The sequence below is a fragment of the Myotis nattereri genome (genome assembly GCF_964212035.1).
Source record: "Myotis nattereri genome assembly, chromosome: 6".
In the NCBI taxonomy this organism is placed as follows: Eukaryota; Metazoa; Chordata; class Mammalia; order Chiroptera; family Vespertilionidae; genus Myotis; species Myotis nattereri.
In genome coordinates this window covers 20179644-20448142 of record NC_138081.1, presented here as the reverse complement: position 1 = coordinate 20448142, position 268499 = coordinate 20179644, and the positions used below count along the sequence as shown (strand labels likewise).

General features: G+C 38.7%; 1 protein-coding gene and 1 pseudogene across 5 annotated transcripts; both read right to left on the bottom strand.

Annotated features, from left to right (window-relative positions):
* Positions 1 to 55167: 55167 nt before the first annotated feature.
* Positions 55168 to 224577, bottom strand: PTCHD4 (patched domain containing 4; the record flags this gene model as incomplete). Of its 4 annotated transcripts, none has more annotated exons than XM_081093691.1 (4): positions 55168 to 57102; positions 166721 to 167201; positions 223573 to 224161; positions 224459 to 224577. In XM_081093691.1, 3 exons carry the CDS (start codon positions 224122 to 224124, stop codon positions 55469 to 55471), a joined length of 2667 nt encoding a protein of 888 aa, XP_080949817.1. In that variant the 3' UTR covers positions 55168 to 55468. The 4 variants fall into 4 exon arrangements, with proteins under 4 accessions (XP_080949817.1, XP_080949819.1, XP_080949816.1 ...); XM_081093693.1 differs by having other exon boundaries at positions 223747 to 224161; XM_081093690.1 differs by lacking the exon at positions 224459 to 224577 and having other exon boundaries at positions 223573 to 224175.
* LOC308521495 (large ribosomal subunit protein uL6-like) lies at positions 139921 to 141215 on the bottom strand (annotated as a pseudogene). The gene is made up of 2 exons: positions 141123 to 141215; positions 139921 to 140472 (listed from the first exon to the last, which is right to left on the bottom strand). The product of its transcript is annotated as a large ribosomal subunit protein uL6-like (transcript).
* Positions 224578 to 268499: the final 43922 nt, after the last annotated feature.

Here is a 268499-nt window from a genome sequence, read left to right as displayed (position 1 = left end):
CTGATCATATCTGGCGAGATAAGTGAGAAATGAAAGAGAGAGACCCCTCTGGAGCGACTGATAATCTCTCCATTCTTTGCATTCAAGTATTTATAGAGAACTAGAGGCCTGGTGCACAAATTTGTGTACCAGTGGGGTCCCTCAGCTTGGCCTTCAAGATTGGGCCAAAAGAGGCTTTCTGACATCCCCCAGGGGGTCCTGGATTTTGAAAGGGCATAGGCCAGGCAGAGGGTCCCCACCAGTACAAAATAGGGCCTGAGGAGGGACACAGGAGCTTGGCCAGCCAGGGAGGGACCGAGGGAGGGCTCCAGGGCATGTCCAGCCTGTCTTGTTCAGTCCAGATCGGCTGGACCCCAGCAGCAAGCTCACCTACTGGTCGGAGCGTCTTCCCCCTAGTGGTCAGTGCACACCATAGCGACTGGTTGACTGGTTGACTATCTGCCCCCTGGTTATTAGTGCACATCATAGCAAGCAGTTGAGCGGCCTTAACTTATCATTAGCATATTATGCTTTGATTGGTTGAATGGCCGACTGGATGACCAGACACTTAGCATATTGAGTTTTTATTATATAGGATGGGACCTTCCTCCAATGTTCAGCCCTGGTACATGGCACCTTCAATTTCTTTGTTTTTGTTTTTGTTTTTTTGTTTTTTTCATTTTCTCTAGAGTTGGGGTGAAGGTGAGGAATGAGCTGATGTGGAGCAGTAGTTTAACATTAGTATTGAATAGATGTGTGTATAAAACAGACTTTATGATTACAGCAAGAGAAAGGACAATTCTGCCTGGGGCTTGGGACTACTTACCAAGTCTTGAGAAAAGAGGCAGAATTGTCATGAGAATAGAGAGGCAAGGGACTTTTAGGCAGAGTGTAAAGTACAGAGGTGTGAAAGCGTGTGGGGCCACAGGTGGATGGGACACAGATGCAGAGCACAGAGTCTCTGCCTATGTCTACACCCAAACTCAGTTCCCTGTGAAATGGGAACAGTAACAACTGTTCATTTACAGAATTGTGAGGCTTAAATGCTATAAAAACACCATGACTGAGGAAGTACCCCCTACATATCAGCAACTGCTATAAATATTATTAAGGTGGGTGCTGGTGGTCAGACGTGGGGCTGGAAATGGTAGTTAGGCAAGGCCAGACCAGACACAAGGGGCTTTGTTTATGCTGTAATATGAATTTTACCTTGAACATAATGGAGAGACCCTGCGGGATTTTAGGCAGGAGAAGGAAGTGATGAGATTTATAATTTTGAGAAAGATCAGTCTTATAGCAGTGTAAAGGATGGATGGTCCTGAGTGGGGGTGGGGTTCAAGATTAGAGGTTGGGAGATCAGTTAGGTAGCTTCATAAAGAAATTACAATTTATGAGAGTTTGAATTAAGGAATAGTAATAGAAATGGAGATGAGAATATAGGTTTACAGTATTTTCAGAAGTAGGAAATCTTGGTCATTGATTACATGTGAGATGAAGGAGTCAAGGATGACAAGAGGCCTCTGTTTAGGAAATAGTGAGAATAAAGGTGTCCACAGAAGGGAAAATGTAGGAAAGGGAGTGGGATAGGGCAGACAGTTCCTTACATTTGAGATCTGTTGAACACAGAGTTTCCACAACACAGGTGAAGTTATTTAAAATAGGAGTTAAAAATAATCAAAGTCATACCCTATGATAGAGGGAGTATAGAGTTCGGGAGTTAAGCAGGTAGGACAAGACTGTTAAGGGAGACTGCCATTTCAGCCAATCTGAAGGAAATTAAGTGAATGCATTTTTGTTTGTTTTGGGTTTTTGTTTTTATTTTTGAGGAAGTGCTAATGGAAGTGAATGATGGAAGGAAGAAGAAGAGGGGACATTCAGAGTAATGTTGCTTTGTCTATAAGGTAGAATTTAACAGACATTGCATAGACGTCCCTGAAGGTAGACCATATGCTGTGTTTTATTAGCTCTTTAACTAGAATGTGTTCTTTAACATAAATTTAAAAATCAATTAAGAAAGGACTAGCATAGTTATGGGATGTTGGGTGGGGGGGATGGAGTTAAATACTAGGAGTCTTTGGGGGTAAATCCAAAAATTAATTTCTGTTTCCAATTTGAAAAACGTGATTTAAAAAGTGATCTTCCTTGCTCTTTTTTCTTTTATTTATTTATTTTGTAATATTCTGAGAGCTGGGAAGTACCAGTATTGTTACCAGAATTGATAGGGAAGGAGGGAGCTGGTTCTATGGGTAGATGGAGAAAAAGATTGGTCCTTGAAGGTGGCTTACATACACCAGGCTGTCCTTATCCAGGGGTTTCTGAGGATTTCAGAAAGTTCTGTGTAGTCCCCAAACACTTCTACAAATTCAATTTAAGTTTAATTTAGTTTAAAAGAAGGTATATTACCTTGGTGTGCTGGTGGGTTTGTCTGTGACATAGGTTTTTTAAAACCTTGAACAGACACTATGTTCTCCTTTTGGGTCTCATAAAAGGCCCAGTGTCTGGCATGGGAAGAGTATGATTCAGATAGTACTTAGAAGCATGTGATAGAATATTAAATAAAGAATGTAAAATCCTAGATCTTTGATTTATTCTGTATTTTAAATTCACTTACTTCTACCGACCTCTGTTTAAATATGACCTGTCTCATTAATGAAAGAATGAATATATAAATTTGTGAAATGGGAATTAAGAATAGAAATGCCCTATTAATTTGAAAGGTTGAATTTCAAAGTCATAATAAAATTCAAATATATTTTTATTTTTCAAGTAAAGTGAAGCAATCTATAATAATAAAAGTGTAATATGCAAATCGACCGAACAGCAGAACGACCATCAGGATGACCTTCCAGATGACCTTTTGGACAAAGCCAGAACTGGGAGGGTTGAGGTAGCCAGGGCTGTGAGGGCCTACCCTTGCATGAATTCTGTGCATCGGGCCTCTAGTAGAGATATATTATATAGTAAAACCTAGTTATTTGAGTCTTAGAAATGCATTTGTCTCAGGATTCAAGCATCATACTTATTTGATCTAAAATGGTAACTAATTTTTTTGTCTCATTTATTTTTCCCTTGAAAAACACATTGACACCTTTAATGAGCTTTAGAAATATGAACCCCAAAGCCACCAATGGGAATGCTTCTCCATTAAGTTAGGGCAAATGATGGAGGAAGGAGGAGGAAAGGGAGAGAAAAAGAGAATGGGAGTAAGCTGATGAATACTGAAGGGATCACTGATGTCTGTGTAACAAAATGTCTTAAAGACTACAGAAATGTTCCAGGATGTTTTATACAGAGTGAAGATGTATGTGTGTCTTTATAGAAAAAAAGGTTAGTGAAAGTAATATCAGCTTTGATTTAATAACTAATTTTGTAGAGAGAGAGGCAGGCCTTTTGCCCAGAAGACCAAAGAGTTAACCATTCTGCACTCCTCTTGTGAAAAGGAGCCAGATAAAAATCAATGTGAGAGCTATAGGGGATGTGGTGAGAAAATACATTGGAGGACATCCCCATTTTCAAGCTATTAGCTTCCACTACATAGTAAAACCACTGGTTAGCACTGTGACCTTGAATGATTTTTAAAAGATTATATAACTTTCAACATATATCTTTATTAGGTTATGAAACTTTGTGGAATATATTCTGAAAGTAATTTTATCCAATAGATTTAAATCAAAATAAGCACTGGATTTTAAAGTACTTTTCTCAATTCTTTGAATGTTCTTTTCTTAATGCCAGATGAATGAGATACTATAGCAATCATGTGTAGGGACCAGTTTGATTATAGACTACTAGTGACCCAGTGCACAGATTTGTGCACATTCAAAGAAAATTAATTAGAAGGTGGCTATCAGGGCAGGACTGGATGAGATGGGCTGGACACACCCTGGAGTCAACCTCCCAAGGTCCCTCCCTGGCATCTGCAGAATGAGCGGGGTCCCTCTCTCAGGTGGGTTCCCTCGGCCTGGCCTGCGGTGATCAGGCAGAAAGCAGCTCTCTGACATTCCCCAAGGGGTCCTGGAGTGCGAGAGGGCACTCTGCAAAGTTGCTGTCATACAGGGTGTGGAACACAAACGCAAGTGCGCAGTAAACCAGATTCAGGACCGACAGTGCCCCAGCAACAACATAACCCATGGCCCAAGGTGGAATCGCATGGCCCCGCGAGGAATTGGGCTCCTTCCTCTCTGTTTGCAGGGTGTGTCATCTGAGAACTGCCGCTGCCAAGTCACAGCAGCTCGGTAGCTCCTGCATTGAGCATCTGTCCCCTGGTGGTCAGTGTGCATCATAGTGACTGGTTGGAAAGTCGGACACTTAGCATATTAGCCTTTTTATATATATAGATGTGTATATATACAGTTTATACATATACTTCATATATATAAAACCCTCATATATATTACAGGCTCTAAAATAGACAGACATGTTATATACATTACATGAAACATATTTGAGAGTAAAAATCAATCCAGACTGTATTTTGTTATACATACATATATGTGCATTATTATTGATTTTGGTTACAACAGTCAAATATACATAGGCAAATATTGCATACACTCATTCCGTTTTGAACTCAGGAAGCTTTTATTAAGTGTCTGTAGTATACCTTATTATTGGGAGATACAAAAGGAAGGGAAGATGTGCTTCCAGTTTTTTAAGAATTTGAGGGTTTGCGCAAAGTCTTGACCTTTATTTATAGTGTGAATGGCTTTAATGGTAGTAATTTTTATTTATATTTATTAATTTTTTTATTGATTTCAGAGAGGAAGAGAGAGAGAGAAAAACCAGTGATGAGAGAGAAACATCAATCAGCTGCCTCCTGCATGTTCCCTACTGGGGATCGAGCCTGCAACCCAGGCATGTGCCCTGACCTGGAATCAAACTGTGACCTCCTGGTTCATAGGTTGACTCTCAACCACTGAGCCACACTGGCTGGGCAATGGAGTAATTTTTAGATGGGGCTCTTTAGACACCAATAGGTTTGTTTTGATGGGATACTTTGAGAAACTGCACAATGTCAGGACAGATCTTGGGAACTCATTTGCATATTTGTCTGTGCTGGAATGAGGAAAGAAATATGGGGCTCCCGCCAAATCCTCCAGAGCAAAATTCATTTGGGGGCAATGCTTAGTTTGAGCAAAATAAAAGCTCATGGGTCCGTATTCTTTTCCAGGATACAACAAGTTTTGGCTGGCTATGTGATTTAGGGCACCGTGAATTACACATTTTCTCCCAAACCATGACAAGGACATCAGGGAGGCAGTGCAGTATGGAAGTACAGATTAGTTGCTGAATTAGACAGACCTGATCTCAAACTCAGGCTCTGTCATTGACCAATGATGTTGGTGTGGATAAATCACTTGATCACTCAGTCCTCAGTTGCCCTGGCTGTGAAACAGCAATAGCCTTACCTCATTAAGATTGGGTGTGATCTCTGGCTGGTTTGGCTCAGTGGATAGAGCTTAGGCCTGTGGACTGAGGGGTCGCAGGTTTGATTCTGGTCAGGGGCACATGCCTGGGTTTCGGGCTTGGTCCCCAGTGAGGGACATGCAGGAGTCAGCCAATCGATGATTCCCTCTCATCAATGATGTTTTTATCTCTCTCCCTCTCCTTGCTCTCTGAAATCAATAAAAATTTATTTTAAAAAAAGATTGGGTATGAGCAATCTGAATAAAATTTGCAAGTATCATAGGACAGTCTGAGCTTTGAAAGTATACCATCAAAGAAAGTATAGCATACAGCTATCATTATCGTCTTACTAGAAGAACCATAGGATTATTCCAAATGGGTTCTGTGAACTCTTCCCTAAAGGTGGTAGGAGAGTGTTCTCCAAGAAGCCTGGCCCCTGTAGACCTGGCGGATGTCCCAACTATTTAAGAAGTTGAGAAGCATAACACTGAGCTCCTGTGGGAGCGGCCACAGGGAGCTGCCATTGTCAGGGACTGCCACCTTGGAAAAGGCCTGCCCTTTTGAGCCATGGCTGGGTACAGCTGGAAGTGCATGAGGCAAGAGAGTAGAGGTTTGCTGTATGCCAATGGGACTTTTCCTGGGAATAGTAGGGAGCCAGAGTACCTTGTCTATTTAGCTCGAATTGAAGGGTCAAGATCATCAGCCTTTTGTAGACACTTGGCTGAGAATCCTATAATTTCCCACCATTGATCTCTGTAGGGAAAGAGGCAGAATTATAAATTATCTTTGGGGTTCAAGCTAGTTACAGAAATTCTCCAATAGTTACCTGGCCCTATGGTTCCTAGATAGAGAGTATAATTAAAACAGAGAAGATTCCATTTTGAAGGCTTGTCTTGAATTTTTAACCTGTTACTCTCTCTGTTTGGTGCTGTATACATTGTGGCCCAGATCCTCATTGGCCAGAATGTAGTTTTTGGACCTAGAGCCTGGCTATTTCTTCGAAGCTGGTTGGGTACACAGAACTTGGGCTTCAACCCCGACCTACTGAATTAGAATCTGCAGTTTACAAGGTGATTTGCATATCCATTAAAGTTGATTAAGTCAATGGATGTTAAAACTAATGTGGTTATGAGTCTTTCCCCAATTGGATGTGGTAACAAGCAGAACTTGTCTGAATAATAGTGACCCAGTGAAAGGCGCGCCGCCCGCCTCTCCGGGCGGTGCGGGAGGAGGAGTCTGGCCGCTGGGCTCTGAAATCCCTCTGCGCCCACCGTAGGGCCTGGCCGCCCCAGAGCGGGTCCGAGTGTCCGGAGGTGGGCCGAGGGGTGGGGCTAGGCGGTGACCGACCACGGGGGAGGTCGTGGGAGCAGAAGGCCTCACCACCTGGCTCTTTCCTCCCTTCCCCCGTGGTCGGCTCCCCGCTTGCCCGCGCTGGGGCCGGGGTCCATGCGGCCCTCGGGGCCTGGTCAGGGGGGCCTGCGTGGGCCGGCCACCGGGCCCCATGAGGCATCGGCTCCCCGGCCCACAGCGGGAGCCCAGCGCAGGCTGCCACCCTCCCGCTGCCCCCCGGATCAGGCGTCCACGAGGGCCGCGTGGACCCCCGGCCCCAGTGCAGTGGAGTGGGGCGCGTGCCCTAGCCCGGAGAGGCCGCCGTGCTGCGGTGCACCGGCCCCATGGGCCGGGCCTGCTCTGAGCGGATGCTGCTCTTTCAGAGCTGGGCCGCTCCACCGGCCGCACCCCGTGTGCTGGGCCTGTGCTGCCCAGACGTGCTGCTGCAGGAGTCCCGCAGGCCAGCTGCAGGTGCTGTGCGGGAGGACCATCCTGCCTTGCGGCGTGTTGGAGAGGCAGCAGCGGGAGCCGGGCGAGGACTGCGCCCTCCATCTTGCCTTGGGTTCTCCATTTTGGGACAGAGCCATGTGCTTCTTCGCCCGGGGAAGCCGCTGCTAGCCACACCCAGGATTTCTCTGGACTAACCAATAATAACCAAGGGAAGTGCACGCCATCACTATGACCACATCCTGTACCGACTTGCGCCTGGCCAATCGGCCGGGCACACAGTCCCCTCTCCTGCCCTCACTCCACCCCCCTTTAAAACCCCCTGTCCCATCAGGCCTCGCTCTCTCGGCCACTGGACTTTCCGCTGTGTCGGTGGGTCTGGTGAACGGGGAGCGCAAGCCAGCTTGCATTAAAAAGGACTCTTTGCTTTCGCATCGGACTGACTGGCTCCCTGGGGGTCTTGGGAACTTTGAAATCTGGGCACAACACCAGCCAATGGGCAGCTGGCATAAAAGCAGGGGATTGGTCACTTGAAAGTACCCCTGGGTATATATGGGTAAAATATTCATACATTTTATGAACAAACTGGGAGGGTCCCTATATGCAATGACTATAGTGTCTCATTTCTCTGGCATGGTTAAGGGAATCAGGTTCAAAGTAACTGAGAAAAGTGCTTCAAAATATGAGTTTTCTCTGAGAACATTCTCTAAGCTGTGTGCCACCCTCAGGACAAAGGTACAGTATGACACCAGGTGTCTCAGGGAGAGACTTCTGATAAGACTGGCTCCTATGGAAGTCTGGGGGCAAGGACCCATCCTTCTCCCCAGGAAACCAGAGGAGGGGAGGGAAGGCTGTTGGGTAAAACAGCATCTTCCTCACACACAGCAGCATTGGTGGGGACTGATGGCTCAGAGCTAACTTGCTCAGAAAGGAGGATATTTTTCCTTGATACTAAGAGTTACACTCTCGTAAGTATTTCCCATCTTGAAAGAGTCTTTCACTTGTAGCACCCACCCTCCCCACATAACACACAGACCCAAATGAACAAAATCTAATTTTATTACAGGGAAAAAAAGCATCTGATCCGTTTTGAAAAATGAGCCAATTTGTGCGCTTTCTCCAAACTGCCTAGGATTAAATTTGAAGCTACAAATTTTGACATTTCATCCATGTTGAAGCAAAGCCAAGTGTAAGCCCAGACTTATAAAAAGCTTTAAGGAATTGGAAGTGAGGAATAACAGCCTGAAGGCTGCAAGTCAGCCTCAGCCCTCCCAGGGTGTGGGGAAACTGGCATTTCTCTCTCAATAGAGGACCAGGCCTGAACACTGTACAAACACTTCCAAGCTAGCGTTCTGCAGTCACTTGCTGCTGGTGGAAACTGGCAAGGCCTTCATCCAAAAGAGAACCTAACTCTGTCATTGAACCTGAATGTGGGGCATGGAGGAGGTTTAGTTTAGGGTGGAGATGAAACCAGATAATCTCCAAAGATGCTACCTCTCTAAAGAAGGGGAAGATGCCTCAAGGTGAGAGAATTCCCCCCCATCCATTTCTTTTGAGACTTTTCCTGTTATTGTTAGCTGAGACAGCTAGCCAGATACCCATGAGGAGTCTGCAATGGAAGGTATGAGCTGGGAGTACGACAGTCTGGAAATCAGCATTCAGGTCAGCCTGGGAGTCAGGAGACCTGGTAAATGCTGGAAGAAACAACCGACTCAAAGTAGTTCGTTGCAAGAGTCAAAGCCTGGGGAGCGTATTCTTTAGACCTAACTAAATACTGGGTATTTCTTTGGAGCTGGTTAGGTACACAGAACTTGGGCCTCAACCCTGACCTACTGAATCAGAAGCTGCAATTTTTGTATGTCCATCAAATTTGGCTAAGTCAGTGGTTAAGATTGATGTGGTTACGAAATCGGATGTGGTAACAATTAGTACCCCAGCCAACAGGCAGCTGGTGTAAGAGCAAGGAGCTGGGATCAAGTGGGTAAGGCAGAATTGAGAGAGAGATTGGAGCTACACTGAGAGAGTGAAAGAGCAAGAGAATTTCCTGTCTCATGCTGAGTTGAAGCAGCCACTTCTGTCTAGGCCCTGCAGGTAGACACAGCCACTTGGAGGATCTAATAAGCTGAGGGGACTATGTGAGCAGAGGAGATAATGACTTCTTTTGGGGAAACTCTACAAAATATATTTGCTTGAAAAAGTGGATATAAAAAGGAGGCAGACATTCATTTAAGAATGTATTTATTGATAGCTCCTGGAAAAAATACCAGGGTAGTTAAATCATTGTACTAACAATTTAGCAGCACAAGCACCACGGCTAGAACACATAGCTCTTGCCTCACCCCTTGGTCACCCTTAATTTCTTAGTTTGTGGTATGAATGCCATGACTAGCTAATCAGATATACCTGAATAATTCTGAGGGATATAAATATATATATATATATATATATATATATATATATATATATATATATATATTATAAGTACCAATGTGATCCTGGAGGGAAGAAAGGAAGTGATTTATTCCATATTCAGCAGTTTAGTGGCTTGGTTTCATTTGATGTCATCTTAATTTAATTTAGCAAGATTATTAATTAACATAACTTATCATTCAACATCAATGATTTTCCAATGAACAAAATCATTCATATCTGTCAGGCAACTTCTATTGGCTTGTGTTTCCCATTGTAGTATATTTAGCAGTTTTTCACACTAGGTTTGTGTTGCAGAATGATTGGCATTATAGAGGGAGCTATATTATTCCAGAAAATACTATATTGGTTTTACTTCTGATGATCAATGTAAATGAGGAGTGGTGGGAAATCATTGAGATCATGAGTCTCAGACTCTAGCCCATTTTGTATTGATTCCAATTAATACAAATATGTGATATGTATTCTTATTATAGGGGGAGCTACATGATTGAAAGGTTGGATGAAAGGTCAAAACTTGAATCACATGCCAGGTAGTAAATTTCTCCAAGGAAAGTAATAACAGCTGCAAGCATTGTTCTAGTGCAGAGGCCAGCAAACTCCAGTCCTCAGGTCAAATCAGACCCACTTCAAGTTTTTGTAAATAAAGTTTTATTGGGACACAACCACACTCATTGGTTTACATATTACATATGGCTGCTTCACCAACCTGCTCAAAATCACACAGCTTGTCAGTGGAAGAGCTGGGATTCCATCTCTCTCTGACTGCCTTCAAAGCCTGTGTCTCTGACTACTGTAGGGGTTGACAGAGATTTATTCTGCGTTTAGATTTTCCCCCTTTCTCCTGCTTGCTTTAGCATCCAGCTCCAGGTTTCTTATAGTCATTCTACTCCCTCGCCTGCTTTACAAGTGGAATGTGAAATAAGAAATAATTTCTAGTCCATTTTTGTTATAGGGGGACAAGTTGTATGGGCATGTGTTGAGGTGATGCAGGTGAGAGCAAACTCAAGTAAACATTATTTAACAAGTGCTTCCTATAGAGACGAGTAGGCAAAAAATGAGGCCTGCTACTTATATGAAAAGAGGTTACAGTCTGGTGGAAAACAAGATGAGTAAGCAGATGATTTCAATACATCATGAGGAGTGCTATGATAGAGGTGGCTCAGGGAGCTATAAGAGCATATAAGGCCACTGCTAAACCAGATTTATACATAAAGGAGATGGGACCCCTGCCATTCCTGGAAGAGAAAATCCGCGTGAGGAGTTGGGTGGAAGGAATTGCTGGGAGGCTCTCTAAAACCCGACAGGGCTTTGTGAGGAAGCACACACCATATGTCATGGCACAGTGTGTTGTGAAGTCTCTGAGAACTATTGGGAACAGATGACCTCCACCAGGTAGGAGAAAGTTAGACTGTGCAGATGAACAGGGAGCAGATCCAAGAGGGCCTTCCAGGTTAGTCTTAGGAGGTTGCATTTCTTTCTAGGTAATACGTACGCGTAGTGACAAAGACATGGGTTGAGAAAGTGTTGCAGATATGATAGATGAGATAGGAGTTCTGAACTAAAATAGTGCCCATTAGAATAACTGGGAAGGAATGGGATGAGATACATTTGGAAAGTTCAACTTTGCAGAACTAATTACATCTGGGAAAAGGGAGAAAGGAATTCACAGAGAAACTGTATAATGTTCATCCCAATTCCTAATCCCCGTCCTTCTGGCATAGGTTTGTGTGGTATGATTAGGATCTAAATGTAGTTTTGGAATCTTTCCATTTATAGGAAGTTTACTTCTTCCTGGAGCTCATTTTTTTCTTCTTTACAATGTGAATAACAAACTTATGGGTTGAGAAGAGTGCCTCTAAAGTGCTCATGTAGTGCCTGGCACATACTGGAAAGGTAGCTTACAAAATGTTAGTTTTCTGACCTCACTTCCCACCCTCACCCTATTAGGAGAAAACTAATTAGCAAATAATATCAAAATAATGATGCACCCTAGGCATATTGAAGTCAATTATATTAGCTAAGTATCCCATTCCAGTATAATGGTAGAGTTACCAACTATAGTGTTAGAAACCTGGCTTTCAACATCCTCCAATGCACACCGCAGTCTAATGAGCAAGGGACTCACTTATTACAGAACTCGGGCTTGTGAAACCTGGCCTGGATGTAGCGCTGGCTAAAGGAGATCAGACTGCACCTCAATTTGGGGCAACTGCACCTCACATCTTGTTCTCTTATAGGTGAAGTGCTGGGCAGAGGTGAGTGTGGATTGGTGAAAATATATTTTTCTATAACCGACAAAGCAATGCAGAAGATTCTTCTACTAATAGGAGGGGTCACCTGATTAGGGAGGCAGGGCTTGGTCCTGATGCCTTTACAACAGTATCTGAGCACCTCTCTGGGGTTTCAGGCCGACTCCAATTTCAGTGAGGATAGTGTGGGCTTTCTATGCCCAGAAGGTGCCCGCTCCTTACAGTTCATGTGTAGGTGATTGCCCCGTCCCAGGTTCAGGTTCCCAGATGTGGGTCCCATGTAGTCAGAAACTGCCCAATTCTTGCAATTGAATTACTTCCTCCTCTTTTTTTCTTGCTTAAGGATCTTGGGAACACCCCTATTAGAAGTCTAAGGGGAATAAGAAGTCAAAGTGGGGCAACCTGAATCAATATTTTACAAAAAGAAGAATGGTTGCCTTCTACTATAATTCAGTAGAATAGATTTTCTTCCTTTTTTCTTACTTGGACTATATAACAGAAACAAATAAGGAGTGTTACTTTAATTTCAAGGCTAACTCTTAGATGAAGAAGGTCATTATGCATGACCAGAGAGAGAGTGGAAACAGAAATTGAGAGGATGGAAACAAACTTAAGCACCTTATAAATTTTGAGTGGATTGTAAACACATAAGAGATTAATAAAATCAGTCCACTAGGAGACTATGAAATGTTCTCCTTGGGAAATGACTAATGCATGAACACAAATCTTGGTGACAGGTGGGTTAGCTATATGTGAACTTTCTAAAGGTTAAGCGAACAATAATGGGATTTTGTTACTGCTTCAGAGTGAGTTTGAATCATTAAATACATGATGCAAATATGCAAGTACCTTTAATTGGGCATAATTAAAAGTAAGGAGGTATGCTTAAAATAATGACATTTAAAACAAGAGAGCTGTTAGGAAGAAGTTGCCTATACAGCCAGAAAGTAATATTTGACTTCATTGTTATCAGTAAAAATAAATCTCTTAATATAATAAATCAGGCCCTCTAGCAAGAAAAATAGGTTCTAGGCCAGTGGTTCTCAACCTTCTGGCCCTTTAAATGCAGTTCCTCATGTTGTGACCCAACCATAAAATTATCTTCGTTGCTACTTCATAACTGTAATGTTGCTACTGTTATCAATTGTAATGTAAATATCTGATACGCAGGATGGTCTTAGGCGACCCCTGTGAAAGGGTCATTCAACCACCAAACGGGTCGCGACCCACAGGTTGAGAACCGCTGTTCTAGGCCAACTGCAAGTCCCTTGGATCCCCTGGTAGCTGGAAACCTTAGCATTCCGGCTGAAAGGAAAGATGTGCATGAGTCTTCAAGTTCAGCCTATTACTAGTACTTATTGCAGCAGCTCCATTGAATGTTTGACGTGTTCAGTTCTCTGTTACCCTGAGGCTGATTCTGTTTTTCTTCTTGCCCAACCTTTGATTGGTTTGGACTGTAGCGGCATATCTGGTAGCATATGAAAAACTGAAGCCAGCCGGGTTCTCACTGACTGCTGTCACTACAGGTCACCTCTTCAGGTGTGTGAAGACCTTCGTGTCCAAGTTAGTGAGAGAAGCAGTTAATTTACCTTTGCTTGAGTGGGTCTGTGACCTTAGGAGATTAACCATTCCTCTTAGACTTTGTGTGTGTGTGTGTATGTGTGTGTTCTGGTTTGCTCAATATATTTTCAAAAATGTTTATGGAATTTTCAAACATATACAAAGGAGAAAGAATGAAGTCCTATGTATCCATTACCCAATATGATCTACACATGGCTTATTTTACTACCTGTATATCTACTTCCTTCTCTCCCTTCCCTGCTCATTATTTTGAAATGAATAATACTCAGTGATTTCACCACAATTTTATGAATGTCTCATTTGTGAGAATAAGATTTTCCAAAATATAATCCACAGAAACAGTGTTCTGCAAAACTACTGCAATTAGAAAGCATTCTAAACAAATACTTTGAGCAAATGCTAGACACCATTTCTCTTGTGAAGAGCTGTCCTGTTCACACATGAATGGTTCTGAGAAGTCTGCTTAGAACTCTTTAAAGCAGTATTCTTTAAACTGAACTGGGTCTGGGACTCTTTATTTTCAGGAGATCCTATTCACATCGTATGGAAAAAATACTGAGATAATATTTACAACATTTATTAGGCACTCAACATGTATCAGTTTTTCTGTAAACTACAGTTTATATGCATTATATCATTAATCCTTATGATAATCCATTGAGATGAATATATTACAATATTTTCAGATGAAGAAGTAGAAGCTCAGAAATATAAAGTAACTTGATAAAGGTTACACAGCATTTAAGAGACAGGGCCAAGATTTACACCCACATCTGTGTGACACCAGAACCTGAGATCTCAACCACAGTGCTATACATTTGGAGAAGAGGGGTAGCTATACCTGATGAAATGAGCATTGTCTAGTGGCCTTGATATACTCTTGTCTTCTTGTGACAAGGGAAACAAAGGTAAAATATACTTTATAAGTCACCCTGCTAATGATTTTGTATAATAATAGTTGTCTATTTCTATTGTGCTGCATACTTTTTAGATTATTCTCATATAAATTATTTTAGATAAACTTCCCAAAGCCTTAGGGAAATTATAGGGTCAACATTATTTCTACTGAGACAATAAGGCACAAAGAAGGTATAGGTCTTGCCCAAGGTCACAAGTTCATTATAGAGCAGGAATTAGAACCTAGGTATTGATGTCTGGTACATTCTCTTTTGACTGCATTGACGAATGGGGTGTGCCCCTGACTCCTGGCTTTTTCTGGTTGAGGTAAACTGGGAGGCAAAGCAAAGGGAGGTGGAGAGACTGCCTTAATCCACAATTACTCAAGAGTAGAGTGTCCACAAGTGGTAATGCTTTTTAAAAAAATATTCTAGAGGCAAAGTCTGGTGATTCCCTCAGCATCTAAATCATGCTTCTCATTTTTTAGGGTAGGTAGAGAGGCATATAAAGATTTAGTTTTCATAGGACAATCTGTGCATGCCATCATATCCCTTTGCTCCTTTAGATCAGAGAAAACTCTGCCAATGCTCATTGTGATTCCAGCCCAACCCCTGCCCCCAACCTGTTTTGGATGCTCTTGTCCATGTCCCATCAGTGATGGGAATAACTCTATGGACCACACAGTGGTTCCCTGGAGGACGTGTCCATGAGTTAGCCGGGAAAAGCAATGAGCATCTATTTAACATCCATATCACTTTTCTTGTCAAGGTCAAAATATTGCTTCCTAGGATGTTTGGTGCATTCTCCCTTGGTACAAATTTATACAGAAAACTAAAAATTCTGCAGTTATCTTCAAATATATCATGGGAAGAAAGGCAATTGTGTAATAAGTACACAGAATTAAGCCCCAGTATTATTAGAGGTTTACTGAGACAAAGCACCTCTGATTAACAGGGCATTTATTCTGGCTGAGACACTCTTGCAGGGAGATAGGGAGCATTTGCATGTGCAGCTGCTAATCATGAACATTATCACTTCATTAAGGTAGGTCAAGGTAAGAAAATGTGATAGGTTTTTTCCCCCACAGGCTATAATTACCAAGGGCAATTCAGTAGTTTTAGTCCTGTATCTGGACCATAAAATTATATAATAAATAATCATTCATTGCAGGTGATTAAAATACATGTCTCTGGATAGATTACAAGGGGAGAAATTACAGAGTAAAGAACCATGATCTCATTATATATTATATTCCTCTCATAAGTAAGGAAGGTATAAATTTAAAACATATTAAAAATGTGGAGGAACCATGATATACAAAAAGAGATTTGGTCTTTAGATTAAAAAACCAGGGTTAGGAAATTAATTGTACTTTTGACAACTTGGCATTGGGAAAATAATTTAATTTCTTTGAGCCTTGGCTTGCTTGGTTTGAAAATGAAAATAAACCTTTGAAATGTTTTTATGGGGATAATAATATGATATATGAACCTGAATTGTCCTAAACAAGTTATTAATAATAATGGTTTTTTAACTGGGTGCAATAAAGCCAGAGCAGGAAGGCAGCAATAAACAACAACAGAGTCCCCTGTAAGAGGTGGTGTATGTGTGTGTGCAAACAGGAGTGTGTCAGGCCGTCTCTGGGCTCAGCCATGAGAAAGAGATCAACCAGCCCAAGAGCAGTGATCAGGGAGGAACAGAAGAGCCAATCACACACTAAGCATCAGCCTGAGAGGTACAGTAAGTAATGGCCTTGAGATCTGTGACACGAGAAAGGAAGGGTATTTTTGTCCCGCTTTGGCCACCTTGTTCCTTATTCAAGTATGTGCCATGCTAGTCAATGTTTATGAGATGTGAGAGCGTATATCTTGTTTATTTTCTGGTTGGTTTGTTTAGGTTGTGATAATGCAGAATGAAAAATGCCCATTTCACGCTCCTAGGGAGTTCCCACTAACTCCAAACTTCCAAATCAATGCACGTTTAAAGCACTCACTTGCCCGAGGAAGTCCGTCAGCCTTCTGAGTTTCACTTCTGGAGGTGTTAGATGGAGAGCCAGCCCCGAGGTGTAGTAAAGGCACAGTGTGAGGAGCCTGTGTGGTTCAAGGCTCTTCCTCCTGCTTTATCTGCTGGAAGTTACAAGAGTGTTTTGTAAAATAGCCTGAGCATGTCTATTACTTCACAAAGAGATTGTCCTTAAGAAAAACCATAGTGCCCTAGCCGGTTTGGCTCATGGATACAGCATCGCCAAGGGCACATACCCGGATTTCGGCTTGATCCCCAGTGTAGGCCGTGCAGGAGGCAGCCAATCAATGATTCTCTCTCATCATTGATGTTTCTATTTCTCTCTCCCTCTCCCTTCCTTTCTGAAATCAATAAAAACAAAACCAAATAAACAAACAAACAAACAAAAAACAACAGCAAGGGTGGGTAGAAGTTTCTGGGATATGCTGAGGATAACTTTTAGAGGGATTTGTGGAGATCTGGTAAAAGAATAGAGAAGGTCTGTGGTAATTGCTTCCTAAATAAGCAGGTGGGATATATAATTTTTCCAAATTAAAAAGAAATGATGCCTCACTGGAAAGCCCAGGGGGCACACAAGGTTAGCAGTGGGAAAATGCATCTTAACTTGGTGGGGAGGTGAAAAGGGTAGGAGGTGGAAGGTGAATTAGTGGCACTGTGGGGAGTTGCATTTTAAGTTAGGGCTGAAAGGAGACCTTTGTGGTCTTAGAATAGGCTCCAGCATTTCCATTGCCAGTAACTGTCCTTTTGTTATCCTCATACTATTCAGGGTGAATTTGCCATTTGAGGCTCCATTGCTAAATCCCCAAAGGGAAAAGTTCCAGTTATTTTTTCAGATCAAGCCTTTTATCGATTACAAATATTTTGAGTGGCAAGTTGAATTGTTGGGAGAAAATTATTTCCTCTGTAATAATGTTATGTTATAATGTCTCTTAGGTTATGATGTCAAAATGACAGAAAATGTAGACAGATTTCAGTTCATTTTAAAGAGACCACGGTGGGGGGGGGGGCAACTAAAAAGAATTAAAATATTTTAAAGTATTTTTTGTATTTTAAAATTAAAATAGTAATATAATCTCATTGGAACAATTGACAAAGATTGCACAGGATGAATAAAAGCAAAGATAATGGATCACCTTTCCTCCAATGTTAACACTGAGGTGTTAATGGTGTGATAGCCATCCTTATTCAGGGATAGGCAAAGACTGTTTTAAAAGATGGACATCTTCGCACTAGAGGATCTCAAAGAGCTTGAGAATTTTCAGCAAAATCAGAGACCACCAGACTATCTTTTGTGGGGTTGAATCTTTTTATGAAAGACACTAGACTGGAGGCTTTGGGTCTAGAATCAGGCAGAGGTCATACAAGGGCACTGAGAGAAGCAAACCAAGAAGTTATTTCTAGAGCATTAGCCCTGAGTAGAATCCTAGATACTAGCCTCCTCCCCTCAACCCTTACCCCCCATTTCCTTAAGTAAGCTTCACAGTAGCAAGTATATGATGACATGGTGATTGGTGACTGCCATATATCCTTAGAAGAGCTCTCATCACCAAATGCATTTACCATGCATTTTTGTGGGCAGGTTAGTTTGGTGTGAAGGTTAGAAAATATGCCTGAAGAGACATGATCCTGACTTTTAGAGCCCAGAAAGAGAAACCAAAGGCCTAGAGAGAGGTGCACAAGTAAAGTAAGTAGACAAATGAGTCAAGGACTTGATACAGTTGCTGTGTGTGGAATGGTGAGTGAGGAGGATTTGGAGTAGGTACATATTTGGACAAGATGGGTCTGGAGAGGAGTAGCTGCCTCAGTTACAGACATGCAGCTGCTTTTGCCCAGTGACTATAACATGGGGAACTGCTGGAATGAAAGGTACTTTTATTACGCAGAGATAAAACTTCATTCTGAATCTAATGGGGTGTAATCTCATTATACCTAAGTTATCTCTGTGGCGCAGTTGACTTGCAGTTTGTTATCCAAATTGTAAGATGATAAATACCATTATAGTTACATAATATTTTTGTCTATTCCATTTGAGGAAACAAACATCTGTCTGTCAATCTATCTATAATCTTATTTGTGTTTGTGTGGACATCTTTATATACTTGTATGTACGCCTGCATACAATAGGCCTATTTCTCATCCAAAAGTTTTTGTAAAGATTGTAATGAGTAATAATTGAACTATTTCTAGGATTCTTTGAAATAGGAAACTTGTGTATTTCTTACTCTTGCGACAGTTGGTTTTATTTAAAGGAAGCTTAGCAGTAATTTCTTAATTTAGAAATTTTACACATTTCTTAGTGGGGCATAATACAATGGGCCATTCTCTGTATAAGTCCAACTGTGTTTGGACACTACCCTTGGAGCTCTGTCTGTTTTTCATCTTGGGATTTATCTGAAGATACTGAAGGCAAGCAGTAAATGTGCTGCTTTATAAAAAAAAAAAAATCAAACAACTCTTCATCTCCATCCCAGTGTCCATGGCTGAGATGTGTGTAAGTAAATAGATAAATGAGAGTCTGGCCTCAGAGAATATGCCACAAAGATTATAGTGTCCGTATTGTTCTGCCCTCTGTGAATAGGAATGAGAAGCTGTAAAAAAAGATTAAAATTAATGGATATGTTGCACCTCAAAAATGTTATTGTTCCCTACACAGAGCAGGTACAAATTTACTGGTACTCGTGAACTGAAGGAGAGTGTCATGGTAATAATGGTGACTATGGCAAGAAATAGGAAACTATATTCTGAGGCTAAGAAATCCTATACTGTTTAGCAGAGCTTCAGAAAAATTATCAACTTCTAGTATATATTTTAAAATTAAAATATTAGTCTGTCATTTAATTTTTTAAGCTTGAGATAATGCATGCCAATGCTAGCTGAAGTATTGTTATTGAAGCTTAGTCATCAGTACGTTACATGGATTGTGACATACTCACTATTCGATTCTCATAGATGACTGACTAAGAAACAATGACCCGAGTAAGAAAGGACATTCTACCCAATTGGAAGTCAATAGGGAGCTTAAGCTTTTCTTTCACTGTGATAGCCATTGAGCTTCTTGATGCATTTATTATTGCAAAAATGTCCTGGAAACCACCAATTAGTTCTTCCTATTAGAATTCTGAATATTTATCTGGGAAACTTCTAGGAGCATGTCTGCCAAGTCAACTTGTACAAAGCATTTTTAAGTACTCTCCATGAGAATATGCAGAAATTGTTCTAGCTTCTGATTCATTATCTCTAGCCCAATTATGTGTTGAACTGAAGGGTTCATCTGACTACCACACTGGGGAAAATGGATTAGTTCTTTTCATCTCTGTCAGTTTCTCTTTATCCACACATTTTAAATAATTCCTCTCTCTTTTCTTTTTAAGCCACAGCTGTGTTATTTGAGTGCATTTTTTTTTTCAATAAAGAAAATACATTGCATTGACATTCTGAGTCATTTTGGCTTGTTGGTATTGTTTTCTTTTTTAAATCTAAAGATTCAGCAGCATAGTAGGTGACAAATGAGAGGCTTTGACAGAACTAAAATAAGGGTGCCTTAGATTAAAGGGACCAGCCAAATCGCACCATTCAGTAACTCTCTATTTGTTCATTATGGTGATTTGTGTAGACTTCTCTAAAACCACAAGATTTTAGCAAAAATGCTTGCTGGTTATAAATATTTCTGAACATTTAGTTGCACTGGGAGTTATCCAAACAATTTAGAACATTTCTAAGCTATATCACTGATTGCCTTATATAAACCAAAGCAAATCCCCCAAGATCACACTCTAAAAATTGGAAAATTAAATAATTGTTCTATTATATCTTTTCTGCCTTCACCTTAGAAGGCAGCACCGTCTAGTTAGAAAAGCTGGTTCTCCAACTGACTGTAAGTAGAGCAGTCATTGAATATTTTAACAGGGGTCTCAGAAATTTAGAGAGACATGCTGTCCAATAAGCCCAACACCACAGCAAACATCTCAATCCTATATTATGGACATTTAAGAAACACAACAAAAACATGGGAAATAATATTGAAGCAAAGAAATAAGATGAAAGAGGGTGTGTGAGTGAGAGAGAGAGAGAAGAAGAAGGAGGAGGAGGAGGAGGAGGAGGAGGAGGAGGAGGAGGAGGAGGAGGAGGAGGAAGAGGAGGAGGAGGAGGAGAAGAAGAAGAAGAAGAAGAAGAAGAAGAAGAAGAAGAAGAAGAAGAAGAAGAAGGAGAAGAAGAAGAAGAGGAAGAAGAATTAACACGGGCAGACATAAATAAGCATTTGTGTAGTGACAGCATATTTTTAAACTTTTTTAAAATATTAAAGGTGAAAGGATTGAGAAGTACAGATTGGTAGTTACACAATTGTCATGGGGATATAAAGTACAGTATATGGAATATAGTCAATAATATTGTAATGACTATGTATGGTGCCGGGTGGGTACTGAAAACATCAGGGGGGTCACTTTGTAAAGTATATGATTGTCTAACCACTATGTTGTACACTTGAAATTAATACAAATAATATTAATTGTAAACTGTAATTGAAAAAAAACAAAAAATTGTTTTAAATAAAAATAAAACCTTCTAAACTATTTCTACTGATGTTTTAGTAAAACAAAGGCTTGGTATGCTGCAGAAATGACACTCTTACACAAAAATCTCCCTAATCTCAGTATTTTCACCCAATAAAATATATTGCTTGTTTATGTCACAATCCAATGACAGTGGGCAAAGGCACTCCACTCCACATAGTCCTTCAGGGTCAGACTCCTTCCATTCTATAACAACTCCTTCTATAACATGCAGTCTCCAAGGTCACTGCAGGAGGAGGAAGTGAGAGTGGAGGGTCAAGAGGTAAGATTTTGTGGGTCATTCCAATAAGTGTTAATGCATCACTTCCACCCACATTCCATTGGTCAGAAATGAATCATATGGCCCAACCCAACTGCAACAGGTATGGAAGAATGAGTCTTCCTGTGTGCCCAACAAGAAAAATTAAATGATTTTGTTGAACATAGAACACAAGTGGTGGTGGTGGTTTTGTTTTATTGGTTGGCACCAGTGAAAATATAAACTCTTAATATTACTGCAAGTCTTTTTAAGTCCTTGATAAAATGTAGTAGGGGATAGATATTATCTAAGTGGTAGGCCTGTAGATATAGTCATCAACTTGTCTCACAATATTTCCCTTACAGCACCTAAAATAGAGAAGATCAGTAATAGTGGGTCAAATAGGTGACATGTTTATTTCTCTGATAGGTGGTCTGGTGCTGCTCTGATGCATGGATTCAGTCTGAATAGGGTCCCAGGCTGCCTCTATCTTGTTGCTGTATCATTCTCCATGTGTGCCCATGTCAATGACCATGATGGCTGCTCTCATTCAGAAAAGTGCAAGTTGGGAATACTGTAGCACAGAGCTATAGCACTTAACAAATCCAATTACAATTAGTACCTTAAAACAACACAATTTAGTATCTTGTAGTTCTGAAAATCAACAATCTGAAATGGGCTAAAAGCAAGGTTTCAGCAGGGCCGCATTCTATTCTAGAGTCCGCAGAGGAAAATGTTTTCTTGCCTTTTCTGATATATCGAGGCTGACTGAAGTCCTTGTCTCATGGATCTCTTCCTCCATGTTCAAAGCCAGCAGTGGATGGTTGAGTCTTCCTCATGACGCCATATCTCTAGCTCTCATGCCCCTGTTTTCCTCTTTCCCACTTAATCCTCTGGTAATACTGGGCTCATCTGAACAGGCCAGAGTAAGTTCTTTATCTTAAGGTCAGCTTAATGATTACCAAGCTTAACTCCATCTGTGAGGTTAATCCCCCCAGGCCATATAACATAACACATCCATTGGTTCTGGAGACTGAGAACAATGGGGGCCATTATTCTCCTTATCACAGAAACCAAGAGAAAACGGCAGGGGAGCATTTTAGGTAGTAGATAATGAATTTATTAAGTCCATTTATTCATTTATTTCTTTAGGAAATATGAATTGTGTGCCTGCTGTGAATTTTGGCATTGGGCCAGGCCCTGAGGCTAAAAGTATGGGAAAAACTAACTAACTAAATAAATAAATAAAACCGCCCCCCTTTCCTTTCTTTGTGAGCCTTAGAATCTATCTGGGGAACTAGACAGTGAGCAAGTCTGCAGCATCAGTTGGAGCATCCTAATCCAGGGGCATCACTAAAGCTACCTCAACCCTAGGCATGTGGATTGGGGGCAACTGGGAAAGCTAGTATAGGGTTAGATGTCCGGAGTGAAGGGGGGTGTAGATGTACCAGGAAGCGAGTATATAAGTGATTGGCAACTTAGTGTGCAAAATTAACTAAAAATAGCAGTTCAGAATTGTGGAAAATGGGAACAGAATTTGAGATACAGGAAAAGTAGGAGATCAAGCTGGGCATGGAACTTGAGTCCATACCATGGGCTTTGTAAGTGCTTTTGAGAGATTGGTACTTTATCCTCATAGCAATGAGAAACTACTAAATGCTCAGAAGGTCTATGCATACAGCAGTGCCAGGAAAAGGGTGGCCAAATTGAAAATGAGCATGAAAAGGTAGGTTAGAGGCATGTTTAAAAAAATATGAGGGGAACAGAGGGCTGACTAGATACACTGAATAAAGGAGAGAATAGAATCAATGACTTGAAGACATTGTCCTTGGTGACTAAACAAAGAGAATTTGAAGTGAGTTGATATGTGTACAATGTGGAGGATCCCAAAAGATGAACAGAAACATTTAGCTCTCCACAGAAGGATCTTAGACAGAGTTTGACAAATCCTAAATGAAAATATTACTTCAAAAATTTAGACCCATCTTTGGCCAATAAAACTGCCACCTTCTTATATTTGTATTATAAAATGTAAGTAATGTGGATTTCTTGTGATTTGAAGATCAAGTTGAAGGTGAACTATAATAATAAGCTTCCCTTATAAAAAGATCCAAGCATTTTCTCTCTTTCCTCCTATGTCCAATCTAAATATTCATTGATGGGGAAATCAGTTTATTTCACTAGGCAAAGTGACAGGGGATGTCTTATGAAAATCTATTTACAGTAGTACATTTTCAGTCCCAAAAAGTTAAAGCAGCGATATACCTCTGGAGGATTTCCCACTTTAGTAATTCTTTATGTCACAGATTTCTCTTGGTGTGAAATTCCTCTGATTAAGAAGAGCTGACAGAGGCAAGGGAGTGAAGTAATTCTCTTGTCCTCCCCTAAACAAGCTATACTTAATATTTCTTCAAGGTCAAGTTCAATTGAAAATAGGACAGGGTGATAGCGCCTTGGATTTGTACTAATAACTGGGTGTTCTCAGAAGAGGCCTTTTGGCAGGAGAGCAAAGTTAACTTATCAAAACGCTTAAGAAAGCAAAATTGCCTGCCAGATAGCAGATCCAAAAGTTTCAGGGCCCATCGTAACTAGATTTCTCTTTTCTACTCAGAAGAATGAGCCTAATGCATGCATTGCAATGCCTTTGTAGGTCTGATCTCAGATGCAAAGCAAAATGTTCTCCCAAAGGTTTTGTTTGTAACTTTATTTGAGGTATTACCTTCCAACTGGCTTTAAAATATATTAGAAAAATAATGACAAGAAACAATGCCCTTCATCATGGCTGTGATTTTTTTAATGATGCCTTACAGCATATATTAAAAGACCAAGTGGCTCCTCCATTAATTTCCCTCAAGTCACCCTTCATCATTTCATCATTCTTTGTTTTGACCTGTCAATTCAAACATTCAAAGCCTCAAATATCTGGAAAGTTTATCTTGATTGTCTGTGGATTCAAGAATATATATATATATTCTTGAATATATATATATATATATATATATATATATATATATATATATTCATTTTAACTCAAAGGTGTCCAATAGGGGCTCATATTTTCACAACTGGTACTAAATCTCAAACAGTATAGCATGGTTAAGAGAATAAGCTTGGGTATCAGCTCTGGGTTTTAGCCTCATCTCTACCTCTACCCACCTGTGTGATCTTGGCAAGTTACTTAACCTCTCTGAAGCTCAATTTCTTAACCAGGAAAACAGAGGTAAGATAAGTACTGTATTTACCTCATGGTGTGTTTGTAAAGATTAAATGAAATGAGATGTGGAAAGGATTTTCTGCAGTTGTTGGCACTTAACTCTAAAGAGGAGATAGTTATTTTTTATTCAATCATGAACTACAAGGAGAGAAAAATGAAAAGAGTTTTGAAAGAAGTATTTGAAGATTTTCTTTTGCCTTTATAGCCTTGATTGATTTTTAATTTGGAACCAAATGGCCTTCTATAATAAATTCAACATTAAATTCTCTTAATTCATTAATGGGAAATGTATCTCTAAAGAGACATCAATGAAAAAATGATGAAATTTCCTGGTAGATGTTTTTGAACAGAGAACAGCCATTTTGGCTTTGAAGTGCTGAACTAACTAGGCCTGGAGATAGATCCAGAGAGAAGTTGAGCATGATAAAGGAGCCATCATTCTGAGATACTCAGAACAAAGACCACGTGTAAGAGGCCCAACGGGTTACGATTATCTCTCAAAAAAGGAATGACAAAGAGAAGGGAAATGAAAGATTAGTGTGCCTGGAATCTTCTCTTCTCTCTGTCCTAATTGTACCCATTTCCCAGGCCAGGTAGGTTTCTTCCTCACCCAAGAACCCTCACACAGTACCCACCAAAGCTCTCCCTGCCTGCCCTTCCCTCCGGAGGTCCATGGCTCTTAACACTTGATATTTAATTTGACACTTTATTCCATCTTAACATTTGTCTCAGGTTGTTTTGATTCAGGTGATTTGGGTCCCATTTATCATTCTATGCCCCTCCTCATGGGCTTGAGCATATAAATATTTCCCAACACTTTCATTTAATTTTTATATCTACTCTATGTGTACTGGAATGCATATATATATATATATATATATATATATATATATATATATATTTCACTTTCCCAGGAAATAATTCAGGCTCAGGGAGTTTAAGGCATCTGGGAAGGCCATACATCTATGCCAGTGGTCGGCAAACTCATTAGTCAACAGAGCCAAATATCAACAGTACAACGAGTGAAATTTCTTTTGAGAGCCAAATTTTTTAAACTTAAACTACATAGGTAGGTACATTGTTATTAACTTAACTAGGGTACTCCTAAACTGGCCTTTGCTAAAAATGTCCTCAATCTGATTGAGGTACCTTCGCTGAGGTTGACCCCTTCCAACTCTCCCATCCACACTCATCTTGTATACTCCAATTACCTTCTAAGATGGATGGGCTCAGCTAGCCAGAAGGTTCTTTTAAGTCTGTGGTTGGGTTAGAGTTGGTAAATTTGTAGGACATGGCAGGGAGATTTTGAAAAAAAGTAAAGGATTGAAGGGGCTGGGGGAGTAGTAAAGAGTAAAGGAGGTCATAGAAGATAATTTGACTTTAGATGGTGGGCACACAATGCAATATACAGTCATGTATCAAAGAAAAGTACACTTGAAACCTACATGATCTTATTAACAAATGTCACCCCAATAATTTTAAAGAAAGGTCTGAGAGAAGACCAGAATTTGGGATGGGAGCCCCCGTGGGGAGTGGCTGAAAAGAAAACTCCAGGTGGGCAGCACCAACCAACAGGGCTTGGAAGGAAAACATATTACTCAGGGCATCCCAGGGTTATGAATTATGGGATTTTGAGCATAATCTGCCATCATCTCGCTTGTTAAATCTCCCCTCGATACTAGAGCAAGCACTGATGTCTTAAGTTATACATTTTTTTCTTCTGAGGAATGAAAGGTGTGTTGACCCTATTTCAGACTCAGCCTGAGTGAGGACAAAGGATACATTCAGGAGCAGCTGACATCCAAGTAATACTTGGCTTTACTTTGATTGACAGAGGGTGGCCCGGCCAATTCTTTCATAGCCTGAAGGCAATATCCCCCAGACCACACAGTTTCCTTACTTTTTGAATCCAAGTTCATCAAAGAAAAACGTACTTGTGTTCCTGAGGCAGCCCTCCCTGCCAGGTGGCAGGGTGGTAAGATTCGGGGATGAAATCAGTGGCAGGGGCTACACTAGGTTGATTCTAACTAGACCCTGACAGTCCGTTTCCCAGCCTCTCCCTGTGAGAAGAGTCACAAGATCCATGTCTTCTGTTAAGAATCTTTGTTTCCATTTCCTTTGCTTAGAACTATAGACAAATTTGATCTCAATCTCCTTTGTTGCTTGAACCCTCTGCTAGGCTCTAGGGAGAGCAATAGCAAATAAGACATGTAAGTAGGTCTCTCTCCTCCCAGAATGTATGGTCTAGCTGAGAAATGTTTTCTGTGAAGTTTTACTCATTCTCACTCCTCACCTCCAATCACATAGAATCGAACATTCTTTCCTTTATGCTCTTCTACACTTCGTACAGACTTCAAACAGATAATATGTTATTCCTTTTAGCACTTTTAGAAACCATGTTAGACTCCCCCTGCTACCATGTATGTTACTCCGTGCTTATCCCAGGGCCTAGCATGGAGTAGGTGCTCAGTTAATGACTGCTGAGCGTAGACAACTAAATGAAAAACTGAACAAATATTTCAGCACAGCGACTCCAGGCACCAGGGACCAGCAGTCCTAGGAGCTGCCGTGTGGTCTTGGTCGTTGCAGTGCTTCTCCACGTGGTACAGCCCAGCTGTGGCCACGAGAGGCTTCAGAGGGGCTGTGAGGGAAACATCTGAAATTACATACTGGTGCCTTTAGTCCATGAAGCCTGTAATGACATATATACATCAGCTGATTAAACTGCACTGAGAGATCAAATTCCAGGTAGCAGAAATGAAGAAAGAAGCAAGATAACATCAAATTCTAGGTACATAATTATTGAAAACCTATGTTGTTAGGCAATTCATGAGATACAACATGGTTTGCAGAGAGTCAGGCTGTGCACTGAGGTTCGGAGACTCAAAAGGCCAACTTGTCTTCCAGAAAGCCAACGCCATTATGGGCAAGGTCTCCTGGGGGCTTTTCACATGTGAGATAGAAGAGGATTTCTTTCACTGTCTTGGAACAAATACTTCAGAACCCCCTTTTATGTGTCAGATGCAGAGGCATGATGTGTAATAACTATTCCCAGGAAAGGATGGGAATAGGTGCATACGGTAGTGCTTTAGAGAGAACTGGTTGAATGTACTATGATTTTGTAAAACATAGAATAGGAATAGAAGGTGGGGTTTTTCTAGTGCTCACTTTCTCCTAGAAGTTATGAAATATTTGTTCAAATTAGGAATTAGCATCCCAAATCTGAAAGAATAGAGGGGATGCACAATAAATATTGGCTGCCTGAGTAAATGACTTGCTCCCGATAGAACTGTGGGCTCTGAAATTGCTCTTGGATCAATCTTTGAAGGACGTCACATGGTGTCTGAGTCAGGAAAGCTGGCAGGGAATAGCTTCTTTCCTGTGGTTGGCATTAACTTCTCAAGAAATTAGGAGCTAACTGCAGTATGGCCACCCAGGGCTCTCTGTGTCCTGTTTCCTATCAGTAAATCATAGAGAAGTGGCTGCTCAGAGGCCAATGAGTAAGGAGGTTAGCGGGAGAGTTTCTAAGACATAATAGTGCTCAACTGGTATAATAGTGGACACTGACACAGATGACATGACCATAGGCTGTATGCACAGTAATAAAGTTCCCTTCTCCCTATGCAACAATCAGACTGCAGCCGTAGCTCGGTGACCAGTTTGGGGCAAGGTGCTTCCAGAGCAGCCATGGGCAAACTATGGCCCACGGGCCGGATCTGGCCCGTTTGAAATGAATAAAACTAAAAAAAAAAAAAAAAAAAAAAGACAAAGACCGTACCCTTTTATGTAATGATGTTTACTTTGAATTTATATTAGTTCACACAAACACTCCATCCATCCTTTTGTTCTGGCCCTCCGGTCCAGTTTAAGAACCCATTGTGGCCCTTGAGTCAAAAAGTTTGCCCACCCCTGTTCCTGAGTTGGTGAGCAGGAGAATATTCAAATAAGGAACCAGATTTAGCTCAAGAGGGCTGGCAAATTGTGTCATCTGAGAAAATAGTTGAAGGGGCTGGAGATTTTATTTCCTCTTGTTTTCTGGAAGGTAATAATAGTCCTCAAGGGAACAAGAGCAATCTCATCAAATACTTGAGGATCTGTATCTGAAAGATGAGCTAGATTTATTCTGAATGGGCCAAAGGGTGCACCTAGATATCAGATCAGGATAAAGAGGAGCTTTTTCTTACAATTATCCAGAGATGAACGGTGTCACCTCACAAGGGACTAAGCCTTCCATATAAGATGCCTGGGAGCAGAAGCTACATATTTTGTAGAGGATATTTCAACGTTGGGTAGGAAGTTAGGCAATAAATACTGGGTAGTGCGGAGTGTAAGTTCATTCAGGAAAAAGGTCTCCATTTTTGGCATAGTCCAGTCAGTACATGTTAAGATAGGATATGATAGTTTTCATTTGCTAAATTTGCAGAGGCTGCACGTGTAGTGATAAGAGAAAAAAGGAAAAAACCTTGGGCATCATTAATGTAATTCGGTCATCGTATAGGCTAAGCTAACTGTTGTCACTCAGTCATTTAGGGGCAGAGATCAAAGGGATTTGCTCACTTACCAGTGGTTTCCAAATTTGTCCAGGTATCTTGAGGGGTTGGAAATGGAGTCGAGGCTGGGGGCTGGGGGGAGTGGCAGGCTCCTGGTCTCAGAGTGGCTGTGCTCATCCGCTCTGCCACGCAATTTTGCATGGGTCTTTGTTTGAAAAAAGAATTCCACAACTAAAAGTTCAGAAACTCTTGTCTATACCAAATAGTATCTCCTCTATCTCCTGCAGTTCCCATAGTAGAGATAATGAAATTCACTCCCTGCCTCTTAAAATGCCATCAACCGCTTTTTGGACCACCGATCACCATAAAAACCCAAATGGGAGTGAACAAGCTATACATATTTTGGGAGTTACTGGCTCAGATGTATTATTTTCCTTCTAACTTGCTTTGCCACTGTGTGTCACTGCTCTAATTTTCCTGAGCCATGGCTTATTCTCATGAATGTATTCATCTAACTGCTTCTAATCTTTTCTCTCACTATTGATCCTTTCAATTTGTCCCAAACATTTTTGGGGATTGAAAAAGGCCAATTCTCTCATTTCAGCAGTATATGAAACACATTTTCATCTCTCAATATCCTACTGCATGTCACCCGAAATGGCACTGGCCTATTTACTTCTTATAAATCCTATATATGCATTCTCAGCTTGCTTTCTCAAATCTTTGTTGAGCTTTGCTGGCTTAACTATTTGTGTGTGTGTGTGTGTGTGTGTGTGTGTGTGTGTGTGTGTGTGTGTTTCTCCTAACCCCACCTCCAAATCCTGGTTTCTGGTCAATTTCCCTATGTGTTTCTTAACAAGATTCATTTGAGTTTTTGATGCTTGCATATTTAGCATATTCATGCCTGTAATTCTTGAGTGTCTTTGTGACATTTAGGAATACCGACTGCTTTATTATTGGTTGTACACTTGGCTTATCGTTGTTCTGAATCAATGATGAAGATGTAAAACAATGCTTGACTCTAGGGACTGCAGATGACACCTCCCTTCAGCAAGATTCATTTCTATTCATTTGCTTATACTGTCAGCTTTCCAACCCTGGGAATGTGCAGAGCTCAAGCAATTTGCAAGTTATATTTTTGGAATGTTATCTAAAATGTTTTCTGCATGAACATATTGCTTATATATTCATTTTCTCTCTTGCCTGATTTGAATGATTTTTATCAATGTGTGGCCCTCACAGTTCTTTTTGAGAATGCTTAGAAATTTACTGAGTTTCTCTTTACTACCAGATTCTTAAAAAAACAAAACAAAACAAAAAAACAACTTTAGCTGATACTTTACCAACTAGCATTTATCAGGATCTTTTTGACCAATAGGCCACTTTCCTTTTTCTGTGCTATCAACTCTCTAAGGGAAAATTTCCATTCATCCTAAATATTAGGATACCATGAGTCTAGTTTAGCTTAGCTAAGCACTCAATGCTGGTCACGTGTGGACAATTTGATATACAAATTGTGTTACCGTAGTTAGCTAAATATTAATAAGAAGGGAGCAAAGGGAGTCAGATACTAAGCCCGTTTGCTTCACCAGGAAGCTACAACTTCATACACTCCAGGGGCTCATAACATTGCTCTGCTGAGGATTAACATCCCTCTCTTCCCCCTCTCTGATATTGGATGGTCTGGAGGAGTAGGAAGAGGTAAAGACATGCTCAATAGAAGTCAAAATGGCACAGGGGGAGGTGTTTGACGTGGGGAAGGGATCAGAAGCCCACAAAGCTTGGGTAGTTGATTGGTTATTTTGAAAAGCTCCTGGTTATAATCCCAGGTGAACAAAGACTCTCTCTCTCACACCTGGCTGGAGTGGCTCAGTGGTTGAGTATCTACCTATGAACCAGGAGGTCATGGTTTGATTCCCGGTTAGGGCACATGCCTGGGTTATGGGCTCAATCCCCAGTAGGGGGTGTGTCAGAGGCAACCGATTAGTGATTCTTTCTCATTATTGGTGTTTCTGTCTCTCTCTCCTTCTCTCTTCCTGTCTGAAATCAATAAAAATATATTTTTAAAAAATCTCTCTCTCCTTGTCTCTCTTACTCTCTCTGTCCCACTCACCCCGTGTGTTCAGGTATTCTCTCTCACCCAGGAGCATGCGACTATGTGGGTCTAGTGGCTACCAGGCCCACAGCAGACTGCACGGGCTCCAAAGGACTAAGCTTTAATATGAAACAGAAACTCTGGGCACTGGCCTTCGTTCTGGCCTTGCTGAAGATGTGGTTGGACCTTTTCCATGGTGGGATGAACTGAGATGGGACACTGGGAACCCAGGAGGGGCACTCTTCTGGTTCGACCTGAATAAATCATCTTGCACACCACAATCTCCCGTGCATGGGTCCGTGGAATTATTTCCTCACAATCCTGTGAAAGAGCCTAATTTCCACCAACACTAAAAATGATGTACAAACCCAGAGGTTATAAGCTTAGTTATTAAATATGGTGAATACTAATGGCTAATAGCTGGTATAGCATTTTCCATATTAAAATATCCACCTGGCAGCCCACTGTCCTAATCAAGCAGCTTTGGTTATTTTGAGACAAGTGACCCTTGTGTTGAAAAATACAGTGAATTGATTTTTTAAAAAAATTCTGAACTTTGGTAAATAAAGGAGGTGAAATTTAATTCACTTTAAATATTCCTTTTCTCCCAGTTAGAAACTATAACACACCATCCCTCAGCAAAGAAAATGAAAAACAAAACAAACAAACAAACAAAACCTCCCATTTTTGCTAACTCCTGCTAAGGTGTTAATGAACAAATGTATACCTAAACTCTTAATGTTTACCACTAGTGACTGCAGTGTCACCTTTCCCAGAGATTTTTGCATCTTGGTGGAGAACTCTTAAGAGTGGTAAGCTTTCAAGATCAAAGGAATGAAATTACAATGATACAGTACATGGCCCTGAAATTGATGATTTTGGAGATGATGTTTTTCTTGCTTGTCAATCTTGCAATTTACCTCATACAATTGGCTCTGAGAAAATTGGTAACATGGGGGTCGGTGGGGCAGAAAAGTTCTGACTAAAAGCTATATCTGATACATTTTCCTTTTTACTTCTCTGTTTCATGGGAAGTTTGGCGATGGCAGTGCCAATGTGTGTGATTTAGTGCCTGTCTTGTTTTACAGTTGCTCTTGTCATTATTTCTCAGAATATTCTGAGATTTGGTGATTATATTTCTGGTAATAGTAAAGGTTTCTTTGTTTTTCATTGGGAGTTTGGAGTGGAATGATTAAGGCTTACAGGATGTAGAATTTGACAAGTGAGGAAATCTTGTTAGTGCTTTCCCCAGATTGGGAGTAGATAGGAAGAGTGACTTCTAAGTAGGAGTGATTAGGCCTCCACTGTGGTCAGCATAGATTTCCTGGTTTTAGCTTGTTCTAATGATATTCAGATATGCATAAGAGTGTGTTTTTTTGTTTTGTTTTGTTTTGTTTTTGTTCTTTTGTTTATTTCTCCCCAGGAACAGGAATTGAAAATAACCCCAAATTAAGGTGTGTTGGCTGCATACAATTTCATTTGCATTCCACGTGGAAGTCCAGAGAAAGCCTGGACAGTATTTTTGGCATCTTAATAACATGCCTCCAAGACAGGAAAGAGTCACACAATTCATTTTCTTTGACAAAACTTTAATTAGAAAACCAGACTCCTTTGATTATAAAAATTACACAAGCTGATAAATCTTGGTAAGTTATATAGAGAATAATTTTATGAACATTTTATACCTAATAAAAAAGTTAAAATAATTAACAGCATTCATAAGATTAATTTTGTTTTCACACTGTTTTCTAATATAAAAAAAGCATATAGTCATCAACCTTCATATAAATCCATATATGTTTGTAGTAGCTTTTCATAATGGGAAGGGACAATATTCATATTTAAATAATGACGTTAGTAATAGTCAATGAATCAAACCTGCCGAAAGCTGAAGCATGATGAAATTTATTATCAGAGTTGCTCAGGGAACTGGGAGTCTTCTGTATCCAGTCAAATGATCTTTTGGAGAAAACCTAGACCCAAGAACTCGTATAGTATTGCTCCACTTGAAAAAAAAAAATGACATATGAGCACTGTTGCTTTATATATTTTCAGAATGATCATTTCTTCTTTTCTTTCAACAGTTTTGTATCAAAGCGGTGATAACCATGTGCTGGTGTATTGTGCTTCCTACAGAAAGTGGTGTCAGATCAATAGTAAACTGGAAATCAGACTAGTAAGAACGGATGCGTATTGACAATACAATTTCATCTGAGTATGCAGTTTCCTGCGGGGCCTAACCTCTGTTCTGGAATATTTCATCATTCAAAAATATCTTCCTTCTTAAAACTTCCATCCTGGAGCGAGGCAGCATCTCAGCGCCTTCCTGACCATTGCTTTTTGGCAAGATGGAATAATACCTCTTGAGTCCAAACAGGAAATGAGGAGTCTGGGTAGCATGAAGTATTCCTATGCAATAGGCTACATTTCTTCATCACATTCTATTTTTTTCCCATATTACATTGGAATGCTGACCCAATTCACAAACCATTGTGGCCTACAGTGTTTCAGTTAAAAGTGCTGTTGTGTCTTTGCAATTGTATTCACATAGAAACACTGTAAACTCTAATTTTCATTGGAGAATGGCACTAGAAATGCTGTGAATTAACTCATTTAGGAAAGGCACACTACACTGAGCCCACAGATATCAAACACACTGATGGCTGTCATTAAGTATTCTTTTACCAGCTGGCACTTTAACACTTACATCCCCAAAGTTAATTTCATTATATTCATTTCCTAGCATACTGTAATTAGAACTGATTCAATATCAGTATCTTGAGGACTGAGGATAATACATTTAAGGAAGACATTCATTTCATATCTAAACTCAAAGCCAAGCACAAACATCTGAAATATTTCAGTTGTTTTAATTTGTAAGCCAGAGTGGTAGAAGCAGACCATCTATGGACCTTTAAACTTGAGTGTTGTCCAGGCATCCTCTCATTGTACCTTCCCTAGGAAATGTTTTGCTAGAAATTATATACCAAGTGAGAGCCTGGAATAAAGACCCCAGTGATTATTGGAGAAGGAAGTTTCTCAGATAGAAGTGAACTTAATTTTATAGCAGGCACTCCAAATTTTAAATTGAGTCAAACATAAAAAAATCTGATTTAGTTTCTAACATTTATCACCTTGCTCCATCAGTAAATTCTTTAAGTAGGATAGAGTAATGTATATGAAAGGAAGTTGGATCAATTTAGCTCATCAGCTTCAAGATTCAACTGGCTAAAAATACATTTAAATAGCTATTTCAGCTGAGAACAGGCAGAGATGAAAACATTAATGGAAATAAAAGAGTTATCACGTCAACTCTCATGCCAAGCAACTATCATCGACAAAACTTAGAGAAAACTTTGCAGATGCTGAAACCTATGGGATATAATTAATAAACTACTTTCTGCCACAAGTAGTGCAATGCTGCTTTCCCAACATAAATTGCATTATTTGGGAGAAAATCTAACATGGATAACCTAAGGCATGCAACCAAAAGCAATGGCATTTAGACAAGCAACAAGGCTCACTCCACTAGCCATCTAAGTCAGAATTTCTGTGGATGAAATGAAATAATAAATTTGCTGATATTAAAGAATCACAAAAAAAGTTCTATACTAAAAAAAAGTTAGAAGATGAGAAACTTTGACCAAAAAGGAAAATAATACAACAAATATCACAATTGTACAGAAAATGCTTTCTAAATTTCTTCCTGAATTGATGAATTTAAACCATGAAATGTCTCCTTAATTTTTTTAGCCATTAGAGGACAAGGTGATTATCTTACAGAACCTGTGATTTAATTATAAGCATCTGTGTTTGAGACTAATTAATGAATCATTCATGCGAGCTTGGAAACAGCAGGTAGAATACCAATAAATGATTCATTTCCTGGGATGAAGAAAATGTTCCTGAGCATCAGATGATATATTTTACCTATGCTTATGTCTGACTGGCTCTGGGTGCTTGTGTACATAGCTCTAAAATTCCAGCCGAAAATGGCTTGGGACCTTATCTTTGAGTTTCTTAGCTGAGCAGAAAAAGTAGCATAACAATTGCATGATAATCTTTCATTTTCTCATCTTTATTCTCTTTTTGTTTTCCCACTGACAAGCTAGGATAGGCACGCAGTTCCTGCTGTGTCAAAGAAAACCATGGCTTTTGTTAAAATGTAAGCTTCTGATAAATATTTACGAAAATGAAAGGCTAGATGTTAATATTACCTGGCAAGGAATTCATTGGCAAGAAATTTTCAAACTTATTAGTAGGTCTACCTTGGATTACTTATTGGACAATGAGATACATCTAATGGCTTCAACTTTGTAACTGAAACACTTGGAACTTTCAAGGTCCTCCTGAAATTGGTCCACACTTTGGTCTTATGTCCCCCCTCCCTCCTTTTCCTTCTCCCCCAAATATTTACTTCATGCCTCATGTGTGCCTGGCACTATTCAAGGGTGCCTAGGTTACAGTATTTTATAGACCAACAATAATAAAAGATAACTGCCCTCATAGAGCTTTCAATCTACTGGGGACAGACAAACAAATACCATAGCAAGGAGGCAAGGAAGCCGACTGTATATTCAATGGTTATGAAGGGCTTTCTAATGACATGATATTTAAATAGAAACAAAAAAAAATGTGAAAAAATACCTATGGCTATATGGGGAAGAGGAGCATTCAGGGTGGTGAGAATAGCAAGCACAAAGACCCAGGGAAGTGGGGGTAGGGGGTGGGGATACGCTTGGTTCAAAGAGGACAAAGTGGGTGAGGACACAGATTGGGCAGGGCTTCCCTCTATCATACCTCTTACACCACAATTAACAGCTTTGGAGAACTGAATACTTTGCTTAAGCAGATCCAATACATCTTCAAGGCTTGCTGGAAATAGCATTTTTTTTTATGCTGGGTTCCCCTTTAATGCCAATAGGCTCTAATGTCCAGATTCTCTTAATTCCAAAGTATGAACCATGCAAGTTATCATCAACCATTTTCTGTGTTTTATCACTCATGACTACTTTCTCTTTTAACATCTTCAAATAAATCTCAAGCAACTTAGAGGTAGAAACCACATAATATATTTTCTCTATCCCTTATAGTATATAAAACTGAGCTGAAGGTAACAAATGAAATACATAAAAATTGCAATAATTAATAAAAAGAGAAACCCACAACTCAAAACAGGAAATTCAAGGAATTCTGAGAACATGAAAAAAGAAACAAAAAACAATAGGTTGGAACTCAGTTGATAAGACATTTCTTCTGATTTGTCTGATGATTTATGTCACTGTCCATCCTAATATAGGGCTTATATCTATATATTTATGGACTCCTTACTCCCCTTGCAGAAAGTGGGGCCCATTTTTCTTCTTTATCACATTATTACTACCCATTCTCCTTATTGTCTGCCTTCATTTATGTTTTTTTTCCTCTCAATTTTTATCTCCAGTTTCCCAGGTATTGTTACTTAGCAGGGTCTGGGCTGTTCATGGGGCAGAGCGTTATAAATATACCAGAGAGGAAACTACACACTTTGGGGGTATAGCTGGTTCATTATGCCATTTTGCTTTCATAGGTAAAATGTTTCCAGGTAACTCCTAATATTCCCAGGGTAAAAATGCAGTAGGCCATTAAATTATTTGAACCATGTGCTAGAGATTCACCTCCTTAAGCAGGGTAATTAGTTCAGGTATTAACAGGGGTGATAAAACACTTTTTAAAAATTAATTATTTCTTGTCAGGTAAGATCTTTATCATTTTTAGGCTTGAAAAATCTTTATATACATTTTAATCAGTTCTTTTTTGAAGATAGTGTAGTCCAACAGAGGAATAAATGTTGATGTGTCTCATGCTAAACTGAACAAAGAAGAAAATAAGGTGCCACTTGATGCCTCTCAAACCATTATTTTGTTGAAAGACTATGTCAATCTCCGTGCAGTGCCTGAGATCTCCCAATCCGCCCAATGCTAAAGGTCACACTGGATAGGCCCTTTGGAACCTAGCACTAAGAAGAAACAAGATTGTTTTCCTCCATTCACCTATGAACTCCTTTTCCCCAAATTAGTCATGAGTTTTCCTTCCTTTAAGCCAGTGGTTCTCAACCTTGGCTGCACATTAGAATCACTTGGGAATCTTTTTAAAATCCTGATTTCTGGGCCTCATCCTCCGGAAATTCTGTTTCTTTGTTACTAATGTTGTGGCCCCACCCCATAACAAAGAAACAGAATTTCCAGAGGATGAGGCCCAGAAATCAGGATTTTAAAAAGACTTCCAGGTGATTCTAATGTGCAGCCAAGGTTGAGAACCACTGCTTTAAGCCATCCTTTTGAATATGCCTTAGTCATGGACACACTAAGTAAAAGTGAGTGGAAGTGGCAGCAAGACAGGAAATGACTCCTTTTTGCTGATGTTCTCTCATTAAACAAATTTCTCTCTCTCTGTGTGTGTGTGTGTGTGTGTGTGTGTGTGTGTTTTGTGTGTTTCTTATCTGTGTCTCAGTTCTTGCCTGAGTCACGTCTATTTCTCAGTATTTCTTCCCTTGGGTCAAATTATGAGTTTTGGAAGTTGCTTATATCTGATGTTACTAACTTGTTTTAGGGCATTAATAACAAGCAAAAGGATGTATACCCTCAAGGCTTTATTGTTTTCATTGTTAATAAAATTACTCAATTGCTTGCCTGTGCTTTCCATCTTACCTTATCGTTTTGTCCAAAACACATCTAGCACACATTGATACGCATTTCCAACAAACGAACAAAAATTAACAGAATAACTGTTATTTATTATGGCAAACAAATATTAGCATAAATTTAGAGGTTAATAGCAGGCAAATTGCTCTTGCCAATGTTTCATAACACAACAGTTTCAGTTAAAATAAATAGTCACTTTCATATTTTTGTAAGACGTTAAGATGTTCCTCAGAATTATTTGAACATTGGTTTGTCCCTAGCACAGCACTTGGTCTATTACTTGGTACACTATAAGTACTTAATAAATTTTTGCTGGAGGGTTAGTGAATGAATGGCATGGCTGGTTCATTATACCATTTTACTTTCATAGTTTCCAGTTGAAAAATTTCTTCCAACCAAAAATTATTCTCTATCATTGCCAACTTATAGTTGTGGCTTCCTATTACTGAAAAACAAAATCAAACAAACAAACCAAATAAGTGCTCTAAGTATTTAGATAAAATACATAAAGAAAAACTATTGGCACATTTGGTAAGAGATCTTTGTCTTGGGTTGGCATTTTGAGTGTGACTCTAAGGTTCAATAAATTCTTTATCTTATCTGTATAAGTAAGGTGGCCTTTTGGGGATCTAATAATGGTAGACTTTAAAACAAGAATTACAGCCCTAACTGGTTTGGCTCAGTAGATAGAGCATCAGCTTGCAGACTCAAGGGTCCCAGGTTTGATTCCGGTCAAGGGCATGTACCTTGGTTGTGGGCACATCCCCAATAGGGGGTGTGCAGGAGGCAGTTGATCGATGCTTCTCTCTCATCGATGTTTCTAACTCTCTATCCCTCTCCCTTCCTCTCTGTAAAAAAACAATAAAATATATTTAAAAAAAAGAATTACAGATTTGTCAATTATTGCTTTTGCTAGACTAGGACTTAAAAAAAATTATCCCTACTCTGGTGTACATCACAGTTCAATAGCAGTGATATTAAGACCAAAAATCTGTGTACAGCCATTTTCAACACACTATACTGTTTTTGTTGATAGATTTTTTTTCTTTTTTTACTTTAAAAGCTGTCAGAGAAATAATCTTGCTCAAATGTTTTATTTATGACCAAAATTTCCCAATTATCTTAGAATGCTATAGCATTTTTCAAAAGGATGAAATATAAAATACCAACCCCTTTTTTTCTACACCATTTTGACATTTCTGTTTTCAGATTTTACTCTTTTTGATCTATTTCAACTTGGCTTCCATTTATTTACTTCCAATTTTCTGAATTTCTCCTAGAACCAAAGGGCAAAATCAGCTCTGTATTGTTTTTAACGAAAAACAGACTCAATCAAGTTACCCATGTGGATGAGTCATTTTCCCTCAAGTATCTACTCTTCTGTAAGAACATAAATCACTTGATTATCTAGAAAGCAGCAATATTATTTAGAAAATGAAAACTAATTTCTATACAGGCCTGTTCAGACTGTTTATCTTAGCAATTTAATAAATGTTAATCTGCACACCAGTATTGGAGATGAGCCTCTCTAATATGACATTTCCTAAAGTTTGCTCCACATAGCATGAGTTCTTTAATATGCCCCGTGAGCATAGGGTCCCATGGTCAAATACATTTGGAAAGTGGAATTTTCTGTCTACCTCACTTGGAAATTAATTGTACCCATCTAGGCTAATTTGAGGAGGAGGCCAGTGTTGAAGCCATTTGGAGTTTAAGTAGTTCCTCTTAATGAGACAGGAAGAAAAATATCTTCAAATGGATTGTACATAATACTTTCACCTTAGAGTTAATGTTTGCCAATATCCTTTGTATGTTTTATCTGATACTAATGATGGTCCCACATGCAGAGGCAGATCAATATTTTGTGGGGCCTGAAGCCTATAGAGTTTTGGAGTCCCTTTGTAAGAAAATAACCAAAAATTATCTTACTTTTGCAGATGTTATGTAAACCTGTGGCAATGTGAGCATACTACCTTGGAAATACTCATGTAAGCAAAGGGCCCTGACACTTAAGTCTCATTAGTTATATGCTGAATCTGTATCAGCCCCCTTGGAAAATAATATATGTATGTCATCACTTAACATGATAATATCATATTGTTTCAGTTTCATCCCTTCTGGTCCTTCTTCCCACATGACACAACACCCTACAGTCTTAGAGTTGACTGATTTAGCAAATAAAAATATAGGATATCCCGTTCAATTTGAATTTCAAATATTTTTTTAGTATGTCCCAAATGTTGCATGGGACATATTATACTAAAAACAAACAAATAAAAAACTATTCATTGTTTATCTGAAATTCAAACTTAACTGATGTCCTGTATTCAACTGGAAACCAATGTATTCTAGTCATAGATGAGTTAATACCTCTCTGCTCCCCCCCCCCCCCATCAAAAAAACCTCTGTATCAGGACTTCTCTGAAAATGATATATTCTTTTATACTTCTTGCCTTGGTTCAATTTTTTCTAAATTTTCTTCATGAGAAGATTCTCTTGGGGAACTTGCTACAAATAGATTCCTAAGGCTCACCCCTCTTGAATTTAATGAGCTTCCCTGGTGAGTTTATGAACAGGTGAACTTGGTAAACATGATTTTAATTCGGGTTTCATTTCTTCAGCCTGGAGTGTCCTTGTGTACTTTGATCCAGCCTTTCAGGACTCCTGGGGAGAAGCTGTCCCTCATCATCATCCCCTCGCTTGAACAGATTTAACCCAGCATGCCCAAAGCTTCAGAATGCCCAAGCTGTTTACAGGCTTCTACTGCAGCAATTTGCACAGTGGAAGTGTGCTTCCTCAGACCAGTAGCATTAGCACCTGAGGACTTGTTAGCAATATAAATTTTCAGGCCTCATTCCAGACCTACTGAATCAGCAACTCCGGAGGCAGGACCCAGCGATCCTTGTTTTAACAAGCCTTGCAAGTGATTTTGGCGCTCACTCAAGTTGGAGAATAAATCCTTTCCATTTATACTCATTACTCTTGTTCTAGTTATATGTAGCTGTCTCACCTTTTCTTTGCTGGTCTAAGTTATCTGGGTGGTAGCAGCTGCACTAGGTTTTTATTTTATTTGTTGTTGTTTTTTGCATTCATTATCAGTGCCTGGCACATACAGGATTTTTAAAATGTTTGCTGAATGAAAGATTTAGTGAGGAAATGAGTGAATGGATAATTATGGAGTTTTTGCAGTAAGTTATCTAGTGGAAGCTATGACCCATCGGGTACACCACAAAGCTAGTACACGACTGAGCTGCTCTGAGATCCTATGGTGGGACATCAGGGCTCCAATGTCTAAATGTTTTTACATTTTCTCAAGATGTCACTTGCTCCTGCTTCCCTTATACATTCATTTTTGTTCAATAAAATTGTACACTACAAAGAGTTCATATGGATTATTATCTCTGGTCATTTTAATACTAATGTTAAAAAGCATCCTATATAATAAAAGCCTAACATGCAAATTGACCGAATGGTGGAACAACCGGTGGACTGACCAGTCGCTATGATGCACACTGACCACCAGGGGGCAGACGCTCAATGCAGGAGCTGCCCCCAGCCCACAGGCCCCAGGCCAGCCAATGAAGGTGCCAGTGGGGGCCCCATGATCACCCCACTGGTTGCCCCACAGATAGGCCTTGATCACCAACCAGGCCTAGGAACCCTACGCGTGCATGAATTTTGTGCACTGGGCCATATATATATATATATATATATGTATATATATATATATATATAATCTATCTATATCTATATCTATATCTATATCTATCTATATCTATATCTATATCTATATCTATCTATATCTATATCTATATCTATATCTATATCTATATCTATCTATATCTATATCTATATCTATATCTATATCTATATCTATATCTATATCTGGTGTTTGCAGGACAATTATTCCATAGGAACAGTATTAAATTAGAGACAGGCCATCTACTAAATTATGTAACTGCTATATGTAAGGATATGTTATAAAAATTGCATTTTACATACATATCCAAAATTAACCAATGCTGATGGTTAAAAATAACATCTTATCTTTATGATGGAGTAGAAGTATTTGCCTTACACAAAACTTTCAGAGAAGATGATTAAAAACCAGCGGTCTAATTGGGGGGAGAATGATGATCGTGTTACTAAGTATAAGTCATCTGAAAAGTTAAATTCCATAAAATGCAAACAAATTTCAAGAATTATTTTCTAGTTGTATTGATGTTTCCATCTGTAGCTTAATCTAGATATTGTGAATTATTTAGGCATAATACATATTATACAGATATTATATACTTGTACAATTTAATCTGGAGAAAAGCACAAAAGATCAGATGTACCTATCAGTTTTCCTAAAAATTTTGTTTTCTGTTTGGACTCATTTTTTTTTTTTTTTTTTACTCTACTGAAACAACGTCAATTAGATGAACCAATTAAATCAATTTTCCCCCCAAGCTACATATGTGGAGAAACAAATCAACCATTCTATAAAGAGTGATTCCCTGATATTTTGTGGTAACAACAGGTAATTTTGGATATCAAAGCCATAGGAACATGAACTTTAAGATATGAATTAGAGTATTAGAGTAAATAGATCATTCAAAGAGTTATTGCAATACCATATCAAACTGACTAAAATATTTAATTGTTATTCTGCTGCTTTGGGCACTAGAAAATTCTTGAGTATCCAGGTTATATTTGGACATAGGTTTTTGTGCTATACTATTGATTACATTAATTTCTTCCTTTTTATTTTCACTACCACAACCTTATTTCATACCATTATCATTATTACCCTCCTAACATATTTTTGGTCCAGGTTTTTCATCTCCATTCTGTATTTATATCACTGCAGACTAATATTTCTTTTAAATCCTGACACTAATAACAATGTTTTTAAACGGCTATTTCAAAAGTTTGTCAAAACGAATGTGAATTCTTCAGTATGACTCTCATGGGATCCTATACAAAACTTTTCTGCTTGTACAAAATTCAACTTCTCTACTGGAAACATGCACTCAAGCTAAATTTGAGCTCATTGATCCAGGAACACATTCTATGCTTTTGTTTCTTTATGATTTTGCTAGGGCTGTCACATGGGATGCTCAGACGAAAACTAACCCCATCTTAAGTGCTCTTTAATACAATGTATTTCTATTGGGTTTGACTCTACCAGAAATAATCTCTCTACCCTCTAGGTACTCCCTTTGGAACTTTACAAATTCTTGCTTGCCACAGATGCCTTTGTATTATGACTTTTAAATCTTCACTCAACAGAAGGGCTCTATCAGTATTTATTAGATTGAATTTGTTGAATACGTAATCTAAGCCACTGGTTTGAAATTTGGCTCCACATTGAACTCACGGGGGAAGTTACAAAAATACTGAGACCGGAGTCCCACTGGTGGGGACACTAATTTAAATGGCCTGGCATGAAGTCTGGGTATTGAGACTTTAACAATCTCCATAGGTCATTCAGATATGCAGCACATTTTGAGGACCAAAGCCTCTGCTAATTTTATAATTACCCTAATGTCTTTTAGAGTTGTGTGTGGGCCACAGTCTCCTATGGCTATTTGGCTGGTGGATGTATGTCCATCCAACTCTGTGAATACATAACTCTTGGAAGCTCTAAAATGTGGCTTCCCCACACAACTCCAATTTTATCTTTAACTGTGAGCAACATTATTAAGAAATGCTTATCTCAGGCTTAAAGTTTGAAAAATACTCCTCCAAACTTCCTTATAATCCTGCTTGCTGGTTTTGGGGAGCACTGATTATTATTATAGTTAAGACTCTAATTATAAAAAAGAAAAGGTCAGTATATAAATCAATTCATTTAAAACTATGTACATTTTTATATCCTACTGTGCTCTCCAAAGAAAGTAAAAGTGACTCAAATATATGACTTAAATATAGTTTTAAACATTTTAAGTAGAGCATTGTCTTAAATTTCGCATTTAGAAAAAAGCAATAGAGAAAAATCTATGCACTTATTTTCATCACATATAACTGGCATTTGTACCCTTCTGTACAGGCACGGTTTGAATTGATTAATGATGAAAAGATGTGGTGCACCATATGAATATAGTACTTGCTCACAATGTTTTCTTAATAATCTATAAAGTAGGAATAACAATACCTACCCTATTTGGCAGGTATTATTTGAATTGTTGCCAAAGCTTATAATATAACTGATGTGATTAGTCTGAGCATATTAATTTGAGTTGTTTTTCTTTCAGGTTTGGATTCCAATTGATCCATGTCAGTCTCTCACTCTTGCACATCGAGAGACACCATGTGTATATGTGGTGACCAGATGGCCATAGGCACCTATGGCAGAATATGATGGTATTCCACTAACAAATTATCAAACTCATGCCTTAAAATGGCTCTTGCAAATGCCATATTCTAAGCAATTACGATTAAAATGTAAGTGTTGTTGCTGAAGTTTTGGGTCCTTTGCTTTAACAGATAAAACACAGAAAGGGGGAGGTGGTGTTTATATTGTCTCAACTTTTCACTGCTCTCAAGCCCAAGAATATATCTCAAAACAAGCTTTCTCTTCATGATCTCACTCCCAACTCCAAACAGTTCCCCATACTTAGTGATCCTTACTCTACAATATTCTACCTATAGTCACTCTCCTTTGGGTTCCAGTGATCTCATATTTAATAGTCTTTGTCTTGGACAGACTGCTTTCCAGTCTGCATGTTCTTATGTATTCCATTTTCTTCCAAACTATCTGTCTAATAGAATCTTATCCAAGTTTCAATGTTGATCATTTCATGATGCCTTCCTGGACCATGATAGCCAGAAGTTTTCTCAACAGATCATAGGTGCCTCGAAGTCAAGAGTTTTGAATACTGGTATTTCCTCTGAGCCTAGCGCCAATATTGGTGCTCCTAAATATTTGCTGAGTAAATGAACATAATCCCAAGCAATATAGAGCTGCTTCAGGGACCCATCTTGACCCTAAAATACACTGAATTTCTGGTATTTTTTAAAGGGTTAACAGCTAACACACTTTTGTAAATTTAGGTGTGTCAACATTTTTTTACCCCTTCCAATGTGTTTATCTAAAACAAACAAACAAACAAATATGCTAACAAACAGAAACCAATTAAAAAATTAAAAAAATTATTTAAGTTGCTTATTTTACTCCTCATAAGTTTCCCATTTGTGTTTTTGGTTTTCCTTATTGACCTCTTTTTTTTTCTTATCATCCCTCTCCTTTGGTATTTTTCTTCATGTTAAATCACATTCCCTTTTATTTCACCATCAAGATGTGTATAGCTGTAGGCTCTAGTATTTCAACTTATTGAAAAGGATAGTTTCAACATACCTGAAATTTATCCTTTATATGGGGCCTTATTTCTGTGTAACTAGTTATCACAAAGAATTTCAGACAAAACAGCAAAAACATCCACATATAGGGCTTCACAGATTCAGATTATTAAGCAACTCACTTTTCATTAGGTCATAGGCAGACAAGTCAGAGGCAGGAGAATTCTTTCATTTATTTCTTCACTGAATAAATAATCAGCAACTGTCTGCTAAGTGGATGGATCAGTAATATATACTGCTTGGCATGTCAGTTGTCATTATTAAAAGCAGTAGGGAATTTCAGCTTGGTGCACATCTACATAACAATGAGTAATTTTTTTCGCAAACTTTAGAGCTTGCAAATATGTTCACTTATCCAGTTTAATTTTCTAATTTATTATTTCATGCCTTTCTAGCCATGCTCATTCTTACCTAAAGGAAAAAAAAATGTTTTAATTACTCTCAGGATAATTATTTTATAAATGAAAAAAAATTAAACATATCTAAACAAAAACCAAAACAAAATAAATTAATGATTAAATTATCAAATTTAGACAAGAAAATGGCTGTTAAGTAAATATAAACATTTCCACACAAAATTCTGGGCATTTTTGTTTTAAAAATATGGAAAACAATATAAAATGAAATGTTATTAGGCAGAGTTCTCCATGTCATGCAAATTATGTCAATGACTGCGATGACAAAAGCTCCTACAGTGAATTGTGGGTTATTAAATAGTTTCAATATAATTTTGGCATCAGGTGCACTTAAATCCTGTGAAAGCTGGTTATTTAGGTATGCCTTGTAATGCCACCATATCATTAATGAGAATAGTGGACTTGGGCATTCAAAGATCTAACATTCTTGGTTTTAATACTTAGAAATGGTGATTAAGCTCATGCTTACTTTTATCCAGCCTTGGAACTAACTCAGCTGCAGACTCAGGATGTGCTCTGTGAGTCAGCCTGTGTACTGCTTGAGAGCCACCAGCCTATTAGTGTCTCATCTCTATAACTCTCACAGGGAAAAAAAAAATTGTTGGTTAAAGCACTTTTCTAGTTAATGTTCCTACAGTTATACAATGTAATGCAGTGAGAAGCTTCAAGTACAGTTTTTCTTATTAATTTTTGAACTGAAAATAAATTTCTATAGACTTGAAGTTAGTGCAATTATTAGGGGTCTTAAAGAACCATCTAAATATTTCAGTAACACTTTAGTAATTTATGTTATAAAGATATTTGTGAACTTAGAGATTCATAGAAATATGTCTCAGGAATGCCAAGTTATTCTGAATTCTCCTTAACCATGTAGTAATAATTGATATCTATTATCATGGTACTACTTTTAATACATTTATTCTTGAATTTTTAAAAGACAAAATTTATAATTTTTGAATTTGTGATTCAATAAAGGACTAGAGAAGTATAGATTATTATCTTACATTGTGGTATCATGAGATGTTATGTTTTTAGACGTTTAAATTCCTAGTTTAAAAGAATTCCTAAAGGAGAGGGGGCCCAAAGTTCCCACTTATGTTAGATGAAAGAGTCATATATTGTGACATTCTGTGGGACATTAACAATAAGAAATGAAGGAGAACCTTAGCTGGTGTGTGTGTCATCTCTTGCACCATAAGGCCTGTCAGGGCACATGCCTAGGTTATGGGTTGATTTCCTGTCAGGGCACATGCCTAGGTTATGGGTTTGATCCCCTGTCAGTGTGCTTGCAGCAGGCAACTGAAACTGATCCATGTTTCTCTCTCACATCGATGTTTCTCTCTCTCTCTCTCTCTCTCTCTCTCTCTCTCTCTCTCTCTCTCTCTCCCTCTTCCTCTAAAGTCAATTAAAACATATTTATAAAAAAGAAAGAGAAATGAAAGACAGTACAATGAATGAATGGGCAGTCGAGCTTGAGGCATTTGGGATAGTGATTTAGAAAAAAACCTGTAAAGTCAACTGACCCTAGGAACTACAGAGTAAACACCTGTATCATCTATCACTATTTTCATGTTTAACTTATCCTTATTGTGACTAATGGAACTAGAACTAAATTTTTGTTATTGTTGTTGTTAAAATAAGAGGACAATAGTCAGAGATGCTGTAAATAACTCTGCCTAGTGGCGTTATAGTAAATATAACTGAGATGGCATTTTTTCCAAGTAGCTACGGCTTTATTGTTCTTTTTCTTAAGGTTTTTACCTTTAGGCTTCAGATCATAGATTTCTTAAACAGAATAATCCTGCGAAATTTTACTAGAATTATCATACCTCAAGGGAGGAAAATAAAAATGAAATGAACAAGGAAATGTTTGATTCCTCTTGATTGAGTTATGAGATGAATATAATTATTCAATGTATCTATAATGCACAAACCTATGAAGAATAATTTGTTATTTCTTTATTTTTATTATAGTTAGAAAAACCTGGTTTATAAATTGATTTTTTCATTTTTAGAGAATGAAGGCAAATTTTGAAAATGAACCAACTACTAGCAATTTTGAGATTTTTGAGGGGCTCATTGCTTCTTAGAGAGTGGGATTTCCCTACTTTGAAGATATTTTGGGATGAAAAGGTGACATAATATTTTTGATATTGACATTTTTGTTCAAAATTTTGCTAAGCTTTCCTCAATACGTATCTTTAGTTTTAGAGTCTAAAATAGTTACAAAATCGAGAGCTTTAAATAGCTTTTTAGTTTATTTGCACTACTTTAGGAGTGATAGTGAGGCTGTTTTCATAAATGAAATGTAAGAAACGAATATTAAAAAAATAGTGTTCTTAGAGGGAAAGACATCTGTAATGGTGGTTTGCTATTGGATTGGATTGATAAGACACTGGAGTCCCATAATTTCATACTTTTTTTCATTCTTCTTTGTTAGAGAAATTAGCATTTTATTTAGCCAGGATTAAAGTTAGTGGGTTTTTGTTTTGGAAAAGAAATGATAGTGCTCAACTTTCACTTTCATTCTTACAACTTGTCTATGTATAGGACAAGAGAGTTTCATCCTAGTGAGTTTCATCTCACTGATTCTAAAGCTTCCAACACTGACCTATGTTTCAGAACTCCAATTTAGCCCAAAGCACTAGTCATGGCATCAAGTGGAAAAGAACAGCTAAGTAAAATGCCAAATACTGGTAACTTTGTGCCTTTCTTTTTGCTTAGGGTGAGAAAGTAGACTGAATTTTCCTTCCATGAATAAGAAGTTCACTTGGAATTTTTATTGAAGATATTTACAGACAATTTGAATATTGTGCACCTCATGCAGTAGCCTCAAAGTCAATGTCAGGTTAATTCTCCTGAAACAAGCATTGTGCTCTGGGATGTCGGTAGAGGCAATCAAACAACTGCCCTGAGAGATTTCATATTAATGAATGTCATATTAACCAGAATGCCCAAATAGGACTGCACATAAGGGTACTTCTCTTACAGTTAGTCTGGTCTCAATTTACTAAGTGAAAGAGCATGAAGAAGAGGTGATAAATCATATTGCTTTGTGGCTTTAATCTATTGCCATTTAATCAAAAGTTGCATGCCATTTTGTCTTTAAATACCCTTATGAGGTAGCTTAGAGAGATCTCTGCCCTTTACAATCTATGACAGATTTCCTATTGAAGAGCAAAAAAAAAAAAAGCCTATTGCTGAAAAATATGCATAACTAACAAGAAAGTATAATAAAGTTGTTATTTAAACTCTGCCAAACTTTGGGATATTTGCATTGATGGATATTAGGTATAATTTTCCAGCACCCAGAACTTTTATGTTTGAGAAGAAAAGCCAGAATTTCTTGATTGTACCTCAGAATAGATGCTGCATACTGCTGCAGGACTTGCAGGAATATGATTGTTTGGTCTTTTTCCAGCACTCTTACTGTGGCTACCAATAGCCAGCCAACCAACCAAATAGAGTAATGGAAGTAATTTCTGCTTCCAGGGGAAGATTCTCTTGGCCATCCTACCTTAAATAACTTAAATGCTTCCCAGAACATACTGGAGACTACCTGTGCCAAAATCCAAGGTGATAAATTTATACACAACTGGAAAATAACAAAATAATCTCTACTTTCCTTTTACACATGGCAGACTATCTTAGTTACTCCTAGGGAATTCTTTGGAGAATTCTTTGCAAACTTCTCATTTCTCTACTGGTTTGACCGAGCTCCTGGTGGTAATATGGTTGCTCAAATAGCCATAAAAATAGAGGAAAAGGAAACCATTCCGTTCCTCAATCTTGCTATGTCATCAGCCATGTGAGAATCTAGAACACAGCTAAAATGTCTCCTGAAATCCCAGTTCAGATAAGTACCAACATGTGACATGAAGCAGGCACCACATATAACCAATAGATGTTCTTACTCCCTGTTTCTAAAGTTTCTTTCTGGTTTTTGAGTCTTCAGAACTAGTGTGACTCATCAGAACTTTCTTAGGAAAAACTGTAAATGGAAAAAGTAATAGGGACTTACTTTCTATAATTCATAAAAGTGAAAATTTAGCAATGATTTTTATAAATACTTAATTTTTCTTAGGAAAAACTTTAACTGGAAAAAATAATAGAGACTGACTTTCTATAATTCATAAAAGTGAAAATTTAGCAATGATTTTTATAAATACCTAATACATTAAAAATTATGTACCTTATAGAGGTTCTCAGTTTAGGGTATAAGCCCATTTAATTATGACAGCATCTTTACAGGTGCAAAAGAGATATGATGTTATCTGTAGGCTAGTCATCCGTATTAGTCTAGTGCAGCGGTTCTCAATCTATGGGTCACAACCCCTTTGGGGGTCTAACAACCCTTTCACAGGGGTCGCCTAAATACATCCTGCATATCAGATATTTACATTACAATTCATAACAGTAGCAAAATTACAGTTATGAAGTAGCAACAAAAATAATTTTATGGTTGGGGGTCACCACAACATGAGGAAATGTATTAAAGGGTCGCGGCATTAGGAAGGTTGAGAACCACTGGTCTAGTATATGATTTTTAAACCCTATATATTTCATTCTTTGAATTGTTTTTCATTTTGTAAAAAAAGCAAGTGACTTTTCTATCAGCAATAGAGAAGTCTTCATTAAGTACAGAAAAACATAAAAAAGTATTCATTATGTCCCAAGTATGTACAAAATCAGATCAATGCCAATAACCATCCCTGGGAATGAATAATGCTTATCTGGGAGCTTGCTTGAATCTTCTTTTCAAGGAGTATCCCAGTAGCCCATTTTCACCCATAAAGTGATCTATGGCTCATACTTGCTGGTTCATGCTTAGAAATTCAGGAGCACTTTCTCTGTAAATATCAGATTATGAATCTGACAAATGAGAAGACAATAGTCAAGTAGGATATATTTGCATATAATCAATTCGCTAGCAGTTAAAAATCTATAGTTTTGATGCACCATGCAATTCTCTGTGCCGTATCCTAAACTGTAAAATATATGAAATTTACCCCTCCTGTTCCATCACGCCTACTTACAGACATCCTAATGGCTAAGCGTGTGGGCTTATTTCTCAACATCTTTTTGATCTTATTCCAAATGCTGCCTGATCCACCTCCATGAAACTTCAAACACAGAACATTGTCTCTTGCCCTTCTATCTAAAATGATGGTGACTCAAATTTTGGCCATATAGCTTAGAAATCAATGTAATTTATTGCTGTTATAACTATATATAATCCCGCCCATGCTGGACCAGATGCAAAGAGGCTTTGTTGCTGTCATTCTGATTTTTCTGCTTTCATTTGGGTAAATATATTTGTAGTCATGATTTTGGAGATAAACCAGTAAAAAAAACTAGCTCATTTTTCCTCTACGCGATATATTGTCAGATCATTGCTTACAAAGGGTTGGTGTAAATGTCTGCACCACAGTAATGATGCTGAGTTTTATATTTAGATTCAAGATAGGGAGATTTCAAGGGCATGGCAATTTAGCTATATATGGGTTTGGAATCAATGTCATAAAATTGGTCACAAAATTTTTTATGACACAAAAAGGGCAAAATGTCTTTTTCTTTTCTTTTTTTAAGGAATAAAAGTCCTTCTAGATCTCTTTTGGAATAAAGTACAATTTTCAGGCTCACGTTTGAAAGGATTATTAATGCCATTTGCAAACACCAACAAAATAGACTGAACAGAGAGATCCCTCGGGAAAGAGGTTAAGCAAATCATTGAATTCTCCAATCAATAGGAGATAACATCTCAATTTCAGCTACAAGGCATTGTATTCTCCGGATCACCATGAGATGAGCAAACACAGAACATTAAAGGATGCTTACGTACTGACTGACACAGAATCTGGTATGTCCTCTACCTGGAAGCCAGATGTAGCATCTAGGATTTTCCAGAAGACATTCTAGAAGAGGTTGCTGCCATTGACACCCAAGAAAGGCAATTGTTCCCCTTGGGAAAGAACTTTCTATGGAATTTAGGCCCTGGAACCAAAACCTACAAGGCATTTATTACTAGGTGATATGATAATTTTAATAAAAGTTGCAATCACCATGAAAATAGTGTCTTTAAAAATCTATGTACTATTAGTAACAATGCATGCATAGTGCCAAGCATTCATTAATTATTTGGTCATAAAAATATGTGACTATAATTATGATATTTACAGCCAACGTATAAAAATACATCTAATTCTGAATGGCAATGGTTAATCTCTAGCTCTAACCACAAGCCTAGAAAGATTAGCTTACTATGGGAAGGTGCAATGGGTAATTACACAATGGACAAAGCTCTCACTCCCTTGAATTCAACATTCAAGAATGGCTATTATAGCAACATAGGAGCTTCATTTGTCACAATTCTTCTTCTAAGCTCACAAGGTAAACCCAAAAATTCTGTGGGAATAAATAGGAATTAAATGGGAAAGGAACACTCACATGATACAACCACAATGGAGAATAATTCTTTCATAGAATATTCATGCACAACTTTCAAAGAGGTTCACAGTCCCTGAAAGAATTAATTGGATGACCTTTAAGTACACCCTTCATTTAGAAAAAAGTCAGTAAGGTTGAAGGTAACATATGATTACCTTTAAGTATAACAGGTTAAGAATTTAACTTGTAGCCAAATCTCTTTCTACAATTTAAGTGAGTACTTCTTTGAAGCTTTATTAACCATTGTGGAGAGTAAGCTCTTATGGTTTCTCCAATTTAAATATAAATTCTGATGGAAGAAAACAAATCCACATTCAGTTTAAATTGCGAAAAGCTGTGGTTTTTACAAACTTGAAACCTCTCACTTTAAGGAAAAAACATCTTCCAACAAAATAAAATATTCTACATAGCTGAGACATTTCCTGAAGGTTTCTTCTCTTCTAGGAGTTGGTTGACCATCTTCTAGCAGTAGATAAGTTCCTTATTTGGACACCATCATTATTTCACAAGTGGACAAAAAACAGGAGGAAATTTAAAAAACCAGGGAGAATTGCACACAAGCTATTGAAAAAGGCAGAGGTTGGGTGTTAATCTGCAAATCATGATCTCATATTTTAGAATGTATTTTGGCATTCAGTAAATGGAATTCTTGGAAACATCTGTTCCAGAGTGAGGTTGGGAGGTCATATGATGCTGTTAGAGTCTTCCTGGACTTAAATTACTGCCTGGGGCTGAGTTAGGGCATTTTGAGTGGTATATTCCAGAACCAGAAATTCCATTTCAGTAATTTATTGCTACAGTTCACTAAAGAGTACCATGGTATCCTGGAAAAGAAAACGTCCTTCTAAAACTCCACACCTCTAGTCACTTGAAAAATGAGAAATTCATACTTATCTTAGTCACTCTAATCCTTGAAGATATAGCTCTCAAAAGAACTCGTTTTCCTCTTCCAAATAGACACTATGTAAATGACATTAGAAATATCAGTGGTTTGGCAATATATGCCACTATCCCCATATGCATTTGGCAACTGACATGCTGGATTCTTTCTTTATGTATCATCCTGCAACCTTCTGTGCATGTGCAATTGTAGGTAATTAAGGAAAAAAATAGACAAGCTTTTTAAAAATTGGTAAATGCTTGGGAGTATGGCATGACCTGGAAAGAAGTAGATTGATATGATAATGGATTTCCTCAGGTGATAACCTCTCATCTTTTGAAAAAGATGTAAAGAGGGGTAAAACAAATCTTCACAAGTAATGAGTAAACTGTGAAAGAAGAATCCCGCCCTCCACCCCACCCTCCACCAAAAAAAACACACCCAATTCTTCAGAAATTTCTGCTTCAGATATGAGATCATGGTCTGCATGTCTACTAGTGCCAAACACCAGTTCATTCCAGCAGAGCAGTTCAGGAGGTAAAAGGCTAGGGTTATCTGTGACATGACTTTACATATAACGCAAGAATAATAACCCTATGTTTATGGCAATTATTTTCCATACTCGATCTATTGATATTGTGACCAGATGAACACAATTGAAAAGACATACATCATTTCTAACAGGAACTCAATTGTGTCAAGGTAGGACAAATCAAACTCCATTTAATAAATTAAAGTTTGGCTAAAGTGTTTTTTTTTTAATTTTATTTTAGAAACAGTTCTCCTTCCCCTTAATATTGCAGTAAACTCTTTATTTGTAAAAGGTACACTGTTTTATTAGTTCATTCATCCATAAAGTTGATTTCCAAAGACTACATCTACTATATCTCTTTTCTGAACTTAACTGAGCCCAGGAGATTGACTTTTTCCTTTTTTTCCCCCTTAGATTTAATATTTGAGATTCAATTAAAATATACAACCAAAGTTAGTGGGAAACAGTTGCTCTTTTTCAGGTAAAAGAGCTTACTAACAGATTTTATAATCATTGGATATTTGTTCAGTCCTACCTGAAAATTAACTTATTCTACTACTTGGCACAGGAAAAGGCATTTTCTAGTAACTTTCTGTGACAGGAAGCACAGCATTAATCCAAGTAAGCATCCAACAGACTTAGTCTATCTGCTGGGGAGCAGTTCTAAACTTTAGCTTTTAAACTTTTTTTTGAAAAAGAATTCAGCTGCCGTTCCAGTTACTTGCCACCTGTGGAAAGCTACAATCACCCTAGAAGGTGGGCCTACCAAGGAGCACTTTTCAGGTAACAAGAACAATGATACGGCAAGAAGCTACAAAATGACATTTCAATAGTTGCAGTGACCACCACAATAGTGAGCGTGGCTTGGGTTAGTGTTCCAAATATCAATTCAAGGAACACAAGAGATTTTATAGGATTAGAATATTTTCTTTACTCTGAGAACCAATAGATGGTGCATGATGAATGGTGATGGTCCATTTACTCTATATCATTCTACTGGTTTCCTAGTTATGCCTCCTTTCTTCTATAATAATGTCCTCTCTTCAATGGCAGTATATTTTTATCATCTAAAATGAGAACACTATAACTATTGCATTCTCTCTCTCTCTCTCTCTCTCTCTCTCTCTCTCTCTCTCTCTCTCTTTCACACACACACACACACACACACACACACACACACTAACTAGCGCACCCTTATACACACATGTATAGACAATACATATAAAATGCTCATTTGCCGTGGGTGAGCTCTCTGAAAGCAGCCAAATCAGCCTCCTTAATTACAGAGAACCATTTAAAGCAAATAAAAAAAAAAGTCAACTATTTAGCTCTAACACAAGATTTTAAACCTTGTCCATGTGGCAATTAATTCATATGTCCTTGGTATTTTTTTTGCTAAGTCTCCCAAAGCAAGAATCTCAAAGACTGACAACATGATACATAGAATCTAATACAGTCACATCTCTAATCATTTTGCTTAACACAGTTGAATGATAGTCTTGCTGCTGAAACACGAGTTGATTTTGAATGGCCATGAAGGCTCCTTATTTGGCTAAGGCTGATTTGACTTTCTAGAGAAAGACCAGCCTATCTGCAAATGGACATCTCCCTCCACACAAATGCCAATGTACAGTAAAGACACATCTAAGTGTATATATATATATATATATATATATATATATATATATATATATGAATGAAAGTATATGTACACAGAAAATGGATTGGGAAGTCCTTTGGTTTAGACGGGATTAAATATGTACTTCCCAAATGCATAGGTTTCCTTTGACCAACCTGTTCAAAAAACAAATATGAAAAATGCCACGACGGTTTTGACATTTTCTATGTCTGTTTCCCTATTTGGAGGCCCCCTTCCCTCTCTTCTCCACCTCTCCTAAGCATTTTCTTTTTGAAAGTAGTTGGTTCTTTTGGACTTCTAACACTTCTTTGACCCATCCATTCCTTGGAAGAGCTCTAAGATCACATCCAGAAACTTATCTTTAGTGGAGAACAAGGTGGAGAAGAAGGTTTCCCCTTCTTTGATTCCCTCTTTCCCCCAAGAAGTGGACACCTTGATGTGTCATGAGGAATTCACTCTTGATCTGACTTGCCTTGTTACCCCTGGCCAGCCCAAGCAGCTGAGGTCTGAGCTTGACTCGCCCTGCATCGTTGTGCCATACTGGAAAAGAAAAATAATCCATTAGTTACACCTTCAGACTGTGGTGACGTGATCAGGATTCTCTTGAATTTCTATGCATTCAATTTCCTCTCTCTCCTTTCGCTTGGCACGTTTCTTTTTCTTATGGTGCTTTTTGGAAGGGGGGAAAAAGGTTAGGAACACGGGTAAGATAACAAAACAGTGCAGAAGTGTGCAACCCCCGGTGAGCAGCAAGCATTTGAACAGTGTGAAGGTCAGGTTCGAAGGCACAAATAGGAGGGGGACCAACCCGATAAGAAAAGAAGTAATATTTTGCAAAATGGCTGTCCCATGCTCTTGCAGGGAGATTTTTATACATTGTGTTCGGGTGTGCTCAGTTGCTAATACAAATGTGTAAAGCAGTGGTGCACAGTGGTCAATGGCGAAATTTAAAGTGTAGATAAGGCACAAGATAGAAATGCAATCCATGTCGACGTTCCATAATGTCATTAAGCCCAGGACCCCCAGCTCAATTGAGGTGACGCTAAGAATTAGCCAGAAGTTTCCCAGAGGGTGGATCACTAGGAAAAAAGTCAGGATTAACACCAGGAGAACACCAAAGCCTGCGATCAGAACAGGCACAGTGACCGACAAGCCGTAATGGTCCATGTACACAAAGGAGGGGTTGAACACGATGAACCGGATGCTCTTTGACAGGGACAGGGGCCTCAGCTTTTCCAACACTTCTATGACTTCCTTCTGCTTGTCTCTGCTAGTCCTGGCCACCAGGTACAAGCGAGAAGCGATGATGTTGCTCTCATCCCCTGCCTTGGAGAAGATGATGTCATTGCGAAAGTGCTGGAATTCTGGCTTTTTCAGAAATGAAGTCTGCAGGACACTGATAAAGTCGCTCTTGTTATTGGCACTGATGTTGCTGACTTTCAGGAACTGGTAGTACTGCTCCACCCAGGACATTGCAGTAAACCCACTGCAGAGCCTCCGCAGGTCCTCCTGGACGGTGCCGTTCCAATACTGGAGGGGCTCGTAGACGTAGAAGCCTATCACGGGGCTGTAGTTGCTGAAATATTTCTGCTGGACCGTGGCGTAGGAAACACTCGGGGAGTCACTGGCTAGCAGATTGATGATGTTGGCTCTGTCACTGATCTGCAGGCACCCCATGAAGGAGAAGGAGGAGTAGATGAGATAGAGGATGACCACAAAGGGCTTCACGTAGATATTGGTAATCCATTCATTGTAATGCTCACGGAGAAAGTGCTGAATGAAGTGGTGCTGGTAGGGGTTCGTCTCATGGTGGGATGTCTGCTGATGCCCGTCACTCATCACTGTCTGGAACCACACGGGTTTGCGGTCCAGGTATTCTGCAGAAGGGATTTTACAGCAAAAGATGCTGTGGTAGCGGTTTTGCTCTAGTTGGCCAGCGAAGACCAGACAGGAGCCAAAGAAAGAAAAAATGTAGAAGTAGTTTAACAGAATGGAGACGCACATGTTCTGACAGAAGACCTTGACAGCCTCTATGTTTGTGAATGGGCTGGCACCCATGCCAAAGGTAATGAGGTACAGGGAGCTGGTCATGGTATAGGTGACCATCACATCAGAATAGGCATCTGCTACCCTGTCTTTGAAGGGCAGATTTTCTCTGGTTCTCCGCCATCCAGACAGAAGCTCAAATACTCCTTTAGTTCCATGACCTAATTTAAGAAAAGAAGAAGAAGAAGAATTGTTTTTTATTTTCTCCTATGTGAATGCAAGTGAATTCCTGATAGGTTATCTAAGGTAAACAGTACTTTATACTCTAATCCTCCTATCAGATCTCAGAATTTAAGTTACATAGCAGGACATATTTGCTCCCTGTTCCCACTTTAGTGCACACACACACACACACACACACACATTGTCTCCTTAAATGGATTATAAATTGTCAAGAGGAGGGGATGTTGTTCCTGCATCTTCAATGCCCTCCAACACCAACTCAGTGTTTGATCAACTGATGTATTGACTGATAGTCCCTAACCTCCATTTCAGGCTGATTTACATTCTGATTTAGGAAATTAGATGATTTTAAACACTTAAAAATGGCTTTAAATTGATTTTACAATGTTAATAATATGCTTGGTGGCCAAATGGCTTAGAAACTGATTCCTATAGATTTGATTTACACTGGGTGTGTGGAAAAAAAAATCTGCCAGGTCATATAAAAGATAAGGCAAGACCGTCAGAGCAAGAGATCACAGTCAGCATTTCCTCTGGGCTCCTCAGAGAGCCTTTATTCACAGAGATATAAACTGACTAAATGTTTGACTGCCTCATTAAAGTACATAGAAAATGCTTCTTTTTGTAGCCAGCTTCTGTGCACATTTTGATAAGGGTAAATAGACAAAAACAGTTTATTCAAAAATACTACTTAAACACCTACTATGCGTCTGAAGCTAATAGATACTGAGATGTTTTATTTCAGGAACTTCACAGCTCTTAAGATACCACCACTTGCTTTTTTCTTACAAAATCAGAAATCATAAAGGTATCATACTATACCTGCAGTTTCTCTCTCTCTTTTTTTCCACTTGCCTGAGTTAGCTCTGTCAATGATCAGCCACGATATATCAGTCGATAACTGTCTGCCTGAATGGAAATCTTCATAGCTCAGTCTTGCCCTTGTAGCCATAGCAGCACTACAGACAAACCTTTTCCATGCATGGACAGAAGCTGTGCTTGGGCTGTTCTCCAAGAAATCCACTAGACAAAAAATGTAGCATAGAGGTACCAAATGAACGAGTTTAAGAAAACCTGGAAAATGGACTTTGTGTGGCACCTAGAGAGTAGAGTTGTGGGTTATAGGCCCAGTTTATTTAGGAGTGCTTTAACAAACATACTATCATGGTTGAGGTCTCACTGTAATCACTGATTTTGTGTTGTTCATAAAGTTTGCTAACTGGCCTACATAATTCCTTCCCTTCCTTGTCACTTTTATTTGGGACTACAATGTGCACAATTAAAAACTTTATTTCTCAGCCATCCTTTAAAGTAGGGGTGGTTCATGTGACATATTTCTGGACAATGTGATGTCAGAGGAAGTCATTTAAGGATGCTTATTAGAAAACAAGCTGGCGCTTTGTCCCAAATGACATCATGGAGCCACCAAAAAGAGCCTTAGCCTATCTTCCTCTTGGATTCTCTTTAAACAAAATCAAATCTCCATTTGTCTAAACAGCTGTAAGTAAGGCAGTTATATGCAAGTGAACCTACTCCTAACCAACAAAGTTTTGTAGGTGAGTTAACACCTACCCAAACTTGTTTCATGGGGATCTAAGAATTCTTGCTTTAGAGTTAGACCATGGAATTTATAGGTTTAAATGTATATAATGCTGATCTTTGATTTTAAAGATACATTGGCCCACCTACTCTGGGAGTTACTATTAACTATTAATTGTTATTGCACTGGAGTTATTATTCCAAATAAAAACCTCTTTATTCTACAAAGTTCTCTCTTCTGGGTCTCTGGTCAGGAAAGATCCTGTAACCGAACAAGGAGAAAGGGTTCTGACAGCAATCTCCCTTCTGGGTATCTACCTCCAAACTCAAAAATATTTATTCACAAAGACATATGCATTGTTCATTGCAACATTATTCACCGTGGCCAAGACATGGAGACAACCAAAGTATCCTTCAATAAAGGATTGGATAAAAATGATATGGTACATATATACCATGGAATACTACTCAGCCATAAGAAAAGATGAAATACTGCCATTTGCAACAACATGGAGGGACCTTGAGATTATTATGCTAAGAAAAATAAAGGAGTCAGAAAAACCTAAGAACCATATGATTTCACTCATATGTGGAATATAAAACTGAAACTCATAGACACAGGCAACAGTACGGTGGTTACCAGTGGGAAGGGGGTGGGAGTCGCAAAGAGTAAAGGGAGCCAAACATGGGGTGACAGAGAGGATTTGACTTGGGGTGGTGGGCACATAATGCCATGTGCAGATCATGTGTCCCGGAGATGTACCCTTGAAACCTATATGGCCCTGTTAATCAATGTCACCCCAAGTAACTTAATAAAAACATTCCTAACCCAACAGATATGATCAATGAATTAAGTCTAATGATTCTTAACATCAATTGTTAATTTCCATATTCTGCAAGTCTCCTTGACCAAACAGGATACTTGTTCTCTTATTCCCTTGACAAAAATGTAATATTAGGATATTAGTTAAGGTAATTAAAATAATTATTTAAATAGAGCACTTCTCTTCTGAAATGAGGACTCTTGCTATCTTTGTAGCCACAAGGGGAGGGGAAAGGCTATGTGGGGCTATAGCTAAATTTGTCTTGCCTTTAATCATGGTCACTTTTATGGAATATTAGGTACAGTATGTGGGCCAGCGTGTTGCTTTATATGGTACCAAGGTCTGTATGTGTAGGGAGATGTGCTAACCTGTATTAGGTTAAGTAACCATTTTAAGTGTGATAAAGACTGAAAACACAATTTCCAACCTTTGTTTGGAGATGGCATGTTTTATCCCATTCATGGGTTTAGGTATTTTACAAGGTATTCCTATCAATATTCACTCATTTGATTCTCACCATCATTAGGTTACTTCCTAGCAGTTCATATCTCTTACCTGCTTTAGCCAGGGTAATCTTCTCTCTCCATGAACCTGCCCAGGATTAGTCTTATCTTCTTAGTTTTGTTTATGCTATTTTTTTTCTGCCATATATAACACCTTCTCTTCATTACTAGTCATTTCATTGAAATTCTATCCATTGGACAGTTAAGGGTCAGCTCAATTCTCATCTTTGCCAAGAATCTATCTCTGAAAATTCCAAACACATTGAATTTTTTCTGATTCCTAAACTACATTGCATCTAATTAGTAATTCATTTTAACACACAACGATGGGCTGTTTTGCTCTGGAACAAATGACTTTCTCAAGATATGGTCAATCTCTTTGGTTAAATTGAAAATTCTTCAAGGTCAGAGAATGAATTTTATGTTATTTTTATACTCTGCAGAACATTTGGCAAAGTGATAGATGACCAGAGATGTCCACTAACCTCTTATTGAATTAAATCGACTGTAATTCTTCTTTGAAAATATGTTTTTATTGATTTTTTAGGGAGAGAGGAGGGAGATGGATAGAGAGATAGAAATATAGATGAGAAACAATGATTGACTGCCTCCTGTACACCCCCCACTGGGGATTGAGCCAGTTCTATTCCTGGGCATGTGCCCTGATCAGGCATCAAACCAGTGACCTCTTGGTTCATGGGTCAATGTTCAACCACTGAGCAATGCCAGCTGTGGTACTATAATTCTTGATTCTAGATGGGCTCATAAAATGCATGTATCTTTTAAATACTTATTCTTCATTATATAAATAATATACTTAAAGCATCGTATTATCTGTGTCAAGAAGTTATATACTTTGTAAAAATTATTTTCTAATTACTGTTGATATACCATATTATATTAGTTTCAGTTGTACAACATAGTGAATAAACATTTACTTACCTTATGAAATGATCATCCGGGTACATCTAGTACCCATATGACACCACATATACTAGTATTTACTAAAAATTATTGACTATATTCCTTATGCTGTACTTTACATCCCCATGACTATTTTTATAACTGGCAATTTGTGATTCTTAATCCCTTTTTTCTTTCCCCCCCCCCCCACAACCTCCAGCTTTCCTCCCATCTGGCAACTATTAATTTGTTCTCTGTATCTATGAGTTTGTTTCTGTTATGTTTGTTCATTTATTTTGTTCTTTAGATTCCACATATAAGTGAAATCATATGGCATTTGTCTTTCTCTGTCTGACTTATTTCACTTAGCATAATATCCTCTAGGTCCACCCATAATGTTGTAAATGGTAAGATTTCATTTTTTTTTATGGATGAATAATATTCCATTGTATACACAGGGGGAGCAAAAGTAGGTTTACAGTTGTAATACAAATAAATAATACATAAATAATGATACAAGAATAAGCTCTGTTTTGCATGCTCAGAAGAGATTAGCTTGCTGTTATAGCAGATTAAGCTATTGTCCAAAACATATATTTTATTTAATGTTCCAAAAGATGACTGACAAATTTTGATTATGACTCCTTTCCACTATATTATAATTTATAAACTATGTCAGAATAATATAATATGTATCTCAGTTGTGACATTATTGAATAACTATTATTTCTTTTGGCAAAATTTCATGAAAGAAAATAGAAAAAGATCTGGACAGAGTTGAAACTGGGAGAAAATTGAAGAAGAGGAAATGGATAGAAATAAAAGACTTTGTGTGTGTGTGTGTGTGTGTGTGTGTGTATGCACACATATTGAATATTCCAAAAGTCTTCGGGTATTTTGTTGGGGAAACTTCTTTCTAAATGAAAAAAGAATGGAAGCATTGTGCAATAATAAGGAAAACATACATGAAAGCTTGTGAACATACCTGTATTTGTGGAAATCACCACTGGTCTCAGATGAAAGAGCATTTTGACTTTCTATTGAGCTATAAGCTATGTGACTTCCCAATGCCAACCAAATGAATAAATAATGAATGAAAAAATAAAGCCCCAGTCAACAAAGCCAGTGAAGCAGCTGACAAAAACATCTGGATATTTAATCAGCATTTTGTTATTGTTCACTTGTTTGGCATTATACAGGATCCTTACCAAGTTTTCCTTCTCTTTAGTTGCCTGATTCCTATTTAGATTTTTAAATATACCACTCAATCATGATCTCATTTCCAACACCTCCCCTTTCCCACTTCAATTCCAACTCACTTGTTTAGAAGTCTCGCTTTTGTGTCTGAACACATTTCATGATGCTAACTACTACACCCTGCTGAATTAATCTATTGGTGGGCCTATCTTTTGTGTAAGTCTCTAAGGTCCTCACTGTCTAGGGCAGGCACTTGTCTTTGTCATTTTTGTGTCCAAATTATTTGGCACATTACTGGTGCTTAATAAATGTTTGTGCCCTAACTGGTTTGGCTCAGTGGACAGAGCGTTGGCCTGCGGACTGAGAGTCCCAGGTTTGATTCCGATCAAGGGCATGTACCTTGGTTGCAGGCACATCCCCAGTAGGGGGTGTGCAGGAGGCAGCTGATTGATGTTTCTCTCTCATCGATGTTTATAACTCTCTATACCTCTCCCTTCCTCTCTGTAAAGAAATCAATAAAAATATATTTAAAAAATAATAATAAATGTTTGTGACACTGAATTGGCCGTAATCTGTGTCTAGTTTTAAGGATATTTTAAATTTTTTGAAGTGATTATTATGAACAGTCCTTTATTCAGTATAAGATTTTGGATACAGGTATAGTAGCTTGCTTCATTTCACTGAAAAGGACACTTGCGGAATGTTACTCAGTGATTCTGTGGCAGAAGTGCTGATATGTATCAATGATGTCCAATTGCAAAATTAGCATGCAATTCATTAATTTGAATGGCTCAGCATTATAAATGTCTATAGGGAATGGAATAGAAGATTAAAGAATTTGCTCTAAGTTGCTATTTGTTAGAGTACAAATGCCTCCATAAACACTCATGCTGCCTAAGAGATGATAATGTTTCTAATCACCTTGATGTCTAACCTAAAGGTGATGAATATAGTGTATTTTGTAGAATGCCTATTTTTAATTAATTATCATCTAGAATGAGTAGGTGGTTATCAAGCTCCATTCATAAAGGATGGCCAAGGCTTTTGCCTCTTGGGACCTACAGAGCTGAGAAAGATATAGGGTAGAAAATTATTCAACAGAATTTTCCAAGCAACTCTTGCCAGGTGCATTTGATGGTTTTACCTAGAAATCTGTGATGATTTTGTGCAATGAGGATGGGTCTAGCTTCATATTACTCTTAAGCAGGAAGTGGCTTCTCTTGAGATGCCCCATCCCAGTCTAGAATGAGGCAAACTAAAACACAGGGACAGGGTATTGCATGAGAAAGAGGAATTAAAAATGAAACTGAGCATATACTCATCCCTTAGCACTTAGTAGGAGGTTGGAGAATTTTATTAGGTCCTTTATTTAAAAAGAAATGGAATTTAGCAACAGATTCTCATTGTATAATTTTCAGAGCGGTTGTCTATTTTATACTTATTTTAATTCATACAAAAGAGCATATAGTCTCATAGCAGAGTTTGCATGCCATCATTTTTGTAATTCTACATAAAGTTTAAAAAATTAATATTTTTGTTTTATTTACTAGTATTTCAGAGAGGAGGGGAGAGATAGAAACATCAATGACGAGAGTCATTGACTGGCTACCTCCTGCACGCCCCCTACTGGGGATCGAGTCCACAACTCGGGCATGTGCCCCTGACCAGAATTGAACCCTGGAACCCTCAGTCTGCAGGTTGATGCTCTATCCACTGAGCCAAACTAACTAGGGCAAAAGTTAAAAAAATTTAAAGTCCATTATATATATATATATATATATATATATATATATATATATATATATATATATTAGTACTAGTACTAGGAGAGAGAGAGAGAGAGAGAGAGAGAGAGAGAGAGAGAGAGAGAGAGAGAAACAGAGAGATAACAGAGATAGAAATAGAGAGAGGTAATAGGGTTGTTTTGAAACCTAATAACTATTACAATAAAAGTTTTAATACTCAAAGTGGACCCAGCTAGATAAATAACACTACTTTATATTGGTTAGTAGCACATTCCCCAGAGCCAGACAGATTTAATTTAAATTCCATATATTTCACTTCCTAGCTCTGTGATGATGGGCAGATTGTTTTTGGAACCTCTCCATATGTTTCCTCATCTGTAAAATGAGATAACAATGGGACCTACTTCATAGAATTGTGATGAGTTTTAGAGAAGTTAACACATGTATTTAGTACCCAGTAAGGACTATATTGACTGGAAAAGCTCAATGCTGGCAATTGTAGGATGTGTGCCATGGAGAATCTTCCAAATCATTTGACTTTGAATGCTGCCTTCTGAATGCAGCGTGGTTACTGCTATCTTTACCACCACAGCTGAGCCAGCTAGGGCTTGTGGGGAGGCGGTACTCTCTTTTCAGCTTTCCTTGCTGCAGGGCCTCAGGGCTGCCAAGAGCTGAAGCACTACAGCAGGGCCGGCTCACACATGATGGCATGATTTCCTGTTTTCTCCCTCTCCCTGGCATCCCCATTCAGGGGAAAAATGACTACCAGGAAGCTTTCCATTTTCTTCTCAATGATTTCTGTGTCTCTTAAGTTTCATGAAATTAATATACATTGTTCCCGAGAAAGAAAAAAGCAGTCCTGATAGCTGGATGCTGTCAAGTAGGCATTGGTCCTGCCAGAAGCTGGGCTGGTACTCACAGCTGCGCTCAACACTGTCCTATTGACCATGGTCTGGCAGAACAGCATCAGACAAGACCAGTTTGTGACTGGGATGGAATCAGCTCTAAGACCACTCCATGATTATGACTGGGTAAAACAAAACAAAAACACTGTCTAAAACATAAAATGGACCAAATATCCTCTTATCTCAGAGGGAAGGTGGAGCAAAGAGATCAAGAAAAGAACTTGGCCCTAACCGGTTTGGCTCAATGGATAGAGCATCAGCCTGTGGACTCAAGGGTCCCAGGTTCTATTCCAGTCAAGGGCATGTACCTTGGTTGCGGGCACATCCCCAGTAGGGAGTGTGCAGGAGGCAACTGATTGATGTTTCTCTCTCATCGATGTTTCTAACTCTCTATCCCTCTCCCTTCCTCTCTGTAAAACAATCAATAAAACATATTTTTTTTTAAAAAAAAAAGAAAGAAAAAGAAAAGAACTTGTATGCATAACCCATGGACACAGACAATAGGGTGGTGAAGGCTTGGTATGGGGAGGTGGGGCGCAGGCTAGAAGAGGTCAATGGGGGGAAGAAGGGACATTATGTAATACTTTCAACAATAAAGATTTAATAAAAGGAATAGAAGTGATTCCTGCTTCTTTGCCAATCACAGTGTAGTCTTGGTATGGCCTTCTCACATTTTAGGTATAAAAATTATTAAGATAATTGATCATAGAATCATACTCCCTTCTTGACAGTAACCAATCATGCTGCCTCTTCCAAATCACCAAACACTTGCAAAAATCATATAGTATGTCCATTATAATACCTACTTCCAGAAATGCTCCCACAGTCACCCAAAAAATATGTTCTGCCTCTTTGTAACAAGTCAACAAACTGAAATTTGTTAATTACAGTAGTATTCCTTGTGGTCTTTTGCTTGAGTTCATTTGCATTTTAGTATATATAAGTATTTCGAAAAAACAAAATTAAATAAAACTTTTGTTGTTACTGTTGACTTTAAAAAAATAAATTTTTATTGATTTCAGAGAGAAAAGGAGAGGGAGAGAGAGACAGAAACATCAATGAGAATCATTGATCAGCTGCCCCCTACATGGCCCCTACTGGGGATCAAGCCCATAACCTGGGTATGTGTCCTGACCGGGAATTGAACCCTGACCTCCTGGTTCATAAGTCAACGCTCAACTACTGAGCCATGCCAGTCAGGCTATTGTTGGCTTTTTAATTTGATTTATTTGAGTATAGGTGATAGAACAGTATTATTGAGTGAGAGTTAATTCCTGGATGATTTGACTTTTCAGACCACATCACTAGTAAAAGGATGGCTTCCTAGTAGAAGTAATATTTTAGTTGCATCCTCACTGAAAAGATAATGACAGTTGGGCATATGAGAAGTGAAAAATGTTTTGAGAGGAAGATAACATAGATTCGCATTAATATAGGAGAAAGAAGGAGGAGCCAAGTAGAACCAAAAAGTCATTGCTTTAAGCAGAACAGAGCAATAAATGAAAGAATGGGTCATTGGTCAGAAAATTTTACAATTGCCAAAAGAAGTGGATTGGTAGTTTATAAACTAAACGCAAACATATGCATAAAAAATCAAGAGATTATATAAAAAGATGATAATAAATACAAGAACTTACAGGAATAAATATTAAGATTATCCTAATGTTTATTGACGTAAGGCATATAAATAACAAAAAGTTAGAAAAACTAATTTATTCATTTTTTAAAATTTTTCTGAATGTCTTAGGAAAAGATGGTAAAATGTCATCCTTTTGAAGTTAATAACTCCCATTTATCCCAGTTGAAAACCACATCACAGCTATATGTTTTAATTTAGCAGTTCATTAATTACAAGATTTGGGGCTCTTCAATCTGATAAAGAGAAAAAGTGGTGATGACTTAGGATTTGTGCAACACCAAGATCTGGAGAATACTTTAAAAATGTCTGATTCAGTCATTCAGTAACATGTTTGAAATGGAAAGAATGTTGGCAAATTTCAATTATGCACAGTTTGGTTTCTAATAAATACTGTTCAAGAGAAAATCTTCAAAGCTATAGCACAAATGCTTGATAAAAGCATGTTTCAAAGGGCAAGTTTTCTGGGAGCATCCTTAAGTGTTTTGCTGTCTTTCTTAGAAATGAAGATGAAATAAAAATATCCCATGGGCTGGAATTCTCTCTGAACAGTATAGCCTGAAGCCCGTGGAAATTTAATTAACCAGAGAGCTCAGGAATTGAATCATCTGAGTCATTAAATTCATCAACCAGAACTTCCTTTTTGATTCAACTTTTATTGGTTGATTAACTTTATTGAATAAGATCATTCTAAATTGCATTCGATTTGTATTTCTCTTCTGTACTGTATCAAATCCTAAGGAAGGAAGGAAGGAAGGAAGGAAGGAAGGAAGGAAGGAAGGAAGGAAGGAAGGAAGGGAGGGAGGAAGGAAGGAAGGGAGGGAGGAAGGAAGGAAGGGAGGGCAGGAAGGAGGAAAGAAAAAGATAATTGCATGTGTAGCAATTAAAAGAATGTGCTCTGAAGTAACACATTTTGGTTCCAGTTCTGGCTTCATCAACTGTATAATATGTGAGGTAGAGAGAATTAGTTTAACCTCTATGTGCCTCACTTTTCTAGTCTGGAAAATGGGGATAAAAATAGTACCTCTTTTAGGGGATTAAGTGAAGGTTAAATGAGATAATAGTTACCGTGTACCCTGAGCAGTGCCTGGAACACAGAAAACACTCAATGAATTAACTATTATTATTTCTTGAATAATATGTTTCTGAATTATCATTTTATCATGCACCAATAATCAGGAGGCAATATTGCATATTGGTTAAAGCATTGAGTTCTATGGGTTTATGCTTCATTAATACCATCTACTAGATTTGTTATCGTGGGCAAAGTAAACAACTCCATGGCCAGATTTGACAAATTGTAAAATTTTAAAATCTGCTTCAAAGGATTTCTATGTTAAAGGTAACCTAGACATGAACCCCATAGTATAAATATCTGATACACAATTAGTACTCCCTCAAATAGTAGGTATTATTGACTACTATTATATAGTTGTAGAGTGTGGGAGTTTGGATTGAATGTGTACCAAAACTAGAGCCAAGTTTAAAAGTTTTCTTCTCTGATTACTATTTTGTATTTTGCCTTTTTTGTTACATGTTAATTGTGGAAAATGCTGATTAATAAAGGGTTTTAGTTAACTGGATTCAACTAATTGCAGCATTCTTACCTGTGTGTTCCAATTTTGAATAAGCTAATAGAATCACTCTCATTAGCTGGAGAGAGGCTGAACGGGAGCTTTGCAGCCACTGATTTCTCTATTCTGCAACTCACAGAGCAAACCAGAGTCACTTCCAGGAGAGCACAGCAGCGATGCTGGGCAGCTGGCTGAGCTCTGTCAGCAAGGAGACCTCTACCAGAGGCCACTCTCCAAGCCACTGAACTGGTATCATTTAATACATCCCTGATGAGTACAGACTTCCTTTTCAGTTGAAAAGGCTCTTTCTCGATGTATTTTTCAGTAATCTGTCCCTTTTCGGCAGCCCACAGCCTAGTTTAGCCTTATGGCAACACACATTTCTAGAGGGGAGTTATCTCAGAACATTATCCGTGTTAATTCCCAAACGCAAAAGATAGAGGACAGCGGGTGGGGCAGATAGCATCTTGGCAGAGGGGTCCCGAGCACCGGCTCTCATAGTCACACTGCTGTGTTTCAGTCTTGAAGTTGTCTATTGAAATAACAGCTAATCATGATGACATGTCAGGCCACCAAACACAGCTCCAGTGAATGGAAATGGTAGGAAACTCATTACCCTCTTGTGTAACAAGTTAAATCTATTTCCTCTTTCCATCTTAATAACCCTCCTGGACTTTGTCCTGCCCATTTCCATTAGTCAAAATTTAATTAAGAAACAGCACAACATCACTAATCATCAGGAAAATGCAAACCAGAACCAGAATGAGAAAGCAGCTCACACATATTAAAATGGCTATTAATATCTGGAAACAGCCCAAGTGCCCATCAGCAGATAAGTGGATAAAAAAGTTGTGGTACATTTACACTGCTGTAAAAAGGGAGGAAGTCTTACCTTTTGCAACAGCATGGATGAACCTGGAGAATATTATGTGAAGCAAAATAAGCCAGACTGAGAAAGACAAATATCACACGATCTCACTTATGTGTGGAATTTAATGAATAAAATACATTAATGAACAAAATAGGTCCAGGGGCATGGATGTCTGGAATAGACTGACAGATTTCAGAGGGAAGTGGGGTGGGGAAGACGGGAAGAGATTAACCAAACAACAGATACAAATATATACATAGCTCTTGCACACAGACAATAGTGTGGTGAAGGCCTGAGGTAGGGCGTGGGCTAAGTAGAGGGAAGTAAAGTGGGAGAGGGGACTGGAGGACATCTGTAATACTAACAACAATAAATTTTGAAAATAAGAAAAAGATGACAAGTGTTGGTGAAGATGTGGAGAAAAAAGGACCCTGTGCACTGTTATTGATAATATAAATTGATGCAGCCACTATGGAAAACAGTATAGAGGTTCCTTAAAAAATCTAAAAATACAACTACCACATGATTCAGTAATTTCACTACTGGGTATTTTTTTCTCAAGGAAACTAAGTTGCTAACTTGAAAAGATATCACTGCAGCATTATTTATAATAACCAAGACCTGGAAATAACCTAAGTAATATTGATGGATGACAAATGGATACAAATAATTATATAACCACAAAAAATAAATGAAGAAAATCCTGCCATTTATGACAATATGGAAGGACTTGAGAGCATTACATCAAATGAAATAGATGAGACAAAGAAAGACAAATAATGTAAGACCTCACTGATAAGTGGAATCTAAAAACAAAACAAAAACCAAACTAATGGATGAAGAGAATAGATTGGTGGTTACCAGAGATGGGGAATGAAGAATGGGAGAAATGGGTAAAGATGATCAAAATGTACACCCTGAGAGTTATTATTACATTACACCCTGGTGATGTAATGTACAACATGGTGACTATCCTATATAATAAAAGGCTAATATGCAAATCGACCAAACAGCAGAAAGACAGGTTGCTATGACCCATACTGACCACCAGGGGGCAGACACTTAATGCAAGAGCACCCTCTGGTGGTCAGTGCGCTCCCACAGGAGAAGTGCCACTCAGCTAGAAATGGGCTCACAGCTGGAGTTGCAGTGATGGTGGCGGGAGCCTCTCCAGCCTCCTCAGCAGTCGGACATCCCCCAAGGGCTCCCAGACTTCAAGAGGGCGCAGGCTGAGCTGAGGGACCACCCCGTCCCCAGTGTATGAATTTTGTGCACAGGGCCTCTAGTAATTAATAATACTGTATTATGTATTTGAATGTTGCTAAGAGAGTAAATCTTAAAAATTCTCATCACAACAGCCCAAGCCGGTTTGGCTCAGTGGATAGAGCGTCAGCCTGCGGACTCAAGGGTCCCAGGTTCGATTCCGGTCAAGGGCATGTACCTTGGTTGCAGGCATATCCCCAGCAGGGAGTGTGCAGGAGGCAGCTGATCGATGTTTCTCTCTCATCGATGTTTCTAACTCTCTATCCCTCTTCCTTCCTCTCTGTAAAAAAATCAATAAAATATATTAAAGAAAAAAAATTCTCATCACAACAAAAAAATTGTAACTGTGTGATGTTAACTAGATTTATCATGGTGATGATTTTATAATACATACAAATATCAAATTATTTTATTGAATACCTAAAACTAATATGTTATATGACATAATGCTACATGTAAATCATATCTCAATTTAAAAAAAAATAAGAAACAGTCAAATGGAAATTCTCCCAGATAGGTATGACCATAGAATGAGCAAGTAAATTCTATGAAAGAATGATTTTTGGCCAATTCACTATCAGGAAGTTTAGGCAAATAATCTGAAAGTTTCTAATCCTTAAATACACAATTTCAGCAATTACATAATGAAAAAAAATAGGTCCACATTATTTATTCTCATAACACTTTTACTGATAATTTACTTACAACAATCCAGGGCACAGAAATGTTGAATAAAGAACTAATAAAAGAATGTTGGCAGCTGGTAAAATTAATTCTATTTCTGGTGCCTGAATTTCTCTTTATCAAGGGATTGACTGTATTAACAGTGGTATGGGGTTATTCAGTAAATAAGCACACCTCCAAAAGAAATTGATCAACTAATCAGCAGATATTAGTGCAGCACCCACCACATGCAAATCATGGTGCTACATGAGAGAACTCTCAGCCTTCCCCCAATGGGTCCTCTCTTTTCATATGCTCAAAGTGCACTTCCTGCCCAGGTACTAATTTGGAAAGCTTTCCCATATTCGATGTCGAAATTAGTTTCTTGAAATTTCTAAAATTTGCTTTCAGTCGTGTTTTTTGGAATATATACAATTTTTTTTTTCTGCCTCACATCCCTAATTCACATATTGGCAATGGTGCATGGTACCTTCATCTGCTCCAGGCCAAGCATCTCATTACTTTCTCTGATGACATCTGCATAGAATTCCACATGAAGTATTATATAGCAGTGTGTAAGTGCCTTGAAACCAAGGATATGTTTTCATTTTTTGTTTGTCCCCCAGTACCTAGCAGTGTCATGGAATAAAGGGTACTCAGGTAATACTTCTTTTAGTCTAGTGTTGATAAAATTGTATAGCTAAACTTGTAAGCTCAGAAGTTGACCAAGACATGACAGGGAGCAGAGGGTGATAGGTCCTGTGATCATCGCTGAATTACAGTTAGGAAACACAGCAGAGGAACTCATATTACAACCTGTGAATTGTTATACTCCTTCCTTCTTCTCCTGTGCTTTAGTGGGCGATGACAGACTTTATTTTATGTTTTTTTTTTTTATTTTTAATTATTGATTTTTGAGAGAGAGAGAGGAAGGAGAGGGATAGAGAGGTAGAAAGATCAAGGAGAGATGAACATCATGGATTGGCTGCCTCCTGCACAGCCCCTACTGGGGATGGAGCCTGCAACCGAGGTACGTGCCCTTGACTGGAATCAAACCTGGGACCCTTCAGTCCGCAGGTTGACGCTCTATCCACTGAGCCAAACCAGCTAGGGTGACAGTCTCTTCTAATTTGACAGTTGGGGTGATTTCTATGACAAATGTGGTCACGTCAGTATTGCACAAAGCCTGTCCTCACCAACTGTGGAGGACCTCAAAGGAAACATCCATTTCTTTCTCATGAGGCAGAGTATCCTAAGAATACTTCCTGGATAGATTTAGAAAATCTGCAAATAAACTAATACAGCACATGAAAAAAAAAAAAAAGACATATTTTCTGTACTAGCCTTCCATGCAGCGGTGCTGGCCAGATTAGTTAGGAGAGTTGCCAGCCACTTTAATGCTAAGAAAAATGTTACTGTGTGGAAATCTGCAAGTGGAAATTATTTTAGTATGCAATTTAAGGAGTTAGTCTTCCATGAAAATGGAAATACTCCTGGGAAGATCCGCCTTGTAAGCATAGTGATTTAGTCCTTTGGATGAATGAGTTTTTTCATATCCTTTCCTAAAATGAATGTATGTTGACAAAGTAGGCTGGGCCCAAAGGAAGGACCCGCTAATGAGGACATACACACAAAGGGATCCTGAGGGATATCATTGCATATGATCTCATGAAGTCTTGGAAGCATACATACTACCCCCCCAACCCCCCCCCCCCCGCCCATTATTTAATAGTTAGAAAGTGGAAATTCAGAAGAGCAGGGACACGTGGCATTAACAGAGTCCCTTTGGTAGTCAGGACAAAACCCATATCTTCAGTTTCTTAACTCTATGAATAGACTGATCTTGAAGGCAGCAGCTATGCCATGCTTTGATGATTACATCATCATTTCTTAAGGCAGTACTTAGAATTCAGTAAATATTTATTTTAAAATTGATGAATGGATGTGTGCCTCTGAGTTTCCAAGATTTCTTGTGTTCTAGTATTTTTTTTGGGGGGGGGCGGGGGTGGAGGTTCTTGTTCCCTAATTCTCCTATTTCCATGAAGAGGGGGCTTCCGCTCCATTGTCATTTCGATAGTGCTAGGGTATCTTCCAGTCCTTGTTCATTCTCTTTAACCATGCTTCCAAACACTCGTGCTGACAGCCTGAAAACACTTGTGACAATTTATCAATGGACTGGGTACTATTCCCCTTTCTCTCTCCGGCACTGCCTGTGTAACAGATGAGTGAGAAGGGTCAGACCTGCCCTCGGCTTTCTCATCCCCAGCAGGAAGCACTCCTGTCCATGTTCCGGTATCTTAATGTTGGTCTCTGGCACACTCTCTTCTGACAGCAACTGGATTTGTAAGGTAAAGAGTCTTTCATGCAGTTGTCAGCTAAGGAAATCTTAGGGGGGTTGCCTTGAAGATCTACTTAACTCTCCCTACAGGGAGCAGGGGGAAATCTAGATTTGCGGTTTGTTAGGTGGAGAACCCTACCTTGGCCTCTGGTTCCATTTAAGGTCACCATTCCACCTTTATGAGGGACTTTGGGAAATGCTGTGCCTCCATTTATATTTTCAGGGTGGGGGACCTTTTTCTGCCAAGGGCCGTTTGGATATTGATAACATCATTCACTTAATGTAATTCACTTAATATAAATGTATGTGGCTGTGAAAAAACCTCCTGGATTTATTGAATTTCGAGTCTTACCTGCAGTTGCCTTGGCAGGGCCAGACCAAATGGTTTTGTAGGCCTTATATGGCCCACGGGCCAGATGTTCCCGCCCCTGATTATAAGGATGGAAATTTGACTCTCATTTAGCTTCTTGGATGACTATTCTCCACTGCGTAGAACCCAGCAAGGTTGATTGATTGAATGACTGATTTCCAGATATTATCTGTGAGGTGATCAGTGAAAGAGCATCTCTAATTTCACAGTCCGATAGAGGAGGCATGTCATAAACACAACATAGTAAAGTTGCAGTTTTCTTTTTCTGTAATTATGTCATCCTTCCCAAACAGCGTTTTACATTTTTAAACTGCATTTTTCACTATCATAACCCTGTGTCTACAATTTTAGGTAACTTCTGGAATCTTTTTGGCTAATAACAATTTTTAAATATCTGCTTAACGAGTACCATTTCCATGATTAGACCTGGCCCTACACACAGTAATTAGGAAAACTATTTTAAAAACCCTATAAAACATATATTGTGTCTAAGGAATTCTCCTCTTTGGACAAGACTGGAAGCATGGGGTCAGCAGAAGAAAGTCTCATTGGCTGTGCCAGGGATTGGGGTCAGTTCAGTGGGCACAGGCTACCGTCAAATTGCTTCTCAAAGGCTCTTGTAAATAGAGTAAATCCCACGACCTGAGCTAAGCAGCAATGAATTTATCAGCTAGCTTGTGGTAACACTAGATGGAGGACACTGGAGCCTGTTACCTCCCAACCTGATGTAAACATCCTTCCAGTTAAAGACAAAGTCACTTCAGAAAGACATGCATCCCTTGCAAGAGGAGGGAGGCCATGCCACTGTGGGGAAGTAAAGAGGGATGCCAACAAGGGAAAGGAAGCAGAGAAGAGAAACAGGTTTGCTTTAGGTCCCTTGTTGTGTTGGGGCCATTGGAAGTCAGATTCTCCCTATTTCTCCAATCAAAAAGGATGTCACTCTTTTCCTGCGAAGAACTGTATGAATAAATGCAAAGCTTTTTGCCTTAGATTCCTCCTCCAGGGAGAAGACTAGAAGTATACATAAGTGGAAGTGATGCTGCTGTAATAACCTGGTTATTATTTAACAGGAAAGGAGGAAAGGGAAGACTAAATATAGGCATGCCATTTATACAGCTTTGCCAGGAAACTGCATTTAACGCTCTCCAAGTCTCTTCCTAGCCGATTGATGGGGGAAGGGACTGGACAAAAACAATTTAGACACATGCCCAGTAAGGTCTGATTGAGGTACAAAGGTACATACCTGTCTGCCAGTCATACCTAGGAATAAATTAGTGGCCAGGATGGGTGTGGCCACTGCAAGTGCTCCAAACCTGAATGTATGAACATCCAAACAAAGAAAGTTCTCTCTCTCTCTCTCTCTCTCTCTCTCTCTCTCTCTCTCTCTCTCTTTCTCTCTCTCTCTCTTTCTCTCTCTCTCTTTCTCTCTCCTTCTCCCCAGGGTGCAGGGTTCCTGTGACTCCTGTGCAGAGGGCTGCTCTCCCCTGTGCCCACATGGCACATGGCCATGTTGGACCTCACCCATTGACTAGTGGACTTGAATTAGCTTGGAAGCTGAGCCACACCCGGCTGCAACAGGGAGCAGAAACACTGGACACTGCCTGGTTTCTGGCTCTGCTGGAACTCTAGCTGCACCTTTTCAAGAACTGGCTTAAGGGGAAGGGGTCTTTGGAACCTGAGAAATGTAACTTCACACAAATGAAGCCTTTTCCCACATCCCATCTTCCCATGGGGGCTTCTGAAAATTATTTCAGCGGCACCCCAAGAACCTCCACCCAGCTCCCACGGGCGACAAGGGAGTTTGATTCTCTGCTAACAGAAGAGTATTTGCTCCTACAGAGTCAAAGGTAAGTTACTAAAGCAGAGCATCAAAGTAGATACAGGTCTAGGAGGGCCTTTCCCCTTCATAGCAGGACTATAAAGTAATACCATATATGCCACAAACCCTGGGATTCTCACAAGAATTTCTCCCATATAATATGCACCTAAATACTTTTTTATTTCTCCTCTCTTATTCTTGTCATTCCATGTATTTTGTTAACTCCACAAAGTAATATTCTATGTTTCTTTGCTTCCATACACCTGAGCTTTCACTGTAGTAGATTACAGATGCTTAAGAAATGCTTTTGACAAGTTTAATAAACTATTTCCCCTAACTGCCACCAAATAGGATGGTATTTGTGAAATGGCTGCGGAAACAGTAATACTCTACTGTGCTTCATAACATAACATGGACTTAATATTGTGCAGATGTTATAGATTTCTGAGTTTGAATTGATTTTATTGGGTATAGAGGTGAGCCTGGAAAGCAAACATTTTCTAAAATAACTTTGCATGTTGTCCTAATGGGGTTTTCAAATTAAATAGAAAAAAAAAGATATGAAAAGTGAACCCCTTCCTTTGGATTTTTAAGAGCTTCATAGAGATATGTGCTGAATAATTCACCCATTTAAAGTGTATAATTCAATAATCCTTAGTATATTAGAGTTGTGTAACCATCACCACAATTCTAAAACATTTCATCACCCCCCTCCATAAAAATCTCATACTCATTAGCAGTCACTCCTTATTTCCCATATCTATCCCATCATCCACCAGTCCTAACTAACCATAATCTACTTTCTGTCTCTATAAATTTGTCAATTTCCTGGACATTACAAATAAATGGAGTCATACAAGATGCAGTCTTTTGAAATTGGCTTCTTTTGCTTTACGAAAACTTTATATGCTACATATTATAGCATACTTCATTTGTTTTTATGGCTAAATATTATTCCATTGTATGAATATACCACATTTTATTTGGATAGTTTTTACTTTTTGGCTATCATGAATAATGTTGCTTTGAACATCTGCATACAAGTTTTTTGTGTGGACATATGTTTTCATTTCTTTTGGGTATACACCTATGAGTAGAACTGTTGAGTCATATAATAACTCTACATTTAGTATTTTTAGGAATTGTCAGATTGTTTTCTAAAGCACTGTCTCATTTTATACTTCTAGCAATGTATGAAAGGTTCTAATACTCCACAATCTCGTCAACACTTGTTATTGTTCAACTTTTAAATTTTAGCCATCTTAAGAGATATGATGTGCTCACTGAAGTTTTGATTTGCATTTATCTACTGGCCATTTATTTATCTTAAGATAAATGTATATTCAACTAGAGGCCTGTTGCAGGAAGATTCCTGCAAGAATAGGGCTTCCTCAGGCCTATTCCTACAAGAATAGAGCTTCCTGTGGCCGGAGTGAAGCAGAGAAGGGAGTGAAGCTTGCCGAGGTGGGCTTCGCTCCTATCTCCACCGCCCTGCGTGCTTCCCTCCAGTCTCCGCCTCCCTGCTTGCTTCTCTGCAGCTTCGCTCCCTTCTGCAGCGCTTGGCTTCCTTCTATGCTCTCTTAATTCCTTACTCCGTGCCTGAGTATGCAAATTAACCACCATCTTTGCTGGGTTAATTTGCATACTCACGCTGATTGGCTGGTGGGTGTGGCGGAGGGATGGTCAATCTGCATGTTTCTCTTTTATTAGTGTAGATTTTTTTGCTTACTTTTTAGTTGGATTATTTGTCTTTTTGATATTAGATTGCAACATTTCTGGATATAGCCTTTTATCAGATATATGATTTGCAAATATTTTCTCTCTGTCAGTTGTCTGTTCTCTTGATGGTATCTTTTGAAACACAAAAGTTTTTAATGTTGAGAAAACTTTATTTACCCATGTTTTCTTTTGTTCCTTTTGCATTTGATATCATGTTTAAGGAGGCTTTGCTTACCCAGGATCATTAGGAGTTACTCCTATATTTTCTCTGAAGAGATTTATCATTTTAGCTCTTTCATTTAAGTCTATCATTTATTTTAAGTTAAATTTTATTTAGGGTGTGAGGAAGAAGTCCAATTTCATTCTTTTTCAGTGGACATTCAATTGTCTCAGTATCATTGATTGAAAAGACTATTCTTGTCCCATTGGATTATCTAGGCACCTTTGTAAAAAATCAATTGACCATAAGTAATAATTCATTTCTGAAGTCTCAATTCTATTTTACTGATTTCTCTGTCTCTCCTTCTAAAAGTGCCACTGAGCCTCCATTACTGTAGCTTTATTGTAAGTCTTCTGACCTATGAACATAGAATGTCTTCCTATTTACTTAGGTCTTTTAAGGTTTGTTTTCAAGTGCTGTGTAGTTTTCAGACAATAATTTTACACTTATTCTGACACATTCATTCCTTAGGATTTTATTATTTTTAATATTATTAATAGACTTGTTCTCTTAGTTCTGTATAATTGATTTTTACATATTGATCTTGGATCCTGTAACCTTGCTGAACTTGTTTATTAGTTCTTACTATTTTTTTATGTGTGAGTCTTGGGATTTTCTATAATAAAATCATATCACCTCCATATAGAGATATTTTGCTTTATCCTTTCAATATGAATGTCTTTTATTTCATTTTGTTGCCTCATTGTCATGGCTGAAAGTTCCAGTACAATGTTGAGGAGAAGTGGTGAAGGCAGACATACTTACTGTTCCTGAGCTTAGGGGAAAAGCATTCACCATTAAGTATGATGGTAGCTTTTTGTTTTCTAGAGCTACTTTTTATCAGGTTAAGAAAGTTCTCATCTATGCCTAGTTTGTTAAGCATTTTTTTTTTATCATGAAAGGGTGTCAAAGTCTGTCAAGTGCCTTTTCTGTATCTATGAGACAATCATGTAGTTTTTCATCTTTAGTCCATTGATATTGGTGTGATGCATTATTTTTAGATGTTAAACCACCTTTGCATTTATAGGATAAACTTCACTTTATTATAGTGTATAATGTTTTTATATGTTGTTGGATATGGTTTCCTAATATTTTATCAAGGATTTTTTTGTATTTTTTTCATAAGAAATATTGGTCTATAGTTTTCTTTCCTTATGCTGTTTTTATCTAGTTTTGGAATCTGGATAATATTGCTTCATAGAATGATTTTGAAAGTGTTCCTTCTCTGTGCTTTCAATGTATTAAATATAAAAACTGTTCCTACTTCTCATATCTTGCCAGGTAAGCTCCTTCATTTTATTTATAAATTGCACGTATCTAAACTTCCTCATCAGTCAGTACTTAGGAAAGTACCTATGTGATTTGAACCAATTTATTCTCATCACCAAACAGTATTTATAATGCTCCCACATGATTTAAACTAATTTAGTTTTCCCGTGAGAGATGTCAGGTGGGAGATAAAAGACAGATGGTGTGTGTTGCAGAACTGCAGCAGTTAAACACAGGAGGGAAGAAAGGCCTGGGACACTGAACCTCTAAGGAGCAGAGAGCTAGGTTTTTAGACCAAAATAAAATTTCAATATTTCACAGATCATTCTGATGATGATGATGATGATAATGATGATGATGATGATATTGTACCCTACCTTTTAGACTCTAGGAAAGGAGTCTTAATGTTTAATCTTTCAAATATTCTTTTTTTCCCCTCTTTCCCACCAGATATTTTTCCCTCCTTCCCTTCCTTCCTCCATTCATCCCTCTTTCCCCCTCCCTTCTTCTTTTTCCCTTCCATCCTTTCTTTTTTTACAAGTAAATTTTCTACTAGCTTGAGGAAAATGCAGTGGGAATAATTCACTGATACCTTAAGAAGAAAATGATCTAGTCACTAACTAAAATTAAGAGTAAATGTTATTTTCTTAGCTTAACTTGTATTTCTGATTTATGATCATGAAAACACTAAAGAATTCAATGTTTTAAAAATAAAAACAACAACAAAAATAGCAACAAGAGAATAACCTGCAAGATTCCGGATGAATTAACACCTTCTGGCCGAAACTGGTTTGGCTCAGTGGATGGAGCGTCGGCTTGCGGACTGAGGGGTCCCGGGTTCGATTCCGGTCAAAGGCATGTGCCTGGGTTGCGGGCAAATCCCCAGTGAAAGATGTGCGGGAGGCAGCTGATCGATGTTTCTCTCTCATCGATGTTTCTAACTCTCTATCTCTCTCCCTTCCTCTCTGTAAAAAATCAATAAAATATATTAAAAAAAAAAAACCACAAACCAAAAAAAACAAAAAAAAAAAACACCTTCTGGCTCCCCTCACAACACTAGGCTTTACTGAACCACTTTATTTTAAAGGCTGTAAAATTATAATCCTTTAATACCTAAATACCTGATATACATCAGTTTTTCTTTAAAATAATTGAGTTCAACAGGTATTTATTCAGTAACTGGTATGTTCTGGGTATTAGAGATTAGAGAGGAAGGGAGGTTCAGATGCTTTTTATTTCGAGAGGTTTACAGTCTCATTGAGAGAACACATGTATTTAAGAAATACTTAACTAAGAATCCCTAATACTTTAATCCAGGGGAATAGGCATTGGTTGTTTACCTACGGTGTTCAAGGCACTGCATGTCTTTCAGTGGTGAAACTGTAAGAGCTGAGGGTAACACACAAATGGGAAAGTTGAAATGAAGGAAATGATGCTGGAATCAGAAAGATGATGAGAATATGGATTGCTAAAGAAATGGGAGGCATTGAAAATGATTTCACGTGAAGATTAATTAGCAATGGTTTTCCTTCCATTTCAAACAAAGCAGCCAATTTAAAAACTGTCAACTGATTTTCCTGACTCTGATTTCCTTTTAATCACATATAAATAAATCCGAATTCTAATCTTTCTCTTCTCTTTTGATGGGGTAATTGTTAAAGATATCTTACCTCGAGCCAATTTCATATGCTCATAAGTAATCCACGTACACTTATGAATCTTAAAAGAACTCCATGTTTTCCTTTGTTCTAAAGTACAAAGGAAACCTATATTCATATAGTGCTTTCTATTTAAAGTTATGAGAATGAATTATCATCCTTAGAGCTGTCTAAGAAAAGTTTTTCTGGCATTTTTTGACACATGGACTTCGGATCTGGTCAGCACAATCATGAATACCCAGAGAATTTAAAAGAAACTTCTCAATAACCTGTTTCTGTGCATGCATTGAATTAGGAAACAAGGTACATCTTTTTGAGTTTTGCAACTTAATTTTCCTCCTTCTAGTTCCATCCCATCAATGGAGCGAGTCAGCTCAGAAGAAAAGAAGTGACTAAAATGCAACTATTAAGGATTTTTATTGGAGCACAAAGATGAGCACAATTGTACAGACTTTTTCAGTTAAAACCTTGACTAGCTTTCTCGAATACCAGAAGGAAAAGGAAGGATTACCTGTGATGGTATCTTGGTTCAGGCACAGAAAGGGAGAGGACTTATCTACTTATCCTTTTATCTAAGACATACTTATTGAGTGTGTACTATGTGTTCAGTACTATTATAGCCAATAGGAACACAGCAGTGATGAAGTCAGAGGAGGTCCCTCATAGGATTGACTTTCTAGTAAAGAAGACAAATAATAAATAAGATAAATAAGCACAATATATAATGTGTTGTGTATTGGTGAATTAGGAAGAACTTAAGCAGAAAAGAAAGGTTAGAAATATCTGGGGTGGAAGATTTTAAATCGTGTGGCTAAGAAAGACCTTACCATAAAATTAACTGGAGAGATGTACAGAAAGAAGTGGAAAAGCTAGCTCTGATCTTCAGGAGAAGAGTATTCCAGGCAGAAGACATCTTAAGTGCAAAGGCACTGAGGCAGGAACCTGTTTGACATGTTCAAGGAGCACCCAAGGCCAGTATGGCTGGAGGGGACAGAAAGGGAGGATTGATAGGAGATGAGCTCAGAGAAAAAACGGTGAGAAACAGAGAGAGCCTGGTAATCACAGTGAGGACTTTGGCTCTCATGTTGGGTAAGATGGGAGGCCACTGGACAAGATCCACCTTGGTTGCTATAATGAAAGCAGAAGGCTGGGGTGCAAGCGATAAATGACCATAACCAGTTAGGAGGCTTTTGCAATAATCCATGCAATATGGATGTGTTAACTAAAGCTGTGTCTCTGATCACGTAGAACAGGAATTACAGCCTCTAGGTTCAAATCAGTTTGCTGCTTGTTTGGGGAATAAACTTTATTGGAACCCAGACACACTCATTCATTTACATATTGCATATGGCTCCTCTCCCCCTACAACAGATGAAACCATATGGCTATCAAAGTCAATAAATATTTAGTATTTGGCCCTTTTTCAGAAAAAGTCTGCCCACCTCTGATTTATAATCTCCTGAAAGGGGAAGTATGGCAGTAAAACTGCCTCTAAGATATGCAAAAGACCATAGGTACAAATATTGTTTTTCTTCATTATGATTCTATATAGTCTTTGCACTTTGCAGAAGATGGAGAAAACTATATCTTGGTTTTAGTGAGTGGAATAGTAGGAAAATAAGATTAGCCTTTCAATAAGAGATAACAAAGAATATCATTCATTCAGTCAATCAATAAATATTCTTCAAAAATGACATTTATCAATCACAAAATTTAATGAGCTGGAAATACATCAAATAAACACACAAGTAAATATATACTAGTGATTGCAAAAGCACCAAGTGCCATGAAGGAAAGCATCGGGTTCAATGGATAGAACAACTTTCTATGAGGGGAGGTCAATGGAAATACCACTTGTGTTGAGACCTGAAGGATGAGTGGGAGTGAAAGATAGAGGAAGCATTTCATGTACAACAAGAAGATGTAAAAAGGTAGTAAAAAGGAATTAGAAGAATCTGGAAGAAAACACAGGCACACAGACACACACATATCCCATGCACATGCACATCCATGAATGGCTGGACATCATGGCTGGAGGAAATGATCATAGAATGGGTTGGACATACAGTCTGGATTGAAAAATACTGAGCTTTGTAGATCAAATAAAGGAGTTTTGATTTTATTGTAAGTTCAATGGGGAGCCATTGAAGAATGTAAGGCAAAAAAGTTATAGTAAGTTGTATCTTTTATATACAACTCTGGAGGAGTATAGATTGAAGTCCAGCAACAAGTTAGGAGCTGATTTGCAGTGACTCAGGAGAGAAATGATGATGTGGCTTACGCTAAGTTTCTGTGTATGGTTTAATTCAACAGACAATTACTGTGTATTTATCATAAATAAACTAATATTCTTGGTTCTATGTTGGTAGGGCAAAGGTAAATGGGAGACTGTCTCTGCCTTTAATAGATATACAACTCTGAAGCATAAGAAAATTATGCAAATCCTATCTAATAAAAGAGAAACATGGTAATTGGCATACGACCACTACCCTTCCCATTGGCTAATCAGGACAATATGCAAATTAACTGTCAGCCAAGATGGCGGCCGGCAGCCAGGCAGCCTGAAACTAACATGAGGCTTGCTTGCTTCAGTGACGGAGGACTCCAACGTTCCCCGCCTGCCGCTGCAGGCCTCTGAGCTGCAACTCTAAGCAACTATGTAACAAATATAGAAGCCAAACAAAACCCCAGAAACCTGCTTTAGTCCGCCGGGCTTCAGTCAGCAGGATCACAACATTGTAAGCAAAGGCCAGAAACCTACTTTCAGCAGCAGAGGCCTAAGAGCTGGAGCCAAGCCTCAAAGCTAAAGCTGGCCCAGAATAAAAAAATAAATAAATAAAAATAAAAAAAAGGAGCGGTTGGAAGCTTCAGTCACCCCCAGCCTAAAAACAGCCCTCAGCCCCTCACCCGGATTGGCCAGGCAACCCAGTGGGGACCCCCACCCTGAAGGGTGTGTGACCAGCTGCAAACAGCCATCATCCCCTCACCCAGGCTAGCCAGGCACCCCAGTGAGGACCCCCACCCTGATCCAGGACACCCTTCAGGGCAAACCAGCCAGCATCCACCTGTGCACCAGGCCTCTACCCTATGTAGTAAAAGGGTAATATGCCTCCCAGCACCGGGATCAGCAGAGCCACTAGGCCTCCCGGCACCAGGATCAGCCTGACAGGGGGCAGCGCCCAAACCCCCTGATCGCCCTGTGGCTCTGTGTGTGACAGGGGGCGCCCCCCCCACCAACGGGCCCTGCTCTGTGTGTGATGGGGTAGAGCCATAACCTCCCCATCAGCCCTGCCCTGAGTGTGAGAGTGGCGGCACCCCAACCCCCTGATCGGCCCTGCTCTGTGGGTGATAGAGGGCGGCGCCCCAACCCTCTGATGGGCCCTGCTCTGTGAGTGACAGGAGGCAGTGCCCTAACCCCCTGATTGGCCCTGCTCTGTATGTGACAGGGGGTGGTGCCGCAACCTCCCCATCGACCCTGCCTTGAGTGTGACAGGGGCCGGTGCCCCAACCCCCCAATCGGCCCTACCCTGAGTGTGACTGAGGGTGGCATCACAACCTCCTGATCGCCCTGCTCTGTGCATGACAGGGGGTGGTGCCTCAACTCCCCAATCGGCCCTGCTCTGAGCCCGACCAAGGGCTGCACCTAGGGATTGGGCCTGCCCTCTGCAACCCGGGAGCAGGCCTAAGCCAGCAGGTCGTTATCTCCCGAGGGGTCTCAGACTGCGAGAGGTCACAGGCCATGCTGAGGGACCCCCCTCCCCCCCGAGTGCACAAATTTTTGTGCACCGGGCCTCTAGTATTTTTATATGTAGTCAACTATGATAAATTCTAAATTCTATAGGATGGCTTAAAGAGTACCATTGGGGCCCAAGGTAATGAAAATTTCTACTGTCTAAATTGGTGAAAAAACTTAGTCTCCATTGTATTCCAATGATAAGCACAGTATTGCAGTACCTCACACATCATAGAAACTTGGGAAATATTGGGAGAATGACATGAATCATGTGTGTGGACTTTTGTCTTGTTCATTGTTTCCAAGCATGCTATCAATTAGCCTGTTCCTTGGCACCAGACTTTCTCTATGCCACAATCAGACATCCTTCCAGGACAACTATGCCCCTCCCTGAGCTAACAGCTTGCTTGCCTTTATTCTGTACAAAAACCAGTTGGTTGTGTCTGGCTTCAAAGTGTGAAAGGGAGCCAAGAATAAGAAGTGAAGATGCCAAATAAAGTTAAACTAGTTCATAGAAGCCCAGGATCCAATAAGTTTATCTTGTATTGTGGCCCAGAGTTATTTGATTCATTTTGGATCTACATGAGAGTTGTAGGGTCTTTCACCTCTCACCTTGCACACATTAGGTATTCAATAAACATTAGTCAAATCAAAAAATACAAAGTAAGCTGTGATAAAGTTTCAGTTAAGCCAGCTCATTCACACAGTGAAGAATATCCCAGAGTGTTTTCCTGCTGCTAGTGACAGAGTCTGCCAAACCCATTCTTTCCCTAGCCCTCCAGGCTGGACTCACTTCCACTTATGGGATCTGTCTTACACAGCATGAGCCAACTCAGGCAGAGAGTATATTGTAAACCTTAATCTCACCAAGAGTTGGAGCCTGATTTAGGCCTGAAGCCATAGAATATGGCTCTTCAGGGGAAAGAACAAACTACTGATTAAAGTCAAGTATTTGGAGCCTAGATTCTCTCATTCTTTCTCCTATATTCAGGGTATATAACTGGGCAAATTTCTTAACTGTTTTGAATCCTAATTTCTTCATTTATAGAAGGAGAAATCTTCCGTACAGGATAAAACCCTTATTTTGGATAAATACAGGATAAAACATGAGACCAGTGTTGGATAAATAGTAGCTGTTGTTAAATTTCTGTGGTGATGGGGATCAGTGTGGACATTTTGTATATAAGGAGATTGTCAGTTTCCAATGGTAGGCTCATCCTCATCACTTCATTAACATTGCAGTAGTTTGCCCTTGACATTTTGGAGCCTTACCTATAGAATTACGGTAGTATTTACTCTATTATTGTTTATTGTGCTATGATATTGTTTCTCATGCAGAAACCTGATAATCATAAGTCAGTCTAGAAAAGAGACAAAAAATTCCAACTCTCACATATTTCCTCCCACTTTTGTTTTCTAAAACGTGGTCACTTTGAATGGCATGCATTGATATAATGCCTGTATTTTATTCTTTCCACATAGAATACCCCTTGAAACAAATGCACTTCCAAATCTAGAATGTAGTTACAGGCCTGTAGTAGCCAAATAGAAATAGTGGGAAGGAATTTTGGAAACAACCGTACTATAGAATCAAGAAACTTTTCTCAGTAGAGGTCTGTTTGCTTTCCTATGTGTCAATAAAATTGCCTAAGATTTTGTCAGCTAAATGGTCTTGCTCTTATTTTGCAGTAGTTTGAGTTCCCAAAAGCACAGCCACAGGAAAAAATGTGTTTTGTAAATGATTATAATAATGAATGTTGTCATTAAAGTGAGACCTCTGGATTTGGACAAGATGGAGAAGACTCATTTTTTGTTCTATCTCCTGATAAATGTCATTATAAACCCTATGAACACAATTCAAAAGACAAATGTAAGTAGACTCTGAAAGGTTGAATGAAGATGGCTATACTAACTGGAGACCTTGGGGCTTTAGTAAGACGGGATGAGTTCCCTACACTTTCTTTTAACGTCCTAGGCTGGGCTCTGTAGAAACCCTTAACTTGGAAGTACCATAAGACACAGCCCCCACCCCACTGCACCCCCCACCCTGGCAAAAAAAAAAAAAAAATCCCTCCATAGTCTGCTCTCTTAAACCAAGAGACCAGAAAGTGAGTGATCCAGCTGGATGGCAATGTTTTTGAAATAATTCACCCTACTTCAGCCAAACATCATGGGGGAAAAAACCATGCCTTCTTCCCTCACTCCCCTGTGGTGCTGGTGGAGGCTGAGTGGAGAGCCTGGACTTCTGATTCCACCTGGAAGCACCACGTAGCAAGGCAGGGTGACTCTCTGATTCCCTGTAGCCAGGGTGGTGTCAGCGGAGACTGTGGAGGAAACATGGACTCCCTGACATCACCCCAAGCTGCACTCCTCCCCCTACCAATTAGAGAGACAGGAGGAGTGGGGAAGAGGAGGGGATTGAAAAGGAGGGAGCTGGAGAAAGGAGTTCTATAAAACTTTATTGGGCACATTTTTAGTAACCCACACATGCAACTGATTAGAATCACACTGCAAAATGTTTAAGACATAAATACAGTGTAGAATACAGTGTTAGAGTGTATATATATATATATATGTATATATATATATATATATATATATATATATATATATACATATATATATATATATATTTGTTGTTGATTTCAGAGAGAGAGAGAGAGAAACATGGATATGAGAGAGAAACAAGGATCGGTTGCCTCCTGCATGCCGCCTACTGGGGATTGAGCCCACAACCAGGAATCTGCACACTGGTGACCTCTTGGTGCATTGGACTATATTTAACCAACTGGCTAGGGCTGTTCTAGTTTTTATATTGGCTGCTGAGTAGCCACATAGAAAGCGGACTATAACATCACTGCACAGGCTGTGAAGACTAAGTTGTCATCAGAACCACATCCCACAAAAGTAGGTCAGGACCTGCATGATCATCTTAATGAGAAACGCTGCTATGAGAAGCTTAGGATCCAGAATCTGATAACATTATGCCCCAAATATCTGGTTATTGTTACTGGAGTAATCCCTGGACACTCCGATGGCCATGAACAAATTCTCCGCATTGCCCCCACTCTTTAGCTCTTGCTCATTTGTTATGATCTATGAGTTTGAATTTTGTCTTTCTTTTCGCGCCTAGAGCTTAGAGCCGTGATTCCAACCGCAGCCTCTAGAACATTGACTAACATTCCCAGAAGCAGTAGCTGATTCTGTTCCGCATGTTCCCAGCAGGGAATAAACTCTGTGAATGGGTCAATTGAATAAAAATATAATGATGTCCCATTTTGGGGTGGGTGGGGTGGGAGGTCAGGGCTCTTTGGACATATGTCCAATGGTGCCCTAAACCTGGGTCCATTACCCTGATGATACTCTTTGCCAACCCATTCTGGGCTGAGATTACTATATCTCTTCAATAACCCATGCTTTTGAGACCTAATGGTTTCCATATTTTCAAATCTCTCTTCGGATTGCAACATAAATTGAATATCAAACTACCCAGCAGGGTGCCTGGTATACACAGTGGGTGTTGTAAATATTTACTGAAATTAAAACCATACATTATGTTTTGAATGATTTGTTCACACTAATGGATAGTTCAAACGGTACTTTAATCATGATCGCCAAAGAAATCTAGAAGCAAACTTATAATCTTGAGATTAGAAATTATCATTGTAATTTGAGATGGTGACCTTGTGATGAAATTGCTTAAATAGCAGAGAGAATACATATCAGACACTTAAAAACACAGGTGTTGCAAAGCCATCCCAGTTCCATAATCTCAGGGAAACATTTCCTTGACTATCTTTGTTCACATCATCTAAGCGCTATCAAATGCTTACCTAATGGGGAGATGAAAAGGGTTTGCTTACATGATATTATTGTAGTTAAGAATTAAAGCCACATTTCCTTAATATATTTACATTAAAGACAATAATCATATGTTGAAAATATTAATATTACATGTAACTTTAAAGATTTTAATATTTTCTATTATTACAATATAGTATTCTTTGTTTAGAGTTCAAGGTTTTAAAACAAAGAGAATAGTTACTATAAGCCAAATGATAAATATTTTTGTTAGTCTCAAGCATCTGTCTAATCCTATATAATAAAATCCTAATATGCTAAGTGTCCAATCACCTGGTTGGCTGTTCAACCAATCAAAGTGTAATATGCTAATGATATGCTAAGGCTGCTCAACTGCTCGCTATGATGTGCACTGACCAGCAGGGGGCAGACAGTCGACTGGTCGACCAGTCGCTATGATGTGCTCTGACCACTAAGGGGCAGACGCTCCAATCAGTAGGTTAGTTTGCTGCTGGGGTCCAGCTGATCGGGACTGAGCGAGACAGGCCAGACACGCCCTGGAGCCCTCCCACGATCCCTCCCCAGCCCCGATTGTGCAACAGTAGTGCCCCTCGGCCTGGCCTGTGCCCTCTGGCAATCTGAGACCCCTTGGGGGATGTCAGAGAGCCAGTTTCAGCCTAAGGGCAGAATGACCAATCACTATGATGCGCACTGACCAACAGGGGGCAGACACTCAATGCAGGAGTTGCCCCTGGTGGTCAGTGTGATCCCACCAGGGGAGCACCGCTCAGCCAGAAGCCAGACTCATGGCTGGTGAGCACAGTGGCAGTAGTGGGAGCCTCTTCTGCCTCCACTACAGTGCTAAGGATGTCTGACTAACGGCTTAGGCCCCTAAGCCGTTAGTCAGACATCCCCGGAGGGCTCCCGAACTGCAAGAAGGCACAGGCCAGGCTGAGGGATCCCCCCCCCTCCAAGTGCACAAATTTCATGCACTGGGCTTCTAGTGATGATATATTAGCTTATAGTTCAAACTCAATTACTCTGCCATTTTTACTCTTTATTATCCCACCTCTAGGACTCTTTGAAGTGAGTCAGTAGTATAATTCCTCTCTCTTACAGATGAATAATAAGCACTAACAATGAACTGCTTGGGCCAAGAAGTTAGCAATGGAGATGCCAATGAGTAATTAGATTCTGTAAATCTTACCCCTGCTAGGATCTGGTGAATGCAACCCTGCAATGCTGGTGAGCCTTGCACATGTGTCACATCAGAACAAAAATAGAAATGGTTCTTCAGAATATAAGGGGTGAGCCATCTGTCCACGCAGGAGACATCCTCCTTGACTAAGAAAAATTGCTCTACCCCTTTCTGGCCAAGTGAGATTGAAATTTTTGTTCACATTGAGAACTTTGCATAGGTGGTTTATAAGAGGACCTGATTAGACACTTTTCCAAAGAGGACATAGACATGACTCAGACATATGAAAAGATGGCTCAATGTCACTGATCTTCCTTCTGCTTTTTATTTTTTATTTATTTTTTTAGATAGAGAGGGAGGGAGAAGGAGAGAAAGAGAAACAGCAATGCGAGAGCCAGACATCATCAGCTGCCTCCTGCACACACCCCCTACTGGGGATCAAGCCTGCAACCTTGGCATATGCCTGACTTGGAATCAAACTGACAACCTTTTGATGCATGGGACAACGCCCAACCAACTAAGCCAGTCGTGGGCAAACTACAGCCTGCCCGCGGGCCGGATCCGGCCCGTTTGAAATGAATAAAACTATTGAAATAAAAGACCGTACCCTTTTATGTAATGATGTTTACTTTAAATTTATATTAGTTCACACAAACACTCCATCCATGCTTTTGTTCCGGCCCTCCGGTCCAGTTTAAGAACCCATTGTGGCCCTCCAGTCAAAAAGTTTGCCCACCCCTGATTACTAAGCCATACAGATCAGGGCCTTCCTTCTGCTTTTTATCTTCTAACTTCCAGCATCTGCGTATGGAATCCTCTACATTAAAATCTCTGTTTGAGATATTTGTTACATAGGTTGTATTGGAGGTGATATGAATGGGAAATGCCTCAAATGCAATAACATGTTTCTAATCAGAAAATGTTCACATTTACCAAGAATTTGCTGGGGTGACCATCGGTCATATTTAAACTCTTAGATTTTAGTAACAGTTGCTATAATTTGCGATGTCTGTGTCCTGCAAATTTTCAAGAGAAAGGCAAATAGTTTTGCCCAGCGGTGAGCTAAACCCAACTCAGCAAGCACAGTTTTGCAAAACAATGACTTCACAGGAAGCAATAATTAACTCAGCTCCTGTCTGTTTCCATAAGATTCCTTTCTTCTACTTGGCAACAGGAGACTTTATTATTAGTGGAAGATCCTGGTGGTATCATGTTCTGTGAACTTCATTTTTATGGTGCTCCCCATGGAGATACTATTTCTTATGACTTTCCCCACCAAGAAAAATCTTATTCATTCTTCTAATGAGGGCAAGTATCTCACACTAATTTCTTTTCAGTCTGGGTGACCTGTAATCTCAATTTTCATTTCCAAAAACTGAAACAATATTCTGCTCTTCTTTGGTTACAATTTTCCCTCCACTCTAGTGAAAAATCAGAGAAACAGAATTGAGAAAAAAGCTTTGCACTTTCATGGAGAACTGATGCTTGATAGGATGAAATCATGAACTCATTGTGAGGAATATATTGAAAATCCTGGACCAGGCTGGAGAAGGTAAAAATACAAGACACCCCTTTGTAAAATACTTTCCCCATCAGTAGTGGGCTCAGATTTCAAGAACAAAGAGCACCCCAATTCCTTCTGCACCACTTCCCGTTTTTAGGCTCCAGTTACTTGAGATTATTATTAAAAAGAGTCTAGGAGCAGAGATTCAAACTGTAGCATGCTCCAGGCGGTTGATACTGCAGAAGTTGTTAAAATGTAGCTCTTAATGCCCTTTCCCAGACATTTTTCTGTAGGTTGCCTTGGAGTTCAGAAACTTCTACTTGTAACAAGTACCCCTGCCATTCTGATGTAGGCCATGTCTGGATCAGATTTCAGATGCTCGGTACCTAGAGTGCTGGTCTCTGATTATATCACAATATTCCATATTTGCAAGTGTGAACATGATATTGATTTTTTTCTCTCCTATTTGTTGATGCATGGGACAAAATAGGGATAATGGCAAAGAAATTTAGTTAATTTTCTAAATACATTCAAATATCGGAATGTTTCATATTGTGTACACAAAATATCTGTATGGATGACAAATCTTTTTCTCTTTCTTCACTAGTACATCCCATGTTGGATTCAGAGGCCATCGGAACATATCCTTAGTGTCATTCTATATATATATTGATTTCAGAGAGGAAGGGAGAAGGAGAAAGAAACATCAATGATGAGAGAGAATCATTGATAGGCTGCCCCCTGCACGCCCCCTACTGGGGATCGAGCCCTCAACCTGGGCATGTGCCCTTGACTGGAATAGAACCCGGGATCCTTGAGTCCACAGGCCGACACTCTATCCACTGAGCCAAACCAGCCAGGGCTCCCTAGTGCCATTCTGATGGTTCATTTTATGAGTACCATCACATGGGGTGCCAAGGTATTTGGTGAACACTATTCAGAGTGTCTATGAGAATGATTCTGGATGAGATTAACATTTAAATCCTTAAACTGGATACAATTGGTTGCTCTTCCCATTGTGGGTGGAGGCCTAACAAAAGGGAGTGTTCCCTCTCTACCTGACTATTTTCAAGCTGGAACATGTCTCCTGCATTTAGACAGGAGCTTACACCTTTGGCTCGCCTGGTTTTCAGGCATGTAGACTTGAACTGGAACTATACCCCAGCTCCCCTGGGTTTCCAGGTTGCATATAGCAGGACATCTTAGCCTTCATAATCACATGAAACAATTCCTTATTATTTCCCTATAGGTACATTGGTTCTGTTTCTCCAGTGAACCCTGACTAATACAGTCACGTAAATTAATAAGGGAAAGAAAGAAGAAAAAAATAATAATGCAAAAATCTATCTAATGAGACCATGGAGATGATTCATTATTTACCATGCAGCTCTTTTCCCTCTCCTCTTTCTCCAACCTTGTCAAAATGCCCCAAAGTTACTTCTTAAACCTTTATTAAAATTCATTTCAGATTTGGGTCAATAAACTATGTCTGCCTAAGGTAGTGATTAACTGTGCACATTTAAAGGTCTCCAATGGTAATTCCAGAGAAAAGAATCCCAATTAAATGTCATAGACTTTTTACTACCTCTCTGCTTAAAAAGTAAAGCCATGAATAGGGTTGCCTCAGGCTCTCCAAAATTGCTTGTCAATATGGATTGTAAAAGCTGATGTTAAATCTTTTATCTCTTATTTATTTAAGAAAATGACATATTTAGTCCACTGGCATTTCTTTACATTATTAGGTATGTTGATTTATGTATTAGGTTTATATTGGACTATTTATGGTTATTGAGGCATAGTCAGCATTTAAATATATGCCAAAATAGAGAAAAGTTTTTTTTACAGAGATCACTTTGAAATGTTGAAAATGCCCGGTTATACAGGAGAATAATCTGTTGGTATTGAAAGTCCTAAGCAGCTTTCATCGGGGCTTAATAGCAACATCATTTCTGAACTAAAGTTGTAAAAAGTTAGCAGAAGTTTCTGCGTGTCTAGAATAGAACCAGAGAAGATATAGGGAAGAATCTTTTGCATATAAGAAAACTGCAGCCAAAATAGAGTGAAAACTAAAAGGTAGAAGTTGGCTACTCATGATGCTGTTCTATTTGTAATGAATTTGATAATAAACTGTAGTGGTTGGCATTAATAATTATGATGTTTCTTAGAAACAATGATTGGGACTTTTCCCATTGCCTCAGAATTGCCCTGTACTGGGAGGAAGCACAAAGTTCTTGTGAACATCCTTCTCTAGCACAAAATCAGCCACACAATCTAAAAGAAAGTTTTGAGTGTCGAAATGTAAAAAAAGAAAGGCAGGGATTTCGAGGCAGGGCTGGCTGGAGATGCTCAGTGGTCGGCAAACTGCGGCTCATGAGCCACATGCGGCTCTTTGGCCCCTTGCGTGTGGCTCTTCCACAAAATACCGACTTTTGTGCATGGGCCACGAAGTTTCAATCGCACTGTACATGTGCGCCCGCACGTGGTATTTTGTGGAAGAGCCACACTCAAAGGGCCAAAGAGCCGCATGTGGCTCGCGAGCCGCAGTTTGTCAACCACTGCTCTAGGTCCATTGAAGAGGCAGGAAGGTTAATAAAGGAGGCAGCACATAGGCAATCAGAGCTTAATCTGGCCAATAAAGATTATACCTTACCCAGGAACCTACATGCTGTAAAATGGAAAGGAACCCCTACGAACTCCCTTTGAGACATCCTCCACAAACCACCCTAGTCATCCACGTGGGGAGCACCACAACCATAGATGCCTCCAGCAGCATGTGGGACCACTTTGAAGCGAGGAAGAAGTCTTCCTCCCTACCACCTGTATGTAATCAATTGCTTAAGAAGATCTGCCCTTCCCATTTTCTCTTCTCCATTCCCACTTTTAGAAGAGCTAGACGTAGAAGAGGGAGCAGAAGCAGGTATTTCTGAACCAAACCTTCCTACCCTCATCACCACATACACACACTATTCTCCAAGGGCTTAGAAGGAAAGGGGTTAATTGATGATTAATAAGAGAGGAAACTAAACATTTAGAGTGAAAGAGGCTGAGCTATAATACCTAGAATGGACCTGAAATTATGGAATTCACTAAGGCTCATGTTGAAGGCAGTAGTTGGAGAAAAATAAAACTACTCTGTATTTAAATCCTCTTTCATCTGTATCCCTCAACATATTTAAAGAAATTCTCTGGTTTAAAAGATTTAAATAAACTCCAGTTATTTGTCTCATAATGACTCTCTGAACTAAAAATATATAAAGTAACGTAGGGTGAGCAATTCTGACTTTAAAGCATGATATTTTTCATAATTTAATTTACATTAGTTTTTTCAATAATACTATGTTTGTGTAAAAAGAGCACTGTGTTTTCAAAGAATCAGAATAAAAGAATTAGCCATTCCTTCTGAATTCTTATGCCACAAGGAAATTAAGAAAATTGCTCAAGGTCATGTTTTAAGCCAGGGGTGGGCAAACTTTTTGACTCTAGGGCCACAATGGGTTCTTAAACTGGACTGGAGGGCCGGAACAAAAGCATGGATGGAGTGTTTGTGTGAACTAATATAAATTCAAAGTAAACATCATTACATAAAAGGGTACGGTCTTTTTTTTTTTTTTTTAGTTTTAGCTGTAGTTTGCCCACGGCTGTTTTAAGCCCAGTTAAGCCTATGCAGCAGTTCAAATAACAAAAGCCAGGCTGATGAAAATGTATCAGTGAAACAGACAACGACTCTGATACTCAATTATCGTATTATCGAGTAGGCAAATGCATACCTGGACTCTATAAACAGCAGTGTGCTGGGCTTAAAAGTTTTTCTTTTTAGCCTTCCATCTGTAGAATGCCAAAACTCTTTTAAATTATCAACCAATATTAAAGAAAAGACTGGATTTTACTATGCACATATTCTTTCATAAATTTTCTCCAACTTAAATATGTTGAGACATTTGATGGAGAAAGGGGTTTAAAGGCCCACAGTGCCAAATGAATGTACAGGGTGTATGTTTTGAATGTTTAGAGTTACTGGAAATTTGAAAAATTTATCTCCAGGGATCTCATGTTACTTTTTTGGAGACAGATGTGGCTGAAAATTTATTTCTATCTGATAGTGCTGAGGGCACTTACAGAAAAATAAAAAAATAAAAGTAAATCCAAGTAGCAAGATGGTAAGACAGTTAAATGGTAGAACCATTAAAGATGTACATGAAATAGAAAAATTAAAATCCTAGTTGAGCAGAATTGTATCTCCAGGAATAACTGTTCACTTAAGTTGCTGAAGCAGTAAAGACAAATGGTGAATGGAGATGGCTGGGACTGAAGAAATGATTTGCCAAGAAGAGACAGGAAAACCTCAGTATACCTTTCCTGGCCTAGACTCCACCTAGAATTTACCTTTCCATACAAAGTCCAGGGAAGCCTCCTCAGTGCTCTGCAATCCCAGCTGCAGACGGCTTTCACAGACATTGGGGGTTGAGAAAGTTCATATTTGCGTCAGAAAGCCACACTTTCAAAGTGTTAACTTGCACAAATTAGTACGTTTCTAAGGAGAAGAGAGCTAGCTAAAGCAATGGAAAGACCATTGACCAAGTCAAGGTAATGAAGACACAATATCTTTGCAATTTAAAGATCCAACCTGAAATCAGAGTTCTTTGCAATTAGTGCAGTACCCCTAAACCAGAAAGAGTCCAGATCAGCCTGGAGAAATCACAATGTGGGATATAGAAATGAATAAGAGTCAAGAACCAGGGCAATCAAATGCCAAAGATACTGAATCCGAACTAAGGCAGAGACGGTCCTATACTATTTTTGCTGATATTACAGATAAGTAAATGAAAAGGAATTGGTAGTTAATGCTAGAATAGTTTCTGGTTTTGTCATTGGCAAGCTATAAATATGCTTAAATTAAGGGCTGTAAATACAATAGAGGTCATTCCATACTGAAGGTTCAGGGCTTTTCAGTGGAGTTTCTTTACTTATAAAATTTTAATTGAAAAAAAAATCACTTTAATTATTATGCTAAAACTTTTTTCTTTCTTTTTTTTTTTTTTTTTTTTTTTTTTTTTTTTTTTTTGTATATCATCTCTTCTTGTATAATAAGAGAACCCTGATTTTTAATCTTGGCACATAGCTACATAGACTAAACTTGAATTTTTCATCTACTCATAACTACATGACTAAGTTCTGAGAGATGGAATATAAGAGGAAGTGGAAGATGGAATATAAGAGTTCTGGATATAAAAAGTTGGACTCTATTTTCTCCCACCTGCTGGCTGGATTGTAGATGAGGTATGAGTCATGGTAAACCAATCGGGCAAGTTCTTAAATGCTTAAATCTGAGCTGCTTATATCAAAATTATTTACTTATGAGAGAAATAAACTTTAATCAGATTTAAACGCCTTATTTTGGATCCCTTTTACAGCAGCTAAACCAAAACTCATATCCAACTAAAACAGGTTATTTGTTCATTCATTCACTCAACAAATTGATATTTTATACATATCCTATATCAGTCTAATTATAGATTTGACAGTGAACAAAATATACCAGGTCCTTGATCTTAATAGAGTGAGGGATATCAGGTAATACATAATTAAAATTACATTTAAGGTAATATCTCATAACTATAAATGCTATAATCAAAATAGCTCAAAGTAATCTAATAGCGAGATATTAGGTGTGTAGGGGGCTACTTTTAATGAGTTAATTATAGGAGCCTCTGTGAGGAGGTGACAAGATAAGGTCAGAATGATAAGAAGGATTTAAATATCAAAATATATGGAAGAAGAGTGTTCCAGCCAAGGGGCCAGCATATGCCAAAGCCTCAAGCTAAGAGTGAGTTTAGAGTTGCTAAAGGGAGTCAGAAAATAATAAACAGCCTGGCTAGTGTGGCTCAATGGCTGAGCATCAACTTCTGAAACAGGAGGTCATGGTTCCATTTGTGGTCAGGGCACATGCCCAAGTTGCAGGTTCAAACCCCAGTGGGGGAAGTGCAGAAGGCAGCTGATCAATGATTTTATCTCATCATTGATGTTTCTATCTCTCTCTCCCTCTCTCTTCCTCTCTGAAATCAATAAAAATGTATTTTTTAGAGAAAATAATAAGCAAAAGGACCTGTAGGAACATCTCAGGTCAGAGTGACACACAGGTATTTGATCATACTTGATTTTGCAAACAGTATAAGAAGTTTATGTTTTCATGTAATTACAGTGGGAAACTCTTAAAAAGCTGCAAAGAGAATGGTGATATGTTCTGATTTCTAATCTATTTGAAAAGATCATCCAACTGTTGTAGAAGCAGGAAATAAGTGCGGGGAAAAAATAATGCTATGTGTTTACCAAAACACAATTTTTTTCCCTCTTGGCCAAATATGAAGTCTATATTATATAGTTACCCTTGCAGGTAGGTGGGGCCAACTTCGGGCCAATGGGATGTGAGTGGAAATGATACAGGCTTCTTTAAGGCCCAAACACTAAAATGTCTCCTTTAAATCTCCGTGACGTCTCTCTTTCCTCACCTGCTGGTTGGATGCTGCACTTTGAGGACTGAGGTGATGGCGGAGCCACTACTCTCAGAAACTGAGACCAGAATGGCTGCATGGAGCAGATCCTTCCTCATAGAAATGATCATTAATTATGGTAAGTCACTAAAGTTTGAGTATTGTTTGCTGAAGCAGTCAGCCTAACCTGATTGACACCGACGGCTACTATGCTAGTGTGAACAAGAAGTGATAGTGGCTTGGACCGAAAGGTAGCACTGGAGGTATTGTGAAGTGATTGGGTTTGGGACATAGAAATTGGAGCAAATGGGACATACTGATGGACAGGATGGAGATAATAAGAATATGAGCAAAATAGAAAGTGACTTTAGGATTCTAATCTGAACAATTGTTCGGCTTGTGATTTTATTAAGCATGGGGGTTGGGTGAGAAGACTTGGGAAAGAACAATTGTCTGCAGATGGGGGAAATCAAGCTTTCTATTCCAGCTATGAAGATTAATTAGCAATGGTTTCCCTTCCACGTGTGTGTGTGTGTGTGTGTGTGTGTGTGTGTGAGAGAGATATTACCTTAAATGTAATTTTATTTATTTATTATAAGAGAGAGAGACAGAGAGAGATAGAAACATTAATAATGAGAGAGAATCATTGATCAGCTGCTTCCTGCACACCCACCTACTGGGGATCGAGCCCACAACACTGGCATATGCCCTGACTAGGAATCCAACCATGGCCTCCTGGTTCATAGGTCAGTGCTCAACCACTGAGCCACATTAGCCAAACTAGTCTACATTTTTAGATACTTAAATTAGACACTGAAATAAAAATGTTGGATATGTAAATCTGATCCTGGAATAGCAGGAAGGGCTAAAGACAAATTTCAGGATCATCACCCAAGAGATGATCTGAATTTGACCAACATTTGCATTCATAGTACAGAACAGACTGTTCCTCGTAAGCATGTCTACTCCTCACCAATGTCTTATAAAGATCCATTTACTACTTATAAAGATACACATACACGCAATCATATTAGAGAGAAGCATTAGAAAGAAGTGAGCTTGGACAAGCAGGTTTAACATAGTATGAAGAATCAGACCATGGACAGACGTGTGGATTTTCATCTAAAATTCTATTCCTAAGAGAATAATGGCTACCACGCAAGTGTCAAAGAAAAGAACAAGACAAGAGGCCTGGAAACCTCTTAAGTACAGCTAAATAGATTGTCCAGATTGTTTTTGAGATTGTAAGAAGAGGAAAGAAGAAAAAATGATCACTAAAGTGTAATTCCATTTACCACACTGTCGGTTTAGGTCACTGAAAAAGAATTAAGTTAACTGCAAAAGTTAAACCAAGAGGCATAAACAGAAACAAAAACAACTGGCTAACACTGAAGAAAATATTATTGTCACTATCTAAATTTAAGACAAGCTATTTTGAAAAAAACACACAACAAAAACATTTGTAGTTCCACTGTTCCAAGATAACTAGTGTTAATGCTTACACTTTTCTATAAACTATTCAGCAAATTTTATTTCTTTTTGTGTGTGTATGTGTGTGTGTGTGTGTGAGAGAGAGAGAGAGAGATATTACCTTAAATGTAATTTTATTTATTTATTATAAGAGAGAGGGACAGAGAGAGATAGAAACATTAATAATGAGAGAGAATCATTGCTCAGCTGCCTCCTGCACACCCACCTACTGTGGATCGAGCCCACAACACTGGCATATGCCCTGACTAGGAATCCAACCATGATCTCCTGGTTCATAGGTCAGTGCTCAACCACTGAGCCACACTAGCCAAACTAGTGTACATTTTTAGATACTTAAATTAGACACTGAAATAAAAATGTTGGATATGTAAATCTGGTATAAACAGATTTGGTAAGAGAAAGTGCCATCTCTCTGCTTTAATTTGCACTCCTGTTAATAATAGTACATTACACATTTACCCTCCTATTTGCTACCCTGCCCAGTTATATTGAGCTGTTGTAACTAACTGGGCATATCCTTGGGTTCTGTTTTCAAATACCAACCTTTGTCTCTGTGTTAAAGACTACTATTTTCCTATCTAAATGTCCATTTTCCCTCTTAAAACCCCTAATTTTTAGCTATGCTTAAGGCCACTTGAAATCAGACATTTCTCAGCCTCCACTGTAGCGAGGCATGGCCATGCGACTAAATGCTGGGCAAATTTCTTTAACAGACAGTTGTATGGACGCTTTACCCACTTCTTCCATCCCGATGCTTAAGACGTGGATATGGTGCATGAATCTCCATCTTGGACCACAAGACCAAGGGCACCCTCTGTAGCTGGTTGCCAAGAAGTACATTGGGTTCCAGATGGCAGGACAGACACTATGCCAGCCCTGGACTGTCCACCTCCAAACTTTTAAGTGAGACAAGAACACATTTCTATTTTGTTTAAGTTGCTATTTTACAGATTTCTGTCCCTCATAACTAAGCCTAATCTTAATTAATATAGGCACCTAATTCAACTTTTTATTTTCAAATAAATGTTAGTTTTGAGAGATCCCTTGAATGCAAGGTAGTTGTTGGAAGAAATGATGAGATAAACTTATTTTTTTTAAATTCCAGATTGAATATCTTGGCCTGATCCCTTCCCTCTGACTCTTCTTTTTCCATCCTACCCCTCCCCATTCTTCTCTTTGTTCACCACCACTTTCCTGTTCTGGATGTCTGTGCCTGCTTTCCTTCTAGCACAGTTGGCCCCTTTGAAGGAACTAGAAAGAGGCCATCCTCACAGAGGCTGCAACTCCACTGGTTCATAACCTGCCAAGAAGGCCAATTGTAGGAATCTGAAAAAGGTACCCCTTCTTCCTGTGGATCCATTCCCACACAGAGCATATGGTTTGGCACGCAGGACCTGGGCTGGATTTCAATCCCTATTCACTCACTTGGCTAGGTGCCCTTGTGCAATGAACTACACGCCTATGTTTGCAGCCGGGCAGTCCTTTATTAGCAGGCTCAAGTCATCTACCTACAACTCTGATGCGAAGAAGGGTATGAGAGTCCCCATAGTTCACAGCACAGTCACTTGGACTCAACATCAAGTGTCATTCTTGTTATTGGTTTTCCAGGCCTAAAATGGCCTCTCTTTGCTTATCTTATTCGGTTTTTGTCCAGAGTCCTAGAGATTCATTTGTTGCCTGCATATATCTCTACTTACTGACACTGTTTTCTGGTAGCTCCTATGACCTGTGATAGCCTATCTGGTTATTTATTTTGTTTTTCTGAGCCCTGAGTATATATTTGGTTCTTATCATCTCTACTCTCATCTTCCTTTTGTGCTAATGTCTTATAGACAAGTGTTGGCCAAGGAAACAGATACCAACAAAATTATCAGCAAAATTAATTAAGATGGCTGACTATTCCATCAACCATTAGTAAAATATTTTCATCACAGAAATGACCCTAAAAAACATTTTTCAAATTTAAACTGTAATGGAGAAAAATTGAAATATTCAATACCAGGATTTCTCTATGTACTTTAGGGGGTGCAGCTTCATTTTCTTTATAAGCTTTCTTCCTTCCAATTTCCGGGACTTGATAGAATGGTATACACTATATTTTATTAGCAATTCTAATTGTCATACTACTCTCTTCACCAACATAACCAGAGACCTCTTGTCTTTAACCAAGTTATAGCTTTAAGACTTTTTATGCATTGTTTTTTCAGAGTGCTCACATGTAAATTTAAACTTTGCTAGCACAGAACATAATCTAAAGCAAAACCAAAGCTAGACCTCTCTGTCATTTCCAACCAGATGTCCTTGCTGTTAACAATGGAACTCATGCTATTTTTATTTCCCCACTTGGCATAACCATGCAGTATTGTTTCTGTATCCTTCACTTGCTTCTTTTTCTTGCTCTAAATACAAAGAACATACATGATGTCGAGTTTGAGACTGATGCTTCACATTAAAGATAATGGTGACTATTAAACCATTGTAAATGGTATAGGCTCCTTGCTAGGTTTTTCTTGTCTTAACTTGTGTTTGCTGGATGAAAAAACTTGAGTTTGACCAAGGAAGAATGCTTGATTGCAAAGTTAAAGAGGTTCCCTGGAGTTTGCTCAGGGGAACAATGTCACCTCAGTACTCTTGGCACATGCTCCCTGTCCCAGCCAAGGGCAGTGACCTAAAGCAATCCCCTGGCTTCTGAGTGACACGTCACAGTGCTGGGCCAAAGGCTAGCATCACTAAGTGTGCATGGAGAGCAAAAATCTATCTTTGGATGGTTAGCTCTCTCCCTGACATTTCCAGGGTTGATTTACACTGCCCTAAATATTTCTATTTCTATCCACCTAAGCTCTGCATCCCATCGAATCTTTTAATCCCTGACTGATTTCTGCATGGAATTCAATCTCTTGGTCATTGTCACTAAGCCTGTCCTCTGAGCCTTGCCCTGCCCCTGAGCTGCTATCTCACCTGCTCAGCCAGATGCTTGGTCCAGACCACTCCTGGTCACTACTGGCCTCTGATGCCCATTATGATGGAGTCCTGACTGTGTGGAAAAGCCCAGAGAGAGAAGACTTATTTCAAAATAAGCATGAGAAGGAGGGGGAGAAAGAAGATGTCTAACAGGCTGTTTCACCTTATTACCAAAATGAAGATTAAGATGACTTTAAACTCGGTGGCATAGAGACCTTCAAAATGAGGGAAGCTGGTGGAGCCTAGGTCCAATAGGGGAACCCAGGCGTGACTCCGGGCCTACCACTTGCTTTTGAGTACCTGGGGCTGGTTTCTTAACCCCACGTGTCTCAGTTACCTTACTTTTAAAATGAGAATCACGATATCTGCCTTAGAGACTTGTTAGGGTTACAGGAGACAATGTCCGTGATCCACTTAGCACCGTGCCTGGCCCTTGTCATGCATTCTGTAACTGGCATCTTGACATTTTAAATGCCTTTCTCACACACACACACACACACACACACACACACACACACACACGTACGTTCAGAAACCCCCGTCTTGGGCTCCCAGGAATTTTCATTGAGGTTTTGTTCAAAAGCAGCTGAAAACAGATTGTTATATGTTTTCAAGTACAGAGCACACATACAATCCTTTGCCTCTAAGTATTTTTTTTTCTTTTCCTGTACTCACTTAATTCAAACCTCTGCTCAAATGTTGCCCTCTTAGAGAAAACGCTCTGTTGACCTCCTATAAAATGGGACTTCCCATCAGTTTCTTTCCTCTTGATTTGTTTTTCTTTATATCACTTGTAACCAGACATTATATCATATACAGTAGTTTCTCACTTAACATTTTCAATAGGTTCTTGGAAACTGCGATTTTAAGGAAATGACATATGACAAAACCAATTTTACCACAGGCTAATGGATATACACAAGAGTTAAGTTCCTACAGCATATTGCTGGTCACAAAAACATTACCAATTTCTATATAAAGGCCCCAAACACTTCTAATATTAAATATTGGAATAAATGTGAGGTATACATACATCTAAGAAAGATGAGTAGAAACAAGTGAGATAATTATTTTCTGACTTGCTTATTCTAGAGCAGGGTCATGGGTGAGCAGAGCCCACCTGGCAGCTCAAGATGCCAGCTGGGAACCCCCCCTGGACAGGATGCCCTTCCACCGCGGGGCCACTCACACACACCCACACCCGCTCAGACTGGGACAACATACACATGCCAATTCACAGCACATTTTGGGATGTGGGAGGAAACTGGAGTCTCCAGAGAAAAACCACCCAGGCATGAGGAGGACATGTAAACTTACATAGACAGTGGCCCTAGCCCAGAATTGATTTTTTTCATCAGTGTTGTAAAGAAAACATTATTGGAGGACCTGCTGGGTATGATTTTTGTTACTGGTAGTGGGGATCTGCTTCACTAGCGTCTTCATGAAGGAAAAGACTTTAGTTTTTTGCTGTATCTGTAGTACCTTAGACATGTCTGAAATGTCCCTGGCCTGTTTTGCTCAGTAGTTAGAGCATCAGCCTGCAGATCAAAGGGTCCAGGACTGATTTCCAGTCAAAGGAATGTTTCTCTCTCTGTCTCTTTCCCCCCCTTCCATTCTCTCTAAAAATTCAATGGAAAAAATGTCTTTGGGTGAAGATTAACAACAGCAAAGGATACTGGATTAAATGATATTTCCTCTTCAAAAGTTGATGATTTTTTAAAATCTCATATGCATTGAGATGAAAAAAATCTGAAGATTTCTGTAAAAATTTATAGATTTCATCACCTTTCCTATCATAAAATCTTAAACCATTTTAATTAAAAAGCTTCTAGTCTTTTCTTGGTTTGCATTGTCTGCCAGTCTTTTTTTCTTTTAACTTATCTTTATTATGGAAAGTATTACAGATGTCCTTTTCTCCCAGCCCCATTGCCCCCTCTCATCCTACTCCTGCTTCCTCCCCATTCTTCATATAAACAATTTATATACTATGTAAGGTTAGGGGGAATCCCTCACTTCATGCCTCTGTTTTTCCAGGACATGGCCTTACCCAAGCACACACACTTGGATATTTCCAGGTGACTGAGTTTTAAGGAACTGCTCCTATGATAGTAAGAAAAAGAAAGAAATGTCCAAAATATTTACATTCCAAGTTTACCAAGGAATAGATTCTACAACTGGCTCTGAAAATCTATAATAATAAAAGGGTAATATGCTAATAGACTGGATGTCTTCCAGACATCATTCTGGACGTCCTTCCTGACGAAGCTGGGGCAGAAGGGAAACCAGCCCGGGTCCCGGGTGCCTGCGGGTGGCCCGAGGGAAGCCAGCCAGGGTCCCGGGTGCCAGAGAGAAGCCAGTGCCAGCAGCCAGGGAAAGGAAGGCTTACTCTTGCATGAATTTTCATGCATTGGGCCACTAGTTATTTTCATAAATAGGAGAGTCAGTGAGAAAGAAACAAATCTAAAGAAATGCTGAATTAGCATTTCTAATTAGCATTTCTAATTTCATTCTAATGAAGTTCCACAAAGGTCTTTCTAAACTACTGAGGAAAATGGGCTAAAGGTACTTTTAGCATTTTCTTTAGTCTTCATTGATGTGGATTAAATCATACCAATGGGTAACAGGTCTGCCATTTAATTAATATCTCCCCTTTTAAGAATTCACCCTGAACAATATGATGTCCCTGTGTACTCCCAATTGTTAAAAATAAGGCGAGCCCCCAAATTCAGGGGTCCTGGTAGAACAAAACATACTGGGGAGCCAGGTAACAAGGCAAATACATTTACTCCTGCAGGAGGGTGGGCAGCACATGGTCTGGAAGCACATCCACAATCAATGGGTGGTCTTCTCGGCTTTTTAATCCTGATGCATATGAGCTGTCCCTCACTCTTGATTGGAGCTCAGGCTCACAGTCTTTCTTGACTGGCTAATTCAAAGGGAGGGGTTGGCTTTTGCCATTTCAAGATGGTGGCCCCCAGGGGAAAATGCAAGTCATGCAGCCAAAACGATGGCTGTGTAAACTGTTTTTTGACAGAAAAGATTGACTTGTTTATTCTCACACAATCATGAAGATCCAATCCCTTTATCTTTGTTATAGCACTCTACTGTGTATATAACTATATGCTATTATGTAAAGTCATATATCACCTCATAGCATCCATCCTATTGCATACCAATTCCTACTGGCATTTCTGCTTACTCTACCTGATTGTGAATTCCTTGAAGATGGGGATCATGTCTTAATCATTTTTGTCCTTCCAGAGGCTCAAGCAGTTCTTGTTGCAGTTGATCATGCATGTGCTTCTAATGCTGAATGAGTGAATTAATGTGCAATGTACTAATATAAGGAATGCATAATGGTGCTTGAGGGGAGAAGTACTACAAGCAATCACTTTAGAGTAGAAATGTCTAAGTGAAAACAAGACTTGAACTGAATCTAGTCACATCTGGGGTATAGAGAGTGCTTTTAAATAGGAGAGCTCTAAATAGAGCTGCATTTAGAATGATGCTCTTGTTAAAATTATGAATTGGTACCAAACACTTGATTCTAATAGCTAGACAGTTTTATTTATTTTACTTTTTTTAGATATTTTTATTGATTCAGATAGGAAGGAAGAGGGAGAGAGAGATAGAAACATCAAAGCTGAGAGAGAATCATTGATTGGCTGCCTCCTGCATGACCCCTATTGGAGATCAAGCCTGCAATCCTGGTACATGCCCTTGACCGGAATTGAACCCAGGACCCTTCAGCCTACAGTCCGACCTTCTATCCACTAAGCCAAACCGGCTAGAGCTAGCTAGACAATTTTATTTTATTTTATCTTTTAAAGCATATTTTATTGATTTTTTACAAAGAGGAAGGGAAAGGGATAGAGAGTTAGAAACATGGATGAGAGAGAGAAACAAGAGAAATATCGATCAGCTGCCTCCTGCACACCCCCTACTGGGGATGTGACTGTAACCAAGGTACATACCCTTGACCAAAATCGAACCTGGGACCATTCAGTCTGCAAGCTGACACTCTACAATTTTAATGTCTATTCCTATTGTATGCTTTGTAAGCACCTTGTTATGCAACATCTTTATAAACAGTATAAAATGAAAAAAGTTGGCAAAGTAAGTGAAGTAGTCCACATAGAAAAGATACTTTACATATCAAAATGAAAATGCTCATTTGAACTAAGGATTTGAACTCAGGAAGAAGACTTAGCAGAAGTAAAACAGATATGTAAAAAAACCAAAACATTCAAATAGGTCCCTGAATATTAAGAACATACCTGCACCCAGGTGGTAAGTCATTATTTATGTTCTTTACATTTATAATTAATAAAACCAGAATAGAAAGAGTATCTGATAAGCCCAAAGGAGCAATTCTGTAGCAATTTCTTGTTAATTCTTGCTCCATGGAACTTGCCAGCATTTTGAGTTCCTGCCTATTTTGAAGAAAACATAACGTTGTTCCTTTTCATTTTGCAGTAGGTAAGGAGGTTGTAAACGCTGACAAATCTCCACTGCATTTTCATTTATGACGCCCCGGTGCCATAGAAGTAAAACTGTGAATTTCCAGAAAGGAACTCCAGGCTGCGATAAAGGGTTTGAATCATTGCCTGGGAAATGGGGTCCTGCACGCGCTGGTGCCATTTCCCCGGTGATGTATGGGCATTCGGAGTGCACAGCTGTGTGCCAACGGAAGCTCCGTGACAGTCCTGCTCACTGCTCGTGTTGGTGTGCGGTTGCGTGGCCCCTTTCTGGTCCACTTTTCATTCACACGGTCGGGAACACCTTCCACCCCTTACAGATCAGTGACTAGGAGGCTAAGCCCGACAGCAGCAATGCCTCCTGCTCTTTGTTCATCTCTTTGTTCTGCTCTTCGTTACACCATTGTAGGTTCGCTTTTTCTGGGACAGAACGCGTAGTCCTAGGTAAGAAACTTGTTTTGAATAGTTCCACCCAGCTCCATGCCCTGTGGTGGAAGCTGGGTCAGCGTCCTTCAATCAGCTGTCAGAAAACAGTAGGATTTTTCTCAGGTGGATGGAAAAGAAGGAAAACAGGAAGAAAGGAGAGGGAAGAGAGGCAGCACTGGTCCAGAGCACAAGGACACTCTTCGAAAGGGCAAAAAAGAGCAGACGCTTCCCAGACATAGAACAATATCTTCTTCCTCTATTAAAGAATTCTGAAGTTCCAAGCACAGCCAGGTACTTGGACAAACATTTTGCTTTGCACACAGATGTTTGGAACCTGACAGAAAGTCTGTAATGGGGGCATGGATTTTTGAAGTAGAATCACCCAAACTAAGGTTCTTTTTCATCTTCACAGCATCGCTACCTAAAGCATCCCATAAGCCATCACTATCTATTATTGCATTTCTGTGTATTTCCACGCACATGTTCTCAGGAATCCATGGAATACATTAAAAAAATATTTTTAAGAGATTTTCTTCGCAGAAAACCCAAAATGAAACATTCACCAGAGCCATGTATGCTTAGAAGGTATGCAGAGTCCTATCAAAACTTATACTTCTGCCCTACCAGGTTTGGCTCAGTGGATAGGGCATCAGCCCACACACTGAAGAGAGAAAAAGAACTATAATATCTGATGATTTTTCCCCAGACAGTCCTTGTTTCTCTTCGATTCAGCAGGACAGACAGCTGATGTGCATCATGGGATTTTTGTCAGGCTACTGGAAATGGCAGCATCCTGACTTTGCATGATTTATGAAGTGCATTCTGGTTTGACACTGACTTTATATAAGACAGTGTCTCTCCCACAAGATTCATTAATCAGCTCCTGAGGTTCCTGAGTGTGAGATCTGACAGTGTCCTGCTTAGCACTCTCTGTCCCCCAACCCCCCTGCTCCCAGCCACTCAGTGAATTTTTGGTCTTACCATCATGCATGCAAATATCACCAGGGTCCAGTGAATGTGATACATATGCACTTGGCACTTTCTCTTTGATGAGTTTTTCTTTATTTGGAAAGATGATTGTTTCTAGATGGATGAACATGGTGTTGAAGATGCATGGTTACAGCCAAGCCTTTCAAATGGCTGCTGAAAGGCTACCAACTAAATGCATCAATAAATGAGCACATTCATAGTGGAGAAAAACAGGTAATTGTGTAATCGTTACTGCTTGAAGAGCGATGAAATGCCTCCTTTACTTATGTAGTTAAAATGCTGTTCACTTTTTTAAAAAAAGTGTTGGGGTGACATCGGTTCATAAAACCATACAGGTTTCAAGTGTATGACTCTATAATACATCATCTTCACACTGCATTGCATGCACACCGCCCAACATCATCTCTTTCCGCCACCATTTATCCTACCTTTGCCCTCTTCCACCTCCCCCATCCCCTTTTACCTTTCCTCTGGCAATCAGTACACTGTTGTCTGTGTCTATGAGTGTTTTGTGGTTTGTTTGATTTTTGCTAATACCTTCACATTTTTCAACTAGACCCCCCAACCCTTCCCCTATGACAGCTATCAGTCTGTTCCCTGTATCTATGAGTCTGCTTCTGTTTTGTTTGTTGGTTTATTTTGTCATTAGATTCCACATGTAAGTAAAATTATGTGGTATTTTTCTTTCTCTGACTGGCTTATTTCACTTAGCATAATATTCTCCAGGTCCATCCATGCTTTAGCAAATAAGATTTCCTTGTTTTTTACAGCTGAGTAAATGTACCACGGTTTTTTTTTTTTATCCATTCTTCTATGATAGGCGCATGGACTGCTTCCAAATCTTGGCTATTGTAAATAATGCTGCCATGAACATAGGGGTGTGTATATTCTTTCAAATTAGTGTTTCAGGTTTCTTGGGATATATTCCCAGAAATGAAATTGCTGAGTCATTAAGCATATACTTCAAGTAGGATATGAAGAATCAATAAATTCTCATTTTAATTTAGGTTTGTATAAACATACAGATTCTTCTTTGGCCTAAAGCTGATAAAAGGCATCATTAGTATAATTCTGGCATAACAATAGCAGGAATCCTATATAATAAAGAGGCAATATGCAAATTGACCATCACACCTCACACAAGATGGCCACCCCCATGTGGGCACAAGACGGCCACCACAAGATGGCTGGCAGGGGAGGGCAGTTGGGGGTGATCAGGCCAGCAGGGGAGGGAGGTTGGGGGTGACCAGGCCAGCAGGGGAGGGAAGTTGGGGGCAACCAGGCTGGCAGGGGAGCAGTTAGGCATCAATCAGGTTGGCAGGAGAGTGGTTAGGGGTGATCAGGCTGGCAGGCAGAAGCAGTCAGGGGCAAACAGGAAGGCAGGCAGGCAAGTGGTTGGGAGCCAGCAGTCCCGGATTGTGAGAGGGATGTTTGACTGCAGGTTTAGGCCCTGTGGAATTGGGCCTAAACCGGCAGTTGGACATCCCCCAAGGGGTCCCAGATTGGAGATGGTGCAGGCTGGGCTGAGGGATACCCTCCGCCCCCACCCCAGTACACAAATTTTGTGCACAGGGCCTCTAGTAATAATAATAATAATAATGCTCATGTCTAAGGGGCCAGGTAATTTTCCTAGGTGGTGCTCCATGAATCCTCCCAAGGCCCCTGTGAGGAAGATAAAGGGCAGTCAGTATCTTAGTAATTTATTGATAGGGAAATTGAGGCCCAAAGGTGAAGTGACCCAGGGACTAAAGGGCTTCTCAGGGAGCCACTGGACACTGTAGAAGTCCATGTAATGCCACAAAACCCAAAAGTAGGCCTCAAATTCCATGCAGCATGGGAACCACTCCCATCTAGCCCTCTGGCATTGACCTCCACAGTGAATCTCTCTCCAAGAAACACTCTATTGCTTCCCAGCATCACAGCTTTTTCCTCCTAATTCTCTATTGCAGAAGGTGTGGGTGATGGTGGTTTAGAAGATCATCTCTGGAGCCAGGCTGACTGAGTGTGAAGGGCCTTTCTGCTCCTTGCTAGCTGTGAGACCTCCACAAGTGACTTATTCTCTCATAATCTCCATTTCCTCATCTGTAAAATGGGATTATAATCAAAGCCACTCTGGGGATAGTGGGGAGGATTCCATGATAAGTTATGAGAATAAGTTTAATGATATTCACATGATAAAAGAACAACTTTTTTTGGTTTGATTGTCCTGACACCTGAGAAAAATGTCTTTGTTTTTACAGGGTATGTGGTGTGATGGATTGAACTATGTCCAGAGCAATAGTTTTCAATAAGTTCAATGATGAGTTTTATAAGGCTGCTTCTTAAGATAGCCTTCCATACAAGAGCAAATGCCAAATCAAAGCTAAAGAAAGGCACAGTTTTAGGGGCCGATGCGCCCTGGTCCAAGTGCATGGCTAGCTTCACATGGTACAATGTAAAGGTTAAGGACATGGGCTCTGGAAACGATTTACCAAAGTTTGGAACGCAACTTTGCCACTTTCTGGCTATGTGTCATTGCATCAATTATCTCTCTGGTTCATTGTAGTCATCTAGTAAGTAGGTATAATTATATAATCTAGTTCAAATATTTGGGGCTTTCTTTTTATTGTTTGTTTGTTTGTTTTTCCTGAAGATTAAATTAGATTATATGTGTAAAGACCTGAAAATCGCACCTTGGCACAAAGCTTAAGCTGTTATTAATCAAATAAAAAATTAAAATATCTAGAAGGTAGACTACACACAAGTTAAGATCCTCACAATAAATGCCATGTTTGCAGTTGGGAGGTGAGAGTTTGATATTACACTTTCTGACAAGAACCTAGCCTGCAGAAATTTCATAGGGTTGATTAAAAGAAGGACCATATTCCCTGATAATCAACCAAGTAGAAGGCTGAACTGACATCTGTAATGTAAGATCAAGAGCCCAACTCAGCACATGGTGAATGCAAGGCCATCCCTTCACTGTGAGGATGTAGGGTTACCTGTGGAGGAATCCAAATGTTTCTCAGGAAAGTGTTCTGGGTCCACTAAAATACACACAGATCTTCAAGGGCTTGGGCTCTGTGCAATAGAGGGAAATGGGCTGAACTAATTTTAATTTGAAAAATTTTCAATGTGAGTATAAATATTTAACCATATGCCCATATCTATAATAATAAAAGTGTAATATGCTAATTAGACCAGGCATCCTTCCAGACGACCTTCCAGATGAAGCTGGGGCTGCAAGGGAAGCCCGGGTCCCGGGTGCCAGAGGGAAGCCAGTGCCAGCAGCTGGGGGAAGGCAGGCCTACTCTTGCATGTATTTGTGCATCAGGCCTCTAGTATATTAATAAGAAACTAGAAAGCATTTTAAGTGCTTGCAAATTCCTAATGAATCCTGCAAGGTAAACTGAATTCAGCTATACTCCCTCTAGATAGCTGAGTTTTGGCTTGCTATCTAGGGCAGTAAGATATAAGTCAATCAAATGTTGGAAAATCATGGTTTTAGCATTTGAGAAGTAAAGTTCATTCTTTTAAAAGTCATCAGTATCAGTTATTTATTGAGACTGATCCTCCTTTACGAGGGAAAATGCCCTATCTATAAATACAAAAATAATGAGACTTCCTTTCTTCTCTGTTTTGAACAAACATTAACTTGATAATTATATTATTTTCCTAAACCATTTACCATTTATTTTTACTATCATGCATTCTAAGACAAATGATGATGCATTCCTAAGATAAGTCAAAAGATTAAAATGTTATGCTTCATTTGATTATTGCAATAAACACTTAGATTGTTGTCTTTATAAATTCTTTATAGAATAGCATGGTCGCCCTAACTGGTTTGGCTCAGTGGACAGAGCATCAGCCTGTGGACTGAAGGGTACTAGGTTCGATTCCAGCCAAGGGCATGTACCTTGGTTACAGGAACGTCCCCAGTAGGTGGTGTGCAGGAGGCAACTGATCAATGTTTCTGTCTCATCGGTGTTTCTAACTCTCTATCCCCTTCCCTTCCTCTCTGTAAAAAAATCAATAAAATATATTTAAAAACATAAAAAGTTAAAAAAAGAATAGCATAGTTACCTGGTCAAAACCGTAAATATTCATGTGTACATCATGTACATGTATATCCATGTTATCAAATTCCTCATAAAATTATTACATTGAATGCTATTACATATGCAAACTTTCTGTGTATTAAGCCAAGAAAAAAAAGAAAGGTTAATAGAATGTTTGATTTCCAACATATTTTACAGATCTAAATCTTGTAATTTAATCTAATAGCATAAAAATACATGGGTGACTTAGTTTGCTAAAGCACATATGAATGTTAAACTTGACCAGTATGACCTTTAGTTCCTTTTTCAAAATTATTACTTTTAAAATATTTTCCTTGAACTCCTTCTAAAACTGTACTTCTACATAAAGCAGTTGGGAATAAATTGAAATAGAATGGTGGCTCTTCATTCCATTACTCCTTATAAACCCCCAAATTTACATTTTCATTCATTTCCTCCCTTACCCATCCTGTTATCTTCATCTTCTGGTGGTGGATATTGTTTGCACTTAATTCTAAAACCTACATCAATTTTGTGAAGAGAGATTTTAAATACATTTTTCATATCTCTATAATTGTTTTAATTATAAAACAATTAAAATTATTGGATATGCACAGTATTCTAAATGAATATGTAGGAGCTTAGTTAATAATACTGCGCATAGCCTAAATATCCTAATATTCTAAAATTCTAAAATTATCCTAATATTCTAATTCTAAAAATATCTTAATAGTCTAAAATTAAAGAAGACTTCATGTGGCAAAGTAAATACACTAGAAAAATATCATGTAACTGCTTATTTGTTATTGTTTATAGTGAATATTTCATTTCTAGCAAGTTGTTTTTGTGTGATAGTGTCACAGATTTAGATATCAGATCTATTTTTAAAGATTGCTATTTTAGAGAGAAAGGTAGGGAGAGGGAGAAAGAGAGAAACATTGATGTGAGAGCAAAACATTTATTGTCTGCCTCCTGCATACACCCCATTGATGATTGAGCTGGTAACCCAGGCATGTGCCCAGACTAGGAATCAAACTGGCAACATTTCGGTGCATGGGATGACACCCAACCAAGTGAGCCACACTGGCTTGTATGATTTCAGATCCTTAAATGAATCTTGTGTCATAGAATTAAAACCATTCGTTTCTATGTTGTTCTCATGCCTTTCACACAGCCTTACTGTGTGAGGCTGGTCTTAGGTTAAATACATAAACTATGAAGTCAACTGTGAAGTATATCATCCCTATGCTTCTCTTCATTTGTAGCTTTAAATTGTATTTAGAGATTTATTCTTTTGGTGAGTCTAATTTAGGGAAGGAATTAATATGTTGGGTGCTATTAAAAGGAGAATATGCTGTGGGGCACTTTTTATTCGTTGGATGTCTGCATGAACTCAAGTGGAGAACATCAGCTGGCACACCCTATGCATTCTGTCACCTTTCGGTTATATTACCTCCAACACTGTCTTAGTATTTTCTTCTTCACATACCAAACCACATCAAGGGAGGCCTCAAACACTGAAAAAGCGTTTTGAGAGTGATTCATCACAACCAATGAATTTGCATATTCTAGCTTTTTTTTTTAATTGCTCTATACAAGTTGGTTGACTTAAATCAGATTTGCATTTAATCATGCCTTTAATTTCTTTCATCCATTCATTTATTCAACAAATGCATAGATTGCTGATTAGGTGCCAGAGATGATTTTAGGTTCTGGGTTATAGCAACAGAAAAAGAAGAGTTCTAATTCTTATTGATACTACATTTAAATGAGGGAGACAGACAAATAATATGTATATAACGTTAGGTGGTTACAAATGTTATGGAGAAAAATAAAGCTAATAATGCAGATAAGGAGAGTTAAAAGTGCCAGTGGCAGTGTGATTCAGAGGGAGGGCTTGCCATTGTATTATATGGGTAATAAAGTGACATTTAAGCAGAGAGGTGAGGGGCACTGAGACCTGTGAATATGCAGGGGAAGGGAATTTCAGGAGAAGAAATAATAAATGCAAAGGCCCTGAGGTAGGAGCACGCTTGGATCATTGGAGGAACAGACAGGAGCTTCAGTGGCCTTTCAGTGAAGTCATAGAAGAGAAGGGCAGAAATGTAATGGATCATGGAGGCCATCCTAAGTAGCTGAGGTCTTGTCATGAGTGAGAGGCAAAACCCCTGGATCATTTGAAGGAGAGAAGTGACTTTATCTAATTTACCTTTAATAGCATCATTCAGGGTGATCTGGGGAAGACACCTTAAAGAGAACAACAGGACAAGACAGGAGGCTATTGCAGTGACCAGGTTTAAAAAAAAAAAAAAAAAAGATAATGGCTTGAATTAGGATAGTGGTGATAAGAATCATGTGAGTGATTACCTTTAATATTTTAAAGGTAAATCCAACAGGGTGTGATGTAGGATGACTATATCCTGGCTTACATAGGACACTCCAGAAATGGATTTTTTGCCCCTAGTTTGATATAGAACTCTATACATTCCTTAATATTGTTTGGAATTTTAATGAACTGGAGGAAGTTCCTTCTGAGTGTTTCTATTTTTTTCATTGAAATAGAAAATAAGGCCATCTGCTGAAAGCACGATCAGGGAGAAAGAGTTGAGTATTTGAGCAGAGAGGAGAAAGTGTAACACAGTCATCTAGGCGAGTGGAGCAGTGAATGGACTGGAGGTCACTAGCATGGTTGCCAGGCAGCATCAGTGCCAACTTCAGTTGTTCGCAAATGAATTGAAAGTGAGAATAGTCAGTGTGTTTTTCTTTGAGCATGTTCTGCTACGCAGGTACAGGTGCAGAGTAGGCAGAATTACATTTAACCAGGATTATAGTTTTATGGGTGATGCCAGCAAAATGAGAGAGGGCCAAGGAGTTCAGCATCTTCCCAAGAGAGTGATTATAATAACTAACCATGGAATTTAAGTGAGGTGAAGAAGGAAGAGGATAAGGACTGGGGAAAGCTAGTAGAATCGATGTATTGGAGGTTCCAGAATAGACAGAGAGTTCAAGGTACAAGAAGGAGTGAGCTGGAAAGATGCTGGTGGTGTTCAGAGAATAAATGCATAACATTGAGATTATAGAGAAGTGCACTGGCAGAGACCTAGGTGATGGCCGCAGGACAGTGCTGGAGGTTGGAGGAAGGAGCTCCCGAGAAGAGGAGTTCAGGGAACTGAAACCAAGGGTGTGGATCACCACAGCAGTGCTTCTCAAGTTTTAGCTGAAACAGAATCCCGTGAAGGGGTCATTAAAACTCAGATTGTGAGGCCCCACTCTCATCAACTTTCATTCAGTTGATCTGGGAAGGAGCCTGAGAATTAGGTGGTGCTGATATCAATGGTTGGGGGACTACATTTGGAAAACATGTCCTACATGTACATTGAAATCAAGAATGAAGGGAAAATAATATGGGAAAGAGCAACACTGGGTCTGGAGCTAACACTGCCCAGACAAGGGGAAGGAGAATGACCCAGAGGTTGGCAGTGAACAGTCTCAATGATCCGACTACAATGCAGTGCAAACGTTTGTTTAGTCTTCTCATTCTACTATTTATCAGTGACTCCAACTGAGGTTTCTGGAGTCAAGCTGGCTTTTTATTAGCTCTGTGACCTTGGACCAGTTGATTAACTCTTTATATCTGTGTTTCCTCTTCTATAAAGTATAATAAATAAATAAACAAACAAACAAACAAACAAACCTACCCATCAAGGTTGTTGGGAGAATAAATGAGTTAATAAATGTTCTAGTACCTAGGGCAGTAGTGATTCATGGTGATCACAAGTTCAACACAATTGTACCTGTTATTTCTTCCTTTCTCCATGTTCTTTGTTTAAAGAGCTCTCCTGTCTTCCTTTGAAACTGATATTTTGTCCCTGGTTTGATGTAGAACTCTATACTTCCCTTGATATTATTTGGCATTTAAAATTCTGACTCCCTATAACAAATGAAACTTGGTGATTTAGACATTCATTCCTTTGAACTAGGAATGCAAAGGATGTTGGCATAGAATGAAAGCACTGTCATTGTACAGACATAATCTACACTTATAATAATAATTTTATTTTCTGTAAAGATCTTTCACCAAATGTAGAAATAGATTTGACCACAGTTGTTTTGGGATCTTTTTGTCTTGGATCCCATTTGTGACCACAAAGATATCATAAATAAAGTTATAGAGAAACATATAGAAACATTTCAACACCACCTATAAAGTCATTATATAATCTCGGCGGACAATGTAACAACTGTAACTATCTGTATATTGAGTTTAAATTACCCATATCATGTTTCCTGCATAATGCCCCATGCAATGTATTTAGGAAGAAGTATTAGGTGTCTGCTCAGTAAGCTTGGGCTCCATGTTGCTCATGTATTTTCCCCCAGAGGGTGCTTTTTAAAAATAAAATGTATGAGAGAGAGGAGGGAAAGAGGGAGAGAGGGAGAAAGAAAGAGAGAAAGAGAAGCAATTTAACAAATTATTTTTTTCATCTCCAAAGGGAGTTCCCAGAGACATTCAGCTGAATATTTTTCAAACTTTATACCATAAAGCATTAGCCTTTCTAGGTCACTGTATTGCATCTGAGCCATCTGAGCCTTAGATTAAAACATAAAAACCTAAAGCCTTAACTTCCATGCTTTTTAAAAGCTGATGAAAACAGTCATTTCTCTTCGCCACTTCAATGTGTTTATTTATATGAGAAAGAACACTTTGAAAAATATGGCATAAAAGAAGTCACACAGAGAATGAGGGGAGAGAAAACCCAATTTACATGTTTCCATTTGTCTTTCCCTTCTATTCATTCATTCTTTCTCCTATGATTCTCTATCCAATTAAAGAGAAAGAAATTGGCCAACCCAAGTTAATGGTCAAATCAATACTAAAATATGAAAGGTAGTTGTAAGTCTAACATCTCTCATGGTATCCATTCCATTACTGGTCCACAACAGAGAGCTAGTACATATTGATTCTCTGACACTGAGTCCAATGTATAGACCTTTATTATCTAGTCTGCCTAGTGAGCCACAATACCAGTTGTTTGGGAACAAACCTTCCCTGACTTCCAGCGTGCCTGTTGGCAACTTAGGGTCACCATGGTCCACATTTTATTCCCTCCTTGCAAGGCACACATGGGAACTATGTTTTTCAGAATCCATACTAGCAGGGTTGCTTTGCTGAGTGGAGTCTATCAATCAGAGAGACTTTCAAGATATCTGCGAGGTAAAAGAAGAATGAAAGATATACTCGTGTTCTTCAGCTAAAGTAAGACCCGTGTGCTTTATCAGATGTGCTATAGCCATTGTGGAGACAGAGCATTACTAGTTCTGCAGGTTCTGTTTCCCTGGAAGATTGTGAAACCCTTCCTTGTCCTACATCCTCTAACCCTTTTAAGGATTTTGAAGCTCCTGATTCCCTGTATTAAATCTCCTCTGGCTTGAAATACCCATTTTCTTGATGGGACCTATTAATATACTCAGATTGGAGGAAGGAGAGAAATTGAAAGACCGAGGTTCACCATAGGAATCAATGCTCTGTAGGTAAGTCTACTAGACACATGGCCATAAAGTAGTAGAACTAAGGCCACGTGGAGACATACTGAGTGGGAGATCGTTAAAACACAACACCAACTAGCTGTGTGATCTTGTATAAATTATTACCTCAGTTTTCTCATCTATAAAATGTAATTAATGGCATTAACTACCACACAGGATTATGTACATTAGTGCATTGATATTTGCAAAATCCATAGAACGAGGAATGGCACATGGTTAGTGCCATATGATTTTTGTTAAACGAACAGTGAATTTAAAAATACACACATAGACATTTCCTTAAAAGTGGTTTTCTTGGGAAGTGAAACACTAATTCCAATGCTCAAAACATTCCTGGAATGTGAACATTTTGGAAATTGCAGTGACACCCTGAGAAAACTGTAATTTCTGACCCTGACCTACTCTGCTTCCCAGTTTAGGACACTCCCAAACCCCAGTATCTCTAAAGGTCCTTTTCAGTCTGGGCTGACAAACCATGTTATGTAACTTGGTGATTCACCTTGTCCGTGTGCTTTAGTTCTGAATAATTGAGGGCTGTTCGTACAAACTCAAGTGCACTCCCAAAGGACAAAGCATTGCTACCCTCAAAAATATTCAAAGCAATGTTGCCGAAACTCCGGAGGGATCCAACTGAGCAAGCAGCTGTGAATGCAACCTAGACAATGGCACTGCCACTGGCCCAAGCTTGCAGCCTCTCAGAATAACTTGAAAAGGACAGAACTCTTTGGCTGATATATTTAAAGAAAAATCATGCTTTTGCTTTATAATAAACCCATGAGTATGTGATGGTTGTCCTTCATCAATTTCCAGGGTTTTCCAGGAGAATAGAGAATAGCAAAACACGACACAACAGCAATAATAATAGAAACACAAAATAATAACACAAAACAACTCAAAGGACAGAAAATATAAGCTACAGGGTCATGATGGTCTTTCTCTGTTGCGCTTGTCGCAGCTGGTGAAGGCTGCCAAGGCGCCCTGTTAGGCAGACTTATATCTAAAAGTTCCATTTGCGGAAAATGTGATTTCAAAAAGCAGGACTCCTATTACTTAGTAAACCAGTGTTTGCCCTTGGATGCTTTTCCTGGCAGACATTGTTCAGTTTTGCAAAGTTGAGACACACATTTTGTTGCTGGCAGATGTCACCCAGGGGAGAAACAGGACAAAATAACGTGTCTTGTTTTTTCTCTTAGGTGCAAATAGTTTCCCTCTGGTCCCTAGTTTTTCCCGCTAGTGTTTCAGTAATCAGTTGAGAAATTCAGCAAGAATATGTCAGATCACCTGAAAAAAATAACTTCTCCAGGTGTTGACATTAACACAGAATGAAAGCTTTCTGTGGTTATCGTGGAGCCTGTAACAGCGGTTTGCAACTTGCGTGTGGGTTGAGCTTTTGAATGTAGAGTTTCCTGAGAGAAATGATCTAGTTAATTAGTCCATTGCAATCCAGCTGAATACAGATATGAGGGTAGGCTTATCAATTTATCAGGCTTCGGGCCAAATCCAGTGTGCTGCTTGTTTTTGTAAATGAAATTTTATTGGAATGCAACCAACCTCATTCATTTATGTGTTGTTTATGGTTACTTTCCAGGACAAAGACAGAACTAAGTACTTGCTAAAGAGAGGAGTTGCAAAACCTAAAATATTCACAGTTGATCCTTAAGAGAAGCTTGCCTCCCTATGATGGTTTAGATTATTATAGTGGCAGATCAGGTGTCTGAACACCACCCCTTTAACCTCATCCTATCAAACTTTGACTATCATAACTATCTTAAAGTGCTCTCTAGCAAATTTATATTTATTAGTAGTAAATATTGTCTATAAATTTCTTTTTTAAAAATGTTTGTGAGGTTAGCCTAAAAATCTCCACCCCCAGAAATGATCAACCTTCAGAAACAAATTCTACTTTTGCATATTATCAATTCACAAAGGGAATGGCAGAGTTGGGTAGCCATACATAAAATGAGAGAGTAGGATTAAATTATCCCCCCAAAAACCCCAAAACTTTCAATTCCAATATCCCATAGCTCTGTTTCTATAATAACAATTTCATGGGTTAAAACTAAACAGGGCACTGCAGCTGGAGCAAACCCACAACATGGTTTATAGAAATCAATTAATGACTGAGACAAACCTGACTTCAACTGCACCATTAAAACCCAAGTCCTCCAAATTTATCTGGCAACATTAAGGATAAACCCCAGCCAACAACATATTATTCAAAGAACTTTCAAAAAATCAATGAAAATAATGTGTAGCATTCCCACTCCATCTCTGACATACATTAGATTCTACCAGGTGAATGTGAGGTGAAAAAAAATGCCCTTGAGAAATAAAAGAAAAAATCAACAGCAGGTCTGATAGCAAGAATTACTTCTTCAAATTACCTTGCCTTAATGACCCATCAAGTCACGTGGTTAGTTTTAAAGTCGGCTTTTGAGAAAGGGCTGGAAGACTTGCATTTCACTTATGAGTAGAGTAGAGTAGAGTAGAGTAGAGTAGAGTAGAGTAGAGTAGAGTAGGTTCTAAGTTTAGAAGAGAGGCAGGAGATGGAGGCAGAGGAGAATAGTCCCTCGGTTCTTCTTTAGCCTATTGTAATCACATTAATGCCTACTAGTGAATATTGGGAGCCTCTGTTCTTTCCTGTCATCTATTCAGCAAACATTTATTGAAGTTGTACTCTTTGCCAAGCACTGAGCTCGGAGCAGGAAATACAATAGAGAATAATGCAAACTTGCTCCTCATTTCATGGTGCCTAAGTGGGTGAGGAGAGGTATTGAGCAAGTGCAATAAAATATAACGTGCTAGTGAGTGTGGGGGAATGTAGAATCCTACAAGAACATGCCAGGCAGCTCTGTCTTGGTCCAAGCTAGGGTGTCAGAGTCCTTCCTGGTCAGTCATCTCAGATCTGAAGAGAAGTGGGAATTTGCTGACTCTTCTCTGCTCCTTCCCTGCTCTTCTCTTTCCACCTTTTCTTGTTTACGACTGCTCAAAGTCTGAAAAAGGAAATTGACCCAGGAGACATTTGAGAATATGGTGATTGTAGGGTCATGTATCCAGTAGGAATCATTATGACAAGCACATGATAAACAGGTAAAACAAATAAAATGACAAACCCGAAGGTGATGGAATCAGTTTACTTCTTCAAGGCAGTGAGATACGTTGACTTTTGAACACTGCAGGTTAGGGGCGCTGAAGCTGCACAGTCCAAAATCTGCATAGAACTATTTTACTCTATAGTTGCTACTTTGCATGCCCAGATTCAACCAACTGCTGATGGATTTTTTGTTCGGGCAATAAGATTGAATGTGTGTTAAATCTTCTCATTCTAGCCTGCATAGACTAGCATTTCATTCATAATTTTTGTCTCTGTCTCTAAGTGCAGTATTCTGCAACTTCTTCGCCTCTGCATTCCAGCTCACCTTCTCTCTGGGTCTCACCCACAGACGTTAATATTTAATCATAATATTGATTTTTTTATTTCTAGAAGCTCTTTTTGTTCTTTCTTAAATCTGCCTTTTCACTTTTGAAAATCCTGAAACCCTTGATCACTCTTTTAACCTCCTCTTTTTACTTTTTGAAACATGTGTAATATGCCTAGTTTATTTATTAATACTGAATAATACCAAGATCTATAATCTCTGAAGTCTGATTCTATAGTTTGCTCCTTCTGTAACTCTTTTCCCCCTCTGGTTTCTTATGTTTTTTATATTGTTGAAACTATTACAGATGCCCCCATTTTCCACCCATTTGCCCACCTCCACCCAGACCCCTTCCCATCTTCCCTCTGGCCATCATCACACTGTTGTCTGTGTCTAGGGGTTATGCATATATGTTCTTTGGCTAATCCCTTCTCCTTCTTTCTCCCAGTCCCCTCTCCCTTCCCCTCTGACAGCTATCAGTCTGTTCCATGTATCCATGCCTCTGTTTTTGTTTTCTTTGTCAGTTTATTTTGTTCCTTAGTATCCACATATAAATGAGATCGTGTGATATCTGTCTTTCTCTGTATCTTGTCCATCATTGTTTGTAATCATGAGCTTTACATGAAACTTTATTTTCTGGAATTATTTCAAGATAGCACTTAAAGTGTATATTTTTAAAAGAACATCTATGTTTGTTTCTGAGCATAGCATTAGAGATAGACATGTACTCCCCACGGTTGCTCTCTTGCAGATTCAGATTTCCCCAGTTCAACCTGAAAAAATCACCTCATATGTGAGAGCCAAATTCTGTCTTTTATTTAACTCAGTTGCCAGGCTTTTCCTCCTGTCTTACTCAGGCCTCACCCATTGAAACCCAAGCCTTGACCTTGGGGCCACTAGTTTCCTTAGGGCAAACACTGATTTCAAGGCACAGTTATATCTCTGGATTTGAGCTTCCATGTAGTTTGTAACCTCTGATTCTTTCCCTTCCTTTACTGCCAGGTCACCTCTGCTATAAAGAAATATTTTTACAAAATGTTTATATAATATTATTAGGTGTTGGTGGTGAATGTTTTTTTGAACATCTAAAATGCTGTATTTTTGAATAAAAGAAATGGATTAATACAATTTTCTTTCCTACTCATCACTGAGCAATATCTGAAGAAAATTAATATGATGCTAACAGTGGTTATTGCTTACATTGGAGTTTTTTCTTATCTTTGTTATGTATCTACATACTTTGACTACATATTGCTTTGGCAATAAAGGGGGGAAAGGTTATTTTAAACAAACACTAAATTTGCTCTGAGTTTCCTAACAGTAGTTGTATAAAATGAACTTCAAACTTGCTGCTGCAGATGGCATCTTTGGCAATTAAAAAACAAAGTAAATGTTCTCGGATGCATAATATCAAAGTGACAAAAGAGACAAAAGGTATCAAAGAGGTAAAATTAGGTAAAATCCTCACTGTTGAACAGTGAGAATTCTCAGAATAAACTCTGGGAGAGAAAATGATGTCAGAAGGTTGGTTGCATTTGGGGGTTTGGAAATAAGCAGAAGCAAAAGGCTGACTCTGCAGATCTGGTGCCAGTTTTCCTAGAGCTTTGATGGGGAAATCTGCTGTGGGGACCTGAAGAGCCACTGGACTTCCTCTGAAGGCAGATCACACATCTGCCAGCAGAGCAAGGAGTGTGAAGAATGATTAATGAAGCACAGTTTTATGCTTTCTTTTTTTTTTCGACATTAGAAGACAGAAGACAATATACTTGGAGAAAATGCATGTTGGATTGGAAAACAGGTGGGGTGGGGTGGGGTGGGGCGGGGTGAACAAAGGATTCTCAAATCATAAAGGAGCTAAATCTGGAAAAGGATAAAAAAGTCACAGGGAGCTGTCTTTCAATTGCAACTGACTGGATTCATCAGGGTCTGCCTAGGCTTGATAAGAACAGCGTTTCTCTAAGAAATAATTGCCAATGCGTCTCCTATAGCCAGATTCTCAGGGCTCTCTGTCAGGTGTCTTTAACATACAACTTTGGACCAGAGATCTTAGGCCTCAGGAGTTGCTGCAGTTTCTGCTTTCACTCACCCATCAAATATTTTAAATAGATGTATTTTTGAGTGACAACTCTCTGCTAGGCTGTGCTAATCCTGGGACACAATGTGAAACAAAAGAAGTGTCACCACTATCCTCGGTATTAGGAAGCTTAAAGTATCTTTGGAAGAGATAGGAATCCAGCAAATACTGGAAAACCAGATTTTATTATAATTATGATAAGCACTATAAAAGAAAACGAACTCCAAATCTGTGGGTAGAGATGTGAGGGCCTTGCTAGCCTTTGGCCATGATTTTAATTCACTCATAGGGTATTGTCCACTTCTGAGACAGTTTCCATGCTTAGTCTTTATGGTCTTCCTTCTTATCTTTTTTTTTTTTTAATATGTTGTGTTAATTATCTATTGCTATATACTTATATAGCAAGAAATGCAATGGCTTAAAACATCACTCATTAATTACATCATTGTTTCTGTGGATCATGAGTCTGGGCATGGCATAGCTGGCTTCTGTACTTCAGAAACTCCTGAGGTTATAGTCAAGGTGTTGGCTGGGGCTGAGGTCTCATCTGAAGGCTAAACTGGGGAAGCGTCCACTTCTAACATCACATAATTGTTGACCAGATTCAGTTCTTTCTGGTTGTAGAATTAAGACTCAGCCAGCAAGGGAGAGAGTCTGTTTTTATTAAACACACCTATGTAACATATTCATGGTTGCGCATCCCATTATTCTTATTGAATTCCTTTGGTTTAAAACAAGCCACATGTCTAGTAATCACCCTGAAGGAGAGGGATCACACAAAAGCATGGATATTCAGAGTTGGGTAACCCAGGGGTTACTGCAGAATTTGTCTACTACATATGTGGTTCTAATTTGCTTTCTTTTGTTTTACGCCTATATCTGTTTGCGTAAATTTTAATTTTAAAATGGGAAACAGAAAGCATCAAGAGAGGGAGCTCTTTCCATTCCTTTGTCTTTTGTATGGATTTCTTTAAGTTCTCCTAACCAGTCTCGTGCTTTCAATCTGGCTTCCCTCTAATCCAATAACTACACTGCAATCCTGATGATCTCTCAACCTTATATATCTAAATAAGGACTGGCTCTGCTATTATAGTTTCAATGGATCCACATATCCCTGGGGATTAAGTCCACACCCAAGGCCTTGCCTTGTTTATTCCTAAAACTTTATATTTCTCTAACTGCATTCTCCCTTTTAATATATATATTAATTTTGGAGAGGAAGGGAGAGAGAGATGTAAATAGAAACATCAATAATGATAGAGAATCATTGATTGACTGGGGATCGAGTCTACAACCTGGGCATATGTCCTGACCAGGAATCGAACTGTGACCTCCTGGTTCATAGGTCAATGCTCAACCACTGAATTATGCCCAGCCAGGCCACTCTTCCTTCTTTGACCTCACTCCATACTCATTGAATTCATTGCAGTTCATGTACTTAATAAAAAAAAGTATTAAGTCTATACTTCAAAGCTCTAGAAATCAGTAGTAAATTAACAGGCCAAATACGTTCTTGAAGTTACTTAGAAATCAAATTCTGATCAGGGAGACAAACAATAAACAAATAAGTTAGGAAAATAAATAACCAAATAAACAAATAACTCTGTTTCTTATATCAAAAAAATTGTATGACGACAATTCAGAGGCTAAGGGTTTTGGGGTGACAAGATGGGCTTGCCTTTGGCTGGTTTACTCAAACAATATAGATTCACATACATTGAACATTCTGAACTACTATAGAAACAATATATATTGATGGTGGTAATGATGATGATGACAATATCAATGATAAAATATGCTTTCTAGAAAAGGAGTCCACATCTTAACTTCTGGATAATGGAAGTTCATTCTGCTAAAAGTTGTGACAGCTTTGGCAACTATATGCAAATATATATATTTTGTGTATATATATATATACACACACACACACACACAATAGAGTTCCGGTGCACAAAAATTTGTGCACTTGTGGGTGCGGGGGTCCCTCAGGCCAACCTGTGCCCTCTCACCATCTGGGACTACTCAGGGGATGTCCCCCTGCTGGCTTAGGCCCACTCCCCGTGGGATCAGGTCTAAGCTGGCAGTCAGATATCCCTCTGACAGCCCGGGTGCCCTCGGGGGATGTCCACTTGCCAGCGGGGACCAGGCCTAAGCTGCAGTCTGACATCCTTAGTGCTGCTGAGGAGGCTGGAGAGGCTCCCGCCACAACTGGTGTGCTGGCAGCCATCAGCCTGCCTTGTGGCTGAGCAGAGCTCCCCTGTGGGAGTGCATTGACCACCAGGGAGAAGCTCCTGCATTGAGCATCTGCCCCCTGGTGGTCAGTGTGTCACAGTGACCAGTCATCCTCAGTCGTTCTGCTGTTAGGGTCAATTTGCATATTACCCTTTTATTATATAGGCTAGAGACCTGGTGCACTGGTGAGGGCCAGCTGGCTTGCCCTGAAGGGTGTCCCGGATCAGGGTGGGGATCCCCACTGGGGTGCCTGGCCAGCCTGGGTGAGGGGCTGAGGGCTGTTTTCAGGCTGGCCACACCCCCTTAAGGGTGGGGGTCCCTATGGGGGTGCCTAGCCAGCCTAAGTGAGGGGCTGAGGGCCATTTTTGGGCTGGCCACGGCCTCAGGCTTGAAGCAGGTATTTGGGATTTATTTAACTTCTATAATTGAAACTTTGTAACCTTGAGCAGAGCTCAGGGCTGGCCAGGGCAGGCGGGAAGCTTGGCTTCCTCCATCACCAGGGGCAACCAAGCTTCCTGCTCACTCCAGCTCCATGGCAGCCACCATCTTTGTGACGGGATGACAGAGTGAGGGTGTGATGGTTAATTTGCATATTACTCTTTTATTAGATAGGATATATATGACTGAGTAACTATGTGTATGTATCTGTTTGTTTTTACTCTGAGGTCCTTATCTTTCATCAATATTTTTAATAGTTCGGAACAAAAAAAAGTTAAAAATTCTGCTGTGTGGGGAAAATCATTATTATGAAATGTTACACTTGCATGCTAGTGTGAGATTTAAGTTGGGATGATATTTTATTTAAGAAGTAATTTTTTTACCCTTTGTTACCTTAATTGGAATATAGATAAAATCACTCCTGTACTATACATCTCAAAAAGAATTCCACCAGGTTAAATGCTCTGAGATATCCCTACAGGAAATATTCTAGTATAAACACAAAATGGCATAATATTGATTTCGATTAAAATCAGGGTGGTCATTGAAATATTGGAATCAGAATATAAAGCATAAATCACATAAAATACATAAAAGGAGAAGTAGAATGAGGTCACATAAATCTTGTCCAAAGTGCTTTGCATGTAAAAATATTCCATTAAGAAAAGAATATTTGAGTGATATATTGATGTAACTAAGGACTATGAAATAATTTCCCAGGAAAACACTGACTGCTTAAATGATATTATGCAATACACTATCTGGTCTAAATTGGAACCTTCCTTCAATTTTGAATGCTGTCTACCAAAATGGATCACAGGAGCAGAAGCCAAGCAGTATAGTATCTTCTAAATGAATAATTTCCCCACTAACACTTCCTGAGGAAAAGATTTTTCATCCTAATTTAATATTTAAGAAGAGTTCTTTTTTTAAACCTCTTAAGTGTTTCCTATTTTGATATAATCTTTTTCACTTTGCTATTGAAGGATAACTAGTTTACTAATGAATTAGAATTGTTTTAGAAAGACTTTATATTATGTTGTAATTTTTAGTTTTGATGATTCAAACTTTCCACTCATGCAGTAAACATGTTATTAAGAGCCTGTTCTGCACTAAGTCTTGTGCTGCATTTTAAAATAAAATATGATTAAGGCATAAATCCTCTTTTCATGTAGCCTGTGTCCAATGAAAAAGAAAATCAGAGAGTACACTCAAGTGAGGAAGTTACCACCAGAGCCATATGTTAAGCACTAGAGTATTAGTATTGATATACTTTTAGTAAATGGCAGAACTAGTGTTTTGTAGCATTAGTTGCATTGCTAAAGTATTAATGTGGCAGATAGCTCAAAATGGCCACAGTATCATGTCTAGTCCCACATGTGCTTCTAGATCCTTGCCACTCCTACAGTTTGAGAACTACCTCCCACTTTCTCACACCTTTTATCTAAATTAAATTTTTGTTTCAATAATTTATGAAGCATGTGTCTTTTTGAGGAAAGATATTTATTTTAATCACAATAAAATGAAGTTTTATTATATATTAGTTTCATTATATATTAGCTGACATGTAAGAATGTATATTTAGCTCTTCTTTTTATGTTACTTCTGCTCCAATTCATGTTGTTTCTGGATGAATAAGTGCAGTAAAACGATATATTCTTTTCATCAAGACAGTATATTGTTACACATGGGTGGATAGAGAGCTTGTCAATCTATGATATAAGCATTCAAGAACTTAAGATTTTTAAGTGATTTTTCAATCTACCATCTGCTTTAAGTTGATCATTACAGAAAATGCCAAATCTTTTATAAAAATAATTACTAATTCAAGAAACAAATTGTATTTTGGTACAGACCTTTTGGAAGAGTATCACATGCAAACAATATCACACAATAACCCTACTCTGATATATAATTCAACAGAATTAGAGATGTGTATGTGAAGATTTCTTTGTAGCCTTATCTATTATGACACAGAAATGACTTGAATAAAAATTAAGAATTGATTCAGTAAATTACAGACTTACTAGTAAAAGATGATAAAATGTGGTCCTAAAAAACAATTATGAAGAACCTATAGAAACATGTACCTATAACAATAGCTAATATTAAGTGAGGGCTTAGTATGTACCAGTCTCTATTTTAAGTATTTTAAAAAATATTATTCCATTCGATCCTCAAAACATCCTCATGAGGTAGGTAATGTTGTTTTGCACATTATAAAGAAAAGGCACAGAGATATAAATAATTTGGCCAGTACCGAAGAGCTAGATGGTGGCAGGGCAAGGATTTGAAGCCAGAGTGTTCTTAACAATGCTATATACTATGCTAAGCTATGTAAGTTTGGTTTAAACTGTTACACACACACACACACACACACACACACACACACACACACACTCACGGGTAAGAATCCTATCTAATAAAGAGGGAATATGCTAATTCACCCTCATGATGTCACCGCCCACAGCCAATAAGGAGGGAATATGCTAATTGACTGCCATGCCCTCAAAGATGGTGGCGCCCACAGCCACAAGATGGTGGCACCCCGTCCCCTCAGCCCCTCAGCCCCCCAGGGCCATCTGAGGCTCAGGTAACCAGGGCCGGCCAAGGCTTGTGCTGCGGGCAGTGGCAGCAGCAGAGGTGTGATGGGGCATCGCCTTCCCCTGATCACTGGGTTGCCTCCTTCCCCAGTGAGAGGGGGCAGGCTGGGCTGAGGGACCCCCCACCTCCAGTGCATGAATTTTCATGCATTGGGCCTCTAGTTGAAAGATAATAAAAGTATTTTTAAATGATTATTTTAGGGTAGTGAGAATATGAATACTTTTATCATTTTTCTAAATTGCCTGTAATGAGTTAAATGACTTTTAAATAGAGAGAAGAAAACTAAATTTAAAAAACTTAATAGCTAAAAATAAAAAGCAAACATAGTTTCATTCAACAAAGACAAGTTATTGCATAGGATGTGAATTCCCAAAACCCACTCTGAGCCATTACTTAAGCTACATCTGTCAAATTTCCATTATTTATGAGACCATGCAGAAATATTATTGATAAAGCTGTGTGTTCTTTTCCTGTTATGAATTTTCAGGCCATGTAACATATGGTGCATCTCTTATAAAGTTTAATCTGAATTAGTTAATGTTTCCACCCCAGTCCCTCCATCACAAGAAATGTTGTAAATGTATTTCCACTATTTAAACTTAAGACTAGATCCATATACTTCTTATACTCGAATGCTAAACAATGCTGTCCATTGGGAGCTGGAGAGAACCAAATCCACATTACTTTCCAAAAGTATATTATATAGAATTCTAACTATTTGAAAGAGTCCTCTTTCTACTAATAGAAAATCTAATGTCCTTTTATAACAAGGAAGTTAAAGATGTCTTAAATCACTGTGGATTTTGTTTTTATTTCAAATTAACTGCCACTTTGATAATAGTCTTTCTAATTTGGTAATAATATATATATATATATATATATATATATATATATATATATATATATATATATATATATATATTAGTCAGGATAGACTAGAACAGTGGTTAGCAAACTGCGGCTCGCGAGCCACATGTGGCTTTTTGGTCCCTTGAGTGTGGCTCATCCACAAAATACCACTTGCAGGCGCGCACGTACAGTGCTATTTAAACTTCATGGCCCATGCACAGAAGTCGGTTTTCGGCCTGAGCGAGCCTGTTTTGAAGAAGTGGGGGGTGTCAGTCGGTCGGGCGAAGACGGGAGATGTGGCACAGGTGGGCCACGGGATACGCAGTGCAGGGGAGGTGCGTGATTCAATCAGGAGTTGAGTGAGACTGGCTACAAGACGAGTGTGGATGGGAGAGTTGGAAGGGGTCGACCTCAGCGAATGTATCTCAATCAGATTGAGGACATTTTTAGCAAAGGCCAGTTTAGGAGTACCCTAATTAAGTTAATAACAATGTACCTAACTATATAGTTTAAGTTTAAAAAATTTGGCTCTCAAAAGAAATTTCAATCGTTGTACTGTTGATATTTGGCTCTGCTGACTAATGAGTTTGCTGACCACTGGACTAGAATTATGTTGTGGTAACAAAATAATCTCAAAATACCAGTGGCTTGGACTTTCCCTTTAGACAAGATAGAATTGCGGGAACCTTATTTATCATTTCTCCCCCAAGCTGAAACAACCAAAAGCATGTGACAAATGGTACGAAGTACTTTCAAAACAATCCTATATAATAAAGAGCTAATATGCTAATTAGACCAGAGGGTGGAATGAACTTCCAGAATGACCAGTAGGCAGGGGGCAGGGCCACAAGGCAGCTGGAGTTTGAGGCAGCCAGTGCTGCAGAGCCGAGGCAACTGGGGCTGCAAGGGCCGAACTCTTTGCATAAATTTGATGCATCAGGGCACTAGTGTATAAAAGATAGTTAAGGACAGTAATCCCTGGTAAATGGGCAAAAATTCAAGCAGGGATATGGAATCTAAAAATGAACAAACTCTAAATTCTAGACATAGAAACTATAATTTCTGAAATGAAAAATATATTGTATGAGATTAATAGCAGTTAGACATTGCAGAAGAATAGGTTAGTAAATTCAAGACCCAGAATAGAAACAATCCACAATGAACCCAATTGAGAAAAAAAGTTTAAAAAATGAACAGAGTATCAGTGAGCAGTGGGGCAACTGCAAGCTGTAGGATATATATGGAATTGGAGTCCCTAAGTGGGGAATAAGGACAAAATAATTGAAGAAATGGGCAATTTTTCCCCAAATTTGTTGAAAAAATAAATCCAAGACTCAAGAAGCTTACTGCGAGAAACATGATGAAAACTACAGTAAGGCACATCACCATCAAATTGTAAAGAACAGGTTTTGTACAAAACCATATTTTTTAAGAGAAAATTTTAAGAGCAGCCTGAGTAAAATGATATATACAAAGGAACAAAGATAAAGATGACAGGCAGTGTCACATTGGGGAAAAAAATTCAAGCAAGAAGATATGGAGCGACATCTTTAAAATATTGAAAGAAGCCCTGGCCGAGTGCTCACTGTGTTTGAGTATCATCCCATACACCAAAAGGTTCAGGTTCAATTCCCAGTCAGGACATATACCTAGACTACAGATTAGATCCCCAATTGAGGCATGTATGGGAAGCCCATCGATGTTCCTCTCCCTCTGTCCCTCTCTCCCTCTCTGTCTATTCTTCTCTCTCAAAAATCAATTAAACAACAACAGAACATATCCTTGGTGAGGATTAAAAATATTAAGAAAAGAAAATCTGCCAATCTAGAAATATATTATTTAGAAAAAATACCTTTCAGACATGAAGGCAAAATAAACACTTTTATTTTTCCCCAAAATATATTTCTTTATTGATTTCAGAGAGGAAGGGAGAAGGAGAGAGATATAGAAACATCAATGATGAGAGAGAATCACTGATTGGTTGCCCCCTGCATGCCCCCACTGGAAATTGAGCCCGCAACCCAGGCATGTGCCCTTGGCTGGAATCGAACCTGGGACTCTTCAGTCCACAGGCTAATGCTCTATCCACTGAGCAAACACTTTTAAAGAAATATTAAAGGAAGTCCTTCAATGGAAGAAAAATGATAACAGATGGAAATAAGAATCTATATATTAGAACAAAAGACAATGTAAATTGTGGTTACATGGAAAAGTATACACTTTTTTCTTATTTAAATATTTTACAAGTTAATCATTTAAAAATAATAGCAATGTAGCATAGGGTTTATAACAAATGTAAAACACATGACAACAATAATGTATGATAACAATGAAAAGGTTGAGCAGGGAGAAATAGAATATCCTATATAATAAAAGGCTAATATGCAAATTGTCCCCTGAGGAGTTTGACTGACCAGGAGTTCGAATGCTCACTATGACATGCGCTGACCACCAGGGGGCAGCACGAAATGAAGGAAGACACCAGCTGGCAGCCTGCAGCTGTGGGGAAGGAAGGATCTAATCAGCCCTGATTGCCAGCAGGCCTAGGGACCCTAACCATGCACAAATTTCATGCACTGTGCCTCTAGTACCACTATAAAGTTCTTATTCTATTTATACAGTGGTATAATATACCTTAAAAGCAGACTTTGATGTTCAAGATGTTTACTCTAACCCTGGCTGGTGTGGATCACTTGGTTGGAGCACTGTCTTGTACACTGCAGGGTCGTGGGTTCTATTCCTGGTTGGGGCATTAGCTGGGTTGCAGGTTTGGTCCCTGGTTGAGGTGTGTATGGGAGATAGCCAGTCAATGCTTCTCTCACATAAGTCTCTCTCTCTCTCTCTCTCTCTCTCTCTCTCTCTCTCTCTCTCTCTCTCTTTCTCTCTCCCTCCAGTAAAATATATCCTTGGATAAGGATAAATAAAAAGGATGTATACTATATACTCTAGATCAACCATTTAAATAATAATAAAAGAACTCAAAGAGGTATAGCTAATAAGTTACTCAAGGAGATAAGATGGAATAACAAAAACCACCCAATAAAAAACACCAAAGGAAGATAGAAAAAATTAAATTAAATTAAAAGAAACAAAGGATAGATAAGCAAGTGATAGACCTAACTTGAATCATCAAAATGTCATGAAATATAAATGCACTACATGCCACAATTAAAAGAGTTGTCATATGGGAGTAAAAAAAGCAAGATCCAACTTTCAGCATCTATAAGAAACTCACTTAAAATGTAAACACATACAGCAATTAAAAGAAGAACAGAGAAAGACATATCATGTTGACAGTAACCAAATGAAAGCTGGAGTGACTATATTAATATCTAACAATGCAAATTTCATTATAAACAATACTGCTAGGGATAACGAAGATCATTTTGTAATTATTCCTGGGTCAGTACATCAGAGGTTCATAATAATCCTAAATGTTCATGTACCTAATGATAGGACTTCAAGAATTGAATTGCAGAAATGAGACAGATCCATAATTACAGTCAGAGATTTCAGTAACCCTCTCTCAATAATTGCTGGAACAAGTAGATTAAAAAATCAGTAAGCTGATAAATGACTGAAAGAATTCTATCAACCAGCTAAAATTTATGAAGCAGCAACAACTGCAGAATGCATAGGGAATCTTTATCAATATAGACTGTGTTCTGGGCCATCAAATAAGTCTCAATAAATTTGAAAGAGTTCAAGTCATGCAAAGTGTGTTCTCTAACGAAAATGTAATTAAATTAGAAAACAATAGTATAAGAATCTCTGGAGTACCCTTAAAAACTTGGAAACTAAATGACATATTTAACCCATGGATCAAAGGAAAAAAATTAGAAAGCATTTGACCTGAATAAAAATTAAAACACACTACCAAACTATATGCCACTGAATCAAACTTAGGGGAAGATTTATTACACTAACTAAACACCTATGTCAGAAAAGAAGAAAAATCTCAAATCAATGATCTCAGCTTCTCCTGTAAGAAACTAGAGAAAGATGAAATTAAACTTATAGTAAGCAAAAGAAAAAAACAGTACACAAGAGTACAAATCAATTAAGTAGAAAATTTAAAACAGGTAAAAAAATCAATAGAAACAAAATATTGTTTGTAGAGAAGACCAAAAAGATAAATTAACCTCTAGCTAGACTTAACAGGAAAGAGAGAAGATAAAAATGAACCATTCTCAGGAGCGAAAGGTATTACATCACCACAGATTCTACAGATACTGAAATGATAAGATAATATTATTAAAATGTTCATGCCAATGGATCAAATAAATTATCTATACTAATAAAAGAGTAGTATGCTAATTAGACTGGACGTCTTCCGGATGCTCATCCAGACTTTCTTCCAGACAAAGCTGCAGTGGCTACCTGAGGCTCAGGCAAGCTGCAGATAGTGGCGGCCACCTCCCAGGGCCGGCCCAAGGCTCAGGCAACAAGAGCCAGCCAAGGCTTGCATGGCTGGCAGTGGCAGCAGCAGAGGTGTGATGGGGGCATCACCCTCCTCTGATGGGCCAGTCGCCTCCAGCAGAGGGAGGCCAGACTGTGGCTTAGGCCCGCTTCCCGTGGGGAGCGGGCCTAAGCTGTCAGTAGGACATCCCCTGAGGACTCCCAGACTTTGAGAGGGGGTAGGCCAGGCTGAAGGACACTCCCTCCCCACCCCAGTGCACAAATTTTCATGCCCAGACCTCTAGTATGAAATAAACATATTTGTTGAAAGATAAAATGTACCAACAAAATTCCAGTGACTTAACATAGCCAGAGTTTCCTTCCTATTCATACTATATGTCCTTTGCAGATTAGTGGGGACTTTGCTCCACTCCTTCACTCAAGCACTCAGGCTACTGAAGCTCTGCGATTAAGACACTAAGAACTCCAAGTCTGCTGCAGCAAAACAAGAGCAAGACTGAAAAATCAAATGTGGGTTTCCATAGGCTTCGACTCAAGTGACACACAGAACCCTTTTGAGAGTTAATTAGCCAGAACTACTCCCATAGATCTTAACTATTAGGGGGCTGAAAATTGCATGGTGAGCATACATTTCTCTGCCATAGACTGACAATAATATATCCTATGTTGTTATTGAAAGCTTTTTTTTTTTCCTTTTGGAAAAAATGCAGACTGACAGTTCTAGATATATCAACTGTATTTCCACATTTCTGCATATGTTATCTAACTTTTGATACCTACAACACTGCTTTTAAAGCAGTTTCACCTTGGAAATAAATGTTTTAATCCTAATACAGTGTTCCCACACCATACATTCCACATTTGTGTTTAAGAGTTTGGTTGTTTAAGACCTGCAATAACTTTGCAATAATTAGCAAAATATACTCCAACACTAAAGTTTAGTTTGAAAGGGTATTTTTTTCTCCTATGCAGTACATCATTGCCATGTTGTAGGGTATTATGAAGATTTAAAAATAACAGTGTGCGTCTTACTTGCAATGAACTCTTGTGGAGTATGGTAGTACAATATTGATAACTATTGTTACACATTTCTGTTTCTAATAGAGTTCCTGCCAGTCATTAGATGGAAAATACCTGGCCATCATTACTGCCTCTACTCATCATTATTCCTCTTACTATTCCAGGCCTTTTAAATGGGGTACTAATGAGAAAATAACTATAATAATAAAAGCATAATATGCTAATTAGATTGCATGCCCTTCCAGACGAAGCTTAGGGAAGCCTGGGTCCCAGGTGCCTGCTGGTGGCCAGGGAGAAGCCTGGGTCCCAGGTGTCAAAGGGAAGCTGGTGCCAGCAGCCAGGGAAAGGGAGGCTTACTCTTGCACAAATTTCATGCATCAGGCCTCTAGTTAGAATATATTTAAGGATAAATAATTTTTCATGAAGACCAGTTACAAAAGTATGCAGGCTTCGAATTACACTTTATAGCATTGTGGTTCCAGAAGTCTTAAAAGCAAACTTATACCTTTTAAAGGATCTGGAGAAAGAAGTATTTCCAATTACTCTCCTTATAAAGGTCTCATAATAGGCCAAAATATTACAGACAGGGCAAGACTGTTGTTTTAATAGGGCCTTAATGATTTTAACTACAAAAAGAAATGTAAAAAAACAATCAAACAAACAAACAAACAAAAAAACCCAGTGGTCATACATCTAATACTATCAGGCATCACAGCAGAAAATCTGAGGAAATATATGTGTTATATCATTATTGACTTATCCTTAAAAAATATTTTTAAAAATTCACACTCACTGCCTATCATAGATAGTTTTATATAAAGTGAAATATTCTAAAACTCAAGAATTAGTAAACATAGATAAAGTTATACAGTAAATACTGAAGATTAAATTTCGACAGAATAAAATTTAAAAAAACAAAGATAAGTTAAGCCAGGCTAGTGTTGCTCAGTGGTTGAGTGCTGACCCATGCACCAGGAGGTCACTGGTTCGATTACCAATCAGGGCACATGCCCAGGTTCCAGGCTCAATCCCCAGTGGGGCCACCCAGCCTCTGAGGGTAAGAGCCTCAGAAAGGTTAATCTGAGGAGCAGTTCCCCTGAGGCCACCTTACCCAGAGCATTCGCCTGCCTCTCCAAGGTGCCCACGTGCAGGACATGGAAGGATGCTGACACTTCTCTCTTGTTAATATTCTCTCTCTCTCTCTCTCTCTCTCTCTCTCTCTCTCTCTCTCCTCTGTCTTGCTATTTCTCTCTCTCTCTTTCTCTTTCTTTCTCTTTCTCTCAACCCCTCACTCTCTCTAAAACCAATAAAAACATATTTAAAAACAGTAAAAATATAATAAAATTGCATAGCCATTAGAAGGAGATTATTTTCAGGAATCTTGAAGAATTTTGATTTTACCTCAAACTAGAATACATAAAGCTTCAAGGTATTTAAAATTCTCAGTAGCTGAAATTTCAGTTGCAGATGAAAGAATACAATTTTTTAATCCAATCTCCTTCCTTGAAATTTACCAGAATTAACAGAAAATGAAAATTATGGAAACACTATCCTCAATGAAAAAAGAAGATAGCTGCAACTCAAGTATTAATTGTGACTTAAATACTGTCAAGGCTAAAACAAAATAAAAGAAGAAGCTGAGAAAGTTGACACACAACTTCTTTTGTTTATTTTATTTTATTTGTTTAAAATCCTCACTCAAGGACATGCTTAGAGAGAGGGAGGGAGAGAGAGAGAGAGAGAGAGAGAGAGAGAGAGAGAGAGAGAGAGAAAGAGAGAAAGACTTCAATAGGTGCCTTCTGTTGTGCCCTGACTGGGACTGGGGATCAAACCCACAACCCAGGCGTGACCAGGAATCAAACTGGAAACCTTTTAATGCATAAGATGAGGGCTGGAGGGGGTTGATGGGGGAAGAAGGGGAACATATGTAATACTTTCAACAATAAAGATTTAAAAAAAAAAAACATTTAAGATATGCAAGATTTCAAATGTTTACCTCCAAACTCTCTTTGCTCAAAATGTGCTCCATGTAGACAAGAAGATGAGATTTGGGAAATAGGACCAAAATCATAGGACATAGAAGAAAGGGGTCACATCCAACCAAAAGTGGCAAGGTTGCTCCAGCCTTAGAGAGAAGCCAGTTGACTGGCTCAGGAGGACAGAAGGCTCCTTAGAAGCAACTTCTTTGTGAGGAAACAACTGACCTACCCCATTACTTAAAGCATTGTGACATGTGGGAAATAATGCTAAGTTAAGAAAGAATTAGCAATACTAACATAGAAAAGCAAGGAAACTACTAATTTGTGAAAAAATCTGTATGAGATAGAAATTTAATCATGGCTGAACTCCAAAAATGTTTGTACTCCTATTATTATAAGCACAGACCATTGATTTAATAAAAATGATGATATAACCACAAAGAGTGAATGTGAGGAGTAAACATGTGTGTCAGAGCTGGTATAAATGGGCTAAATCCTCGTAGACCATGATAAGTAGGTAGATACCGTACACTTCTTAAATCAATCATGAAACAGCAGAAACATCATGTATGGATTCAGCGAAAAGGCTGATGATGAGCCTGGACTCTATTTAAATGCAGAACTAAGCCTAAATAACTTGGGGGGAAATGGCTATATTAGAATAAGTTATTAGTAAGTAACAAAATTCAGGAGCTGGGAAAGAGGAAGCTATAAGAAAGTGTGCTAATTTCAAATGTTTCCTATTAAGGAAAATATAGGGATGGCCTTAAAAAGAGAAACAAGTATTTAAAAAATGTCAATTCCTAATGTTTTGCATTTTCCTCTTATCCATTAAAATTCTAGAAAGGAATATCTGTTATCTTTTTTGAACTCTGTGTAAAGTTCAGAAAAAAATTTCAACTCCAAAAATTATTTTGCTTTTTAAAAATTTAGAATAAGTAAAATGTAATTGTTTGTAATAAAACATAGTGTAATAACACTTTGTTTTTAATCTATCTACCTATCTTTCTATCTAACATCCATCCATCCATCCATCCATCCATCCATCCATCCATCATGTCTGCCTAAGTACATTAAGCAATATGTAGATCAAGTTTCACCAGTTGTTAATAATTTTTATGAGTGGTGAGACTTGGAATTATTTTTTACTCTTGTCTTTGTACTTTTTGTATTGATTAAACTTATAAAAATAACAATGGCATTAGTATTAAAATATCTTTAATTTTAAAATTGAAGAGATCTCTTTTCATGAATTTTAGTGCCTGAAAGTGGAATGATATCATTCCCTTTTAATCATGTTTGTATATTGAATCCCTCATTATATGGGTGTAGTTCTCCATAATTAAACCACTCATGTCATATTGCTCATTTCCTCACTATTTTTTTCCATGTAAACATTATTGTTACTTTTTTATTCTTATGAGTCAGAAATTGTGCTTCATTTACACTATTATTTATAATTCTCTGTGTATTGCACATTTGAAATGAACCTGAACAGAATAGTCACATTTTTGCCATGATTTTTTTTTACCATAATTTATTTTCCAAATGCTATAGATAGATTTCCTGGAACTTAAAGGAAGATAATGTGGAAGACTTAATTTTGGTTCATATCTGAGGTCTTCTGTTTTCCTTGAAAACATTTAAACAAATACCTAGATATCAAGGAAAAGAAGCTTTTCACCTACTTTTACTTATTGGCATTTAAGATGAGCACCACCTCCACCAATAGTAATTACAGAACTACCTGACCAAGGTTATAGCTGGTGATATAATCAAACCACTATTCAAAGTATTTAACAACTTGGGGAGGCTGGGAGTGCTATTGGAATCAGCCAATCAGAACAGAAGATATTGGAGCTGAAAGGCACTTAATAGGGCAGGTATTCATTAACCCTGTAATTGCTGAAGTGTGGGGTGATGGAGAAGGATCTGTAGTGGGGCTGGGTCACTGGGGAGGATAGTGAGGAGGCTTAGAGCGGAAGCTCTATGTCTATCATGTAGAAATTGTTTTAGTACTTTATCCACTACCAGTGGTTAACTACTGCTGGTACTATAGCCAAAAATGAAGACCAACCTTGGTTATAAATTCTTATACTTACAGAGGTAGAGTTTATATAAAAATCCAATTCTAAAGAACAAAGGACAAGTGAAAGATGTGTTTTAAAAAGCTCTAGTAAGTCAGTGCTTAAAATCTCACCATTATTTATCAATAACTGCGAGTGAAGTATTACCACCTTTCCTTAAAAAAAATGAAAATATAGTGATCTTGTTTTCTGGAAAGAAAACAAGAAAAAAATTGGCTCCAATATTTTATCTCATTTTAGCAGCAGGCAAATGGCTAACTCTTCCATGCACACTTTGTTCAAGAGCCAAAATCCATTTTTTCATCTATGCCTTCTACTATATTTTGTTAGGTTAAAGAGTCAAACACATTTTCTGTAATAAAAACACAGACTTTAAGAGCTAGAAGAGTGCTAAGCATTAAAAGTAAAACCACCACTGGTAATCTGTGCCAAATAAGTAGAGACCCTGATTTAAAATATCCAAGAGTTTTCAACATTAGCATGACTGACATTTGGACTGGATATTTTTTGTTGTTGTGGGGGGCATCCTGTGTGTTGTAGAATGTTGATGAGCATCCCTGTTTCTACCCTCCAGATGCCAGTAGCATTCTTCCTATCTTGACAATAAAAGATGTCTTGAGACATTGCTGAATATCACGTGTGTGTGTGTGTGTGTGTGTGTGTGTTGGGTGGGGAGGAGGATATTGTCCCTGGTGGAGAACACTGAAATAATCTAAGAAAAATATTTGATTTTAGAAGGCATGATGTTTTTATTTCTTGAAGATTTTCCTTGCTAATTGTGTTTAATGTAGGCTAATATTAACATTGACTTTTATTTGCTGACCACAAATTATTCGTGAACAGAGAAGGAGGCCAGTAAATGCAAAAATATCAGCCGGAAACCAATCTGGAATTTAAAGCATTTCATGTTAAACATTTGTCAAGTTGTGGCAGCATCTTTCATTCCTTTACTTTCCATCAACAGATATTTATTTACTAGGCATCATTCCAGATATTGGGGATTCAATGGGGAAAAATAATAGTTGAGTTTGGCCTGTCATGGAACTTACATTTCTGTGGCTACACTCAAATATTCCAGTAAAATGTAAACATTCTCAACATGTTCTGGCCAATCTTTGACTTTATGTCTCACTGTACTTACAACAATTCTAAAATAATATTTAAGAATTGTACTTATTTTAGGTCATACCACTAAGGATACAATCGGTGGTTAAATTTTTTAAAAATCCAATCAATTATATGCCTGCTTCTTGTTCAGGCTCCAGATTTCATGCACACCAAAATGCAGGAGGTTTCCTGAGTGAATCCTCCAAATCTTTCTCAACTCCATATTGGGGTGCCTTCTGCTGCCCCTTTCAGGGCTTTACCCTCTAACTCTCCCTCCCTCAGCTCAACTAGTCATTCATCACAATAGCCCTATTTTCTCATCTCCTCTGGGAAGCCTGCATCATCTCCATGGCTGGGTTAGGCTCGTCCTTGTCCATTGAAACTCATTTAAAAACTCATAATCTCATCATGGCCTTATAGTGTTGTAATTGTTCGCTTTTTGAAGTTATAGAATGTACCTTGTTCACCATTGTACGCCCAGTGAGTAGCATATTCTGCCACATGATGCCTGCTCAATGTATAGTTACTGAGTAAGTACATGAATGACTGATCCACTTGGAAAATGTATCCTGTTATAGATTCTAACATATATGCACATATGAGACAGATGTTCATCCCAATATCAAGATACCCCTTTGTTGTTTTCTAATGTCTCTATTCCCAATCTTCTTGGTTTGCATTGATTTCTCAATCCTTAAGCCTATCTATTAAATTTGCCTTGCCTTTGGTGTATCATTTTTATTTGGTGAGGTTGACCTTGATAACCATATTCCATTGTTTTCCATTCCTCTTTTTTCCCCCAATACAAGCCTTTTATTGCATCTTTAAAATAACGCAAGTAAGTGTGACAAATCATTCAGTATCTTGCTATTTCTATAGCTGGACAACTTAGATCTTATTCATCAGCCTGCTGAACTCTTCCTTTTTCAGAAACATAGATCCCATCCAAAAAATTTCTGATATCCTTGTTTTTAACTGTTGTGGCTTGCTGAATCAAAGCAGTTGAATTTGATACAAGTTCAATATCGTTTCCTTCAAGAATCAACTCACCTTTGTGGGCTTGAGATACCGAACAAGCAAAGCCTGAACTCATCTGAACTCTGCAGATGTATTTTTCACCCAAGGAATTTCTGATTTCAACAAGAGAACCATTCTCCTGAATAACGACCTTGATGGGGAAGTGAGCGAACACAGACCTCATCTTCTAACAAAAGCCTAGTTTAACACCCTTGATCCTGTTCTGTACATGATTGCAGATAATGAGAACCATGGCCAGTTCCTTTCTGTTTTCCTATTTGTCAACCCAGAGCCTCTTCTTTTTATTTTCAACAAGACTGAACTCTACATTGATGTCGTTGAAGTCCCTCCACAGGGTGCCTCTGGGGCCCTTCACAGTAACTGTACATCCCTTCAGAGTGATGTCCACATTTTCTGGGATGTTGACAGTCTAATTTCTTCATCCTCACAGTAGATGTGGCAGAGAGCTCCATTCCTCTTTTTTTCCAAACATCCATGCATCATTGCTGTACCTTCTTAGGCCTTTTGCTAACTGTTCTACTACATCTATTTTTTAAGTTGAACTAGTAATATTTCTTACACCCCTATTATGAATTTGGCATAATCTTAGCATTCTGAATACAAAGATAAACAGGGAAACTCATGCTCTTGAAAAGGGTATAGTGAATCAAATACTACTTCAATTTTACATAGACATCCTGGGTCATTTATTCACAAGATGGGTACCAGAAGGGATAGATAATATTTTTTAGATTGGTCCCCCAACAAGCCTTCAACTTCTCTGTTGTCTGATCTCCTGTTTGCCTCCTTTCAGTCATCATCTATCTCCCAGATGTCTTGTCTGTCTTGTTCTTCCAACTTGCCAATACCATTTTGGGATTTTTACAAGCGACAATACTCTCTAATTTCTTATGTTCTTTACTTTGATAAAGCTCTTCCTGAAACTGTCCTATTTTACACACTTCACTCAGCTTATAGCTGGAGTCCCCACAACCTTAAAAGCCCTTAATAGGTATGGTTCAGTACCTAGAAAATGAATGCTTTACTGGTTGTCTTCTAAGAGCAAACACACAATCCTACTTCCACAGAGAGAAATGACAACTTCCTCAAAGCCTTCTCAGCTTCCTGCTCCCAAGTGAGAAGTGAATTCTGTCTGGCTGCAAGTCTGCTCATATCTCAATGCATCAATACTTCAGAAGCATTTATGTTATAAATGTGGGTCATTACAAATTAATAGTTCAATTAATATATCCCACTTTAAAATGGCAAAGAATATAAATATCCAATAAGGAGATTTAAAAAGTTTAGCATCTGATCTAGCAATTTCACTTTTGGCTATTTACCCAAAGACAATGGAAAAAAACAAAAAACACAACAACACTAGTTCAAAAAGTTAAATGCACCCCAAGGTCATTGCAGTATTATTTACAGTAACCATGATATGGAAACAACCTAATGTTCACAGATGGATGATTGGGCAAAGAAAATGTGGTAGAGATATATACAATGAAAAATTATTCAACATAAAAAAGAATGAAATTTTCCCTTTGCAATATCATGGAAGGATTATGCTAAGTGAAATAAATCTGACAGATAAAGACAAATACTCCATGATCTCACTTATATGTGGAATCTACAGAAAGAAAGAAAGAAAGAAGAAAGAAGAAAGAAAGAAAGAAAGAAAGAAAGAAAGAAAGAAAGAAAGAAAGGAAGGAAGGAAGGAAGGAAGGAAGGAAGGAAGGAAGGAAGGAAGGAAGGGAGGGAGGAAGGAAGGACCACAAAACAACAACAACAAGAAACACTCAAGGTCATAGATACAGAGAACATATTGGTGGTTGCTAGAGACAAATAATAGAGGAGTGAGCTAAATAGATGAAGAGAGTCAAAAGGTACAAACCTCTGGTTATAAAACAAATAAGTCATGGTGACGTAATTTACAACATAGCAACTTTAGTTAATAAAACTATATTACATATTCGAAGGTTGCTAAGAGAATAATCTTAAAAATTCTCATCAAGCCCAGGCAGTGTGGCTCCATGGTTGAGTGTTGACCTATGAATCAGATCACAGTTCAATTCCCGGTCAGGGCACATGCCCGGGGTTGTGGGCTCCATCCCCCATGTGGGGCTTACAGAAAGCAGCCAATCAATGATTCTCTCTCATCATTGATGTTTCTATCTATCTCTCCCTCTCCCTTCCTCACTGAAACCAATAAAAATATTTTTAAAAACTCTCATAAAAATTATGTATAGCTAAGTATACTGATGGCTATAACTAGACTCATTGTAGTATCATTTCTCAACATATACAAATATCAAGTCATTATGTTGTACATCTGAAACTAATACACTGTTCTTTGTGAGTTATACCTTAAATTTTTAAAAGTTCAACTCAACAACTTAAAAAAAGTTAAAATGAAACTGTAATAGCATTTCTTGCTATTTAAGTTCTCATCAGTTATTAAAATGAAATTATCGAGAATTAGTGAGAATTGGAAGAAACAGACACTGACTGTCAAGCCCTGCTGAGAAGATAAATTAACTTAACCTTGTTAAAAAGTAATTTGCCAATGTTATTAAAAGTGCACATATCCTTTGACTTAGCAATTTCACTTTTAGGAATTTATCATAAGAAAATAATTAGAGAGGTGAATAAAATTATATGTACAATATGGTCACATCAGCATTTTAGTAACTGAAATAATAGTGATAATGATGATGACAATAATAATAGCACTCATTGAGTGCTTACTGTGTGTCAGGCACTGTTCTTAACTCTATGAGGTAGAACAATAAATCTTTCTCTCTCCCTCCCTCCCTTCCTCTTTTTCTCTGTAAAAATCAATCAATAAATTTTTTTAATTGGATAAGAGCCCAGTCCATAAGGAAAGCACTATATAAATCTAAAATGCTCTAAGTTTATATTTCCTATAAGTTCACAAAATCAATCACAATAATTCATATATTCTCTTTGCTGCATTTTAAAAATATATTTTATTGATTTCTTACAGAGAGGAAGGGACAGGGAAAGAGAGTTAGAAACATCAATGAGAGAGAAACATTGATCAGCTGCCTCCTGCACACCCCCAACTGGGGATGTGCCCGCAGCCAAGGTACATGCCCTTGACGGGAATCGAACCTGGGACCCTTCAGTCCGCAGGTCAATGCTCTATCCACTAAGCCAAACCGGTTAGGGTTTTGCTGCATTTTTTGATGTCCAAGTAACAAATACTCCTTCCTGGAAAGTAATACTGTTTTTCAAGAAAGTAGTCTTATTTCTACTAGGTTTTATTTATTTTTTATTTATTATTATTAATTTTTTTTTAGGTTTTGACCATTGTTTAATTTATTTTTAAATTTTATTATTGTTCAAAGTAGCACATGCCCTCACCCCCCTAGTGTCTGTATCCATTGGTTATGCTTATATGTATGCATACAAGTCCTTTGGTTGATCTCTCACCACCACCACCCCCACACACTAGGTTTTAAAATACACTGTATACCTGGCTATTCTAGGGACAGAACAATGAGAATATCTATTTATATTCAATTATTCCATGCACAGAATCCAAATGTTTCTGTGCAGATCAAACACATTCTCTTAACCATGAAAGGAGGCAATTCTATTTTATGTTTAAGAATATTCAAACATGAAGGAAGATGATTTTTATGACACTTAAATAGAATAAGGGTAGGCTTACCCTTATCTAAAATAAGAGTAAACCCCGTGACCTTTAGGCCACAAACCCCCATTTTTATATTCACATGTTGGTATGCTACAATTTTTATTTGGTGATGAAAAAATCTAGGCTATATGAAAAACTGCACTAGACTCAGAGGAAGGAAGAATGAAAATTGGTGGAAGAAATATTAGTAACTTGGGATACACAGATGACGCCATCTTGCTGGCAAAAGGCAAATAGTTTGAAATGACTTCTGGTGAAAGTGAAAGAAGAAAGTACCAAAGAATGACTGCATTTGAAGAATAAGAAGACAAAAATCATGACTACAGAAGAAATACACATAGTTAACATAGACAATGAAGCCATTGAACTTGTTTAAAGATTTTGTTTATTTTGGTTCAGTAATCAATGCAGATGGAGACTGCAGCCAAGAACTCAGGAGAAGGCTGAGACTCAGAAGGGCAGCAATGGAAGAATGAGGAAAGATCACCAGAGCAAAGATATGTCATTAGAGACCAAGGTTAAGATCATCCACATCCTCATACCCCCAACTCCTATGTACAGATGTGAAAGTTGGATAGTGAAGAAAGCTGATTGGAAAAAAAAAAAATGATTCATTTGAAATATGGTGGTAGAGGAGAGCTCTACAGATATCCCGAACCACCAGAAAGACAAACTAGTGGGTCCTACAACAAATGAAGCCTGAAACATCACTGGAGGCAAAAATAACAGAATTGGCCCTAACCAGTTTGGCTCAGTGGATAGAGCGTCGGCCTGCGGATTCAAGGGTCCCAGGTTTGATTCCCGTCAAGGGCATGTACCTTGGTTGTGGGCACATACCCAGTGGGGAGTGTGCAGGAGGCAGCTGATCTATGTTTCTAACTCTCTATTCCTCTCACTTCCTCTCTGTAAAAAATCAATAAAATATATTTTAAAAAAAATAACAGAATTGAAGCTGTCTTACTTCAGGCACATCATGAGAAGGCAGGGTTCCTTGGAAAAGGCAGTAATACAGGGTGAGGCAAAAGTAGGTCTGCAGTTGTGAGTACACAAAACACAGAGTTTATTCTTATATTAGTATTTATTAATTATTATACTATTTTCTATATGAACAACTGTAAACCTACTTTTGCCCCACCCTGAACCAGGAAAAATAGAAAACAGCAGGAAAATGAAGACCAAATATACAATGGACTGACTATAAAAGAAGCCATAGGCCTGAGCCTACAGCAGCTGAGCAAGACAGCTGAGGAGAAGACATTGTGGACGTCACTCATTCATAGTTTTAGGTTTTTTCCTTCCATTATTCCCCCCCCTCCCACTAGCTCTGCCAGCTTGCTTTTCTTTTTTTTTGCTGACTCATTCATAGGTTCTCTAGAAGTCAAAGCCAACTCAAAGGCAGGTAACACACATGAAAAAAATTGCTGCATGTTGTACTTGCACAGTGCCATTCCAAATGTCTTCATATTCATTTCTTCTTTCTCTATATTCTTAATCCCATTTTTGCCATTCTTTTTTAAAATGTGTTTTTTTATGGATTTTTGGAGAGATAGAAACATTGATGAGAGAGAAACATCATCAATCGGCTGCCTCCTGCATGCCTCCTACTTGGAATCAAGTCCGCAACATGGGCATGTGCCCTGACCAGGAATAGAACCAGTGGCCTTTTGGTTCCTGAGTTACCACTCAACCACTGAGCCATACCAGCAGACTTTGTCATTCGTAACACTCTTTTCTCCATAACTGTTCATCTTAAAAATTTAAAAATACCCTTTATCATTCAATCAATTTAGAAAGAAATGAGATTTGATTATACAAAAAATCATTTTAAGTAATGTTTTAGATACACTTGTTTCATGTCAATGACAACTGCTGAATGATCTGGTAACTTAATGGAATGTCACATCTTATCTTTAAATATGTTCCTCAAAATAAATCGCTAAGCTTCATATGACATGCTTATAATTATAAAGTTTCTAAATAATTCTTCTAAGTAAAAGTGATAAAAAAAAAAGTTAGGAAAAGTTAATATATCAGCTCATTTATAAAATTTCATATTTCATCACTAAGCACTATCGGTATATTCCCCATTGTGAAAGGCAAGAGGTACACACAGTTCCTTCCTCCTCTCCAGTTTATTATGCAGAAGGTGTCCCCCAAAATGTATACATACTTTACTAGCTTATAGCTCAATTTTGAAAATGAAATGTATTTTAATAAACAGTGCCTTTATAATTATTCAAAGTGTGTGTGTGTACATTTTTTGGGATACCCTATATGTTTTACAATTTTGAGATTTATATAGTTGCATTCAATTCTATATCTATAATTATAGGAATTTGTATCTTTGGTTCTATATTTAAATAGTTTTATCATGGTTTCTCAATTCTGAGTTCTTTACATTTAGATTCTTTTTTAATGACATTTTATAAAGGAGCTTCTATTTCAAGGAGGGGTCATGTTAGCTCTGTGTTCTGAGCTCCTAGACACCAGAGATTATCTATCTTTAATATTAATGCTTGAAAGAAAATTGGGATAATTATGAATATTTTATTTGTTCCATGTTTCTATGTTTTTTTCCTCAGAATCACAGCTTATCATTATGTTGATCCCTTTGTCTCCATCTTAATCATCTCTCTAATTGCTTTCCTGTTTTTGTTCTTTTTTATTTCATTTTGTGTGATATTCTCAAGTTTGTGCTGTGCTTCTGTATTTCACTCTTCTTTATTTTGTATTTTGTTCCAATAATAGTTTTAGTTTTTTCCCTCCATTATCCCCCCCCCAAGCTCTGCCAGCTTGCTTTTCTTCTTTTTGCTGCCTCTTCAGTTTTCTGTTTTCTTTTGTCTATTTTTCACATTTTTTGTAATCACTGTATTTTCTATGGAGTATGCTTTGAGATTTTCATTTTCTGTGATAAATGACTCCTCTGGCAGAATTCCATCATCTGCATCTTGCTTATATTCTTTTCTCCTTCATTCTATGAGCTGGCACCTCTCTGGTTACAGAAGGGAGGCGATTCTATTAGAGCAACTGGAGAGGGTGTCAGCAGAAGTGAGATTTGTCATCTTCCAGGTTCAGTTTGAGCTGTACATCTTAGAACCTCCCTCAGTAAATCCTCTGTGTCCTCTATCCTGGTCCAGAGTCTTCATTTAGCTTTTGGCACTCAGGAGGTCCGATGGCTTGCTGAGACCCCCTGAAAGGATGGGCTCCCTAGATGAAGGATAGTCCACATTGCTCCCCTCCAGTCCTCACCTAGGCCTTCCTTCACCAAGAAAGACTACTCTTTCCTTTGTTCCATTTTCCTAACATTTTACATTAGACTGAGTTCTTATGGGGCATTTCTCTGACTCTCCCAAGGCCGGCCTCGGCATCTACATGTCATTCTACATGTCAAATATTAGAAGGATGGTTTGAGCACTTCTCAGAATTGTGACATTTAGTAGTCAAGGAATCTTAAAACCAAGGAGCTGGATACAGGTTAAGTCTTTCATTCTCTTTCAATTTATTCCAATAAAGCAGATATTTTCAATTTATGGCTTGGGGTTGTGACTCTTTAGTTGCTTTCGGTGGTTGGTAAGGCAGAAAAGCTATTAAAAATGTCTGTGTCAGCATATCTAATTAGAAACTTTGTCTATCTATGAAGCTGATATGAAGTCCCACCTCCCCTTGAATTTTCTTCAACAAATCAATCACAATTTGATCTTTCTCGTTTATGGCCGCTTTCTGGTGCTTACTATTTTATCTCTGCAAAATATATCAGATTGTATCCTAAATCAGTCCTGATTTTCTTCCATATGTATAAAAATGAAAACTTAATCTCAATGAATGAAGGGATCACATCAGTCTTGCCTATCACATTTTCCCCACTACATAGCATAATCCCTAGCAGATAATACATGTTCAATAAAAATTTGGAATGAAATAACTCATGAATGTAGTATAAACTTACTCTCAAACAAGATTATATTATATTTGAGGGGATCCAATGCCTATCAAGATAAATAATTTTGAAAATGTTTTAAAAGGACTATAAAATAATATATATTATGTACATGGCAGCCGAGAGTAAATAAGCCCTTAATGCCTTGATAACGGAATTGAATTAAATAATTAAATATCATTAATTTAATTAAAGTAAATTAATATAATTAAATATAGAGGTACATTTGGAAGAAAACTTATATAGATTACATATTTATAAAAGTTAGAATAAAATAATGTAGACAACAAAAGTAAAATAGCCCAGCCAGTGTGGCTCAATGATTGAGCATCAACCCGAAAAATTGGAAGTCATGGTTCAATTTCCAGTCAGGGTACATGCCCAAGTTGCAGGCTCGATTCCCAGTAGTGAGTGTGCAGGAGGCAACAAATTGGTGATTCTCTCTCATCATTGTTGTGCCAATCTCTCTCCCTCTCCCTCCTTCACTCTGAAATCAATAAAAACTTTTTTTAAGAAAAATAAATGATGTACAAAAGGAAGAGAATTATGTAAGAGGTAAAATGGAGGAAGGTAAAAAGTTGTTTGGATACTAAAGTTTGTGGATTATTTTTATGTTTTGCTTTTTTCTACAACAGAAAAAATAGTTTTAGCATAATAAAAGAAGATGACTAAAGGAAGTTTTTTCATTCTCTTAGAATGCCAATGTTGGATTTATGAAAATGTTTTTGAATTTCAGAAGAGAAGGGTTTAGTTTTCAGCAGTTTGAATATTTAGTTTTCCTACAGCCCAGACAGGCATCCTGAGAGCAGTATAAAAGCATGAGATTAGAACAGTTTTAATATATATATATATATATATATATATATATATATATATATATATATATATTTGGGAAGGTACATTTGGTATTTCAAGATTTAAAGGGCAAATAACTGGGATTTCCAAATTTAGTTGTTTTTTTTTTTTTTTTATAGTGCAACCATATATCAAAATTCAGTCTTTGAGTGTAATAGGATAACATTTTGGTAAAGGCCTAATGTTATTGTACCATATTAAGAAAAAAACAAAGAATGTAGCAAGTTACCAATTAAGTTAGTTAGCTATGCTTAGAGCTTAAAGGCTTATGAAGTTCAAATTAAAAAAATGAACCTCTAAATATTATAATAATCTAGGCTAGCATGTCATTCTAATCTTAGAACCTAGTAAAAAAGGGTAATTTTAGTTTTGCATTTATGAAATACAATGAATCAGAAATATCAAACATTTGGCAGTGAATCAAATGGCATTTTTACCCAGTTCCTATGTAAATTTGTGACAGTACCATATAGGTAGTATTTAAACAAAAAGAATGATGTATTTCCTTCACCTTGTAATATGGTATATTTAATAGATGACCCCTTTTCATTGTGTTCATCATGTGGTAGAGGAGAGGAGCTAGCTCTCTGTGCTCTCTTTATAAGAATACTAATTCAAAGCATGAAGGCTGCAATCTCATGGCTTAATCACCTCTAAAAGCCCCACCTCCAAAAATTTGAGATTTAAGAAGAAATGATAATCAAAAAAGTAGTATGTGAGTAAATGAAAAAGACCATGAACTATATTTTTTTAAAAATGTCTAGTGATGTTAAATAGAATTAAAATGATAAACAGTAATAAAATATAAGTCACAATGGGGTCTAAATTAAGATTAAATGATCTAACTTCTTTATTATATAAGGATGAAAAATGAAAGTTTTAATAAATTTTAGACTTTGGTAAGTATGATTATTATAATTCCCCGATATCAATCACAAAATTAAAAGCAAAAACATAAACCTGAAACATGCAAAAGAGAAAAAGATATAAAAAATATTAAGTCAATCCAAAAGATGACAAAAAGAGAGCGAAAAAATATATAGATAGTAATATATGTGGGACATGTGAGACAAATAGAAAGCATAAAATAAAATGGTAGATTTAAATCCAAAGACATCTGAAATTATATTAAAGGGACTAATTCTTCAGCTAAAAGACAAAGATTTTCCCATCATACTGGAAAATTTTTCACATTCAACTATGTATAATATACAAGACATAGAAAATCTAAGAAAACCAAAAGGTTGATTTTAAAAGAATGCAAAATCATATACTTAAATATGAAGAAAATATTTTGATGAAGCTATATTAATAATAGAAGATAAACTTTAAAGCTAAAAGCATTTCTAGAGATGGAAAATCTGTTTATTTTGATAAAATATTTAGTTCATGAAGAAGATATAATAACATATATTTGTATGTACGTTACAACATAGGTAGTGAAAATATAAAGAAAATCTAAGAGCTGATTTTCTTAAAAGTCAAGATAATGTTTATTGCAAAGGAGGGGAGTGTGAATAGAAAAAGATATTTAAGGGTTTTTGGGATGCTGGTGATGTTCTATTTCTTAATCTGAGCAGTGTTCATACAAGTTTTATCATATAACTATTAAAAATAACATAATACTATTTTTTAACATTTTCTGTATGTATGGAAATTCTTGAGCTATCCAATAAAAAGGAATGCTGCATAATAATATAAATACAGAGTTATCTTGTTTTGTTTTATATCTGTATATATAAAAGCCTAAGCAACCGTTTGATCATTCGAATATTCAGCTGTGACCACCAGGGGAAAGACACTCAAAGGGGAAAGACAGGCATGGAAACATAGAACAGATTGATGACTCTCAGAAGGAAGGGGGGAGAGGGGGAGATGGGAAGAGATTAACCGAAGATTTTTTTATGCATACTAGAAGCCCCATGCATGGATTCATGCACCAGTGGGGTCCCTCAGCCTGGCCTGTGAAGATCAGGCTGAAACCAGCTCTCCGACATCCCCCAGGGGCCCTGGATTGTGAGAGGGCAGAGGCCAGACTGAGGGACCCCACCAATGCACGAATCCATGCATCAGGCCTCTAGTATCTACATATTTATCTACCTATAGCCGTAGTCAAAAGATATATGTTAAATTTTTATCAACAACTATCTCTAGATGGTGGTTTTATACTTTCTTTTAATTTTTTCCTATAATATGTATTATTTTGGTAATAAGGGAAAAACAAAATTTTAAAATACTGCCACTCAGATTAAAGGTTGGTAGAAGTATATCTGTCAACCTTAAAATAGAAAATGAATAGCTTTATGGAAAGTGAGACATAGATACTCAATGAAAAGAAAATACTTGGAAAGCAGTAATGCTGAAAATGACTTCAGGGTGAGTATGGACAGCAAATTAGATAGAAGCTTGCAGTGTTATGTGCCAGAAATGAGAGCCAATGTTATTTATAGTTGCAAAAGCACAGACACCATGGCACAAAACAAGGACAGGCAGCTTCTTTTATATATATATTTGGAAAATTTGACTGTAAGGCAACAATTATATAGCAAACTGGTTTTAGCTTAAACTAGGTACAAGGAAGAAAATAGCCACCATGACCTAAAAATCATTATGGCAACATGGAACTCTCCAGTGGGATCATTTCTCTCTCTGGTTTTGTAAAGTGCTTAGCCTCTATTAAGGGAAGCCCCCAGTTTTATCAAGGTAATGGTGAAAACAAGGATATTTGCTTTTTATCTTTTGCAAAAAAGACACATCACAGTAGTCATCATGATGCAAAAATAAGTCTGCATAGGAAGCCTGCATGCCTTCAAGAGTTCAACTTGCTGAGAAAGAAAAGTGCAGACATTCTAAAAGTGGGGGAAATGAATCCTGACACAAGGCTGGTCTTTAAAAGTGGATACAATGCACAATGTCCAAAGGATATTGTAAACTGAGGGTGACCAATATGTTAAGCAGAATATGGCAGCAGGTACCGAGGTGCCAGTTAATAATCAAATTCAGATAAGCAGATGCAGACTGCTGCTAGGTCCAGGGAGGGCCAGGAGTTGGGTTGGTGGAGAGTAGGATCCAGTAAAGAAGGTTAGTTGGCAAGAGTTAGGCAAGAACTTAAGGCGAGCAGATGGACTTCAGGGCAGGATATCCAATCCAACAAGATATTGGGGTGCTGTATCATATCTTGCAAGAGATAGAGAGGATTAATAGGATATAGATATCCCTCAGATAGTATAAATAAAAACACCCAAATGAGAGATTACTTACCAAGTTATGGTCAGAGCCATTAAAATAACACCACCACCACCAACACAACAACAAGGAATGTTGAGGTGCACACAGACTATCAAGAGCAAGATGCTGTTGGCACTTTAAGTCTAATGGAATAAAGGGAGGGAACAGGATCAAGAGGGTTCAGTAACAACTGTAGATATGGAGGAGTGGCTGCCTGTCAGAGGCTGAAGTTGCCATAGAAATAGTGTCAAAATAAGGAGGAAAAGGGCAGGAAAAAAAACTGGAGGTCAAGGGAGTCTGGGTGATGGAGGCCATAAAAATTAGCTTTTTAGTGCAAAAACCAGGAAAGAGAGGGTAGAGAAGAAAATCTATTGGTGATGGCAGAGGTGCAGAGAGCAACCTGCTCAAGTGTTATACAAGGATCCAAAGGTGAGGCCAGTAATGCAGAGTGGGCCAATATGCCCGAGCTGTCCTTCATTCAGTCAACCCCAACATTTTTTTAAAATGCTTCCTATCTCGGGCCAACCCCTCTGCTAGTTGCTGAGGATACAAAAAGAGTAAATCCTTTCTAAGGAAGGACTTATAGCTCAGTATAGAAGTGAAGAGAGAATATAAAGAAGGAAAGACAAAACAAGAAATCAATCATTCTTGGGTTTGGAATTCAGTAAAGAAACGCCATAGAGCAAAAGGCATTTAAGGCTTGAAAATCAAAACAAGGGAGGGACAGAAGGACATATGTGGGGCTGGGGGTGGAGGTGGGGGGAACCATGAGACATGAAACAGTCTGGGTATTTGGGCATAAAGCAGGTTGGTCCAAGTGCAGAATGTGAAGTAAATTGAAATTAGAAGCTACACAGCAATTAATCCGAGGGGTCTCCTTTGGACAGACTGTTCTAGGAACACGGCAGTGCTGATCTGAGCGAGTAGATGGCACATTGGTAGTAGTGGTTGGGCATTGTGGGGGAATACAGAAATGCTCATGCAACATGCTGCTGCGTTAGAGGTTTTATCCCTCAGGATAAGATGATGAAGAATTAGCAGAATGGGCCAGGGGATAAACAGACTGGAATAAATAACATAACCAAAAAGAAAAATATCATCAAAAGCTCACAGAGGGAAGAGAAGAGGAGAACCATCAGAAACACTGTTTACTTAGTTCACTTACTAACATAGTGGTATTGACTCATCTTAGAAAGTTTCTCAACAAAAGAAGATGCCCAACATAGAATGGTAGGGTCCAGCATGTGAACATCTGTGTTGTGTATGCAGAGCTTTCCAGGGGAGAATTACACTGAATCTGGGAGTCATGGGCGGGCGGGCGGGCATGTTGGCAGCATTCTTTAAGGGGAACAAGGAAATTCATCAGACGTCACTGTGTTCTAATTCATGCTCATCACATAGCCTTCTGAGTAATGCTTGGTCTCTTTTATATATATATCAAGAGAGAAAAGCTAGTTAGGGGATAAATGTAAACCACTTTTTGAAAAGGTTACCAGAAGAGAGATTTTTGACGAATATATTATCTCTTGTCAACTGAATTAATGGGCTTCTTTCATTGAGAATCGAGGTCTACCAATGTACCTTTACAAGACAATTTCCTGACCAGTGAGACAGACATTCCAACCTGGAATACAGTAAAATTAGAAATAATCCTACCCTTTGGAGTCTCTTGGCCGCCTCACACTCAGTTCCCCCTGCCAACCCTGCGATGTCATTGCCTCCATGCCTTTAGACTTTCTGCATCTTAAAAATAGGTTGGCTTGTCTACAGAGAAACTGCAGGTCCTAAGCGGAAATCACACCTCTAGAAACACTTTAGTAAAATGATGACAGGAAGTATGTGGGTATAACAGTTGTACAAAGCACAGCCACCCAGGCTGTAAAATAAACTTAGTTTATCTCAAGTTTAGTTTTTACTTTCCAGTAAATTATGAAGGAGGCACAATAAAATGGTAGAGAACTAGCAGTTTTCAAACATTTTGTAAGCCTCCGGAATTCTTCCTCAAACTAAATCTTTATGAAAATTGTCATGTAAAAATATGAAGTGCATGGTCAGAAGCAGGAGGGAACAGCCAGGGGTCTGCTGGCTCCATTCTTTCCAAAGCTTGTAGTCCCCCAGCGCATCCCAAGCAGCACCAGGCTCAAGTTGAGATCAGGTAACAGAATCAAGGAAGCTGGGAGGGAAAATCGAGTGATATAGGTTCTATCTTGGCTCTGTGGATGGTTGAGAATAGTTCTGAGATACGGTATGAAACAGCTGCAATCAATAAAAGCTACAGAAACCTTTAACAAGGAAATAAGACTACCCCTGTCCCCACCGAATTTATGGCTTAAAACTGAGCAGAGACCAGCGTGATCCAACATGGACTAATTTCACCCTTAGCCTCATTATATGGTGCGACTCTTAAAACCTAAAAGTAATATGGAAAATGAAAGTTATAAATACATGTATACACACATTTGCATGTTTACACTTACACAGAAATCATCAATACACTAGAGCCCAGCTTCAACACTGCCCTTAGTTTCACACTGCAGGGCCACCTTTCCCATTTTTGCTTAGGTTAAAAACAAAACAAAACAGAGCACCTCTGGTCAGGTCCAGATGTGTTTGCCGTATACTACATTCTGTGTTGCTGCAAGACTCTAGTTTAGAGAGACCCACATATAAATACTCATTTGCTTTGAGGATGCGTTTTAACCATTCACGGCAAAATTTAGAAGAGACCTCAGTCTTTTAGATTACTTTTTATGATGACATCTGTTACAGCATCAAAAACAACCTGCACATTCTTAGTATCTGTGGCTCATGTGAAACGGGTGTCTACTAGTATTTCCTTTGTGTCTTTTCTCTTATTCAGACTGACATTGAATGCATGCAGCTGCCACTTCATATGTGTTTGAGCCTGCGTATTCTGGAGAGCATATAGTGAGAAGGCTCTTCTTGATTTTTTCTTCGAAGGGAAATAGAAAACCCATGTAAAGACACAAAATGGTCCACAAAACTCCTCTGAGAAATCTCTACCACTTCCCAGGAAGATCCTGAGTAGCCCTCCCACTTCTTGAACACCCCACCCCCTATTAAATTAAAGGAACCTCAATAAAGGAAAAAAATTCTGCTAAAGGGGGGCTGCTCTGTCTGTGGATTAGCTCTCTGTCTCAATATTTCACTAATAAACTCACTTTCATGTTACACTTTATGCTGGCTGGCATTTGAATTCTTTCCTGTGCAAAGTTAAGAACCCACAGTGGGTTTTGAACCCAGGTCCCTAGATTCCCAGAATGCCTGCAGCATGTTGAAAGGATTTTAGAGGCAGAAGAGGCAGTTAAGGAAAGGGGGGCGGGGTCCATGGGAGAGGAATGCATACAGCTCCAAGCTGCCAGATTGTTTACAAGAATTTTACAAGATAAGGAGAAGAAGAGGGGGCCATTGGGTGAGCTTTGAAACTTTGAAACTGATACCATGCAGGGAAAAGGGGAAGTGGCCAATTAGGGAAGAACAGGTGACATAACATAAGGAAAGGTCCAACTAGAAAGTGGAATGAACAAGCAAGGAAACTCTGAGTGTTTATACAAAGGGACTCATGGGACTAGGTGTTCGGTGTGTTTTTTTTTCTTTCTCATTTTAGAGAGAGGGGACCCCTCACCAGGGGGAGTTTGTATCCACTTGCAATAAACTTCCACACTTTTGCTTAAAATATTTTAGTCCAAGAATTGTATTCTTCAAACTTTGCAGGACAAGAACCTGTGAGGAGAGTCCCAGCTTGCCATTCAGGGCATCAATGTCTGGTGACTTTATTTCCTTATTTAACAGAAGCAGCTGCCCTCATTACTTCTGGACAAATAAGGAAGCAGTTTCATGATAAAATGGCCATGGGAATACTTTGAAGTGGCATGAAGCACCAAACAAAAGATTCAATGTTTAGGTTAAATCCTCATATTTGGAAATCTGAAATCCCCTCATTGTATCATCACTTTCAATGGCTTTGTGTAAAAGCCATTGTTCTACATTTTTTAAAAGAACACACACAATTTCATATAATAGATTTATATTCAATTCTAAAAAAAATAACCTTTATCTTTGTTGTGACCTAGTGAAATTATAAGTAATTTATTCAAGTAATAGTTATTGAGCGCTTATTATTCATGAAATATTGTGCCAACACAGTTAAATATATAAAGTTGCCTCCTTGCTTAACCATGGCAGAGGAAAGAAAGGTGAGAGTGGTAAAATTATAGAGTAAATTTATTGACTTGCTGTTGAGTATTATGATGAGTCATTACTATGTTCTTCACAGACTCACCCAAAATCTACAAGTTAAGAACCTTTCGTCAGTCTCTCTTTTCTGGGTGCAATCTTGATCAGGTTATACTCAATGAAATGAGCCATCTAACCTGTTTCCTCCTCTCTCCCCCTTTGTTTTAGCTGTTGTTTGTTTGTTTGTTTTGCTATAAAGTAGCTTAACTTAATGGTATGCCTAGTTCTCTCTGATAAAAGTATTTCCTTTCCTTCATTATTTGGTTTATAACATTGACTACTATGGTTATATTCTATACTTTTTATTTAAGTCATCTAAAATACTATTAATAAATATTATTAAATAATACTTCACTGTTTTATATTATTAAATATAATATTTAGCTTAGGATGTTATACTTACAATGGAAACCATCACTGGGCGGGATATATTCTTATTCCCATTTAGGCCAAGTCAATGTGGGGAAGCAGTAGGAATAACGGCAGGATCTTCTTTATATTAAGTTGAACTCTCAGAGCGCATAAAATCTATAAGCCAAGGTTTAAGTAAGAGAATTTTTCTGGACAAAAAACTATATGACATATGGTTATTGGAGGCATACAGTACATAAAACACAGTGTTCCAGGAAGGCAGGTGGGAATTGGTGCACAGGGATTCTTCAGTTCTCAGAAGCTTAAGGCTGGCCTCTATGATCTTTAAACCAGCAAAGGATTTATATTATGTTTCTCTGCAAATTTTCCTTTTCATTAAATATCATGGTATGAAAATATGGCCTTGAAAAATAACTGAATCTAAGAAGTAACTCTCCAGTTTTAAATAGTTTTTTTTTTATTTATTTATCTAGATGAGACTTTGCTTTTCTCAAAAAAAGCAATGGCATAAGCCTTGGTGCTCTTCACCCTTCAAGTTTCAAGATTTTAAATTGCAGCATTTTCCTTGATGCAGTATTTGCCTTGGTGAAGCTCCTCAGAAAATCCCATTCTGGTTGGCAACTGCAGCTCCCTGCATCGGTAATATGTTTTCTTGGCATGTTCTGATGTGGCAAGTCAACTCCGATTAATGAGGATGGTTAAGTTTGCTTGTGATAGGCATGTATTCGAGGAAGGCTGAGATGTCCATGCTAGAGAGGTGGTAGTACCTAGCATATAATAGTTCTTCCATGTGCTGGATAAATAGTTCTTCCATGTCTTTCTCATTTCCCCATCTGCTTAAATGTTCAAGCCTGATTTATGATCTGATTTTATGAGGTAAGAAACAAGGGCAGAACATATTAGGCAGCATATGGCTTATTTATCAATCTTTCCATTTTAAAAGTCTAAACTAGCATATCAACTACTCCTGAGATAAAAAAAAGATCACCAAAATGGGTCCATATGCCTCTCACTCTGAGTCAAAGTGTATTATGTAACAGTCCTCTTCCTCATTCCTAAATTCCAACTACCACTGGAAGACGCTCATTAGCAGTAAAAAGTACAAAAATGAAGGTTGATTCCAAAGAAAATGCAGAATATTAAGGAGGCAGGATATAATTACTACTCATGTTGGATAGTGTTACACAATAAAAACTATATAATAGTCAATTCAACCTCAAATGCTTGAAATAAAATTCAACTTCTTACTTGTTATGCCAAGATCTGCTCCCTTCCCACTTCCTTCAAAGTCCACAGAAACCAGTTAGTAAGCAAATGTCTTAACTAATTAAAAATGTTTGATTCAGGAGGTCCATTTCACGTATACTATAGAAGAACTAATATAAAAAATTAAAACTAAAGAATAACATAAAAATAGATATTAGATATCCAAGCTAGAAACAACCAAATGTTTAGGCTTTTCTTGTTATAAGAACTTTAACAGGACAAAGCCATCCATAAGTCAATGTTTTGCAAAATGCATACTATGCACACTTTGGACTAGACACTGGAAAAGATTCCAGGTAGACCCAGTTCCAGGCCCCAAGGAGACAAAAATCTAGATGAGGTTATATGTAGCATAAGCTTCAAATAAATGATTCGCTGATTAAAGAGTAAAGGTAGAAGAGATGTTAAAGAACAATCCGTCTGACTTCCTCATCTTCTGCAAGAGAAAACATGGTAGACTCAGAAAGAATAAATCACTCGTAGATAAGAGGAAGGAACTGAACTGGACTACAACTCTTCTGACTTCAAGCCTCTAAGCCACTGGTTTTCAACCTTGTTTGCACATTAGAATCACCTGGGAATCTTTTTAAAATCCTGATTTCTGGGCCTCATCCTCCGGAAATTCTGTTTCTTTGTTACTAATGTTGTGGCCCCACCCCATAACAAAGAAACAGAATTTCCAGAGGATGAGGCCCAGAAATCAGGATTTTAAAAAGATTCCCAGGTGATTCTAATGTGCAGCCAAGGTTGAGAACCACTGCTCTAAGCATAGGGATTTTCACATCATTGGTGGACCCTTTTCTAAAGGAAATGACTTTATCACCAAAAGAAATAAATAGCTTTATCACCAAAGGAAATAACTTTATCACCAAAAGTTAGGTGGCTGCAATTAATGGGCTGAGTAACAGCTCTAATTGAACATTCTTGATATCATAATAAGGTCATTTCTGTTCCAGCAATGGGGTTATTTTAGGAAGGCTTTCGATGAGTTTGAGGACCTTAAGTAAAACAGGTCCTGTGGCAAAAACCAATTTGTTGAGAAACATGTCCAATACTATAACATAATCATTAAAGAATTACAGCCAATCATCAAGACTGAGAGGACCCACTATATGCTATTTTCCTGGCTCACACCTGGGGAAATAGAAGTGCCCCAAAGGAGACAGAGATAGAGTTACTCTGCCCCTTTCTAAATGGAGATACTGCCTCCAGCAGGACCAAGTAGAGCTTCTACCTCTGCTTCTGATGAGTTCTCCCCATCAATAAGTCTCCATTTATCTGCATAATCTGCTTAAGGCATCAGTTCAAAGAAGATTCTAGAGTAATTTTTCTAAAACTTTTTTTGTGTGGCTCACATTAGGAAATACAATTTACATCATGATCTATTATACCCGTATATGTTAAATTGAAATAAAAGTTTGACACAAAAATACTATATTACTTCAATACCTTCTAATATTTCCTATTCCTTTTTATTCCTTATTCTTGAAGTAAAATATAAATGTGGATTATAATACATTAATTTACTTTAATGACTCTCTAATAGATCATAACCCACTTAAGAAACACTATGCGGCCATTTATCCATTCATTTCTAGTGAATTTATTGTCTACCCTAGGTCAAGTACTATTAGAAGTATTGGAAAACACTTTCCTTGAAGCCGCCATAAAAGAAGTCTGACTACCTGGAGAACACCATGCTGAAGAAGCCATGTTCAGATGGCAGTATTCAACAGTTCCAGCCCAGATTGTCCTTCAGAAATCCTAGACATGGTAATCACAAAGAATCCATCTTGGAAGGGGATGGTCTAGTCCATGAATCCAGTCCTCAACATTCAAGTCACCCTCAGCTATTTAAACCATCTCAGCTGGGACTCTAGACATCCTGGAGGTGGGGAGAGCTGACACCACTGTGGCCTTACCAAATTACTGAGGACAGAATGCATGAGCATAATGAAATGGTTGTTGTTTTACATGACAAAGTTTCATGATTGTTTTACAGCAATAGGTAGTGCAGACTCCAACCTAAAGCAATTTTCTGACCCCACAATAAATGAGAATATTTTTACCCAATCAGCTTTTTACTATGATGTTGATGATGGTGAAGGATGAATTCTCCTTGCTTTTATTGTTTGGCTTAGTTTCTGTGAAAGGGGGCAATTGATGTTCATAAAATAATTCATTGGCTCTCCACCTTTTCTACACATTCGTGCAGTTAGGTGATGGCTATTGTCCAGTTCTGGCTAATAAAATATGATGAGATGTAACTTTGGCTGCAGTTACAAATAGGTATGATTCCTCTACCTTTTCCCTTTTGGACTAGGAGCACAAACTGAGGAGACAGAATTGCAAGATGGAGGTATCCTGGATACCTGACTCCCTGTTCATACAGAGGTGCTCAAGAGAGCTCTCTGACCCACTCCAAACTCCAATATGAACAACAAATAAATCTTTGTTGCCCTAAACCAGTTTTTCTCAGTGGATAGAGTGTCGGCCTGCGGACTGAGGGGTCCCGGGTTTGATTCTGGTCAGAGAGCATGTACCTTGGTTGTGGGCACATACCCAGTGTGCAGGAACCTGATCGATGTTTCTCTCTCATCGATGCTTCTAACTATCCCTCTCCCTTCCTCTCTGTAAAAAAAATCAATAAAATATTTTTAAAAAGAAATAAATCTTTGTTGTGTTAGGCTATGTAAATTAAAGCCATTACTTGTTATTGCAACATAGTCTAGGTAGTATAGCTAACCCTAATCAGTACAATTTTCATAATCTTCTAATATAGTCACTCTTCATACACTATAAACCCTCTCTTTTTTTCCCTCATCAAATTCATCTCAATGCCTACTCAACTCTTTCCTGAAACAGCTATAAGGCTGGGTGGGGAGGGGAAGGGACTAAGCAATCATGGTAACTGATTTCTTTTTTTTAATTCATGTACACAGACTTCAAATGGACCCTTAATGCTTTCTAGTTATTCTCTTAAATTTTCTTCTTTAATTCACTCTCCAATTTTCCAAAGTGATTCTTTCAAACTCCCTTCACTTTCTTCAAATCAACATCTTCTTCCCCAAATTTATTCTCAGCTGATGACTTGCTTAATATTTTACTGACAAAGTTGAGGCCACAGAAAAGAATTTCCACATGTACCAATCTATCTGGATCTATCCATATATATTTTCTTCCATTTCTTAATTGTAGCTGAGCTGTCTACACTTTTATATAAAGCCAATGACTCTACTTGAGCTCTGAATCCAGTCCCATCTCTCCTACTCAATGATATTGCTTCCATAATTTCCTTCTCTCTCTCTGCATTACTATGAAGCTTTCTTTCTTTACTGCACATTCCCATCACCATGCAATCATTGGTAGTCTCCTTTATTGCAAAACTCCTTGAAAAATATTATCTTTACTCATCATCTTCACTTGATATACGCCAAGTGTTATCAAATCCCTTGAAATTACCCTCAGCACTCTGCCAAAGCAGAGATTGTCAAAGTCACTAATGACCTTCAAATTGCCACATTAAAAAAAAAAATTCTTATTTCTCATTGGACACAATTTCTTAACAGCTTTTGGAACAATTGATCCTGTGCTCCTTCGTGAAACAATTTTTCCTTGGCTGCTGGAAAAATGTTCTCTTTTGTTTTTTGGTGTTTTGGTTTTTTGGCTATCTCACTGCCCGATTGTTCTTAGTGTCTTTTTCTGAATCAGGCTCATCTTCCCAATCTCTAAGCATTAGTTAGAATGGTCCCAGGATCAGATTTTAGACTTTGATTTTCCATTTGTATTTATCTTTCTAGTTGATCTCATTAGAATCCATGTCTTTCATTTTTAGCTGTGCCTTGATGAATTCAAAATTTATATTTTCAGCTTCAACTTAGAGATTTTAGTTCTGAACCCAATCTCCATACTGTCTTATATAGCTAACCCCACATTTTCCCACTTGGATGCTTAATAGGCATCTCTATCTTAGCAGAAGCAAAACTAAACTCTTGATATTTTTTTCCACAATTTATTCCTCCCACAATCTCCCTATGACAGTAAGTGACAACTTCTTTCTACTAGATATTCAGTCCTCAAAGCTTGGGTCATTCTTGACTCTTCTTTTTCTAACACATCATACCCAGTCCTTTAGCCAATCCTTTCAATTCTATTTTCAAATATGTATCCTGAGTCTAATCCCTTTTAACAACTGTCACAGCTCCCACACTACTTCAAGCCACCATTATATCCCATGAAGATTTTCCAGTAACCTTTTACACAGTTTCCCTATAACCATTCTCGCTCTATTACAGACTAATTTCCATATTGTAGCGGAAGATGCTATAACATAATAGCTACAATGTGTAGCACAAAGATGCTTTAAAGTCTAAATCTGAGCACACTTTCTAGTCTCAAATGCTTCAGATCGCTTTCCATCTAAAGTCCTAAGTTCTCAGTGCCCTATATGACCTGGCTATACAGTACACCCCCGACCCCTTCTATAATACTCAGACAATTGCCCACTCTGCTCCAGGCACACCCCCTTTCTTTCTCTTTCTTAACTTCACCATGCAAGGTTCATCTCAAAGCTTTTGCATGTATAACTCTCTTTGTCAGGGACACTCTCTTCTGAGGTTGCCATGTGGCCTGTTACTCATTTCATTTAATCTCTCTGCTTCAAGCTCATCTTTTCTTAAAAAGCTTTTCTCTGACCACCTGTGCTCTTGATCCATTATCCTGTTTTATGTTTATACTAGAGGCCCGTTGCACAAAGAGATTCGTGCAATAGGCCTTCCCTTCCCCTGGTTGCCAGCACCGGTTTTCCTCAGCACCCGGGACCCAGGCCTTCGCTCCGGACAGAGCCTTCAGTCTCCGCAGCTCTGGATGGAGACTTCAGTCTTCGCTCCGCCACTTCGGCCCTACGTATGCAAATTAACCACCGTCTTTGTTGGGTTAATTTGCATACTCTTCTGATTGGCTGGTGAGCGTAGCGGAGGGACAGTTAATTTACATGTTTGTCTATTATTAGGTAAGATTTTTATATCACTTATCAATAATATAACATCGTTTATATTAGATGTGCTTATTGTCTGATGGCTGCCCTGTGCAGGCCTAGAATGTAAAATCCATACAGGCAACAACTTGATGAGTTCTATTGAATGCCTTTTATTATTAAAAATCCCAAAATATCTGGAACATAGTAGGTGCTCAATAAATATTTGAATAAATTAATAAATAGATGAATAGGAAACTCAGTTTTAGATGATGAATAAAAGTCTCATATCTGGAAACTCTGAGTTCATGTGAGAAAACAAGTCATCTGCATGGATCCAGAGGCATCGAACTGACTAAAGTAAGGCTCCTAGAATATAAAACAAACTCAGGATGGGCAGCAAAAACAATAGTGAACCAAGGCTACTAATATCCTTGGCAACTAGCCACAGACGACCAACCAGATCAAGCAGGAACCAGCCTGGCATTTGTGTGCAATATTAGCTCAGATTTCTTGTTGCATAAAGAGAAGGCACATCCACATGAAGCAAATGAGGTTAAAACAAATGCTGACAACTGGTTATAAATTAAATTAGTGGCATTCTCATTAGTTTATGCTTGTTTAGGGAAAGGACATTAGGCAGTAGTTAAATGGGGCAATTTAAAGTGGTTCTAAAAAATATTATAAGTCTGGATTTCTCTTTCTGATATCTTTTCTAGAGAAAACACATATGCCTAAAATAATCTTTTCTAAACCTACATCTGTAATATACAATTGCGGAAACATAAATTTACTTATGGGGACACCAGGACAAAATATAAAAATTGATACAGGCTTTAAAAAACACAGGATATAGAGGTACAGTATATATGACTCTGAAATGACCTTGGGTATATTAACTGGATGAATGGTCACAAAAAAGAACAAGCAGATGCAGTACAGAAGGAAGTGAGGTCATCAAAAATAAGATGACTGAAGAGCAGAACACCATTAGTGACATATTTATTCAGCTACAGGAATAAGTTCTAATGAGGATGAATGGTTGGAATCCTAGAACATAATAGAGCACATGATCATGACCTCAGAGAAATCCTTGTAGGAAAATGGGAATAGAAATAGAGGCTTACCAAAGGAATTGGACTTCTTTCCTTTACACACAACTGATTTTGGATTATGCAGTTTTGAACCCTTGTTAACTGTAATCCTTTAAAAGATTAGTTTAACCAATGCTGTATGTACCGCTGGAAGATATGGATCTGCCAAACTCAACTTATTGATGCTCAAATTACATTCAGCTTCACCACCTTCATCGAGGTGTGCTTTTTGTGTCTAAGGTTTTGTGTGTCTAAGGCTTTGCATGTGTGTCTGCCCAAAAACACGCACACTGGCAGTCAACAAAGGAGAATGGAGATTATATATTTGAGGATAATATATACCTTCATTGTTTTTATAAAGGAATGCTAAAATTCTAACCTCAGTTAAAGAATGAAATGAAGAATATTGTAGGATCTTCAAAATTTCAAAGTCTTTCTTTTAATATATGAAGAACTCAGATGAAGTGGCAAAATACTATACTAACTTGAGCAATGAAACATATGAAAATAGTGGAAAAGCTGAGATGAAAACCCAGATTTCCTAGTGCTGGGTATTATTCCTTTCATTTCACTAGTTTTCAGTCTTTACTTTACAAACAAATAAAACACAACAAAACAACCTTCTCCCTGACAGAACAAATATTTTAAATAAGTATATATTTTCATTTCTATTGTTATGTTTCAGAACATAGCACAAATGTTTCTGTTGGTATATTTTAAGGGTTTGAATTGCAGAAATACTGAAAGGCTTCCTAAATTCTTCACATACACTGCCCTGGGTTAAAGTCACTCAGAGAAAAGAGTATGAAAGAAAAGTCATGCTGTCCAGGGTTAGAGTCACTGAGAGAAAAGAGTATGAGAAGTGTGTGTTACACTGTCAGGCCTTTTCCCTCATCATGGCTTTCAGCATTTTTATTATTTCTTTAAGGATGGAAACACCACTTTGATTTTGTAGGGCCTATGTTGCAATTCAGCATCACAAGAGACAAGCCTTCTTTTTATTTCAATTTATGAAATTTAAATTTTGATGTATTATAGACTCTTCTGATAAACTTTTCCATTGCCAACTTTATTTCTACCAGTTTTAGAAAAAAAGCCATAGTAGGCTCTAAGGTATCTAATTTTCCAATCTTGAATGAGTAACGTTTTTTTTTTTTTTTAATTTATTCTAATTTTTTTAATTAAATTTATTTGGGTGACATTTAATAGGATCATATAGGTTTCAAGTATACATTTCTATGATGCATAATCTGTATATTTCATGGTGTGCCCATCACCTAAAGTCAAAACATCTTCCGTCACCATGCATTTGTCCCCTTTTACTACCCTCAAATCCCCTTCTATCTGGTAACCACCATCCTATTGTCTGTGTCTATAAGTTCAGTTTTATATCCTAAAGATGAGTGACATCATAGGGAATGAGTCGTGTTTCATTTTTGATTCATGCTGTGTGATTCTTATGAATCTGATATTATTATTTCAAGTAAAGAGACCGAGCTCAGAAAACATAACAACTATTAAATGGTTCAAATCTAGACTCATCCTGTCACTGGCAAAATGTCTTTTCATATAGTTCTTTGGGAAAAAGAAATACCCTTTTTATTAACAAGATGAGCATGCAATTGAAGATGAGATGCAAAATACAGGAAGACTTTCAATTTCCTGAAGCTGAAGGCTGTTTCCTATTCACCACTGAATCCTCTACACTTAACACACCAGCTTAACCACTAAAATCTACTGATACTTATTGAGTGTTTACTATGTGCTACTAGCTTTAGGTATGGCCTATTAAGCTCAATAAACACATTTTTAAAGATGTTAGAATAATTATTCTTATTTTATAAAAGAAGAAATGGAGGCTCAGTTAGATGAACTAACTTAATAGGACCACAACGAAGTTGGGTTTCCAGATGAAGAAGTTTGGTCTCAGTACCAACAATATGAATCCACTTCCCAGTGTTGTTATCGAAGACACTTGTTAGGTGAAAACATAACGGGGCCAGGTCACCTGGAGGACTCTGTGACCACACTCCTGTGTCTTTTCCATCTAACAATAGAACTGTAATTTAGAGCTGATTTTTCCTGGGGAGTGAAAGGCAATTACTTTAGAGTTGATGCTCTCTTGCTCATGTCAGTTCACCACCTAGAGGCCATTTTTACAGCTCATCCTCCAAATCACTACATGTAGGGAATTATATCACATCTGACAGGGCTCTTTTGCAGCACCACAGTTATCCCCATTATCATCTCTTTTCTGAAAAGCTCCATCAGTTTTGTTGCTGAACCATCACTCACTTTCCTTCTAAGACTTGATCTTATCTTTTGCAAACACACACACACACACACACACACACACACACACACACACACACACCATTTTCTAGACCATTCATGTATGCCTGGCAGAAAACTTGCAAGAAGGAATAATCTTAACTGAGGATGCTTATTAATTTTTTCATCAGAGATGAACATATTTTTAATTGGCAGCTGGAAGGTTTTCTTTATATAGATGTGGGGAAATGGGCTATATTGTCAGCAAAAAAAAATGAAATGACTTAATATTTAATAAAGAAGTTCTTTGAGATTAGAACATAACAGTTCTCAAAATTTTCATCCTATGACAATTTTATCATCAACAACTTGAGGATGCCCATAAATATAAACTATAAAATTTTGTTTGAAAACGTTGAAGGTTTGAGATCTCCCTAAATCTGTACTCCACAATCTGTGACCTGTAATTTTCAAAGACGTTGAGTAGAGAATTACAGTATTGTGCAATTTAAAATATTTGACAGCATTCAGTTCTTCAACCTAAATGGAAAAACGGTCAGCCCATACTTTCCTGACAGGCACAATAAGGAGAAGCAGACCCACCCCACATAAAATCGTACCGAATCACGCAGACACACCGATACAAAATTAAATCAGACTTCCACCTGAGAATTCAAGAAATGTACTACCTTGCCCCAAACAGGTAAGAATCCGATTACCACAAGGATGGATAGTTACCCATGGCGAAGAAGGGGATTCCCAGCAGGGTGGAGTTGTACTTCCCATCAGTGATGAAGAAGATCCCTGCTGCCGTGACGATGGAGATGCACACTGTGAGCACCCCCAGGAGGCCTAGGAAGGGCTTGCTGCGCAAACAGTCCTTCATGGAGCTGGAGAGGGTGGCTGTGGTCAAGATCAGCACAAGGCTCACCAGGACCTTGCTCCTGGCCAGGATGCTGGTCTTATGAAAGTCTCTCCAGAGGCTAAAGGATGCTAAAGAGTAGAGCTGAAGTTCCTGGTGCTCTTCCTGGAGCTTCCTCATAAGCTTACAGAACTCATTCTCCCACTTCTCCCCTATGAGGTCCTGGGTGGCAGAGCCATAGGTCTGGAGGTAGTAGGTGATTTGAATGGCTCTGGCTGACTTGACCCGTTGGTCCTTGCTGTTTGGCACTTCTACTACCCCGCCCAGTTGGTGTCCAATAAAACTGTTCCTCCCATCCTTGAAAACAGAAACAAAGGGAGACGCAAGTTACAAGAGAGATGCATAATCCAGAGGACAGCTTCTTATTCTAAGTGAAGGAGAACAAGGAAGGCAGAGATGGGCTTTAGCAATTGTGGAACTGATATGTGGGTGGAGTGACATGTTAGATTTTATGTTTCGCCTTTGGGAGCCACATGGGATACCATGCAAGATGATCAGGGTTAGAAAAGATGCAAAGAGAATTATGAAGCTCTACAAGTCTTGCCACATGCATAGGAAATGGGCATGACTATTATTTTGATCTCATCCATACCCTCATTGCCACCATTTCCTTCTGTAACAACCCACTATAATTCCTTAATGTGGATCAAGTTTTATGATTCAGTTTCAGCCCAAAATGGAGCATGGTATGAGTTAACATTTCAAAAGTTAAACTATTCACTTAATAAATAGGTGCTAAACTTTCTAGGGTTAACACACACACCTACACCACACACACTTAGACACACAAACTTTACACACGCATCCATACTCATCCTTTATATTCTGGGAAGACAACTGCATATCACAGAACAAGTAGAATAAAATATTGTTTTGTTTTTATAATCAATTTTATAGTGTTGAAACATTTTTTGAAATCTCATATGAGCATCTATTCACTCATTATAATTTCCCCTCCGAATACATGCCTCAGTCTTACCGTAGGGTGACCTCTTTCCCATAGAATACAGTGAACAAACCCCCTAAATGAGACTGCTCACATTTCAAGTGGGTTTGTTAAAAGTCATCACAACTTCAGAATTTCACATAAGGTAGAGTAGACAAGATCATAAGAGTAGGATATTTATCCCTCCTGTTTAAGGTGCTCCTGAGTCAGACACTGATTCTCATTCAATGTACCTTACCACTTAGAACAAAATCCATGACAGCCATTATTACATTTTAATCAGTTTTTGTTTTCTATGTTTTGTTTTGTTTTTGCCACACTGTCATTTACTCTAATGCCAATGGCTGACAGATGGAATATTGAAACCAATAGCTGGTTGCAAGATGGAATATAACATCAAAAATGGGTAACATCTAAAATGCAGGTATTGAGTGGGACACAGGTATGAAGGTCAATTTATGCCATAAATAAACTGTTTTTGCTAGATCAGGCAAGCCATTTATCTCAAGAGGATATAAAAGAGTAGATTCAGAGCAGAAAGCAAATCTTTCTACAAGGGTAGTACAGAGGGTAACAAACCAACAACGTTATAACCATGGTTATTTTCACCACTGTTATTGTGGACTTGTGTAGTACAGACACCTGTATCTGAGGTTCTTGTTTGTATTTGTATTTTTTTAATATATATTTTATTGATTTTTTACAGAGAGGAAGGGAAAGGGATAGAGAGTTAGAAACATTGATGAGAGAGAAACATCAATCAGCTGCCTCCCGCACACCCCACACTGGGGATGTGCACACAACCAAGGTACATGCCCTTGACCAGAATCGAACCCGGGACCCTTCAGTCCCCAGGCCGACGCTCTATCCACTGAGCCAAACCAGTCAGGGCTGTATTTGTATTTTTAACGTGCACCAAAAGCAACACAAAAGTTTGAGAAATTTACAGAGAGTACAAATGTTGTTAGTAGCATCATCCAGAATTAAGATGAATGAAATTTTATAGTCACTTCACACACCCATATTTTCTCCACATGTTCAATAGAAATAATCTTTCTGTTTAACTCAATCTGGCCAGCTGTAAGTGAACAATATATTTCTAAGTAAGAATTTGATTGAGTTTTTTTTTTTCGTTTACTTGGTTTATCTCCCACTTCCAGTCATCTTTTTAACTTATAAATATCAAACTAAAATTCCAGCTGTAGGTTCACAAAGCTCTGTCTCCACGAAACCCCATGTGTTCTCTGATGAGCTTTAAGTAAAAAGTGGAAAAGCTTTGAGAAAGGCGTGAGAATCCTGACTCACACTGAGAGATTGTGAAATATAGTTTCCTGTGTTTCAGTCCAGGAAACATAGACCCTTAATTAGGCTTGTTTACTTTTGTTTTAAGCTTGGTATAATTTTAAGTTCCAGTCTTGGTTCCTACTTCTTTGAAATCCCATCTGTGATGTTGAGTTGTGCTTTTGATTATTTGAAAGAGTATTTTAAAAGCTGTACATATTCACTTGAGAATGTACAGTTCCACGTATCTTTACTCATTTTCATAATCAAAAAATATTTCTGAGGGATCTTTAGTGACAGAACAAAGATTTATGCATCCCTTAGGCCTCATTTAGAGATTATAGTGGATCAAAGAAGGTGCTGGTAATGTATCCGGACAAAAGTAAAAATTTTAAAAAGGCAAATATAGATTATTAAATAACTGATCTTCATTGGCTTTGGCTAAGAGCTTACCCCCCTTTTGAGGTGGTCTAATTTTCATTTTTTTTATTATTTCATAAAAAAATATGGTTTCATTCCATTATATTCAAATCAAAGCAACAAATAGAATGAGTTTCTCTCTCTTAGTTTGCTTTACTCCATGAATAAGAACAAAATAAGCAAGGTCTTTGGATGTCCTTGAATTGAAAGCGCTATTGAATGGTTCACATTGGAGACAAGCCATTGGTGCAATTATTGTACTCAGTACAGTCTTGAGAAATATACTTTTATACATTATTTGTAAAGGGAATTCTATTATTTTGTAAGGGGAGGCAGAAGAGTTATTCAGTTTCCTAAACTAACCAGTTCATAGGTGCCTCTATGTAGGAGAAAAAAGGAAAGAATATCGCATATGTTGTAATTATCCTCTGGACATGTAAGAAGCTAGGTAGGCTTAATAGAGAGAATACATAATCAGGAGTCATGTGACCTGAATCACTGTGTGCATCTCATTCTAATTGGATAAAAAACCCTTGTCTGGTTCATTTCCCCTAGTAGTGTTCCATTTTCTTATTTATAAAGTGAGTAGATATGAGTATATGAGTAAATGTTTATGACACTGAAGGCATTTTCAGCTCTATCCATATATATAAAAGGTTGATATGCAAAGTGTCCCCTCAGGAGTTCAACCATGAGACCAAGAGTTCAATCACTCACTATGATGTGGGTTGACCACCACCAGGGTATGGCGAGGAACATGGCAGCGGGGCCCTGAGGGAGTGGAGGAAGGAGGAAGGAGGAGGCAGGGAGGCAGGCAGGCAGGGGGAACCGAACCCTGTGGTGATGGTGTGTGGGTGGTGAGAGAAGGATGAGGCAGAGAGGTGGGGAGGTGGGGAACCTCGCAGTGGCAGTGTGTGGACAGCAGCGAGGAAAAGAGGAGGCAGGGAGTTGGGGAACCTGATCAGCCCTGATCGCCAGTCAGGCCTAGGGATCCTACACGTATATGAATTTCGTACACTGGGCCTCTAGTTATTCTATGAAAATACTGTCCAGAAAGCTACTTTGGAGAGATCTAAATGTCAGAATAATATCATTACATCTAATAGAGCCATAAATTGATTATTTTTACATTCTACTCCACTCATTGGGTAGAACTGGTTTGTTTAATTAAATAAGCAACTAGAGGCTCTAAGAAGACAAATCTTCCAGTCACAGGGATGAACACAAGGTTCCAACTCAACTGAGACAACCTCAATTTCAACACTTTCCAGAGTTCTATGGGGTGATTTCAGGGAAGTCAGGCTGGCCCCCATCCTCCACTAAATGTTCTTTATTATTAAAACTATCTTACATGAAGGTCTCCTTTTCCCAATATTTTCCTCTCCATTAAACCAACAGCCAACCATTTAACACATGGTGATTCATTTCCTCCTTTCCCAGTAAAACCTCCTACACAAATTCTGAAATTCTTTTGAGTGCAAAATCACTTTTATGTCTCAATGAAGATAAATCTTGAAATAAAAATATGACAAGATGGTAACATATTACTTTCATATGCTCTCCTTTTTCAGTGTTTCACTGAATTCAACTGTCATTATTAGGATGAGATAAATTGAAGTCCCCAACTCATATCCTGTGACCATTTCCACTCCTCCTCAATATGTTTTCCATATTAAAGGTGAAACATATTTCCCCAGTTCTAAATAAAATCACATAATTTCTTCACTTAAAACTTTCTACTAGCTTCCACTTGTACCAGGAATAAAATAAGAACCCCTTACCAGGCCTGCAAGGCCCTGAATGGCTCATTGCTGGTTGAGCCCACAGACCTCTTCTCCTAGTCTTCCACTCATGAATTCTGCACCAGCTTTTCTGCCTTTTCACCTACTCCCTGAAGTTAATTTTCACTTCATGGCCTCTGCACCAACTATACCCTCTGCCTAGAATGCTTTTCTCTGTTCTTATAGCCAAGGCTACTTCCTTATGGAGATCTCAGCTTCTAATAGACTATTTGAATCACATGGTATAAACTAGACACCTCCTTCCCAGCAATCACTCCATCACATGGTCCTATTTTATTTCCTTCCTGCTAAGCATTTCTACCTGTAGTGACCCTCCATTGATCATTTAATCATTCCTTTTTCTGTCTCTTCCAGGAGAATGTGTGTTCATTGAAAGCTGGCATGTTTCCTATCTTGCTTACTGATAATCTCCCTGGGCCTAGAACAAAGCCTGATGTATAATAAACACGTCATAATATTTAACTCAGTGAGTTCACTCAGAGGTGTGATAACATTACTTTTTGGAGACTACTTTGCTAAGAAGGGGAGAGTAAGGGACAGATCAAAGTATTTGAGGACAATAGGACCTCAGATGAAGAGAGGTGTGCATATAAATTAGAGATGATACAGAAGAAAACAAACTTTACCCTTTTTTTTCAATCTGCTTAGTTTAGTGAAATATTTTCCTTAAATATTTTTCCTCTTCTACTTCCTCTGCACACTAATAATGTGCAGTAAGCTTGTCAAAGGACAAGGGGACTTAGTGAGTAGCCAGAAAAAGGATTTGTATGCACTATAGTTGGGACAAAGAACAGCACGAGATGTTCAAAGAACTGAAGGAAATTATGGAGTTTGAGACTAGAGAGGAAAGCAGGGTCTCCTCCGTAAGGGCCATGAGAGGCATATTGAGTTGGACTTAACTGTCCTGTGGTAGGAAGCCCTGGTGAGTTTTAAGCAGGGGGTATAGCATGCTTTACTTTTTGGAGTGCTCACTCTGATTGCTCTGTGGATCATGATATAGGGAGTCGGATGACTCTAAAGGAAAGAGCTCAGTCAGAAGGCCCCTGCAGTATTTCTGGTTCTTGATGCAGCATGAATAAAATGTCAGCTGAGTCAGTCCCTGGTAGGTAAATTCTCCCAAGGTGAATCAGTGGAAGTACAGGTCACGATGCTGTCTCACGGCCATGAAGCATCTCATTACATTATCTCCCTAGGAGCAGTAATGCCAGGAAAAAAAAATATATATATATCTTAGGCTCTTTAGGTCTTTTTTTAGTTTACAGTTACTACTCTTAGTTTATAGTTAGTACTTTGTAGCTCTTAAAATTACTCCCATGCAAGCTACACCTCTAGAGTGGAAAAGAAAATTAAACTCTCAGAGATATGATCAAAGAATAAATTCTTAAAGAGATGCAAGAGGAAAGAGACATTAATGCTATAAAAAATTATGCAGAAAGTAAATTACTTGATGATGCTTTGATATTATAGGGAGTAAGTGTCATATCTGCTCAATGTATGCACTAGGTTTGCATTAAGATATTTGCTATGACTGCAAGACAATTTGGAAACACAGCTTCTGTCCAAGGCAACTGCAATTCAAATTTCATTAATATTTGATGAGGGAGACCCTGTAATGATGTTGGAAATTTTTAGATGGTCAGTTGCCTTTATTGCTGACAAGAATACTAGTTCCTTTGTCAACAAGAATACTAGTTCCTATGTATGGTAGATAGTGATATTTCTAAAGAAATTGTAAGGTTTTTTTTGTGTGTGTGCTTTTTTGTTTGCTAGTTTGTTTAAACAAGATTTTTCCTCATACATATTTCTTAATTTATCCTCTGATTTATTCTCAGTATCAAGTATACACATAAAGTGGGATTAAATAAAATCATCAACAATCTTGAATTTTGTCTCTAGAGCTTCATGTTTAGTAGAAACACAGCAAATACAGAGAAAGCAAGTTCATTTTCCTTTAGTTAAAAAGAAAAAATCAAGAGTCATGTTCAAAATGGAGGCTTTAAAGCATTAAAATGCTCTGATAAAGAATAAATTAAAATTCTTATGCATATTACTAAGTTAGGAGAGTGCAATCATACATTTCTTGTTTTTTTTCAAAGAGGAAGGTTAAAAAATAATTTTCTGTGTTGCTGAAATGAAATCCTATATAATAAAAGGCTAATATGCAAATCGACCAAATGGTGGAACGACTGGTCACTATGATGTGCACTGACCAACAGGAGGCAGATGCTCAACGCAGGAGCTGCACCCTGATGGCCAGTGTGCTCCCACAGGGGGAGCACCGCTCAGCCAGAAGCTGGGCTCGCAGCTGGCGAGCACAGTGGCAGTGGCAGGAGCCTCTCCCGCCTCCGCGGCAGCGCTAAGCATGTTTGACTGATGGCTTAGGCCCATTTCCCTCAGGGAGTGGGCCTAAGCCGTCAGTTGGACATCCCCTAAGGGCTCCCAGACTGCAAGAGGGTGCAGGCCAAGCTGAAGGACACCCCCGGGGTGCATGTATTTCATACCCCCAGGCCTCTAGTAAGAATATAAAATATGTTTAACATAACACAATAGCATATCAATTAACTTTGACTTGGTTGGAAATTTTTAACACATGGCCAACTCGGTTCCAAGACTTAAGAACTTTCTTTTCAGTCACTCCTTGATGGGGGTGCTATACTGGAGGAGCCTCAAGTCACCAATGAGGACACAGAGGCTGAAGCGGGGCAGAGTTTGCCACTGCAAATATGCCCCTTTGAGATATGGATTATTTTAAGCTGGTTCTTTGTAAGGTCCAGAAGGCTCAGGAAGAACCTTTGACCTTCCCTCTAACTGCCTTAAAGAATTTAAGGTAGAAGGTCTGGTCCAGAGAGGAGCTAGTACCATCAATAACGATAGTTTAGTCTGGGAACTAGCCCAGCCCTTCAATCAAAGTCCTTTCTATGTCACACTGTCTCAAGATGTTCCAGCAAACATTTGTTTACTAAACATTAACCATTTTCATCTTCTGGGTGAGGTGAATTGCTTTATTTCCCTTGGAAGTCCCAGACCCCTACCTCCTTCTCCATAGTCCAGAACGTTACACATATACAACTGGTCCTCGAATAATGTCATTTTAGTCGATGCTATTTCAATATAACATTGATGAAAAAAAAGTAATTCCTAGCTGGGGCCACTGTCTGTGTGGAGTCAGCACATTCTCCCCATGTCTGCCTGGGTTTTCTCCAGGGATTCGGGTTTCCTTCCACATCCCATAGATGTGCAAGTGAGGTGAGTGGACTTGTCCAAATTGTCCCAGTCTGAGTGAGTGTGGTGTGAGTGGCCCTGCGATGGAAGTGCATCCTGTCCAGGGTGGGTCCCACTTTTCTCCCTGAGCTGCTGAGGTGGTCTACAGACACCCATGACTCTGAACTAGAATAAGTGCGTAGGAAAATAATTATCTTACTTATTTTTTTAATGTTTCTTAAATATATGTATGACTCACAGTTATTTGTTTTGTTTTTGTTAATCTTCACCCAAGGATACTTTTTCCATTGATTTTTAGAGAGAATGGATGGGAGTGGAGGAGGGAAGAGAGAGAGAGAGAAGGAGAGAGTGAGAGAAACATCAATGTAAGAGAGATACATTGATTGGTTGCCCCCTGCATGTCCCTGACTGGGGCTGGGTATAGAACCTGCAACCCATGTACCTGCCATTGACCGGGGATTAAACTTGCTATCCTTTGGTGCTAGGGCCAACGTTCTAATCACTGAGAATGCTGGTCAGGGTTGTATTGCTCACATTTAATTCAATGTTTAATATCAGAAATGTTTTGGATCTAACTTTGAGGTTTGGTGATGGTTTTGAGGACAGAAATATGCTGTAGGAACCTAAATCTTGTTTATATCAATTAGCCTGTAGTAAAAGTGGTCTCACTATATGTCATTTCACTTAAAGTCACATTTTCCAAAAATCTACTATTAATTGGGGACTTAATGTACCTCATTTTGCCTTACTGTCTTTGGAATTGTCATGCTTATGTGAGTTCCCCGTGTGTACATATTAAATTTTATTTTCTCTTTTTAATCTGCCTTATGTCATTTTAATTATTTGACTAGCCATAAGAACCATGAAGGAAAGGGGGTGTTATTTCCTAGGCCACAAGGCCAAGTGAGAGAAAACGATGTGAGTGAAGTCATACAGCTCCTAAGTGACACAGCTGGTCACATGATTCTTCTTTCTGACACCAATGCTCATGCTTTTAACTCCACTGCATATATGTTTGAATAATTTATTGATATACTTGAATAAAAGGAAGCAAATAGCACTTATGCACACAGACTCAAGTGTTCAATGGTCTTGCTTAGAGTCTCAGCGTCCACACTGACAACTGTGGAGATCTCTCAAGCTCTGGACTTCAGTTTTATTGTTGGTTAACATAAGAATCCTAAGACATTGTGAGGGTCAAGTGTGTTAACACACATGAAACATTTAGAATCATGCTCAGAAAGTGCTGCATGTTATTCTTATTAATATATATCATGACTTCAACATTTAAGTGAGACTGTCTATTTACTTAGCCATCTAAGATTATTTCACATTTGTCAGCAAACGACTGAAACAGAACACCTGGTTGCAAGTTGCAGTTGTAATACTTTACATCAGGGCGACAGGGGACATGCTGTTGACTTCTCTGAATGCCAACTCCCTCATCTCCAAAATAAAAGCTTTGGCTTACATTCTCTCTAAAGGTCTTATTAGCTCTGTATTTAATGATTCATCTGTGGGAAAGTCATTAGAGACTGCAAAGTAGGCTGGAGAAGTCTGCCCTGAGGGGGAGAAAAAAAGAAATAAGAAGGAAGGAGAAACACTAGATGACCCATGTTCATTTCCATAGAAACAAGAAGGTTTTCTTGTCTTTAAATCTGGACCCAATAGCTTTTTTCCTCTTTCTTTGAATAGTTTCCAGAGAGAATTCTTATCAAACAGAAAAAGATCAAGAATTTGCCCCATTTTGCCTAGATGTAAATCATCTCTCAGTAGCCCAGATGAATTAATTTAGTTCCTAGCAAAATTCATTTTAGCTTCGGTTTTCTATTTCATGAGTATCATCTCCCCTGTATTGGTTTTACTTAGGATAAATATTTGTAATTTCTCCTTACTCAGGTAAAATATTTGCACAAATTAAGAAACAATGTGTGGAAGTAGAGCTAGCGTTTATATTAAATGTGAGGCAAAGAAACAATAAACATTTTGTTTCTTTGTACCTCATATTTGTGACTCTATCCTGAAAATTTCCATAAGAAGCAATATTACCATTTTATATGAGTCTTTCCACAAAAGAATTGTTGTCATTTAATTAGCTAGTATATTACTATTAATAAAAGGAAGCGAGCATAGGGAAGGCCAGACATTATAAGGGGTCAGCTGGGAAGCTTCACCAGGAAACTACAGCTTCACACAGCATTATTCCTCCAAGGAGATTAACTACTCTCTCTTCCCGCATCTGGTATTGGATTGTTGGGAGGAGCAGGAGGAGATAGGCATATGTGTAGTGAAGTGGGGCTGATATAGTGAAAGTGCTTGGCTATTAGTCTAGCCTGAGGAACAGTGGATTGGCTAGGGGATAGACCCCAGCAGAAATGAGTGAAATCTTGGAAAGTTAAAATCCCCAAAGAGTTCCCACTCTTCCTGTGCCCCTTTCTTTTGCTCCATGACTAGCACTCACCCAGGCATTCAGGTATTCTCTCTTCATAGACATGTGACCTTGAGCAAGGCCATGCAGACCCCACATGCAGTGGACTGCAAGCTAAGCTAGCCAGATGCTGGACTGGACTGGACTTTAATATGACATAGAAACTATGGGCAGCAGCCTTAATTCTGGCCTGCTGAAGACAAGATTGAACTTCTTCCATGGTGAGAGGAACAGAGATGGGAGCTTCCCATCTTGGAGGGAGCTTTTTTTACATCATCAATAATGCTTTCCAGGAAATCCCATCCTCCTATGGGGACCTCAGGAAATTCTTTTCCTCACAACATCCCAAGAACTCCACTTCTACTGATAACAGAATCACAATCATTCATGGGCAAATAGTCCATATCTACGAATATTTAACTCTGATGCTGGTTACATAAAGGAAGAATATACATCCCTCTTGTTGGAGCATTTCAGGAATGCAGAAAGGCCCTGAATAGAGGGATTGAAAGTCTCCTCCTTCAGGACAGCTTTCCTTGTGGGTTAAGAAACTTCTCCAACAAAGACTCATACTTTATAAGGCCTGCGGCACCAGGGCCATCAGCACCCCTGAGTGGAAAAGTAGATCAGACTGACAACCTACAGAGGCAAACCTCAGAACAGAGCTCAAAACATCCTCACAGAAATGGGAAAGTTAGGGCAAAACAAAAGTATAGGCACTGCAGGTATCTACATGGGGCACTAATGTGGAGAGTTCCTGGGGTTCCTAGTACATGACACACAGATGGAAACAGGCAAGAAGAGCAATGGTATTCCCTTCCTCGAGAAATATTCAGTGAGTGCATGTTCTGTGTCTCTGTGTCAGCCAGGTATGAAGGACAGAATGGTAAACAGCTATAGTTCTTACCTTCAAAGAGCCTATGGCTCTGGGTGGAGTGAGGGGTTGGGGAAGATAAATAGGCAGGCAGACATCTGGTACTGGTTAACACAAGATGCTAAGGTAGCACTAAGAAGGAATGACCCAGCCTAGTAGGGACTAAGAAGACTTTCCAAAGAAGGTGGCATCTTAGCTGGGACTTGAAGCATGAGTGACAATTACCCAAGTGAACGTGGAAATGTGGATGGTGGACATGGGGAGGAATGGTCTTCTTCCAGACAGAAGGAAAAATATGTGCCAAGGTCTAGGAAGGAGAGTAAGCATGTTGAGTTCCTGGGACTTTGAGAGTGACTGAAATATACAACGGGGGCTACCGAGGAGCAGTGATGCAGCGATGGGTACTGGTAGTGAGTATGGAGGTTTGCTTATTCAAATGCTCTCTTTACCAGCAGTGTGAGGAATAAACTTTTGGTGTGTATTGAGGACAGAGATGGGCACTAGATAGGGGGCAGTAGATCATTTTTTCCCCTCCTCATAGCTTTGTCTATACCAAGACTTACCTAACTGATTGTATGAGCATCAAAAAAAAGACTTTTCAGATCTTATGGAATGCATACTATTCTGAAAATAAATTCTTCCCATACCCAGAAGCAGCATGTCTTCTGGGGTGCTGATGAATTCTTGAAGAAAAGTTTACATGCAAGGATAGTTGGAAGTGATCTATTTCTTCTAATGATCCCCATAAATCCAAAAAATTAAAACAATATCTGTGTTGAGAGCATGGGAAGGTGAATTGTTAGTCTATGTCTAGAAAACAAGATAAGGGCAAATAAATGAAAGATAAAGTCTCTGTACTGGAAGAGTTTATAATTTTTTAAATATATTTTATTGATTTTTTTACAGAGAGGAAGGGAGGAATAGAGAGTTAGAAACACCAATGAGAGAGAAACATCGATCAGCTGCCTCCTACAAACCCCCTACTGGGTATGTGCCCACAACCAAGGTACATGCCCTTGACCGGAATCAAATCTGGGACCTTTCAGTCCGCAGGCCGATGTTCTATCCACTGAGCAAAACTGGTTAGGGCAAGAGTTTATAATTTTGTTATAGAAACAAATCACAGAAATAATAGGGCAAAAAATGAAGCAGAATAGAGCATTATAACATGGAATACATCACTGAAGAATCAAGATAATTGCTGAGAGCTGCAAAAATTATTTACATATGGTATGATCTCAGCCATGTTAAAACAAATATGCGCATATAAATATTCAAAGGAAATTATCAACATTTTAACATTGGCTCTTATTTCTCATAGAATTATAGGTTGTCTGTTTTCTTAGTTAGTTGGGCTATTTTATATTATATATATATATTTTTTTTAAATATAGGGACTTATCAACAAAAATAATAACAAATGTGTTAAGGGAACTGAATAAAGGGTAGAGAGAAATGGGAGGGATAAATTTGATACAACTACTAATCAAATGTCACTTCTGCAGTTGGGAGAGGTGAGAGGGCCAAGAATCAGGACTCCCTTATTTCCAGGCTTATGTTATAAGCAATCTTCCTTGTGGCATCTCAGTGAACTTGAGATATGATGGTTTGTTCATTCTTCATTAAGGACTGTGATTTGGTCCATTAAGATGTAATGAAGAATAACCTTGAAGTTATAGGTTAGTCCACAGCAGATTCTTGGGTTCCATAATATTGTAAAATGCTAACACACACTTAAGTCTGGAGCTGATCTGACCTTGCACTTGGCTATGTGTTTTCTTTTCAAATAAAATATTTTGAGGACCTTGGTAGCTCAATATCGCTTTTCTTGTATTGAACTTGAATTCCAAAATTCATGGGGTTCTTGTTCATTTTTGTCTTTGTATCCTTCTTTCCCATGCATTATTTTTCTTTAATTTGAAAACGAAGGCCAAATTATTTGACCCAATGAAAAAAAGTTAGGGTATGCATAAAGCATCATTTTAGTAAAAGCTGGTTTCTTTCTTTCTTGAATTATCCAGATACTTGTAATTGCAAAGATCTAGATTATGAGGTTGATTAAAACTTTCAGGAAATACGTCATCAATTTGTGCAGCTTGCAGATAGGGTTGCTATTTACGAACTCCATTTTTCTAACTTCTATTTTGCTTTGATTTCCAAGATTGTAGCATTGTGTTCATTCAAAGAGGTCTCCTCTGATATGAGTACATGTGGCCCTTTACCATTGCTATCTGTTTTATCGTTCCAACTAGACTTCCAGATTCACTGAAGGTAGGAAATGAAGGCTGTACCTTTCCCAAGCTAAATCAAATACTTTGGGGCACGTAATTCAGGGAAGCGTAGAAGAATGAACACACAGTGAAAGAATGTGAAAGCAAGAGTGCAGCATTCATATGCAGTTGATGTTAGAATCTTAACCCTTTGATAAAACAAAAGTGACACCCTTATATCTCTACTGAAGATGAATCAGATCTTAGTTTCTCATTGTCTTATATGAACAACCTCCCTGTCTCTTCCTGGCTCCAACTCCTTGCTCCCCTACTCCTCCTGCCTAGCAGTTTCTCCGGCTCTTTCTCTCTTTTCTTTCCTATCTCCCCCACCCCTCTGATCTGCCTCCAGTTTCCTTTCTTTCTCTTCCCCCTCCCTTTTCTGGCCTTCCTTTATTTGAAAGACAACTACCTCGAAGTCACAGTGAGGGATATTATCGAACTATGTCAGTAAAATGCCAGATAAAGAATCCAACGTGTGCTTAAGTCCATTTTATCTTCACTAAATTACCTTTTCTTTTTAATCCCTGAAAGGACAGACATGCTTTGAAAGTATCGTGTGTGATACACATTCTAATGAGACCCCTGCAATTGTTCTGTACAACCACCAAGATATTCAGCCTCAAAGATATAAAAATAATTGAAAGTCTCTTGATAAAGCCAAGGAAATAACTACTCTCCTATCTCGCGGCTCCATGTGGGAGTTAAATATTGCTTCTCTCAGCACAGGAGACGAGGATGTAAAGGTTCACCTTTGCAAGTGTGTTAACATTTTCTGTGTCGATGTGGCATGGTTTAGGAAGTGCATTAGCTCCTCTTTGAATTAAACTGTATGTTCTTGTATATCTAGCGAAGGAGTATCTGGATGCCTTTGGAAGGTAAAATTTTAAAAATTAATAAAACTTTTAAAATATACCCAAATGAAAAATTAACTCATAAGCAAAATACCTTTTTTTTGCAGGATAGTTTAAAACTTACTGCAAAAGATTTTCTATAAGTCTTTAAAGATTTAGAAAATAATTTTGTCTCTGTTTCTTGAGAGCAAAAAAATTGCCCACCTGGTATCTTTCTTTAAAGCGAAGGCTCAAGTTGTTTTTGTTTAAAGCTAATATAAAGCTAAGTTAGTATTAAAGGTAATGAATAACTGTGGACTTTAATTTTAGTAAGGCAGGTTAAACTTCATGTTTCCTTATTATTTAAATAAGAACAATTCATAGAACACTTATATACAAATGTTCTTAGTTTATATCTATGTGAGATTTCTTAATAGTAATATCTATTAATTAAAATCTTTCATTTGGCCGAAACTGGTTTGGCTCAGTGGATAGAGCGTCGGCCTGCGGACTGAAAGGTCCCAGGTTCGATTCCGGTCAAGGGCATGTACCTGGGTTGCGGGCACATCCCCAATAGAAGATGTGCAGGAGGCAGCTGATCGATGTTTCTCTCTCATCGATGTTTCTAACTCTCTCTATCTCTCTCCCTTCCTCTCTGTAAAAAATCAATAAAATATATTAAAAAAAAATCTTTCATTTGACCACATATCTCCATTTTTGGTTTGGAACATATGGTAAACTTAATAAGTTAGGTGGTAATAAGTTACAGTGAGTAAAAGCAAACTTGATGAATCACCCCAAAAGATTCTGACGATTGATTTACTTAGATTTTTATGAAATAGGGAAAAATATTAAGACAGAGAGTTGCATTATAATAAAAGCAACTATCACTGTGAATTTACTATTCCGAATCAGGCCAATTTTCAGAGGTTCAACCCACATTAAAGCCTTTGGGAATTTGATTGCTTCCACTACATAAACATGACTGCTGCTACTTCCAGCCACACATAAATATCCCGCCTAGCTCTGTCAGTTCTGATATCACCTAGTCCTATTTCATGGAGTTTGGAGGTAATGCTTCTAATCAAAATTGCACTCCTTATTTTAGGTTGGTTAAAATTTACTTCTGAATATTTCAAAATAGTGCCAAGTTTCAGCAGCCCCATTTCTCATAATTTTGACAGTCAATGGATTTTTTTTAAGTCACTAACTTTCCTTTCAAAGGACAAAACTTTAGCCTATAGAGCAGCGGTTCTCAACCTGTGGGTCGAGACCCCTTTGGGGGTCGAAGGACCCTTTCACAGGGGTCGCCTAAGTCCATCGGAAAACACATATATAATTACATATTGTTTTTGTGATTAATCACTATGCTTTAATTATGTTCAATTTGTAACAATGAAAATACATCCTGCATATCAGATATTTACATTACAATTCATAACAGTAGCAAAATTACAGTTCTGAAGTAGCAACAAAAATAATTTTATGGCTGGGGGTCACCACAACATGAGGAACTGTATTAAAGGGTCGCGGCATTAGGAAGGTTGAGAACCACTGCTATAGAGAATTCTATCCAACATGTGCTTAAGAAATGTACTGAGATCTCCCCATTCTTCAGAGGAAAGATATAGAGTGCTTAGTCAAATGACCTGGTTACCGCAGTGATGATGGCAAAACCACTTTAGCATCTCAGGCCATATAGCTGGCAATGGCAGTTTGCTTTAAAGTTTGGAGAACTTGGGCTTTAATGCTAATTTGATCACTTATCACTGCTGTGACTTTTGGAAAGTTGCTTAGACTTCTGAGCTTCTTTCTTTAATCATGAAACGGGACTGCCTAGATCAGCCGTGGGCAAACTACGGCCTGCAGGCCGGATCCTGCCCGTTTGAAATGAATAAAACTAAAAAAAAAAAAAAAAAAAAAAGACCGTACCCTTTTATGTAATGATGTTTACTTTGAATTTATATTCGTTCACACAAACACTCCATCCATGCTTTTGTTCCGGCCCTCCGGTCCAGTTTAAGAATCTATTGTGGCCCTCGAGTCAAAAAGTTTGCCCACCCCTGTCTAGATCATAAGCTTTATTATAAGAAATTTTCTATGATATTTGAAGAGGAATAGCACCCTGTGTGTTACTTTGTAAGGGCTCTATCAAGAGCTATTATCTAATTTATAATAATAAAAGCATAATATGCTAATTAGACAGGACATCCTTTCAAACATCCTTCCTTCTGGACAAAGCTGCAGTGGGTGGGCTGTAGCAGAGGTGGCAGAAGCCCCCCCTCCCCCCACCCGTCTTCCCCCCTCCATGGCAGCAGCAGGCAGGGGCCGCAGCGGCAGTGGGCAGGGACCGGGACCAAGGCCTTTGCACAATTTCATGCATTGGACCTCTAGTTACAAAGTAATGATTCAGTTATCTTACAATGAAATAAACTCAGGCCATGGTCCTTGGCACTGAAAACATTCCATTGACTCTCAGCCTAAACCACAAATACAAAAAGGGTCCAGGGCTCCTAATTAGGGTATATTTAGCTACAAGGGGGGACAAAAGGTGTTAATACCCTATCCCAGTCCTGGGGGGCCACTCTCTATACAACTTAAAGCTTGCTCCCAGCTTAATGCAGTTTTAGGAGACAGGTTGTATCTGGTCTATTAGAGGGAATCTAAAATTGCTGATTCAAATTTCCCTTAAATGTCCACCTGGACATGGGCTTTCTCTAACCTGGAAAACAATGCATGATCATAACAGAGCAAATTCTGGGACAATTGAGTTCATGTGGTTCACCCTCCTTCACTGTAGGCTTCCCAGGATTCACTGGGTGCAGGAATTGAGTCAGGCCTGTATGTCATCACTGTCACCTGCTTTTACTCTAGGTACCAAACGTTTACTCCAGTTGTGATACATTTCATGGTTGAAAGAGGACCTATGGCTTTGTGGCATTCTCTGCAGCCAGGAAATGATGGAAGTGAGAATCAAGCCTGCAGGTTCCACAGTACAGAATCCCCCCCCCACCCCCCCAGAAAGGTCCTAACTAAAATTACCGGGTGAAATCATGAAGGAGCCTCACTAGCTTCCTGGTTGTGTACCTGTCTTTAAATTTCATATATAAAATGTCAGCCTGCAAAAGCCAAATGAGGTTATTCTAAACTCAGGCGGTTTCATTTTGTGTTTTCTGATCCATCATCTGATCACCCAACTGGATATTTCAGAGGAATATAACTTAATCAAAATAAGTTACAGAAAGCTTTGATTTCAATATATTTGTTTCAGTGCCGTATTTCATGCTTGCTATAGATATTAAATGTTCTCTTATTCTGTAACATGTTACAGACATCACTGAAGTTTGCTAAAGAATGGCAAGAATATTTTTTCTAGCACAGTGTTAATATGGATTCAATGTATTTCAACTTCCCATTGATAGCAAATACCTTCAACCAAATGACTTGGTTATATTAAAGTGAAGAGAAGGGGAAAATACAGTTAGAAATGGAAATACAAAAATGGTACACACAGACATTATTTTCAACTTCACACACTCAATAAAGACCTAGTTTTTTAGAGCACCTGCTACAAACCGGGCTATTTTACAAAATATAAGCGCAAAAATACAAAAGGCTGGTCCATTGTCCTTAAGAACATTCACTGTCACTCTCTCACTGCAGCACAGATTAATTCTGCATAATGTTGTAGTAGTCAGAGAATCGGAGGTGACTATGTCTTGCCTATCCCTTATGAATAGGCCAGAGGCTCTCTTTTGTACAGAGCTTATGTAAAGAAAACAATCTGACATCCTTCATTTACATGGAGGTACTTTGTGGAAGCATGATTAACTTAGTAAGTGGGTGTCTGCTTCAGTGGAAAGATGAGGGCTATGTGAAGCCACTGCAATCAGTTATGTAAGCAGGTATTTATGGGAGACTTTTCATATGCATATTGTTACATCAATGCACCATTGAAAACATCAATAGCAACACAAACATGGAAAACAACACTCCCTTAGAATGGACTGGCAGCACTGGAGCTGTTTACAAGGAAATACCTGGTCAGGGTCTAAGGGAGTGGACTGGCCCTCGGAACTGAGCTAGCCAATTTGGGATAACAAAGGCCTCTTCCTGCTGTGGAGGGGCAGTGAGTCCCACCACACCCTCCAGGAGAAGTCTGAGGAATGGTGTTCGTTATTGCTCATCCAGACAGAAAAGAAGAATGAAATGAGGGAGGCATCAAAAGGGACTGTGTATCATCCAAAAGAAAGTGAGACAGTTGCCATTGAAAATCACTAAAACAAGAAGTAATTTGATGAGGTATATGTGTTTGCAGTTCCCTCTGGTAGCAATATGAAGAATGATCTGAGGGGTGTGTGTGTGTGTGTGTGTGTGTGTGTTGAGATTTTACGACAATATTGACAGAGCAATAGATGAGTAGATTCCATTAAACATCCAGGTGAGAGATAATGAATCCCTAAATTGAGCAAGTGGCAATAGAGAGAAAATGAGTTAATAAAGGAATATATAAGTAGTATAATGAATAGAACTTTATGACAGACAGAATTGTGAGAGATGAAGGCAAGAAAGGACAAGTAGATGACAACTCCATAGTTGTTGCTTAGGAACCTGAAGGACAATAGTGGCACTCACTAGCTTAAAATCACATTTGTGTGGGATTAGGGGAACTAGAATTGAGCTCTGTATATTGAGTTTTAGGTACCTGAAAAATATCAAGGTGGGGAGACTTACAAATGAGTAAGATTATGAGTAGATTGCTCAAGACAGAGACTAGAGATATCCAAAGTATTACACAGCCAATGGACTGTGGCTAAGGCCATACTTGTCCAAAGAAAGTGAGTAATGTAAGAAGACTAGAAGCTGTGAGGGGAATCCAGAGGACTAAGGAAAATAGGTCAGGAAAATCCATAAAAAGGCAAAGCAATGCAGAAAAACAGCAGCACTTCCTATAGAGTCTATATTGATGAAACATTTCATCATCCCTGATGAGAAAAATATAGTAAACAAAGGAAGAATTATAACATATGACAACCCATTTACTGACATTGTTTAATTATCTCAGAATAAAATTTTGTAGGATATGGACTTGTAACACACTCAAATGTTCCAATTCATTGAAATGAAAGTGGTTCAGATCCAAAGAATAGTCTGTAGTTGGAATCTTTTTTCAGTGCCTTAATAGGAAATTAAGTCAAGTGAAGTAGCATCCTGTTCAACCTTTTGAGATGAAGGATTTGCCTTTTAATGAGAAATTTGCATTTCATTATAATGATGTACCCTATGTCCTTGACTTGGTTATTCTCTATAGAAGTGGAGACATTTTTGGATCATGTGCTCAGCATATAATGGCAGAATCCAGAAAATTTATCTGAGACATTGAAAAAAATAAGTGTAGTTAAAAGAAAGTAAGTATGAAAAAAACACATACTCTCTTGTGCTGGGTATACTGTAAAGTATATCCTTAGAGGTGACCTCACGAGTTTCCTGTTCACAGCCAGGCATCTGTGCAGACAGAACTAGTCATGGAAAGAGTCATATCAGATTAGGTCATTGAATATGCTAAGAATTATTTGCAAAGGGGAATTTGATTATTTAGGGACACATGAGTCAGCAGTACATTTAAAGCAGGGAATAGCTGTGGGGGAGAGGGGAAGGAGAGGAGGTCCAAAATTCTAATTTAATTTGACATAGTAATGCCTTGAATAGACAGAAATTAAGTTAAATAATAAAGAATTAACAAAAATGATCAATTTCTGAAGCAATGGCATATTGCATTAAAATTAATAACTTAATACATTTTCCTGAATATAATAAAAGAGTAAAATAGACAGATTTTCCAAATGGATTAAAATGACCATTAAAGATTCAGCATTTCTGAGGAAATTTCAGAATTATCTGAGATAAGTCAACGTATTTGCAAGAGGAATTCTTATCTGTGGCAAAAAGTTAAAACTGACAAAAATTGTTCAAGAACCTTAAACTGGGAGAAAGTTCTTTCCTCTGAAGTGTGATATTTTCTGGATTGCTCCTATGACATTTATAATTATTATATGGTATTTTCATTAGGTTTGTTTATCCCCTTCCTTACTGGGAACTCCTTGGAGTCAGACTAAGTGCTTTTTTTTGGTTTGTTTACTTGTTTTGTTTTGCAATTGCCTAAGTTAGAGTATCTTCTCAAAAATCATTTCACAAAGTGATATGTACCTTAGCTAAAAACTTTTCTTTTTGAATTGTGTGGAGACTTGTAATACCAGATCATGACACTAGAGAAGGGCAGTACATGAAAGTTGCAGGCAGATGAAAGGAATCCCAATAATTCATATTTTTCTCTGTATGTCAAAATGGTAGCTGGACCAGTACTTATTATTCATATGTGGTTTTTGCGTTCTCTCAAATATCTTCCCCGTTGACTGCCATAGCTTTGCTTTCACTTATTTGGGCCTGAAATTCTTTTTTTTTTTTAAATATATTTTATTGATTTTTTACAGAGAGGAAGGGAGAGAGACAGAGAGTTAGAAACATCGATGAGAGAGAAACACCGATCAGCTGCCTTCTGCACATCTCCTACTGGGGATGTGCCCGCAACCCAGGTACATGCCCTTGACCGGAATCGAACCCGGGACCTTTCAGTCCGCAGGCCGACGCTCTATCCACTGAGCCAAACCGGTTTCGGCTGGGCCTGAAATTCTTACTACTTCATGGGTTACACAACAAAGGATGTGGGGACAACATTCCCCAAAACATCGCCTCAAGAATAATAATCCAGATGGGAATGATTAGCTTGGATGCTGTTTCTTACTAGCAAGTCAGCCCAAAGCAAAACTATTATCTTAGAAAGCACAGAGGCAGGGCCTGAAAGAATGATCCGTTCAATAAACAGTCTTTGAGGAGTCAAACATGAGGTGTCCCTTGAGAAATGGTGGGCCCTCGGAGATATTACCTTTTTTTTTTTTTTTAGGAAATCCTGGGCTACAGGATGTTGGAGAAAATGAGATAGCTTGAGCTTTTGAATAAAATTAGCTGAGGAATTCTGGTTGTGTGGTTATTGTTATTTTTATGTTATTTATAGTTATTGTTATTTTATTAAAACAAAGAAGAAAAACACAAAAAAATCTCCAGAAATGACCTAAAATGGCAAGGTTGAAGTAAGTGATTTTAAGTAAGCCATGATGGTATATTTGAATAAAGGGAGATGTCTAAGGACAGTCATTATTAGGTGACTAGTTGCTGTTACAAGGTAGAACCTGATAATACTAATCCTATATAATAAAAAGCTAATATGCAAGTAGACTGAACAACTGGAACAGCCGAACAACTGGTCACTATGACGTGCGCTGGCCACTAGGGGACGTGCATGGAGCGTGGTGGGCATCGGCTGCAGCGGGATAATGGAGCAGATGAGTGGGGGTGCCAGATCAAAGCAGAGCACTTGTCACTGCTATCGGGGCGAGCCTCTGGTGGTTACTGAAAATTCTTTGCTCCCGCACACAGCGGTCCTGTCCAGCACTTGCACCTGCTGCCGGTTCCAGCCCCACTCACATCTGATCGCTTGATGCCGTCAGTGGGTGTGAGTGGTGACTGCTGGCCCCAACTGCCCCTCAGGGTTTCTCCACCTCCCCCTGCTCCTGAGGGGAGATTGGGGCCAGCAGCCACTGCTCACACTGGCTGCCGGCGCCGGCCCCAACCACTCAGCAGCAGCAGGAGAGGGGCTGCCGGCAGACAGGGGACCGGGGGTCGCAGCAGGAGGGGCTGGATGGGGGCACGGAGGATGGGCTGAGACCCACCCCTGTGCCTACTGCAGCCTCGCAACCCACAGTTCCTTTCAAGGTGCACGAATTTGTGCACTGGGCCCCTAGTACCTAATAAAAAGAGATTAGAATTAGGGCCTAGAAGTAAAGATTAGCAGTTGACTCTATTGTACTCTCTTAATCATCTGAGAGATGCAAATTAAAACATCAATGAGCTAGGACCTCACATCTTCCAGAAGGACTACAATCAACAAAGGACAAGTGTTGGCAAGGATGTAGAGAAAAGAGAACCCTAGTACACTGCTAGTGAGAATGCATACTGATGCAGCCTCTGTGGAAAACAGTATTGAGGTTCCTCAAAAAATTAAAAATGGAATTGCCATTTGACCCAGTGATCCACTTCTTGGAATATATCTTAAGAATCGTGAAACACCAATCAGAAAAGATAGATGCACCCCTATATTTATAGGAGCACTATTTACAATAGCTAAGATCTGGAAATAGCCCAATGCCCATCAGTAGATAAGTGGATAAAAAGGCTGTGGGACATTTATACCATGGAATACTATGAGGCTGTAAAAAAGAAGGATCTCATACCTTTTGAGACCACATGGAGGGACCTTGAGAGTATTATGCTAAGAGATATAAGCCAGTCAGAGAAAGAAAAATATCACATGATCTCACTTATATGTGGAATCAAATGAACAAAATAAACTGATGAACAAAATAGATTCAGAATCATAAAATCATGGACAGACTGACAAATCTCAGAGGGAAGGGTGGGAAGTGATTAACCAAAGAACTTGATGCATATATGCATAACCATGGACACAGACAATAGGGCAGTGAAGGTCTGGGGTGGGGGTGGGAGTGGAATAGAAGGGGTCAATGGGGGAAAAGGGGGACATATGTAATACTTTCCATAATAAATATTAAAAAATAAAAATTCACATTTTTATGATTTCAGATGATAATAGTATTTGAATAGAGGTTTGGAATATTAAAAATACTTGAAAGGTATAAGAGGGAGAGTGTTGAGTGGGAGAAAGTGTGTCCTCGGACTAATTGTTCTCTATTCCTATGCTGCCTCCTTCACTCTGAGCCGTGGCATACGGTGCACTTCTCCTGATCCCTCAGCAGGTTCATCACTCAAGACCTATTTACTGAAGGCACCATCTTGTATCTGAGTACTCTCCCTTTGTGGTGGATGGAAATGTTGCTTTGAGCTCTCTATTCCTCTCATTCCCCAAACAGTGATTAGAAGACAAAATGTCTTGAATTATTGACTAATAATAAAATGCTGGTTTAAGGTATCTGGGCTACCTTATGAGGGACAGTGAAGTACTTCCCTTCCGGAACAGCCATTACACACATTCTGCATCCCCTCCCCACCTAAAAAGGGGGATACAGAGTCCTCCAAGAGTTTAACCCCTTCTTCATGATGCTGTACTATTCTTGTATACTACAATGTATATGAAACGCAAACTGTAACCACTCCTTTTAAGAATCATTTTTTTTCTTACCATCTCCATGGTAGATAAATAATGATCTCTTCATTTTGCAGAGGTAAAATCACTGAACTGTCATGATTTTTCCTCCTACATATAATACACCACTGAAACCCTTACTTAGAAGATGGCAAACACGCGAATCCATGCTAACAGCTCAAACTCTGTCATTAATATAGTAACGAAGTCTGAGGATGAGTTGGGTTACTCTTAATTAGAAAAATCTCAGAAAGTTCTAATATTTCACTCTAGCACAGTGGTTTTCATAGCGTGTTCCCTGCACCAGCAGCATCAACATCACCTGGGAACTTGGTAGACATACAAATTATCCGAATTCCAACTCTTTGAATAAAAAATCAGAGTAGGGCTCAGCAATGTGCATTGTAGTAAGCCTCCAGGTGAGTCTGGTGTAAGCTCAAGTCTGAGAACCACTGCCCTCAGAGAACTTCTGTGCTTATAATATCAGCTTGATGGTGATGGGTCAAATTTCACACCAGAAACATGGTAAGAAGTCTAATTTTGTTGTTGTTTGCAGGAAATTTAGCATGTGTATGTCAGCAGAAGGATGGTTAAGAGAAGGAGACTGCGAGAGATATAGTTTAGGGAGAAAGGTTTTCCTGACAAGACAGACTGAGATTCACGAACAGCCAGGAGCAAAAGGGAAAGCATTAAAGAGAAGAAGTAAGTAAGTACTTAAAGATGGCACACTGTACTGAAGAGATGGAGAGGCCCACAAACTTCAAGACATCGAGAAGTCCTTTATCAGAAAGGAAGTATACACACATTTGTGTCTTTTTCTTTCTTCTGTTTACAAAGTATTCTGATCAAGCTTGGGCTTAGTCAGACATGCACTGTGAACTTCAGAAAGGAAGACTTCAAAGCTGTAAAAGGAAAAGTTGACAGAATCTTTGACATGTAACTCCATAACAGAGAAAGCAAGCTCCAAGTTGGGTAAAGTCTTAAAAATACCGTTCGTACTGCACAAATAGTAATTTCAATGAGGAAGAAAAAAGGGAGAAACCTACAGAAAATGAGGTGGCACGGAATCTTCTCCAATGCATTTAACATTTAAAAGGAGAAGTCTAAATAATAATAAAAATTTTAAGAAGGAGACAATTTAAAAGAACATCAATCTATAAAGAATAGTGTTCAGAGGCGAAATTTAAAATAAGCCACCAAATGCTGAGTGTAAGAAAAAAGTTCTTTTTGTTTGTTGTAGATAATTTTTAACTTGACTTGTTTTTCTTTGTTTGGATCAAGAAGATCAAAGAAGAAATAGGCCCACTGTTTCAGTCTCATAATGTAACTCTTGATGGCTGACCAATAAGAAAAAATGAAGACAGCTGCTACTTCATTTCTATCTTCTCTTTCTGTGAGAATGAAAGGATGGAAAGAATATAGGAGAGCCTAGCTGGCATGGCTGAGTGGTTGAGCATCGATCTATGAGCCAGGAGGTCATGGTTTGATTCCCAGTGAGGGCACATGCCTGGGTTGTGGGCTCTATCCCCATTGTGCAAGAGGCAGCTGATCTCTCTCGCTCCCTCACACTTTTTCTCTGAAATCAATCTAATCTAATAAAAGAGAAACATGCAAATTGACCGTACATTTGCTACATCCAAGCCACACCCACAAGCCAATCAGAGTGACTATATGTAAATTAACCCAACCAAGATGGTGGCCAGCAGCCACGGAGCTGGAGCAAGCAGGAGGCTTGGTTGCCCCGGTGATGGATGAAGCCAAGCTTTCCGCCTGCCTGGCCAGCTGTGGCCTCCACTAAAGGCAACAAAGTTTTAATTATAGAAGATAAATAAATCCCAGATACCTGCTTCCAGCTAGCCTCCACTGGAAGCTTGGGTGGCTGGGGGCTGTGACCAGCCTGCAAACAGCCATCAGCCACCCACCCAGACTGGCCAGGCACCCCAGCAGGACCCCCCTCTCTGAAGGGGTTGTGGCTAGCCTGAAAACAGCCCTCAGCCCCTCACCCAGGCTGGCCAGGCACCCCAGTGGGGACCCCCACCCTGAAGGGGCTGTGGGCAGCCTGCAAACAGCCATCATCCCCTCACCCAGGCTGGCCACACCCTCAAGGGGTGAGGGTCCCTGTTGAGGGGCTTAACCAGCCTGGAAACAGCCCTCAGCCCCTCACCCAGGCTGGACAGGCACCCCAGCAGGGACCCCCCACCCTGAAGGGGCTGTGGTCAGCCTGCAAACAGCCATCAGCCACTTACCCAGGCTGGCCAGGCACCCCAGCAGGACCCTCCTCCCTGAAGGGGGTGTGACCAGTCTAAAAATGGCCCTCAGCCCCTCACCCAGGCTGGCCAGGCATCCCCGAAGAACCCCCACCCTGATCTGGGACACCCTTCAGGGCAAACCAGTCAGCCCCCACCCATGCACCAGGCATATAATAAAAGGGTAATATGCAAATTGACCCTAACAGCAGAACAACTGGGAATAACTGGTCACTATGACACACACTGACCACCAGGGGGCAGATGCTCAATGCAGAAGCTGCCCCCTGGTGGTCAGTGTGCTCCCACAGGGGGAGCTCTGCTCAGCCACAAGCCAGGCTGATTGCTGCCAGCACAGCAGTGATGGTGGGAGCCTCTCCTGCCTCCTCAGCAGCGCTAAGGATGTCTGACTGCAGCTTAGGCCTGGTCCCCGCTGGCAAGTGGACATCCTCTGAGGGCTCCTGGGCTGCCAGAGGGATGTCTGACTGCCAGCTTAGGCCTGATCCCCCAGGGAGTGGGCCTAAGCCAGCAGGTGGACATCCCCCGAGGGGTCCCAGACTGCAAGAGGGCACAGGCCGGACTGAGGGACCCTCCCGGACTGCACAAATTTTTTGTGCACTGGGCCTCTAGTTATATATATAAAGGAACATAGGAGAAAAGGATGCTGAGGAAAGAATAGAAGATAATGAAAACATTGTTGAATTATGCCTTTAAATGATGTGTTCTGACTGGGTTAACCACTGCCCACTGCTCTAAGAGAGCCCGAGAAAGAGCCTGAGCTGCCAATCGTTATGCTGCTGGTGCAGTCACTGTAAGCAGAGGAGGATTAGAACCCTGGGCAGGGGCAAATGTAATCTGGGTGTAAAAAATGACAGAAAGACGTTTTCTCACATGCATCTACTAAAGGAGTGACGTCGATTTGAAAACTGCTATTTCAGGCCATGGTAGGTGAGCAATTAAGATAAAAAGGCCTTAAAAAAAATAAGGGTCACAGACAGCAGTATTAAAGAGTTACAGAGGACGTAGTGCAGCATCTAAAAAAGTCTTTTATGGGCAATGACAGGATTCTTTTATCCTTCTGGTTAGAAAGTAAACTACTAGATGCTCTTTGGAAACCCTTCAGCATTATCCAGTTAAGCTGAAGATGCAGAGACTCTGGGATTGGTTTCTTAGCTAGGTAGCCTGGGAATATTTTGCACCAATACTAGGAGACAGGTGCACAGGTATGCATAGAAGCTTTACATTTGTGAGTGGCCCCAAACAGCAAACCACAAAGAAGCTCATGCACACTAGAATACATTGTGAAATTAGTGCTCAATGACATATTATAATAGAAAAGAAAAGGAACTAAAGCACAACTAATCCACTAACCACACAAATATAAAATTAAGTGAGGTTAGCAAGGAATGCAAAGCATAGAACTAACTCTATTTATATAATGCTCAAAAACAAGTGAAACAGAATCATCTGATTTAAGAATGTATACTGAGATGGAAAACCTATAAAGGCAAGGCAAAGTGCTTATCATAGCAGCCATACTATTAATGGTTATTATCATTAGAGGGGAGAATAGAGGCTAGCTCCCGCAGGAATGCTGAACTACTGACAATGATTTATGTTTTAACCCTGGTAGCGTTTATATGGTATTTACTTGTTAATTATCCTTTAAACTATACATACAGGGTGGGGAAAATGTAGGTTTATAGGTGTCTATATGGAAAATAATACAATAATTAATGAATAATAATACAAGAATAAACTGTTTCACACACTCACAACTGTAAACCTACTTTTGCCCCCCTTGTATATCTTTTATATGTTTTTCTGTATGTATGGTATATTAGACAATTAAAATTCTAGAGAACATGTCTCTCATGATATTACTGTGAAGAAGAAAAAAGAAAATATTTTCGGTGACAATATTTAATTAGGTGAATTTGTATTACTGAAAAAGATAACGACAATCACTGATTTCAGAGGTGTAGTGAAGAGTTCTAAATCCTGTTCAGTGTTTTAATGAGCACTTTTCATCAGAGACTTCGATGAAAATACAAAATATACATATGAGATTTGAAATTGACATGAAAATGAAATGGTGTTTCCCAAAGTATTGTGTGCATAGAAACCACATGGGAATGTTGAAGAAATGCAGATTTTGATTAAAAATATCTAACATGGGGTCTGAGATTCCGCATTTCTCACACATTTCAACTGATAAAGATGCCATGGATCAGTGATGTCACTTTGAGTAGCAAGAAAATTAGACCATTTTTAAAGTCCTTCTCAATCCTAAGATTTAATGATGCTATGACTCTCTTTTTAAAAAAATATGTTTTTATTAGTTTTAGAGAGAGAGGAAGGGAAAGAGAGAAAAATATAGATCCGATGCCTCCGATATGCCCCACACTGGGGATCGAGCCCCAAATCTGGCCATATGATAGGACTGGGAACCCAACCGTGACTTCTTGGTGCATGAGATGATGCTCAACTAACTGAGTTACATTGGCTGGGCATATCTTTTTTAAAATATATTTTTATTATTTTTTTTACAAAAAGGAAGGGAGAAGGATAGAGAGTATGAGCATCAGTAAGAGATAAACATCCATCAGCTGTCTCCTGCATGCCCCCTACTGGGAATTGAGCCCGCAACCAAGGTACATGCCCTTGACCAGAATCAAACCCAGAACTTTCAGTCTGCGATCCAAAATTCTATCCACTGAGCCAAACAGATCAGGGCAACTCTAATTCTTAATTTAAGTACATGCATGAGTCAATTTCCTGCTATTGAGGCCATGCCACTCACAAGGTGATGAGGATGGTTTGTCAATTCAAGCATCTGATTACCCCCTTTTCCATATTCTCTCTTACATTGTTATTGACATTTTCCATCTTTACTTATGAAGATTCTATTTTCATCCATTCTGGAGCGTAACAATGGGTCCCTGGTAAACATTCATCCTAACATTTTCCTTATAACACAAGGAGTAGCATAAAGCATAGCCACATGGTCCCTTCATCAGAGGCACCCATAGTGTAAGTTAGCTTTTGTCTCAGAGGAGTCAAGAAGGAAGGGAAAAAAAATCAAGTATGTCTTGCTTTCTAGTTCTCACAATGATTAATTATACATTTGGGGGCCAAAAGGGTGGTTCTAAATTATGAGCAATGAGTGTTTTATGAACAAATTTGTAGCATGGAAAAGAGTGGGTTTAGAGTAAGAACCAAAAAATATAAAATCTATTTATTAAGTTTGAGCTATATACCAGATACATTGGTAGGTGCTTTACTATTCTTTAATTCCATCAATAACTCTATGGCATTGGTACTATTATTATTTACATTTTACAGAGAGAAAGTAAGTGGTTTGCCCAAAGCACCAATCTCATAATAGATGGAGTCAAGATTATAATCCAAGACAGTGCCCCTTTTGGCTGATTTTACTGCCTTACTTGCAGCTCCTAGAGAGAAGCAAAATATTATCTTGGAGAAGCGTGGATGAGAAGTACCATGCATTTTAGGTTATTTAGAAATATCTTAAAATTCCATCTTTGTTGTATATAAAAATCCACGTTAATGATTATGGCAAATACCCATTCAAAATTCAGTATCAAATATCACCCCCTTGCATATAAATTGCCCACTTCTTTGGATTACAATGAGATGAGCTTTGCTTTTAAAACTGGTTAGTAGGGACAAATTCAATTTAGTGAGTAAACTGACTGATAAAGAATAGAGTTGAAGAGGGCCTCTCTCCAGTTGATAATCTGATTAGATTCTCAATTTTCATAATAGAATGTCATCCCTGCTACTATCTCCTCTGGTAACCAAAAGTGTTCACTTTCCCAATACTGTAATGTAGGACCATCAGCTTTTCAGTTCCCAGTCAAAGCATGTGATTTCAAACACTCTGAAATCCAACTCTTATGACATGTTTAGCTAAATAAAGTAATACTTGGTAGATATTGTCTAAGGGACTCACTGCCCACTGATTCCATGAGATTTGTTAAAATCTCTCTTTGGCACCCATTAGAACATGAGAGGTCTACAGACCAAACCCTCTTAGCTTAGCCCGCTCGCAGAACTGCCATCATTAAAATATTTAGCACTATGCTCTTACTGAAAGTCACAACTATATACAATTTCCCTCTATGCTTACCAAAAATGTCACTGTGATTATTGTCTAGTATATCAATCCTTTAAAGTTCAGTGATAGGAAAGACTAGTAGAATCATATCCTTGTAGAACAGGTCATGCTTTTTTAAGTTGTATCTTCTAGCATCCAGAAAACTGATTGGAATTTGAAGCCGAAACTTAGGAACCATTTGACCACAATTGCTACCATATGTGTAGAAACATCTTTATTCTCTTCTTTTATTCTGTTTTCCTTATCTGGTTAAAAGCCACCTGAAATTATTTGTGAATATTTTTGGAAGTAGTAAAATACTTCAAAAGTGTTCAGATTGCTGGAAGAAAGGGCAACACACTGTAAAATTCCTTTGCTGATTGGTATAGTTTAAGACATGCACAGAAACATATTGATGGATTAATTAGAATCTTGGTGCTCAATGTCAGAACTGTAGGAACCAAAAAGACTGCTCTGCTCTTAAGTTCACAGTCTGTGAGTGATACGGATACTAACAAGAGGCCAATGATTTGTGGTTAGGGATAAACACCTTTCTCTCTTCTCGTGGATTAAATCCAAGAGAAAGAAAACTTATCACTCCCCACTCTTCATTCTTTGTGTTTACTATCACCACCCATGTTGAGTAATTTTTAACGCAAACCTAAGCCCATAAACAGGGGCTTGCTATTTGGGAGTAAGAATGGCTCCACACAGCTTTCCATCAGGCAGTGTGCAGAAAGGCAAATGCTATGAACTTGGAGTCAGAAGGTTTGAGTTCACTCTCTCTAGTTTTATATCTTTGGATAAATGACTTCATGATTATTTGATCTGGAAATGAGAATACAAATGTGAATGCAATCCAATCCAATAGAAATATAAGTTCCAATCTATATCTGGTCTAGAGAGCCCCCTGCTCCTTATAAAACAAGTTTTTCAGAGAGGCTGAACCTGAACGGTGAGATAGAAATATCAGCTCAGTGCTCTGACGGAGAAATGGAAACTGACTAGGATGAGAGCTGCCGCCCTTTCCCACCCAGTCACCTCCCACTCTCGTCTGTCTGCCTACTGGTTGCAGGGACTTCCCAGGCCACTGCATTGCAGTTGATTCCTTCCTATTTTTCTGCCCTGCTGTTCTCTTCTGTAGTTTCTTAGTCAAAACACAGGCAGACATCTGACACAGTGGAAAACTTAATAAATATTACATCAATCAACGCAGTAATTAATCAGAGACAACTGCCAACAATATTCTGTGCCACAAACATTTGCCTGTACTTTTTCATCTGCTTCATTTTTCCCCAAGGAATAGAGGCCAGAGAGAAAGACTGCCAGTTTGCCGTCTACTCTGATTTCTGATGAATGTCAGTGGTGTTGGGTCTAGTAGTTCCTTCGCTAATGCATCAAACATATTTGTTGAGTTTCTACTGTGTACTGAACTATGGGAGAGTATTAAGGACTAAGTTGAAAATATGAGGGAACAAATGTTAGAGCTGGAGCGAGTTAGAGAAACACAAGTACATTTTAATAAAGACCTCATAGTATAAGCAAGCATACATTAAATGTATTCACTGTTAGGCAGGTATGAACATGCCTTTAATCTAGATAAAAATGCATAAACACTTTATGTCTTTTTAAAATATATTTTGTTTTTAAAAACATATTTTTATTGATTTCAGAGAGGAAGGGAGAGGGAGAGAGAGATAGAAACATCAATGATGAGAGAGAATGAATCATTGATCGGCTGCCTCCTGCACGCCCCCTATGGGGGATCGAGCCCACAACCTGGGCATGTGCCCTTGACCGGAATCCAAACCGGAACCCTTCAGTCTGCAGGCTGATGCTGTATCCACTGAGCCAAACCAGCTAAAGCAACACTTTTGGTCTTTAAGTTTTCTTTCGTTTCAAGAAATTTCCATGTCAATCCCAAGCCTTCCGAGAGTGGTTTTCTAATAACTATAATTTTGCAATCCAAACTGTTCTTTCCAATATCTATAACAATAGTAGTAATGTCTAGCTGCCTGAGGCAAACATCTCACAGAATTGCTAGGGAAATATTTTTCATTCCCTATAAAAGTATTAAATTATTTTTTCCAAGCGAAGAAGCAGCCTTTTCTGTTGTTCCAAATCAAACTATGACTGAGAATGTCAAGGTTCTATTTCCTCCCTTTTTTCACCTTAGTCTCAGAGCTTTGTCTCAAGCACACTGGCACTTTCTGTACATTTCTTCATATTTAGATTAAGTCATTCCATGGTAACCTACATTGCAAGTTTGCTATAAAGCATGTGCTACCATGCCAAGCATGGACATGATTTCAAACTCCAAATGTTATCACTCCTTAAATTCAAATGCCTGCGCTTGCTATTCTCACTACGTACAATGTCTCTAAGAATGCCACCAAAAATAGGTGCCAAGCTCATAACAATGTTCAAAAATGAAAACGGTGCTTCCCGATGCCAAGTATTTATAAGAGTGAGGCTGTCTGCCTCCTCGAGGGGATACAGCTTATCAGATGCACTGTTAGCAGCTCCACAGAACTCTGTGGATCTAAAGAAGGGAAGCTATTTAACCCGGAGGCACAAGTAGAGCTAGTTTTCAGGCTTAGAACCTTGATCCAAAATCTAAAGTAAAACTGTCTCCAATATGGGAGAATTAGATGCAAGAACTCAGGGGTTTGAGGCGAAGGGGAAGGGAAAGAAAGGGGAGAGTCTCATTAATCCTGATTGCCCTGATTGCAGGGCTCGGTATGTCTTATTTTATGAGGCCTTTCCCAAGGAGAGTTTAGTGCTGCTGTTTTACGTGTTTTCATTAATATTTTAATTTTTGTACTTGCATCCTGAGGCCTTTTCATGAAGGGAACAATTTTAGCCATGGAAGAGAAATAACATGACAGTTTCTTCTCCCTGCTGCCAGAAAGTTTAACACACCAGGAAGATGTTCTCAGGCCGTCACTCAGCCTTTTAGTGTCTTCAAATTCTTTCTAAATTTAGTGCAAGTTTGTAATACAAACTTGTGACACACTTGTCAAATTTCCTTTGTATATTTGCGTCTTCCTAGTCTAAGTGCAGTTCTAGATACTCCAATGTAAAGATTGGGGAACTATAGATATGCAAGACAGATTTGATGTGGGGGTGTCTGATACCCAGCAGAGGAAAACTTTATTATTCATTTAAAAGAGAGGCTTGAGCCCTAGCCAGTTTGGTTCAGTGGATAGAGCATCAGCCATTGGACTGAAGGGTTGCAGGTCCATTTCCAGTCAAGGGCTCATAACCTCAGTCCCAGGCTCAATCCCCGGGAAGCAAGTTGGGGTGCAGGCATGATGCAATCAATGGATGTGTCTCACATCAATGTTTCTCTCTCTGTTTCTCCCCTTCCCTTTCATTCTCTCTAAAAATCAATGGAAAAACATTCTTAGGTGAGGATTAACAAATAAACAAACAAAACAAAATAGGCTTGAAAAAATCGTAAACTGAGAGGTGGCAAACTATAGACCACCAACCAAATTTGGCCCTTGCCAGTTTTTGTAAATAAAGTTTTACTGGTATGTAGACAAACACACTGGTTTATGCATTGTCTGGCACTTTACAGAAAGGCTTATGGTCACCTGATCTAGAGCATGCAAAACAGGTATCTGTATGCTACGATTTTATTTTCTCCCATGGTTTATTGGGCTTAGAATCCTTTTTCACTGAAATTAGTAATATGAACTTTGAAAATGAAGGAACATAGGAATTTTGAGGTTTAAATTTTCAAATATTTTTCCATGCATTCCAAATGACAACGTCCTCAAAATCCTGTCAAATAGCAACTTATTAAGTGAAATGCTGTCAGGTTTCCATGTGATAGCATAATATCTGGAGGCTGCAATTCTAAGCAGAATTTATATGTTCATGTTTCCACATCAAATTTTCAAAAGACTTTGCATGTAATTCCACACATTGCAGATTATGTCCCCTTCCTTATGAAAAATGGAACTGCCACCTATTTCTTCTGACCTTTTACCACCTCGTTTCCATCTCTGCCTCAGTGGTTTATTGTGCGTTGTCAACTCGGCACATCAGCCCTACATCAATCATCGGAGGAGAAAGATCCTAAAGATTTCCTCTCCGGCTCCAGTCCACCCTGCATGCAAATCATCCCGGGAAGACAGCTGGATGGCGTATTTCTAAAAATACATTTGTGAGGGTGATACATTTTACTAACAACCTTTAGAATCAGAAAGTTTTCCTTAGCCCTTAGTTTTACTAGAGTTTAACTCTATTCCCTCCTCTAACTCAGCAGAGATGAGGAATAGAACAATCCCTTGATATTATTTGAAAATGCTTCAGTTGTCATATTTCCAAATTTAAAGTGATTTGATTATCCCAGCAATGTCTCCACCCACATAGAACGGTGCATTTACATTTTTCTTACTCTTGAGATGCCAAAAGGTCTAGGTGTCCCCACTTTAGAGATCTCCTACAATTTCATTTTTGTGTTTATTTTTTAAAATGTATTTCTACCCTTTAGAGAATAAACACTAACATCTACTCATCGCTTATTTTGGAATAGTCACTGAAAAGTGCTCCTCATTTCAATCCTTCCAGTGACCTAAAAGATAGTTTTCATCATTCTCCCATTGTAAACTGAAGAAGCCAAGGCTTAAGGAACTAGTCATTTATCCAATACGGCACAATTCCTGACAAGGTCAGGATGCAACCATAGATCGGGCTGACTGCAGAGATGGGGTTTTTGCCCCCTGATCTCTACAGCTTGGAGGGCAGGGGTTGGGTTTACTGCCCCTTGGTTTCTCCAGTGTCCAGCACACATTCTACCATGTAGGAGAGTCTCACTAACATGTATGTTTAATGAACAAATAACTAAACAAATTTGAGACAAGGGGTTTAAAGTCTATGTAAAAAATGTTAGCTATCTCCTTAGCAGTTGCTATGTCTTGGTTTAGCTGTGACTGAGCCAGTCTGACCATTTGACAATTTGATTGAGTAATTTATTCAGATATTCAGAGAAAATGAAAAATTACAAAGGGACTACTCACACTGACAAATTAAATAATACCAGTGAACAAATAAATATGTTATTTTGGGAGAATAAATGAGAAAATAACTCTAAAACTTTCCATCTCAACACTAGTTTACTTTAGTTTCCAAATGTCTTCCCTCATGATTAAGGCATTCTCATCCCATATTGTTGATTCTCAGAGATATACCTATGTTTAAATATGTTTATCTCATTTTTAATGGAGGTGTTTCTTTCTAGAAAAAAAAAATTAAGATGCAAGTAGCTCTGTTGGGAAGCCCCAAGCCTACAAAGCATTTTGAATGAACTCTCCCAGTCTCTTCTGAATGGAATTCAGACAGATTTAAAAGTGTCCATGATTTCCCAGCACCATGATTTAATTTTTAAATTAAGCAAGTATACATTTAATTGATAGGATGGGCTGATTTTTGCCTGCCTTTTACTATCATAAGCTAGTAGTTCAATTGTGTTAACTATATTATCTGTAGAAAGCCTCATTGTGAACTCTAGTACTTTATATTTTCCTTCCATTGTACACTTCCAAACTTCCCGATATTATACTGCAACAGCTTTCTCAATTGTTCTGACTTTTAAAGGTCTTACACCTTATTTAATAATACATATCTTATGCAGCATAACACCCAATTTATGGTACAACTTGTCAATTTTCAAATGAAATAAAATGAGGTTTCCCAAGGAAGACTTCTTTGGAACATAATAAAATGGAGGCCGGCTTGAATTAAATGTCCCTCTTTGGGGTATTAATGTAAGAGGTTATTAAGAAGCTACAATAGCTCAGGCTACATTGCTAACTTCCAAAGAAAATGTCATGAAGGGGAAAAATGTGTGGATGCTCTAAATGCCTCCCCTGGCACCAATGCCGTAAGCTGAATATTGGTTGGAATTCTTGGACTCATCGTCAGAGCCTGAACATTGGGTTGCCTGACCCATGGGCCCAGTCGCCAGGATGGTTTTCTTCTTTGTTCTTATGAGATGAGGAAAGACTTTAGTAAATGAACCCCAAATGGTATTCTGTTTATTAGGACTCTCCTGTTCTTCCCTTCTTTCTTGTTCTAATGACTACTTCTTTTTCAACAGAACAGGCCCATGACAAATCATAGCAGGCCAGTTTTCATGGGGAATTCAATATTTGTCTTTCTATGTACCCTGAGAAAACCCCCCTGGGTAAAGAACCAAATTATCCTTTAGAAATGTGTATCACCTGATAATTGCAATGGCTGCACGCAGGCTTCTCCATTCACTTTACCTCTGTCTACAATTACTCCCAGTGGAGCTAAACTCCAAAACAGCAGAGCCTGACTCATGGAAAAATTTGAAGTTTGGTAGTTTTGAATGTTTATATCACATGGGGTCAACCACTCAAGCAGCACCGATTAAAACATAAAGCTCTCTGCAATCCCTGAGCATTATACATTCTCATTAGAGCCCCCAAATCAATGAAATTTTGTGTAAACTGAGCACACAGTCTAGGAGCATGCATTTGGACCTTGTCATAGATATAAAAAAATGATATTGTTTCATTAAGACAAAAAATTGGCATTCTGGTAAGAAAGTTATTACCTCTCTCAGGGCACAAAAATCAAAGTTCTAAGATGACTGCTACCTGAAAGAGTGTTAATGAACTACTTGGGCGCCCTGCTGAAGGACCTGTGCATTCCTGAGGATTTACTGCAGCTTCAACGGTCATGTTAAAATCCAAGATGAGCTTGAGACAGGCACTAGGACAATTTGGACTAAAATTGATTATACAAGAAATTGGCAAGTGTAGTCCTGGCCGGTGTGGCTCAGTTGGTTGGATGTCATCCCATGCACTGAAAGGTGGCCAGTTCAATTTCCTCTGAGGACACATGCCCCGGTTGTGGCTTGATCCCCAGTGGAGGAGGCAGCTGATCAATGTTTTGCTCTCACATCATTGTATCTCTCTCTCTCCTCCTCTCCTTCTTCGCTCTTTAAAACAAATCTTTAAAAAAAAAAAATTGACAAATGTGAAAATATAGCCATTCATGAGAAATATTTATCAACAAGCAGTTGCCCAAATGTCATCTATTTCCTATAAACTGCAATTGAGCAGGCGGTTCCCCAGTTCCATGACTATCTTCTAACTCTGGGAAAAGTATTTTCCAGAAAGGTCAAAACATTTCACTTGAAAAATGAACTATATGTATGAGTGACATAGGCATGTAATATATAACGTGTAGAAAGGTTGATTGTGCTTAACATAGTTTCATAACATTCTCTGAGGGCAACCTACCTTCCCCATGTTACCAAAATGCCAAATGATCAAGTTAACCAACAGTATTCTCTCCACAGCTTCCCCTAAATCTATGCAGGTAGTTTAGTAGGCCTTTTCCCTCCTTAGTGCCATGGACTAGGTTTTGCAATATTACCTTCAGGATTTAGCATCTCAGCTCGGCTGTCTCTGAGTCTCCAAATGAGGAAGATAAATTATTTAACATCCAGGAAGCACCAGCTGTGCTCTCTCCTAAACGCTGAGCTTTCCCTACCAACGGGATTTACAATTGAAATAGGTTTCTAGTCTAGAAAGGACTATGATTTTGACAAGTGAACACGACTAGAGAGTTTTTCCCCAGTGGAGGAAAGATATTAGTGAACATTTCTTAGTGGCTTTTGCTGTGCATCCTGGAAATTATCCAGGGATTGCAGCCCGGTGTCCGGCCAAGTGGTCTGAGTACTCCCAACATGAAAAGCACCCACCCCAAGGCCACACAAAAGGGGGCTGCGGCATGCAATATGAGGGATTTAGGTTACGTACAAAGATGAGTGTCGTTAGAGAGCAGGATGCTGCTAAACATCCTACAGTGCACAGGACAGCTTCTCGCAAGAGAAACTTTCCTGGTCCAAAATGTCAATAGTGCTAAGATTAAGAAACCCTGGCCTAGAGAATTTACGAATGCTTTGAGTTCTCTTCAATGTTGGCATACTTGGGGGCCTTATAATTAACTCTTTTAAGAGGGCTTCTACTACTCTAATTAGCCTACCTGGGTCAGTTTTAGGAGATAAAATAATTTTCAATGTGGGTTTAATGAGAATAAAAACACTGATTTACCACCCAAGTGGGCAGACTCTAAAACAGGATGGCGACCCTTTTGAGCTCAGCGTGTCAGCATTTTGAAAAACCCTAACTTAACTCTGGTGTCGTGTCACATATAAAAATTTTTTGATATTTGCAACCATAGTAAAACAAAGACATATTTTTGATATTTATTTTATATATTTAAATGCCATTTAACAAATAAAAATCAACCAAAAAAATGAGTTCGTGTGTCACCTCTGACACACGTGTCATAGGTTCGCCATCACTGCTCTGAAGACTGGTTGTTCTTTTGTCTCAAGTGTTGTCCCTGTACTTTCCCAATGGATTGCAACACTTGTTTTTAGAACTATCTCAAATCCTACTTCATCCCAAAAGCCTTAGGGAAACTCCTTTCTACCGAAATTAGAGTCTGCATCCCTCACTGGGAGCTTACTGCCTTATATGCTCACGATATATATGTGACATGTCAACTGAGATGTAAATTCCTTGCTGGTAGCCATAGTATTTCATACTGCTTCAGAGACACATAATTGATTATTATCTTGCACATAGTGGAAACTCCAAAAATGTTTATTCATCATCTTCATACATTCTGGGAACCCTCAGAATGGTGGTTATTAAATAAAATTAGAAGGCCTTTGGCTGCCAGTTTTTCCCAGTCTAAATTTGGGGCAGGAAGAGGTCATTTTAAAATTACATCAAATATGTTTCTATTTACAGTGGTTCTTATTCTACAAAGCCAGGATGAGGACTTTGATTTCTGGCCTTCATAAGAACGAGGTATCAGCATGACTTATTAGAAAAAGAATTATTATTTAGGGTCATTCTATGTTGTTAGTAGAAAAAGTAATAATGGAATACCATAATAAAGAGAAATAGTTTTATAATAGAGAAGTGCCATTATATTAGTTAGGTTTATTAGGCATGAGAGGAGTATTCCAAGAAAAGAGGCAGAAATTCAATCAATTAAATGAGGTACACATAAATTGTACTTAATAAAACTGCCTAAATTGCTTTGGGAAAAGATGCTATAGGGAATATACTTTTATTAGTCCTAGGTAAGGGTGACTTTGATGATACAGCGAATCCTTTTCCACTTTTAATCTTGAATCTCCTATGAAAACCATCAGGAATAACTTTAGAAATATACAGACAACCAAACTAAAGATCAAATTACCGATGTGGTGAATGTGTGGTCAATGGTTTAGCAGTTAAATGTAGGTGCTGCAGTAAGAATACTGGCTTCACTCCAGTCTAAGTGGGCTTTGACAAATTGCTTAACCATCGGTGCCTCAGATTCCTCATTGTAAAAATAAAGCTAATATAAGGTAGTGCTCACTGACTTATTGGTGAGGACCAGATGAGTGCCTGTATCTTATTGGAACAGTGCCTGCTCCAAATAACAGAATATCAGTGTGTGTCAGTGCACATCCCCATCTGTGGTAGAACTTCTCCCGTGGACCCACATCTGGCACACCATCATCTGTCCTTGCCTCTAAAAAATTAGAAGAAAGAGACTTCCTAACTTGCTGTCATACAATGTCTAAATTAAAACATATAACAACAACAAAGAAAACAACACAAGAGAACTGAAACAATTCCTGAGATAAGAAAAGCAAAAGAAAAGTATCGCCATAAGACAGATAACAATAACTAGATTTTCTATTTGTGATGATTGAAGACACTGGGCAATTATTTAATGCTGCGCTTCACTTTGCTGGTATAGATAATCCTTATGAAAAAAAGAAAAAGGCACATTTCCATTTTATGTTTCTTAACACAGAGACTTAGAGTCCTACAATTTCTACATAAACATTAATGCCCAGAAGCATACATCAAACTTCCATTCTATTGGTAAAGATAAGAGATATATTTTGTGGATTATAATATAATTACACATCCAGTTCTAGAATAGATTTATTGTGAACTGTTGTTAAAGATATAAACTAATTTGTTTGATGGGAATAAAAATGCTAATCTATCATGCAAGTGGGCACTAAATCAAGGTTTATGAAACCAGACATTGCTGTAAACAAAAGTAGAAAATAACTCTTTATTCTTTGTCCTTATTAAAAATGCTCAGACTCATAGCTGCGGTTGCTTCACAATTTGTAAAAGATGCTTTATAATTATATATATGCCTCATTTTTGCTGGTAATCCCACAATTATCCTAACAGTTACTACACACTAGGGAGGAAAGACCTGAGGGTAGGATGATTTGGGGTCATGGAAAGTTCCACTATCCAACAATTTTCTAGCCAGGTCTGATGGATAATTTATAACCCTTGTGTTTTTTCATCTTGATATTTCTTGGTCCATACCCATAAAATTTTCTTGCTTTGTATTCATTTTTTAAGTCTATAGCATTATTGGGATTTTATGCTGACTTCATAACCTTCACAGTAATTGATCATAGCAAAATATTTCTCTGCTTATGGAGAGCAGCTCTCCACTGACCTCAATTTTAATGAGTATATTTTGGAAAAAGAAAACATTTATTACCGATGAAAATCAATGTCTCTGAAAGACTTCTCCCACCAGTAAAGAGTGATGGATTTTATGATAGAGCCCCCAAGGAGGCTGGATTTGATGCAGCACCAACTCTGGGTTATTAAGAGTTGGAGATTTTAAGATTCAAGTCCACATGCTGTATTAATTTTTCATTTCCTTGTCTTCCTCACTAGACTGTAGGCTGAAAAAGATGGTCTGTAACTTATCTCTGTAACTCCAGTGCCTAGCTAGCCCGTGGTCTGAAACAATGTAAACATGGACCCCATCTCTATTGAGAAAAGCTATTCACTTGAGATAAGGCAAACACCCTGAGGGGGAGGTTTGGAGCAGGGTAGATACTTGTATATCTTTATAAAGAACAGAACATATGTGTTTAAGATTCAGGAGACATATCAATTTTCCAACCTTAAATGTTGGCTGAAACCAAGAAGGCCTGTGAGATGGACAAGGTCTGTGTGTGACAGAGTATGCAGCCAGAGAGAAGGCGGCCACGGGAATATAATGACCATCTCCAAAGTCACAGGTAGAAGACGGTTCAAAAATGACAGTAATGACCCAGGTTCCCCTTTACTGAAGAAAGAACAAATTGAATACCTGTTTTTAAAAAAAGATAAAGAATAATTTTCTTCTAGAGAGACACTAGTGAGTAGGTATTGAAACAATTTATATATAACAGGACTTTCTGAAGTGTGTAGATCAGATAACCTTCCCAAATCTGTCTCGTTGACATCTTGTGAAAATATATACACATAATATGATGCTTATGTCAAACTCATTTAAGGTATGTCACAATTACTTAATAGTTTTTTAATGTAAATAAAAGAGGAACCAATTCCCTATTTTATGTGGCTCTGCAAAACAGAAGGCGAGTATGGATTCAACTTTGTAAAATGCTTTTACTTGTTGCCAAAAATAAGGTATTTAATATATAGGTGGTACTGGGGAAACAAATAAGTGGCTTTCTCTGTGTAAAGCATGATTTCCAGTTACCAGTGGCCAGTGGTGCACATCACATCATTCACATTGACTAGAGGCACATCCCTTCACCTCCCTGTATCAGTGATTTATAATTGCCATTTAAAAATAATAAGAGAGTGAGTATAAGATTTGTGAAGCCACTGGGATGCTAATGGAAAAGCTTTCTATTGACCCAAGAAGGGCACTTAGATTGTTATAGCTCCTCTGTAGCTGAAATTACTTTAAATATTTATTGCACTTTAATGAACATACTTTCCTTTTAATTAGACATTGTGTTAATACTGTTTTAATATGGACTGACTTGCCACACTGGTCTGGGGAAGCTAGGATTCATATATGAATGAGTTAGAAGCCACAAGCTTGGTAAAATTAGTACTTAACCTTCCCAGAACTCATATGCCTAAAAAGAAGTTAATATTATTTTCACAGGTGAAAAGATAGAAGACATAGGGGTTGGCTTTAGAGTGAGTGAATTTTGGCTAAGCTAAGGCTGGGAGCATTTTCAAAATCTTTAATGTCACACTTTTAATACTCAAAGTGTGACAATTTAAAAGCCGTTTATTCAGCACATAGCATGTGCTTATCAAAAGGATGGGCTAACAGCTCTTGTTGGTTTTTCTCAGTGAGTAGAGCATGGGGCCATGGACTGAATGGCCATGGGCTAGATTCCAGTCAAGGGCACATACCTCGGTTGCAGGCTCCATCCCCAACCCCTGTTGGGCCGCATGTGGAAGGCAACCAATCAATATGTCTCTCTCACATCGATGTTTCTCTCTGTCTCTCCCCTTCCATTCCACTCTCTCTAAAAATCAATGGGAAAAATATCCTTAGGTAAGGCTTAAAAAAAAGGATGGGCTAACTAAGGTTAGCATTAACAAACTGGTTACAAATTAGCAAACACTGACCACCTCAGTATGTGAAAGAATTTAGGTTATTCTGATGGAAATCAAGGACTTAATAACAGCTTAATAAAAATTGAGTCTATTTCAAGTCCTAGTGTTATACTTCTTGTAGTTATCAAGATTTATTACCTTTGGCTCTATCACCATAATAATAAATATTTACTATGGGCCTAAGGTTTTCTTTATTAATCTCCTTGCAGAAATGTATTAAGCAACGATGCCTTTTAAAGTGTCAAGGGATAGATCTTCCCAATGACTAGTAATCTAGGACATCTTTGAAACACAGCAAATTGATTAAGACATCATATTTCTGGCCAGGCAGTACCAGATCAGGGAATTACAGCAGAGGAGGAAGCTGTTCATTTTAGCCACAGAGTTCCCATGGAGGCAGTCTAGCTGGTGGGGCAAGGCTGATCATTGTCAGGGCAAATCTCTCCCCTTTGAGACCCCAGACTAAGCCTGAAGCTGAGGCTCAGGGAAAGCAGATTATTCCCTTATCCTCTCAACCTACACACTGCAAAGGGGCTGGGGAAGACGGGGGATCGTTTTCTGGTCCAAGGCCCTTCAGTATTTCTCAATCAGGATATCCACTGGACTCGTAGGAGAAGCTTCAGAAATGCCACTTCTTGGGTCCTTTCCCTGCAGATTACGTTTCACTTGGTCTGTGGAGGGGCCCCCAGGCATCATATAATTGGAAAGTTCCTGAAGTGTTTCTTATGAGAATCACTGAGCTATAGCAAGTGGAAAGAGGAAAAATTTACTTTGCAGTAGGATAAGCCACAAGGTACTCTTAGAAGCTTAATCTTGGATGTGGTCCTTCACACAGCTATTTAGAGCATGTAGGAGTGGGTCTATAAATAAATCAGGTCTTTCTAATTTTTACCCAAGCCCTTTCTGGGGGCACCTACTCCCCTGGAACTTGACCTATATTTGTATCTTGCTTTCATAAGGGCACATACTTACCAACGTGGCATTTTAAATCACACAAGGAAGTGCTCTTTTCCTACCGCTTCTGTTGACAAGCCAGAATATTTTGCTTTCTTCCTTATGCCTGTTAAAGATTGTTCAAAAACATCGCCCCAGAAATACCCAAAGATAAACAGTGAAGTAAATTCTGCCAGCGTCACTTGCCAGAATTTTGAGCAAGAAATAAAATAATTTTGGAAATGCTTATGAAAAAGTGAAAACAAACAGGATCATAAAAAACATACACTGTGTATTTTGTAGTGAAAGATGAAAACAAATTGTTTATAGAATTGGTGGTGGGATTGTGATTTTTCACTTGGCATTCTAATCATTCCTTGGTATCGTTATAATGCTGGGTTTATATAAAGAATAGCTACAATTTATTAAGAAACTAAAAAGTGCCAGAAATTTAAAAAATCAGCAGAATGGATATTAATAATAACATTTCTTAACATATAAAAGGCAGGGACAAAGGCATTAAGTAACATGTCCAAAGTCCTGCAGCTAGTAAATGAAGAAATTAAATTCAAACATAGGTTTGTCTGTTTCCTTTTTAGTACTCTCTTCTTCACTATTTACAAATTTTATTTTATTATTTTTATTGATGGGTTTTAGAGAGAGAGAGAAAGAGAGAGAAAGAGAAAGAGAGAGAGAGAAAGATGCACATCGATTTGTTATTCCAATTATTTATGCATTCATTAGTTAGTTGCTTCTTGTATGTGCCCTGACTGGGGATCTAACCCGCAACCTTGGCGAATTGGTCCAATGCTCTCACCAGCTGAGCTACTGGCCAGGGCCATTATTTACAAATTTTAAAAGAGAAACTCAATCAATAAGCAGTTCCTCTATCTCAATCCATTAAGAAATTAAAACCCCCACCACAATAAAAAACATTTATTGCTTTAGACTAAATGGGCCAGATTGTCAATACTTATAATTTTAACATCAATAAGGTTTCAGGATACTGAACTGAGGGAAAGATGAGAAGTGAGGATCTCTTGTCAATTTAGTTGTCAATTATCAAAATATTTTTCCAACAGGAAGAAGACAAGTAGAATCACATCAGCTTATAAACAATTTTTGAGATATGTTAACTAAATTATACACTGGAATACTTTTTAGTGAGAGACATGCTGATAAGATGTGGTTAGTTAAAAAAAAAAAAAGTCACAAGTTTCTCAGTCTAGAAAAAACCCAATTCCCTAAAAAATAATCCCCAAGGGAAAGATGGTTGAAAAGAATGAAATGAAAATAAAAGTCAAGTTGCTGATGCCAGTTTTATGTGCTATTCCCTTAGAGAGGTATGCTCTACCTATGAAAAGGGGTCATAAACTAGTTCAGACCCGGAGCTTCTCACACCCCTCCCAGCCCTGGGCGCTCTAGCAGGGTGCATGTCTGTCTCCTGGGACACTCACTATTGCTGTCCTCATGCTGCCTTGCCCAGGCTCTGCCTCGTCCACCCAGGACTGGGCCTCACACAGATCATCCCCCAAACTGGCTTGTGCAGGAGCCCTGGAAGGGCTCGTTCCTGGGAAGGGAGAAATAACAGGCTTGACTTTTTCCACGTTTCCTTTAAGCTTGAAATGTGACCAAGATATGATCCACAGCCTTAAAACTTTGTAATCTGAGGGAATATGAGATGAGTTCTCAATAGCACGTCTGTTTTATTGGTGACGTTGTACAAATATTTACTGGCATGCTGCATCTTTGTTTCAATGCAACATTTCATACATGGGAAGGGGAACCGAGCCTGTAGACACTGTGGGTTCAGATTTCAGCTGGCTACTATTTGCAGCCTAACAATTTCCACTAATTTGAACCCATCATCTTCCTTCCTTCCTTCCTTCCTTCCTTCCTTCCTTCCTTCCTTCTTTAATGGTGAGCAGAAGTTCTCTTGTTCTTTATACAATTCCCTATGTTTTAAGGAATTAATTTCAATCTCTACCATTGAATGAATGAAAATAGTAAAATAATTTCCTTTACATTTCATGACCTCTCTCAGTTTTGCTTATGGAATTCTCAATCCTACCTTACTCCAATGGCAAGCGTGGTCAGTTAAATAAACTACCCTCTCCCCAATCTAATGATTTTTAAATCTGAATACTGATAGATCCTTTATTATAAAAGAAAAGACTTCTGGACCCACAGTGTTGACCTAAATTAATTAATTTATAATAAAGGGCTGTTTTAATACAGATATCGTTCTGCCTAATATGCACAGTTTCTTTTAAAATTTTTTAAATTGACATAACATTGTTTTAGGTGTGCGACATAATTATTTGATATACTAGTATGTATATACTGTGAAATGATCACCACACTAAGTTTGGTTAATACCTCTCCCTTAACAACTTTAAAATATATAATACAGTGTTGTTAACTATAATTACCATGTTGTACATTATGTTCTCAGGACTTAGTTTTCCTACAACTTAATTTAATTAAATTTTTTTGGTATATAAATATTTTTCATCTTCTCATAGATAAGATATAAAACCAAAGACATTTCTGTTAAGAGGCATCTTGATCCAGTGTACTCTGGGTAAATTTTTCAATTTATTCATTCAATTTTCGTTTTACTCGCAAATAATCACTTGGAACTATTAAAACCATAATGTAACCCGGGGCTCCTAAGGCCGGAGCATAGACATGAGGACATATTAAAAGGCACTTCAGTTTCACTTGCTTGCATCCCCACTTGAATAAGACAGGAACTCTGGCCCCTGCAAACTCTCACCCACGCATTTCTGGGAGTCCTTCGAATATCCTTACTATTTCCCAACTAGGGCTCGCATGGTCTTCCTTCCAGCCCCCTGACCGATGACCAGTACTGTGAGTGACAACTGGAGTGGATCCCTATGATGCTTTGAAGTCTGCTGGCGTCCTCAGATGTGATTCTGTGAACTCCCAGAGTGCTCAGCTGCCTGATAAAATATGGGACACCAAACTGAATCTAACTTTTAGGTAAATAATGCAATATTTAGGGCATACTTGTACTAAAAAGGTATTCTTTGTTTATCCAAATTCAAATTTAATTAGGTGTCTTGTATTTTTATTTGCTACATCTGTCAGCCCTACCAAATGCCCAAGCCATGTTATGCTCCCTGCAGCCTCACCTGAGCTGAAGTCACATGTGTGCTATGTGTGCTGTGGGGAAATCTCCCTCTCTCTCTCTCTCTCTCTCTCTCTCTCTCTCTCTCTCTCTCTCTCTCCCCCCCCCCACCCCCCTTCTGTTGGCTCTTTGTCTATAAGCACAAAGTTATGTTGCTTGTGCCTCAGGTATCTCAGGAACACTTACGAAAATAGTTTTAATGTCTTTCTGTGGCCATCTCTGATTCAGGTTCAGGCGCAGCCTGAGAACATCAGACTCAGACTGTGATGGGCTTTCTTCCTGTTCGCCTGCAACTTCCCCCAAAGGCTTGCCCTACAGACCTCCTCCTTATTGGTTATCATCTCCCAGGAAATCGATTGGCTACCAGCCTATTGGTTTCTTAGGCACATGCAGTTATATCTCAGCAAAGACTTGTGACAAATCTAAAATACAAATAACACTGTGATTAGGAGAACTGCCTTCGAAGTGCCTCCAATGCTAAGTGAAATAAGCCAGTCAGAGAAAGATAAATACCTCATGATTTCACTCATTTGTGGAATATAGAGAACAACATAGACTGATGAACAGGGACAGATCCAAAGACAGAGAAACAGTGATCAGACTATTAATCCCCAGAGGGAAAGTAGGGGAGGGAGGGGGTAAGGGGAAGAGATCAACCAAAGGACTTGTATGCATGCATATAAGCCAAACCAATGGACATGGACAACAGGGGGATGAGAGCATGAGTGGGGGGAGGGGAGGATGGGGATTTATGGGGGGGAATGGGGACACATTTGTAATACCTTAACTAATAAAGAATTTAAAAAACAAAACAAAAACAAAGTGTATGGAAATGTTTTCTATCTTGGGAAACTCTTAGAAAAACTTTATGGAAACATGAAGTGGCTTTGGGGCCTCAGCTTTTAAGAGATGTGTGTGAGTTTGAGAAATTCCAAGCAAAATGTAAAGTGTAAATGGCGGTAGGGAAAAAGAAAGTTCAGGGTGACTTTATTTGGGGGTTTGGTTGCAGCAGGTGGTGTATTGCAACCTGAAACTGCAAATAGAATTGGGGGCCTATCCAAGGAAAGTTCTCAGGGATCACTGTCAAAAGTTCATAATTTCTTCTCTGGGCAACGGGAAGCCCTTGCGAGATTTGGTTAGTGGGAAATATAACCAAGAAATGCAGAGGATCCTGCACATAGGCTAGGTTCCAACTGTGAGAAGTTATGTGAGAGAGGTCAGATCGTCACATAAATAAAATAGGTAATGAAGGCTTAAAGGAAAATAAATTTGAAAAGGAGACCTTGGTAACCCATTATAATCAAAAGAGGAGGTTAAAAATTCCCCATGTCTATGCCACTTCCAGACTAATTAAATCACAATCTCTGGAGATGAGACTCATGACATCAGTCTTCTCAAAGCTCCCTTTGACCTCAGCCACGATGGAGCACGAAAACTATAGAACTGTGGTTCTCACACTCCAGCAGGAATCAGAATAGTCTAGAGGGCTTGTTGGACTCCACCCGCAGAGATTCAACAGATCTGGAATGAGATCTGATCATTTACATGTCTATCAAGTTCCCAGGTGATGCGGATGCTGTGGGTGCAAGGACCCCACTTTGAGAAGGTCTGCTGCAGAGGGATCTGCACCTGGTAGTTAACTAGGTATTACCCCGAAACCTAGGTCCCATACTTTCCTTGTCTGCCTTTTACCGTCCATAGCAAAGAGACCTCACATTCATAACAGTAACCCTGGAGAAAGCTCAAGTTTTTAGTGCAAAAAGAAGGGAGCTCTATGTCCCTCATGTTGCACTTACTGAGAAAATAGCAATAACTACCACATCATAGATTTTCAACTCTGAGGGTTGAAGAAAAAAAGGGTTCTTCATATAAGTATGAGTTCACAAGAGAGTCAATTAATCAATTCCGAATAAGGGCACAGTGTCAGTGCTTAAGGAGTGAAACCACTAGCAGTTAAGAATTGACAATGAACCAGGTGCTGTTCTAAGTGCTATGTACCCTTCTTACTCAGAGGGTAGTTCATGGACCAAAGGCCTCAGAATCAGTGGCTGACAGAGTTTGAGAAGCACTGCTTAGGTATCATGGGCTCACTAATCCACTCAATGCTAAGAGGTAGGGGCTATGATGAAGGAACTCAATTACAAAGTTAAAATATCTGTGCAAAGTCATAGAGCTAAAGCAGTGGAGACAGATACAAACCTAGAAAATCTGGATTCCTAGACTCTCTTCTAACTTGTGTGACTCCACCTGGCAAGAAAGCCTTACCACAGCCATAGAGGCACCCTCACCATCATCACTCTTTAACATCCATCCACAGTGGCTTTCGCTCCATGCATCTAAGCGACGATGTCCTCCCCATTGCACTCTTGCTTCTACCGTCTAACCCACTCTTGAAGAATGTGAACTCCCTTCAGGTCTCAGCTCACAGTCACTTCCTCAGGAAAGTGATTTTTAGCACCCTCAAGTCTTCAGATCCTACTCTCGCCGCACCATGTACTTTTCCTCCATGATAACCTGCAATTATGGGTTTACCCATGAGATTTTTGTCTTTTTCCCTAGACTTCAGCTCCTGGAGGACAAGCACCCCATCTGCTTTGTTCCTTGCTTAATCTGGAACAGATACTTAAAATAGTTACCCAAACGGATGTATATATGAATGTCTTGCCCACATTAGTATGACCTGCAGTGACAATCAGCCTGCAGTGACCATCGGAACTGAACATTCTCTCCCTCCATGTCATCAAGAGACCTGGTGAGGTGAGAGAACAGACTGAACATTCAAAGGGAAGTGTAACCTTTGAGGCTGAACCCTAAATAGCCCATCAAGCCTCCATCTGCCAGGAACACCTGGAGCTGCTCTCAGACCTTCTGAAACTATGAGAACCCTTTAAACATGGTTCCGCTTTTCAAAACCCAGTGCCTGTACTGTGCCTTCTGCCTCTGAGACTGCGAAGTGAAAGTGGCCCAGGTGTGGCCTCCCCATGTTGGGAGGGTAGTTCTGGAGGGAAAACACTGGCTGTTCTAACACAAATCCCGTAACTAAACACAGTCCATTCATTTTGAGTGCTGCTCATCAGGTAGCTTTCAGAGGCCCCGAATATCCCTGAATGGCAGAGAATAACTTTGATTTCAGTGAATGGCTTGCCATAATAATCATAACAATCCTGTCTGAGGAAAGCATGGATTGCAAGGCTCCTTTCAAAATACACACCACTGGAATCGTGTGTGTCAGTTCCCCCAAATACTCTTGCTCCTCTGTATAGTTCCCATATCTTGAGTTCTCATAATATTAACGTAATTCGTCTAACTTGGGTTTAATGTTGCTACTATTGTGACATAACTGCAAAGAGGCTTGAGAAAAATGCTGCTAATTTTTCTCTTAAAGAGATAGATTTAATTTCAACATTTTGGGGAAATATTGAACAACAGCAATCAGCTTTAAGTTTAAGCAGGTGACAGGCCCAGTTACAGATGATAGAGGTGAAGGTTTCTCACTGTGGAACAGCTGCTTAATAATTCTTCAGACCTTTCTTCAACGTCTCTACCACATGGTTAAGTGATATGGCTATGAGCTCAGTTACTCTTTTTTTTTTTTTTCTTGTGGTGTTTTTGTTACTTTAAACTCAAGCCATGGCCCAGCCAGTGTGGCTCAGTGGTTGAGCATCAACCTATGAACCAAGGTCAAGGTTCAATTCCTGGTCAGGGCACATGCCTGGATTTTGGGCACACCCGCCATTTGGGAACATGCAGGAGGCAACCAATCAATGATTCTCTCTCAGCATTGATGTTTCCAGCTCTCTTTCTCTCTCCCTTCCTCTCTGAAATCATGAAAAATATATTTTTAAAAAAGACAAAATAAAACCCAAGCCATGAATGAGCAATACTAAGGTCAACCTTTGTTTTAGACCTGAGCTTCTCAAACTCTGTGGGACCTTGTTAAAATGAGTTTCTGGTCCATAGGTCTGCGCTGAGGCCTGGGGAGTTTCCATTTCGAACAAGCTGCCGGGTGCTGCGGCTGCTGGCCCATACACAGCACTATGAGAAGTGTGGTCTTAGAGAACACAACAAAATTAGTTTTGTGGCAAATTAGTTTTGTCTTGCAATGCAAGTTGGCACGCTTTTAAGTCGGAAGTATTGCCTAAATGTTTCTGTGGGCCAGGGATGTGATGAATGTAACTCTATCCACCTCGCACGGTCAGAAACAATCACAGAAATGAGTCACTCCCATGTTTCCACCCTGGGGTGAGGGGACTGAGTTGGGGAAGAAATAGACCTGCTGTCCATCTAGAGCTGTCTTATACAAATCTAGAATCCTGGAATTTCCAGACATCCTCTTTCCCAATGTTGATAGTAAGCATACGTAGAAATGTCTGGACATATCTGGAATAGGTGTGGACATACAGTATGCTGATCAACTCTAAAACTGTATTAAAAGCAATGTGGTCCAATCATGGTGTAATAGCTAATGGATTAAAAGAAAAAAATATTCTTCAAACAGTATATTTTGAAAAGCACATCCCAGCTTGTTTCATTTATAATAATGTTTACAGTAGAACCGAAAAAGAGAAAAAAACCCACACTTTTAATTATTGCTTAACACAGCAGGAGAGGCAAAGGAGTGGTTTTCTTTTTTTTTGGGGGGGGGGAGGCGTGGGGGGAGGAAGTTGTAGTGGCCTTAGCCCCTTCCACACTTCCACCATGCTGTATGTCTTTGCCTTCTTCCCACGCTACTCCCAAGTCCTTGTGGTCGCTGGCCACTGAGGAAACCACCATCACCTCAGCTGATGGTAAGGAAATGAGAACAATGGACAGAACCATTTATGTTCCGTTTTTTAAAACCCTCTTTAACTCTTGAATTTCAAAAATGGAAAGCAACATAAATACTTCCAAAAAATTATTTAATTTTATTTAAAATGAGTTTTTGTTGAAACCAAGGAGCAGTATCTAGTCCCAATACCAAGCAAGTCCTTTGCCTACTTGGGTACTCTGAAAAATTTCATAAACAAATACACTGTTACCGTGACCAGGAAATATACGTGCAACAATTTAGTTAGGACCCTAAGAGTAACACCATTCAACAGCATAGTTCCAATCTAATCAAGAAAAATCTTCACTCTAAAGGAAAAATATTTCAAAATATACCCCCAAATATACGATAATGATACTTACTACTACAGGATGGACTGTTACAGAAAAATCCTAGGACTTGAAGCCCAGATTGGTGATGGGGCTTGTCCAGGAACTATTCTTTAAAGACCTGGGGTTAGAACTTAGGTCTCCTGAATATTTCTCAATTTAGTCCTCATTGTGTTATTGTATTATTCCATGCTCCCTCATCAATCCTTTTTCCTGATGCCAATCTAAGATAGAGATACGCAAGCCTATCTGGCACCTAAGGCCATGGATCAGAACCCTGGGTCACATTACACAGATTCCCACTTAAGGTTGATCCTAGAGCCTCACTCGAATTTGCTCTGAATTATTGTGATATTATGTTACAGGTGAAATCATGGGCCAGTGAGGAATTTGCTAAACTCTTGTGGCAGGTTCCACAGTAGATACAGAGTAGGAGTTTGCCCAAACTGCAAGCTTTACTCCCTTATGGGCAGATCAGCCTCACTTCATCTTCCTCAGGGCTGGCCTTTCTGACTGAGCATGGGGGCTGCTGTGAAAGAGCATTAGTGATCTTTTAACATGGATTTCACATGGCTTGGGATTTAAAGCCCTGGTTCTTCCTTAGTACAAAGGGCCGTTGCTACGGAGAATGATGCAGGAGGTACTAGTACGTAAAATAGTACTGTGGTTAAGAATATGAAGGTCAGGGTCAGCCAGCATGGCTCAAGGGTTGAGCGCCGACCTATGAACTAGGTCGCTAGGAGATCACAGTTCGAGTACCAGTCAGGACATATGCCTGGGTTGTGGTTCAATCTCCGGTGTGGGCATGCAAGATGCAGCCAATCAATAATTCTTTCTCATCATTGATGTTTCTATCTCTCTCTCCCTCTCCCTTCCTCTCTGAAATCAATAAAAATATATTAAAAATAAAAGAATATGAAGGTCAGTATAGACAGATCTGGATTTAAATTCCAGCTTCAAAATGCCCCACCTTGGGGACTTCAACATTGCTTAGCCTCCTGGTCTTTAGTCTCCTTACCTCTAAAATGAAAATAAAGACTCCCTCTGGCTCAGGCTTATAAACATGACAGACTATATATAAAACACTGACATCACGTAGGACTCAACCGGAACATTCAGTAATGTAGCCGTGTTTTGTTCCTAAATCAGAGAAGATCCTGACATGGATGTCGTTAGAGGTTTTAGAATGAATTAGGGAAAGAAGTCTATGGAATAACTTTTCTTGCAATCTCTAAAAATATTGTTAGTGTTCAGTTTCCATGTTGGCTTAAGGTGTCCTTCCATTGAGATAGGAACTAAAAAACTAATGGCAACATTTTCCACAACCGGGAAGATGTATTCCACATGAACCCAAAGAAACACTATGTTTTGTTAAAAAGCAGAAAGTGTTTCTTTGTTCCTATTCCTAAATATGGCACATTGAAGGATATACACTCCACTTAAACACGTGTCCAGAGGTATGTTATTAATGGAACTTAATGGGAAGAACAGGCTGCAGGGGAATCAAATCTGTGTCATTCCTTTCTCACCATTCGCCATGGACCACATTTGTCTATTTTTCCTTTATTTGTTTTTTTTTCACTGTGGCCAAAATAAAGAACAGGGGACATATGGGAATTGTTTCCTTTCTTGGAACTAGCCAGATGGAAAAGTGCAGTCATGATGGCCTACCTAAGAGGCAGAAAAATATTACCTACAACACCTGAGCCCCTTGAATTATAATGAAAACACATTCTGGAGTCCAGAGTAGTCCTTGCATAATGACTGTAAGTGCCAGTCTCATTTTAATCACGAGACTAGTTTCAACAATATGTATATTTAACTGAAAGTTTAAAAATGGATGTTTCAAAAGTTGAAAAAAAAGACCCCCCAATTTATTGGGGTCAAAAGTACTTTACAGAAATCAGGAAAATGTAGATAATGCCTTTTTTTTCAAAAAGCATGTCACAGAGGTTTAAAAAGTGATGATGATTTTTTGAAAATACAGCATAAATGTACAAATTAATCAACCTACTAATCAATGATGTGACTACTATCTATGTAGACACAGACAAGGTTGGGCTGGAGGAATGTGAATAGTATAGAAGGAATATAAGACATGGCCTTTGCGCCTAATCAGAGATATAACCACATAAAGATTATAATGATAGGCACAATGATGGAGTTCACATTATATAGGTGTAAGGATTTCAGATTCTGGCCTCTTTCCCTCACAGCTTTAAAAAATGTGTATGTTTCATTCCTTCTGTAGTATTATTCTAAGCTGACTGCTGCTTTTTTCATCCCAGCTTTATCTGAGCCTCTGTTTAGAATTCTATACTAGTAACTTTCTGTGTCCCTGCTTGTCTGGATCACCTTGTCAAGATAATCATGTTTATCAGAAGTCCTAAACCTTTCTGTGTTCAGGACTACTTGGGTGTATTAATAATATTTGGAAGGCACCCTCATGGTTGTCATAACTAAGGTGTTTGACCACTTCATTCTGTCAATCGGTGTTTAGACATCTTCAGACTACCTCTAAGCTATATCATGTCAGGAAAATGCCAATCCCTACTCATATCATCCAGCCACTGCTATTTATTTTGCATTTTTCTTCAACTCTGGTTCCCTGCCCACCAAGAACATCTTCCAGCACTAAAATTTTCCATATTGTCCTGAGTTGGAAAGGTTGGTGATCCAAATATGAGAGAGGAAAGGAAATGAATCAGAGGGCCACAAAACATACATATAAAACTTTTCCCTCCAACCTCATACGCCAGAAAGTCTCTAACTTTAGCAGGTGTCAGCATCGTAGGGATACTCTTTGAATATCACTGCCACACATGACTTAAAAAATTATTTCCAAATAACATGCAATTGAAATAGGCTATATCCCTTTACTGTGTGCCAAGCAGTTAACCTGAAAGTCATCGGGGGCCTTTGATAGGATTCTAAGTATCCACAGTACTCCACAAATTATATATTTTATATTGCATTCGCTTGTATGAGATTATATCTGGATGCTTGAGAGGGCCCATTGTTCACAGAAGATTCTTCAAGGATTCATTTACCCAAACATTGCTTAAGGACACCACTGATGTCTGCAGCGAGTGTCAAGCCGACACATTTGAGGAGACATTGACATTAGAATATAGCAGAATAAAGGCTTCACAGTTTATAGAGCCAATATATAATTCAGTTATTTTATGGTTAGTGGATAATTCTACTTTTACTACATTGACCTTCATAATCTTTACTCCAATCCTTTATGATTATCTTCTGACTTCTACCAAGATGTAGATCGACCAACCAATAAGGCAACAAGTTTAGATGGAGCCCCTCTTATAGGCCTAGCATGGAGTTGGCTCAATGATGGACCCAATGATGGAGTTACAGGTAACTCTGGGTGGGAACACTGACATCTACTACTTTTAAGCCCCACGAGGGTAAGAACCCCGATTTTCATGCCTCAAATTCTATCTCATGTGTTGAGAGGACCACCTGGTAAATCATAGGAGCACAACTAACAATTATTAAATAAGTTAATTAAAGGCCTCAGGGGTCTGTACTATGAATGTCATAATGATAAACAAAATGTCCACAGTGGCTGGTTGGCCAAAGCTCTTACACCTAGAGAATACTGCTGAATAAAGGAAAGAAGGGACCCAACTAAGAATGCATATCAATAAAGTGCAAACTAGCCTCAATAGGGAAAACTAGCTGAAGTTTCAAACCTTTCTTTACACCTGATGTTGGCATAGAAAAGAACTCAGTTAAAAGGCTGTAGCTGGAAAGATCACTCCCCACCACATTCTTTTGTTTAGCCAGCAATCATGCTGATGTAAAGGATCCAGAAAATGAAAAGCATGCTGCCCAACCACATACTAGTATATTCATCATACTCCCTTCAATAAGTGTGAAGCAGACAAGCCCTTACCTAGATTTCAAGCTGATGAATCATCTGTCCAGTTTCACTAAACCTCAAGGGGCTGTTCAACTAAAAAAGGGGCTGAAACCCTGTCAGCCTCCGGATGCATTTAAATAAGGACAACATGTTAAAAGGAAGCAGGTGATGAGGTTTCCCAAGGATCCCTAGTTTCTAAGTGCATTAAATCCTCCTTCAGTTCAGGAAAGACAGGCTTTTGATCTCAAAAATCATGAGAAAATTATTTTGTGTGTATAGATGCTGACTATATCAGATAAACAGAAATATTAGCGATTTCCTATATTTAGGCCATCCATTTATTGAACCTGGGGTTCCTCCTATTCCAAGATCCCTATGGAAACACACACACACACACACACATACACACACTTCGTCACACACATTAGAAAGAAAATCCCTTCTTCTGGGGAAACCCCTGTCTTGGGAATACTTGGTTGTATAGCCACTGAGCCTGCATAGGGTCAAGCATACAAATGGTGCAGTGAATCTTTGGAAGTCACATTTGTCCCTGAAACTTCAGTCACCTGGAGACTGCATGCCTCATTGCCCGCAGCAGCTCAATCCTGACAGTGTAGGATGAGTTTAGAAATCTCATTGGAGCAACACAATTTGAATTGAGCGTTTAAACAGCACAGTATTTGTAGTGCTGAAATAACCATCCTTTGCAATTTTTGCTGAGTGTGGACTTTTTTCTTTTCTTCTGCTATTACAATAATCTTGCCTTGGTTTGGATATTTTCATGAGAAGAAGATAACAGGGCTCAGTAAACTAGTACATCAGGTAGCTGCACATTCCCATTTTCACACAGAGAAAATCCCTGCTCCTTTTGCTACGCCAACACACATACACACAGTTCCTGGAATCCCAACTGCATTCATACCCATTACTCTCAGACAGACTCACACAGGGCACTGAGACAAAACTCCCTACATGTCAAAATCACGCCAGGCTGAAGATGCAGATAGGTGGATATGGCGCCAGGTGGATGTGTAATCAGTAATAAGAAATACATTGAGCCCCATAATGAAAAGAAATCCCCCAAATTGTTCAGGATTCCCCCTCCCCCTTTCCATTCACTGATTTATTAACCCTGAACAAAGATGTAATTGCAGGGTCTCAGGAATCATTTTTTTCCTTTTTTTCCCCATTTTTTGGCATTTGTTTTGTTTGATTTTGAATATTCTTAATATCTAGTCATACCATTCATTGCCTGTTTTCTTCACTCAGTTGCCCATCTTTCCCCCCCAAAATGAAAGAAGCATCAGCTTCTGAGTCTTAAAGATGAGTGAGACCTCTGCATTCTCTTTGCTTGTTTAGGGCAAGAAATGAAGTGCTGCCTCTTTAATTGGCAGAAGCATGCAGGAGGAGCATACCTTTAATTTAGTGTTGGGATACCTCACTTGCACCCTGGCTGTTGTCTTATTGGAGACGGCAGCCTGCCTGAGATCCTCTAGCACTGAAATAATATCATCCAGCACGCATTTCTTATCCTGATTTCTCAACACACACAGATGGGAAAAAGTATAATTATAGCCCTTGTGGTTCACCTTCATTTCCAGCACGGCTCGGTGGGTCTGCAGGATCCCCTCAGCATGGAGCAAAATATTGTCCCCGGGTGGGGAGAGGAGGATCACCCTGCCATACCTCCCAGGGGTGTGCAAGTCCGAATAGAGCTGGCTTTTGGACTGGTCCAGGGGGAAAAGGCTGCTGGCCAGGCTGCGCTCGATCTTGGCCAGGCTGTGGCTGGGAGCGACCAGGCGCTCCAGGTCGCTCTCGGGCTGGAAGTGGTTGAGCGCGCTGAGGCCGAAGGTGATGGTCAGGACTGCGGGCACGGTGAGGAAAAAGACGGGGTGCCGGCTCACGCACAAGCCCAGCCTGTGGCAGAAAGACTGGAGCCCTCTGCGAAGCACCTGCCGCAGCAGCATCCTCCACCAGATCCAGCTTGCAGGCGCTCCCGGCCGTCTTAAAAAGCACATGTGACACGTGTCAGCGCCAGGCGACCCGGGTCTCCCGCATCCCGCCCCCTCGGGGACCAAACCCCCTCCCCACCGCCGCCGCCTCCCCGCCCCCCTCCGCGCCCACCCCGGACCCCTCCGCCTGGTCTTCCCCCGGCCCCACCTCCATGCGCTCACTACTCTTTCAAACACTGCAGCAAGTTGCAGCAAGGCGGGCAAACCGCGACCGCGCGCTGCGGGGGCTCCGCGGGCCGCCCCCCTCCCCGGCCTCCCCCCGCCCGCGCGCCCCCGCGCCCCCTCTCACCGCCCGAGCTGCGATCCCGCGGACTAGCCCTTCATCTCGCTGCGGCAGTCCCCCGGCCTCCCTCGCAGGAGGCGGCTCGGTGCGGAGCGTCCCACCGGTGTGGATTTCCTCTCCGTCCTGGCGGGGTTTGGCGCCGAGCGGGAACCATGTGCCTCGGTGTTGTAAGAAGCAGACATGTGCCCCATAAACAGGGGGGAGGAGGGATGGGGCGAGGGGGCGGGAAAGGGGGGCCGGGTAGAAAGACGAGAGGGGGGAGCAGCTACGCTTTTCCTTTCTTAAGATGCTGACAGTTATTTTTAGAGTTTTGTTTTCCCTCTTTGCTCCCCGCTGGAGTGAATGGAAGAGGAAATGGGAGCAGGCGCTGCTGGCCCATTGGAGCGGAGGCTATTAGAGCCGGAGCCAGGCGGGTGGAGGTGCAGGGAGGGAGCTCCTGGAGGCAGGCGGCCAGCTTTGCCCCTCCGGGTTCCCTTGCCCTCGAATTCTGCTCTTTGGCTGAAGGAAAGGAGCAGAGAGGATGATGCTGCATTTTTAGCATGCCGCCAAGCGCGCAGAGGGATCCTGGCAACGCCACGCTGTCAGTCCACAGAGGATCAGCTGCAGCGAGGGCTGCCAGGGACCCCATCCTTCCGCGGTGCTCTGGGCTCTAGGAATCCCTTCCTGGCTCTGGTGATTGGAGAGGACACAATTGCCAATAGCAGCCGTGTGTGTGTGTGTGTGTGTGTGTGTGTGTGTGTGTGTGTGTGTGTTGGAAGTGAAGATCTACATGCAATATGTGGTTTCTCATAAAATATTACGTTCCCATTCTGTACTTTTGAAGTTTAGGAGAAAAAGTTGTTAAAGGCTGGTTTCAGACCTCTTCCCCCCATTTTCTCTTTCATCTCGCCTTTTCCAAAACCAACCGGTTTCTAGCCATCTGATTTATGTTGAGATGAAGGGGAATGAGAGGCTATCTAATTTCCTCCTTTGAACAGAATTCCAGGGGGAAAAAATAAACACACACACACACACACACACACACACACATTTTGGGATATTCCTCACATTGTTTTTGCTTGATGGGCTAGATGGGTAAGGGTAAGTACATTGGAGTCCTTTGCTGTGCAAAACAGTGAGTCACCTTCACCATTTAGGAAACAAAATTCACCAGGTACAAATCCTCCCTCAGTAAACAAAAGTGTGAAGGTGAGGAACTCTCACCTGCATCAGATCAAAACTTGCATATTAATAAGCTTGTGTGTGTGTCTGTGTGTGTGTGTGTGTGTTATTTCTTACCTGTCAGGGCTTTCACAAGTTCATGTTCTGGAAAGAATAGGGAGAAATCTTGGGACAAATTCTAAAGTCTGACTGTGAACTGGAGACCTGCTTTCCGAAGCTTCTCTTCTTTTAGCCTTAACTTCATATAGAAGGTTGAGTTTCAAGAGCTGATTTCTTCACACCTCCTTAGTAACAGTGAAAGACTTGTTCTTCATTGGATGCTTAGAGAGGTGCCCACCCATGCATACAAACAAACCAAAGGACCCATCCTTTTAATACTTTGATGCTTTTTATTTTTGCCAGTGGAATCTATTATTCCATTATCTAGAGACCAATGAGACAGCAGAGAGCTCAGAATCAGGGGAAATACTTGCAGGCAGTAGTCTAAAGTGTGGTGTTGTCCCTAAAATTAAAGAAAAATTCTAGCCTTTTAAAATTGAAAGTGAACTTGGAGGCCATCAGTTTGAATTCCTACCAAGGGAAGGTGTTGCTTCTGAATATCCCTGGTGATTCTCCATCGAGCTCTTGCTGCAAAATTCTTCACAAACAAGAACCCACTCATTTTTCTAGAAAGCCCATTCTATTTTAGACACCCCCTTCTTTGTGTTTAGCTGAACTCAATCTCCTTGCAGCATTTATAGGCTAGTCCTCCCTCTCCTTCAGTGGGAAGAGTCCCCTTTGCATAACTGTTAGATCTTCATGTCATTTCACATAATGTATTCCATTAGTGCAACATGATGGATATTGTTTTTGATTATACAGCAAAGAGGAAATGTATCTGTCATCTATTTTCTACATCCTCTTTATCATATTAAGCATGCTTGGTCATATCCTATACATAAAATTCTCTTAAAAATGGTCTTTTTGCAAAATATATACAAATGGTATTTTTGCAAAATATATTTTAGGAATGGACAGTTGAATAAATTATGTAGTTCATTTTCTAGATAAGGACACTAAGAACTGTAGAGGTTAAGTGAAATTAACCATAATCCAAGTTATTTGCAAAGCGAAAACCAGTGTTCAGATCTCTTGTTTTCCCTGGCAGCACTGGACCAGGCCCACCTGTCTGTTTTTCACAATGAACAAATAGGTCAGAATTGCTTCCTCTCTCCTTACAGCCTCCATTTCCCACAACTCCTTCCCTAATAAGTTCAATGGAATTAGAGAAGAATAAAGACACCAATGGATAATTGACTAAATAATGTGATACATCCTAAGATGAACTACTCTAAAGTAAATACAAATCACGTTGTAGAATTATAAGGGCATCAAAATACATCCACCAAATGTTAAATAAAAAAGTATGAAACCACTTTGAAAAATAAAAATAGACACTGGAAAAATAAAATCTGTATTATAATGTTTATTTTTATTGCTAGATTATGGGATCATGGGTTATTGCTTTTAAAGAAAAAATCCTTAAATGTAGGAGCTTTAGGTTATAGAAAATTGCAAAAATAGTACACAGAGCACTTTTATACAACACATTCTATCCCTATTATTAATACCTTGCATTAGGATGGTACATTTATTACAATTAATGCACCAATATTCATACATTATTATTGACTAAAGTCCATACTTTATTGGGATTTCCTTAATTTTTACTAATATTCTGGGTTTTTGTTTGTATGTTTTTGGGTTTTTTTTTGGTTCTAGGATTCCATTCAGGATACCACACTGCATTTATTCATCAAGTTTCCTAGACTCCTCTTGGCTGTGACAGTTTCTCTAGACTTTTCTGGTTTGGGGTGACCTTGACAATTTTGAGGAGTAGTGGTCAGGTATTTTGAAGAATGCCCCTCAATTGGGAATTGTTTGGTGCTTGTCTTATTAGATTGGGGTTAGGAAATCTGGGGAGGAATAACACAGAGGTAAAGTGCCATTTTTATTATATCATATTAAGGGTATAGTCTATCATATTGAATGAACCTGCCTGAAGTAGTGTTTGTCACCTTTCTCTGCTGTAAAGTTACTCTTCTACTCTGCTTCCATAGGCTCCTCTTTGGAAGGAAGTCACTATGGGAGCTCACACTTAAGAAGTGGGAGCCATGCTCCACCTCCTCCCTCCTTGAGGATGGAGTCTACATAAGTTATTTGAAATTCTTTGACATGGGAGATCTGTCCTATTCTATTCTACTCCATTCTCTTCTATTCCATTCTACTCTTTTATTCTATTCTGTTTTATCCTTTCAATCTTTCATTTATATCAGTACTGACTCAAGGACATTTCTAAGCATTTTCTTATATTTTGGGTTATACTTCAATACTTCTTTGTGGCTCAAATTTGTTCAACCTTGACTATTATTGGGAGCTCTTCCCATTGGCTCCTATGTCCTTTTGACATATACCATTACTGCTGGGTACTTGAAAGAAGTTATTCCCTATTTTGTTGCATGATGAGATATTCCAGGCTCATCTGCAACTTTCCTGCTCCAGTCCTAGAATCAGCCACTTCTCTAAGAAGCCCTGGTTTGTGTTTATTAGAAAAAAGTATAAGATCTGGATGCCTTATGTGCTTCTTGTTGTGGTATTATTGCTTCTAAGTCCTCTCAGCTGAAAGCAAGGAAATAGGTTATACTAATCTGTGTACGTGTGTATCCATAAATAGTTCTTTATATAACTCTCTGTATCTATATTAACCTAAATATGAGTTTATACTTATGTCTCTAACTCTAATCTATTGCAACATGGATTATTATAGTCTCTTCCCCTGCCTTACCTTTAACCTCCCACTCCAAAGGTGAAAACTTGGCTCAGTGGGTGATGTTTAAATCGCTATTCTATAACAAAAACATATTAATTTTTTATTAGAAAAAAATGTTTAAGTGCAAGAAGAAAAAAATGGATCCTTAATTTTGATACCATACATGGATAATACTAAGCAACATTATGCATTCATTAGGAAGATAAATTGTCTGCTTAAAGGAAGAAAAATGTTAACAACATTTAAAATCCAACTCCAAGGAGTTACTTTGCACTAAAATGTCAGCAGATACCAATCACATGGTAAATCAGATTTTAAATAAAGCTTAATATAAAGCTGAAAGCAGTGCATTTAGGGCCCAATCAGTAACAACACAAAAACCTGTAGTGTTCGACTGATACAGGATTTGTCTTCTCTGACATATCTTGGTCAATGTCATTTTCAGCACTTGGAACCAAGTTGGAATTTATCTGCTTGTCCTTTTGCAGGACAGGACACCAGAAGAACATGAGCTTGGATACAGGAGCTGAGTTCTAGGAAAGCTCTAGAAGTTGCTTCCTTGGTGCTTTGGGTGAGATTCCCAACTCTCTCTGATCCACAGTGTCCTTATTTATAAACTGGGATTCACTTGTTAATTCACTCGTATCATTAGTCACTAGAACTCTAACTCTACTGTATCATCTATGCTGTATTACTAGTAATTGCAACAAATAAACCTCTAAAAACTTGGTACCACAATAAAAGGGTATATCTTATTCAAGGTTAGCAGTCCATTATAGTACATATTCCTGCTCGCAGAAAAAGGTAGAACACAGAAGCTTCAATTCCATAAGCCATTTATACACTTTCAACTTAGGGTTGCCAAGGTCATTCCTGAGGTCATTTCCCAGCTAGTCAGCTGAAAGGGGGGAAACCTAGAGTACACCTGGGAGGTTTTTCTGTCTCAGTCTGGAAAGTAGTATGTGTCATTTCCTCTTACATCTTCTGATTAGAACTTAGTCATAACAGAGGCTGAATAATGCAGCTTAGGCATGTGCCTAGAAGAGAAGAGGGGATGAATTCAATGATCGGCTGGCAAAATCCCTCCCCCTCTTTTTGGATTTTCTTGCCTTGTTTACCCAAAGTCCCTATTATATGTTCACGGGGAACATCAGATGCCCTTTTGTCATTTCACACAGCACTCTTTCAGCAGCTGCCATTTACACAATGCTGGCGTTGGGGCTTTAAGAAAATGCTCTTTGAGCTCATTTGGTGATAGCTTTAAGGATAGTTCATTGGATCACCCACACCTCTTGGTCAGACTTGTATCCAAGAAGGGCACATCTGAGCAAGTTTTAGAGGCAATTTTGCTCTTTATCATTTTGTGTTTCCAACTGCAACTGGGTTATGTAGTAAGGACATTTCTTACCTCGCATAACAAGATGTCCAGAAGAACAGCATTTATAGAGCTGGTCAGTTTAGAGGCTCAAGGGTGTCCTTAAAAATCCAGGCCCTCATCCTCACTCTGCTTTGCCCATTTGGGACCAGAAGCTTTATACTCAAGGGGGGAACACATCCAGGCAAAGCAAGGTCCCGAGGAAGAAGAAGCTGCATTTTTCTGTGCATCTCTTCTAAGAGTGGAGAAAGTTTTCCCAGAACACCCCCAACAAACCTGTTCTTGAGTGTCATTCCCCAGGCCCATGTCTAAACCAATCACTGGTGAGAGGAATGATGACACAGTAATCAGCTTAAACCAATCTGGGCTCACGTGGGGGCGGAGAGTGGAGCCAGCCTCCTTTCTGAGCATGTGGGGGATTTTGTGGGGTTTATTTTGTTAGTATGTTTTATTTTTAAACAAGTCCCTTAGGAAAACACATGGTGTGATGGTGGAAATGTTTGGATATTGGACAGCTGACACTACCCTTGGTGTTGAGCTTTTTGTATGAAGCAAATTAGTTTCTTGAGACCAGGTTTTCTGAATGAGAATTAGAGCTATAATTGGACAAAGGGATTGATTTTCTAATTTGTGATTCCTTTAGACTAAAAGCTTTACAATGGTACACAACGGAAGTAAAATGACATTTGATAATTTTAAAATTACCTTTATTTCAATAGCATACAAATATGTAAGCATTATTCTTGCGACAAGTTTACTATCACTGATCACCATATCCATATGGGGTGGAAATGACTGACCTGAGGAGTTTATTCAATCATCTTGACTTAATAAAAATTATAAAAAGTTTAGGTAGGCTTTGCATTGATTGATAACTTAAATTCATCCTATATAAGGTTGTGCATCAAATCTGGCCCATCGGTTCAGTCTCATCACCATGTTGTTGTATCCTGTATGCTCAAAACCTAAAATAAGTACCGTTAGAATTTTACCATTCTAATAGTAAAATATCCACAGTATAGATTTTTAAAAGGCACACAATAGTGTGTACATTTATAAATCGCTACCATTTCTAAATAAATGATCAATACTGAATTTCTGCCACAACTAGTGTTTTCCTATGGTGGAACATGGTGCAAGTTCTAGAGAAGATTTCAGACAATTCAGATTCTGCCTAATTGCTCTGTTAGTTTGTCTTTTCTGCTTACTCACTATATCAGCTTCCCTTAGATGTAGACCTGTAAACTAATACAAAGTAATAGAATTGAAGTAAGTGATCATTAACTCTTCCTCCAGCTATGATTTCATGATCTTCTGGAACTTGAGCTAATGGGGTTCATTTGCTCAGTTTGCTACATTTTACCGAGAACAACCTCTGATTCTCTATTCAAGTCGCAGCTTCCTTTTTCTGGTTACTGTTCATACAGTGTCAAACGCAGTCATTGAGCTTTGGGATGGGCCCGGCACTCAGGAGATGCAAGCTTTGGTATTAGTCTGGGAAAAAAGAGAGGCTGGAAAAATACTTGGAATATTGAGGCCACAGGGGAATAGCTGGACTGAGGATGAAATACTGCCTGCCAAAATACAGTACAGTGCAGACAGAGCCTCATCAAATCAATGCCCCGAGATGACATGCTGCACTGGACACATTTGATTTTCAAACATTTAAATAAACATTTTTGAATTTGAGAAGAAGTAGACCACACTTTAAAAAAAAATCATCTTTTAATTTAATTTTGTTTCCTCTTCTTACATCCAAATGTGGAAGGATTGCCTACAATTTTTTTCCTTTACTCTCTCCTTTCCTTCTTTCCTTCCTTCCAATAGCAATTCATTTTTCTGAAATGTTCCTGTCAAGGTTTTCTTCAAATTATATATTTATACTAGTGGCCCAGTGCACAAAATTCATGCACATTAAAAGGGGATTAATTAGAGGAAATATTTTAATATTGCTATTTGCCCTTTCTCTATAATAGAAGTGTCAGAGATGAAAGAAAATTAGTAAAATGTATATGAAAATCTTCCTCCTGTCAGAGTCTGGGGTGCACCACGGGACCCAAAGTCAAGCCCCCACCCACTCACGTGTGCCTCAAAATCACATGAAACCTAGACCCAGCCGCACCCCTCGCCATTGGGATAGATCCAGACCTGGCCGGTACCACCCTTGTCAAGCCCAGGCTCAGATCCCGTGGCCTAGTGCCAGGGCAGGGGGCATGGCCTGAGGTCCCCCGACCTGGCACCAGGGCAGGGGGCTCAGCCTGAGTTCCTATGGCCTGGTGCCAGGGTGGAGGACGCGGCCTGAGGTCCCCCGGCCCAGCACCAGGGCGGAGGATGCACCTTGAGGTCCCCTGTTAAGCCCTGCCAGGGTGGGGGCACTGCCTTAGATGCCCTGGCCTGGTATATAGTCATATTAGTTGTCACAAAGTTATACATTTTCCAAAAGCTTGTGCTCATATTCAAACTGGGTTATTGGTTATTAAACTGGGTTTTGGTGGTGTTACTACATTCAGAGAGAAGTCTGCTCCTAAAAGATGGGTTTCATTAATTTCAAGCATGACCATGAACATGTATCCTACCCCCTGACAAGGCAATTTTCCCAATCAGATCCCCCCAAAATAAAGAATTTTATGGAGCTACCTGTGGAGTGGATGTGAGCATCAGATTCACCATGGAAGAGCTACTCAAATGGGGAAGCAATGGGAAAGCTTATTAGAGCTCCACATTTATTGTTGCATCATAGATATCATATTGATATCATTATAAACAGCAACGGAAGATAATACTCCCTCTCTCTCTTAATAGCAGGCCTTGCTCAGTAGGGCCATGGAGAAAGAGAGACATGAGTACTGAGAAGAGGACTTTTAGGGGAGACAGTTGACAATATATGGTGACAATAAAAAGAAAATCAGATTTTAATCAGTGTTATCATTTCTTTAAATTTCAACAGCCAATGCTATTATTGCCTATACCTGAGGTGGGGCACTCCCACCGCTGTGCTCCCTACCCTGTACCTCTCTTTGGTCTCTTACTGCCCCCAGGAGTTGCAAGCGTGGTTTCTGAGTAACTTCCCATTTTGCATATGCAATACTGCATATTGCTGAAAAGATGTGGGTGGCCTTACAGTCAATCTGGGATCACAGTATGAAAGATGCAGTTGTTCTCCTCATGTGATATTAACCTCTGCCCTGTAAGATGACTTCTCCCCTCACAATGGTCTAGAGCAGTGATGGCGAACCTATGACACGCATATCAGAGGTGACACACGAACTCATTTTTTGGTTGATTTTTCTTTGTTAAATGGCATTTAAATATATAAAATAAATATCAAAAATATAAGTCTTTGTTTTACTATGGTTGCAAATATCAAAAAAAATTTCTATATGTGACACGGCACCAGAGTTAAAGTTAGGGTTTTTCGAAATGCTGACACGCTGAGCTTAAAAAGTTCGCCATCACTGGTCTAGACCAGTGGTTGGCAAACTGCAGCTTGCAAGACACATGCGGCTCTTTGGCCCCTTAAGTGTGGCTCTTCCACAAAATAGCACGTGCGGGTGTGCATGTACAGTGCGATTGAAATTTCGTGGCCCATGCGCAGAAGTCGGTATTTTGTGGAAGAGCCACACTCAAGGTGCCAAAGAGCCGCATGTGGCTTGCGAGCCGCAGTTTGCCGACCACAGACTGAGTGGAAGGACATGAAGAACCTGGCTCCTGGAGCAGCACAGCCTGCATATGGCTTGATTTCAGATTGAGTTTTCATGCTGGGGAAAACACAGAAGCTACATAAGTGAAATGCCGTTAGACAACAGACAAACTCGGACTGTTTAAAAATGTGTTTGACATTCAAAAATTTGTTCTTCAGCCTGTCAAGGTGAGGAATCGCACTGTGACCTTTGGGAACTGTTCAGCCTTTTAGCCAAGAAAAGCAATGTAAACAAAATAAGTTGATGTCCAAATGGAAAGATGAGAAAGTTTCCTATAACCATTCGCCTATTACATCAACAACAACACATGTCCAGAAAGCATGTAGACGCTATATCTGCCAATTCAGTTATGTGGTCATGGCAACCTCAATAGGCAATTCGAGAAACTGCAATGTGTAAAGGTTCATGAACAGCAAAAGTCAAACCAATGAATCATCATAGTGGTAATTAGTAAAATTTACTTTGCACACACCAGAAGTCTGGTTTGCAAACCGGTTGCACTGAAATCAAAATTTAGAATGAGGCTTTAAAAAGTGACCAAATTGGGCAACTTTTATGCCTTTTAAAAAGAGAAACAATTATCCCTGAAAAATGGTCAAAATAGTTCTAGCAAATTATTGAAGAAGGAGCAAAAGTGTATTTATGCATCTTCTTGGCCCTGAATTTCCTATCTCTGGAGATAAGGATGCCTCTTTTTCTTGGTACAAGGCAGGGACCTTTCACATGGGAAATGTATTTCCTGCTTTCAGGGGAGTAAAGAAGGGTGAGAGTGTTCTTCTTATCCCCGCTGTTTCTTAATAACTTTAATTCAAAATTATAAACATATATATGTATATATATGAATTATATTTATACATATAAAATTCAATCTATAGTGGCATATGTGGGGGAGACCTGTCCCGAATCCCATACTTAGTCATGCAAAATAAGCTAAGCTTTGTTTGTATAACTAAACTGGTTTGTCTGTTTCAGGAATTTTCAAGGCTGGTTTTCATTCCTCCTTGATTTTAGCAGATGAAACCTCTTTCTGTGAGCCCTCATCTTTGGCAAAGCGCCCCTCCTTTGCTGAGCAACTGTAACATTTAGTGCAGTCTTCGTTCTATTGTATTGAAATGATCTGTCTCCCTCCTACACAGACTGCAGCCTGCATGAGAGCAATGGCTATTACCCTCCGGCCTTGTACCCTCAGTGCTAGCAGGATGCCTGGCACTTAATAACCACATAATAGCATAATAGCTACTTAACTCGTTCCAGAATGGCTCTCCCAAAGTCAGAGAAAGACGAAAGAAACTAAGGACGGTAACTAAGGAAGGTAAGAAAAGTATACATGTCACTAAGAATAAGACACAACAAGCTATTTTTCAACCAGAGGGTTAGTTCTTGTGGCTGTGACATGGGTCTGTACTCCTCTTTGCTTTGTGTCCATTGCCCAATGTCCTTTTATTCCCAAGTGTCTCTTTGCTTGGCCCTCCTAGCTGCTCTGTTACCAGGTCCAGCTCTCCTGGTATCAGATTGTCTGCATCTCGGGGTTCACCTTCTTCATTTTCAGTGTTATATGTTTCCAATAACTGTTTCTCTTTTGGGTAATTTTCAGGATCTAAACAATGTTCATTATAGCTAGATTGTACATTCAAGGGCAGGAGTAGGAAAAGATGAAGCTAAAGGAATGAACTAGTGCAAGGATATAAAGAAGCTTGGAAACCAGTTTTATTCAACACACTGACCAAAGACTTAGTGAATAACCAGTATGTGCAAGATCCTCCCTTGCAATCTGGAAAGGGTTGCTACTTTCTTAGAGTTTCCACTGGAGGGCGAGTTAAAGGTGAGAGCCCTGTGGAACTATGAATTGTTACAAGAGCACACTGGGTTTTAGACTGCAGCGCTGCTCCAGTGTAGAGAATGAAAACTGGGTGATCCTTTGGGAGGCTAAAAGAGTTTGAACCATGACAAGAGCAGCTTGAACCAGGCTAATAGGGGCAGAGATGGTAGGGAATGAAAAGCTTTGTAAATTATTTACAAGTGAAAATAGGTATAAGTTGGTGAAGGGTTATGTGTGGATGTGCACACTAAAAACGGTGTACCTCCTGAATGCACTTAAGAAGATAAGCATTAAAACAATTACAGGAACATTTCCACTCTGTTCTATGGGTGAGGGCAATACAACAGAGCAGATGTCTAGACTCGGGACATACTCACATCCAGTTTCTATGTCTACTATGGACATAGACACATCCAGTTCAAATTCCTTAAATCCCTCTTCTGTCACCAAGGTGTTACCTTGGGCAAGCTATTTAACCACTCTAAGGTTTAGCCTTCCCATCTGTAACAGTGAGATAATAAAAGCTCACACTCCATTAGCTTTTGTGTGGATTCAGCGGAATATTGAATGAAAATATTCAAACGCATTAATAGAAACAGGATGCGTATTATACGGAGTTAGACAAGAATTATTATATGTGTTCTTGCCTTTAAAATACTTATCAAAAATAAAAGGAAATACATCATTGCTTGAGAGTAAAGCATATAATTAAATTAATTTCCATATACTTAAAATTTATACCTAAGCATATACAGATACGTTAGATAGTATATAATTGTAGACACTAAAAAAGATGGTTTGGTGAGAGAAGTATACAATTAAAGGCAGAAAAACTTAGTTATATTTATCTTTTCTTATACTAAATATTTTGCTAGTTGCATTTACTGTTTAATTAGTTATTGTTAAACACTGTGACATAATATCACTTGCCATTACAGGATGAGATCTGAGGTTCAGAGGGCTCGGAATTCCTGGAGGACCCCAAGCCCCTGCTCATCCCAGTATTCATGCTGTTGCGTAGAAGAATTTTCTGTGTTCTTAGCATATCTTAGATATGCCCTTGTTTAGAATCATTGTCTATTTATTGACTTTTTCTTACTTTGCCTACTCATGGATCCAGCAAAAATATTCCACTGCTTATGTCAGGTATGCCCTAGGAAATAAAAGACCTTTGCTTAAGATTCCCCTTCTCTTGATGGGAAGGGAGGGATGTCTACAGCCAGCGGAATCCGGAAGTCTTCTCTTTAAGAAATGAAGACAGAAGGAAGATATCAGAACATGAAAATCAAAAGGAAAAATGTGAGCCACAGAATATTGTTTTCAAGTCCTGTGAGATTTCTTTCAATCTATGTTTTATTCATTTAAATCCTGGCTTAAATGAATAAAACATAGGGACTAACCTTAATAATCAGCTGTACTCTGAATTCTTTACTCATTTCTGTTTTTTGGTGTATATCGATTTCCTGAAGAAAGGTTAGCTTGCACCATAGATTTCTTAAAAGAATAAATCGTACACACATGTGTATATAAAATTCTTCTACTCAGCAGCATGAATACTGGGATGAGCAGGGGCCTTGGGTCCTTCAGTAATTCCGAGCCCTCTGAATCTCATTTCTCATCTCTGTAATGGCAAGTGATATTATGTCACAGTGTTTTATTAAAGTAAAATCAAGTAATGTGTGTGTGTGCGCGCATGTGTGTGTTATGTGCCATTCTGTGATCTCTGATTCCTGGTGAATCTATGAATGAGTGTATTCACAGTGTCCTGTCCTTAACGGTGATGCTCAGCTCCCGTAGACTCATGACTATGGCTTCTTTTATACAGTCGATCCATCTCATAATTGGTCTTAGTAGGACAGCTTCAGTTTTGTTGTCATTTTTGCCTCCAGTGATGTTCAGACTTAATTTGTTCTAAGATTTGTTTGATTAAACATTCTAGTGGTAGTATATCCATAGAGCTCCCCCTAACATCATATTTCAGTCAAATACTACCTTGGCCTTATAATGAAAAGCAAGAATCCCTGCTCCACTTCTCACTTTCAGCCCCACTCCTGAGAGAGAACTTCCATCATTTTAGCCCTCTCTTATTGAATATTTTTCCATATCGCTAAGCAATATTTATAGAGCTCTGCTTCAGGATTAATCACTAGAGACCAAAGTCTTTTTTTATTGCTTTCTTAATGTCTCCACAAAATTAAGTCAATTCGTTTTATAAAAATAACTTTAATTATAGTTATCTCTTTGAAATGTAATAAATATGCATTATTTAAAAACATTAGAATACATGTAATTAATGACAGTAAAAATAGCTAGTATTTATATTTATTATAATATAATTTTAGTACCGAATGGACTTACTCTAATTTATTTAATCATTCCTTTTGTGGTGCATACTTATTTCTGCCTTTATAAATGATGCTGAATAAATGAAAACTCTTGCTAAATTTGAGTACACACATACTTTGTGTAATAGAAAAAATTCTAAGTAATATAATGGCTGGCAAATTTTTTGTTTGTGTTTTATTTAAATAATTTAATTAATTTATTTATTTTTCTTTAATATATTTTTTATTGATTTCAGAAAGAAAGGGAGAGAGATAGAGAGATAGAAACATCAATGATGAGAGAGAATCACTGATTAGCTGCCTCCTGCACACCCCCTACTGGGGGGATCGAACCCACAACCCAGGCATGTGCCCTTGGCCAGAATCAAATCTGGGACTTTTTAGCCCGCAGCTGATGCTCTATCCACTTAGCCAAACCGCCTAGGGCTGTGTGTGTGTGTGTGTGTGTGTGTGTGTGTGTGTGTGTGTGTTTAAACATATTGTTAAATTTTCTTCTAGAGAGTCTGCACCAATTAATATTTTTGCAAAAACAGGGTTCGATGAACTTTTTCTGTAATGGGACAGGTAACAAATATTTTAGATTATGTGCCAAATGGAAAAATTGAGGAAACTAGAAAGCTATTTCTATAACAAGAATAAAATATACATTTTCATACATTTTACTTAACAAATATCAAAATACAATGATAACAATAAATTCAATTTTGTACCACAGATCTGTTCATAAGAATGGAATTCTTTTGTGGAATACCAGTTTGCTTGCTTGGGTTGGTGGCAGAATATGCCTCCACAAACATGCCCACATTCTGATCTTTGGATGTGTTTATAGCAAAAAAGAAGTTGTAGAATTGATTGAGATTGTGGGTGTGAAAATAGGAAGGTTAAAATGTATTATTCCAAGTGGGACAAGTTTAATCAAATGAGCTCTTAAAGGCAAAGAGGATGCTCTCAGGCTGAAGTTGGAGAGATGCAGCAGAAGGAAAAGATGCAGAGATGAGAAGCATGAAAGAGGCTTGTCCTACAGTTGCTGGAGGGGCCACAAGGCAAGCATGAGAAAGAATGTGGAGAGTATTTAGGAGCAAGGACCCAGCCCCTGGCTAACAGTCAGCCAGGAAATGAGGGCCTCGGTTCTATAATCAAAAGGAACTAAACTTGTTCAACAACCTGAATGAGCTTAAAAGTGGGATCATTTCCAAACCCTCCAGAGAGAAATACTGCTTTGCTGACACCTTGATTTTGGCCTTGTAGACGTTAAGAAAATTCAGTTGAGGTTTTCTGTAACACAGACTTCTGACTTCCAATCTGAGTGGTTGTAACGGGTATTGTTTTAAGCCACTGCATTGTAGTGAATTGTTATAGCATTGATAGGAAACTCACACACTGGGCTTTCAAATTTAATGTTCTCTATCATCAAAAGTGATCGCAAATGTCCATTTGTTAATGTTGAGCTGAAATGAGATTTTTGTATGTTTCATCTATGAAATGTCTTTTTATAGACTGGCACTGCCAAATCTTGAAGAAATTCACAGACATATGATTTTAATTGAACATATTCATCTCTAGGAAGGAATTTATATGTTTCCTTTGGAATCTCTTTTTTATATCTGCCTTTTAACACATCATTACATGGCAGATTAATCACTTCCAATTGAAGGTAAGATGGAAGCTCTTCAGTTGCACAGTTAAATGGACTTTAAAATATAAAAATTTCCCTTACATTTTCTTCCAGATCAGAATAATGCTACTGTTCCTATAGTTTTATTTCAGAACTAGAATTCATCCCATTACCAATTTGTTTAAAAATGGAGATCTAGCTTATTGTTTTAACTTTTGATAGCATAAGGCTTGTAAAAATATATTACTTGTGATTCAAACAATATCAGTTGTGGACATTACTATACTGAAGTATACACTTCACATATTAGACACTCTTCTGCCTTTCTTAATGTTCATTAAGGAACATTATCAAGTCCACAGCAAAAGCTAATTTCAAAAGGTGCTCAGTATTTGATAGTAGTGGTTGAGAGAAGTTCTAATTCAGGAAAATTTCATTCATGGTCTTGAGTTCAAAATCTACCAGTTGACAACGGTTAAGTCCATAAGAGTGCATGAAATATACCTTCTAATGACTAATACAGTGAGTGGCCTTATGCTTAAATACGTTACATCTTCACAAGCTTCATGAATTTTTGAAAAACTAAACCCTTTTCTGCTCTACACATATTTTTACGACCATTAGTCATAACACAACTTAGCAGATTCCACTTCAAGTGTTTTCTCAACTTCTTTGAAATTATTCTCACCTCTCACCTGTATTTGTTCCACACAGACTATTCATAGATAAATCTCCAGTCACTTCAAACGCATCATTGACTTCTCTAATAAGTAACAACTGACTAGTAATGGTAACATCTTTTGACTTACCAATAGCCAAGGAAAGACACTCAAGATCATTTGCATTGTTTTTATTTATTTTTTTCCTTTTTATTGAATTTCTTGGGGTGGCACAAAATTATACAGTTCCAGGCGCACAATTCGACAACATCATCTGTACATTATATTGTGTGTTCACCACCACAAGTCAAGTCTCTGTCCATCATCATTTATTTCCCCTATACCTACCTTCACTTCTCACCATCCCACCTCCCCCCAGCAATCCCCACACTGTTGTCCAGTCTATGAGTTCTTTCTTTTTTAAAAAATTTATTTTATTGACTTTTTAAAGAGAGGAAGGGAGAGAGACAGAGAGTTAGAAACATCGATGAGAGAGAAACATCGATCAGCTGCCTCCTGCACACTCCCTACTGGGGATGTGCCCGCAACCAAGGTACATGCCCTTGACCTGAATCGAACCTGGGACCCTTGAGTCTGCAGGCTGACGCTCCATCCACTGAGTCAAACCGGTTAGGGCAGAGTTCTTTCTTTCTTTATCCCCTCTTTTTTTTTGTCTAACTCATCTATCCTCCCACCCAGATGTAGCACAAACCCCCAACAGCTCTCTATTGTCAGCCTGCTCTCTAAGAGTCTGTCTCTATTTTGCTTATTAGTTCATTTTGTCCATTAGGTTCCACATATGGGTAACATCATATGGTACTTGTCTTTCTTTGGCAAACTTATTTCACTTAGCATTGTGTACTGTTGGTGACAATGCAGATTGGTTCAGCCATTGTGAAAAGAGGTATGAAAAATTAAAACTGGAATTGATTTATGACACAAAGATTCTACTTCTGGGAATTTGTCTGAAGAATCCCAAAACACTAATTTGTAAGAACATGTGCACCCTTATGTTCATTGCCGCATTATCTACAACAGCCAAGATTTGGAAACAGCCCAAGTACCCATAAGTAAATGAGTGGATACAAAAGCTGTGGTACACTTATACACTGGAATACTTCTTGGCTGAAAAAAAGAAGGAAATTTTACCCTTTGGGACAGCTTGGGTGGGCCTGGAGTTCTTTGTTTTTAAATTGACTGTTGATGTTGCTTCTGATGTTTTCAACTCTTTGAGAAACTGTGTGTTTTTGTTTTTTTCAAGAAGTTGATAGTTTTAATTACTTCCCCTGCCCATATTTCTTCAATTGCTAAATTAACATTGGTAAATGGATTTTCTTTCTTGGCTAATAAATGAACTTCTGAGAAATTTAGTTGCAGCCTCATTTTTGTCTTTTATTTTTCTGAAGAAATACTTTTTATGATATTTTACTTAAATTTTACTCCCTTTTCTGACTGTTGTTTGCTTATGAGTTGGAGATGTAACGTGTGCATAGTCTGGTAATAACATTTATGTGGCATTGCTCTAGTGTCATTGCTCAATTTAAAAAAAAAGATATTTTGTCACCTAAATTGATGACAAAATAATTCACCCGTGTACTACAATTGCAATATTCAAGCTCCACTCTTTTGCTTTTTTATTATTTTGACATGATATGCGACAAAATAAGACAAATGTTATTGTATAGTGATATGCATGGCACCAACAATGTTGTAGAATTATCACTGTCACTGTGCTTTGTAGTGAACCAAGCAGCAGGGCGAAGCAATGAGCCTGTACGTAACATATGCTCTGGGTCACAACTGCTCAGCTCTGCTGTTGGAGCATGAAAGCAGCCATAGACAGTATGTGAAGAAAATGAGTGTGGCTGTGTCCTAATAAAACTTTAATTATGGACACAAACATTCGAATTTTTACATGCCACAAGTTGTGCTATGATAGTACCATTTATTAATAAAGCAATTATGACAGTGATGTTAATCATAATAATTAACATCTATGGCACCCTTATTGAAGCCAGGAACTTTGCCTACACTTTTATTTAATCCTCACAAAAGTCCTGGCTGAGTAGTATTAATTGCTACAGAGTTAATTGAGGCTCCAAGAAGATAAATAACTTTAAGATCTCATAACCACTAGATGGCAGAGCCTGGATTCAAATCCAGATCTGTCTTGTTCTAAAGTCTATATATTGATGGTGGGAGTGTGGGTGGGTGGAAAGAGGTCAACCAAAGGACTTGTATGCACATATGCATAACCCATGGACACAGACAATAGGATGGTGAAGGGCTGGGGCAGGGATGGGGGTGGGGTGGGCTATAAAGGGTCAATGGTAGAAAAAAGGGGACATATGTAATACTTTCAACAATAAAGATTTTTTTTAAAAAGAGAGAAAGGCAAATGAGAAAGGTGTAATTATTAAAAAGAATTAGCTTACTATTGTGTGATATATCATTTCATTCAGCTCTCAATTATTAATGAGTTAGGCAGCCAAGACCAGGGTCAATTATAATGTCTATGTATCTCTATGCTCAATGGAATTATCAGATGAATGCCTCGTAAGAAGTTAAACTCAGATAAAGTGTATGGCATACAGAACATATTGATAAAAAAAAAATCTCTAGGTTAAAATATCAGTTTTATTGTGTGATATATAACTCACCTGGCTGCAATAAGGTGAGAGTATAACCAATAATTATATTTATATCAAAATCAAAATTACTTTTTGAGTTGGTATGTTAGGTCACAAGGCTATCAAAAGGAAACACAGGATCATAGATTCCTTGTCATTTCTTACAAGAAGTTTTACAGGGAAGCATCCAGTATTGGCTTCATCTGATAAAACACAAAACAAATACTGTTTGTATTTTTAGATCTCTTCATTGGTAGAATTTTGGTGTGTATCTTCGGAAGGGTGGGTCGCTCATTCCAGTCAGTACAGATCAATTTGTTTCACTTAGCATAATTTAAGTGCTCAATGAATATGTCGATTTGATTTAAGAAAATCTATTTTATGAAAACCCCAAGGTTCAAAAATGCATATGTAATTTGTAATTTAAATGCTTTTTTAGTTCATAAAAAAGCAATTGACTTTTTGGACTCTGTAATGACTATGAGCCAATTGTGTTAAAGATGATTATTGAATAGATCAAACAAAAGCAATGCATGAAATGATTGTGTAAACATAAATGTGAGTTGTTGAAGATGACATATTATTTCAAAGCAGTGATCAGAAATCCAGTGAAGTACAACAAATGCTGTAAGAATATCATTAGTATTTCAGGTATTAAACAACTGTGGTTTTATTGAATGCAATGGAAATGAACATATTTCACAACATCAAATGTACCCGCCTTTTCTTCCAACACAGGGTTTTGCCCAAACATTTGGTATAAAGAAACATGGGTAACCATCACACTCCTGCAAACTTGCCCATGTTGAATACAGAGTTATATCAATGTGAGATCAATAGGAGCAAGGCCAGAAGATGTAGAAATCCCCAAAAGACTGATAATAATAAAATGATGATAGAAGAACAATTTGCAATGTACTGAATCTAGGCCAAATATGGTTTTAAGAAAGTTCTAAATGTTATCTATGTATTTATTTCCATAATATTTCCAAATATTGAATTTATAGTCACAAATGAAGAGGTGGAATGAATATAGAAAATCTATCAGTCTGTCTCCATAGGATGGAGAAGAATCACAATTATCTATACCCACAAAGAACTTACTGTTAAAAAGTCCAAACTTAATTATGAGCAATATTAAGTACTAGTAAACATGTATTCAGAAATGCATACAGTTCTTCTAAATAATCTAGCTTTTGTGTCACTATTTATAAATTAACAAGGGTCATTTTCACATGATCATTGGATATTTGACTGGAGGGAAAGTCATTCCCAGGAAGCTTATAAAAATATGGTTCCTCCATAGGAAATAGTTGCTATCTGCTGGGCATTTTGCAGGCTACTTAACTTATATTGCCTCTAATCCTCACCACTACCCTGCCAAACAGGTATTTTTAGTGTCATTTCTTCAGAGCAGGCTCATAAAGGTCATCCTGTTAATAATTATCTATGCTAGTATCTGAACTGAGGGCTGCTTGATTCAAAAACCTATGACATTTATACACTAGATGGCAAAAAAAAATCTCAGAAAGAAAAAATATAATTATTCCATAAGAAAGTCAGGCTGCCAAGGGCTGCAGAATCCCTATAACTTGTCATTTCTCTATTCATGGGGCTGGCCACACAGCCATGCAGACAATAAGTCATATTGTAGAATGAGCACAAGGAACTAGGTGGAATCTATAAGTGTTCAAATCACTAAAACAAGTCATGGATAATATTTATCAACTGCCCCACTTCAGTCTTAATTTTGCTTCATTTTTGAAACAATCATGGTACTTAAATATGGTTATTTTTTAACAGCTCTAATTCACAACAAACTTTTCAGTTGACAAGTTATTATATAAACAAGTGTCTAGCATAACCACTTTTTCTATTAAATTTTCCCTGAAAATTCCTCATTAAGCAATTTCTGGAGATTATGTTATTAGAAAAGCTTATCATATCTTTCTGGGTTGATCATATCCAACAGCAAAATAAATGTGGGCAAATTTGGGATAAGCGAGGTGAAAATATGAATAAACAAAATATTTGTATTTTAGCACATTTTGGTTACTTTGCTCATTCAATACCTTTGTAGTTTTTACCTAAAACAAAAGCATTATTAATTTTTTATTATTCACCATCCAGTGTCAGTTATCATAGAACTGAAATTATAGGAGTCATGCGGCAGAGTGTAGAGCAGTGGTACTCAATATCTGGCCTGTAACCATTCTGCCACGCTTTACCAGGGGTGTTTGTTATATGTGTACATTCTCAGACCGCATCCCAGACCTACTGAATCAGAAGCTCTGCATAGATGCTGGGGTAGGGCTGTGCAATCAGTGTTTAATCAAGCCCCGCAGGTGATTCTGCTGCATGCTCAAGTTTGAGGAGCACTGTTTTAGAGAGCATTGCGACTCAACACCAGGTCCTCCAGCTGGCAGCCTCAGCATCAGCCGAGTGCAGAAACATGGACCACACTCCAGCCTATAGAAGCAGGAATTATATTTGATAAGATCCCCTGCTATTAGTGCACACACTAAACAGAGACCTGGATAAGATCTCATTGGACAACTACCTTCAATTTATTCCCTACATCTGTCTCTTGTCCTAAAATTGCTGATGCTCACCTGTTGTAAACAAAAATGACTATCTGAATTTGGTCATTTTAATTCTAACTGTGCCATTCCATATATACAGAAAATAAAACCTAGAGAGGAATGAAAATAGGAACCCACTGATGGGCTAAGTCTATTGACCATGGTTCCTTTATTATCCCTAGATGGTGTGGTGGAGTTTGTACCAGCTTTTTCAGTGGCGGTGTATAACATCTCTCCAACTGGCCTTGCCAAGTGCTAGATTATCCACTTACTTCTTTTAATCTTCTGTGTTAAAGTATTAAAACTTTGGTCAACATGCAGCTAGGGAATCTCTTACATCTCCCTCAGTCAGTATGGAGACTATAATTCATTTAAAAGATAATAAGCTGTGGTAAAAGAAACATTGGTTATGACACACAAGTGTGCTCTTCAGCCCTGGTATAACTATACATTAATTGTGATTTTTCATAGGCCATTGACAGCTCTGAAGCTCCGTTTTAAGATGAGAAATGTAAAAAATTTTGAATTAATAATTTTAAGTTATCCTGAATCCCCACCCAATCACTTCAGTTAACTTAGATGGCCAAACTGGGGTCATCAAATGGGTTGGCTTTGATGGGGCAGAAGGAGTTGGGCAAAGAAAGGTTCAGCATGAAGGGATCTTATTGGGGATCGTTGTGTAAGCAGGTGTACAGAGATCTCACTAATCCTCTTCCCTGGCATGTGAATGGGCCTCAATAGAGCCACCAAGGCAAAATCCTTTCATGGACTACTTTCTTCCATAAGTGTTAGTCTTCATATTACATGTTCTAAATTCTTGATTTGAATTTCAGGAATATTTGTGTTCTCAACTCACCATGATTTCTGGCTCCCTTAGTGGAATTCTTGTTTCCTCTTACCCTTTCGGAGGCTTTGTTGGGCACAAGCAGTGCTGGGGACACTGACAGCAGCCATCCTCAGGCACAGCAGGCTGCCCTGATGTGCTTCATTTAATAAAAATAGTTTGGAGCCCTAGCATAAAACCGTTCATCCTTCCGTCTTAAATTACTTTACAGACATTGATTCTCCTAGAATTTCTGCAAGGCACACATTATAGAGCCATAGATTCATAGAGACTTAAGGGTAGAAGGGACTTCAGAGATCATCCACTTCAAATCGCTTCATGATTTTTCAAGTGAAAAAATTGACATCTCAAAAGGTGAAGTGACTTGCCTAAGCAGTTCTCTCTTTAAAAATGGTAATTCAAAACAGGTGAATAACTCCAGGCCACAGCAGAGAATGCATTTTTAATTACTGTGGAAATGAAACTTGAAATTGCATTTACTAGCCTTGGGAAGAAGTTCCTTCTATCTTTTTGAAGGCAGAACGAAGGAGTGGGTAAATGGACAGAGATTACATAATAAAATATGTCAATGAGTGACAATATAGTGTGCCGGTGAGTAGAAGAAATAATGGCATTTCTCCTCACTTAATTTGAAGGTATGGGATGGGGGAAACCGCTAGAAATTAATCTCTGTATAAAATTTGACAAGTTCTCTTTCCATCTTTAATTCTAGGTGCATCCAATCACCTGTTACCACTTTGTCACCCACTCTTCCTACCTCCCTATATGATCCATCTGTCACTTAAAAAAACAAAAAACAAAAACAAACAAATAAAAACAAGGAGCTTGGAAGGAGAAGAAAGAAACTGAGGATGAAGAGACCTGCTGGTCCATAAGGAGAGATGGGGGAAGATCATCATGGAACCTTTTGCATTTGTTCAGAGAAAGGAGAATGGCACAGAAGCTCTGAGATAATAGTGTTTATCTCATTGGTATACAACATTTTCACAGATTCAAGGCTGCAGTTTGAGAGCTCACAGGCAGCATACTTTACCCTACCATAATATTACTGGGACTAAATGTGTAGTAGTGGTGCAAATAAAGTACTATGGCAGAGCATAGAAATATATATGAATCAAAATGGATGGACTTGGGAAGGCTGGGAGAAGAATTCAAAGTGGTTAGCAAAATGAGGTTGTTGGGAAAGGGCATTCCAGATAAATAGGAATATATTTCACCATAAGCATCATGTTTTTTTCTTTTCCTAAAAGACAAAAACAAATAGAAAAAAGGTCCCAGGGAATGCAGCCAAAAGACTAATTTGTGAAAAAAAAATAATGCAAGAAAATGAAGATATGAATCATGACTAGTGGCAACTAGAAGATTTCACTTGAGAGAACTTATTTGGAGCATTTTGAGAGTATTTACTGCTGATTGATGGATAAAGTGAAGAAAGGGGGAATAGGGTTACACAGAGAATGCAGAAATATTGAGATAAAATAGAAGACAAGGAAGTCTGCAAAAACTCCATTGAATGCTGGGTAATACAATCAGCTAAGTATATCATTGACAGAATATTAGAAGATATATGGATTTGACCAAATCATAAAATGACTTTTCTTCTCTATATTCTTCAGGCTAGCTCTTTCAAGCCTTTTTTCCCCCCAAGAGACATGATTGAATCCATAAATGTATTTCTCAAAAGACACAATAAAGAACTCTGATTGATGGCCTAAGAAAATAAGGAAGAGTTAGTTAGAGTCATATGGTAAATGTAAGTAGGTAATGGCAATATTTTAATATAACAGATAAGTGTAGTTTTTCTTCCTTGAAACTATAGCAGGTTGGAACAACTAGTGGCCTTAGGGTTTGTTATTGATATGTATAACATCATAGATGAGTCTTAATTTAATTATATTGAGTGAAGGATGCCAGACTCCCCATCTCTGTCCCCAAAGGGCACATACTGAATAGTTTCATACATAAATCCCTAGAAAAAGAAAACTAAACTATAGGGCCAAGAAATGGATTAGTAGATGCTTAGAATAGGGGCAGGGTAGGGTAGATTATAAAAGGGCATAATGAAACATGGGGAAACGATGGGTATGTTCACTATTTTGATACATAGTTTTATAGGGAAAATCTTATCAAATTGTACACTTTGTACTTGTGAATTTTCATGTGTGCCAATTAAACTTCAATAAAGTAGCTTAAAAATAATATGTATGACAGAAGATCTAATTGCACCCAGAATCTATAATAAACTTGGCCAATTTGGATAACACCTAAGTATATGTGCCTCTGACACAGGATATCCATTCTTCTCATGGAACAGGGAAGTTTAGTTTATAGTGATTTTTAAAAGGAAATGTAACTATAATATTTATGAAAAATAGAGTATTTTTGTAGTTCATCGGTAAAGCTAGAAAGGCCCAGGACCTCTTGTCAGAATGCCTGCCCCTTTTGCGAACAATGGCTTTGGTTTACTCTGTGATTTTGAAACTTAATCTCACCTTATTACATGCAAAATGGGATATAAAATATCTGTGCCATACTTTACTTACAAAAGATAAAATTTTTAGAAATATTTAGAATATTTTTGGTACATGTAAAGCTATGGGGATACAAAATAAGTAAGATATACTTTTTCTCGTAAGGGTTGTATTCTCTCCCTATAGGTATGTAGATAGAAAGAAGGAAAGATATTAGATAGATGATAGATGATAGATAGATATGAAAATCAATCATAAAATACTCTAAAATGTATAATAATGTATGAAAAGAGTATAATAGAAGTACCAAGAAGGAAGCAGCTAATTATCTGAGAGTAGAGGAAGCAACATTTTAATTGTTCTTGAAGAAACAGTTCAGCAGAAAAGAAAGTATAAAGATTCAAGATGGAAGACACATGTGCAAAAGCATACAGACCTAAGCGGACCTAGTACTTGGAAGACGGCTTAAAATATGTTGTGCTTGGTGGAGAGAGCAAATGTGGGAGAATGTTGAAAGATGAATATGAGGGTAGTTTGGGGCTATCTTGGGATGGGCCTTGTATGCTGTCCTGGAGAATCTATATATAATGGAACTACTAGAATTTTTAAGCATGAAAGTATATAATTAATATAAAATTGGCATAAATGTACATTGCACTAGACAAGAAAAATAAATGAATATAATAAAATAATCAGTGCAAAAATAATTTACTGGTTAAATATTTGACCTTTACAATAAATAATTTTGGAGTAATATTAAGAGAAATTGATACAGGAGTGCAACCAAAAATGTGCCTAATTTTTTTCCTGTTAAAATGATTTTTTGTAATGTAAATCTATATTAATTTATAGCAACTAGCTAAGTCATGATTATACTTCTTTGTTATTTAATTTAAAGTCTTAATATTAATGTATTACCATAGATCAAAGACTTTCTTAGAAAAAAATATTGACTAAATGTAGCTTCCTCTTGGGAAATAAAACCTTGTAAAATTTAAATGTGCTTGAGAAATGCAAGACCAGTTTAAGAAGTAATGATTATTAAAGTCTTTTAATCAAGAAAATGGCTTGTTTAAGAAAAGCAAAGTAATTATCAGATATTTTTCAGATGCATAGAGTGGAAGTCTTATATGTAGATGAATGTTCTTCCCTGCCTGGAGTCAGATAATGCTCTTGTTTGGCTGAGATTTTCAAAGATTACTGATCTATTCAATATTTATATCTAGTTTCTTAGTATCATAAGTACAGTATTGTTTCAATGTGGATTTTGATGCTGAAAAGATTTGAGGTTAGCTTAGACCATGAGAGTTTCTTGCTGGGTAACTTTAAGCAAGTTATTTAACCTCTCTAATACTCAGTTTCTCAATTGCCACATGAGGATATGACAATATTCAAATCATAGAGTTGTTACAATTGTTAGATGGAATAGTGTTTCTAAAATTCATAGTGTAGTGTTTGATATACAGTAAACCTTCAATAAAAATTAGATGTTTTTAATGTTATTGTTGTTGCTTTCTGGGTATATGGGTCTGAAAGATAAATATGGGACCAGTTGCCCTTTTCGCACTGAATCTCATGCAGCCCTATGGTGAGTGGAAAAGCACCACATTGGAAGCCAGGAAACCTGGCTCTTGCCACCACTCTGATATCAATGAGCCGTGTGACCTTGATGGTGTAACATGGTGCCTCTTACTCTTACATTTTTTCATCTATAAAATAAGGGGACTAGACCATGACTGGGGTCTCAAAAATGCATTTGAGGAATCCTAGAAATTCTGGATTTCCTTAACTGATGCTCATCCAGTAGGAGAAAGGGGGGAGCTGAAGAGATGAGACTCAACTGTCTCTACCTTTGCTTCAAACAGAACATCCTACCTAATTAATGTTTAGTTTTGGACCACTTAGAAGGACAGTTTTTGTTTTTTGAGACAATTTCCTTTTTTAATAGTCATCTGTATATTGTATGGTGTGTTCACCGCCCAAAGTCAAATCTCCTTCCATCACCATTTATTCCCCCTACCCCTCCCATCTTCGACTTCCACCTACTTCCTTTTCCTTCTGGTAATCACCATAATGTTGGCTGTGTCTTTGAGTTTTGGGTTTTTTTTCTTTGCTTGATCCTTTCACCTTTTTTCACTCAGACCTCCAATCCTCCTCTCCTCCGACAGCTGTCAGTCTGTTCTCTGTTTTTATGAGTCTATTTTTATTTTGTTAGTTTATTTTGTTTATTAGATTCAACATATAACTGAGATCATATGGCATTTGTCTATATCTGGCTGGCATATTTCACTTAACATAATACTCTCCAGGTCCATCCCTGCTGTTGCAAAAGGTAAGATTTCTAGAAGGACATTTCTTGAACAAAGTGTCCCACAACAATGTAAGTTTGAAAACTACTAGGGTTTATAATTTTGTTCTATAATTTTGCAACTTTTTTTGACTGTTGTAAGATCTAAATCCAAAACCTTCCATAAATACAATCATGCTAAAGATTTAAATAATTTTATTTCTTATTAGCATAGGAAATTCATATATGTAACAAACATACTCATTAGGAGTTTTATACCAACCCAATTTTTATAAAAAAAAAAAAACCTACGAAAGGCATCATTTATCCTATTTGAAACACAAGAACACCGAGACTCAAGAAGTTTAAATTATGCTATAGATAAATGATAGTTTTGGAATTTACACTTAAACTTATCAACTCCAGATATTATGCTCATTCCTTTGCAATGAATAAACCATTAATGAAAATACCAATAACAGAGTAAGAAATATTCTAAGATATCATGCAACCTGCTCCTATAAAGTCTACCTTAGGTCCTTGAATTGTTCAATTCAACAAGTTTTCAATGAGCACTTACTTTGTGACCAGAACCTTAGAGCATATAAGATGAACAGGACAGAGATCCTGCCCCCTAAGGGTTTCTAATTTCGACAGGAAGATAAGCCCTTAATGGGAAGCTATTCTAAGTTGAACTGAGGTAGTGGTACGTGGTACAATCTAGGTTTGCTGGGAGGAGGAGAAATCAGAGATCATAAATACAGAAGCTTAGTCCATCTGCAAATGGTAACAATTCATCTTTGCAGATATATGTAAAACAGGATGAGTCTGGCCAAGTTCTTAAGCAGGAAGGAGAAGTTATCTCTTAGCATCGATTTTAGAAGAACCAGACAGTGCAAGCAGAGAAGAAGGTACATTAGTCATGTAAATCCTTGGTTAGGAGCCGAGTCCCTGTACATTCTCTGCCATATCGGAGCAGTCAGGTCTTACAGCCTTGGTAAGCATGGCCAGTACCCTTTTTAAGGCTTCCAGCCAGTCTCCCAAACTGACATTCTCAGACATGAGGAAAAGCCCGGGAGCAAGTAACCACTGAGAACATCTTCTACTATCATTAAGGCCACATCTTCCACTGCAAAACAATAAACAATTGCAGCAAGAAGAACTGCAATTTTGAGGCAAAGTAAAAAAAAAAAAAAAAAAAAAAAAGAAAGAAAGAAATATAGGAGTTTCTTTAGCTTCAAAGTGAAATACGTACAGGCTAAATAAATAAGTAACTATAATTTTATATTTATGAAATTGATGCTTCCCTTGGCCAATACTATTATGTTTGATACTATCTATCACCCCCCTGGTGCTCGTACAAAGAGAGTACTCTTTTTAATAACAATCCTTTCTAGGTTTGGAGAAACTCAACACTTTCCTTATCTTACTTGAGTGGCTATAGGAAAAGGAAGGTTCAAATAATAGAAATGAGAATTACCATCCACTCTATGATAGAACTAAAAGTTGAAAGTAAAATGACGTATCACACCATAAACGTGCAGTCATTGAAGATGCTCAGCAAAGAGCATATTGTATCTCATATTCTTTTTGCAAACAAGCTCTGGACCTCCACAGCAATTCGCTCCATATTAATTAGCATTTCAGCTATTTTTGTCTGTAATTGGTATGAAAAAAGAAGCTTCTTTATCTTCACTGCATTTGAGAAGCTGCTTCTTTCCTGGCAGTAATGAGGTTGGCAGACTTGATGCATACCTGATCCAGATTTCTAATGGACACTGGGAGAAGGCTTTGCAAACTTCAGAATCTCTGGAGAGTGGTTACCAGTCTGCATCATTCCGCTCCTTAAAGGGACATCTGCTCCCAGCACCAGGAGGCACTAGTATGGTTGGTCATTGGGCCCATAGAAGCAGGCCTTCAAGGCACCCCTGATATTTCTATGCTTCTGGAACTTGGCAACATGACTGTTTGCATGTTCTGTGTCACAGAGGTGACTCAACCCTGTTTGCTTGTTTGTTTGTTTGTTTGCTTGCTTTTTCCCTCCATGATATCCTGGGTCCAGGGCACAGGATAACAGCAAAGTGGGATACATAAGAGGGGTAGGTTAGCTGACAAGGAAAACCCTGGAGTGGGGATGTAGAAAACAAATCGCAAGCACAGTCTCTACCAGTTATCCATGAATCCAAGAGCAACCCACTGACTCTAGCCATGTTTTCCTCACTATAACCCAAGCAGTGCACTTACGGACTCACAGCCAAGGGAAATAATTATGACATGAGGTTAGGACACGGAGCCTCTGAGCCATGTCTGTCACGAGGAAGGATGCTCAAAATTGATGTTGGCATTTTTGTAATTTAAAAAAAGGAAGAAAATGGGACACATCCTACAATGTTCCATCATTAAAGAAATATTCTAAAGTGTATGTTATTAATGTATTTATGGAGCTGATATATGCAAAGTACTAAGAACAATGTCTGGGGCTTGATAAACAGTATGTAGCTAGATGGGTTAGTTTTATTTCCCTCCCCACCCTAGAATGGTAAGCTCATTGAAAGCAGTTGTGTTTGTCGGTTTCATTCACAATTGTATCCCCTGTTCCTGGAACAATGCCTGACACAAAGCAGGTCCTCAGTTAGTATTCTAGAATGACGCTTATATACACGGAATGCTCCTTATGCTGTGATTGTTCCTCTATACTTATTCTCTGCCCTGCTCTGATTTCTGGGAAGCTTAACTGGGGCTCCCTTCCCACTGGCTTTGAGTTTGTATGAGCCCAAGCAGGCAACAATGGGATTGGACAGTGAGAGGGGATATCTGGTATTTCTCTCTGCTACTTCTCTGCAGTACTGTGGTTGATAGTGACTGAATCCCTCTACCTATGGCCAGACCTTCCAGTGGGAAAGTCTAGACAACCCTTCCCCATGGGCACAGTTCTCCCTGATTTAAGTAACAAAGAACATTCTTGCTCTGCTTCCTCAGGCCTTAAGGTGGTCGCTACTTTCTTCTGTTAATAAAACCTGGGAAATGTCACCATCCTCTGCTGTTTCCCCTAATTTTGCCCACGCATGTTTCTTGTTGGGACCACAACTGTTATAGAAGCTATGCAATGCCCTGCAGCTATTAAATGGTGTGAAGGAGAAATAGATGCACTGATATGAAAACAATTCCACAACGGATATGTTAAATTTTTAAAAGACCAAGAAAAGATACCCATATATAATTTATCCACAATCAAAATTTGCTATGTTTCGGTGTAATGCTGTTTCTGACATTTAGATACTTCAAATCCATAGGCACTATAATAGAAAAACAACTGACTATCTAATACACATGTGGACAGTTCAGTGGTTTCAAAAGAGCTTCAACTACTCAAATACATAAGCGGCTGCAAATCCTAAACAACGTATGCCATTCCAGCAATAACACAGGGGCATAGATGCAACCCCTTCCTTAGGTGTCACACCCTCTGGCTGCATCACAAAGAAAGAAGATTCCCTGGCAAGAATTCTATTTGCAGTACCAGCCCCAACCATCACTCACAACCTGACACAACAGCATCATGCACTGTCATTCCTTCAACTTTTATGGCACTTCGGTTTATAAAGTGATGATCAAAGAACAGATTATAAAGTCCTAACAACTTCTAGTGTTTAGACATTCAGATATTTTCTACCATATTTCAATGCTGTTGATTCAACAACTCAGGACTTTCCCAGGTAAAATTTGAAATGCCGAGGGCGAGGAGATGCCAAAGAAAGAGGCTTGCCACTTTAGAATGGGGGAGGAGGGTTGGGCAGTTTTTGTAAGCAAGGGAACTAACATCCAAGTTTGTCCTGGGTAACTTCAGGATGAGTACATCTCCATACCTGCCTACCAGAATTTTGGAAGTTTAGTCATGAGTAAGTCATGTAGTCAGTCCAGATCAGTGGTTCTCAACCTGTGGGTCGTGACTCCTTTGGGGATCGAATGACCCTTTCACAGGGGTCGCCAAGACCATCAGAAAACACATATATAATTACATATTGTTTTGTGATTAATCACTATGCTTTAATTATCTTCAATTTGTAACAATGAAAATACACCCTGCATATCAGATATTTACATTAGGATTTGTAACAGTAGCAAAATTACAGTTATGAAGTAGCAACAAAAATAATTTTATGGTTGGGGGTCACCACAACATGAGGAACTGTATTAAAGGGTGGCGGCATTAGGAAGGTTGAGAACCACTGGTCCAGATGGTCTCAATAACACATTACACTTCAAGGCTGTGTCCTTCGAACAGCTCCTAGTGAAGGAATGGTGGGTGGAACCTACATTCCAAGGTCAGGGGAGAGGGTGAGGAGCCTGTCTAGAAGGTCTAACTATCAGGCCAACTGGAGGGCACATCCTTTTGCTGACCTCCTACAGTAAATTCCTAGAAAATAATTGGATCAAAATATGAGCGGCAACTACATCCAGGTATGGGATTGAAACTGGCATAGGCATTGGAGAAGTTTATATTTCTGTTCTATATACTTCTGTATCATTGAAAAACAGTTTTACAGTAAGCCCATATTTTATTTTCTAATTACTTAAACAAATTTAAATAAAATGTTTACTATATACTTTTATTGATTTCAGAGAGGAAGGGAGAGAGAGAGATAGATAGAAACATCAATGATGAGAGAGAATCATTGATTGGCTGCCTCCTACATGCCCCACACTGGGAATCTAGACCACAACCCAAGAATATGCCCTGACCAGGAATCAAACTATGACCTCCTAGTTCATAGGTCAATTGAGCAATGCCCAACAGGCAAATTTAAATAAAATTTGACACAAAAGAATGATAGAATCTAAGAAAATTTTGATAATTCCATGGAAGAGAAAAAGAAGAGAACAACTCGACTACACACAGAGCTCTCTGAGATCAGCATTTAAAAGAACATGTAAGAAAAAATGAGATGTGATACATGACGAGCATTAGGATCACTAACCTGATAGTGTGATGGAGTGCCTTACATGGATCAGGGAGGCCTGCAGCAATATGGTCAGGATAGCCCAAAGCTCAGGCTGTGTTGAGATCTATGAAAAGAAGATCAATACAATTATTTTTTTCCTAAAAGCAGACAAGAACATTAGCTGAACAAGAAAGGGAGCTGTTTAGGTAAGATGCACACTTTTGTTACCCTGACAGAAACACCACACATAGTCAATGATTATTTTCTTTTGTTTTATTTAACAAGGAAATGATTTAAAAGGAGGGGGTGGGGGGTGTCAGAAGGAAATGAATGCATGAGAGAAGTTATAAAGTGAATACAGTGACCCTTTAAATAGCATTTAGTTTTCACATACCAAAAGATATTCTAGTGTAATAATAAGAATTTATAAACACGATCAAGAATACCATTGACAATTTTTCTGAATCAGAGAAGTTTAAGGAGGTGAAGCGATGTTTTAAAATAAAAGATGCTGATTCTGAAGACTCACTAGACCTTAATCATATGTGTGTTTGTGAGTGAGTATGTATGTGTATCTTTTTCTAATTCTGTCAGTATATTACTTGTGTAGAGATACTGTGTGAGTTTGCTAGGGCTTCCATAGCAAAGTGCTGTAGACTGAGTAGTTACAACAACAGAAATGTATTTTTCCCAGTTCAGCAGGGTTGGCTTCTTTTGAGGGCTTTGCTCCTCAATGTGAAATGGGCTTCTTCATCTAGTGTCCTCACATGGTCTTCCCTCTGTCTGTGTCCTGATCTCCTCTTCTTTTTATTTCTTATTCCTCACTTGAGGAAATTTTTTCTATTGATTTTTAGACAGAGTGGAAGGGATGGGGAGAGAGAGAGAGAGAGAGAGAGAGAGAGAGAGAGAGAGAGAGAGAGAGAGAGAGACATCAATGTAAGAAGGACACATTGATTGAGCCTGCAACCAAGGTACCTATCCTTGTCCGGAATCAAACCCAGGATCCTTCAGTCTGAGGGCCAACACCCTATCCATTGAGGCAAACCATCTAGGGCCCTAATCTCTTCTTATAAGGACACCAGTCATATGGATTAGGGCCCATGCTAATGACCTTATTTTATTTCTTACATGACCCTATCTCTAAATGCAATCACATTATGAAATACTAAAGGTTAAGGCTTCAACATGAATTTTGGAGGGACACGATTCAGCCCATAAACAGATATGTATCACCTTTAACTGAGATTTAATTATTTTGGTTTTATGTCTTATTCTTGATATGGTTATGTGAACTTCTAAAAGAATGGGATGCTATTTTGTCTCTATATGTCATAGCATCTTTAACCATCAAGGTGATCACTAAATGTTTGTTGAGGGAGAATGAATGAATGAACTAAAGGTACACGTTAAGCAGCAATGTCTTTCTCATCTCTAAAAGCACTCTAATTCAGACTGTAAGACCATGTGTGAATGTTGTTGCTAAAGAGAGAGAAGTTAGAAAACAAAATACCAGGGTTCCTTCTGTTAGAGCCCTGTGATGACAGAGCTAGGGGGAGTCATGACAGGCGCAGAGACAGCTGTAGCGAGACCCTGTATCCACCTCACAGATTCCTTTCTTCTCTCAGCAGGATGATGTTAACCCCTGTCCCTTAGTTCAACCTGGCTCTTATGCACAAGGAGGCTCTCAGAAAAGAACCTCCTATCACATAGGAGGCAACTGCCGTTCAGAATAATCCCTGAAATATTGCCTGTCTCTTCTGGGGCATTTACTGTCTTCTTGAGTTCTGACTGTTCATCAGACTTAGGGTATCTTTCCATAGGAATGGCAGGTGGATAATTTCAAACTTCATAATGGATTTGTCTCAGTGCTTGAACCTTTTGACAACTCTTTCAACAATGTGACCAGAGCTTTTCAAACCATTCTTCTACTTGCCTTCCTGGCTTTCCCAGTACTGGTCCCTCACACCTATGTAATTGTATTAACCATTGTCACCCCAATAAATCTAATTTAAAAACACCTAGGAGTCTTTATAATCCTGATGATGCCTGGGAGCTGGTTTAAATCTCAAACAGGCATTCCCATCTCTACCCCAACATGGTACTGGGAACTTCATACCTCTAAATTCCATAGCACTGGGTTACACGTAGGTTGAAGGCTGCTCTAGGGAGCTCAACATACATTAACAATTTCTGTCAAATGGGGAATTATGCTCAGAGATCCAAATCCCTGCCTTCTAAATCAATTTTGTGATTTTTTTTTTCATATGAGGACTGTTCATAAAAGTGTTTTTCCCAGGGTGCCACGATTTTTCAAATTTATTAAATGTTCTCATTTTATTTTTTTTTCATAAATAGAAGACAAAGGAGAGAAGTGATCATTATCTTCCTAATTTCTCAAGATCTGCTCCAAATACATCCCTCTGCTCTAGGCTTCGACCTGAAGTAGGAAACTCTTAGATTGTCAGTGATGATGACAGGTAAAGAAACACAAGGACAAAAATGGCAATCACAGACTCTTCAGATTTCCAAATTAGCAGGGCAAGCTTAAATTTTCAAACCTTTAAAGTAAGCACCAGCCCTGGCTGGTGTGGCTCAGTTGGTTGAGTGTTGTCCCATGTACCAAGAGGTTGTCAGTTGGAGTCCCAGTCAGGACACATGCCTGCGTTTCGGGCTCAATCCCCAGTAGGTGTCATGCAGGAGGCAGCCGATGGATATTCCTTCCTCATTGATATTTCTCTCTCTCTCTCCCCTCCTCTTTCTCCCAAATCAATAAAACCTTTTTTTAAAAAAAGTAAGTACCAATACATCAATGCTGGCAGTATTTATGATCTTTCTAATATGAAATATTTTTGAAGTAGTAATCTCTATTTAAAAAAAAAGTCAATTTTGCCATATACTTACCAAAACCAGTGAAGAAAATTTGACTGATATGTTGAAATCAATTGACCAATTATTAATGAACCATAAATTATTAATTTTTTTAAATTAGGGTAATGTATAGAAATAGCTCACTGCTTAGTAAATATGACTGATAAATATGACTGCAGCATATTTTAAAATGATTTTCCAGGTATAGCACCTATAGTTTCTTCAAAAAATAAAAGGGGGCAAATTAAAATGAGAACATAATGATTATGAGAATGTACTTTGAAGTCAAACATACTAGAATTTTAATCCCAGCTTTTTTTACTAACCAGAAGTGTGACTTTGGGCCTAAGTTTCTCTGTCTTCTAATAGAGTTAATGATATCTACCTTATTTGTGATTTTTTAAAAATCATATATTTACACATGCCTACTATAGTAACAGCCACCTAGAAGCATTCTATAAATGATACTTATTATTATGATGCAACCTGAACTAAATGTCTACAAATATTGCAATGGGTGTAGAAAAGATAATATGTTCTATGAGCACATAATGTTGTTACCCACATAAGAAGGCAAATAATTTTTCTGAGGCTAATGTCTTCTCCATAGCTATTGCTTGGCTTTCATTGACTCACTATGCCCTCTGCTTTTCCTTCAAGTGCATTGATGAGTAGGAGCTCTCTTTAGTGAAGTCATCTTTACTTGAAAAAAAAAAATAAATAAAGGAAACAATCACAAAGAAAAAGTCTATATACACCATGAATTAAACTATACTTTGAGAAACGCTTTTGTTATTGAGATCCTTGAAGCAGGCCATTTCTAACTGACATGCCGCAGCTGTTGCTCCAATTCTCTCTGATGCCGGCTGTTAATGGTTAGTCAGGATGTGTAAAGAAGCAATGATAACTCAGCTAATTTGGTTCAAGTAATATAATCATGCTGAAATTCATTGTTATATTAATTTTTTGTTTGTTTTGCAGATCCTGGCAGACATATGCAGGTAAAGCAAATGACTATGGTGACTTTGATTTGTCATTTCTCAAGAGTTTCTTTAGCTCTTTTTTTTCAAATTTACTATGACACTTTTCCGAGTTTCCTATTTACTGTGGATATTTTAAGCTTTTCACGTTAATTCTTCAAACATAGTAATGTTAAAGAAAAATTCTGATAATTGTTAAAATGTAAGAAAAACTTTATTCAAGGCTATTGCAATAGGGCTATTGTAAGAGGGAGCTAGAACAGGTTAACTCTGAAAATAGCAAAGCCAGTTGGGATTTATAGCCAACAGGCAGGCTGAAGGGGTGCAGGGATGGAAAACTACTCAGGGGAGACATCCAGGGTAGGGGGATCCTTGCTAAACTGACGTACCAGGTTCATGCTAAAGCCACTTCAAGGACTTAAACGTTATGGGTGCATGAGGAATCTGATCAAATGGGAATTCTCACTAAAGAATCTGCACTTAGTAGAGCAGCCATTAGAAAATATGTAATATTTCTGGGGTGTCATATACCTTTGTTACAGAAATATTAATTATATTACCTCCAGGTCTTTCCTTTAAGGAGACATTTATTTCAGTCTCTATTTAAGACCAGAACACCACCACAGCCTGAGACCAAGCAGATCAGGACTTTAAGAAAGGGTCAGTGCAATTTGCACTTTCACATGATAAAGTCAAATTAAAATATAGGTATAGCTGTTAAGAGAGACTTCTTTGTTTCTCTCTAATACATAATTGAAACAAAGTCAGATCATTTACTTTGTCCTCCTTTTTCTTATAGTTACATGGGCTGACCATACTAATCATGTTTAAAGAACGCAATTACTAAGAAATTCTTTAGACATGCTAATTAATGTCCTAGTTATATAGTGTATAAAAGAAAACTGTGGATTTATAATGTTAGAGTATTTAAAGTCATATTAAAAGGGTTTACAATCTGCCTTCCCCTTTAAAAAATATGGAACAAGGCATCTGGGCTAGCTGCTGCTAAAATAAACAATAATTTCCCTCCTTCTGAATATTACTATTGACATAATTCCTCCTTTCATTCTCAACATAACCCCACTGGTTTCATGCACTGATACTTTTGTTTAGCTACTTCAAACTAGAAACAGATTTGGTCTTGGCTGGATTGTGCAGGAGCAGGGGGTTAAAAGGGAAGAAGGAAAGGATAGAGAAGAAAGATGGAAGAAATGTGGAGCATATTCCAAATTGGCCCTTTGGCTTGGTTTTGAACTCACAGAGTAGGGCTACTGTAGCAGGGCTGAAGCTGATGCCATTGAATTGGGACTCCGAGAGATTGCAAGACCCAAGAGACAAAGAATGGCCGAGAGAGGTAAAAACTGCTCTTGTTTCTGCTTGGAAACCAGAGCTGAGGAAGCTCCAGAGGTAGCATTCATGGCTGGAATGGTGTTCCCTGACTTTCGATGACTACTGTGAGATCACTCCGGCTTTCTCAGTAGATGTGCATACAGGCGAGCCAAATCAGGTGAGTAAGCATCAGACAAACCGGGTGGAATCTGTGGCTGATTGCATATAAGTGCGGCTTGCTATTGGTTACTCTTAGATATGACTTGGAGACACTGATAGAGGGCTAGGGTCCTGCTATTTAGAGGTGAGGGCAATTGAGGTAGTAGCTATAACACTTACCAGTATGTATTTCAATTTATTCAAAGAGATTCTATGATTGCCTTCAGTTATTTTTTTTTTTGCAAGTTTCAAAAAAATCTCTATTTCATCTATCAGAATAATAGCCTCATTGAAATGATAGCTATTGTTCCATTGTAGCGGTCACACTCTTATAATTGGAAATGAATTGCTTTCATACATGCATATTCACATATGGTATATAAGAAATGAACACTGTCACCTCCAGCTCCATGCCAACTATCTCTGCAGGACATCTGACAAATTGTCATTTCATCCCTGTTCGTCAGCTCTAAATTCTTATTTAGAGTAAATAATCCCTATCCATAGTAAGTTCAAAGCAGTCCCTTGGTGACTTTCACTCTTTTTTTCTTACTTCTGCCCTTTGCAGCAATAGACTCACTCTTCTGCATGACATCCCTTCAAGAATTTGAACACAGCCACCTCTATGTCCAGCTCCATCCTGCATTTTCATTTTTCCAACCTGACTATTCTTTGGTTCTTCAACCACTCCATTTGCATCCATGGTTCCTATCTTTCACTATCTAGTCAGTCTTCTCTGTAAACTGATTGTTTATTGTCCCAATGTAACAGTCACAGTGAGATGCAAGATTTCAAAATGGGTTAAACGTAAGGTATTTCCTTCATTGGTAAGGACAACATACATCTCTGCTTTAGGAAATAATAACATTAAATAAAACATTAAATCACTGAATGAAGTGGAACTGAGAATAAATCATCTGACAATCTCGGTAGCTGCTTTCTGTGAAGCAGAGTGAAGCGGGTTGTATTGCAAGGTGCCTACTGAAAACTTGTAATAAATCACTATAATACTCACAAAAATACTGCGGGCAAAGAATTACCACCTACATTTTACAAAGGAGTGAACTGAGGTTCAGAGAAGTTAACTTGATGAAGACACGAAGCTGGCAAATGGCAGAACCTGAATCTGTGTGTGTAAATACAGCCATAAATCTCACACAGGTTTCTTTGATTCAGTCTGGTACTTAGTCCCAGTTCCAGAAAATCAATCAAACCTGTGGTCCCGAGAACTTCTCATTTGTAGCCAGAAGGTCAGAAGTACAGGAAACAACCTCGACTTTGAACAGTATCCTGAGTTGGAGGGAGTCATTGGAACCTTCAGCCAGAAGCACAGGTAACCTGCACACTTGACTGGCATTGGAAGTGGGCAGGTAGGGCCCTATTGTAGGACTGAGCCTTTAGCCTATGGAATGTGATGTGTGTCCAGGTAGATAGTGTCAGAACTGAGTTCAATTCTCAGACGCCTTGTTGGTGTCTGAGAATTGCTTGGCATTTGTTGCATGGGAAGCAACCCCGCCCCCTATAAGCCCCAACATACAAGTTGAATGAAACTGGATCCAGGAACCCAAAATGTATTAATTAGGCAACTTGTATGTAACTAGATATTTTATTTGATCCCTGTACTCTTCGGTCTATGAGGATGATGCAATATTTCTATGTGTCATAAAATTTTTGAGTCGGGAAAACCTAACATTTACCGAGGTCCTCAAATGTACTACATATTTTGTGGAGAGCATCTCATGCGCTATAAATATATAGGAGAAAGCCTCTTGGAAATCCTCACATATTATAATCAACCCAGAGAGTCTAAGTGACTCATCAAAATTCACAGATTAATTTTGTGCCAGAGTACTTCATCTTCAGACTCAATGTCACTGTTTAACTCAAATTCACTGTAGCCCCTTCCACGAAGGGGCTCACAGAAAACTGGCAGCTGGAGTTTATCTGAGAGAAGGGATATAATAGTGAATGAGTTGAGAGCAAAGTCTCTGGGGGTTGGCAATCTGGACTGAAATGCCACCTCTGCCATCTTCCCCTTTGTCTCAGTTCCCCCTCTGTAAAATAGGGTGTTAATAATGGTGCCTGATGTGAAGGATAAGTGTGAATGATATAAATTAATAAAACTTAGCACATAGTAATTGCTATATACATAGTAACTTTAAATATACCATGTGATTTTAAAATATACAGGGGCATATGGACTATGACAAAGTATAATGATCTTGATTTCTTATAATATAGTCATATGTTAGGTAATGGGTAAAGGATAGTTTTTCTTTTAATTGGAGGATCAGGTCACTGGTATGGGCTTTAAGGCTGTTTTAATAGCTAAAAACTATTTATTTCCAAAATGGACATGGCTGGGAATAGAAAAAGCTGTCCTAGAACTCTTCAGACTGAGGAGAGAATAGGTTAAAACAAATAACTTAGTTTAAAAAAAAATGAGTTCCTGCCCTCGCTGTTTTTACTCAGTGGATAGAGCGTAGGCCTATGGACTGAAGAGTCTCAGGTTTAATTCCGGACAAGGGCACGTACCTTGGCTGCAGGCTAGATTCTGGGCCCTGATCAGGGCTTGTGTGGATGTTTCTCTCTGTGTGTCTCTTCCCTTCCCTTCCACTCTCTCTAAAAATCAATGGAAAATTTTCCTAGCTTGAGGATTAACAACAACAAAAACAAAAAGAGTTACATATTACTAGACTGGATAAAAGACAAAACAGCCTCTGTCTTTAGGAGCTTTATCTTTAGCAGGAAATATAAATAAGGAAATAATGTGTGTCAAGTGCATGGCGGAGGTGGGCCCAGAGAGCATGAAAAGTCCCTAACCTGGACTTGCTGTCCAATTTCACAGTTAAAGAAGCAGGTACCAGAGTCAGGCCACTGGCCTTAAATCCTGATTCATCACTTACAGCTGTGTCATTCTCAGCACAGTACTCAATTCCTCTTTTTCTTATTTTAGAAAAAGTTCCAAACATAGGGGTGTGTTTTTTCTCTAAATAACTCCCCCCCCCCCCCCCAGCCCTTGGTGTCTGAATCAAATTTCCCTTCACTTCTGTGATTCCTTCCTGGTAAAGATTCACTTCTGATTGCCTACAGGTTTACTTCTTGCAAATTCTATGGAAAGCAGCTGTATGTGATGTTAAAGGTAATCAATCCAGGTAGAAGGGCAAGGTGGCTAAGGCCACAGGACATGACACGATGGATAGCTGCAAGGACAAGACTGGGACCCCTGATTGTGCCAGGCTGTGGCTGGTGCTACCACAATCAGGATTACTGAAGTGACAGACTGTGCAACTGGCCTACCTCATTGATCGGCTGCCACCACCAAGTTGGGTAGACTTGAACCTCTGTCACACCAGGCTAGTGCCCAGGTGACAGAATAAGGCTAGAGGAATGTGGACTTATGCAAAGGAGCAGGGATCAAATAAATGTCCTTCAATCCCAGTTCCATCTGCTCATTTTTAGCCGTTTTATACTTGTATCTCCACATCTCAATAAACGGTGTTTTCCCTTCCCCAGTTCCCACTTGGCAGAGTAATTGTAGCATCCTAACAATACTGGACAAAGAGATCAGGATGGGGGGGGGAGGGGGGCAGAGTAAACAAGTTTCTAACTTGTCTCTAAATTACATTTTATTTTATTTTATTTTTTTTTAGCAATTATCCACTCCACACCATCCTTAATCATTTTGGGAGAGATCCTTATCCCTACTTCAGATTCAGCCTTTTTTTTCCTTTTAATTTTACAACTTAACACTAAAGCCTTAATAATGGGCATATCAATCATATCTTCACGAAACAGTTGAGAATAGGACCATTATGGCTTTTAAATTAGCATCCTTAAATTTTCATTCTCTCCCACTTATGATACTTTGCATTGTTTATGACAAAGTATTTGTATCTATATTTATGGGTTACTATAACAATTATTGGCTCAATATTATATTGAACACTGATAGTTCCTGTCTCTGTGTTCAATGTTTGCTTTTGTGCAACTGTTTTGCCTGCTCATTAAAAAAAAAACAGCCCCAAATGCTCATTTGCATTCTGATGCTGCTTGTTGATTTCTTTTAAATTAAATGTGCAACTTGTCCCTTTTGGGAAACTGACCATACAACAATTAGATGGAAATTGACCCTTTATTCAACTTTTAAAAAAGCATTAGTATCTGTTCAACTTTCCAAATACATTTTCCTTTGTCTATGTTTCAGGTATTTTAATAATCAGTTCTTTTTAATTGCTCGTTTAAAAAAAATTCTCTAACACTTGCATCAAGCTGTGCTTTAGAATTGGATTTAGGTACCACCCCCTCCCAAGGTATTATTTGCAGAACATCAATGATGCTTTGTAAAATATAGAAGAAAAGATGTCCGAAATGAACTGACTACTATTTTAGACTAAAATAGATAGGACAAGACATCAAAGCCACTTGTTTTAGTGGAAAGAATTTTTTTTTTCTTCAGTGCTTCTTGGAAAAATACTCATGATCTTTTAGCTAAGGCTGTGACAGTATATTTTGTGACCTTTTACCTTTCTTTTTTTAGCTCTATTTTTTGTATTATTAGAGCCACAAGTTCTGAATGTCTCCAAAGTCTGGTTCCTTAGCCCTCTGCTCTTCTCTATTTATATCTTTCACTCCAAAGCTTTCTTCTCACTTCTATGTATGGGTGATCTCTAGCCCTGACCTAAATTCTAGCTTTAAATGTCTAAAAGTTGCTAGAATATATTTATTGGACGTCTTGAACTAAAAAGTCCAAAACTTGAAGCAGCTCATTGTTTTATTTTTTTATAATTGCATCTACCAGTAAAAATGTGATAAATTTTTATGTTAGCTCAAAAAATTAGTATTCCTATTTCATTGACTCCTTTGCTGGAAGCCAGTTCCCATGCAAATTTTAAGCTGAGTCATATAAACTAACTTCTAAAGAAGTAAATATATATCAATATGTCATTGTGCTCCCATGCTCTTATTTTCATTTATATTTTTTACTGAGGTTAAAATACGTAAGATTAAATGTATCATTTTAACCATTTTTAAATGTACAGTACAGTAATGTTAACTATATCCACATTAATGTGCAACAGCTCTCTAGAACTCTTAAATCTTGCAGAACTGAAGAGCTATATCCATTGAATATCCATTTTTTTCTTTTCTCCTCTTCCTAGCACCTGGCAACCAACCACCTTTCTACTTTTTGTTTCTAAGGTTTTGACTATTTTAGAGATCTCATATAAGTGGATCATAAAGTATTTATCTTTTTGTGACTGGCTTATTTTACTTAGTATAATGTCCTCAAGTTTCATCCATGTTTTAACATGTGATAGCATTTCTTTTCTTTTCTTTTTTTTTTTTTTTTTAGGCTGAAAAATTTTTCACTATTTATATATACTACTTTTTTTTTTAATCCATTCAGATGCTGACAGACATTTAATATGGTTCATCCTCTTGGCTCTTTTACATAATGCTGCAATAAGTACAACACACCATTAAATGTGTGTGCAAATATCTCTTTCAGATTCTGCTTTCAGTTCTTTTGATTCTATATGTACAAGTGGGAATGTTGGATTATATAATACTAGAGGCCCGGTGCATGAATTTGTGCACCAGTGGGGTCCCTCAGCCTGGCCTGTGGGATTGGGCCAAAACTGGCTCTCTGACATCCCCCAAGGGGTCCCAGATTTCAAGAGGGCTCAGGCCAGGCCAAGGGACCCCACCAGTGCATGATCAGGGCTGGGGAGGGACCATGAGAGGGCTCCAGGGTATGTCTGGCCCTGTCTCACCCAGTCCCATTCAGGGCCAATCAGGGCTGGCAGGCCAGGGAGAGACATGGGTGGTTGGCCAGCCAGGGAGGGACTGCGGGAGGACTCCAGAGTATGTCCATCCCGTCTTGCTCAGTCCCAATCAGCCGGACCTCAGCAGCAAGCTAACCTACTGGTTGGAGTGTCTGCCCCTGGTGGTCAGTGCACATAATAGCGACTGGTTGACCGATCGACCATCTGCCCCTTGGTGGTCAGTGCACGTCGTAGTGAGCGGTTGAGCAGTCTTAGCGTATCATTAGGATATTACTTTGATTGGTTGAACAGCTGAGTGGTCTACCAGACAAATGGTATATTAGGCTTTTATTATATAGGTTTAAAAATATAACTATCATATAGGGTATCTTAAAATTCATATGCATGCACTTTGAATAATTATAAAGGCAGTGTTTATTAAAATACATTTCATTTTCAAAATTGAGCTATAAGCTACTAAAGTGTTTATACATTTTTTTGGACACCCTGTATAATAAATAGTTATATTTTTAATGTTTTGAGGAACTTCCATACTGTTTTCCATGGAGGCTATCATTTGACATTCCACCAATAGTACACAAAGGGTTCAATTTCTTCACACCCTTTCCAACCCTTGTTGGGGTCAGGGGAGGTGATATACCTCAGTGTGGTTCTGATTGGAATTTCTTTTATAATTAGTGATGTTGAGTATCTTTTCTTATGTTTGTTGCTCATTTGTATATTTTCTTTTAATACTTTTCTATTTAAGTCCTTTGCCCATTTTTTTAAATTTATCATTATTGTTGAAATCAATTATTATTTCAGATGCCCCCCTTTTTTTCACCCCTCCTGCCCCCCAGGCCTTAAATTACATTATTTATTTTTGTTGTTGTTGATGAGTTTCTTTATATATATTCTGGATGTTAACACCTTATCAAATATATGGCTTGCCAACATGTCTCCCATTCTGTAGATTGTGTTTTCACTCTGGTGATTGTTTTCTTTTTGACGTGCAAAAGTTTTAAAATTCAATATAGTCCCATTTGTCTATTTTTAAATTTTGTTGTATGTACTTTGGGTGTGGTATCCAAGAAATCATTGACAATTCAATGTCATTAATATTTCCCTTGTGTTTTCTTTTAGTGGTTTTATAGTTTCAGATCTTGTGTTTCTGTCTTTCATTCACTCTAAGTTAATTTCTATATATGGTATAAGTTCCAACTTCATTTGTTTGCATGTGTATATCCAGTTTTCCCAGCACCATTTTTTCTTTCATTTAAAAATTTTGACATGTAACATTGTGTAAAGTGTGTTACTTTGATAGATTTATATATTGAAATATGTTTGCCAAGGTAGCAATATTTATCACATTATATAATTACTAGAGGCCTAGTGCATGGATTCGTGCACTGGTGGGGTCCCTCAGCCTGATCTGCACCCACTTGCAATCCAGGACCCCTCAGTCTGAAACCAGCAGTCCAACATCCCCCAAGGGATGTAGTAATGTGTGAAGCAGCGGGAGGCCGGGGAGGAGCCCGAGCCCGGGCCAGGCACTGTGCCACTCCCGCTCATCTCAGCCCCACTGCACCTGCCACCACCGCTGCTTGGTAGTGCTGCCACAGAGGTAGCTTGTCAGCCGAGAGACTGGCGTCTGGTGTCCATCAGTTCAGTCAGCTGAGTGGCACTCCTGCTGTGGGAGTGC